Source organism: Hypanus sabinus, chromosome 9, assembly GCF_030144855.1.
Source record: "Hypanus sabinus isolate sHypSab1 chromosome 9, sHypSab1.hap1, whole genome shotgun sequence".
In the NCBI taxonomy this organism is placed as follows: domain Eukaryota; kingdom Metazoa; phylum Chordata; class Chondrichthyes; order Myliobatiformes; family Dasyatidae; genus Hypanus; species Hypanus sabinus.
The window spans coordinates 71,179,071-71,467,428 of record NC_082714.1 but is presented as its reverse complement, the minus strand read 5'-3'; positions in this window follow the sequence as shown (position 1 = coordinate 71,467,428).

Here is a 288,358-nt window from a genome sequence, read left to right as displayed (position 1 = left end):
ACATAACTACTCTGGGTGGTTTGGAACTGTATAGAGTTTGCATGTAGAGTGCTCAGTGCCATGGAATACTCCAATGCAAGCTGAATTCAGTAACCTACCTGTTACCATTTACAGTGGAACAGCCATTGACTTGGTTTACTTCTGCAAAGGCTAAAGTTCCACTGTGTAGAGAAGGTAATGTTACTGAACGTAACTTCTGGAGCATAGGTAGCACACTCATAAAATTGGTTGCAGACAACTCTAAATCATATGCTTAGTGTGCTAACAATGTTTACATCATGTTAGCACATAGTAGTTATCAGCAAAATATAACTATACACTCCATTGAGTTCAAAGCATTACTTTCTATTCAATGCATTCTGTGGTAAGGTTGTGTACATAACTACTCTGGGTGGATGGAACTGTATAGATTTTGCATGTAGAGTGCTCAGTGCAATGGAATACTCCAATGCAAGCTGAATTCAGTAACCTGCCTGTTACCATTTACAGTGGAACAGCCATTGACTTGGTTTACTTCTGCAAAGGCTAAAGTTCCACTGTGTAGAGAAGGTAATGTTAGTGAAAGTAACTTCTGGAGCATAGGTAGCACACTCATAAAATTGGTTGCAGACAACTCTAAATCATATGGTGACTTGGTTTACTTCTGCAAAGGCTAAAGTTCCTCTGTGCAGAGAAAGTAATGTTACTGAATGTAACTTCTGGAGCATAGGTAGCACACTCATAAAATTGGTGGCAGACAACTCCAAATCATATGCTTAGTGTGCTTACATTCTTTACATCATGTTAGCACATAGTATTTAGCAGCTAAATTGAACTGTACATTGAGTTGAATGCACTACTTTCTATTCAATGCATTCTGTGGTAAGGTTGTGTAGATAACTACATTGTGTGGTTTGGAACTGTATAGATTTTGCCTGTTGAGTGCTCAGTGCCATGGAATACTCCAATGCAAGCTGAATTCAGTAAACTACCTGTTACCATTTAGAGTGGAACAGCCATTGACTTGGTTTACTTCTGCAAAGGCTAAAGTTCCACTGTGTAGAGAAGGTAATGTTACTGAAAGTAACTTCTGGAGCATAGGTAGCACACTCATAAAATTGGTTGCAGACAACTCTAAATCATATGCCTACTGTGCTTACATTGTTTACATCATGTTAGCACATTGTAGTTATCAGCAAAATATAACTGAACACTCCATTGAGTTCACAGCATTACTTTGTATTCAATGCATTCTGTGGTAAGGTTGTGTACATAACTACATTGGGTGGTATGGAACTGTATAGAATTTGCATGTAGAGTGCTCAGTGCCATGGAATACTCCAATGCAAGCTGAATTCAGTAAACTACCTGTGACCATTTAGAGTGGAACAGCCATTGAGTTGGTTTACTTCTGCAAAAGCTAAAGTTCCACAGTGTAGAGAAGGTAATGTTACTGAAAGTAACTTCTGGAGCATAGGTAGCACACTCATAAAATTGGTTGCAGACAACTCTAAATTATATGCTTAGTGTGCTAACAATGTTTACATCATGTTAGCACATAGTAGTTATCAGCAAAATATAACTGTACACTGCATTGAGTTCAAAGCATTGATTTGTATTCAATGCATTCTGTGGTAAGGTTGTGTACATAACTACTCTGGGTGGTTTGGAACTGTATAGATTTTGCATGTAGAGTGCTCAGTGCAATGGAATACTCCAATGCAAGCTGAATTCAGTAACCTGCCTGTTACCATTTACACTGGAACAGCCATTGAGTTGGTTTACTTCTGCAAAGGCTAAAGTTCCACTGTGTAGAGAAGGTAATGTTACTGAACGTAACTTCTGGAGCATAGGTAGCACACTCATAAAATTGGTTGCAGACAACTCTAAATCATATGCTTAGTGTGCTAACAATGTTTACATCATGTTAGCACATAGTAGTTATCAGCAAAATATAACTGTACACTCCATTGTGTTCAAAGCATTACTTTCTATTCAATGCATTCTGTGGTAAGGTTGTGTACATAACTACAATGGGTGGTATGGAACTGTATAGAATTTGCATGTAGAGTGCTCAGTGCCATGGAATACTCCAACGCAAGCTGAATTCAGTAAACTACCTGTGACCATTTAGAGTGGAACAGCCATTGACTTGGTTTACTTCTGCAAAGGCTAAAGTTCCACAGTGTAGAGAAGGTAATGTTACTGAAAGTAACTTCTGGAGCATAGGTAGCACACTCATAAAATTGGTTGCAGACAACTCTAAATTATATGCTTAGTGTGCTAACAATGTTTACATCATGTTAGCACATAGTAGTTATCAGCAAAATATAACTGTACACTCCATTGAGTTCAAAGCATTACTTTCTATTCAATGCATTCTGTGGTAAGGGTGTGTACATAACTACTCTGGGTGGTTTGGAACTGTATAGATTTTGCATGTACAGTGCTCAGTGCAATGGAATACTCCAATGCAAGCTGAATTCAGTAACCTGCCTGTTACCATTTACAGTGGAACAGCCATTGACTTGGTTTACTTCTGCAAAGGCTAAAGTTCCACTGTGTAGAGAAGGTAATGTTACTGAAAGTAACTTCTGGAGCATAGGTAGCGCACTCATAAAATTGGTTGCAGTCAACTCTAAATCATATGCCTACTGTGCTTACAATGTTTACATCATGTTAGCACATAGTAGTTATCAGCAAAATATAACTGTACACTCCATTGAGTTCAAAGCATTACTTTGTATTCAATGCATTCTGTGGTAAGGGTGTGTACATAACTACTCTGGGTGGTTTGGAAATGTATAGATTTTGCATGTAGAGTGCTCAGTGCAATGGAATACTCCAATGCAAGCTGAATTCAGTAAGCTGCCTGTTACCATTTACAGTGGAACAGCCATTGACTTGGTTTACTTCTGCAAAGGCTAAAGTTCCACTGTGTAGAGAAGGTAATGTTACTGAACGTAACTTCTGGAGCATAGGTAGCACACTCATAAAATTGGTTGCAGACAACTCTAAATCATATGCTTAGTGTGCTAACAATGTTTACATCATGTTAGCACATAGTAGTTATCAGCAAAATATAACTGTACACTCCATTGAGTTCAAAGCATTACTTTCTATTCAATGCATTCTGTGGTAAGGTTGTGTACATAACTACATTGGGTGGTATGGAACTGTATAGAATTTGCATGTAGAGTGCTCAGTGCCATGGAATACTCCAATGCAAGCTGAATTCAGTAAACTACCTGTGACCATTTAGAGTGGAACAGCCATTGAGTTGGTTTACTTCTGCAAAGGCTAAAGTTCCACAGTGTAGAGAAGGTAATGTTACTGAAAGTAACTTCTGGAGCATAGGTAGCACACTCATAAAATTGGTTGCAGACAACTCTAAATTATATGCTTAGTGTGCTAACAATGTTTACATCATGTTAGCACATTGTAGTTATCAGCAAAATATAACTGTACACTCCATTGAGTTCACAGCATTACTTTGTATTCAATGCATTCTGTGGTAAGGTTGTGTACATAACTACTCTGGGTGGTTTGGAACTGTATAGAGTTTGCATGTAGAGTGCTCAGTGCCACGGAATATTCCAATGCAAGCTGAATTCAGTAACCTACCTGTTACCATTTACAGTGGAACAGCCATTGACTTGGTTTACTTCTGCAAAGGCTAAAGTTCCACTGTGTAGAGAAGGTAATGTTACTGAACGTAACTTCTGGAGCATAGGTAGCACACTCATAAAATTGGTTGCAGACAACTCTAAATCATATGTTTAGTGTGCTAACAATGTTTACATCATGTTAGCACATAGTAGTTATCAGCAAAATATAACTGTACACTCCATTGAGTTCAAAGCATTACTTTCTATTCAATGCATTCTGTGGTAAGGTTGTGTACATAACTACATTGTGTGGTTTGGAACTGTATAGATTTTGCCTGTTGAGTGCTCAGTGCCATGAAATACTCCAATGCAAGCTGAATTCAGTAAACTACCTGTTACCATTTAGAGTGGAACAGCCATTGACTTGGTTTACTTCTGCAAAGGCTAAAGTTCCACTGTGTAGAGAAGGTAATGTTACTGAAAGTAAGTTCTGGAGCATAGGTAGCACACTCATAAAATTGGTTGCAGACAAATCTAAATCATATGACTACTGTGCTTACATTGTTTACATCATGTTAGCTTATAGTAGTTATCAGCTAAATTGAACTGTACACTCCTTTGAGTTGAATGCATTACTTTCTATTCAATGCATTCTGTGGTAAGGTTGTGTACATAACTACATTGGGTGGTTTGGAACTGTGTAGATCTTGAATCTTGAGTGCTCAGTGCCATGGAGTACTCCAATGCAAGCTGAATTCAGTAAACTACCTGTTACCATTTAGAGTGGAACAGCCATTGACTTTGTTTACTTCTGCAAAGGCTAAAGTTCCACAGTGTCGAGCAGGTAATGTTACTGAAACTAACTTCTGGAGCATAGGTAGCACACTCATAAAATTGGTTGCTGACAACTCTAAATCATATGCCTAGTGTGCTAACAATGTTTACATCATGTTAGCACATAGTTATCAGCAAAATATAACTGTACACTCCATTGAGTTCAAAGCATTGATTTCTATTCAATGCATTCTGTGGTAAGGGTGTGTACATAACTACTCTGGGTTGTTTGGAACTGTATAGAGTTTGCATGTAGAGTGCTCAGTGCCATGGAATACTCCAATGCAAGCTGAATTCAGTAACCTACCTGTTACCATTTACAGTGGAACAGCCATTGACTTGGTTTACTTCTGCAAAGGCTAAAGTTCCACTGTGTAGAGAAGGTAATGTTACTGAAAGTAACTTCTGGAGCATAGGTAGCGCACTCATAAAATTGGTTGCAGACAACTCTAAATCATATGGTTAGTGTGCTAACAATGTTTACATCATGTTAGCACATAGTAGTTATCAGCAAAATATAACTGTACACTGCATTGAGTTCAAAGCATTGATTTGTATTCAATGCGTTCTGTGGTAAGGTTGTGTACATAACTACTCTGGGTGGTTTGGAACTGTATAGATTTTGCATGTAGAGTGCTCAGTGCAATGGAATACTCCAATGCAAGCTGAATTCAGTAACCTGCCTGTTACCATTTACAGTGGAACAGCCATTGACTTGGTTTACTTATGCAAAGGCTAAAGTTCCACTATGTAGAGAAGGTCATGTTAGTGAAAGTAAATTCTGGAGCATAGGTAGCACACTCATAAAATTGGTTGCAGACAACTCTAAATCATATGCTTAGTGTGCTTACATTGTTTACATCATGATAGCACATAGTATTTAGCAGCTAAATTGAACTGTACATTGAGTTGAATGCACTACTTTCTATTCAATGCATTCTTTGGTAAGGTTGTGTAAATAACTACACTGTGTGGTTTGGAACTGTATAGATTTTGCCTGTTGAGTGCTCAGTGCCATGGAATACTCCAATGCAAGCTGAATTCAGTAAACTACCTGTTACCATTTAGAGTGGAACAGCCATTGACTTGGTTTACTTCTGCAAAGGCTAAAGTTCCACTGTGTAGAGAAGGTAATGTTACTGAAAGTAAGTTCTGGAGCATAGGTAGTACACTCATAAAATTGGTTGCAGACAACTCTAAATCATATGCTTAGTGTGCTAACAATTTTTACATCATGTTAGCACATAGCAGTTATCAGAAAAATATAACTGTACACTCCAATGAGTTCAAAGCATTGATTTCTATTCAATGCATTCTGTGGTAAGGTTGTGTACATAACTACTCTGGGTGGTTTGGAACTGTATAGAGTTTGCATGTAGAGTGCTCAGTGCCATGGAATACTCCAATGCATGCTGAATTCAGTAACCTACCTGTTAACATTTACAGTGGAATAGCCATTGACTTGGTTTACTTCTGCAAAGGCTAAAGTTCCACTGTGTAGAGAAGGTAATGTTACTGAACGTAACTTCTGGAGCATAGGTAGCACACTCATAAAATTGGTTGCAGACAACTCTAAATCATATGCTTAGTGTGCTTACATTGTTTACATCATGATAGCACATAGTATTTAGCAGCTAAATTGAACTGTACATTGAGTTGAATGCACTACTTTCTATTCAATGCATTCTGTGGTAAGGTTGTGTACATAACTACTCTGGGTGGTTTGGAACTGTATAGAGTTTGCATGTAGAGTGCTCAGTGCCATGGAATACTCCAATGGATGCTGAATTCTGTAAACTACCTGTTACCATTTAGAGTGGAACAGCCATTGACTTGGTTTACTTCTGCAAAGGCTAAAGTTCCACTGTGTAGAGAAGGTAATGTTACTGAAAGTAACTTCTGGAGCATAGATAGCACACTCATAAAATTGGTTGCAGACAACTATAAATCATATGGTTAGTAACTCTAAATCATATGGTTAGTGTGCTAACAATGTTTACATCATGTTAGCACATAGTAGTTATCAGCAAAATATAACTGTACACTGCATTGAGTTCAAAGCATTGATTTGTATTCAATGCATTCTGTGGTAAGGTTGTGTACATAACTACTCTGGGTGGTTTGGAACTGTATAGACTTTGCATGTAGAGTGCTCAGTGCAATGGAATACTCCAATGCAAGCTGAATTCAGTAACCTGCCTCTTACCATTTACAGTGGAACAGCCATTGACTTGGTTTACTTCTGCAAAGGCTAAAGTTCCACTGTGTAGAGAAGGTAATGTTACTGAAAGTAACTTCTGGACCATAGGTAGCACACTCATAAAATTGGTTGCAGACAACTCTAAATCATATACCTATTGTGCTTACATTGTTTACATCATGTTAGCACATAGTAGTTATCAGCAAAATATAACTGTACACTCCATTGAGTTCACAGCATTACTTTGTATTCAATGCATTCTGTGGTAAGGTTGTGTACATAACTACTCTGGGTGGTTTGGAACTGTATAGAGTTTGCATGTAGAGTGCTCAGTGCCATGGAGTACTCCAATGCATGCTGAATTCAGTAAGTTACATGCTACCATTTACAGTGAAACAGCCACTGAGCTGAAGTTCCAGTGTGTGGTGAAGGTAATGTTACTGAAAGTAACTTCTGGAGCATAGGTAGCACACTCATAAAATTGGTTGCAGAAAACTCTAAATCATATGGTAAGTGTACTAACAATGTTTACATCATGTTAGCACATAGTAGTTATCAGCTAAATTGAACTGTACACTCCATTGAGTTGAATACATTACTTTCTATTCAATGCATTCTGTGGTAAGGTTGTGTACATAACTACGCTGGGTGGTTTGGAACTGTATAGATTTTGCATGTAGAGTGCTCAGCGCAATGGAATACTCCAATGCATGCTGAATTCAGTAACCTACCTGTTACCATTTACAGTGGAACAGCCATTGACTTGGTTTTCTTCTGCAAAGGCTAAAGTTCCAGTGTGTATAGAAGGTAATGTTACTGAAAGTAACTTCTGGAGCATAGGTAGCACACTCATAAAATTGGTTGCATACAACTCTAAATCATATGCTTAGTGTGCTTACATTGTTTACATCATGTTAGCACATAGTAGCTATCAGCTAAATTGAACTGTACACTCCATTGAGTTCAAAGCATTACTTTCTATTCAAAGCATTCTGTGGTAAGGTTGTGTACATAACTACTCTGGGTTGTTTGGAACTGTATAGAGTTTGCATGTAGAGTGCTCAGTGCCATGGAATACTCCAATGCAAGCTGAATTCAGTAACCTACCTGTTACCATTTACAGTGGAACAGCCATTGACTTGGTTTACTTCTGCAAAGGCTAAAGTTCCACTGTGTAGAGAAGGTAATGTTACTGAAAGTAACTTCTGGAGCATAGGTAGCGCACTCATAAAATTGGTTGCAGACAACTCTAAATCATATGGTTAGTGTGCTAACAATGTTTACATCATGTTAGCACATAGTAGTTATCAGCAAAATATAACTGTACACTGCATTGAGTTCAAAGCATTGATTTGTATTCAATGCGTTCTGTGGTAAGGTTGTGTACATAACTACTCTGGGTGGTTTGGAACTGTATAGATTTTGCATGTAGAGTGCTCAGTGCAATGGAATACTCCAATGCAAGCTGAATTCAGTAACCTGCCTGTTACCATTTACAGTGGAACAGCCATTGACTTGGTTTACTTATGCAAAGGCTAAAGTTCCACTATGTAGAGAAGGTCATGTTAGTGAAAGTAAATTCTGGAGCATAGGTAGCACACTCATAAAATTGGTTGCAGACAACTCTAAATCATATGCTTAGTGTGCTTACATTGTTTACATCATGATAGCACATAGTATTTAGCAGCTAAATTGAACTGTACATTGAGTTGAATGCACTACTTTCTATTCAATGCATTCTTTGGTAAGGTTGTGTAAATAACTACACTGTGTGGTTTGGAACTGTATAGATTTTGCCTGTTGAGTGCTCAGTGCCATGGAATACTCCAATGCAAGCTGAATTCAGTAAACTACCTGTTACCATTTAGAGTGGAACAGCCATTGACTTGGTTTACTTCTGCAAAGGCTAAAGTTCCACTGTGTAGAGAAGGTAATGTTACTGAAAGTAAGTTCTGGAGCATAGGTAGTACACTCATAAAATTGGTTGCAGACAACTCTAAATCATATGCTTAGTGTGCTAACAATTTTTACATCATGTTAGCACATAGCAGTTATCAGAAAAATATAACTGTACACTCCAATGAGTTCAAAGCATTGATTTCTATTCAATGCATTCTGTGGTAAGGTTGTGTACATAACTACTCTGGGTGGTTTGGAACTGTATAGAGTTTGCATGTAGAGTGCTCAGTGCCATGGAATACTCCAATGCAAGCTGAATTCAGTAACCTACCTGTTAACATTTACAGTGGAATAGCCATTGACTTGGTTTACTTCTGCAAAGGCTAAAGTTCCACTGTGTAGAGAAGGTAATGTTACTGAACGTAACTTCTGGAGCATAGGTAGCACACTCATAAAATTGGTTGCAGACAACTCTAAATCATATGCTTAGTGTGCTTACATTGTTTACATCATGATAGCACATAGTATTTAGCAGCTAAATTGAACTGTACATTGAGTTGAATGCACTACTTTCTATTCAATGCATTCTGTGGTAAGGTTGTGTACATAACTACTCTGGGTGGTTTGGAACTGTATAGAGTTTGCATGTAGAGTGCTCAGTGCCATGGAATACTCCAATGGATGCTGAATTCAGTAAACTACCTGTTACCATTTAGAGTGGAACAGCCATTGACTTGGTTTACTTCTGGAAAGGCTAAAGTTCCACTGTGTAGAGAAGGTAATGTTACTGAAAGTAACTTCTGGAGCATAGATAGCACACTCATAAAATTGGTTGCAGACAACTCTAAATCATATGCTTAGTGTGCTTACATTGTTTACATCATGTTAGCACATAGTAGTTATCAGCAAAATATAACTGTACCCTCCATTGAGTTGAATGCAGTACTTTGTATTCAATGCATTCTGTGGTAAGGTTGTGTAGATAACTACATTGTGTGGATTGGAACTGTATAGATTTTGCATGTTGAGTGCTCAGTGCCATGGAGTACTCCAATGCAAGCTGAATTCAGTAAACTACCTGTTACCATTTAGAGTGGAACAGCCATTGAGTTGGTTTACTTCTGCAAAGGCTAAAGTTCCACTGTGTAGAGAAGGTAATGTTACTGAAAGTAACTTCTGGAGCATAGGTAGCACACTCATAAAATTGGTTGCAGACAACTCTAAATCATATGGTTAGTGTGCTAACAATGTTTACATCATGTTAGCACATAGTAGTTATCAGCAAAATATAACTGTACACTCCATTGAGTTCAAAGCATTACTTTGTATTCAATGCATTCTGTGGTAAGGTTGTGTACATAACTACTCTGGGTGGTTTGGAACTGTATAGAGTTTGCATGTAGAGTGCTCAGTGCCATGGAATACTCCAATGCAAGCTGAATTCAGTAACCTACCTGTTACCATTTAGAGTGGAACAGCCATTGACTTGGTTTACTTCTGCAAAGGCTAAAGTTCCACTGTGTAGAGAAGGTAATGTTACTGAAAGTAACTTCTGGAGCATAGGTAGCACACTCATAAAATTGGTTGCAGACAACTCTACATCATATGGTTAGTGTGCTAACAATGTTTACATCATGTTAGCACATAGTAGTTATCAGCAAAATATAACTGTACACTGCATTGAGTTCAAAGCATTGATTTGTATTCAATGCATTCTGTGGTAAGGTTGTGTACATAACTACTCTGGGTGGTTTGGAACTGTATAGAGTTTGCATGTAGAGTGCTCAGTGCCATGGAGTACTCCAATGCATGCTGAATTCAGTAAGTTACATGGTACCATTTACAGTGAAACAGCCACTGAGCTGAAGTTCCAGTGTGTAGTGAAGGTAATGTTACTGAAAGTAACTTCTGGAGCATAGGAAGCACACTCATAAAATTGGTTGCAGACAACTCTAAATCATATGCCTACTGTGCTTACATTGTTTACATCATGTTAGCACATAGTAGCTATCAGCAAAATATAACTGTACACTGCATTGAGTTCAAAGCATTGATTTGTATTCAATGCATTCTGTGGTAAGGTTGTGTACATAACTACTCTGGGTGGTTTGGAACTGTATAGAGTTTGCATGTAGAGTGCTCAGTGCCATGGAGTACTCCAATGCATTCTGAATTCCGTAAGTTACATGGTACCATTTACAGTGAAACAGCCACTGAGCTGAAGTTCCAGTGTGTGGTGAAGGTAATGTTACTGAAAGTAACTTCTGGAGCATAGGTAGCACACTCATAAAATTGGTTGCAGACAACTCTAAATCATATGCTTAGTGTGCTTACATTGTTTACATCATGTTAGCACATAGTAGTTATCAGCAAAATATAACTGTACACTCCAATGAGTTCAAAGCATTGATTTCTATTCAATGCATTCTGTGGTAAGGTTGTGTACATAACTACTCTGGGTGGTTTGGAACTGTATAGAGTTTGCATGTAGAGTGCTCAGTGCAATGGAATACTCCAATGCAAGCTGAATTCAGTAACCTACCTGTTAACATTTACAGTGGAACAGCCATTGACTTGGTTTACTTCTGCAAAGGCTAAAGTTCCACTGTGTAGAGAAGGTAATGTTACTGAACGTAACTTCTGGAGCATAGGTAGCACACTCATAAAATTGGTTGCAGACAACTCTAAATCATATGCTTAGTGTGCTTACAGTGTTTACATCATGATAGCACATAGTATTTAGCAGCTAAATTGAACTGTACATTGAGTTGAATGCACTACTTTCTATTCAATGCATTCTGTGGTAAGGTTGTGTAGATAACTACATTGTGTGGTTTGGAACTGTATAGATTTTGCCCGTTGAGTGCTCAGTGCCATGGAATACTCCAATGCAAGCTGAATTCAGTAAACTACCTGTTACCATTTAGAGTGGAACAGCCATTGCCTTGGTTTACTTCTGCAAAGGCTAAAGTTCCACTGTGTAGAGAAGGTAATGTTACTGAAAGTAACTTCTGGAGCATAGATAGCACACTCATAAAATTGGTTGCAGACAACTATAAATCATATGGTTAGTAACTCTAAATCATATGGTTAGTGTGCTAACAATGTTTACATCATGTTAGCACATAGTAGTTATCAGCAAAATATATGTACACTGCATTGAGTTCAAAGCATTGATTTGTATTCAATGCATTCTGTGGTAAGGTTGTGTACATAACTACTCTGGGTGGTTTGGAACTGTATAGACTTTGCATGTAGAGTGCTCAGTGCAATGGAATACTCCAATGCAAGCTGAATTCAGTAACCTGCCTCTTACCATTTACAGTGGAACAGCCATTGACTTGGTTTACTTCTGCAAAGGCTAAAGTTCCACTGTGTAGAGAAGGTAATGTTACTGAAAGTAACTTCTGGACCATAGGTAGCACACTCATAAAATTGGTTGCAGACAACTCTAAATCATATACCTATTGTGCTTACATTGTTTACATCATGTTAGCACATAGTAGTTATCAGCAAAATATAACTGTACACTCCATTGAGTTCACAGCATTACTTTGTATTCAATGCATTCTGTGGTAAGGTTGTGTACATAACTACTCTGGGTGGTTTGGAACTGTATAGAGTTTGCATGTAGAGTGCTCAGTGCCATGGAGTACTCCAACGCATGCTGAATTCAGTAAGTTACATGCTACCATTTACAGTGAAACAGCCACTGAGCTGAAGTTCCAGTGTGTGGTGAAGGTAATGTTACTGAAAGTAACTTCTGGAGCATAGGTAGCACACTCATAAAATTGGTTGCAGAAAACTCTAAATCATATGCCTACTGTGCTTACTTTGTTTACATCATGTTAGCACATAGTAGTTATCAGCAAAATATAACTGTACACTCCATTGAGTTGAATGCAGTACTTTCTATTCAATGCATTCTGTGGTAAGGTTTTGTAGATAACTACATTGTGTGGATTGGAACTGTATAGATTTTGCATGTTGAGTGCTCAGTGCCATGGAATACTCCAATGCAAGCTGAATTCAGTAAACTACCTGTTACCATTTAGAGTGGAACAGCCATTGACTTGGTTTACTTCTGCAAAGGCTAAAGCTCCACTGTGTAGAGAAGATAATGTTACTGAAAGTAACTTCTGGAGCATAGGTAGCACACTCATAAAATTGTTTGCAGACAACTCTAAATCATATGGTTAGTGTGCTAACAATGTTTACATCATGTTAGCACATAGTAGTTATCAGCAAAATATAACTGTACACTCCATTGTGTTCAAAGCATTACTTTCTATTCAATGCATTCTGTGGTAAGGTTGTGTACATAACTACATTGGGTGGTTTGGAACTGTGTAGATTTTGCATCTTGAGTGCTCAGTGCCATGGAGTACTCCAATGCAAGCTGAATTCAGTAAACTACCTGTGACCATTTAGAGTGGAACAGCCATTGAGTTGGTTTACTTCTGCAAAGTCTAAAGTTCCACTGTGTATAGAAGGTAATGTTACTGAAAGTAACTTCTGGAGCATAGGTAGCACACTCATAAAATTGGTTGCAGACAACTCTAAATCATATGGTTAGTGTGCTAACAATGTTTACATCATGTTAGCACATAGTAGTTATCAGCAAAATATAACTGTACACTCCATTGAGTTCAAAGCATTACTTTGTATTCAATGCATTCTGTGGTAAGGTTGTGTACATAACTACTCTGGGTGGTTTGGAACTGTATAGAGTTTGCATGTAGAGTGCTCAGTGCCATGGAATACTCCAATGCAAGCTGAATTCAGTAACCTACCTGTTACCATTTAGAGTGGAACAGCCATTGACTTGGTTTACTTCTGCAAAGGCTAAAGTTCCACTGTGTAGAGAAGGTAATGTTACTGAAAGTAACTTCTGGAGCATAGGTAGCACACTCATAAAATTGGTTGCAGACAACTCTACATCATATGGTTAGTGTGCTAACAATGTTTACATCATGTTAGCACATAGTAGTTATCAGCAAAATATAACTGTGCACTGCATTGAGTTCAAAGCATTGATTTCAATTCAATGCATTCTGTGGTAAGGTTGTGTACATAACTACTCTGGGTGGTTTGGAACTGTATAGATTTTGCATGTAGAGTGCTCAGTGCAATGGAATACTCCAATGCAAGCTGAATTCAGTAACCTGCCTGTTACCATTTACAGTGGAACAGCCATTGACTTGTTTTACTTCTGCAAAGGCTAAAGTTCCACTGTGTAGAGAAGGTAATGTTATTGAAAGTAACTTCTGGAGCATAGGTAGCACACTCATAAAATTGGTTGCAGACAACTCTAAATCATATGCTTAGTGTGCTTACAATGTTTACATCATGTTAGCACATAGTAGCTATCAGCTAAATTGAACTGTACACTCCATTGAGTTGAATGCATTACTTTCTATTCAAAGCATTCTGTGGTAAGGTTGTGTACATAACTACTGTGGGTGGTTTGGAACTGTATTGAGATGGCATGTAGAGTGCTCAGTGCCATGGAATACTCCAATGCAAGCTGAATTCAGTAACCTGCCTGTTACCATTTACAGTGGAACAGCCATTGACTTGGTTTACTTCTGCAAAGACTGAAGTTCCACTGTGTAGAGAAGGTAATGTTACTGAAAGTAACTTCTGGAGCATAGGTAGCACACTCATAAAATTGGTTGCAGACAACTCTAAATCATATGGGTAGTGTGCTAACAATGTTTACATCATGTTAGCACATAGTAGTTATCAGCAAAATATAACTGTACACTGCATTGAGTTCAAATCATTGATTACTATTCAATGCATTCTGTGGTAAGATTGTGTACATAACTACTCTGGGTGGTTTGGAACTGTATAGATTTTGCATGTAGAGTGCTCCGTGCAATGGAATACTCCAATGCAAGCTGAATTCAGTAACCTGCCTGTTACCATTTACAGTGGAACAGCCATTGACTTGGTTTACTTCTGCAAAGGCTAAAGATCCACTGTGTAGAGAAGGTAATGTTACTGAAAGTAACTTCTGGAGCATAGGTAGCACACTCATAAAATTGGTTGCAGACAACTCTAAATCATATTGTTAGTGTGCGGACAATGTTTACATCATGTTAGCACATAGTAGTTATCAGCAAAATATAACTGTACACTCCATTGAGTTCAAAGCATTACTTTGTATTCAATGCATTCTGTGGTAAGGTTGTGTACATAACTACTCTGGGTGGTTTGGAACTGTATAGAGTTTGCATGTAGAGTGCTCAGTGCCATGGAATACTCCAATGCAAGCTGAATTCAGTAACCTACCTGTTACCATTTAGAGTGGAACAGCCATTGACTTGGTTTACTTCTGCAAAGGCTAAAGTTCCACTGTGTAGAGAAGGTAACGTTACTGAAAGTGACTTCTGGAGCATAGGTAGCACACTCATAAAATTGATTGCAGACAACTCTACATCATATGGTTAGTGTGCTAACAATGTTTACATCATGTTAGCACATAGTAGTTATCAGCAAAATATAACTGTGCACTGCATTGAGTTCAAAGCATTGATTTCTATTCAATGCATTCTGTGGTAAGGTTGTGTACATAACTACTCTGGGTGGTTTGGAACTGTATAGATTTTGCATGTAGAGTGCTCAGTGCAATGGAATACTCCAATGCAAGCTGAATTCAGTAACCTGCCTGTTACCATTTACAGTGGAACAGCCATTGACTTGGTTTACTTCTGCAAAGGCTAAAGTTCCACTGTGTAGTGAAGGTAATGTTACTGAAAGTAACTTCTGGAGCATAGGTAGCACACTCATAAAATTGGTTGCAGACAACTCTAAATCATATGCCTACTGTGCTTACATTGTTTACATCATGTTAGCACATAGTAGTTATCAGCAAAATATAACTGTACACTCCATTGAGTTCAAAGCATTACTTTGTATTCAATGCATTCTGTGGTAAGGTTGTGTACATAACTACTCAGGGTTGTTTGGAACTGTATAGAGTTTGCATGTAGAGTGCTCAGTGCCATGGAATACTCCAATGCAAGCTGAATTCAGTAACCTGCCTGTTACCATTTACAGTGGAACAGCCATTGACTTGGTTTACTTCTGCAAAGACTGAAGTTCCACTGTGTAGAGAAGGTAATGTTACTGAAAGTAACTTCTGGAGCATAGGTAGCACACTCATAAAATTGGTTGCAGACAACTCTAAATCATATGGGTAGTGTGCTAACAATGTTTACATCATGTTAGCACATAGTAGTTATCAGCAAAATATAACTGTACACTGCATTGAGTTCAAATCATTGATTACTATTCAATGCATTCTGTGGTAAGATTGTGTACATAACTACTCTGGGTGGTTTGGAACTGTATAGATTTTGCATGTAGAGTGCTCCGTGCAATGGAATACTCCAATGCAAGCTGAATTCAGTAACCTGCCTGTTACCATTTACAGTGGAACAGCCATTGACTTGGTTTACTTCTGCAAAGGCTAAAGATCCACTGTGTAGAGAAGGTAATGTTACTGAAAGTAACTTCTGGAGCATAGGTAGCACACTCATAAAATTGGTTGCAGACAACTCTAAATCATATTGTTAGTGTGCGGATAATGTTTACATCATGTTAGCACATAGTAGTTATCAGCAAAATATAACTGTACACTCCATTGAGTTCAAAGCATTACTTTGTATTCAATGCATTCTGTGGTAAGGTTGTGTACATAACTACTCTGGGTGGTTTGGAACTGTATAGAGTTTGCATGTAGAGTGCTCAGTGCCATGGAATACTCCAATGCAAGCTGAATTCAGTAACCTACCTGTTACCATTTAGAGTGGAACAGCCATTGACTTGGTTTACTTCTGCAAAGGCTAAAGTTCCACTGTGTAGAGAAGGTAACGTTACTGAAAGTGACTTCTGGAGCATAGGTAGCACACTCATAAAATTGATTGCAGACAACTCTACATCATATGGTTAGTGTGCTAACAATGTTTACATCATGTTAGCACATAGTAGTTATCAGCAAAATATAACTGTGCACTGCATTGAGTTCAAAGCATTGATTTCTATTCAATGCATTCTGTGGTAAGGTTGTGTACATAACTACTCTGGGTGGTTTGGAACTGTATAGATTTTGCATGTAGAGTGCTCAGTGCAATGGAATACTCCAATGCAAGCTGAATTCAGTAACCTGCCTGTTACCATTTACAGTGGAACAGCCATTGACTTGGTTTACTTCTGCAAAGGCTAAAGTTCCACTGTGTAGTGAAGGTAATGTTACTGAAAGTAACTTCTGGAGCATAGGTAGCACACTCATAAAATTGGTTGCAGACAACTCTAAATCATATGCCTACTGTGCTTACATTGTTTACATCATGTTAGCACATAGTAGTTATCAGCAAAATATAACTGTACACTCCATTGAGTTCAAAGCATTACTTTGTATTCAATGCATTCTGTGGTAAGGTTGTGTACATAACTACTCAGGGTTGTTTGGAACTGTATAGAGTTTGCATGTAGAGTGCTCAGTGCCATGGAATACTCCAATGCAAGCTGAATTCAGTAACCTGCCTGTTACCATTTACAGTGGAACAGCCATTGACTTGGTTTACTTCTGCAAAGGCTAAAGTTCCACTGTGTAGAGAAGGTAATGTTACTGAAAATAACTTCTGGATCATAGGTAGCACACTCATAAAATTGGTTGCAGACAACTCTAAATCATATGCCTACTGTGCTTACATTGTTTACATCATGTTAGCACATTGTAGTTATCAGCAAAATATAACTGTACACTCCATTGAGTTCAAAGCATTACTTTGTATTCAATGCATTCTGTGGTAAGGTTGTGTACATAACTACTCTGGGTGGTTTGGAACTGTATAGAGTTTGCATGTAGAGTGCTCAGTGCCATGGAATACTCCAATGCAAGCTGAATTCAGTAACCTACCTGTTACCATTTACAGTGGAACAGCCATTGACTTGGTTTACTTCTGCAAAGGCTAAAGTTCCAGTGTGTAGAGAAGGTAATGTTACTGAAAGTAACTTCTGGACCATAGGTAGCACACTCATAAAATTGGTTGCAGACAACTGTAAATCATATGCTTAGTGTGCTTACATTGTTTACATCATGTTAGCACATAGTACCTATCAGCTAAATTGAACTGTACACTCCATTGAGTTGAATGCATTACTTTCTATTCAAAGTATTCTGTGGTAAGGTTGTGTACATAACTACTCTGGGTGGTTTGGAACTGTATAGATTTTGCATGTAGAGTGCTCAGTGCAATGGAATACTCCAATGCAAGCTGAATTCAGTAACCTGCCTGTTACCATTTACAGTGGAACAGCCATTGACTTGGTTCACTTCTGCAAAGGCTAAAGTTCCACTGTGTAGAGAAGGTAATGTTATTGAAAGTAACTTCTGGAGCATAGGTAGCACACTCATAAAATTGGTTGCAGACAACTCTAAATCATATGCTTAGTGTGCTTACAATGTTTACATCATGTTAGCACATAGTAGCTATCAGATAAATTGAACTGTACACTCCATTGAGTTGAATGCATTACTTTCTATTCAAAGCATTCTGTGGTAAGATTGTGTACATAACTACTCTGGGTGGTTTGGAACTGTATAGATTTTGCATGTAGTGTGCTCAGTGCAATGGAATACTCCAATGCAAGCTGAATTCAGTACCCTGCCTGTTACCATTTACAGTGGAACAGCCATTGACTTGGTTTACTTCTGCAAAGGCTAAAGATCCACTGTGTAGAGAAGGTAATGTTACTGAAAGTAACTTCTGGAGCATAGGTAGCACACTCATAAAATTGGTTGCAGACAACTCTAAATCATATGGTTAGTGTGCGAACAATGTTTACATCATGTTAGCACATAGTAGTTATCAGCAAAATATAACTGTACACTCCATTGAGTTCAAAGCATTACTTTGTATTCAATGCATTCTGTGGTAAGGGTGTGTACATAACTACTCTGGGTGGTTTGGAACTGTATAGAGTTTGCATGTAGAGTGCTCAGTGCCATGGAATACTCCAATGCAAGCTGAATTCAGTAACCTACCTGTTACCATTTAGAGTGGAACAGCCATTGACTTGGTTTACTTCTGCAAAGGCTAAAGTTCCACTGTGTAGAGAAGGTAACGTTACTGAAAGTAACTTCTGGAGCATAGGTAGCACACTCATAAAATTGATTGCAGACAACTCTACATCATATGGTTAGTGTGCTAACAATGTTTACATCATGTTAGCACATAGTAGTTATCAGCAAAATATAACTGTGCACTGCATTGAGTTCAAAGCATTGATTTCTATTCAATGCATTCTGTGGTAAGGTTGTGTACATAATTACTCTGGGTGGTTTGGAACTGTATAGATTTTGCATGTAGAGTGCTCAGTGCAATGGAATACTCCAATGCAAGCTGAATTCAGTAACCTACCTGTTACCATTTACACTGGAACAGCCATTGACTTGGTTTACTTCTGCAAAGGCTAAAGTTCCACTGTGTAGTGAAGGTAATGTTACTGAAAGTAACTTCTGGAGCATAGGTAGCACACTCATAAAATTGGTTGCAGACAACTTAAATCATATGCCTACTGTGCTTACATTGTTTACATCATGTTAGCACATAGTAGTTATCAGCAAAATATAACTGTACACTCCATTGAGTTCAAAGCATTACTTTGTATTCAATGCATTCTGTTATAAGGTTGTGTACATAACTACTCAGGGTTGTTTGGAACTGTATAGAGTTTGCATGTAGAGTGCTCAGTGCCATGGAATACTCCAATGCAAGCTGAATTCAGTAACCTGCCTGTTACCATTTACAGTGGAAAAGCCATTGGCTTGGTTTACTTCTGCAAAGGCTAAAGTTCCACTGTGTAGAGAAGGTAATGTTACTGAAAATAACTTCTGGATCATAGGTAGCACACTCATAAAATTGGTTGCAGACAACTCTAAATCATATGCCTACTGTGCTTACATTGTTTACATCATGTTAGCACATAGTAGTTATCAGCAAAATATAACTGTACACTCCATTGAGTTCAAAGCATTACTTTGTATTCAATGCATTCTGTGGTAAGGTTGTGTACATAACTACTCTGGGTGGTTTGGAACTGTATAGAGTTTGCATGTAGAGTGCTCAGTGCCATGGAATACTCCAATGCAAGCTGAATTCAGTAACCTACCTGTTACCATTTACAGTGGAACAGCCATTGACTTGGTTTACTTCTGCAAAGGCTAAAGTTCCAGTGTGTAGAGAAGGTAATGTTACTGAAAGTAACTTCTGTAGCATAGGTAGCACAATCATAAAATTGGTTGCAGACAACTCTAAATCATATGCTTAGTGTGCTTACATTGTTTACATCATGTTAGCACATAGTACCTATCAGCTAAATTGAACTGTACACTCCATTGAGTTGAATGCATTACTTTCTATTCAAAGCATTCTGTGGTAAGGTTGTGTACATAACTACTCTGGGTGGTTTGGAACTGTATAGATTTTGCATGTAGAGTGCTCAGTGCAATGGAATACACCAATGCAAGCTGAATTCAGTAACCTGCCTGTTACCATTTACAGTGGAACAGCCATTGACTTGGTTCACTTCTGCAAAGGCTAAAGTTCCACTGTGCAGAGAAGGTAATGTTACTGAAAATAACTTCTGGATCATAGGTAGCACACTCATAAAATTGGTTGCAGACTAAATCATATGCCTACTGTGCTTACATTGTTTACATCATGTTAGCACATAGTAGTTTTCTGCAAAATATAACTGTGCACTCCATTGAGTTCAAAGCATTACTTTCTATTCAAAGCATTCTGTGGTAAGGTTGTGTACATAACTACACTGGGTGGTTTGGAACTGTATAGAGTTTGCATGTAGAGTGCTCAGTGCCATGGAATAGTCCAATGCAAGCTGAATTCAGTAACCTACCTGTTACCATTTACAGTGGAACAGCCATTGACTTGGTTTACTTATGCAAAGGCTAAAGTTCCAGTGTGTAGAGAAGGTAATGTTACTGAAATTAACTTCTGGAGCATAGGTAGCACACTCATAAAATTGGTTGCAGACAACTCTAAATCATATGCTTAGTGTGCTTACATTGTTTACATCATGTTAGCACATAGTACCTATCAGCTAAATTGAACTGTACACTCCATTGAGTTGAAAGCATTACTTTCTATTCAAAGCATTCTGTGGTAAGGTTGTGTACATAACTACTCTGGGTGGTTTGGAACTGTATAGAGATGGCATGTAGAGTGCTCAGTGCCATAGAATACTCCAATGCAAGCTGAATTCAGTAACCTGCCTGTTACCATTCACAGTGGAACAGCCATTGACTTGGTTTACTTCTGCAAAGGCTAAAGTTCCACTGTGTAGAGAAGGTAATGTTACTGAAAGTAACTTCTGGAGCATAGGTAGCACACTCATAAAATTGGTTGCAGACAACTCTAAATCATATGCTCAGTGTGCTTGCATTGTTTACATCATGTTAGCACATAGTATTTAGCAGCTAAATTGAACTGTACACTCTATTGAGTTGAATGCACTACTTTCTATTGAATGCATTCTGTGGTAAGGTTGTGTAGATAACTACATTGTGTCGTTTGGAACTGTATGGATTTTGCATGTTGAGTGCTCAGTGCCATGGAATACTCCAATGCAAGCTGAATTCAGTAAACTACCTGTTACCATTTAGAGTGGAACAGCCATTGCCTTGGTTTACTTCTGCAAAGGCTAAAGTTCCAGTGTGTAGAGAAGGTAATGTTACTGAAAGTAACTTCTGGAGCATAGGTAGCACACTCATAAAATTGGTTGCAGACAACTCTAAATCATATGCTTAGTGTGCTTACATTGTTTACATCATGTTAGCACATAGTACCTATCAGCTAAATTGAACTGTACACTCCATTGAGTTGAATGCATTACTTTCTATTCAAAGCATTCTGTGGTAAGGTTGTGTACATAACTACTCTGGGTGGTTTGGAACTGTATAGAGTTTGCATGTAGAGTGCTCAGTGCCATGGAATAGTCCAATGCAAGCTGAATTCAGTAACCTACCTGTTACCATTTACAGTGGAACAGCCATTGACTTGGTTTACTTCTGCAAAGGCTAAAGTTCCAGTGTGTAGAGAAGGTAATGTTACTGAAAGTAACTTCTGGAGCATAGGTAGCACACTCATAAAATTGGTTGCAGACAACTCTAAATCATATGCTTAGTGTGCTTACATTGTTTACATCATGTTAGCACATAGTACCTATCAGCTAAATTGAACTGTGCACTCCATTGAGTTGAAAGCATTACTTTCTATTCAAAGCATTCTGTGGTAAGGTTGTGTACATAACTACTCTGGGTGGTTTGGAACTGTATAGAGATGGCATGTAGAGTGCTCAGTGTCATGGAATACTCCAATGCAAGCTGAATTCAGTAACCTGCCTGTTACCATTCACAGTGGAACAGCCATTGACTTGGTTTACTTCTGCAAAGGCTAAAGTTCCTCTGTGTAGAGAAGGTAATGTTACTGAAAGTAACTTCTGGAGCATAGGTAGCACACTCATAAAATTGGTTGCAGACAACTCTAAATCATATGCTCAGTGTGCTTACATTGTTTACATCATGTTAGCACATAGTATTTAGCAGCTAAATTGAACTGTACACTCCATTGAGTTGAATGCACTACTTTCTATTCAATGCATTCTGTGGTAAGGTTGTGTAGATAACTACATTGTGTCGTTTGGAACTGTATAGATTTTGCATGTTGAGTGCTCAGTGCCATGGAATACTCAAATGCAAGCTGAATTCAGTAAACTACCTGTTACCATTTAGAGTGGAACAGCCATTGACTTGGTTTACTTCTGCAAAGGCTAAAGTTCCACTGTGTAGAGAAGGTAATGTTACTGAAAGTAACTTCTGGAGCATAGGTAGCACACTCATAAAATTGGTTGCAGACAACTCTAAATCATATGCTTAGTGTGCCAACAATGTTTACATCATTTTAGCACATAGTAGTTATCAGCAAAATATAACTGTACACTCCATTGAGTTCAAAGCATTACTTTCTATTCAATGCATTCTGTGGTAAGGTTGTGTACATAACTACTCTGGGTGGTTTGGAACTGTATAGATTTTGCATGTAGAGTGCTCAGTGCCATGGAATACTCCAATGCAAGCTGAATTCAGTAACCTACCTGTTACCATTTACAGTGGAACAGCCATTGACTTGGTTTACTTCTGCAAAGGCTAAAGTTCGAGTGTGTAGAGAAGGTAATGTTACTGAAAATAACTTCTGGGGCATAGGTAGCACACTCATAAAATTGGTTGCAGACAACTCTAAATCATATGCTTAGTGTGCTTACATTGTTTACATCATGTTAGCACATAGTAGCTATCAGCTAAATTGAACTGTACACTCCATTGTGTTGAATGCATTACTTTCTATTCAAAGCATTCTGTGGTAAGGTTGTGTACATAACTACTGTGGGTGGTTTGGAACTGTATAGAGATGGCATGTAGAGTGCTCAGTGCCATGGAATACTCCAATGCAAGCTGAATTCAGTAACCTGCCTGTTACCATTTACAGTGGAACAGCCATTGACTTGGTTTACTTCTGCAAAGGCTAAAGTTCCACTGTGAAGAGAAGGTAATGTTACTGAAAGTAACTTCTGGAGCATAGGTAGCACACTCATAAAATTGGTTGCAGACAACTCTATATCATATGCCTACTGTGCTTACATTGTTTACATCATGTTAGCACATAGTATTTAGCAGCTAAATTGAACTGTACACTCCATTGAGTTCAAAGCATTACTTTGTATTCAATGCATTCTGTGGTAAGGCTGTGTACATAACTACTCTGGGTGGTTTGGAACTGTATAGAGATGGCATGTAGAGTGCTCAGTGCCATGGAATACTCCAATGCAAGCTGAATTCAGTAACCTGCCTGTTACCATTTACAGTGGAACAGCCATTGACTTGGTTTACTTCTGCAAAGGCTAAAGTTCCACTGTGTAGAGATGGTAATGTCACTGAAAGTAACTTCTGGAGGATAGGTAGCACACTCATAAAATTGGTTGCAGACAACTCTAAATCATATGCCTACTGTGCTTACATTGTTTACATCATGTTAGCACATAGTATTTAGCAGCTAAATTGAACTGTACACTCCATTGAGTTCAAAGCATTACTTTGTATTCAATGCATTCTGTGGTAAGGTTGTGTACATAACTACTCTGGGTGGTTTGGAACTGTATAGAATTTGCATGTAGAGTGCTCAGTGCCATGGAATACTCCAATGCAAGCTGAATTCAGTAACCTACCTGTTACCATTTACAGTGGAACAGCCATTGACTTGGTTTACTTCTGCAAAGGCTAAAGTTCCACTGTGTAGAGAAGGTAATGTTACTGAAAGTAACTTCTGGAGCATAGGTAGCACACTCATAAAATTGGTTGCAGACAACTCTAAATCATATGCTTAGTGTGCTTACATTGTTTACATCATGTTAGCACATAGTAGCTATCAGCTAAATTGAACTGTACACTCCATTGTGTTGAATGCATTACTTTCTATTCAAAGCATTCTGTGGTAAGGTTGTGTACATAACTACTGTGGGTGGTTTGGAACTGTATAGAGATGGCATGTAGAGTGCTCAGTGCCATGGAATACTCCAATGCAAGCTGAATTCTGTAACCTGCCTGTTACCATTTACAGTGGAACAGCCATTGACTTGGTTTACTTCTGCAAAGGCTAAAGTTCCACTGTGAAGAGAAGGTAATGTTACTGAAAGTAACTTCTGGAGCATAGGTAGCACACTCATAAAATTGGTTGCAGACAACTCTATATCATATGCCTACTGTGCTTACATTGTTTACATCATGTTAGCACATAGTATTTAGCAGCTAAATTGAACTGTACACTCCATTGAGTTCAAAGCATTACTTTGTATTCAATGCATTCTGTGGTAAGGCTGTGTACATAACTACTCTGGGTGGTTTGGAACTGTATAGAGATGGCATGTAGAGTGCTCAGTGCCATGGAATACTCCAATGCAAGCTGAATTCAGTAACCTGCCTGTTACCATTTACAGTGGAACAGCCATTGACTTGGTTTACTTCTGCAAAGGCTAAAGTTCCACTGTGTAGAGATGGTAATGTCACTGAAAGTAACTTCTGGAGGATAGGTAGCACACTCATAAAATTGGTTGCAGACAACTCTAAATCATATGCCTACTGTGCTTACATTGTTTACATCATGTTAGCACATAGTATTTAGCAGCTAAATTGAACTGTACACTCCATTGAGTTCAAATCATTGATTTCTATTCAATGCATTCTGTGGTAAGGTTGTGTACATAACTACTCTGGGTGGTTTGGAACTGTATAGATTTTGCATGTAGAGTGCTCAGTGCAATGGAATACTCCAATGCAAGCTGAATTCAGTAACCTGCATGTTACCATTTACAGTGGAACAGCCATTGACTTGGTTTAATTCTGCAAAGTCTAAAGTTCCACTGTGTAGAGAAGGTAATGTTACTGAAAGTAACTTCTGGAGCATAGGTAGCACACTCATAAAATTGGTTGCAGACAACTCTAAATCATATGCTTAGTGTGCTTACATTGTTTACATCATGTTAGCACATAGTAGCTATCAGCTAAATTGAACTGTACACTCCATTGAGTTGAATGCATTACTTTCTATTCAAAGCATTCTGTGGTAAGGCTGTGTACATAACTACCCTGGGTGGTTTGGAACTGTATAGAGTTTGCATGTAGAGTGCTCAGTGCCATGGAATACTCCAATGCAAGCTGAATTCAGTAACCTACCTGTTACCATTTACAGTGGAACAGCCATTGACTTGGTTGACTTCTGCAAAGGCTAAAGTTCCACTCTGTAGAGAAGGTAATGTTACTGAAAGTAACTTCTGGAGCATAGGTAGCACACTCATAAAATTGGTTGCAGACAACTCTAAATCATATGGTTAGTGTGCTAACAATGTTTACATCATGTTAGCACATAGTAGTTATCAGCAAAATATAACTGTACACTGCATTGAGTTCAAAGCATTGATTTCTATTCAATGCATTCTGTGGTAAGGTTGTGTACATAACTACTCTGGGCCGTTTGGAACTGTATAGAGATGGCATGTAGAGTGCTCAGTGCCATGGAATACTCCAATGCAAGCTGAATTCAGTAACCTGCCTGTTACCATTTACAGTGGAACAGCCATTGACTTGGTTTACTTCTGCAAAGGCTAAAGTTCCACTGTGAAGAGAAGGTAATGTTACTGAAAGTAACTTCTGGAGCATAGGTAGCACACTCATAAAATTGGTTGCAGAGAACTCTAAATCATATGCTTAGTGTGCTTACATTGTTTACATCATGTTAGCACATAGTACCTATCAGCTAAATTGAACTGTACACTCCATTGAGTTGAATGCATTACTTTCTATTCAAAGCATTCTGTGGTAAGGTTGTGTACATAACTACTCTGGGTGGTTTGGAACTGTATAGAGATGGCATGTAGAGTGTTCAGTGCCATGGAATACTCCACTGCAAGCTGATTTCAGTAACCTGCCTGTTACCATTTACAGTGGAACAGCCATTGACTTGGTTTACTTCTGCAAAGGCTAAAGTTTCAGTGTGTAGAGAAGGTAATGTTATTGAAATTAACTTCTGGAGCACAGGTAGCACACTCATAAAATTGGTTGCAGACAACTCTAAATCATATGCGTAGTGTGCTTACATTGTTTACAGCATGTTAGTACATAGTAGCTATCAGCTAAATTGAACTGTACACTCCATTGAGTTGAATGCATTACTTTCTATTCAAAGCATTCTGTGGTACGGTTGTGTACATAACTACTCTGGGTGGTTTGGAACTGTATAGAGATGGCATGTAGAGTGCTCAGTGCCATGGAATTCACCAATGCCAGCTGAATTCAGTAACCTGCCTGTTACCATTTACAGTGGAACAGCCGTTGACTTGGTTTACTTCTGCAAAGGCTAAAGTTCCACTCTGTAGAGAAGGTAATGTTACTGAAAGCAACTTCTGGAGCATAGGTAGCACACTCATAAAATTGGTTGCAGACAACTCTAAATCATATGCTTAGTGCGCTTACATTGTTTACATCATGTTAGCACATAGTAGTTATCAGGAAAATATAACTGTACACTCATTGAGTTCAAAGCATTACTTTGTATTCAATGCATTCTGTGGTAAGGTTGTGTACAGAACTACTCTGGGTGGTTTGGAACTGTATAGAGATGGCATGTAGAGTGCTCAGTGCCATGGAATACTCCAATGCAAGCTGAATTCAGTAACCTGCCTGTTACCATTTACAGTGGAACAGCCATTGACTTGGTTTACTTCTGCAAAGGCTAAAGTTCCACTGTATAGAGAAGGTAATGTTACTGAAAGTAACTTCTGGAGCATAGGTAGCACACTCATAAAATTGGTTGCAGACAACTCTAAATCATATGCTTAGTGTGCTTACATTGTTTACATAATGTTAGCACATAGTACCTATCAGCTAAATTGAACTGTACACTCCATTGAGTTGAATGCATTACTTTCTATTCAAAGCATTCTGTGGTAAGGTTGTGTACATAACTACTCTGGGTGGTTTGGAACTGTGTAGATTTTGCATGTAGAGTGCTCAGTGCCATGGAATACTCCAATGCAAGCTGAATTCAGTAACCTGCCTGTTACCATTTACAGTGGAAAAGCCATTGACTTGGTTTACTTCTGCAAAGGCTAAAGTTCCACTGTGTAGAGAAGGTAATGTTACTGAAAGTAACTTCTGGAGCATAGGTAGCAGACTCATAAAATTGGTTGCAGACAACTCTAAATCATATGCCTACTGTGCTTACATTGTTTACATCATCTTAGCACATAGTATTTAGCAGCTAAATTGAACTGTACACTCCATTGAGTTGAATGCATTACTTTCTATTCAAAGCATTCTGTGGTAAGGTTGTCTATATAACTACTCTGGGTGGTTTGGAACTGTGTAGATTTTGCATGTAGAGTGCTCAGTGCCATGGAATACTCCAATGCAAGCTGAATTCAGTAACCTGCCTGTTACCATTTACAGTGGAAAAGCCATTGACTTGGTTTACTTCTGCAAAGGCTAAAGTTCCACTGTGTAGAGAAGGTAATGTTACTGAAAGTAACTTCTGGAGCATAGGTAGCACACTCATAAAATTGGTTGCAGACAACTCTAAATCATATGCCTACTGTGCTTACATTGTTTACGTCATGTTAGCACATAGTATTTAGCAGCTAAATTGAACTGTACACTGCATTGAGTTCAAAGCATTGATTTCTATTCAATGCATTCTGTGGTAAGGTTGTGTACATAACTACGCTGGGTGGTTTGGAACTGTATAGATGTTGCATGTAGAGTGCTCAGCGCAATGGAATACTCCAATGCAAGCTGAATTCAGTAACCTACCTGTTACCATTTACAGTGGAACAGCCATTGACTTGGTTTACTTCTGCAAAGGCTAAAGTTCCACTGTGTAGAGAAAGTAATGTTACTGAAAGTAACCTCTGGTGCATAGGTAGCACACTCATAAAATTGGTTGCAGACAACTCTAAATCATATGCTTAGTGTGCTTACATTGTTTACATCATGTTAGCACATAGTATTTTGCAGCTAAATTGAACTGTACACTCCATTGAGTTGAATGCATTACTTTCTATTCAAAGCATTCTGTGGGAAGGTTATGTACATAACTGCTCTGGGTGGTTTGGAACTGTATAGAGATGGCATGTAGAGTGCTCAGTGCCATGGAATACTCCAATGCAAGCTGAATTCAGTAACCTACCTGTTACCATTTACAGTGGAACAGCCATTGACTTGGTTTACTTCTGCAAAGGCTAAAGTTCCACTGTGTAGAGAAGGTAATGTTACTGAAGGTAACTTCTGGAGCATAGGTAGCACACTCATAAAATTGGTTGCAGACAACTCTAAATCATATGGTTAGTGTACTAACAATGTTTACATCATGTTAGCACATAGTAGTTATCAGCTAAATTGAACTGTACACTCCATTGAGTTGAATACATTACTTTCTATTCAATGCATTCTGTGGTAAGGTTGTGTACATAACTACTCCGGGTGGTTTGGAACTGTATAGATTTTGCATGTAGAGTGCTCACTGACATGGAATACTCCAATGCAAGCTGAATTCAGTAACCTGACTGTTACCATTTACAGTGGAACAGCTATTGACTTGCTTTACTTCTGCAAAGGCTAAAGTTCCACTGTGTAGAGAAGGTAATGTTACTGAAAGTAACTTCTGGAGCATAGGTAGCACACTCATAAAATTGGTTGCAGACAACTCTAAATCATATGGTTAGTGTACTAACAATGTTTACATCATGTTAGCACATAGTAGTTATCAGCAAAATATAACTGTACACTCCATTGAGTTCAAAGCATTACATTCTATTCAATGCATTCTGTGGTAACGTTGTGTACATAACTACTCTGGGTGGTTTGGAACTGTATAGAGTTTGCATGTAGAGTGCTCAGTGCCATGGAATACCCCAATGCAAGCTGAATTCAGTAACCTGCCTGTTACCATTTACAGTGGAACAGCCATTGACTTGGTTTACTTCTGCAAAGGCTAAAGTTCTACTGTGTAGAGAAGGTAAAGTTACTGAAAGTAACTTCTGGAGCATAGGTAGCACACTCATAAAATTGGTTGCAGACAACTCTAAATCATATGCCTACTGTGCTTACATTGTTTATATCATGTTAGCACATAGTAGTTATCAGCTAAATTGAACTGTATACTCAATTGAGTTGAATGCATTACTTTCTATTCAATGCATTCTGTGGTAAGGTTGTGTACGTAACTACATTGGGTGGTTTGGAACTGTGTAGATTTTGCATCTTGAGTGCTCAGTGCCATGGAGTACTCCAATGCAAGCTGAATTCAGTAAACTACCTGTTACCATTTAGAGTGGAACAGCCATTGACTTGGTTTACTTCTGCAAAGGCTAAAGTTCCAGTGTGTAGAGAAGGTAATGTTACCGAAAGTAACTTCTGGACCATAGGTAGCACACTCACAAAATTGTTTGCAGTCAACTCTAAAGCATGTGCCTACTGTGCTTACATTGTTTACATCATGTTAGCACATAGTAGTTATCAGCTAAATTGAAGTGTACACTCCATTGAGTTCAAAGCATTTCTTTCTATTCAATGCATTCTGTGGTAAGGTTGTGTACAAAACTACTCTGGGTGGTTTGGAACTGTATATAGTTTGCATGTAGAGTGCTCAGTACCATGGAATACTCCAATGCAAGCTGAATTCAGTAACCTACTTGTTACCATTTACAGTGGAACAGCCATTGACTTGGTTTACTTCTGCAAAGGCTAAAGTTCCACTGTGTAGAGAAGGTAATGTTACTGAAAGTAACTTCTGGAGCATAGGTAGCACACGCATAAAATTGGTTGCAGACAACTCTAAATCATATGCTTAGTGTGCTTACATTGTTTACATCATGTTAGCACATAGTATTTAGCAGCTAAATTGAACTGTACACTCCATTGAGTTGAATGCACTACTTTCTATTCAATGCATTCTGTGGTAAGGTTGTGTAGATAACTACATTGTGTGGTTTGGAACTGTATAGATTTTGCATGTTGAGTGCTCAGTGCCATGGAATACTCCAATGCAAGCTGAATTCAGTAAACTACCTGTTACCATTTAGAGTGGAACAGCCATTGACTTGGTTTACATCTGCAAAGGCTAAAGTTCCACTGTGTAGAGAAGGTAATGTTACTGAACGTAACTTCTGGAGCATAGGTAGCACACTCATAAAATTGGTTGCAGACAACTCTAAATCATATGGTTAGTGTGCTAGCAATGTTTACATCATGTTAGCACATAGTAGTTATCAGCAAAATATAACTGTACACTCCATTGAGTTCAAAGCATTACATTCTATTCAATGCATTCTGTGGTAACGTTGTGTACATAACTACTCTGGGTGGTTTGGAACTGTATAGAGTTTGCATGTAGAGTGCTCAGTGCCATGGAATACTCCAATGCAAGCTGAATTCAGTAACCTGCCTGTTACCATTTACAGTGGAACAGCCATTGACTTGGTTTACTTCGGCAAAGGCTAAAGTTCTACTGTGTAGAGAAGGTAAAGTTACTGAAAGTAACTTCTGGAGCATAGGTAGCACACTCATAAAATTGGTTGCAGAGAACTCTAAATCATATGCCTACTGTGCTTACATTGTTTACATCATGTTAGCACATAGTAGTTATCAGCTAAATTGAACTGTACACTCCATTGAGTTGAATGCATTACTTTCTATTCAATGCATTCTGTGGTAAGGTTGTGTACGTAACTACATTGGGTGGTTTGGAACTGTGTTGATTTTGCATCTTGAGTGCTCAGTGCCCTGGAGTACTCCAATGCAAGCTGAATTCAGTAAACTACCTGTTACCATTTAGAGTGGAACAGCCATTGACTTGGTTTACTTCTGCAAAGGCTAAAGTTCCAGTGTGTAGAGAAGGTAATGTTACCAAAAGTAACTTCTGGACCATAGGTAGCACACTCACAAAATTGGTTGCAGACAACTCTAAAGCATGTGCCTACTGTGCTTACATTGTTTACATCATGTTAGCACATAGTAGCTATCAGCTAAATTGAACTGTACACTCCATTGAGTTCAAAGCATTGATTTCTATTCAATGCATTCTGTGGTAAGGTTGTGTACACAACTACACTGGGTGGTTTGGACTGTATAGATTTTGCATGTAGAGTGCTCACTGCAATGGAATACTCCAATGCAAGCTGAATTCAGTAACCTGCCTGTTACCATTGATAGTGGAACAGCCATTGACTTGGTTTACTTCTGCAAAGGCTAAAGTTCCACTGTGTAGAGAAGGTAATGTTACTGAAAGTAACTTCTGGAGCATAGGTAGCACACTCATAAAATTGGTTGCAGACAACTCTAAATCATATGCTTAGTGTGCTTACATTGTTTACATCATGTTAGCACATAGTATTTAGCAGCTAAATTGAACTGTACACTCCATTGAGTTGAATGCACTACTTTCTATTCAATGCATTCTGTGGTAAGGTTGTGTAGATAACTACATTGTGTGGTTTGGAACTGTATAGATTTTGCATGTTGAGTGCTCAGTGCCATGGAATACTCCAATGCAAGCTGAATTCAGTAAACTACCTGTTACCATTTAGAGTGGAACAGCCATTGACTTGGTTTACTTCTGCAAAGGCTAAAGTTTCACTGTGTAGAGAAGGTAATGTTACTGAACGTAACTTCTGGAGCATAGGTAGCACACTCATAAAATTGGTTGCAGACAACTCTAAATCATATGGTTAGTGTGCTAGCAATGTTTACATCATGTTAGCACATAGTAGTTATCAGCTAAATTGAACTGTACACTCCATTGAGTTCAAAGCATTGATTTCTATTCAATGCATTCTGTGGTAAGGTTGTGTACATAACTGCTCTGGGTGGTTTGGAACTGTATAGATTTTGCATGTAGAGTGCTCAGTGCAATGGAATACTCCAATGCAAGCTGAATTCAGTAACCTGCCTGTTACCATTTACAGTGGAACAGCCATTGACTTGGTTTACTCTGCAAAGGCTAAAGTTCCACTGTGTAGAGAATGTAATGTTACTGAAAGTAACTTCTGGAGCATAGGTAGCACACTCATAAAATTGGTTGCAGACAACTCTAAATCATATGCCTGCTGTGCTTACAATGTTTACATCATGTTAGCACATAGTCGTTATCAGCTAAATTGAACTGTACACTCCATTGAGTTGAATGCATTACTTTCTATTCAATGCATTCTATAGTAAGGTTGTGTACATAACTACATTGGGTGGTTTGGAACTGTATAGAGTTTGCATGTAGAGTGCTCAGTGCCATGGAATACTCCAATGCAAGCTGAATTCAGTAACCTACTTGTTACCATTTACAGTGGAACAGCCATTGACTTGGTTATCTTCTGCAAAGGCAAAAGTTCCACTGTGTAGAGAAGGTAATGTTACTGAAAGTAACTTCTGGAGCATAGGTAGCACACTCATAAAATTGGTTGCAGACAGCTCTAAATCATATGCTTAGTGTGCTAACAATGTTTATATCATGTTAGCACATAGTAGTTATCAGCAAAATATAACTGTACACTCCTTTGAGTTCAAAGCATTACTTTCTATTCAATGCATTCTGTGGTAAGGTTGTGTACATAACTACACAGGGTGATTTGGAACTATATAGATATTGCTTGCAGAGTGCTCAGTGCCATGGAGTACTCCAATGCATGCTGAATTCAGTAAGTTACATGGTACCATTTACAGTGAAACAGCCACAGAGCTGAAGTTCCAGTTTGTAGTGAAGGTAATGTTACTGAAAGTAACTTCTGGAGCATAGGTAGCACACTCATAAAATTGGTTGCAGACAACTCTAAATCATATGCTTAGTGTGCTTACATTGTTTACATCCTTTTAGCACATAGTAGCTATCAGCTAAATTGAACTGTACACTCCATTGAGTTGAACGCAATACTTTCTATTCAATGCATTCTGTGGTAAGGTTGTGTAGATAACTACGTTGTGTGGTTTGGAACTGTATAGATTTTGCATGTTGAGTGCTCAGTGCCATGGAATACTCCAATGCAAGCTGAATTCAGTAAACTACCTGTTACCATTTAGAGTGGAACAGCCATTGACTTGGTTTACTTCTGCAAAGGCTAAAGTTTCACTGTGTAGAGAAGGTAATGTTACTGAATGTAACTTCTGGAGCATAGGTAGCACACTCATAAAATTGGTTGCAGACAACTCTAAATCATATGGTTAGTGTGCTAGCAATGTTTACACCATGTTAGCACATAGTAGTTATCAGCTAAATTGAACTGTACACTCCATTGAGTTCAAAGCATTGATTTCTATTCAATGCATTCTGTGGTAAGGTTGTGTACATAACTACTCTGGGTGGTTTGGAACTGTATGGATTTTGCATGTAGAGTGCTCAGTGCAATGGAATACTCCAATGCAAGCTGAATTCAGTAACCTGCCTGTTACCATTTACAGTGGAACAGCCATTGACTTGGTTTACTTCTGCAAAGGCTAAAGTTCCACTGTGTAGAGAATGTAATGTTACTGAAAGTAACTTCTGGAGCATAGGTAGCACACTCATAAAATTGGTTGCAGACAACTCTAAATCATATGCCTGCTGTGCTTACAATGTTTACATCATGTTAGCACATAGTCGTTATCAGCTAAATTGAACTGTACACTCCATTGAGTTGAATGCATTACTTTCTATTCAATGCATTCTATAGTAAGGTTGTGTACATAACTACATTGGGTGGTTTGGAACTGTATAGAGTTTGCATGTAGAGTGCTCAGTGCCATGGAATACTCCAATGCAAGCTGAATTCAGTAACCTACTTGTTACCATTTACAGTGGAACAGCCATTGACTTGGTTATCTTCTGCAAAGGCAAAAGTTCCACTGTGTAGAGAAGGTAATGTTACTGAAAGTAACTTCTGGAGCATAGGTAGCACACTCATAAAATTGGTTGCAGACAACTCTAAATCATATGCTTAGTGTGCTAACAATGTTTATATCATGTTAGCACATAGTAGTTATCAGCAAAATATAACTGTACACTCCTTTGAGTTCAAAGCATTACTTTCTATTCAATGCATTCTGTGGTACGGTTGTGTACATAACTACACAGGGTGATTTGGAACTATATAGATATTGCTTGCAGAGTGCTCAGTGCCATGGAGTACTCCAATGCATGCTGAATTCAGTAAGTTACATGGTACCATTTACAGTGAAACAGCCACAGAGCTGAAGTTCCAGTTTGTAGTGAAGGTAATGTTACTGAAAGTAACTTCTGGAGCATAGGTAGCACACTCATAAAATTGGTTGCAGACAACTCTAAATCATATGCTTAGTGTGCCTACATTGTTTACATCATGTTAGCACATAGTAGTTAGCAGCTAAATTGAACTGTAAACTCCATTGAGTTGAATGCGCTATTTCCTATTCAATGCATTCTGTGGTAAGGTTGTGCACAAAACTACTTTGGGTGGTTTAGAACTGTATAGATTTTGCATGTTGAGTGCTCAGTGCCATAGAATACTCCAATGCAAGCTGAATTCAGTAAACTACCTGTTACCATTTAGAGTGGAACAGCCATTGACTTGGTTTATTTCTGCAAAGGCTAAAGTTCCACTGTGTAGAGAAGGTAATGTTACTGAAAGTAACTTCTGGAGCATAGGTAGCACACTCATAAAATTGGTTGCAGACAACTCTAAATCATATGCTTAGTGTGCTTACATTGTTTACATCCTGTTAGCACATAGTAGCTATCAGCTAAATTGAACTGTACACTCCATTGAGTTGAACGCAATACTTTCTATTCAATGCATTCTGTGGTAAGGTTGTGTAGATAACTACGTTGTGTGGTTTGGAACTGTATAGATTTTGCATGTTGAGTGCTCAGTGCCATGGAATACTCCAATGCAAGCTGAATTCAGTAAACTACCTGTTACCATTTAGAGTGGAACAGCCATTGACTTCGTTTACTTCTGCAAAGGCTAAAGTTCCACTGTGTACACAAAGTAATGTTACTGAAAGTAACCTCTGGAGCATAGGTAGCACACTCATAAAATTGGTTGCAGACAACTCAAAATCATATGCGTAGTGTGCTTACATTGTTTACATCATGTTAGCACATAGTATTTAGCAGCTAAATTGAACTGTACATTGAGTTGAATGCACTACTTTCTATTCATTGCATTCTGTGGTAAGGTTGTGTAGATATCTACATTGGGTGGTTTGGAACTGTGTAGATTTTGCATCTGGAGTGCTCAGTGCCTTGGAGTACTCCAATGCAAGCTGAATTCAGTAACCTACTTGGTACCATTTACAGTGGAACAGCCATTGACTTGGTTTACTTCTGCAAAGGCTAAAGTTCCACTGTGTAGAGAAGGTAATGTTACTGAAAGTAACTTCTGGAGCATAGGTAGCACACTCATTAAATTGGTTGCAGACAACTCTAAATCATATGGTAAGTGTGCTAACAATGTTTACATCATGTTAGCACATAGTAGTTATCAGCAAAATATAACTGTACACTGCATTGAGTTCAAAGCATTGATTTCTATTCAATGCATTCTGTGGTAAGTTTGTGTACATAACTACTCTGGGTGGTTTGGAACTGTATAGATTTTGCATGTAGAGTGCTCAGTGCAATGGAATACTCCAATGCAAGCTGAATTCAGTAACCTGCCTGTTACCATTTACAGTGGAACAGCCATTGACTTGGTTTACTTCTGCAAAGACTAAAGTTCCACTGTGTAGAGAAGGTAATGTTAGTGAAAGTAACTTCTGGAGCATAGGTAGCACACTCATAAAATTGGTTGCAGACAACTCTAAATCATATACGTAGTGTGCTAACAATGTTTACATCATGTTAGCACATAGTAGTTATCAGCAAAATATAACTGTACACTCCTTTGAGTTCAAAGCATTACTTTCTATTCAATGCATTCTGTGGTAAGGTTGTGTACATAACTACAGAGGGTGATTTGGAACTATATAGATTTTGCCTGTAGAGTGCTCAGTGCCATGGAGTACTCCAATGCATGCTGAATTCAGTAAGTTACATGGTAGCATTTACAGTGAAACAGCCACCGAGCTGAAGTTCTAGTGTGTAGTGAAGGTAATGTTACTGAAAGTAACTTCTGGAGCATAGGTAGCACACTCATAAAATTGGTTGCAGACAACTCTAAACCATATGGTTACTGTACTAACAATGTTTACATCATGTTAGCACATAGTAGTTATCAGCTAAATTGAACTGTACACTCCATTGAGTTGAATACATTACTTTCTATGCAATGCATTCTGTGGTAAAGTTGTGTACATAACTATGCTGGGTGGTTTGGAACTGTATAGATGTTGCATGTAGAGTGCTCAGCGCAATGGAATACTCCAATCCAAGCTGAATTCAGTAACCTACCTGTTACCATTTACAGTGGAACAGCCATTGACTTGGTTTACTTCTGGAAAGGCTAAAGTTCCTCTGTGTACAGAAAGTAATGTTACTGAAAGTAACCTCTGGAGCATAGGTAGCACACTCATAAAATTGGTTGCAGACAACTCTAAATCATATGCTTAGTTTGCTTACATTGTTTACATCATGTTAGCACATAGTATTTTGCAGCTAAATTGAACTGTACACTCCATTGAGTTGAATGCATTACTTTCTATTCAAAGCATTCTGTGGTAAGGTTATGTACATAACTGCTCTGGGTGGTTTGGAACTGTATAGAGATGGCATGTAGAGTGCTCAGTGCCATGGAATACTCCAATGCAAGCTGAATTCAGTAACCTACCTGTTACCATTTAGAGTGGAACAGCCATTGACTTGGTTTACTTCTGCAAAGGCTAAAGTTCCACTGTGTAGAGAAGGTAATGTTACTGAAAGTAACTTCTGGAGCATAGGTAGCACACTCATAAAATTGGTTGCAGACAACTCTAAATCATATGCTTAGTGTGCTAACAATATTTACATCATGTTAGCACATAGTAGTTATCAGCAAAATATAACTGTACACTCCATTGAGTTCAAAGCATTGATTTCTATTCAATGCATTCTGTGGTAAGGTTGTGTACATAACTAGACAGGGTGATTTGGAACTATATAGATATTGCTTGCAGAGTGCTCAGTGCCATGGAGTACTCCAATGCATGCTGAATTCAGTAAGTTACATGGTACCATTTACAGTGAAACAGCCACTGAGCTGAAGTTCCAGTGCGTAGTGAAGGTAATCTTACTGAAAGTAACTTCTGGAGAATCGGTAGCACACTCATAAAATTGGTTGCAGACAACTCTAAATCATATGCTTAGTGTGCTTACATTGTTTACATCATGTTAGCACATAGTATTTAGCAGCTAAATTGAACTGTACTTTGAGTTGAATGCACTACTTTCTATTCAATGCATTCTGTGGTAAGGTTGTGTAGATAACTACATTGTGTGGTTTGGAACTGTATAGATTTTGCATGTTGAGTGCTCAGTGCCATGGAATACTCCAATGCAAGCTGAGTTCAGTAAACTACCTGTTACCATTTAGAGTGGAACAGCCATTGACTTGGTTTACTTCTGCAAAGGCTAAAGTTCCACTGTGTAGAGAAGGTAATGTTACTGAAAGTAACTTCTGGAGCATAGGTAGCACATTCATAAAATTGGTTGCAGACAACTCTAAATCATCTGGTTAGTGTGCTAACAATGCTTACATCATGTTAGCACATAGTAGTTATCAGCAAAATATAACTGTACACTCCATTGAGTTCAATGCATTACTTTGTATTCAATGCATTCTGTGGTAAGGTTGTGTACATAACTACTCTGGGTGGTTTGGAACTGTATAGAGTTTGCATGTAGAGTGCTCAGTGCCATGGAATACTCCAATGCAAGCTGAATTCAGTAACCTACCTGTTACCATTTACAGTGGAACAGCCATTGACTTGGTTTACTTCAACAAAGGCTAAAGTTCCACTGTGTAGAGAAGGTAATGTTACTGAAATTAACTTCTGGAGCATAGGTAGCACACTCATAAAATTGGTTGCAGACAACTCTAAATCATATGGTTAGTGTGCTAACAATGTTTACATCATGTTAGCACATAGTAGTTATCAGCAAAATATAACTGTACACTGCATTGAGTTCAAAGCATTGATTTCTATTCAATGCATTCTGTGGTAAGGTTGTGTACATAACTACTCTGGGTGGTTTGGAACTGTATAGAGATGGCATGTAGAGTGCTCAGTGCCATGGAATACTCCAATGCAAGCTGAATTCAGTAACCTACCTGTTACCATTTACAGTGGAACAGCCATTGACTTGGTTTACTTCTGCAAAGGCTAAAGTTCCACTGTGTAGAGAAGGTAATGTTACTGAAAGTAACTTCTGGAGCATAGGTAGCACACTCATAAAATTGGTTGCAGACAACTCTAAATCATCTGGTTAGTGTGCTAACAATGTTTACATCATGTTAGCACATAGTAGTTATCAGCAAAATATAACTGTACACTCCATTGAGTTCAATGCATTACTTTGTATTCAATGCATTCTGTGGTAAGGTTGTGTACATAACTACTCTGGGTGGTTTGGAACTGTATAGAGTTTGCATGTAGAGTGCTCAGTGCCATGGAATACTCCAATGCAAGCTGAATTCAGTAACCTACCTGTTACCATTTACAGTGGAACAGCCATTGACTTGGTTTACTTCTGCAAAGGCTAAAGTTTCAGTGTGTAGAGAAGGTAATGTTATTGAAAGTAACTTCTGGAGCATAGGTAGCACACTCATAAAATTGGTTGCAGACAACTCTAAATCATATGCTTAGTGTGCTTACATTGTTTACATCATGTTAGCACATAGTAGCTATCAGCTAAATTGAACTGTACACTCCATTGAGTTGAATGCATTACTTTCTATTCAAAGCATTCTGTGGTAAGGTTGTGTACATAACTGCTCTGGGTGGTTTGAAACTGTATAGATTTTGCATGTAGAGTGCTCAGTGCAATGGAATACTCCAATGCAAGCTGAATTCAGTAACCTACCTGTTACCATTTACAGTGGAACAGACATTGACTTGGTTTACTTCTGCAAAGGCTAAAGTTCCACTGTGTAGAGAAGGTAATGTCACTGAAAGTAACTTCTGGAGCATAGGTAGCACACTCATAAAATTGGTTGCAGACAACTCTAAATCATATGGTTAGTGTGCTAACAATGTTTACATCATGTTAGCACATAGTAGTTATCAGCAAAATATAACTGTACACTGCATTGAGTTCAAATCATTGATTTCTATTCAATGCATTCTGTAGTAAGGTTGTGTACATAACTACTCTGGGTGGTTTGGAACTGTATAGAGATGGCATGTAGAGTGCTCAGTGCCATGGAATACTCCAATGCAAGCTGAATTCAGTAACCTGCCTGTTACCATTTACAGTGGAACAGCCATTGACTTGGTTTACTTCTGCAAAGGCTAAAGTTCCACTGTGAAGAGAAGGTAATGTTACTGAAAGTAACTTCTGGAGCATAGGTAGCACACTCATAAAATTGGTTGCAGACAACTCTAAATCATATGCCTACTGTGCTTACATTGTTTACATCATGTTAGCACATAGTATTTAGCAGCTAAATTGAACTGTACACTCCATTGAGTTCAAAGCATTACTTTGTATTCAATGCATTGTGTGGTAAGGTTGTGCACATAACTACTCTGGGTTGTTTGGAACTGTATAGATTTTGCATGTAGAGTGCTCAGTGCCATGGAATACTCCAATGCAAGCTGAATTCAGTAACCTACCTGTTACCATTTACAGTGGAACAGCCATTGACTTGGTTTACTTCTGCAAAGGCTAAAGTTTCAGTGTGTAGAGAAGGTAATGTTATTGAAAGTAACTTCTGGAGCATAGGTAGCACACTCATAAAATTGGTTGCAGACAACTCTAAATCATATGCTTAGTGTGCTTACATTGTTTACATCATGTTAGCACATAGTAGCTATCAGCTAAATTGAACTGTACACTCCATTGAGTTGAATGCATTACTTTCTATTCCAAGCATTCTGTGGTAAGGTTGTGTACATAACTGCTCTGGGTGGTTTGGAACTGTATAGAGATGGCATGTAGAGTGCTCAGTGCCATGGAATACTCCAATGCAAGCTGAATTCAGTAACCTACCTGTTACCATTTACAGTGGAACAGCCATTGACTTGGTTTACTTCTGCAAAGGCTAAAGTTCCACTGTGTAGAGAAGGTAATGTCACTGAAAGTAACTTCCGGAGCATAGGTAGCACAGTCATAAAATTGGTTGCAGACAACTCTAAATCATATGCCTACTGTGCTTACATTGTTTACATCATGTTAGCACATAGTAGTTATCAGCTAAATTGAACTGTACACTCCATTGAGTTGAAAGCATTACTTTCTATTCAATGCATTCTGTGGTAAGGTTGTGTACATAACTACATTGGGTGGTTTGGAACTGTGTAGATTTTGCATGTAGAGTGCTCAGTGCAATGGAGTACTCCAATGCAAGCTGAATTCAGTAACCTACCTGTTACCATTTACAGTGGAACTGCCATTGACTTGGTTTACTTCTGCAAAGGCTAAAGTTCCACTGTGTAGACAAGGTACTGTTACTAAAAGTAACTTCTGGAGCATAGGTAGCACACTCATAAAATTGGTTGCAGACAACTCTAAATCATATGCCTACTGTGCTTACATTGTTTACATCATGTTAGCACATAGTAGTCATCAGCTAAATTGAACTGTAAACTCTATTGAGTTGAATGCGTGACTTCCTATTCAATGCATTCTGTGGTAAGGTTGTGCAGATAACTACATTGTGTGGTTTGGAACTGTATAGATTTTGCATGTTGAGTGCTCAGTGCCATGGAATACTCCAATGCATGCTGAATTCAGTAACCTACCTGTTACCATTTACAGTGGAACAGCCATTGACTTGGTTTACTTCTGCAAAGGCTAACGTTCCACTGTGTAGAGAAGGTAATGTTACTGAAAGTAACTTCTGGAGCATAGGTAGCACACTCATAAAATTGGTTGCAGACAACTCTAAATCATATGCTTAGTGTGCTAACAATGTTTACATCATGTTAGCACATAGTAGTTATCAGCAAAATATAACTGTACACTCCATTGAGTTCAATGCATTACTTTGTATTCAATGCATTCTGTGGTAAGGTTGTGTACATAACTACTCTGGGTGGTTTGGAACTGTATAGAGTTTGCATGTAGAGTGCTCAGTGCCATGGAATACTCCAATGCAAGCTGAATTCAGTAACCTACCTGTTACCATTTACAGTGGAACAGCCATTGACTTGGTTTACTTCTGCAAAGGCTAAAGTTCCACCGTGTAGAGAAGGTAATGTTACTGAAAGTAACTTCTGGAGCATAGGTAGCACACTCATAAAATTGGTTGCAGACAACTCTAAATCATATGCTTAGTGTGCTAACAATGTTTACATCATGTTAGCACATAGTAGTTATCAGCAAAATATAACTGTACACTGCATTGAGTTCAAAGCATTGATTTCTATTCAATGCATTCTGTGGTAAGGTTGTGTACATAACTACTCTGGGTGGTTTGGAACTGTATAGAGATGGCATGTAGAGTGCTCAGTGCCATGGAATACTCCAATGCAAGCTGAATTCAGTAACCTGCCTGTTACCATTTACAGTGGAACAGCCATTGACTTGGTTTACTTCTGCAAAGGCTAAAGTTCCACTGTGAAGAGAAGGTAATGTTACTGAAAGTAACTTCTGGAGCATAGGTAGCACACTCATAAAATTGGTTGCAGACAACTCTATATCATATGCCTACTGTGCTTACATTGTTTACATCATGTTAGCACATAGTATTTAGCAGCTAAATTGAACTGTACACTCCATTGAGTTCAAAGCATTACTTTGTATTCAATGCATTCTGTGGTAAGGCTGTGTACATAACTACTCTGGGTGGTTTGGAACTGTATAGAGATGGCATGTAGAGTGCTCAGTGCCATGGAATACTCCAATGCAAGCTGAATTCAGTAACCTGCCTGTTACCATTTACAGTGGAACAGCCATTGACTTGGTTTACTTCTGCAAAGGCTAAAGTTCCACTGTGTAGAGATGGTAATGTCACTGAAAGTAACTTCTGGAGGATAGGTAGCACACTCATAAAATTGGTTGCAGACAACTCTAAATCATATGCCTACTGTGCTTACATTGTTTACATCATGTTAGCACATAGTATTTAGCAGCTAAATTGAACTGTACACTCCATTGAGTTCAAAGCATTACTTTGTATTCAATGCATTCTGTGGTAAGGTTGTGTACATAACTACTCTGGGTGGTTTGGAACTGTATAGAGTTTGCATGTAGAGTGCTCAGTGCCATGGAATACTCCAATGCAAACTGAATTCAGTAACCTACCTGTTACCATTTACAGTGGAACAGCCATTGACTTGGTTTACTTCTGCAAAGGCTAAAGTTCCACTGTGTAGAGAAGGTAATGTTACTGAAAGTAACTTCTGGAGCATAGGTAGCACACTCATAAAATTGGTTGCAGACAACTCTAAATCATATGGTTAGTGTGCTAACAATGTTTACATCATGTTAGCACATAGTAGTTATCAGCAAAATATAACTGTACACTGCATTGAGTTCAAATCATTGATTTCTATTCAATGCATTCTGTGGTAAGGTTGTGTACATAACTACTCTGGGTGGTTTGGAACTGTATAGATTTTGCATGTAGAGTGCTCAGTGCCATGGAATACTCCAATGCAAGCTGAATTCAATAACCTACCTGTTACCATTTACAGTGGAACAGCCATTGACTTGGTTTACTTCTGCAAAGGCTAAAGTTTCAGTGTGTAGAGAAGGTAATGTTATTGAAAGTAACTTCTGGAGCATAGGTAGCACACTCATAAAATTGGTTGCAGACAACTCTAAATCATATGCGTAGTGTGCTTACATTGTTTACATCATGTTAGCACATAGTAGCTATCAGCTAAATTGAACTGTACACTCCATTGAGTTGAATGCATTACTTTCTATTCAAAGCATTCTGTGGTAAGGTTGTGTACATAACTGCTCTGGGTGGTTTGGAACTGTATAGAGATGGCATGTAGAGTGCTCAGTGCCATGGAATACTCCAATGCAAGCTGAATTCAGTAACCTACCTGTTACCATTTACAGTGGAACAGCCATTGACTTGGTTTACTTCTGCAAAGGCTAAAGTTCCACTGTGTAGAGAAGGTAATGTCACTGAAAGTAACTTCTGGAGCATAGGTAGCACACTCATAAAATTGGTTGCAGACAACTCTAAATCATATGCCTACTGTGCTTACATTGTTTACATCATGTTAGCACATAGTATTTAGCAGCTAAATTGAACTGTACACTCCATTGAGTTCAAAGCATTACTTTGTATTCAATGCATTCTGTGGTAAGGTTCTGTACATAACTACTCTGGGTGGTTTGGAACTGTATAGAGTTTGCATGTAGAGTGCTCAGTGCCATGGAATACTCCAATGCAAGCTGAATTCAGTAAACTACCTGTTACCATTTACAGTGGAACAGCCATTGACTTGGTTTACTTCTGCAAAGGCTAAAGTTCCACTGTGTAGAGAAGGTAATGTTACTGAAAGTAACTTCTGGAGCATAGGTAGCAAACTCATAAAATTGGTTGCAGACAACTCTAAAGCATATGGTTAGTGTGCTAACAATGTTTACATCATGTTAGCACATAGTAGTTATCAGAAAAAATATAACTGTACACTGCATTGAGTTCAAATCATTGATTTCTATTCAATGCATTCTGTGGTAAGGTTGTGTACATAACTACTCCGGGTGGTTTGGAACTGTATAGAGTTTGCATGTAGAGTGCTCAGTGTCATGGAATACTCCAACGCAAGCTGAATTCAGTAACCTGCCTGTTACAATTTACAGTGGAACAGCCATTGACTTGGTTTACTTCTGCAAAGGCTAAAGTTTCAGTGTGTAGAGAAGGTAATGTTATTGAAATTAACTTCTGGAGCACAGGTAGCACACTCATAAAATTGGTTGCAGACAACTCTAAATCATATGGTTAGTGTGCTAACAATGTTTACATGATGTTAGCACATAGTAGTTATCAGCAAAATATAACTGTACACTGCATTGAGTTCAAAGCATTGATTTCCATTCAATGCATTCTGTGGTAAGGTTGTGTACATAACTACTCTGGGTCGTTTGGAACTGTATAGAGATGGCATGTAGAGTGCTCAGTGCCATGGAATACTCCAATGCAAGCTGAATTCAGTAACCTACCTGTTACCATTTACAGTGGAACAGCCATTGACTTGGTTTACTTCTGCAAAGGCTAAAGTTCCACTGTGAAGAGAAGGTAATGTTACTGAAAGTAACTTCTGGAGCATAGGTAGCACACTCATAAAATTGGTTGCAGACAACTCTAAATCATATGCCTACTGTGCTTACATTGTTTACATCATGTTAGCACATAGTATTTAGCAGCTAAATTGAACTGTACACTCCATTGAGTTCAAAGCATTACTTGGTATTCAATGCATTCTGTGGTAAGGTTGTGTACATAACTACTCTGGGTTGTTTGGAACTGTATAGATTTTGCATGTAGAGTGCTCAGTGCCCTGGAATACTCCAATGCAAGCTGAATTCAGTAACCTACCTGTTACCATTTACAGTGGAACAGCCATTGACTTGGTTTACTTCTGCAAAGGCTAAAGTTTCAGTGTGTAGAGAAGGTAATGTTATTGAAAGTAACTTCTGGAGCATAGGTAGCACACTCATAAAATTGGTTGCAGACAACTCTAAATCATATGCTTAGTGTGCTTACATTGTTTACATCATGTTAGCACATAGTAGCTATCAGCTAAATTGAACTGTACACTCCATTGAGTTGAATGCATTACTTTCTATTCAAAGCATTCTGTGGTAAGGTTGTGTACATAACTGCTCTGGGTGGTTTGGAACTGTATAGAGATGGCATGTAGAGTGCTCAGTGCCATGGAATACTCCAATGCAAGCTGAATTCAGTAACCTACCTGTTACCATTTACAGTGGAACAGCCATTGACTTGGTTTACTTCTGCAAAGGCTAAAGTTCCACTGTTTAGAGAAGGTAATGTCACTGAAAGTAACTTCTGGAGCATAGGTAGCACACTCATAAAATTGGTTGCAGACAACTCTAAATCATATGCTTAGTGTGCTTACATTGTTTACATCATGTTAGCACATAGTAGCTATCAGCTAAATTGAACTGTACACTCCATTGAGTTGAATGCATTACTTTCTATTCAAAGCATTCTGTGGTAAGGTTGTGTACATAACTGCTCTGGGTGGTTTGGAACTGTATAGAGATGGCATGTAGAGTGCTCAGTGCCATGGAATACTCCAATGCAAGCTGAATTCAGTAACCTACCTGTTACCATTTACAGTGGAACAGCCATTGACTTGGTTTACTTCTGCAAAGGCTAAAGTTCCACTGTGTAGAGAAGGTAATGTCACTGAAAGTAACTTCCGGAGCATAGGTAGCACAGTCATAAAATTGGTTGCAGACAACTCTAAATCATATGCCTACTGTGCTTACATTGTTTACATCATGTTAGCACATAGTAGTTATCAGCTAAATTGAACTGTACACTCCATTGAGTTGAAAGCATTACTTTCTATTCAATGCATTCTGTGGTAAGGTTGTGTACATAACTACATTGGGTGGTTTGGAACTGTGTAGATTTTGCATGTAGAGTGCTCAGTGCAATGGAGTACTCCAATGCAAGCTGAATTCAGTAACCTACCTGTTACCATTTACAGTGGAACTGCCATTGACTTGGTTTACTTCTGCAAAGGCTAAAGTTCCACTGTGTAGACAAGGTACTGTTACTAAAAGTAACTTCTGGAGCATAGGTAGCACACTCATAAAATTGGTTGCAGACAACTCTAAATCATATGCCTACTGTGCGTACATTGTTTACATCATGTTAGCACATAGTAGTCATCAGCTAAATTGAACTGTAAACTCTATTGAGTTGAATGCGTGACTTCCTATTCAATGCATTCTGTGGTAAGGTTGTGCAGATAACTACATTGTGTGGTTTGGAACTGTATAGATTTTGCATGTTGAGTGCTCAGTGCCATGGAATACTCCAATGCATGCTGAATTCAGTAACCTACCTGTTACCATTTACAGTGGAACAGCCATTGACTTGGTTTACTTCTGCAAAGGCTAACGTTCCACTGTGTAGAGAAGGTAATGTTACTGAAAGTAACTTCTGGAGCATAGGTAGCACACTCATAAAATTGGTTGCAGACAACTCTAAATCATATGCTTAGTGTGCTAACAATGTTTACATCATGTTAGCACATAGTAGTTATCAGCAAAATATAACTGTACACTCCATTGAGTTCAATGCATTACTTTGTATTCAATGCATTCTGTGGTAAGGTTGTGTACATAACTACTCTGGGTGGTTTGGAACTGTATAGAGTTTGCATGTAGAGTGCTCAGTGCCATGGAATACTCCAATGCAAGCTGAATTCAGTAACCTACCTGTTACCATTTACAGTGGAACAGCCATTGACTTGGTTTACTTCTGCAAAGGCTAAAGTTCCACCGTGTAGAGAAGGTAATGTTACTGAAAGTAACTTCTGGAGCATAGGTAGCACACTCATAAAATTGGTTGCAGACAACTCTAAATCATATGCTTAGTGTGCTAACAATGTTTACATCATGTTAGCACATAGTAGTTATCAGCAAAATATAACTGTACACTGCATTGAGTTCAAAGCATTGATTTCTATTCAATGCATTCTGTGGTAAGGTTGTGTACATAACTACTCTGGGTGGTTTGGAACTGTATAGAGATGGCATGTAGAGTGCTCAGTGCCATGGAATACTCCAATGCAAGCTGAATTCAGTAACCTGCCTGTTACCATTTACAGTGGAACAGCCATTGACTTGGTTTACTTCTGCAAAGGCTAAAGTTCCACTGTGTAGAGATGGTAATGTCACTGAAAGTAACTTCTGGAGGATAGGTAGCACACTCATAAAATTGGTTGCAGACAACTCTAAATCATATGCCTACTGTGCTTACATTGTTTACATCATGTTAGCACATAGTATTTAGCAGCTAAATTGAACTGTACACTCCATTGAGTTCAAAGCATTACTTTGTATTCAATGCATTCTGTGGTAAGGTTGTGTACATAACTACTCTGGGTGGTTTGGAACTGTATAGAGTTTGCATGTAGAGTGCTCAGTGCCATGGAATACTCCAATGCAAACTGAATTCAGTAACCTACCTGTTACCATTTACAGTGGAACAGCCATTGACTTGGTTTACTTCTGCAAAGGCTAAAGTTCCACTGTGTAGAGAAGGTAATGTTACTGAAAGTAACTTCTGGAGCATAGGTAGCACACTCATAAAATTGGTTGCAGACAACTCTAAATCATATGGTTAGTGTGCTAACAATGTTTACATCATGTTAGCACATAGTAGTTATCAGCAAAATATAACTGTACACTGCATTGAGTTCAAATCATTGATTTCTATTCAATGCATTCTGTGGTAAGGTTGTGTACATAACTACTCTGGGTGGTTTGGAACTGTATAGATTTTGCATGTAGAGTGCTCAGTGCCATGGAATACTCCAATGCAAGCTGAATTCAATAACCTACCTGTTACCATTTACAGTGGAACAGCCATTGACTTGGTTTACTTCTGCAAAGGCTAAAGTTTCAGTGTGTAGAGAAGGTAATGTTATTGAAAGTAACTTCTGGAGCATAGGTAGCACACTCATAAAATTGGTTGCAGACAACTCTAAATCATATGCGTAGTGTGCTTACATTGTTTACATCATGTTAGCACATAGTAGCTATCAGCTAAATTGAACTGTACACTCCATTGAGTTGAATGCATTACTTTCTATTCAAAGCATTCTGTGGTAAGGTTGTGTACATAACTGCTCTGGGTGGTTTGGAACTGTATAGAGATGGCATGTAGAGTGCTCAGTGCCATGGAATACTCCAATGCAAGCTGAATTCAGTAACCTACCTGTTACCATTTACAGTGGAACAGCCATTGACTTGGTTTACTTCTGCAAAGGCTAAAGTTCCACTGTGTAGAGAAGGTAATGTCACTGAAAGTAACTTCTGGAGCATAGGTAGCACACTCATAAAATTGGTTGCAGACAACTCTAAATCATATGCCTACTGTGCTTACATTGTTTACATCATGTTAGCACATAGTATTTAGCAGCTAAATTGAACTGTACACTCCATTGAGTTCAAAGCATTACTTTGTATTCAATGCATTCTGTGGTAAGGTTCTGTACATAACTACTCTGGGTGGTTTGGAACTGTATAGAGTTTGCATGTAGAGTGCTCAGTGCCATGGAATACTCCAATGCAAGCTGAATTCAGTAAACTACCTGTTACCATTTACAGTGGAACAGCCATTGACTTGGTTTACTTCTGCAAAGGCTAAAGTTCCACTGTGTAGAGAAGGTAATGTTACTGAAAGTAACTTCTGGAGCATAGGTAGCAAACTCATAAAATTGGTTGCAGACAACTCTAAAGCATATGGTTAGTGTGCTAACAATGTTTACATCATGTTAGCACATAGTAGTTATCAGAAAAAATATAACTGTACACTGCATTGAGTTCAAATCATTGATTTCTATTCAATGCATTCTGTGGTAAGGTTGTGTACATAACTACTCCGGGTGGTTTGGAACTGTATAGAGTTTGCATGTAGAGTGCTCAGTGTCATGGAATACTCCAACGCAAGCTGAATTCAGTAACCTGCCTGTTACAATTTACAGTGGAACAGCCATTGACTTGGTTTACTTCTGCAAAGGCTAAAGTTTCAGTGTGTAGAGAAGGTAATGTTATTGAAATTAACTTCTGGAGCACAGGTAGCACACTCATAAAATTGGTTGCAGACAACTCTAAATCATATGGTTAGTGTGCTAACAATGTTTACATGATGTTAGCACATAGTAGTTATCAGCAAAATATAACTGTACACTGCATTGAGTTCAAAGCATTGATTTCCATTCAATGCATTCTGTGGTAAGGTTGTGTACATAACTACTCTGGGTCGTTTGGAACTGTATAGAGATGGCATGTAGAGTGCTCAGTGCCATGGAATACTCCAATGCAAGCTGAATTCAGTAACCTACCTGTTACCATTTACAGTGGAACAGCCATTGACTTGGTTTACTTCTGCAAAGGCTAAAGTTCCACTGTGAAGAGAAGGTAATGTTACTGAAAGTAACTTCTGGAGCATAGGTAGCACACTCATAAAATTGGTTGCAGACAACTCTAAATCATATGCCTACTGTGCTTACATTGTTTACATCATGTTAGCACATAGTATTTAGCAGCTAAATTGAACTGTACACTCCATTGAGTTCAAAGCATTACTTGGTATTCAATGCATTCTGTGGTAAGGTTGTGTACATAACTACTCTGGGTTGTTTGGAACTGTATAGATTTTGCATGTAGAGTGCTCAGTGCCCTGGAATACTCCAATGCAAGCTGAATTCAGTAACCTACCTGTTACCATTTACAGTGGAACAGCCATTGACTTGGTTTACTTCTGCAAAGGCTAAAGTTTCAGTGTGTAGAGAAGGTAATGTTATTGAAAGTAACTTCTGGAGCATAGGTAGCACACTCATAAAATTGGTTGCAGACAACTCTAAATCATATGCTTAGTGTGCTTACATTGTTTACATCATGTTAGCACATAGTAGCTATCAGCTAAATTGAACTGTACACTCCATTGAGTTGAATGCATTACTTTCTATTCAAAGCATTCTGTGGTAAGGTTGTGTACATAACTGCTCTGGGTGGTTTGGAACTGTATAGAGATGGCATGTAGAGTGCTCAGTGCCATGGAATACTCCAATGCAAGCTGAATTCAGTAACCTACCTGTTACCATTTACAGTGGAACAGCCATTGACTTGGTTTACTTCTGCAAAGGCTAAAGTTCCACTGTTTAGAGAAGGTAATGTCACTGAAAGTAACTTCTGGAGCATAGGTAGCACACTCATAAAATTGGTTGCAGACAACTCTAAATCATATGCCTACTGTGCTTACATTGTTTACATCATGTTAGCACATAGTATTTAGCAGCTAAATTGAACTGTACACTCCATTGAGTTCAAAGCATTACTTTGTATTCAATGCATTCTGTGGTAAGGTTCTGTACATAACTACTCTGGGTGGTTTGGAACTGTATAGAGTTTGCATGTAGAGTGCTCAGTGCCATGGAATACTCCAATGCAAGCTGAATTCAGTAACCTACCTGTTACCATTTACAGTGGAACAGCCATTGACTTGGTTTACTTCTGCAAAGGCTAAAGTTCCACTGTGTAGAGAAGGTAATGTTACTGAAAGTAACTTCTGGAGCATATGTAGCAAACTCATAAAATTGGTTGCAGACAACTCTAAAGCATATGGTTAGTGTGCTAACAATGTTTACATCATGTCAGCACATAGTAGTTATCAGAAAAAATATAACTGTACACTGCATTGAGTTCAAATCATTGATTTCTATTCAATGCATTCTGTGGTAAGGTTGTGTACATAACTACTCCGGGTGGTTTGGAACTGTATAGAGTTTGCATGTAGAGTGCTCAGTGTCATGGAATACTCCAATGCAAGCTGAATTCAGTAACCTACCTGTTACCATTTACAGTGGAACAGCCATTGACTTGGTTTACTTCTGCAAAGGCTAAAGTTTCAGTGTGTAGAGAAGGTAATGTTATTGAAAGTAACTTCTGGAGCATAGGTAGCACACTCATAAAATTGGTTGCAGACAACTCTAAATCATATGCTTAGTGTGCTTACATTGTTTACATCAAGTTAGCACATAGTAGCTATCAGCTAAATTGAACTGTACACTCCATTGAGTTGAATGGATTACTTTCTATTCAAAGCATTCTGTGGTAAGGTTGTGTACATAACTGCTCTGGGTGGTTTGAAACTGTATAGATTTTGCATGTAGAGTGCTCAGTGCAATGGAATACTCCAATGCAAGCTGAATTCAGTAACCTACCTGTTACCATTTACAGTGGAACAGACATTGACTTGGTTTACTTCTGCAAAGGCTAAAGTTCCACTGTGTAGAGAAGGTAATGTCACTGAAAGTAACTTCTGGAGCATAGGTAGCACACTCATAAAATTGGTTGCAGACAACTCTAAATCATATGGTTAGTGTGCTAACAATGTTTACATCATGTTAGCACATAGTAGTTATCAGCAAAATATAACTGTACACTGCATTGAGTTCAAATCATTGATTTCTATTCAATGCATTCTGTAGTAAGGTTGTGTACATAACTACTCTGGGTGGTTTGGAACTGTATAGAGATGGCATGTAGAGTGCTCAGTGCCATGGAATACTCCAATGCAAGCTGAATTCAGTAACCTGCCTGTTACCATTTACAGTGGAACAGCCATTGACTTGGTTTACTTCTGCAAAGGCTAAAGTTCCACTGTGAAGAGAAGGTAATGTTACTGAAAGTAACTTCTGGAGCATAGGTAGCACACTCATAAAATTGGTTGCAGACAACTCTAAATCATATGCCTACTGTGCTTACATTGTTTACATCATGTTAGCACATAGTATTTAGCAGCTAAATTGAACTGTACACTCCATTGAGTTCAAAGCATTACTTTGTATTCAATGCATTGTGTGGTAAGGTTGTGCACATAACTACTCTGGGTTGTTTGGAACTGTATAGATTTTGCATGTAGAGTGCTCAGTGCCATGGAATACTCCAATGCAAGCTGAATTCAGTAACCTACCTGTTACCATTTACAGTGGAACAGCCATTGACTTGGTTTACTTCTGCAAAGGCTAAAGTTTCAGTGTGTAGAGAAGGTAATGTTATTGAAAGTAACTTCTGGAGCATAGGTAGCACACTCATAAAATTGGTTGCAGACAACTCTAAATCATATGCTTAGTGTGCTTACATTGTTTACATCATGTTAGCACATAGTAGCTATCAGCTAAATTGAACTGTACACTCCATTGAGTTGAATGCATTACTTTCTATTCCAAGCATTCTGTGGTAAGGTTGTGTACATAACTGCTCTGGGTGGTTTGGAACTGTATAGAGATGGCATGTAGAGTGCTCAGTGCCATGGAATACTCCAATGCAAGCTGAATTCAGTAACCTACCTGTTACCATTTACAGTGGAACAGCCATTGACTTGGTTTACTTCTGCAAAGGCTAAAGTTCCACTGTGTAGAGAAGGTAATGTCACTGAAAGTAACTTCCGGAGCATAGGTAGCACAGTCATAAAATTGGTTGCAGACAACTCTAAATCATATGCCTACTGTGCTTACATTGTTTACATCATGTTAGCACATAGTAGTTATCAGCTAAATTGAACTGTACACTCCATTGAGTTGAAAGCATTACTTTCTATTCAATGCATTCTGTGGTAAGGTTGTGTACATAACTACATTGGGTGGTTTGGAACTGTGTAGATTTTGCATGTAGAGTGCTCAGTGCAATGGAGTACTCCAATGCAAGCTGAATTCAGTAACCTACCTGTTACCATTTACAGTGGAACTGCCATTGACTTGGTTTACTTCTGCAAAGGCTAAAGTTCCACTGTGTAGACAAGGTACTGTTACTAAAAGTAACTTCTGGAGCATAGGTAGCACACTCATAAAATTGGTTGCAGACAACTCTAAATCATATGCCTACTGTGCGTACATTGTTTACATCATGTTAGCACATAGTAGTCATCAGCTAAATTGAACTGTAAACTCTATTGAGTTGAATGCGTGACTTCCTATTCAATGCATTCTGTGGTAAGGTTGTGCAGATAACTACATTGTGTGGTTTGGAACTGTATAGATTTTGCATGTTGAGTGCTCAGTGCCATGGAATACTCCAATGCATGCTGAATTCAGTAACCTACCTGTTACCATTTACAGTGGAACAGCCATTGACTTGGTTTACTTCTGCAAAGGCTAACGTTCCACTGTGTAGAGAAGGTAATGTTACTGAAAGTAACTTCTGGAGCATAGGTAGCACACTCATAAAATTGGTTGCAGACAACTCTAAATCATATGCTTAGTGTGCTAACAATGTTTACATCATGTTAGCACATAGTAGTTATCAGCAAAATATAACTGTACACTCCATTGAGTTCAATGCATTACTTTGTATTCAATGCATTCTGTGGTAAGGTTGTGTACATAACTACTCTGGGTGGTTTGGAACTGTATAGAGTTTGCATGTAGAGTGCTCAGTGCCATGGAATACTCCAATGCAAGCTGAATTCAGTAACCTACCTGTTACCATTTACAGTGGAACAGCCATTGACTTGGTTTACTTCTGCAAAGGCTAAAGTTCCACCGTGTAGAGAAGGTAATGTTACTGAAAGTAACTTCTGGAGCATAGGTAGCACACTCATAAAATTGGTTGCAGACAACTCTAAATCATATGCTTAGTGTGCTAACAATGTTTACATCATGTTAGCACATAGTAGTTATCAGCAAAATATAACTGTACACTGCATTGAGTTCAAAGCATTGATTTCTATTCAATGCATTCTGTGGTAAGGTTGTGTACATAACTACTCTGGGTGGTTTGGAACTGTATAGAGATGGCATGTAGAGTGCTCAGTGCCATGGAATACTCCAATGCAAGCTGAATTCAGTAACCTGCCTGTTACCATTTACAGTGGAACAGCCATTGACTTGGTTTACTTCTGCAAAGGCTAAAGTTCCACTGTGAAGAGAAGGTAATGTTACTGAAAGTAACTTCTGGAGCATAGGTAGCACACTCATAAAATTGGTTGCAGACAACTCTATATCATATGCCTACTGTGCTTACATTGTTTACATCATGTTAGCACATAGTATTTAGCAGCTAAATTGAACTGTACACTCCATTGAGTTCAAAGCATTACTTTGTATTCAATGCATTCTGTGGTAAGGCTGTGTACATAACTACTCTGGGTGGTTTGGAACTGTATAGAGATGGCATGTAGAGTGCTCAGTGCCATGGAATACTCCAATGCAAGCTGAATTCAGTAACCTGCCTGTTACCATTTACAGTGGAACAGCCATTGACTTGGTTTACTTCTGCAAAGGCTAAAGTTCCACTGTGTAGAGATGGTAATGTCACTGAAAGTAACTTCTGGAGGATAGGTAGCACACTCATAAAATTGGTTGCAGACAACTCTAAATCATATGCCTACTGTGCTTACATTGTTTACATCATGTTAGCACATAGTATTTAGCAGCTAAATTGAACTGTACACTCCATTGAGTTCAAAGCATTACTTTGTATTCAATGCATTCTGTGGTAAGGTTGTGTACATAACTACTCTGGGTGGTTTGGAACTGTATAGAGTTTGCATGTAGAGTGCTCAGTGCCATGGAATACTCCAATGCAAACTGAATTCAGTAACCTACCTGTTACCATTTACAGTGGAACAGCCATTGACTTGGTTTACTTCTGCAAAGGCTAAAGTTCCACTGTGTAGAGAAGGTAATGTTACTGAAAGTAACTTCTGGAGCATAGGTAGCACACTCATAAAATTGGTTGCAGACAACTCTAAATCATATGGTTAGTGTGCTAACAATGTTTACATCATGTTAGCACATAGTAGTTATCAGCAAAATATAACTGTACACTGCATTGAGTTCAAATCATTGATTTCTATTCAATGCATTCTGTGGTAAGGTTGTGTACATAACTACTCTGGGTGGTTTGGAACTGTATAGATTTTGCATGTAGAGTGCTCAGTGCCATGGAATACTCCAATGCAAGCTGAATTCAATAACCTACCTGTTACCATTTACAGTGGAACAGCCATTGACTTGGTTTACTTCTGCAAAGGCTAAAGTTTCAGTGTGTAGAGAAGGTAATGTTATTGAAAGTAACTTCTGGAGCATAGGTAGCACACTCATAAAATTGGTTGCAGACAACTCTAAATCATATGCGTAGTGTGCTTACATTGTTTACATCATGTTAGCACATAGTAGCTATCAGCTAAATTGAACTGTACACTCCATTGAGTTGAATGCATTACTTTCTATTCAAAGCATTCTGTGGTAAGGTTGTGTACATAACTGCTCTGGGTGGTTTGGAACTGTATAGAGATGGCATGTAGAGTGCTCAGTGCCATGGAATACTCCAATGCAAGCTGAATTCAGTAACCTACCTGTTACCATTTACAGTGGAACAGCCATTGACTTGGTTTACTTCTGCAAAGGCTAAAGTTCCACTGTGTAGAGAAGGTAATGTCACTGAAAGTAACTTCTGGAGCATAGGTAGCACACTCATAAAATTGGTTGCAGACAACTCTAAATCATATGCCTACTGTGCTTACATTGTTTACATCATGTTAGCACATAGTATTTAGCAGCTAAATTGAACTGTACACTCCATTGAGTTCAAAGCATTACTTTGTATTCAATGCATTCTGTGGTAAGGTTCTGTACATAACTACTCTGGGTGGTTTGGAACTGTATAGAGTTTGCATGTAGAGTGCTCAGTGCCATGGAATACTCCAATGCAAGCTGAATTCAGTAAACTACCTGTTACCATTTACAGTGGAACAGCCATTGACTTGGTTTACTTCTGCAAAGGCTAAAGTTCCACTGTGTAGAGAAGGTAATGTTACTGAAAGTAACTTCTGGAGCATAGGTAGCAAACTCATAAAATTGGTTGCAGACAACTCTAAAGCATATGGTTAGTGTGCTAACAATGTTTACATCATGTTAGCACATAGTAGTTATCAGAAAAAATATAACTGTACACTGCATTGAGTTCAAATCATTGATTTCTATTCAATGCATTCTGTGGTAAGGTTGTGTACATAACTACTCCGGGTGGTTTGGAACTGTATAGAGTTTGCATGTAGAGTGCTCAGTGTCATGGAATACTCCAACGCAAGCTGAATTCAGTAACCTGCCTGTTACAATTTACAGTGGAACAGCCATTGACTTGGTTTACTTCTGCAAAGGCTAAAGTTTCAGTGTGTAGAGAAGGTAATGTTATTGAAATTAACTTCTGGAGCACAGGTAGCACACTCATAAAATTGGTTGCAGACAACTCTAAATCATATGGTTAGTGTGCTAACAATGTTTACATGATGTTAGCACATAGTAGTTATCAGCAAAATATAACTGTACACTGCATTGAGTTCAAAGCATTGATTTCTATTCAATGCATTCTGTGGTAAGGTTGTGTACATAACTACTCTGGGTCGTTTGGAACTGTATAGAGATGGCATGTAGAGTGCTCAGTGCCATGGAATACTCCAATGCAAGCTGAATTCAGTAACCTACCTGTTACCATTTACAGTGGAACAGCCATTGACTTGGTTTACTTCTGCAAAGGCTAAAGTTCCACTGTGAAGAGAAGGTAATGTTACTGAAAGTAACTTCTGGAGCATAGGTAGCACACTCATAAAATTGGTTGCAGACAACTCTAAATCATATGCCTACTGTGCTTACATTGTTTACATCATGTTAGCACATAGTATTTAGCAGCTAAATTGAACTGTACACTCCATTGAGTTCAAAGCATTACTTGGTATTCAATGCATTCTGTGGTAAGGTTGTGTACATAACTACTCTGGGTTGTTTGGAACTGTATAGATTTTGCATGTAGAGTGCTCAGTGCCCTGGAATACTCCAATGCAAGCTGAATTCAGTAACCTACCTGTTACCATTTACAGTGGAACAGCCATTGACTTGGTTTACTTCTGCAAAGGCTAAAGTTTCAGTGTGTAGAGAAGGTAATGTTATTGAAAGTAACTTCTGGAGCATAGGTAGCACACTCATAAAATTGGTTGCAGACAACTCTAAATCATATGCTTAGTGTGCTTACATTGTTTACATCATGTTAGCACATAGTAGCTATCAGCTAAATTGAACTGTACACTCCATTGAGTTGAATGCATTACTTTCTATTCAAAGCATTCTGTGGTAAGGTTGTGTACATAACTGCTCTGGGTGGTTTGGAACTGTATAGAGATGGCATGTAGAGTGCTCAGTGCCATGGAATACTCCAATGCAAGCTGAATTCAGTAACCTACCTGTTACCATTTACAGTGGAACAGCCATTGACTTGGTTTACTTCTGCAAAGGCTAAAGTTCCACTGTGTAGAGAAGGTAATGTCACTGAAAGTAACTTCTGGAGCATAGGTAGCACACTCATAAAATTGGTTGCAGACAACTCTAAATCATATGCCTACTGTGCTTACATTGTTTACATCATGTTAGCACATAGTATTTAGCAGCTAAATTGAACTGTACACTCCATTGAGTTCAAAGCATTACTTTGTATTCAATGCATTCTGTGGTAAGGTTCTGTACATAACTACTCTGGGTGGTTTGGAACTGTATAGAGTTTGCATGTAGAGTGCTCAGTGCCATGGAATACTCCAATGCAAGCTGAATTCAGTAACCTACCTGTTACCATTTACAGTGGAACAGCCATTGACTTGGTTTACTTCTGCAAAGGCTAAAGTTCCACTGTGTAGAGAAGGTAATGTTACTGAAAGTAACTTCTGGAGCATATGTAGCAAACTCATAAAATTGGTTGCAGACAACTCTAAAGCATATGGTTAGTGTGCTAACAATGTTTACATCATGTCAGCACATAGTAGTTATCAGAAAAAATATAACTGTACACTGCATTGAGTTCAAATCATTGATTTCTATTCAATGCATTCTGTGGTAAGGTTGTGTACATAACTACTCCGGGTGGTTTGGAACTGTATAGAGTTTGCATGTAGAGTGCTCAGTGTCATGGAATACTCCAATGCAAGCTGAATTCAGTAACCTACCTGTTACCATTTACAGTGGAACAGCCATTGACTTGGTTTACTTCTGCAAAGGCTAAAGTTTCAGTGTGTAGAGAAGGTAATGTTATTGAAATTAACTTCTGGAGCACAGGTAGCACACTCATAAAATTGGTTGCAGACAACTCTAAATCATATGCTTAGTGTGCTTACATTGTTTACAGCATGTTAGTACATAGTAGCTATCAGCTAAATTGAACTGTACACTCCATTGAGTTGAATGCATTACTTTCTATTCAAAGCATTCTGTGGTACGGTTGTGTACATAACTACTCTGGGTGGTTTGGAACTGTATAGAGATGGCATGTAGAGTGCTCAGTGTCATGGAATACACCAATGCAAGCTGAATTCAGTAACCTGCCTGTTACCATTTACAGTGGAACAGCCGTTGACTTGGTTTACTTCTGCAAAGGCTAAAGTTCCACTCTGTAGAGAAGGTAATGTTACTGAAAGTAACTTCTGGAGCATAGGTAGCACACTCATAAAATTGGTTGCAGACAAATCTAAATCATATGCCTACTGTGCTTACATTGTTTACATCATGTTAGCACATAGTATTTAGCAGCTAAATTGAACTGTACACTCCATTGAGTTGAATGCAGTACTTTCTGTTCAATGCATTCTGTGGTAAGGTTGTGTAGATAACTACATTGTGTGGTTTGGAACTGTATAGATTTTGCATGTTCAGTGCTCAGTGCCATGGAATACTCCAATGCAAGCTGAATTCAGTAACCTACCTGTTACCATTTACAGTGGAACAGCCATTGACTTGGTTTACTTCTGGAAAGGCTAAAGTTCCAGTGTGTAGAGAAGGTAATGTTACTGAAAGTAACTTCTGGAGCATAGGTATCACACTCATAAAATTGGTTGCAGACAACTCTAAATCATATGCTTAGTGCGCTTACATTGTTTACATCATGTTAGCACATAGTAGTTATCAGGAAAATATAACTGTACACTCATTGAGTTCAAAGCATTACTTTGTATTCAATGCATTCTGTGGTAAGGTTGTGTACAGAACTACTCTGGGTGGTTTGGAACTGTATAGAGATGGCATGTAGAGTGCTCAGTGCCATGGAATACTCCAATGCAAGCTGAATTCAGTAACCTGCCTGTTACCATTTACAGTGGAAATGCCATTGACTTGGTTTACTTCTGCAAAGGCTAAAGTTCCACTGTGTAGAGAAGGTAATGTTACTGAAAGTAAGTTCTGGAGCATAGGTAGCACTCATAAAATTGGTTGCAGACAACTCTAAATCATATGCCTACTGTGCTTACATTGTTTACATCATGTTAGCACATAGTATTTATCAGCTAAATTGAACTGTACACTCCATTGAGTTGAATGCATTACTTTCTATTCAATGCATTCTGTGGTAAGGTTGTGTACATAACTACTCTGGGTGGTTTGGAACTGTATAGAGTTTGCATGTAGAGTGCTCAGTGCCATGGAATACTCCAATGCAAGCTGAATTCAGTAACCTACTTGTTACCATTTACAGTGGAACAGCCATTGACTTGGTTTACTTCTGCAAAGGCTAAAGTTCCACTGTGTAGAGAAGGTAATGTTACTGAAAGTAACTTCTGGAGCATAGGTAGCACACTCATAAAATTGGTTGCAGACAACTCTAGATCATATGGTTAGTGTGCTAACAATGTTTACATCATGTTAGCACATAGTAGTTATCAGCAAAATATAACTGTACACTGCATTGAGTTCAAAGCATTGATTTCTATTCAATGCATTCTGTGGTAAGGTTGTGTACATAACTACGCTGGGTGGTTTGGAAATGTATAGATGTTGCATGTAGAGTGCTCAGCGCAATGGAATACTCCAATGCAAGCTGAATTCAGTAACCTACCTGTTACCATTTACAGTGGAACAGCCATTGACTTGGTTTACTTCTGCAAAGGCTAAAGTTCCACTGTGTAGAGAAAGTAATGTTACTGAAAGTAACCTCTGGAGCATAGGTAGCACACTCATAAAATTGGTTGCAGACAACTCTAAATCATATGCTTAGTGTGCTTACATTGTTTACATCATGTTAGCACATAGTATTTTGCAGCTAAATTGAACTGTACACTCCATTGAGTTGAATGCATTACTTTCTCTTCAAAGCATTCTGTGGTAAGGTTATGTACATAACTGCTCTGGGTGGTTTGGAACTGCATAGAGATGGCATGTAGAGTGCTCAGTGCCATGGAATACTCCAATGCAAGCTGAATTCAGTAACCTACCTGTTACCATTTAGAGTGGAACAGCCATTGACTTGGTTTACTTCTGCAAAGGCTAAAGTTCCACTGTGTAGAGAAGGTAATGTTACTGAAAGTAACTTCTGGAGCATAGGTAGCACACTCATAAAATTGGTTGCAGACAACTCTAAATCATATGGTTAGTGTACTACCAATGTTTTCATCATGTTAGCACATAGTAGTTATCAGCTAAATTGAACTGTACACTCCATTGAGTTGAATACATTACTTTCTATTCAATGCATTCTGTGGTAAGGTTGTGTACATAACTACTCTGGGTGGTTTGGAACTGTATAGATTTTGCATGTAGAGTGCTCAGTGCAATGGAATACTCCAATGCAAGCTGAATTCAGTAACCTGCCTGTTACCATTTACAGTGGAACAGCCATTGACTTGGTTATCTTCTGCAAAGGCTAAAGTTCCACTGTGTAGAGAAGGTAATGTTACTCAAAGTAACTTCTGGAGCATAGGTAGCACACTCATAAAATTGGTTGCAGACAACACTAAATCATATGCTTAGTGTGCTTACATTGTTTACATCATGTTAGCACATAGTATTTTGCAGCTAAATTGAACTGTACACTCCATTGAGTTGAATGCATTAATTTCTATTCAAAGCATTCTGTGGGAAGGTTATGTACATAACTGCTCTGGGTGGTTTGGAACTGTATAGAGATGGCATGTAGAGTGCTCAGTGCCATGGAATACTCCAATGCAAGCTGAATTCAGTAACCTACCTGTTACCATTTACAGTGGAACAGCCATTGACTTGGTTTACTTCTGCAAAGGCTAAAATTCCACTGTGTAGAGAAGGTAATGTTACTGAAAGTAACTTCTGGAGCATAGGTAGCACACTCATAAAATTGGTTGCAGACAACTCTAAATCATATGCATAGCGTGCTAACAATGTTTACATCATGTTAGCACATAGTATTTATCAGCAAAATATAACTGTACACTCCATTGAGTTCAAAGCATTACTTTCTATTCAATGCATTCTGTGGTAAGGTTGTGTACATAACTACTCTGGGTGGTTTGGAACTGTATAGATTTTGGATGTAGTGTGCTCAGTGCCATGGAATACTCCAATGCAAGCTGAATTCAGTAACCTACCTGTTACCATTTACAGTGGAACAGCCATTGACTTGGTTTACTTCTGCAAAGGCTAAAGTTCCCCTGTGTAGAGAAGGTACTGTTACTGAAAGTAAGTTCTGGAGCATAGGTAGCACACTCATAAAATTGGTTGCAGACAACTCTAAATCATATGCCTACTGTGCTTACATTGTTTACATCATGTTAGCACATAGTAGTTATCAGCTAAATTGAACTGTACACTCCATTGAGTTGAATGCATTACTTTCTATTCAATGCATTCTGTGGTAAGGTTGTGTACATAACTACTCTGGGTGGTTTGGAACTGTATAGAGTTTGCATGTAGAGTGCTCAGTGCCATGGAATACTCCAATGCAAGCTGAATTCAGTAACCTACTTGTTACCATTTACAGTGGAACAGCCATTGACTTGGTTTACTTCTACAAAGGCTAAAGTTCCACTGTGTAGAGAAGGTAATGTTACTGAAAGTAACTTCTGGAGCATAGGTAGCACACTCATAAAATTGGTTGCAGACAACTCTAGATCATATGGTTAGTGTGCTAACAATGTTTACATCATGTTAGCACATAGTAGTTATCAGCAAAATATAACTGTACACTGCATTGAGTTCAAAGCATTGATTTCTATTCAATGCATTCTGTGGTAAGGTTGTGTACATAACTACGCTGGGTGGTTTGGAACTGTATAGATGTTGCATGTAGAGTGCTCAGCGCAATGGAATACTCCAATGCAAGCTGAATTCAGTAACCTACCTGTTACCATGTACAGTGGAACAGCCATTGACTTGGTTTACTTCTGCAAAGGCTAAAGTTCCACTGTGTAGAGAAAGTAATGTTACTGAAAGTAACCTCTGGAGCATAGGGAGCACACTCATAAAATTGGTTGCAGACAACTCTAAATCATATGCTTAGTGTGCTTACATTGTTTACATCATGTTAGCACATAGTATTTTGCCGCTAAATTGAACTGTACACTCCATTGAGTTGAATGCATTACTTTCTATTCAAAGCATTCTGTGGGAAGGTTATGTACATAACTGCTCTGGGTGGTTTGGAACTGTATAGAGATGGCATGTAGATTGCTCAGTGCCATGGAATACTCCAATGCAAGCTGAATTCAGTAACCTACCTGTTACCATTTACAGTGGAACAGCCATTGACTTGGTTTACTTCTGCAAAGGCTAAAGTTCCACTGTGTAGAGAAGGTAATGTTACTGAAAGTAACTTCTGGAGCATAGGTAGCACACTCATAAAATTGGTTGCAGACAACTCTAAATCATATGGTTAGTGTACTAACAATGTTTACATCATGTTAGCACATAGTAGTTATCAGCTAAATTGAACTGTACACTCCATTGAGTTGAATACATTACTTTCTATTCAATGCATTCTGTGGTAAGGTTGTGTACATAACTACTCCGGGTGGTTTGGAACTGTATAGATTTTGCATGTAGAGTGCTCACTGACATGGAATACTCCAATGCAAGCTGAATTCAGTAACCGGACTGTTACCATTTACAGTGGAACAGCCATTGACTTGGTTTACTTCTGCAAAGGCTAAAGTTGCACTGTGTAGAGAAGGTAATGTTACTGAAAGTAACTTCTGGAGCATAGGTAGCACACTCATAAAATTGGTTGCAGACAACTCTAAATCATATGGTTAGTGTACTAACAATGTTTACATCATGTTAGCACATAGTAGTTATCAGCTAAATTGAACTGTACACTCCATTGAGTTGAATACATTACTTTCTATTCAATGCATTCTGTGGTAAGGTTGTGTACATAACTACTCTGGGTGGTTTGGAACTGTATAGATTTTGCATGTAGAGTGCTCAGTGCAATGGAATACTCCAATGCAAGCTGAATTCAGTAACCTGCCTGTTACCAATTACAGTGGAACAGCCATTGACTTGGTTATCTTCTGCAAAGGCTAAAGTTCCACTGTGTAGAGAAGGTAATGTTACTCAAAGTAACTTCTGGAGCATAGGTAGCACACTCATAAAATTGGTTGCAGACAACTCTAAATCATATGCTTAGTGTCCTTACATTGTTTACATCATGTTAGCACATAGTATTTTGCAGCTAAATTGAACTGTACACTCCATTGAGTTGAATGCATTACTTTCTATTCAAAGCATTCTGTGGGAAGGTTATGTACATAACTGCTCTGGGTGGTTTGGAACTGTATAGAGATGGCATGTAGAGTGCTCAGTGCCATGGAATACTCCAATGCAAGCTGAATTCAGTAACCTACCTGTTACCATTTACAGTGGAACAGCCATTGACTTGGTTTACTTCTGCAAAAGCTAAAGTTCCACTGTGTAGAGAAGGTAATGTTACTGAAAGTAACTTCTGGAGCATAGGTAGCACACTCATAAAATTGGTTGCAGACAACTCTAAATCATATGGTTAGTGTACTAACAATGTTTACATCATGTTAGCACAAAGTAGTTATCAGCTAAATTGAACTGTACACTCCATTGAGTTGAATACATTACTTTCTATTCAATGCATTCTGTGGTAAGGTTGTGTACATAACTACTCCGGGTGGTTTGGAACTGTATAGATTTTGCATGTAGAGTGCTCACTGGAATGGAATACTCCAATGCAAGCAGAATTCAGTAACCTGACTCTTACCATTTACAGTGGAACAGCCATTGACTTGGTTTACTTCTGCAAAGGCTAAAGTTCCACTGTGTAGAGAAGGTATTGTTACTGAAAGTAACTTCTGGAGCATAGGTAGCACACTCATAAAATTGGTTGCATACAACTCTAAATCATATGCTTAGTGTGCTTACATTGTTTACATCATGTTAGCACATAGTATTTAGCAGCTAAATTGAACTGTACATTGAATGAATGCACTACTTTCTATTCAATGCATTCTGTGGCAAGGTTGTGTAGATAACTACATTGTGTGGTTTGGAACTGTATAGATTTTGCATGTTGAGTGCTCAGTGCCATGGAATACTCCAATGCAAGCTGAATTCAGTAAACTACCTGTTACCATTTAGAGTGGAACAGCCATTGACTTGGTTTACTTCTGCAAAGGCTAAAGTTCCACTGTGTAGAGAAGGTAATGTTACTGAAAGTAACTTCTGGAGCATAGGTAGCACACTCATAAAATTGGTTGCAGACAACTCTAAATCATATGGTTAGTGTACTAACAATGTTTACATCATGTTAGCACATAGTAGTTATCAGCTAAATTGAACTGTACACTCCATTGAGTTGAATACATTACTTTCTATTCAATGCATTCTGTGGTAAGGTTGTGTACATAACTACTCCGGGTGGTTTGGAACTGTATAGATTTTGCATGTAGAGTGCTCACTGGAATGGAATACTCGAATGCAAGCAGAATTCAGTAACCTGACTCTTACCATTTACAGTGGAACAGCCATTGACTTGGTTTACTTCTGCAAAGGCTAAAGTTCCACTGTGTAGAGAAGGTAATGTTACTGAAAGTATCTTCTGGAGCATAGGTAGCACACTCATAAAATTGGTTGCAGACAACTCTAAATCATATGGTTAGTGTACTAACAATGTTTACATCATGTTAGCACATAGTAGTTATCAGCAAAATATAACTGTACACTCCATTGAGTTCAAAGCATTGATTTCTATTCAATGCATTCTGTGGTAAGGTTGTGTACATAACTACTCTGGGTGGTTTGGAACTGTATAGATTTTGCATGTAGAGTGCTCAGTGCAATGGAATACTCCAATGCAAGCTGAATTCAGTAACCTGCCTGTTACCATTTACAGTGGAACAGCCATTGACTTGGTTTACTTCTCCAAAGGCTAAAGTTCCACTGTGTAGAGAAGGTAATGTTACTGAAAGTAAGTTCTGGAAAATAGGTAGCACACTCATAAAATTGGTTGCAGACAACTCTAAATCATATGCCTACTGTGCTTACATTGTTTACATCATGTTAGCACATAGTAGTTATCAGCAAAATATAACTGTACACTCCATTGAGTTCAAAGCATTACTTTGTATTCAATGCATTCTGTGGTAAGGTTGTGTACATAACTACTCTGGGTGGTTTGGAACTGTATAGAGTTTGCATGTAGAGTGCTCAGTGCCATTGAATACTCCAATGCAAGCTGAATTCAGTAACCTACTTGTTACCATTTACAGTGGAACAGCCATTGACTTGGTTTACTTCTGCAAAGGCTAAAGTTCCACTGTGTAGAGAAGGTAATGTTACTGAAAGTAACTTCTGGAGCATAGGTAGCACACTCATAAAATTGGTTGCAGACAACTCTAAATCATATGGTTAGAGTGCTAACAATGTTTACATCATGTTAGCACATAGTAGTTATCAGCAAAATATAACTGTACACTGCATTGAGTTCAAAGCATTGATTTCTATTCAATGCATTCTGTGGTAAGGTTGTGTACATAACTACTCTGGGTGGTTTGGAACTGTATAGAGATGGCATGTAGAGTGCTCAGTGCCATGGAATACTCCAATGCAAGCTGCATTCAGTAACCTGCCTGTTACCATTTAGAGTGGAACAGCCATTCACTTGGTTTACTTCTGCAAAGGCTAAAGTTCCACTGTGTAGAGAAGGTAATGTTACTGAAATTAACTTCTGGAGCATAGGTAGCACACTCATAAAATTGGTTGCAGACAACTCTAAATCATATGGTTACTGTACTAACAATGTTTACATCATGTTAGCGCATAGTAGTTATCAGCTAAATTGAACTGTACACTCCATTGAGTTGAATACATTACTTTCTATGCAATGCATTCTGTGGTAAGGTTGTGTATATAACTACGCTGGGTGGTTTGGAACTGTATAGATGTTGCATGTAGAGTGCTCAGCGCAATGGAATACTCCAATGCAAGCTGAATTCAGTAACCTACCTGTTACCATTTAGAGTGGAACAGCCATTGACTTGGTTTACTTCTGCCAAGGCTAAAGTTCCACTGTGTAGAGAAAGTAATGTTACTGAAAGTAACCTCTGGAGCATAGGGAGCACACTCATAAAATTGGTTGCAGACAACTCTAAATCATATGCTTAGTGTGCTTACATTGTTTACATCATGTTAGCACATAGTATTTTGCCGCTAAATTGAACTGTACACTCCATTGAGTTGAATGCATTACTTTCTATTCAAAGCATTCTGTGGGAAGGTTATGTACATAACTGCTCTGGGTGGTTTGGAACTGTATAGAGATGGCATGTAGATTGCTCAGTGCCATGGAATACTCCAATGCAAGCTGAATTCAGTAACCTACCTGTTACCATTTACAGTGGAACAGCCATTGACTTGGTTTACTTCTGCAAAGGCTAAAGTTCCACTGTGTAGAGAAGGTAATGTTACTGAAAGTAACTTCTGGAGCATAGGTAGCACACTCATAAAATTGGTTGCAGACAACTCTAAATCATATGGTTAGTGTACTAACAATGTTTACATCATGTTAGCACATAGTAGTTATCAGCTAAATTGAACTGTACACTCCATTGAGTTGAATACATTACTTTCTATTCAATGCATTCTGTGGTAAGGTTGTGTACATAACTACTCCGGGTGGTTTGGAACTGTATAGATTTTGCATGTAGAGTGCTCACTGACATGGAATACTCCAATGCAAGCTGAATTCAGTAACCGGACTGTTACCATTTACAGTGGAACAGCCATTGACTTGGTTTACTTCTGCAAAGGCTAAAGTTGCACTGTGTAGAGAAGGTAATGTTACTGAAAGTAACTTCTGGAGCATAGGTAGCACACTCATAAAATTGGTTGCAGACAACTCTAAATCATATGGTTAGTGTACTAACAATGTTTACATCATGTTAGCACATAGTAGTTATCAGCTAAATTGAACTGTACACTCCATTGAGTTGAATACATTACTTTCTATTCAATGCATTCTGTGGTAAGGTTGTGTACATAACTACTCTGGGTGGTTTGGAACTGTATAGATTTTGCATGTAGAGTGCTCAGTGCAATGGAATACTCCAATGCAAGCTGAATTCAGTAACCTGCCTGTTACCAATTACAGTGGAACAGCCATTGACTTGGTTATCTTCTGCAAAGGCTAAAGTTCCACTGTGTAGAGAAGGTAATGTTACTCAAAGTAACTTCTGGAGCATAGGTAGCACACTCATAAAATTGGTTGCAGACAACTCTAAATCATATGCTTAGTGTCCTTACATTGTTTACATCATGTTAGCACATAGTATTTTGCAGCTAAATTGAACTGTACACTCCATTGAGTTGAATGCATTACTTTCTATTCAAAGCATTCTGTGGGAAGGTTATGTACATAACTGCTCTGGGTGGTTTGGAACTGTATAGAGATGGCATGTAGAGTGCTCAGTGCCATGGAATACTCCAATGCAAGCTGAATTCAGTAACCTACCTGTTACCATTTACAGTGGAACAGCCATTGACTTGGTTTACTTCTGCAAAAGCTAAAGTTCCACTGTGTAGAGAAGGTAATGTTACTGAAAGTAACTTCTGGAGCATAGGTAGCACACTCATAAAATTGGTTGCAGACAACTCTAAATCATATGGTTAGTGTACTAACAATGTTTACATCATGTTAGCACAAAGTAGTTATCAGCTAAATTGAACTGTACACTCCATTGAGTTGAATACATTACTTTCTATTCAATGCATTCTGTGGTAAGGTTGTGTACATAACTACTCCGGGTGGTTTGGAACTGTATAGATTTTGCATGTAGAGTGCTCACTGGAATGGAATACTCCAATGCAAGCAGAATTCAGTAACCTGACTCTTACCATTTACAGTGGAACAGCCATTGACTTGGTTTACTTCTGCAAAGGCTAAAGTTCCACTGTGTAGAGAAGGTATTGTTACTGAAAGTAACTTCTGGAGCATAGGTAGCACACTCATAAAATTGGTTGCATACAACTCTAAATCATATGCTTAGTGTGCTTACATTGTTTACATCATGTTAGCACATAGTATTTAGCAGCTAAATTGAACTGTACATTGAATGAATGCACTACTTTCTATTCAATGCATTCTGTGGCAAGGTTGTGTAGATAACTACATTGTGTGGTTTGGAACTGTATAGATTTTGCATGTTGAGTGCTCAGTGCCATGGAATACTCCAATGCAAGCTGAATTCAGTAAACTACCTGTTACCATTTAGAGTGGAACAGCCATTGACTTGGTTTACTTCTGCAAAGGCTAAAGTTCCACTGTGTAGAGAAGGTAATGTTACTGAAAGTAACTTCTGGAGCATAGGTAGCACACTCATAAAATTGGTTGCAGACAACTCTAAATCATATGGTTAGTGTACTAACAATGTTTACATCATGTTAGCACATAGTAGTTATCAGCTAAATTGAACTGTACACTCCATTGAGTTGAATACATTACTTTCTATTCAATGCATTCTGTGGTAAGGTTGTGTACATAACTACTCCGGGTGGTTTGGAACTGTATAGATTTTGCATGTAGAGTGCTCACTGGAATGGAATACTCGAATGCAAGCAGAATTCAGTAACCTGACTCTTACCATTTACAGTGGAACAGCCATTGACTTGGTTTACTTCTGCAAAGGCTAAAGTTCCACTGTGTAGAGAAGGTAATGTTACTGAAAGTATCTTCTGGAGCATAGGTAGCACACTCATAAAATTGGTTGCAGACAACTCTAAATCATATGGTTAGTGTACTAACAATGTTTACATCATGTTAGCACATAGTAGTTATCAGCAAAATATAACTGTACACTCCATTGAGTTCAAAGCATTGATTTCTATTCAATGCATTCTGTGGTAAGGTTGTGTACATAACTACTCTGGGTGGTTTGGAACTGTATAGATTTTGCATGTAGAGTGCTCAGTGCAATGGAATACTCCAATGCAAGCTGAATTCAGTAACCTGCCTGTTACCATTTACAGTGGAACAGCCATTGACTTGGTTTACTTCTCCAAAGGCTAAAGTTCCACTGTGTAGAGAAGGTAATGTTACTGAAAGTAAGTTCTGGAGCATAGGTAGCACACTCATAAAATTGGTTGCAGACAACTCTAAATCATATGCCTACTGTGCTTACATTGTTTACATCATGTTAGCACATAGTAGTTATCAGCAAAATATAACTGTACACTCCATTGAGTTCAAAGCATTACTTTGTATTCAATGCATTCTGTGGTAAGGTTGTGTACATAACTACTCTGGGTGGTTTGGAACTGTATAGAGTTTGCATGTAGAGTGCTCAGTGCCATTGAATACTCCAATGCAAGCTGAATTCAGTAACCTACTTGTTACCATTTACAGTGGAACAGCCATTGACTTGGTTTACTTCTGCAAAGGCTAAAGTTCCACTGTGTAGAGAAGGTAATGTTACTGAAAGTAACTTCTGGAGCATAGGTAGCACACTCATAAAATTGGTTGCAGACAACTCTAAATCATATGGTTAGAGTGCTAACAATGTTTACATCATGTTAGCACATAGTAGTTATCAGCAAAATATAACTGTACACTGCATTGAGTTCAAAGCATTGATTTCTATTCAATGCATTCTGTGGTAAGGTTGTGTACATAACTACTCTGGGTGGTTTGGAACTGTATAGAGATGGCATGTAGAGTGCTCAGTGCCATGGAATACTCCAATGCAAGCTGCATTCAGTAACCTGCCTGTTACCATTTAGAGTGGAACAGCCATTCACTTGGTTTACTTCTGCAAAGGCTAAAGTTCCACTGTGTAGAGAAGGTAATGTTACTGAAATTAACTTCTGGAGCATAGGTAGCACACTCATAAAATTGGTTGCAGACAACTCTAAATCATATGGTTACTGTACTAACAATGTTTACATCATGTTAGCGCATAGTAGTTATCAGCTAAATTGAACTGTACACTCCATTGAGTTGAATACATTACTTTCTATGCAATGCATTCTGTGGTAAGGTTGTGTATATAACTACGCTGGGTGGTTTGGAACTGTATAGATGTTGCATGTAGAGTGCTCAGCGCAATGGAATACTCCAATGCAAGCTGAATTCAGTAACCTACCTGTTACCATTTAGAGTGGAACAGCCATTGACTTGGTTTACTTCTGCCAAGGCTAAAGTTCCACTGTGTAGAGAAAGTAATGTTACTGAAAGTAACCTCTGGAGCATAGGTAGCACACTCATAAAATTGGTTGCAGACAACTCTAAATCATATGCCTAGTGTGCTTACATTGTTTACATCATGTTAGCACATAGTATTTTGCAGCTAAATTGAACTGTACACTCCATTGAGTTGAATGCATTACTTTCTATTCAAAGCATTCTGTGGGAAGGTTATGTACATAACTGCTCTGGGTGGTTTGGAACTGTATAGAGATGGCATGTACAGTGCTCAGTGCCATGGAATACTCCAATGCAAGCTGAATTCAGTAACCTACCTGTTTCCATTTACAGTGGAACAGCCATTGACTTGGTTTACTTCTGCAAAGGCTAAAGTTCCACTGTGTAGAGAAGGTAATGTTACTGAAAGTAACTTCTGGAGCATAGGTAGCACACTCATAAAATTGGTTGCAGACAACTCTAAATCATATGGTTAGTGTACTAACAATGTTTACATCATGTTAGCACATAGTAGTTATCAGCTAAATTGAACTGTACACTCCATTGAGTTGAATACATTACTTTCTATTCAATGCATTCTGTGGTAAGGTTGTGTACATAACTACTCCGGGTGGTTTGGAACTGTATAGATTTTGCATGTAGAGTGCTCACTGCAATGGAATACTCCAATGCAAGCTGAATTCAGTAACCTGACTGTTACCATTTACAGTGGAACAGCCATTGACTTGGTTTACATCTGCAAAGGCTAAAGTTCCACTGTGTAGAGAAGGTAATGTTACTGAAAGTAACTTCTGGAGCATAGGTAGCACACTCATAAAATTGGTTGCAGACAACTCTAAATCATATGCTTAGTGTGCTAACAATGTTTACATCATGTTAGCACATAGTAGGTATCAGCAAAATATAACTGTACACTGCTTTGAGTTCAAAGCATTGATTTCTATTCAATGCATTCTGTGGTAAGGTTGTGTACATAACTACTCTGGGTGGTTTGGAACTGTATAGATTTTGCATGTAGAGTGCTCAGTGCAATGGAATACTCCAATGCAACCTGAATTCAGTAACCTACCTGTTACCATTTACAGTGGAACAGCCATTGACTTGGTTTACTTCTGCAAAGGCTAAAGTTCCACTGTGTAGAGAAGGTAATGTTACTGAAAGTAACTTCTGGAGCATAGGTAGCACACTCATAAAATTGGTTGCAGACAACTATAATTCATATGCTTAGTGTGCTTACATTGTTTACATCATGTTAGCACATAGTAGCTATCAGCTAAATTGAACTGTACACTCCATTGAGTTGAATGCATTACTTTCTATTCAATGCATTATGTGGTAAGGTTGTGTACATAACTACTCTGGGTGGTTTGGAACTGTATTGATTTTACATGTAGAGTGCTCAGTGCCATGGAATACTCCAGTGCAAGCTGAATTCAGTAACCTACCTGTTACCATTTACTGTGGAACAGCCATTGACTTGGTTTACTGCTGCAAAGGCTAAAGTTCCACTGTGTAGAGAAGGTAATGTTACTGAAAGTAACTTCTGGAGCATAGGTAGCACACTCATAAAATTGGTGGCAGAGAAATCTAAATCATATGCTTACTGTGCTTACATTGTTTACATCATGTTAGCACATAGTAGTTATCAGCTAAATTGAACTGTACACTCCATTGAATTGAATGCATTACTTTCTATTCAATGCATTCTGTAGTAAGTTTGTGTACATAACTACATTGGGTGGTTTGGAACTGTATAGAGTTTGCATGTAGAGTGCTCAGTGCCATGGAATACTTAAATGCAAGCTGAATTCAGTAAACTACCTGTGACCATTTAGAGTGGAACAGCCATTGACTTGGTTTACTTCTGCAATGGCTAAAGTTCCACAGTGTAGAGAAGGTAATGTTACTGAAAGTAACTTCTGGAGCATAGGTAGCACACTCATAAAATTGGTTGCAGACAACTCTAAATCATATGCTTAGTGTGCTAACAATGTTTACATCATGTTAGCACATAGTAGTTATCAGCAAAATATAACTGTACACTCCATTGAGTTCAAAGCATTACATTCTATTCAATGCATGCTGTGGTAAGGTTGTGTACATAACTACTCTGGGTGGTTTGGAACTGTATAGAGTCTGCATGTAGAGTGCTCAGTGCCATGGAATACTCCAATGCAAGCTGAATTCAGTAACCTGCATGTTACCATTTACAGTGGAACAGCCATTGACTTGGTTTACTTCTGCAAAGGCTAAAGTTCTACTGTGTAGAGAAGGTAAAGTTACTGAAAGTAACTTCTGGAGCATAGGTAGCACACTCATAAAATTGGTTGCAGACAACTCTAAATCATATGCCTACTGTGCTTACATTGTTTACATCATGTTAGCACATAGTAGTTATCAGCTAAATTGAATTGTACACTCCATTGAGTTGAATGCATTACTTTCTATTCAATGCATTATGTGGTAAGGTTGTGTACATAACTACTCTGGGTGGTTTGCAACTGTATAGATTTTGCATGTAGAGTGCTCAGTGCCATGGAATACTCCAATGCAAGCTGAATTCAGTAAACTACCTGTGACCATTTAGAGTGGAACAGCCATTGACTTGGTTTACTTCTGCAATGGCTAAAGTTCCACAGTGTAGAGAAGGTAATGTTACTGAAAGTAACTTCTGGAGCATAGGTAGCACACTCATAAAGTTGGTTGCAGACAACTCTAAATCATATGCTTAGTGTGCTAACAATGTTTACATCATGTTAGCACATAGTAGTTATCAGCAAAATATAACTGTACACTCCATTGAGTTCAAAGCATTACATTCTATTCAATGCATTCTGTGGTAACGTTGTGTACATAACTACTCTGGGTGGTTTGGAACTGTATAGAGTTTGCATGTAGAGTGCTCAGTGCCATGGAATACTCCAATGCAAGCTGAATTCAGTAACCGGCCTGTTACCATTTACAGTGGAACAGCCATTGACTTGGTTTACTTCTGCAAAGGCTAAAGTTCTACTGTGTAGAGAAGGTAAAGTTACTGAATGTAACTTCTGGAGCATAGGTAGCACACTCATAAAATTGGTTGCAGACAACTCTAAATCATATGCCTACTGTGCTTACATTGTTTATATCATGTTAGCACATAGTAGATATCAGCTAAATTGAACTGTACACTCAATTGAGTTGAATGCATTACTTTCTATTCAATGCATTCTGTGGTAAGGTTGTGTACGTAACTACATTGGGTGGTTTGGAACTGTGTAGATTTTGCATCTTGAGTGCTCAGTGCCATGGAGTACTCCAATGCAAGCTGAATTCAGTAAACTACCTGTGACCATTTAGAGTGGAACAGCCATTGACTTGGTTTACTTCTGCAATGGCTAAAGTTCCACAGTGTAGAGAAGGTAAAGTTACTGAAAGTAACTTCTGGAGCATAGGTAGCACACTCATAAAATTGGTTGCAGACAACTCTAAATCATATGCCTACTGTGCTTACATTGTTTACATCATGTTAGCACATAGTAGTTATCAGCTAAATTGAATTGTACACTCCATTGAGTTGAATGCATTACTTTCTATTCAATGCATTATGTGGTAAGGTTGTGTACATAACTACTCTGGGTGGTTTGGAACTGTATAGATTTTGCATGTAGAGTGCTCAGTGCCATGGAATACTCCAATGCAAGCTGAATTCAGTAAACTACCTGTGACCATTTAGAGTGGAACAGCCATTGACTTGGTTTACTTCTGCAATGGCTAAAGTTCCACAGTGTAGAGAAGGTAATGTTACTGAAAGTAACTTCTGGAGCATAGGTAGCACACTCATAAAATTGGTTGCAGACAACTCTAAATCATATGCTTAGTGTGCTAAGAATGTTTACATCATGTTAGCACATAGTAGTTATCAGCAAAATATAACTGTACACTCCATTGAGTTCAAAGCATTACATTCTATTCAATGCATTCTGTGGTAACGTTGTGTACATAACTACTCTGGGTGGTTTGGAACTGTATAGAGTTTGCATGTAGAGTGCTCAGTGCCATGGAATACTCCAATGCAAGCTGAATTCAGTAACCTGCCTGTTACCATTTACAGTGGAACAGCCATTGACTTGGTTTACTTCTGCAAAGGCTAAAGTTCTACTGTGTAGAGAAGGTAAAGTTACTGAAAGTAACTTCTGGAGCATAGGTAGCACACTCATAAAATTGGTTGCAGACAACTCTAAATCATATGCCTACTGTGCTTACATTGTTTATATCATGTTAGCACATAGTAGTTATCAGCTAAATTGAACTGAACATTCAATTGAGTTGAATGCATTACTTTCTATTCAATGCATTCTGTGCTAAGGTTGTGTACGTAACTACATTGGGTGGTTTGGAACTGTGTAGATTTTGCATCTTGAGTGCTCAGTGCCATGGAGTACTCCAATGCAAGCTGAATTCAGTAAACTACCTGTTACCATTTAGAGTGGAACAGCCATTGACTTGGTTTACTTCTGCAAAGGCTAAAGTTCCAGTGTGTAGAGAAGGTAATGTTACCGAAAGTAACTTCTGGACCATAGGTAGCACACTCACAAAATTGTTTGCAGACAACTCTAAAGCATGAGCCTACTGTGCTTACATTGTTTACATCATGTTAGCACATAGTAGTTATCAGCTAAATTGAAGTGTACACTCCATTGAGTTCAAAGCATTTCTTTCTATTCAATGCATTCTGTGGTAAGGTTGTGTACAAAACTACTCTGGGTGGTTTGGAACTGTATAGAGTTTGCATGTAGAGTGCTCAGTACCATGGAATACTCCAATGCAAGCTGAATTCAGTAACCTACTTGTTACCATTTACAGTGGAACAGCCATTGACTTGGTTTACTTCTGCAAAGGCTAACGTTCTACTGTGTAGAGAAGGTAAAGTTACTGAAAGTAACTTCTGGAGCATAGGTAGCACACTCATAAAATTGGTTGCAGACAACTCTAAATCATATGCCTACTGTGCTTACATTGTTTACATCATGTTAGCACATAGTAGTTATCAGCTAAATTGAACTGTACACTCCATTGAGTTGAATGCATTACATTCTATTCAATGCATTCTGTGGTAAGGTTGTGTACGTAACTACATTGGGTGGTTTGGAACTGTGTAGATTTTGCATCTTGAGTGCTCAGTGCCATGGAGTACTCCAATGCAAGCTGAATTCAGTAAACTACCTGTTACCATTTAGAGTGGAACAGCCATTGACTTGGTTTACTTCTGCAAAGGCTAAAGTTCCAGTGTGTAGAGAAGGTAATGTTACCGAAAGTAACTTCTGGACCATAGGTAGCACACTCACAAAATTGTTTGCAGACAACTCTAAAGCATGTGCCTACTGTGCTTACATTGTTTACATCATGTTAGCACATAGTAGTTATCAGCTAAATTGAAGTGTACACTCCATTGCGTTGAATGCATTACTTTCTATTCAATGCATTATGTGGTAAGGTTCTGTACATAACTACTCTGGGTGGTTTGGAACTGTATAGATTTTGCATGTCGAGTGCTCAGTGCCATGGAATACTCCAGTGCAAGTTGATTTCAGTAACCTACCTGTTACCATTTACTGTGGAACAGCCATTGACTTGGTTTACTTCTGCAAAGGCTAAAGTTCCACTGTGTAGAGAAGGTAATGTTACTGAAAGTAACTTCTGGAGCATAGGTAGCACACTCATAAAATTGGTTGCAGACAACTCTAAATCATATGCCTACTGTGCTTACATTGTTTACATCATGTTAGCACATACTAGTTATCAGCAAAATATAACTGTACACTCCATTGAGTTCAAAGCATTACATTCTATTCAATGCATGCTGTGGTAAGGTTGTGTACATAACTACTCTGGGTGGTTTGGAACTGTATAGAGTCTGCATGTAGAGTGCTCAGTGCCATGGAATACTCCAATGCAAGCTGAATTCAGTAACCTGCATGTTACCATTTATAGTGGAACAGCCATTGACTTGGTTTACTTCTGCAAAGGCTAAAGTTCTACTGTGTAGAGAAGGTAAAGTTACTGAAAGTAACTTCTGGAGCATAGGTAGCACACTCATAAAATTGGTTGCAGACAACTCTAAATCATATGCCTACTGTGCTTACATTGTTTACATCATGTTAGCACATAGTAGTTATCAGCTAAATTGAATTGTACACTCCATTGAGTTGAATGCATTACTTTCTATTCAATGCATTATGTGGTAAGGTTGTGTACATAACTACTCTGGGTGGTTTGGAACTGTATAGATTTTGCATGTAGAGTGCTCAGTGCCATGGAATACTCCAATGCAAGCTGAATTCAGTAAACTACCTGTGACCATTTAGAGTGGAACAGCCATTGACTTGGTTTACTTCTGCAATGGCTAAAGTTCCACAGTGTAGAGAAGGTAATGTTACTGAAAGTAACTTCTGGAGCATAGGTAGCACACTCATAAAATTGGTTGCAGACAACTCTAAATCATATGCTTAGTGTGCTAAGAATGTTTACATCATGTTAGCACATAGTAGTTATCAGCAAAATATAACTGTACACTCCATTGAGTTCAAAGCATTACATTCTATTCAATGCATTCTGTGGTAACGTTGTGTACATAACTACTCTGGGTGGTTTGGAACTGTATAGAGTTTGCATGTAGAGTGCTCAGTGCCATGGAATACTCCAATGCAAGCTGAATTCAGTAACCTGCCTGTTACCATTTACAGTGGAACAGCCATTGACTTGGTTTACTTCTGCAAAGGCTAAAGTTCTACTGTGTAGAGAAGGTAAAGTTACTGAAAGTAACTTCTGGAGCATAGGTAGCACACTCATAAAATTGGTTGCAGACAACTCTAAATCATATGCCTACTGTGCTTACATTGTTTATATCATGTTAGCACATAGTAGTTATCAGCTAAATTGAACTGAACATTCAATTGAGTTGAATGCATTACTTTCTATTCAATGCATTCTGTGCTAAGGTTGTGTACGTAACTACATTGGGTGGTTTGGAACTGTGTAGATTTTGCATCTTGAGTGCTCAGTGCCATGGAGTACTCCAATGCAAGCTGAATTCAGTAAACTACCTGTTACCATTTAGAGTGGAACAGCCATTGACTTGGTTTACTTCTGCAAAGGCTAAAGTTCCAGTGTGTAGAGAAGGTAATGTTACCGAAAGTAACTTCTGGACCATAGGTAGCACACTCACAAAATTGTTTGCAGACAACTCTAAAGCATGAGCCTACTGTGCTTACATTGTTTACATCATGTTAGCACATAGTAGTTATCAGCTAAATTGAAGTGTACACTCCATTGAGTTCAAAGCATTTCTTTCTATTCAATGCATTCTGTGGTAAGGTTGTGTACAAAACTACTCTGGGTGGTTTGGAACTGTATAGAGTTTGCATGTAGAGTGCTCAGTACCATGGAATACTCCAATGCAAGCTGAATTCAGTAACCTACTTGTTACCATTTACAGTGGAACAGCCATTGACTTGGTTTACTTCTGCAAAGGCTAAAGTTCCACTGTGTAGAGAAGGTAATGTTACTGAAAGTAACTTCTGGAGCATAGGTAGCACACTCATAAAATTGGTTGCAGACAACTCTAAATCATATGGTTAGTGTGCTAACAATGTTTACATCATGTTAGCACATAGTAGTTATCAGCTAAATTGAACTGTACACTCCATTGAGTTGAATACATTACTTTCTATTCAATGCATTCTGTGGTAACGTTGTGTACATAACTACTCTGGGTGGTTTGGAACTGTATAGAGTTTGCATGTAGAGTGCTCAGTGCCATGGAATACTCCAATGCAAGCTGAATTCAGTAACCTGCCTGTTACCATTTACAGTGGAACAGCCATTGACTTGGTTTACTTCTGCAAAGGCTAACGTTCTACTGTGTAGAGAAGGTAAAGTTACTGAAAGTAACTTCTGGAGCATAGGTAGCACACTCATAAAATTGGTTGCAGACAACTCTAAATCATATGCCTACTGTGCTTACATTGTTTACATCATGTTAGCACATAGTAGTTATCAGCTAAATTGAACTGTACACTCCATTGAGTTGAATGCATTACATTCTATTCAATGCATTCTGTGGTAAGGTTGTGTACGTAACTACATTGGGTGGTTTGGAACTGTGTAGATTTTGCATCTTGAGTGCTCAGTGCCATGGAGTACTCCAATGCAAGCTGAATTCAGTAAACTACCTGTTACCATTTAGAGTGGAACAGCCATTGACTTGGTTTACTTCTGCAAAGGCTAAAGTTCCAGTGTGTAGAGAAGGTAATGTTACCGAAAGTAACTTCTGGACCATAGGTAGCACACTCACAAAATTGTTTGCAGACAACTCTAAAGCATGTGCCTACTGTGCTTACATTGTTTACATCATGTTAGCACATAGTAGTTATCAGCTAAATTGAAGTGTACACTCCATTGCGTTGAATGCATTACTTTCTATTCAATGCATTATGTGGTAAGGTTCTGTACATAACTACTCTGGGTGGTTTGGAACTGTATAGATTTTGCATGTCGAGTGCTCAGTGCCATGGAATACTCCAGTGCAAGTTGATTTCAGTAACCTACCTGTTACCATTTACTGTGGAACAGCCATTGACTTGGTTTACTTCTGCAAAGGCTAAAGTTCCACTGTGTAGAGAAGGTAATGTTACTGAAAGTAACTTCTGGAGCATAGGTAGCACACTCATAAAATTGGTTGCAGACAACTCTAAATCATATGCCTACTGTGCTTACATTGTTTACATCATGTTAGCACATACTAGTTATCAGCAAAATATAACTGTACACTCCATTGAGTTCAAAGCATTACTTTGTATTCAATGCATTCTGTGGTAAGGTAGTGTACATAACCACTCTGGGTGGTTTGGAACTGTATAGAGTTTGCATGTAGAGTGCTCAGTACCATGGAATACTCCAATGCAAGCTGAATTCAGTAACCTACTTGTTACCATTTACAGTGGAACAGCCATTGACTTGGTTTACTTCTGCAAAGGCTAAAGTTCCACTGTGTAGAGAAGGTAATGTTACTGAAAGTAACTTCTGGAGCATAGGTAGCACACTCATAAAATTGGTTGCAGACAACTCTAAATCATATGGTTAGTGTGCTAACAATGTTTACATCATTTTAGCACATAGTAGTTATCAGCTAAATTGAACTGTACACTCCATTGAGTTGAATACATTACTTTCTATTCAATGCATTCTGTGGTAAGGTTGTGTACATAACTACTCTGGGTGGTTTGGAACTGTATTGATTTTGCATGTAGAGTGCTCACTGCAATGGAATACTCCAATGCAAGCTGAATTCAGTAACCTGCCTGTTACCATTTACAGTGGAACAGCCATTGACTTGGTTTACTTCTGCAAAGGCTAAAGTTCCACTGTGTAGAGAAGGTAATGTTACTGAAAGTAACTTCTGGAGCATAGGTAGCACACTCATAAAATTGGTTGCCGACAACTCTAAATCATATGCTTAGTGTGCTTACATTGTTTACATCATGTTAGCACATAGTATTTAGCAGCTAAATTGAACTGTACACTCCATTGAGTTGAATGCACTACTTTCTATTCAATGCATTCTGTGGTAAGGTTGTGTAGATAACTACATTGTGTGGTTTGGAACTGTATAGATTTTGCATGTTGAGTGCTCAGTGCCATGGAATACTCCAATGCAAGCTGAATTCAGTAAACTACCTGTTACCATTTAGAGTGGAACAGCCATTGACTTGGTTTACTTCTGCAAAGGTTAAAGTTCCACTGTGTAGAGAAGGTAATGTTACTGAACGTAACTTCTGGAGCATAGGTAGCACACTCATAAAATTGGTTGCAGACAACTCTAAATCATATGGTTAGTGTGCTAGCAATGTTTACATCATGTTAGCACATAGTAGTTATCAGCTAAATTGAACTGTACACTCCATTGAGTTCAAAGCATTGATTTCTATTCAATGCATTCTGTGGTAAGGTTGTGTACATAACTACTCTGGGTGGTTTGGAACTGTATAGATTTTGCATGTAGAGTGCTCAGTGCAATGGAATACTCCAATGCAAGCTGAATTCAGTAACCTGCCTGTTACCATTTACAGTGGAACAGCCATTGACTTGGTTTACTTCTGCAAAGGCTGAAGTTCCACTGTGTAGAGAAGGTAATGTTACTGAAAGTAACTTCTGGAGCATGGGTAGCACACTCATAAAATTGGTTGCAGACAACTCTAAATAATATGCCTACTGTGCTTACAATGTTTACATCATGTTAGCACATAGTCGTTATCAGCTAAATTGAACTGTACACTCCATTGAGTTGAATGCATCACTTTCTATTCAATGCATTCTATAGTAAGGTTGTGTACATAGCTACATTGGGTGGTTTGGAACTGTATAGAGTTTGCATGTAGAGTGCTCAGTGCCATGGAATACTCCAATGCAAGCTGAATTCAGTAACCTACTTGTTACCATTTACAGTGGAACAGCCATTGACTTGGTTATCTTCTGCAAAGGCAAAAGTTCCACTGTGTAGAGAAGGTAATGTTACTGAAAGTAACTTCTGGAGCATAGGTAGCACACTCATAAAATTGGTTGCAGACAACTCTAAATCATATGCTTAGTGTGCTAACAATGTTTATATCATGTTAGCACATAGTAGTTATCAGCAAAATATAACTGTACACTCCTTTGAGTTCAAAGCATTACTTTCTATTCAATGCATTCTGTGGTAAGGTTGTGTACATAACTACACAGGGTGGTTTGGAACTATATAGATATTGCTTGCAGAGTGCTCGGTGCCATGGAGTACTCCAATGCATGCTGAATTCAGTAAGTTACATGGTACCATTTACAGTGAAACAGCCACAGAGCTGAAGTTCCAGTGTGTAGTGAAGGTAATGTTACTGAAAGTAACTTCTGGAGCATAGGTAGCACACTCATAAAATTGGTTGCAGACAACTCTAAATCATATGCTTAGTGTGCCTACATTGTTTACATCATGTTAGCACATAGTAGTTAGCAGCTAAATTGAACTGTACATTGAGTTGAATGCACTACTTTCTATTCATTGCATTCTGTGGTAAGGTTGTGTAGATAACTACATTGGGTGGTTTGGAACTGTGTAGATTTTGCATCTGGAGTGCTCAGTGCCTTGGAGTACTCCAATGCAAGCTGAATTCAGTAACCTACTTGGTACCATTTACAGTGGAACAGCCATTGACTTGGTTTACTTCTGGAAAGGCTAAAGTTCCTCTGTGTACAGAAAGTAATGTTACTGAAAGTAACCTCTGGAGCATAGGTAGCACACTCATAAAATTGGTTGCAGACAACTCTAAATCATATGCTTAGTTTGCTTACATTGTTTACATCATGTTAGCACATAGTATTTTGCAGCTAAATTGAACTATACACTCCATTGAGTTGAATGCATTACTTTCTATTCAAAGCATTCTGTGGTAAGGTTATGTACATAACTGCTCTGGGTAGTTTGGAACTGTATAGAGATGGCATGTAGAGTGCTCAGTGCCATGGAATACTCCAATGCAAGCTGAATTCAGTAACCTACCTGTTACCATTTAGAGTGGAACAGCCATTGACTTGGTTTACTTCTGCAAAGGCTAAAGTTCCACTGTGTAGAGAAGGTAATGTTACTGAAAGTAACTTCTGGAGCATAGGTAGCACACTCATAAAATTGTTTGCAGACAACTCTAAATCATATGCTTAGTGTGCTAACAATGTTTACATCATGTTAGCACATAGTAGTTATCAGCAAAATATAACTGTACACTCCATTGAGTTCAAAGCATTGATTTCTATTCAATGCATTCTGTAGTAAGGTTGTGTACATAACTAGACAGGGTGATTTGGAACTATATAGATATTGCTTGCAGAGTGCTCAGTGCCATGGAGTACTCCAATGCATGCTGAATTCAGTAAGTTACATGGTACCATTTACAGTGAAACAGCCACTGAGCTGAAGTTCCAGTGCGTAGTGAAGGTAATCTTACTGAAAGTAACTTCTGGAGCATAGGTAGCACATAAAATTGGTTGCAGACAACTCTAAATCATATGCTTAGTGTGCTTACATTGTTTACATCATGTTAGCACATAGTAGCTATCAGCTAAATTGAACTGTACACTCCATTGAGTTGAATACATTAATTTCTATTCAATGCATTCTGTGGTAAGGTTGTGTACATAACTACTCCGGGTGGTTTGGAACTGTATAGATTTTGCATGTAGAGTGCTCACTGCAATGGAATACTCCAATGCAAGCTGAATTCAGTAACCTGCCTGTTACCAGTTACAGTGGAACAGACATTGACTTGGTTTACTTCTGCAAAGGCTAAAGTTCCACTGAGTAGAGAAGGTAATGGTACTGAAAGTAACTTCTGGAGAATCGGTAGCACACTCATAAAATTGGTTGCAGACAACTCTAAATCATATGCTTAGTGTGCTTACATTGTTTACATCATGTTAGCACATAGTATTTAGCAGCTAAATTGAACTGTACTTTGAGTTGAATGCACTACTTTCTATTCAATGCATTCTGTGGTAAGGTTGTGTAGATAACTACATTGTGTGGTTTGGAACTGTATAGATTTTGCATGTTGAGTGCTCAGTGCCATGGAATACTCCAATGCAAGCTGAGTTCAGTAAACTACCTGTTACCATTTAGAGTGGAACAGCCATTGACTTGGTTTACTTCTGCAAAGGCTAAAGTTCCACTGTGTAGAGAAGGTAATGTTACTGAAAGTAACTTCTGGAGCATAGGTAGCACACTCATAAAATTGGTTGCAGACAACTCTAAATCATCTGGTTAGTGTGCTAACAATGTGTACATCATGTTAGCACATAGTAGTTATCAGCAAAATATAACTGTACACTCCATTGAGTTCAATGCATTACTTTGTATTCAATGCATTCTGTGGTAAGGTTGTGTACATAACTACTCTGGGTGGTTTGGAACTGTATAGAGTTTGCATGTAGAGTGCTCAGTGCCATGGAATACTCCAATGCAAGCTGACTTCAGTAACCTACCTGTTACCATTTACAGTGGAACAGCCATTGACTTGGTTTACTTCTGCAAAGGCTAAAGTTCCACTGTGTAGAGAAGGTAATGTTACTGAAAGTAACTTCTGGAGCATAGGTAGCACACTCATAAAATTGGTTGCAGACAACTCTAAATCATATGGTTAGTGTGCTAACAATGTTTACATCATGTTAGCACATAGTAGTTATCAGCAAAATATAACTGTACACTGCATTGAGTTCAAAGCATTGATTTCTATTCAATGCATTCTGTGGTAAGGTTGTGTACATAACTACTCTGGGTGGTTTGGAACTGTATAGAGATGGCATGTAGAGTGCTCAGTGCCATGGAATACTCCAATGCAAGCTGAATTCAGTAACCTGCCTGTTACCATTTACAGTGGAACAGCCATTGACTTGGTTTACTTCTGCAAAGGCTAAAGTTCCACTGTGAAGAGAAGGTAATGTTACTGAAAGTAACTTCTGGAGCATAGGTAGCACACTCATAAAATTGGTTGCAGACAACTCTATATAATATGCGTACTGTGCTTACATTGTTTACATCATGTTAGCACATAGTATTTAGCAGCTAAATTGAACTGTACACTCCATTGAGTTCAAAGCATTACTTTGTATTCAATGCATTCTGTGGTAAGGCTGTGTACATAACTACTCTGGGTGGTTTGGAACTGTATAGAGATGGCATGTAGAGTGCTCAGTGCCATGGAATACTCCAATGCAAGCTGAATTCAGTAACCTGCCTGTTACCATTTACAGTGGAACAGCCATTGACTTGGTTTACTTGTGCAAAGGCTAAAGTTCCACTGTGAAGAGAAGGTAATGTTACTGAAAGTAACTTCTGGAGCATAGGTAGCACACTCATAAAATTGGTTGCAGACAACTCTAAATCATATGCCTACTGTGCTTACATTGTTTACATCATGTTAGCACATAGTATTTAGCAGCTAAATTGAACTGTACACTCCATTGAGTTCAAAGCATTACTTTCTATTCAATGCATTCTGTGGTAAGGTTGTGTACATAACTACCCTGGGTGGTTTGGAACTGTATGGAGTTTGCATGTAGAGTGCTCAGTGACATGGAATACTCCAATGCAAGCTGATTTCAGTAACCTACCTGTTACCATTTACAGTGGAACAGCCATTGACTTGGTTTACTTCTGCAAAGGCTAAAGTTCCACTCTGTAGAGAAGGTAATGTTACTGAAAGTAACTTCTGGAGCATAGGTAGCACACTCATAAAATTGGTTGCAGACAACTCTAAATCATATGGTTAGTGTGCTAACAATGTTTACATCATGTTAGCACATAGCAGTTATCAGCAAAATATAACTGTACACTGCATTGAGTTCAAAGCATTGATTTCTATTCAATGCATTCTGTGGTAAGGTTGTGTACATAACTACTCTGGGTCGTTTGGAACTGTATAGAGATGGCATGTAGAGTGCTCAGTGCCATGGAATACTCCAATGCCAGCTGAATTCAGTAACCTGCCTGTTACCATTTACAGTGGAACAGCCATTGACTTGGTTTACTTCTGCAAAGGCTAAAGTTCCACTGTGAAGAGAAGGTAATGTTACTGAAAGTAACTTCTGGAGCATAGGTAGCACACTCATAAAATTGGTTGCAGACAACTCTAAATCATATGCCTACTGTGCTTACATTGTTTACATCATGTTAGCACATAGTATTTAGCAGCTAAATTGAACTGTACACTCCATTGAGTTCAAAGCATTACTTTGTATTCAATGCATTCTGTGGTAAGGTTGTGTACATAACTACTCTGGGTTGTTTGGGACTGTATAGATTTTGCATGTAGAGTGCTCAGTGCCATGGAATACTCCAATGCAAGCTGAATTCAGTAACCTACCTGTTACCATTTACAGTGGAACAGCCATTGACTTGGTTTACTTCTGCAAAGGCTAAAGTTTCAGTGTGTAGAGAAGGTAATGTTATTGAAAGTAACTTCTGGAGCATAGGTAGCACACTCATAAAATTGGTTGCAGACAACTCTAAATCATATGCTTAGTGTGCTTACATTGTTTACATCATGTTAGCACATAGTAGCTATCAGCTAAATTGAACTGTACACTCCATTGAGTTGAATGCATTAGTTTCTATTCAAAGCATTCTGTGGTAAGGTTGTGTACATAACTACCCTGGGTGGTTTGGAACTGTATAGAGTTTGCATGTAGAGTGCTCAGTGCCATGGAATACTCCAATGCAAGCTGAATTCAGTAACCTACCTGTTACCATTTACAGTGGAACAGCCATTGACTTGGTTTACTTCTGCAAAGGCTAAAGTTCCACTGTGTAGAGAAGGTAATGTTACTGAAAGTAACTTCTGGAGCATAGGTAGCACACTCATAAAATTGGTTGCAGACAACTCTAAATCATATGGCTAGTGTGCTAACAATGTTTACATCATGTTAGCACATAGTAGTTATCAGCAAAATATAACTGTACACTGCATTGAGTTCAAAGCATTGATTTCTATTCAACGCATTCTGTGGTAAGGTTGTGTACATAACTACTCTGGGTCGTTTGGAACTGTATAGAGATGGCATGTAGAGTGCTCAGTGCCATGGAATACTCCAATGCAAGCTGAATTCAGTAACCTGCCTGTTACCATTTACAGTGGAACAGCCATTGACTTGGTTTACTTCTGCAAAGGCTAAAGTTCCACTGTGAAGAGAAGGTAATGTTACTGAAAGTAACTTCTGGAGCATAGGTAGCACACTCATAAAATTGGTTGCAGACAACTCTAAATCATATGCCTACTGTGCTTACATTGTTTACATCATGTTAGCACATAGTATTTAGCAGCTAAATTGAACTGTACACTCCATTGAGTTCAAAGCATTACTTTGTATTCAATGCATTCTGTGGTAAGGTTGTGTACATAACTACTCTGGGTGGTTTGGAACTGTATAGAGATGGCATGTAGAGTGCTCAGTGCCATGGAATACTCCAATGCAAGCTGAATTCAGTAACCTACCTGTTACCATTTACAGTGGAACAGCCATTGACTTGGTTTACTTCTGCAAAGGCTAAAGTTTCAGTGTGTAGAGAAGGTAATGTTATTGAAAGTAACTTCTGGAGCATAGGTAGCACACTCATAAAATTGGTTGCAGACAACTCTAAATCATATGCTTAGTGTGCTTACATTGTTTACATCATGTTAGCACATAGTAGCTATCAGCTAAATTGAACTGTACACTCAATTGAGTTGAATGCATTACTTTCTATTCAAAGCATTCTGTGGTAAGGTTGTGTACATAACTACCCTGGGTGGTTTGGAACTGTATGGAGTTTGCATGTAGAGTGCTCAGTGCCATGGAATACTCCAATGCAAGCTGATTTCAGTAACCTACCTGTTACCATTTACAGTGGAACAGCCATTGACTTGGTTTACTTCTGCAAAGGCTAAAGTTCCACTGTGTAGAGAAGGTAATGTTACTGAAAGTAACTTCTGGAGCATAGGTAGCACACTCATAAAATTGGTTGCAGACAACTCTAAATCATATGCCTACTGTGCTTACATTGTTTACATCATGTTAGCACATAGTATTTAGCAGCTAAATTGAACTGTACACTCCATTGAGTTCAAAGCATTACTTTGTATTCAATGCATTCTGTGGTAAGGTTGTGTACATAACTACTCTGGGTTGTTTGGAACTGTATAGATTTTGCATGTAGAGTGCTCAGTGCCATGGAATACTCCAATGCAAGCTGAATTCAGTAACCTACCTGTTACCATTTACAGTGGAACAGCCATTGACTTGGTTTACTTCTGCAAAGGCTAAAGTTTCAGTGTGTAGAGAAGGTAATGTTATTGAAAGTAACTTCTGGAGCATAGGTAGCACACTCATAAAATTGGTTGCAGACAACTCTAAATCATATGCTTAGTGTGCTTACATTGTTTACATCATGTTAGCACATAGTAGCTATCAGCTAAATTGAACTGTACACTCAATTGAGTTGAATGCATTACTTTCTATTCAAAGCATTCTGTGGTAAGGTTGTGTACATAACTACCCTGGGTGGTTTGGAACTGTATGGAGTTTGCATGTAGAGTGCTCAGTGCCATGGAATACTCCAATGCAAGCTGATTTCAGTAACCTACCTGTTACCATTTACAGTGGAACAGCCATTGACTTGGTTTACTTCTGCAAAGGCTAAAGTTCCACTGTGTAGAGAAGGTAATGTTACTGAAAGTAACTTCTGGAGCATAGGTAGCACACTCATAAAATTGGTTGCAGACAACTCTAAATCATATGGTTAGTGTGCTAACAATGTTTACATCATGTTAGCACATAGTAGTTATCAGCAAAATATAACTGTACACTGCATTGAGTTCAAAGCATTGATTTCTATTCAATGCATTCTGTGGTAAGGTTGTGTACATAACTACTCTGGGTCGTTTGGAACTGTATAGAGATGGCATGTAGAGTGCTCAGTGCCATGGAATACTCCAATGCAAGCTGAATTCAGTAACCTGCCTGTTACCATTTACAGTGGAACAGCCATTGACTTGGTTTACTTCTGCAAAGGCTAAAGTTCCACTGTGAAGAGAAGGTAATGTTACTGAAAGTAACTTCTGGAGCATAGGTAGCACACTCATAAAATTGGTTGCAGACAACTCTAAATCATATGCCTACTGTGCTTACATTGTTTACATCATGTTAGCACATAGTATTTAGCAGCTAAATTGAACTGTACACTCCATTGAGTTCAAAGCATTACTTTGTATTCAATGCATTCTGTGGTAAGGTTGTGTACATAACTACTCTGGGTTGTTTGGAACTGTATAGATTTTGCATGTAGAGTGCTCAGTGCCATGGAATACTCCAATGCAAGCTGAATTCAGTAACCTACCTGTTACCATTTACAGTGGAACAGCCATTGACTTGGTTTACTTCTGCAAAGGCTAAAGTTTCAGTGTGTAGAGAAGGTAATGTTATTGAAAGTAACTTCTGGAGCATAGGTAGCACACTCATAAAATTGGTTGCAGACAACTCTAAATCATATGCTTAGTGTGCTTACATTGTTTACATCATGTTAGCACATAGTAGTTATCAGCTAAATTGAACTGTACACTCCATTGAGTTGAATGCATTACTTTCTATTCAATGCATTCTGTGGTAACGTTGTGTACATAAGTGCATTGGGTGGTTTGGAACTGTGTAGATTTTGCATCTTGAGTGCTCAGTGCCATGGAGTACTCCAATGCAAGCTGAATTCAGTAAACTACCTGTTACCATTTAGAGTGGAACAGCCATTGACTTGGTTTACTTCTGCAAAGGCTAAAGTTCCACTGTGTAGAGAAGGTAATGTTACTGAAAGTAACTTCTGGAGCATAGGTAGCACACTCATAAAATTGGTTGCAGACAACTCTAAATCATATGCTTAGTGTGCTAACAATGTTTACATCATGTTAGCACATAGTAGTTATCAGCAAAATATAACTGTACACTCCTTTGAGTTCAAAGCATTACTTTCTATTCAATGCATTCTGTGGTAAGGTTGTGTACATAACTACACAGGGTGATTTGGAACTATATAGATTTTGCCTGTAGAGTGCTCAGTGCCATGGAGTACTCCAATGCATGCTGAATTCAGTAAGTTACTTGGTACCATTTACAGTGAAACAGCCACCGAGCTGAAGTTCTAGTGTGTAGTGAAGGTAATGTTACTGAAAGTAACTTCTGGAGCATAGGTAGCACACTCATAAAATTGGTTGCAGACAACTCTAAACCATATGGTTACTGTACTAACAATGTTTACATCATGTTAGCACATAGTAGTTATCAGCTAAATTGAACTGTACACTGCATTGAGTTGAATACATTACTTTCTATGCAATGCATTCTGTGGTAAAGTTGTGTACATAACTATGCTGGGTGGTTTGGAACTGTATAGATGTTGCATGTAGAGTGCTCAGCGCAATGGAATACTCCAATCCAAGCTGAATTCAGTAACCTACCTGTTACCATTTACAGTGGAACAGCCATTGACTTGGTTTACTTCTGGAAAGGCTAAAGTTCCTCTGTGTACAGAAAGTAATGTTACTGAAAGTAACCTCTGGAGCATAGGTAGCACACTCATAAAATTGGTTGCAGACAACTCTAAATCATATGCTTAGTTTGCTTACATTGTTTACATCATGTTAGCACATAGTATTTTGCAGCTAAATTGAACTGTACACTCCATTGAGTTGAATGCATTACTTTCTATTCAAAGCATTCTGTGGTAAGGTTATGTACATAACTGCTCTGGGTGGTTTGGAACTGTATAGAGATGGCATGTAGAGTGCTCAGTGCCATGGAATACTCCAATGCAAGCTAAATTCAGTAACCTACCTGTTACCATTTAGAGTGGAACAGCCATTGACTTGGTTTACTTCTGCAAAGGCTAAAGTTCCACTGTGTAGAGAAGGTAATGTCACTGAAAGTAACTTCTGGAGCATAGGTAGCACACTCATAAAATTGGTTGCAGACAACTCTAAATCATATGCTTAGTGTGCTAACAATGTTTACATCATGTTAGCACATAGTAGTTATCAGCAAAATATAACTGTACACTGCATTGAGTTCAAAGCATTGATTTCTATTCAATGCATTCTGTGGTAAGGTTGTGTACATAACTACTCTGGGTGGTTTGGAACTGTATAGAGATGGCATGTAGAGTGCTCAGTGCCATGGAGTACTCCAATGCATGCTGAATTCAGTAAGTTACATGGTACCATTTACAGTGAAACAGCCACTAGCTGAAGTTCCAGTGCGTAGTGAAGGTAATCTTACTGAAAGTAACTTCTGGAGCATAGGTAGCACATAAAATTGGTTGCAGACAACTCTAAATCATATGCTTAGTGTGCTTACATTGTTTACATCATGTTAGCACATAGTAGCTATCAGCTAAATTGAACTGTACACTCCATTGAGTTGAATACATTACTTTCTATTCAATGCATTCTGTGGTAAGGTTGTGTACATAACTACTCCGGGTGGTTTGGAACTGTATAGATTTTGCATGTAGAGTGCTCACTGCAATGGAATACTCCAATGCAAGCTGAATTCAGTAACCTGCCTGTTACCATTTACAGTGGAACAGACATTGACTTGGTTTACTTCTGCAAAGGCTAAAGTTCCACTGTGTAGAGAAGGTAATGGTACTGAAAGTAACTTCTGGAGAATCGGTAGCACACTCATAAAATTGGTTGCAGACAACTCTAAATCATATGCTTAGTGTGCTTACATTGTTTACATCATGTTAGCACATAGTATTTAGCAGCTAAATTGAACTGTACTTTGAGTTGAATGCACTACTTTCTATTCAATGCATTCTGTGGTAAGGTTGTGTAGATAACTACATTGTGTGGTTTGGAACTATATAGATTTTGCATGTTGAGTGCTCAGTGCCATGGAATACTCCAATGCAAGCTGAATTCAGTAACCTACCTGTTACCATTTACAGTGGAACAGCCATTGACTTGGTTTACTTCTGCAAAGGCTAAAGTTCCACTGTGTAGAGAAGGTAATGTTACTGAAAGTAACTTCTGGAGCATAGGTAGCACACACATAAAATTGGTTGCAGACAACTCTAAATCATATGGTTAGTGTGCTAACAATGTTTACATCATGTTAGCACATAGTAGTTATCAGCAAAATATAACTGTACACTGCATTGAGTTCAAAGCATTGATTTCTATTCAATGCATTCTGTGGTAAGGTTGTGTACATAACTACTCTGGGTGGTTTGGAACTGTATAGAGATGGCATGTAGAGTGCTCAGTGCCATGGAATACTCCAATGCAAGCTGAATTCAGTAACCTGCCTGTTACCATTTACAGTGGAACAGCCATTGACTTGGTTTACTTCTGCAAAGGCTAAAGTTCCACTGTGAAGAGAAGGTAATGTTACTGAAAGTAACTTCTGAAGCATAGGTAGCACACTCATAAAATTGGTTGCAGACAACTCTATATCATATGCCTACTGTGCTTACATTGTTTACATCATGTTAGCACATAGTATTTAGCAGCTAAATTGAACTGTACACTCCATTGAGTTCAAAGCATTACTTTGTATTCAATGCATTCTGTGGTAAGGCTGTGTACATAACTACTCTGGGTGGTTTGGAACTGTATAGAGATGGCATGTAGAGTGCTCAGTGCCATGGAATACTCCAATGCAAGCTGAATTCAGTAACCTGCCTGTTACCATTTACAGTGGAACAGCCATTGACTTGGTTTACTTCTGCAAAGGCTAAAGTTCCACTGTGTAGAGAAGGTAATGTTACTGAAAGTAACTTCTGGAGCATAGGTAGCACACTCATAAAATTGGTTGCAGACAACTCTAAAGCATATGCTTAGTGTGCTTACATTGTTTACATCATGTTAGCACATAGTAGCTATCAGCTAAATTGAACTGTACACTCCATTGAGTTGAATGCATTACTTTCTATTCAAAGCATTCTGTGGTAAGGTTGTGTACATAACTGCTCTGGGTGGTTTGGAACTGTATAGAGATGGCATGTAGAGTGCTCAGTGCCATGGAATACTCCAATGCAAGCTGAATTCAGTAAACTACCTGTTACCATTTAGAGTGGAACAGCCATTGACTTGGTTTATTTCTGCAAAGGCTAAAGTTCCACTGTGTACACAAAGTAATGTTACTGAAAGTAACCTCTGGAGCATAGGTAGCACACTCATAAAATTGGTTGCAGACAACTCAAAATCATATGCGTAGTGTGCTTACATTGTTTACATCATGTTAGCACATAGTATTTAGCAGCTAAATTGAACTGTACATTGAGTTGAATGCACTACTTTCTATTCATTGCATTCTGTGGTAAGGTTGTGTAGATAACTACATTGGGTGGTTTGGAACTGTGTAGATTTTGCATCTGGAGTGCTCAGTGCCTTGGAGTACTCCAATGCAAGCTGAATTCAGTAACCTACTTGTTACCATTTACAGTGGAACAGCCATTGACTTGGTTTACTTCTGCAAAGGCTAAAGTTCCACTGTGTAGAGAAGGTTATGTTACTGAAAGTAACTTCTGGAGCATAGGTAGCACACTCATTAAATTGGTTGCAGACAACTCTAAATCATATGGTAAGTGTGCTAACAATGTTTACATCATGTTAGCACATAGTAGTTATCAGCAAAATATAACTGTACACTGCATTGAGTTCAAAGCATTGATTTCTATTCAATGCATTCTGTGGTAAGTTTGTGTACATAACTACTCTGGGTGGTTTGGAACTGTATAGATTTTGCATGTAGAGTGCTCAGTGCAATGGAATACTCCAATGCAAGCTGAATTCAGTAACCTGCCTGTTACCATTTACAGTGGAACAGCCATTGACTTGGTTTACTTCTGCAAAGACTAAAGTTCCACTGTGTAGAGAAGGTAATGTTAGTGAAAGTAACTTCTGGAGCATAGGTAGCACACTCATAAAATTGGTTGCAGACAACTCTAAATCATATGGTTAGTGTGCTTACATTGTTTACATCATGTTAGCACATAGTAGTTATCAGCTAAATTGAACTGTACACTCCATTGAGTTGAATGCATTACTTTCTATTCAATGCATTCTGTGGTAACGTTGTGTACATAAGTGCATTGGGTGGTTTGGAACTGTGTAGAGTTTGCATGTAGAGTGCTCAGTGTCATGGAATACTCCAATGCAAGCTGAATTCAGTAACCTACCTGTTACCATTTACAGTGGAACAGCCATTGACTTGGTTTACTTCTGCAAAGGCTAAAGTTCCAGTCTGTAGAGAAGGTAATGTTACTGAAAGTAACTTCTGGAGCCTAGGTACCACACTCATAAAATTGGTTGCAGAGAACTCTAAATCATATGCTTAGTGTGCTTACATTGTTTACATCATGTTAGCACATAGTACCTATCAGCTAAATTGAACTGTACACTCCATTGAGTTGAATGCATTACTTTCTATTCAAAGCATTCTGTGGTAAGGTTGTGTACATAACTACTCTGGGTGGTTTGGAACTGTATAGAGTTGGCATGTAGAGTGCTCAGTGCCATGGAATACTCCACTGCAAGCTGATTTCAGTAACCTGCCTGTTACCATTTACAGTGGAACAGCCATTGACTTGGTTTACTTCTGCAAAGGCTAAAGTTTCAGTGAGAAGAGAAGGTAATGTTATTGAAATTAACTTCTGGAGCACAGGTAGCACACTCATAAAATTGGTTGCAGACAACTCTAAATCATATGCTTAGTGTGCTTACATTGTTTACATCATGTTAGCACATAGTAGCTATCAGCTAAATTGAACTGTACACTCCATTGAGTTGAATGCATTACTTTCTATTCAAAGCATTCTGTGGTACGGTTGTGTACATAACTACTCTGGGTGGTTTGGAACTGTATAGAGATGGCATGTAGAGTGCTCAGTGCCATGGAATACACCAATGCAAGCTGAATTCAGTAACCTACCTGTTACCATTTACAGTGGAACAGCCATTGACTTGGTTTACTTCTGCAAAGGCTAAAGTTCCACTGTGTAGAGAAGGTAATGTTACTGAAAGTAACTTCTGGAGCATAGGTAGCACACTCATAAAATTGGTTGCAGACAACTCTAAATCATATGGTTAGTGTACTAACAATGTTTACATCATGATAGCACATAGTAGTTATCAGCTAAATTGAACTGTACACTCCATTGAGTTGAATACATTACTTTCTATTCAATGCATTCTGTGGTAAGGTTGTGTACATAACTACTCCGGGTGGTTTGGAACTGTATAGATTTTGCATGTAGAGTGTTCACTGACATGGAATACTCCAATGCAAGCTGAATTCAGTAACCTGACTGTTACCATTTACAGTGGAACAGCCATTGACTTGGTTTACTTCTGCAAAGGCTAAAGTTCCACTGTGTAGAGAAGGTAATGTTACTGAAAGTAACTTCTGGAGCATAGGTAGCACACTCATAAAATTGGTTGCAGACAACTCTAAATCATATGGTTAGTGTACTAACAATGTTTACATCATGTTAGCACATAGTAGTTATCAGCTAAATTGAACTGTACACTCCATTGAGTTGAATGCATTACTTTCTATTCAAAGCATTCTGTGGGAAGGTTATGTACATAACTGCTCTGGGTGGTTTGGAACTGTATAGAGATGGCATGTAGAGTGCTCAGTGCCATCGAATACTCCAATGCAAGCTGAATTCAGTAACCTACCTGTTACCATTTACAGTGGAACAGCCATTGACTTGGTTTACTTCTGCAAAAGCTAAAGTTCCACTGTGTAGAGAAGGTAATGTTACTGAAAGTAACTTCTGGAGCATAGGTAGCACACTCATAAAATTGGTTGCAGACAACTCTAAATCATATGGTTAGTGTACTAACAATGTTTACATCATGTTAGCACATAGTAGTTATCAGCTAAATTGAACTGTACACTCCATTGAGTTGAATACATTACTTTCTATTCAATGCATTCTGTGGTAAGGTTGTGTACATAACTACTCCGAGTGGTTTGGAACTGTATAGATTTTGCATGTAGAGTGCTCACTGGAATGGAATACTCCAATGCAAGCAGAATTCAGTAACCTGACTCTTACCATTTACAGTGGAACAGCCATTGACTTGGATTACTTCTGCAAAGGCTAAAGTTCCACTGTGTAGAGAAGGTAATGTTACTGAAAGTAACTTCTGGAGCATAGGTAGCACACTCATAAAATTGGTTGCAGACAACTCTAAATCATATGGTTAGTGTACTAACAATGTTTACATCATGTAAGCACATAGTAATTATCAGCTAAATTGAACTGTACACTCCATTGAGTTGAATACATTACTTTCTATTCAATGCATTCTGTGGTAAGGTTGTGTACATAACTACTCCGGGTGGTTTGGAACTGTATAGATTTTGCATGTAGAGTGCTCACTGCAATGGAATACTCCAATGCAAGCTGAATTCAGTAACCTGACTGTTACCATTTACAGTGGAACAGCCATTGACTTGGTTTACTTCTGCAAAGGCTAAAGTTCCACTGTGTAGAGAAGGTAATGTTACTGAAAGTAACTTCTGGAGCATAGGTAGCACACTCATAAAATTGGTTGCAGACAACTCTAAATCATATGCTTAGTGTGCTAACAATGTTTACATCATGTTAGCACATAGTAGTTATCAGCAAAATATAACTGTACACTGCATTGAGTTCAAAGCATTGATTTCTATTCAATGCATTCTGTGGTAAGGTTTTGTACATAACTACTCTGGGTGGTTTGGAACTGTATATATTTTGCATGTAGAGTGCTCAGTGCAATGGAATACTACAATGCAACCTGAATTCAGTAACCTACCTGTTACCATTTACAGTGGAACAGCCATTGACTTGGTTTACTTCTGCAAAGGCTAAAGTTCCACTGTGTATAGAAGGTAATGTTACTGAAAGTAACTTCTGGAGCATAGGTAGCACACTCATAAAATTGGTTGCAGACAACTCTAAATCATATGCTTAGTGTGCTTACATTGTTCACATCATGTTAGCACATAGTAGCTATCAGCTAAATTGAACTTAACACTCCATTGAGTTGAATGCATTACTTTCTATTCAATGCATTCTGTGGTAAGGTTGTGTACATAACTACTCTGGGTGGTTTGGAACTGTATAGATTTTGCATGTAGAGTGCTCAGTGCAATGGAATACTTCAATGCAAGCTGAATTCAGTAACCTGCCTGTTACCATTTACAGTGGAACAGCCATTGACTTGGTTATCTTCTGCAAAGGCTAAAGTTCCACTGTGTAGAGAAGTTAATGTTACTCAAAGTAACTTCTGGAGCATAGGTAGCACACTCATAAAATTGGTTGCAGACAACTCTAAATCATATGCTTAGTGTGCTTACATTGTTTACATCATGTTAGCACATAGTATTTTGCAGCTAAATTGAACTGTACACTCCATTGAGTTGAATGCATTACTTTCTATTCAAAGCATTCTGTGGGAAGGTTATGTACATAACTGCTCTGGGTGGTTTGGAACTGTATAGAGATGGCATGTAGAGTGCTCAGTGCCATCGAATACTCCAATGCAAGCTGAATTCAGTAACCTACCTGTTACCATTTACAGTGGAACAGCCATTGACTTAGTTTACTTCTGCAAAAGCTAAAGTTCCACTGTGTAGAGAAGGTAATGTTACTGAAAGTAACTTCTGGAGCATAGGTAGCACACTCATAAAATTGGTTGCAGACAACTCTAAATCATATGGTTAGTGTACTAACAATGTTTACATCATGTTAGCACATAGTAGTTATCAGCTAAATTGAACTGTACACTCCATTGAGTTGAATACATTACTTTCTATTCAATGCATTCTGTGGTAAGGTTGTGTACATAACTACTCTGGGTGGTTTGGAACTGTATAGATTTTGCATGTAGAGTGCTCAGTGCAATGGAATACTTCAATGCAAGCTGAATTCAGTAACCTGCCTGTTACCATTTACAGTGGAACAGCCATTGACTTGGTTATCTTCTGCAAAGGCTAAAGTTCCACTGTGTAGAGAAGGTAATGTTACTCAAAGTAACTTCTGGAGCATAGGTAGCACACTCATAAAATTGGTTGCAGACAACTCTAAATGATATGCTTAGTGTGCTTACATTGTTTACATCATGTTAGCACATAGTATTTTGCAGCTAAATTGAACTGTACACTCCATTGAGTTGAATGCATTACTTTCTATTCAAAGCATTCTGTGGGAAGGTTATGTACATAACTGCTCTGGGTGGTTTGGAACTGTATAGAGATGGCATGTAGAGTGCTCAGTGCCATCGAATACTCCAATGCAAGCTGAATTCAGTAACCTACCTGTTACCATTTACAGTGGAACAGCCATTGACTTGGTTTACTTCTGCAAAAGCTAAAGTTCCACTGTGTAGAGAAGGTAATGTTACTGAAAGTAACTTCTGGAGCATAGGTAGCACACTCATAAAATTGGTTGCAGACAACTCTAAATCATATGGTTAGTGTACTAACAATGTTTACATCATGTTAGCACATAGTAGTTATCAGCTAAATTGAACTGTACACTCCATTGAGTTGAATACATTACTTTCTATTCAATGCATTCTGTGGTAAGGTTGTGTACATAACTACTCCGAGTGGTTTGGAACTGTATAGATTTTGCATGTAGAGTGCTCACTGGAATGGAATACTCCAATGCAAGCAGAATTCAGTAACCTGACTCTTACCATTTACAGTGGAACAGCCATTGACTTGGTTTACTTCTGCAAAGGCTAAAGTTCCACTGTGTAGAGAAGGTAATGTTACTGAAAGTAACTTCTGGAGCATAGGTAGCACACTCATAAAATTGGTTGTAGACAACTCTAAATCATATGGTTAGTGTACTAACAATGTTTACATCATGTAAGCACATAGTAGTTATCAGCTAAATTGAACTGTACACTCCATTGAGTTGAATACATTACTTTCTATTCAATGCATTCTGTGGTAAGGTTGTGTACATAACAACTCCGGGTGGTTTGGAACTGTATAGATTTTGCATGTAGAGTGCTCACTGCAATGGAATACTCCAATGCAAGCTGAATTCAGTAACCTGACTGTTACCATTTACAGTGGAACAGCCATTGACTTGGTTTACTTCTGCAAAGGCTAAAGTTCCACTGTGTAGAGAAGGTAATGTTACTGAAAGTAACTTCTGTAGCATAGGTAGCACACTCATAAAATTGGTTGCAGACAACTCTAAATCAAATGCTTAGTGTGCTAACAATGTTTACATCATGTTAGCACATAGTAGTTATCAGCAAAATATAACTGTACACTGCATTGAGTTCAAAGCATTGATTTCTATTCAATGCATTCTGTGGTAAGGTTTTGTACATAACTACTCTGGGTGGTTTGGCACTGTATATATTTTGCATGTAGAGTGCTCAGTGCAATGGAATACTCCAATGCAACCTGAATTCAGTAACCTCCCTGTTACCATTTACAGTGGAACAGCCATTGACTTGGTTTACTTCTGCAAAGGCTAAAGTTCCACTGTGTATAGAAGGTAGTGTTACTGAAAGTAACTTCTGGAGCATAGGTAGCACACTCATAAAATTGGTTGCAGACAACTCTAAATCATATGCTTAGTGTGCTTACATTGTTCACATCATGTTAGCACATAGTAGCTATCAGCTAAATTGAACTTAACACTCCATTGATTTGAATGCATTACTTTCTATTCAATGCATTCTGTGGTAAGGTTGTGTACATAACTTCATTGGGTGGTTTGGAACTGTGTAGATTTTGCATGTTGAGTGCTCAGTGCCATGGAGTACTCCAATCCAAGCTGAATTCAGTAACCTGCCTGTTACCATTTACAGTGGAACAGCCATTGACTTGGTTTACTTCTGCAAAGGCTAAAGTTCCACTGTGTAGAGAAGGTAATGTTACTGAAAGTAACTTCTGGAGCATAGGTAGCACACTCATAAAATTGTTTGCAGACAACTCTAAATCATATGCTTAGTGTGTATACATTGTTTACATCATGTTAGCACATAGTAGTTATCAGCTAAATTGAACTGTACACTCCATTGAGTTGAATGCATTACTTTCTATTCAATGCATTCTGTGGTAAGGTTGTGTACATAAATACTCTGGGTGGTTTGGAACTGTATAGATTTTGCATGTTGAGTGCTCAGTGCCATGGAATACTCCAATGCAAGCTGAATTCAGTAAACTACCTGTTACCATTTAGAGTGGAACAGCCATTGAGTTGGTTTACTTCTGCAAAGGCTAAAGTTCCACTGTGTAGAGAAGGTAATGTTACTGAAAGTAACTTCTGGAGCATAGGTAGCACACTCATAAAATTGGTTGCAGACAACTATAATTCATATGCTTAGTGTGCTTACATTGTTTACATCATGTTAGCACATAGTAGCTATCAGCTAAATTGAACTGTACACTCCATTGAGTTGAATGCATTACTTTCTATTCAATGCATTATGTGTTAAGGTTGTGTACATAACTACTCTGGGTGGTTTGGAACTGTATTGATTTTGCATGTAGAGTGCTCAGTGCCATGGAATACTCCAGTGCAAGCTGAATTCAGTAACCTACCTGTTACCATTTACTGTGGAACAGCCATTGACTTGGTTTACTTCTGCAAAGGCTAAAGTTCCACTGTGTAGAGAAGGTAATGTTACTGAAAGTAACTTCTGGAGCATAGGTAGCACACTCATAAAATTGGTTGCAGACAAATCTAAATCATATGCTTACTGTGCTTACATTGTTTACATCATGTTAGCACATAGTAGTTATCAGCTAAATTGAACTGTACACTCCATTGAATTGAATGCATTACTTTCTATTCAATGCATTCTGTAGTAAGTTTGTGTACATAACTACATTGGGTGGTTTGGAACTGTATAGAGTTTGCATGTAGAGTGCTCAGTGCCATGGAATACTTAAATGCAAGCTGAATTCAGTAAACTACCTGTGACCATTTAGAGTGGAACAGCCATTGACTTGGTTTACTTCTGCAATGGCTCAAGTTCCACAGTGTAGAGAAGGTAATGTTACTGAAAGTAACTTCTGGAGCATAGGTAGCACACTCATAAAATTGGTTGCAGACAACTCTAAATCATATGCTTAGTGTGCTAACAATGTTTACATCATGTTAGCAGATATTAGTTATCAGCAAAATATAACTGTACACTCCATTGAGTTCAAAGGAATACTTTCTGTTCAATGCATTCTGTGGTAAGGTTGTGTACATAACTACATTGGGTGGTATGGAATTGTATAGAATTTGCATGTAGAGTGCTCAGTGCCATGGAATACTCCAATGCAAGCTGAATTCAGTAAACTACCTGTGACCATTTAGAGTGGAACAGCCATTGAGTTGGTTTACTTCTGCAAAGGCTAAAGTTCCACAGTGTAGAGAAGGTAATGTTACTGAAAGTAACTTCTGGAGCATAGGTAGCACACTCATAAAATTGGTTGCAGACAACTCTAAATCATATGCTTAGTGTGCTAACAATGTTTACATCATGTTAGCACATAGCAGTTATCAGCAAAATGTAACTGTACACTCCATTGAGTTCAAAGCATTGATTTCTATTCAATGCATTCTGTGGTAAGGTTGTGTACATAACTACTCTGGGTGGTTTGGAACTGTATAGAGTTTGCATGTAGAGTGCTCAGTGCCATGGAATACTCCAATGCAAGCTGAATTCAGTAACCTACCTGTTACCATTTACAGTGGAACAGCCATTGACTTGGTTTACTTCTGCAAAGGCTAAAGTTCCACTGTGTAGAGAAGGTAATGTTACTGAACGTAACTTCTGGAGCATAGGTAGCACACTCATAAAATTGGTTGCAGACAACTCTAAATCATATGCTTAGTGTGCTAACAATGTTTACATCATGTTAGCACATAGTAGTTATCAGCAAAATATAACTGTACACTCCATTGAGTTCAAAGCATTACTTTCTATTCAATGCATTCTGTGGTAAGGTTGTGTACATAACTACTCTGGGTGGATGGAACTGTATAGATTTTGCATGTAGAGTGCTCAGTGCAATGGAATACTCCAATGCAAGCTGAATTCAGTAACCTGCCTGTTACCATTTACAGTGGAACAGCCATTGACTTGGTTTACTTCTGCAAAGGCTAAAGTTCCACTGTGTAGAGAAGGTAATGTTAGTGAAAGTAACTTCTGGAGCATAGGTAGCACACTCATAAAATTGGTTGCAGACAACTCTAAATCATATGGTGACTTGGTTTACTTCTGCAAAGGCTAAAGTTCCACTGTGTAGAGAAGGTAATGTTAGTGAAAGTAACTTCTGGAGCATAGGTAGCACACTCATAAAATTGGTTGCAGACAACTCTAAATCATATGGTGACTTGGTTTACTTCTGCAAAGGCTAAAGTTCCTCTGTGCAGAGAAAGTAATGTTACTGAATGTAACTTCTGGAGCATAGGTAGCACACTCATAAAATTGGTGGCAGACAACTCCAAATCATATGCTTAGTGTGCTTACATTCTTTACATCATGTTAGCACATAGTATTTAGCAGCTAAATTGAACTGTACATTGAGTTGAATGCACTACTTTCTATTCAATGCATTCTGTGGTAAGGTTGTGTACATAACTACATTGGGTGGTATGGAACTGTATAGAATTTGCATGTAGAGTGCTCAGTGCCATGGAATACTCCAACGCAAGCTGAATTCAGTAAACTACCTGTGACCATTTAGAGTGGAACAGCCATTGACTTGGTTTACTTCTGCAAAGGCTAAAGTTCCACAGTGTAGAGAAGGTAATGTTACTGAAAGTAACTTCTGGAGCATAGGTAGCACACTCATAAAATTGGTTGCAGACAACTCTAAATTATATGCTTAGTGTGCTAACAATGTTTACATCATGTTAGCACATAGTAGTTATCAGCAAAATATAACTGTACACTCCATTGAGTTCAAAGCATTACTTTCTATTCAATGCATTCTGTGGTAAGGGTGTGTACATAACTACTCTGGGTGGTTTGGAACTGTATAGATTTTGCATGTACAGTGCTCAGTGCAATGGAATACTCCAATGCAAGCTGAATTCAGTAACCTGCCTGTTACCATTTACAGTGGAACAGCCATTGACTTGGTTTACTTCTGCAAAGGCTAAAGTTCCACTGTGTAGAGAAGGTAATGTTACTGAAAGTAACTTCTGGAGCATAGGTAGCGCACTCATAAAATTGGTTGCAGTCAACTCTAAATCATATGCCTACTGTGCTTACAATGTTTACATCATGTTAGCACATAGTAGTTATCAGCAAAATATAACTGTACACTCCATTGAGTTCAAAGCATTACTTTGTATTCAATGCATTCTGTGGTAAGGGTGTGTACATAACTACTCTGGGTGGTTTGGAAATGTATAGATTTTGCATGTAGAGTGCTCAGTGCAATGGAATACTCCAATGCAAGCTGAATTCAGTAAGCTGCCTGTTACCATTTACAGTGGAACAGCCATTGACTTGGTTTACTTCTGCAAAGGCTAAAGTTCCACTGTGTAGAGAAGGTAATGTTACTGAACGTAACTTCTGGAGCATAGGTAGCACACTCATAAAATTGGTTGCAGACAACTCTAAATCATATGCTTAGTGTGCTAACAATGTTTACATCATGTTAGCACATAGTAGTTATCAGCAAAATATAACTGTACACTCCATTGAGTTCAAAGCATTACTTTCTATTCAATGCATTCTGTGGTAAGGGTGTGTACATAACTACTCTGGGTGGTTTGGAACTGTATAGATTTTGCATGTACAGTGCTCAGTGCAATGGAATACTCCAATGCAAGCTGAATTCAGTAACCTGCCTGTTACCATTTACAGTGGAACAGCCATTGACTTGGTTTACTTCTGCAAAGGCTAAAGTTCCACTGTGTAGAGAAGGTAATGTTACTGAAAGTAACTTCTGGAGCATAGGTAGCGCACTCATAAAATTGGTTGCAGTCAACTCTAAATCATATGCCTACTGTGCTTACAATGTTTACATAATGTTAGCACATAGTATTTATCAGCAAAATATAACTGTACACTCCATTGAGTTCAAAGCATTACTTTGTATTCAATGCATTCTGTGGTAAGGGTGTGTACATAACTACTCTGGGTGGTTTGGAACTGTATAGATTTTGCATGTAGAGTGCTCAGTGCAATGGAATACTCCAATGCAAGCTGAATTCAGTAAGCTGCCTGTTACCATTTACAGTGGAACAGCCATTGACTTGGTTTACTTCTGCAAAGGCTAAAGTTACACTGTGTAGAGAAGGTAATGTTACTGAACGTAACTTCTGGAGCATAGGTAGCACACTCATAAAATTGGTTGCAGACAACTCTAAATCATATGCCTACCGTGCTTACATTGTTTACATCATGTTAGCACATTGTAGTTATCAGCAAAATATAACTGTACACTCCATTGAGTTCACAGCATTACTTTGTATTCAATGCATTCTGTGGTAAGGTTGTGTACATAACTACTCTGGGTGGTTTGGAACTGTATAGAGTTTGCATGTAGAGTGCTCAGTGCCACGGAATATTCCAATGCAAGCTGAATTCAGTAACCTACCTGTTACCATTTACAGTGGAACAGCCATTGACTTGGTTTACTTCTGCAAAGGCTAAAGTTCCACTGTGTAGAGAAGGTAATGTTACTGAACGTAACTTCTGGAGCATAGGTAGCACACTCATAAAATTGGTTGCAGACAACTCTAAATCATATGTTTAGTGTGCTAACAATGTTTACATCATGTTAGCACATAGTAGTTATCAGCAAAATATAACTGTACACTCCATTGAGTTCAAAGCATTACTTTCTATTCAATGCATTCTGTGGTAAGGTTGTGTACATAACTACATTGTGTGGTTTGGAACTGTATAGATTTTGCCTGTTGAGTGCTCAGTGCCATGAAATACTCCAATGCAAGCTGAATTCAGTAAACTACCTGTTACCATTTAGAGTGGAACAGCCATTGACTTGGTTTACTTCTGCAAAGGCTAAAGTTCCACTGTGTAGAGAAGGTAATGTTACTGAAAGTAAGTTCTGGAGCATAGGTAGCACACTCATAAAATTGGTTGCAGACAAATCTAAATCATATGACTACTGTGCTTACATTGTTTACATCATGTTAGCTTATAGTAGTTATCAGCTAAATTGAACTGTACACTCCTTTGAGTTGAATGCATTACTTTCTATTCAATGCATTCTGTGGTAAGGTTGTGTACATAACTACATTGGGTGGTTTGGAACTGTGTAGATCTTGCATCTTGAGTGCTCAGTGCCATGGAGTACTCCAATGCAAGCTGAATTCAGTAAACTACCTGTTACCATTTAGAGTGGAACAGCCATTGACTTTGTTTACTTCTGCAAAGGCTAAAGTTCCACAGTGTCGAGCAGGTAATGTTACTGAAACTAACTTCTGGAGCATAGGTAGCACACTCATAAAATTGGTTGCTGACAACTCTAAATCATATGCCTAGTGTGCTAACAATGTTTACATCATGTTAGCACATAGTTATCAGCAAAATATAACTGTACACTCCATTGAGTTCAAAGCATTGATTTCTATTCAATGCATTCTGTGGTAAGGGTGTGTACATAACTACTCTGGGTTGTTTGGAACTGTATAGAGTTTGCATGTAGAGTGCTCAGTGCCATGGAATACTCCAATGCAAGCTGAATTCAGTAACCTACCTGTTACCATTTACAGTGGAACAGCCATTGACTTGGTTTACTTCTGCAAAGGCTAAAGTTCCACTGTGTAGAGAAGGTAATGTTACTGAAAGTAACTTCTGGAGCATAGGTAGCGCACTCATAAAATTGGTTGCAGACAACTCTAAATCATATGGTTAGTGTGCTAACAATGTTTACATCATGTTAGCACATAGTAGTTATCAGCAAAATATAACCGTACACTGCATTGAGTTCAAAGCATTGATTTGTATTCAATGCGTTCTGTGGTAAGGTTGTGTACATAACTACTCTGGGTGGTTTGGAACTGTATAGATTTTGCATGTAGAGTGCTCAGTGCAATGGAATACTCCAATGCAAGCTGAATTCAGTAACCTGCCTGTTACCATTTACAGTGGAACAGCCATTGACTTGGTTTACTTATGCAAAGGCTAAAGTTCCACTATGTAGAGAAGGTCATGTTAGTGAAAGTAAATTCTGGAGCATAGGTAGCACACTCATAAAATTGGTTGCAGACAACTCTAAATCATATGCTTAGTGTGCTTACATTGTTTACATCATGATAGCACATAGTATTTAGCAGCTAAATTGAACTGTACATTGAGTTGAATGCACTACTTTCTATTCAATGCATTCTTTGGTAAGGTTGTGTAAATAACTACACTGTGTGGTTTGGAACTGTATAGATTTTGCCTGTTGAGTGCTCAGTGCCATGGAATACTCCAATGCAAGCTGAATTCAGTAAACTACCTGTTACCATTTAGAGTGGAACAGCCATTGACTTGGTTTACTTCTGCAAAGGCTAAAGTTCCACTGTGTAGAGAAGGTAATGTTACTGAAAGTAAGTTCTGGAGCATAGGTAGTACACTCATAAAATTGGTTGCAGACAACTCTAAATCATATGCTTAGTGTGCTAACAATTTTTACATCATGTTAGCACATAGCAGTTATCAGAAAAATATAACTGTACACTCCAATGAGTTCAAAGCATTGATTTCTATTCAATGCATTCTGTGGTAAGGTTGTGTACATAACTACTCTGGGTGGTTTGGAACTGTATAGAGTTTGCATGTAGAGTGCTCAGTGCCATGGAATACTCCAATGCAAGCTGAATTCAGTAACCTACCTGTTAACATTTACAGTGGAATAGCCATTGACTTGGTTTACTTCTGCAAAGGCTAAAGTTCCACTGTGTAGAGAAGGTAATGTTACTGAACGTAACTTCTGGAGCATAGGTAGCACACTCATAAAATTGGTTGCAGACAACTCTAAATCATATGCTTAGTGTGCTTACATTGTTTACATCATGATAGCACATAGTATTTAGCAGCTAAATTGAACTGTACATTGAGTTGAATGCACTACTTTCTATTCAATGCATTCTGTGGTAAGGTTGTGTACATAACTACTCTGGGTGGTTTGGAACTGTATAGAGTTTGCATGTAGAGTGCTCAGTGCCATGGAATACTCCAATGGATGCTGAATTCAGTAAACTACCTGTGACCATTTAGAGTGGAACAGCCATTGACTTGGTTTACTTCTGCAAAGGCTAAAGTTCCACTGTGTAGAGAAGGTAATGTTACTGAAAGTAACTTCTGGAGCATAGATAGCACACTCATAAAATTGGTTGCAGACAACTATAAATCATATGGTTAGTAACTCTAAATCATATGGTTAGTGTGCTAACAATGTTTACATCATGTTAGCACATAGTAGTTATCAGCAAAATATAACTGTACACTGCATTGAGTTCAAAGCATTGATTTGTATTCAATGCATTCTGTGGTAAGGTTGTGTACATAACTACTCTGGGTGGTTTGGAACTGTATAGACTTTGCATGTAGAGTGCTCAGTGCAATGGAATACTCCAATGCAAGCTGAATTCAGTAACCTGCCTCTTACCATTTACAGTGGAACAGCCATTGACTTGGTTTACTTCTGCAAAGGCTAAAGTTCCACTGTGTAGAGAAGGTAATGTTACTGAAAGTAACTTCTGGACCATAGGTAGCACACTCATAAAATTGGTTGCAGACAACTCTAAATCATATACCTATTGTGCTTACATTGTTTACATCATGTTAGCACATAGTAGTTATCAGCAAAATATAACTGTACACTCCATTGAGTTCACAGCATTACTTTGTATTCAATGCATTCTGTGGTAAGGTTGTGTACATAACTACTCTGGGTGGTTTGGAACTGTATAGAGTTTGCATGTAGAGTGCTCAGTGCCATGGAGTACTCCAATGCATGCTGAATTCAGTAAGTTACATGCTACCATTTACAGTGAAACAGCCACTGAGCTGAAGTTCCAGTGTGTGGTGAAGGTAATGTTACTGAAAGTAACTTCTGGAGCATAGGTAGCACACTCATAAAATTGGTTGCAGAAAACTCTAAATCATATGGTAAGTGTACTAACAATGTTTACATCATGTTAGCACATAGTAGTTATCAGCTAAATTGAACTGTACACTCCATTGAGTTGAATACATTACTTTCTATTCAAAGCATTCTGTGGTAAGGTTGTGTACATAACTACGCTGGGTGGTTTGGAACTGTATAGATTTTGCATGTAGAGTGCTCAGCGCAATGGAATACTCCAATGCATGCTGAATTCAGTAACCTACCTGTTACCATTTACAGTGGAACAGCCATTGACTTGGTTTTCTTCTGCAAAGGCTAAAGTTCCAGTGTGTATAGAAGGTAATGTTACTGAAAGTAACTTCTGGAGCATAGGTAGCACACTCATAAAATTGGTTGCATACAACTCTAAATCATATGCTTAGTGTGCTTACATTGTTTACATCATGTTAGCACATAGTAGCTATCAGCTAAATTGAACTGTACACTCCATTGAGTTCAAAGCATTACTTTCTATTCAAAGCATTCTGTGGTAAGGTTGTGTACATAACTACTCTGGGTGGTTTGGAACTGTATAGAGATGGCATGTAGAGTGCTCAGTGCCATGGAATACTCCAATGCAAGCTGAATTCAGTAACCTGCCTGTTACCATTTACAGTGGAACAGCCATTGACTTGGTTTACTTCTGCAAAGGCTAAAGTTCCACTGTGAGAGAAGGTAATGTTACTGAAAGTAACTTCTGGAGCATAGGTAGCACACTCATAAAATTGGTTGCAGACAACTCTAAATCATATGCTTAGTGTGCTTACATTGTTTACATCATGTTAGCACATAGTAGTTATCAGCAAAATATAACTGTACACTCCATTGAGTTGAATGCAGTACTTTGTATTCAATGCATTCTGTGGTAAGGTTGTGTAGATAACTACATTGTGTGGATTGGAACTGTATAGATTTTGCATGTTGAGTGCTCAGTGCCATGGAATACTCCAATGCAAGCTGAATTCAGTAAACTACCTGTTACCATTTAGAGTGGAACAGCCATTGACTTGGTTTACTTCTGCAAAGGCTAAAGTTCCACTGTGTAGAGAAGATAATGTTACTGAAAGTAACTTCTGGAGCATAGGTAGCACACTCATAAAATTGTTTGCAGACAACTCTAAATCATATGGTTAGTGTGCTAACAATGTTTACATCATGTTAGCACATAGTAGTTATCAGCAAAATATAACTGTACACTCCATTGAGTTCAAAGCATTACTTTCTATTCAATGCATTCTGTGGTAAGGTTGTGTACATAACTACATTGGGTTGTTTGGAACTGTGTAGATTTTGCATCTTGAGTGCTCAGTGCCATGGAGTACTCCAATGCAAGCTGAATTCAGTAAACCACCTGTGACCATTTAGAGTGGAACAGCCATTGAGTTGGTTTACTTCTGCAAAGGCTAAAGTTCCACTGTGTAGAGAAGGTAATGTTACTGAAAGTAACTTCTGGAGCATAGGTAGCACACTCATAAAATTGGTTGCAGACAACTCTAAATCATATGGTTAGTGTGCTAACAATGTTTACATCATGTTAGCACATAGTAGTTATCAGCAAAATATAACTGTACACTCCATTGAGTTCAAAGCATTACTTTGTATTCAATGCATTCTGTGGTAAGGTTGTGTACATAACTACTCTGGGTGGTTTGGAACTGTATAGAGTTTGCATGTAGAGTGCTCAGTGCCATGGAATACTCCAATGCAAGCTGAATTCAGTAACCTACCTGTTACCATTTAGAGTGGAACAGCCATTGACTTGGTTTACTTCTGCAAAGGCTAAAGTTCCACTGTGTAGAGAAGGTAATGTTACTGAAAGTAACTTCTGGAGCATAGGTAGCACACTCATAAAATTGGTTGCAGACAACTCTACATCATATGGTTAGTGTGCTAACAATGTTTACATCATGTTAGCACATAGTAGTTATCAGCAAAATATAACTGTACACTGCATTGAGTTCAAAGCATTGATTTGTATTCAATGCATTCTGTGGTAAGGTTGTGTACATAACTACTCTGGGTGGATGGAACTGTATAGATTTTGCATGTAGAGTGCTCAGTGCAATGGAGTACTCCAATGCAAGCTGAATTCAGTAACCTACTTGTTAACATTTACAGTGGAACAGCCATTGACTTGGTTTACTTCTGCAAAGGCTAAAGTTCCACTGTGTAGAGAAGGTAATGTTACTGAACGTAACTTCTGGAGCATAGGTAGCACACTCATAAAATTGGTTGCAGACAACTCTAAATCATATGCCTACTGTGCTTACATTGTTTACATCATGTTAGCACATAGTAGCTATCAGCAAAATATAACTGTACACTGCATTGAGTTCAAAGCATTGATTTGTATTCAATGCATTCTGTGGTAAGGTTGTGTACATAACTACTCTGGGTGGTTTGGAACTGTATAGAGTTTGCATGTAGAGTGCTCAGTGCCATGGAGTACTCCAATGCATTCTGAATTCCGTAAGTTACATGGTACCATTTACAGTGAAACAGCCACTGAGCTGAAGTTCCAGTGTGTGGTGAAGGTAATGTTACTGAAAGTAACTTCTGGAGCATAGGAAGCACACTCATAAAATTGGTTGCAGACAACTCTAAATCATATGCCTACTGTGCTTACATTGTTTACATCATGTTAGCACATAGTAGCTATCAGCAAAATATAACTGTACACTGCATTGAGTTTAAAGCATTGATTTGTATTCAATGCATTCTGTGGTAAGGTTGTGTACATAACTACTCTGGGTGGTTTGGAACTGTATAGAGTTTGCATGTAGAGTGCTCAGTGCCATGGAGTACTCCAATGCATTCTGAATTCCGTAAGTTACATGGTACCATTTACAGTGAAACAGCCACTGAGCTGAAGTTCCAGTGTGTGGTGAAGGTAATGTTACTGAAAGTAACTTCTGGAGCATAGGTAGCACACTCATAAAATTGGTTGCAGACAACTCTAAATCATATGCTTAGTGTGCTTACATTGTTTACATCATGTTAGCACATAGTAGTTATCAGCAAAATATAACTGTACACTCCAATGAGTTCAAAGCATTGATTTCTATTCAATGCATTCTGTGGTAAGGTTGTGTACATAACTACTCTGGGTGGATGGAACTGTATAGATTTTGCATGTAGAGTGCTCAGTGCAATGGAGTACTCCAATGCAAGCTGAATTCAGTAACCTACTTGTTAACATTTACAGTGGAACAGCCATTGACTTGGTTTACTTCTGCAAAGGCTAAAGTTCCACTGTGTAGAGAAGGTAATGTTACTGAACGTAACTTCTGGAGCATAGGTAGCACACTCATAAAATTGGTTGCAGACAACTCTAAATCATATGCTTAGTGTGCTTACAGTGTTTACATCATGATAGCACATAGTATTTAGCAGCTAAATTGAACTGTACATTGAGTTGAATGCACTACTTTCTATTCAATGCATTCTGTGGTAAGGTTGTGTAGATAACTACATTGTGTGGTTTGGAACTGTATAGATTTTGCCCGTTGAGTGCTCAGTGCCATGGAATACTCCAATGCAAGCTGAATTCAGTAAACTACCTGTTACCATTTAGAGTGGAACAGCCATTGACTTGGTTTACTTCTGCAAAGGCTAAAGTTCCACTGTGTAGAGAAGGTAATGTTACTGAAAGTAACTTCTGGAGCATAGATAGCACACTCATAAAATTGGTTGCAGACAACTATAAATCATATGGTTAGTAACTCTAAATCATATGGTTAGTGTGCTAACAATGTTTACATCATGTTAGCACATAGTAGTTATCAGCAAAATATATGTACACTGCATTGAGTTCAAAGCATTGATTTGTATTCAATGCATTCTGTGGTAAGGTTGTGTACATAACTACTCTGGGTGGTTTGGAACTGTATAGACTTTGCATGTAGAGTGCTCAGTGCAATGGAATACTCCAATGCAAGCTGAATTCAGTAACCTGCCTCTTACCATTTACAGTGGAACAGCCATTGACTTGGTTTACTTCTGCAAAGGCTAAAGTTCCACTGTGTAGAGAAGGTAATGTTACTGAAAGTAACTTCTGGACCATAGGTAGCACACTCATAAAATTGGTTGCAGACAACTCTAAATCATATACCTATTGTGCTTACATTGTTTACATCATGTTAGCACATAGTAGTTATCAGCAAAATATAACTGTACACTCCATTGAGTTCACAGCATTACTTTGTATTCAATGCATTCTGTGGTAAGGTTGTGTACATAACTACTCTGGGTGGTTTGGAACTGTATAGAGTTTGCATGTAGAGTGCTCAGTGCCATGGAGTACTCCAACGCATGCTGAATTCAGTAAGTTACATGCTACCATTTACAGTGAAACAGCCACTGAGCTGAAGTTCCAGTGTGTGGTGAAGGTAATGTTACTGAAAGTAACTTCTGGAGCATAGGTAGCACACTCATAAAATTGGTTGCAGAAAACTCTAAATCATATGCCTACTGTGCTTACTTTGTTTACATCATGTTAGCACATAGTAGTTATCAGCAAAATATAACTGTACACTCCATTGTGTTCAAAGCATTACTTTCTATTCAATGCATTCTGTGGTAAGGTTGTGTACATAACTACATTGGGTGGTTTGGAACTGTGTAGATTTTGCATCTTGAGTGCTCAGTGCCATGGAGTACTCCAATGCAAGCTGAATTCAGTAAACTACCTGTGACCATTTAGAGTGGAACAGCCATTGAGTTGGTTTACTTCTGCAAAGTCTAAAGTTCCACTGTGTATAGAAGGTAATGTTACTGAAAGTAACTTCTGCAGCATAGGTAGCACACTCATAAAATTGGTTGCAGACAACTCTAAATCATATGGTTAGTGTGCTAACAATGTTTACATCATGTTAGCACATAGTAGTTATCAGCAAAATATAACTGTACACTCCATTGAGTTCAAAGCATTACTTTGTATTCAATGCATTCTGTGGTAAGGTTGTGTACATAACTACTCTGGGTGGTTTGGAACTGTATAGAGTTTGCATGTAGAGTGCTCAGTGCCATGGAATACTCCAATGCAAGCTGAATTCAGTAACCTACCTGTTACCATTTAGAGTGGAACAGCCATTGACTTGGTTTACTTCTGCAAAGGCTAAAGTTCCACTGTGTAGAGAAGGTAATGTTACTGAAAGTAACTTCTGGAGCATAGGTAGCACACTCATAAAATTGGTTGCAGACAACTCTACATCATATGGTTAGTGTGCTAACAATGTTTACATCATGTTAGCACATAGTAGTTATCAGCAAAATATAACTGTGCACTGCATTGAGTTCAAAGCATTGATTTCAATTCAATGCATTCTGTGGTAAGGTTGTGTACATAACTACTCTGGGTGGTTTGGAACTGTATAGATTTTGCATGTAGAGTGCTCAGTGCAATGGAATACTCCAATGCAAGCTGAATTCAGTAACCTGCCTGTTACCATTTACAGTGGAACAGCCATTGACTTGTTTTACTTCTGCAAAGGCTGAAGTTCCACTGTGTAGAGAAGGTAATGTTATTGAAAGTAACTTCTGGAGCATAGGTAGCACACTCATAAAATTGGTTGCAGACAACTCTAAATCATATGCTTAGTGTGCTAACAATGTTTACATCATGTTAGCACATAGTAGGTATCAGCTAAATTGAACTGTACACTCCATTGAGTTGAATGCATTACTTTCTATTCAAAGCATTCTGTGGTAAGGTTGTGTACATAACTACTGTGGGTGGTTTGGAACTGTATTGAGATGGCATGTAGAGTGCTCAGTGCCATGGAATACTCCAATGCAAGCTGAATTCAGTAACCTGCCTGTTACCATTTACAGTGGAACAGCCATTGACTTGGTTTACTTCTGCAAAGACTGAAGTTCCACTGTGTAGAGAAGGTAATGTTACTGAAAGTAACTTCTGGAGCATAGGTAGCACACTCATAAAATTGGTTGCAGACAACTCTAAATCATATGGGTAGTGTGCTAACAATGTTTACATCATGTTAGCACATAGTAGTTATCAGCAAAATATAACTGTACACTGCATTGAGTTCAAATCATTGATTACTATTCAATGCATTCTGTGGTAAGATTGTGTACATAACTACTCTGGGTGGTTTGGAACTGTATAGATTTTGCATGTAGAGTTCTCCGTGCAATGGAATACTCCAATGCAAGCTGAATTCAGTAACCTGCCTGTTACCATTTACAGTGGAACAGCCATTGACTTGGTTTACTTCTGCAAAGGCTAAAGATCCACTGTGTAGAGAAGGTAATGTTACTGAAAGTAACTTCTGGAGCATAGGTAGCACACTCATAAAATTGGTTGCAGACAACTCTAAATCATATTGTTAGTGTGCGGACAATGTTTACATCATGTTAGCACATAGTAGTTATCAGCAAAATATAACTGTACACTCCATTGAGTTCAAAGCATTACTTTGTATTCAATGCATTCTGTGGTAAGGTTGTGTACATAACTACTCTGGGTGGTTTGGAACTGTATAGAGTTTGCATGTAGAGTGCTCAGTGCCATGGAATACTCCAATGCAAGCTGAATTCAGTAACCTACCTGTTACCATTTAGAGTGGAACAGCCATTGACTTGGTTTACTTCTGCAAAGGCTAAAGTTCCACTGTGTAGAGAAGGTAACGTTACTGAAAGTGACTTCTGGAGCATAGGTAGCACACTCATAAAATTGATTGCAGACAACTCTACATCATATGGTTAGTGTGCTAACAATGTTTACATCATGTTAGCACATAGTAGTTATCAGCAAAATATAACTGTGCACTGCTTTGAGTTCAAAGCATTGATTTCTATTCAATGCATTCTGTGGTAAGGTTGTGTACATAACTACTCTGGGTGGTTTGGAACTGTATAGATTTTGCATGTAGAGTGCTCAGTGCAATGGAATACTCCAATGCAAGCTGAATTCAGTAACCTGCCTGTTACCATTTACAGTGGAACAGCCATTGACTTGGTTTACTTCTGCAAAGGCTAAAGTTCCACTGTGTAGTGAAGGTAATGTTACTGAAAGTAACTTCTGGAGCATAGGTAGCACACTCATAAAATTGGTTGCAGACAACTCTAAATCATATGCCTACTGTGCTTACATTGTTTACATCATGTTAGCACATAGTAGTTATCAGCAAAATATAACTGTACACTCCATTGAGTTCAAAGCATTACTTTGTATTCAATGCATTCTGTGGTAAGGTTGTGTACATAACTACTCAGGGTTGTTTGGAACTGTATAGAGTTTGCATGTAGAGTGCTCAGTGCCATGGAATACTCCAATGCAAGCTGATTTCAGTAACCTGCCTGTTACCATTTACAGTGGAACAGCCATTGACTTGGTTTACTTCTGCAAAGACTGAAGTTCCACTGTGTAGAGAAGGTAATGTTACTGAAAGTAACTTCTGGAGCATAGGTAGCACACTCATAAAATTGGTTGCAGACAACTCTAAATCATATGGGTAGTGTGCTAACAATGTTTACATCATGTTAGCACATAGTAGTTATCAGCAAAATATAACTGTACACTGCATTGAGTTCAAATCATTGATTACTATTCAATGCATTCTGTGGTAAGATTGTGTACATAACTACTCTGGGTGGTTTGGAACTGTATAGATTTTGCATGTAGAGTGCTCCGTGCAATGGAATACTCCAATGCAAGCTGAATTCAGTAACCTGCCTGTTACCATTTACAGTGGAACAGCCATTGACTTGGTTTACTTCTGCAAAGGCTAAAGATCCACTGTGTAGAGAAGGTAATGTTACTGAAAGTAACTTCTGGAGCATAGGTAGCACACTCATAAAATTGGTTGCAGACAACTCTAAATCATATTGTTAGTGTGCGGATAATGTTTACATCATGTTAGCACATAGTAGTTATCAGCAAAATATAACTGTACACTCCATTGAGTTCAAAGCATTACTTTGTATTCAATGCATTCTGTGGTAAGGTTGTGTACATAACTACTCTGGGTGGTTTGGAACTGTATAGAGTTTGCATGTAGAGTGCTCAGTGCCATGGAATACTCCAATGCAAGCTGAATTCAGTAACCTACCTGTTACCATTTAGAGTGGAACAGCCATTGACTTGGTTTACTTCTGCAAAGGCTAAAGTTCCACTGTGTAGAGAAGGTAACGTTACTGAAAGTGACTTCTGGAGCATAGGTAGCACACTCATAAAATTGATTGCAGACAACTCTACATCATATGGTTAGTGTGCTAACAATGTTTACATCATGTTAGCACATAGTAGTTATCAGCAAAATATAACTGTGCACTGCATTGAGTTCAAAGCATTGATTTCTATTCAATGCATTCTGTGGTAAGGTTGTGTACATAACTACTCTGGGTGGTTTGGAACTGTATAGATTTTGCATGTAGAGTGCTCAGTGCAATGGAATACTCCAATGCAAGCTGAATTCAGTAACCTGCCTGTTACCATTTACAGTGGAACAGCCATTGACTTGGTTTACTTCTGCAAAGGCTAAAGTTCCACTGTGTAGTGAAGGTAATGTTACTGAAAGTAACTTCTGGAGCATAGGTAGCACACTCATAAAATTGGTTGCAGACAACTCTAAATCATATGCCTACTGTGCTTACATTGTTTACATCATGTTAGCACATAGTAGTTATCAGCAAAATATAACTGTACACTCCATTGAGTTCAAAGCATTACTTTGTATTCAATGCATTCTGTGGTAAGGTTGTGTACATAACTACTCAGGGTTGTTTGGAACTGTATAGAGTTTGCATGTAGAGTGCTCAGTGCCATGGAATACTCCAATGCAAGCTGAATTCAGTAACCTGCCTGTTACCATTTACAGTGGAACAGCCATTGACTTGGTTTACTTCTGCAAAGGCTAAAGTTCCACTGTGTAGAGAAGGTAATGTTACTGAAAATAACTTCTGGATCATAGGTAGCACACTCATAAAATTGGTTGCAGACAACTCTAAATCATATGCCTACTGTGCTTACATTGTTTACATCATGTTAGCACATTGTAGTTATCAGCAAAATATAACTGTACACTCCATTGAGTTCAAAGCATTACTTTGTATTCAATGCATTCTGTGGTAAGGTTGTGTACATAACTACTCTGGGTGGTTTGGAACTGTATAGAGTTTGCATGTAGAGTGCTCAGTGCCATGGAATACTCCAATGCAAGCTGAATTCAGTAACCTACCTGTTACCATTTACAGTGGAACAGCCATTGACTTGGTTTACTTCTGCAAAGGCTAAAGTTCCAGTGTGTAGAGAAGGTAATGTTACTGAAAGTAACTTCTGGACCATAGGTAGCACACTCATAAAATTGGTTGCAGACAACTGTAAATCATATGCTTAGTGTGCTTACATTGTTTACATCATGTTAGCACATAGTACCTATCAGCTAAATTGAACTGTACACTCCATTGAGTTGAATGCATTACTTTCTATTCAAAGTATTCTGTGGTAAGGTTGTGTACATAACTACTCTGGGTGGTTTGGAACTGTATAGATTTTGCATGTAGAGTGCTCAGTGCAATGGAATACTCCAATGCAAGCTGAATTCAGTAACCTGCCTGTTACCATTTACAGTGGAACAGCCATTGACTTGGTTCACTTCTGCAAAGGCTAAAGTTCCACTGTGTAGAGAAGGTAATGTTATTGAAAGTAACTTCTGGAGCATAGGTAGCACACTCATAAAATTGGTTGCAGACAACTCTAAATCATATGCTTAGTGTGCTTACAATGTTTACATCATGTTAGCACATAGTAGCTATCAGATAAATTGAACTGTACACTCCATTGAGTTGAATGCATTACTTTCTATTCAAAGCATTCTGTGGTAAGATTGTGTACATAACTACTCTGGGTGGTTTGGAACTGTATAGATTTTGCATGTAGTGTGCTCAGTGCAATGGAATACTCCAATGCAAGCTGAATTCAGTACCCTGCCTGTTACCATTTACAGTGGAACAGCCATTGACTTGGTTTACTTCTGCAAAGGCTAAAGATCCACTGTGTAGAGAAGGTAATGTTACTGAAAGTAACTTCTGGAGCATAGGTAGCACACTCATAAAATTGGTTGCAGACAACTCTAAATCATATTGTTAGTGTGCGGATAATGTTTACATCATGTTAGCACATAGTAGTTATCAGCAAAATATAACTGTACACTCCATTGAGTTCAAAGCATTACTTTGTATTCAATGCATTCTGTGGTAAGGTTGTGTACATAACTACTCTGGGTGGTTTGGAACTGTATAGAGTTTGCATGTAGAGTGCTCAGTGCCATGGAATACTCCAATGCAAGCTGAATTCAGTAACCTACCTGTTACCATTTAGAGTGGAACAGCCATTGACTTGGTTTACTTCTGCAAAGGCTAAAGTTCCACTGTGTAGAGAAGGTAACGTTACTGAAAGTGACTTCTGGAGCATAGGTAGCACACTCATAAAATTGATTGCAGACAACTCTACATCATATGGTTAGTGTGCTAACAATGTTTACATCATGTTAGCACATAGTAGTTATCAGCAAAATATAACTGTGCACTGCATTGAGTTCAAAGCATTGATTTCTATTCAATGCATTCTGTGGTAAGGTTGTGTACATAACTACTCTGGGTGGTTTGGAACTGTATAGATTTTGCATGTAGAGTGCTCAGTGCAATGGAATACTCCAATGCAAGCTGAATTCAGTAACCTGCCTGTTACCATTTACAGTGGAACAGCCATTGACTTGGTTTACTTCTGCAAAGGCTAAAGTTCCACTGTGTAGTGAAGGTAATGTTACTGAAAGTAACTTCTGGAGCATAGGTAGCACACTCATAAAATTGGTTGCAGACAACTCTAAATCATATGCCTACTGTGCTTACATTGTTTACATCATGTTAGCACATAGTAGTTATCAGCAAAATATAACTGTACACTCCATTGAGTTCAAAGCATTACTTTGTATTCAATGCATTCTGTGGTAAGGTTGTGTACATAACTACTCAGGGTTGTTTGGAACTGTATAGAGTTTGCATGTAGAGTGCTCAGTGCCATGGAATACTCCAATGCAAGCTGAATTCAGTAACCTGCCTGTTACCATTTACAGTGGAACAGCCATTGACTTGGTTTACTTCTGCAAAGGCTAAAGTTCCACTGTGTAGAGAAGGTAATGTTACTGAAAATAACTTCTGGATCATAGGTAGCACACTCATAAAATTGGTTGCAGACAACTCTAAATCATATGCCTACTGTGCTTACATTGTTTACATCATGTTAGCACATTGTAGTTATCAGCAAAATATAACTGTACACTCCATTGAGTTCAAAGCATTACTTTGTATTCAATGCATTCTGTGGTAAGGTTGTGTACATAACTACTCTGGGTGGTTTGGAACTGTATAGAGTTTGCATGTAGAGTGCTCAGTGCCATGGAATACTCCAATGCAAGCTGAATTCAGTAACCTACCTGTTACCATTTACAGTGGAACAGCCATTGACTTGGTTTACTTCTGCAAAGGCTAAAGTTCCAGTGTGTAGAGAAGGTAATGTTACTGAAAGTAACTTCTGGACCATAGGTAGCACACTCATAAAATTGGTTGCAGACAACTGTAAATCATATGCTTAGTGTGCTTACATTGTTTACATCATGTTAGCACATAGTACCTATCAGCTAAATTGAACTGTACACTCCATTGAGTTGAATGCATTACTTTCTATTCAAAGTATTCTGTGGTAAGGTTGTGTACATAACTACTCTGGGTGGTTTGGAACTGTATAGATTTTGCATGTAGAGTGCTCAGTGCAATGGAATACTCCAATGCAAGCTGAATTCAGTAACCTGCCTGTTACCATTTACAGTGGAACAGCCATTGACTTGGTTCACTTCTGCAAAGGCTAAAGTTCCACTGTGTAGAGAAGGTAATGTTATTGAAAGTAACTTCTGGAGCATAGGTAGCACACTCATAAAATTGGTTGCAGACAACTCTAAATCATATGCTTAGTGTGCTTACAATGTTTACATCATGTTAGCACATAGTAGCTATCAGATAAATTGAACTGTACACTCCATTGAGTTGAATGCATTACTTTCTATTCAAAGCATTCTGTGGTAAGATTGTGTACATAACTACTCTGGGTGGTTTGGAACTGTATAGATTTTGCATGTAGTGTGCTCAGTGCAATGGAATACTCCAATGCAAGCTGAATTCAGTACCCTGCCTGTTACCATTTACAGTGGAACAGCCATTGACTTGGTTTACTTCTGCAAAGGCTAAAGATCCACTGTGTAGAGAAGGTAATGTTACTGAAAGTAACTTCTGGAGCATAGGTAGCACACTCATAAAATTGGTTGCAGACAACTCTAAATCATATGGTTAGTGTGCGAACAATGTTTACATCATGTTAGCACATAGTAGTTATCAGCAAAATATAACTGTACACTCCATTGAGTTCAAAGCATTACTTTGTATTCAATGCATTCTGTGGTAAGGTTGTGTACATAACTACTCTGGGTGGTTTGGAACTGTATAGAGTTTGCATGTAGAGTGCTCAGTGCCATGGAATACTCCAATGCAAGCTGAATTCAGTAACCTACCTGTTACCATTTAGAGTGGAACAGCCATTGACTTGGTTTACTTCTGCAAAGGCTAAAGTTCCACTGTGTAGAGAAGGTAACGTTACTGAAAGTAACTTCTGGAGCATAGGTAGCAGACTCATAAAATTGATTGCAGACAACTCTACATCATATGGTTAGTGTGCTAACAATGTTTACATCATGTTAGCACATAGTAGTTATCAGCAAAATATAACTGTGCACTGCATTGAGTTCAAAGCATTGATTTCTATTCAATGCATTCTGTGGTAAGGTTGTGTACATAATTACTCTGGGTGGTTTGGAACTGTATAGATTTTGCATGTAGAGTGCTCAGTGCAATGGAATACTCCAATGCAAGCTGAATTCAGTAACCTGCCTGTTACCATTTACACTGGAACAGCCATTGACTTGGTTTACTTCTGCAAAGGCTAAAGTTCCACTGTGTAGTGAAGGTAATGTTACTGAAAGTAACTTCTGGAGCATAGGTAGCACACTCATAAAATTGGTTGCAGACAACTCTAAATCATATGCCTACTGTGCTTACATTGTTTACATCATGTTAGCACATAGTAGTTATCAGCAAAATATAACTGTACACTCCATTGAGTTCAAAGCATTACTTTGTATTCAATGCATTCTGTTATAAGGTTGTGTACATAACTACTCAGGGTTGTTTGGAACTGTATAGAGTTTGCATGTAGAGTGCTCAGTGCCATGGAATACTCCAATGCAAGCTGAATTCAGTAACCTGCCTGTTACCATTTACAGTGGAAAAGCCATTGGCTTGGTTTACTTCTGCAAAGGCTAAAGTTCCACTGTGTAGAGAAGGTAATGTTACTGAAAATAACTTCTGGATCATAGGTAGCACACTCATAAAATTGGTTGCAGACAACTCTAAATCATATGCCTACTGTGCTTACATTGTTTACATCATGTTAGCACATAGTAGTTATCAGCAAAATATAACTGTACACTCCATTGAGTTCAAAGCATTACTTTGTATTGAATGCATTCTGTGGTAAGGTTGTGTACATAACTACTCTGGGTGGTTTGGAACTGTATAGAGTTTGCATGTAGAGTGCTCAGTGCCATGGAATACTCCAATGCAAGCTGAATTCAGAAACCTACCTGTTACCATTTACAGTGGAACAGCCATTGACTTGGTTTACTTCTGCAAAGGCTAAAGTTCCAGTGTGTAGAGAAGGTAATGTTACTGAAAGTAACTTCTGTAGCATAGGTAGCACAATCATAAAATTGGTTGCAGACAACTCTAAATCATATGCTTAGTGTGCTTACATTGTTTACATCATGTTAGCACCTAGTACCTATCAGCTAAATTGAACTGTACACTCCATTGAGTTGAATGCATTACTTTCTATTCAAAGCATTCTGTGGTAAGGTTGTGTACATAACTACTCTGGGTGGTTTGGAACTGTATAGATTTTGCATGTAGAGTGCTCAGTGCAATGGAATACACCAATGCAAGCTGAATTCAGTAACCTGCCTGTTACCATTTACAGTGGAACAGCCATTGACTTGGTTCACTTCTGCAAAGGCTAAAGTTCCACTGTGCAGAGAAGGTAATGTTACTGAAAATAACTTCTGGATCATAGGTAGCACACTCATAAAATTGGTTGCAGACAACTCTAAATCATATGCCTACTGTGCTTACATTGTTTACATCATGTTAGCACATAGTAGTTTTCTGCAAAATATAACTGTGCACTCCATTGAGTTCAAAGCATTACTTTCTATTCAAAGCATTCTGTGGTAAGGTTGTGTACATAACTACTCTGGGTGGTTTGGAACTGTATAGAGTTTGCATGTAGAGTGCTCAGTGCCATGGAATAGTCCAATGCAAGCTGAATTCAGTAACCTACCTGTTACCATTTACAGTGGAACAGCCATTGACTTGGTTTACTTATGCAAAGGCTAAAGTTCCAGTGTGTAGAGAAGGTAATGTTACTGAAATTAACTTCTGGAGCATAGGTAGCACACTCATAAAATTGGTTGCAGACAACTCTAAATCATATGCTTAGTGTGCTTACATTGTTTACATCATGTTAGCACATAGTACCTATCAGCTAAATTGAACTGTACACTCCATTGAGTTGAAAGCATTACTTTCTATTCAAAGCATTCTGTGGTAAGGTTGTGTACATAACTACTCTGGGTGGTTTGTAACTGTATAGAGATGGCATGTAGAGTGCTCAGTGCCATAGAATACTCCAATGCAAGCTGAATTCAGTAACCTGCCTGTTACCATTCACAGTGGAACAGCCATTGACTTGGTTTACTTCTGCAAAGGCTAAAGTTCCACTGTGTAGAGAAGGTAATGTTACTGAAAGTAACTTCTGGAGCATAGGTAGCACACTCATAAAATTGGTTGCAGACAACTCTAAATCATATGCTCAGTGTGCTTGCATTGTTTACATCATGTTAGCACATAGTATTTAGCAGCTAAATTGAACTGTACACTCTATTGAGTTGAATGCACTACTTTCTATTGAATGCATTCTGTGGTAAGGTTGTGTAGATAACTACATTGTGTCGTTTGGAACTGTATGGATTTTGCATGTTGAGTGCTCAGTGCCATGGAATACTCCAATGCAAGCTGAATTCAGTAAACTACCTGTTACCATTTAGAGTGGAACAGCCATTGCCTTGGTTTACTTCTGCAAAGGCTAAAGTTCCAGTGTGTAGAGAAGGTAATGTTACTGAAAGTAACTTCTGGAGCATAGGTAGCACACTCATAAAATTGGTTGCAGACAACTCTAAATCATATGCTTAGTGTGCTTACATTGTTTACATCATGTTAGCACATAGTACCTATCAGCTAAATTGAACTGTACACTCCATTGAGTTGAATGCATTACTTTCTATTCAAAGCATTCTGTGGTAAGGTTGTGTACATAACTACTCTGGGTGGTTTGGAACTGTATAGAGTTTGCATGTAGAGTGCTCAGTGCCATGGAATAGTCCAATGCAAGCTGAATTCAGTAACCTACCTGTTACCATTTACAGTGGAACAGCCATTGACTTGGTTTACTTCTGCAAAGGCTAAAGTTCCAGTGTGTAGAGAAGGTAATGTTACTGAAAGTAACTTCTGGAGCATAGGTAGCACACTCATAAAATTGGTTGCAGACAACTCTAAATCATATGCTTAGTGTGCTTACATTGTTTACATCATGTTAGCACATAGTACCTATCAGCTAAATTGAACTGTGCACTCCATTGAGTTGAAAGCATTACTTTCTATTCAAAGCATTCTGTGGTAAGGTTGTGTACATAACTACTCTGGGTGGTTTGGAACTGTATAGAGATGGCATGTAGAGTGCTCAGTGTCATGGAATACTCCAATGCAAGCTGAATTCAGTAACCTGCCTGTTACCATTCACAGTGGAACAGCCATTGACTTGGTTTACTTCTGCAAAGGCTAAAGTTCCTCTGTGTAGAGAAGGTAATGTTACTGAAAGTAACTTCTGGAGCATAGGTAGCACACTCATAAAATTGGTTGCAGACAACTCTAAATCATATGCTCAGTGTGCTTACATTGTTTACATCATGTTAGCACATAGTATTTAGCAGCTAAATTGAACTGTACACTCCATTGAGTTGAATGCACTACTTTCTATTCAATGCATTCTGTGGTAAGGTTGTGTAGATAACTACATTGTGTCGTTTGGAACTGTATAGATTTTGCATGTTGAGTGCTCAGTGCCATGGAATACTCAAATGCAAGCTGAATTCAGTAAACTACCTGTTACCATTTAGAGTGGAACAGCCATTGACTTGGTTTACTTCTGCAAAGGCTAAAGTTCCACTGTGTAGAGAAGGTAATGTTACTGAAAGTAACTTCTGGAGCATAGGTAGCACACTCATAAAATTGGTTGCAGACAACTCTAAATCATATGCTTAGTGTGCCAACAATGTTTACATCATTTTAGCACATAGTAGTTATCAGCAAAATATAACTGTACACTCCATTGAGTTCAAAGCATTACTTTCTATTCAATGCATTCTGTGGTAAGGTTGTGTACATAACTACTCTGGGTGGTTTGGAACTGTATAGATTTTGCATGTAGAGTGCTCAGTGCCATGGAATACTCCAATGCAAGCTGAATTCAGTAACCTACCTGTTACCATTTACAGTGGAACAGCCATTGACTTGGTTTACTTCTGCAAAGGCTAAAGTTCGAGTGTGTAGAGAAGGTAATGTTACTGAAAATAACTTCTGGGGCATAGGTAGCACACTCATAAAATTGGTTGCTGACAACTCTAAATCATATGCTTAGTGTGCTTACATTGTTTACATCATGTTAGCACATAGTAGCTATCAGCTGAATTGAACTGTACACTCCATTGTGTTGAATGCATTACTTTCTATTCAAAGCATTCTGTGGTAAGGTTGTGTACATAACTACTGTGGGTGGTTTGGAACTGTATAGAGATGGCATGTAGAGTGCTCAGTGCCATGGAATACTCCAATGCAAGCTGAATTCAGTAACCTGCCTGTTACCATTTACAGTGGAACAGCCATTGACTTGGTTTACTTCTGCAAAGGCTAAAGTTCCACTGTGAAGAGAAGGTAATGTTACTGAAAGTAACTTCTGGAGCATAGGTAGCACACTCATAAAATTGGTTGCAGACAACTCTATATCATATGCCTACTGTGCTTACATTGTTTACATCATGTTAGCACATAGTATTTAGCAGCTAAATTGAACTGTACACTCCATTGAGTTCAAAGCATTACTTTGTATTCAATGCATTCTGTGGTAAGGCTGTGTACATAACTACTCTGGGTGGTTTGGAACTGTATAGAGATGGCATGTAGAGTGCTCAGTGCCATGGAATACTCCAATGCAAGCTGAATTCAGTAACCTGCCTGTTACCATTTACAGTGGAACAGCCATTGACTTGGTTTACTTCTGCAAAGGCTAAAGTTCCACTGTGTAGAGATGGTAATGTCACTGAAAGTAACTTCTGGAGGATAGGTAGCACACTCATAAAATTGGTTGCAGACAACTCTAAATCATATGCCTACTGTGCTTACATTGTTTACATCATGTTAGCACATAGTATTTAGCAGCTAAATTGAACTGTACACTCCATTGAGTTCAAAGCATTACTTTGTATTCAATGCATTCTGTGGTAAGGTTGTGTACATAACTACTCTGGGTGGTTTGGAACTGTATAGAATTTGCATGTAGAGTGCTCAGTGCCATGGAATACTCCAATGCAAGCTGAATTCAGTAACCTACCTGTTACCATTTACAGTGGAACAGCCATTGACTTGGTTTACTTCTGCAAAGGCTAAAGTTCCACTGTGTAGAGAAGGTAATGTTACTGAAAGTAACTTCTGGAGCATAGGTAGCACACTCATAAAATTGGTTGCAGACAACTCTAAATCATATGGTTAGTGTGCTAACAATGTTTACATCATGTTAGCACATAGTAGTTATCAGCAAAATATAACTGTACACTGCATTGAGTTCAAATCATTGATTTCTATTCAATGCATTCTGTGGTAAGGTTGTGTACATAACTACTCTGGGTGGTTTGGAACTGTATAGATTTTGCATGTAGAGTGCTCAGTGCAATGGAATACTCCAATGCAAGCTGAATTCAGTAACCTGCATGTTACCATTTACAGTGGAACAGCCATTGACTTGGTTTACTTCTGCAAAGTCTAAAGTTCCACTGTGTAGAGAAGGTAATGTTACTGAAAGTAACTTCTGGAGCATAGGTAGCACACTCATAAAATTGGTTGCAGACAACTCTAAATCATATGCTTAGTGTGCTTACATTGTTTACATCATGTTAGCACATAGTAGCTATCAGCTAAATTGAACTGTACACTCCATTGAGTTGAATGCATTACTTTCTATTCAAAGCATTCTGTGGTAAGGCTGTGTACATAACTACCCTGGGTGGTTTGGAACTGTATAGAGTTTGCATGTAGAGTGCTCAGTGCCATGGAATACTCCAATGCAAGCTGAATTCAGTAACCTACCTGTTACCATTTACAGTGGAACAGCCATTGACTTGGTTGACTTCTGCAAAGGCTAAAGTTCCACTCTGTAGAGAAGGTAATGTTACTGAAAGTAACTTCTGGAGCATAGGTAGCACACTCATAAAATTGGTTGCAGACAACTCTAAATCATATGGTTAGTGTGCTAACAATGTTTACATCATGTTAGCACATAGTAGTTATCAGCAAAATATAACTGTACACTGCATTGAGTTCAAAGCATTGATTTCTATTCAATGCATTCTGTGGTAAGGTTGTGTACATAACTACTCTGGGCCGTTTGGAACTGTATAGAGATGGCATGTAGAGTGCTCAGTGCCATGGAATACTCCAATGCAAGCTGAATTCAGTAACCTGCCTGTTACCATTTACAGTGGAACAGCCATTGACTTGGTTTACTTCTGCAAAGGCTAAAGTTCCACTGTGAAGAGAAGGTAATGTTACTGAAAGTAACTTCTGGAGCATAGGTAGCACACTCATAAAATTGGTTGCAGAGAACTCTAAATCATATGCTTAGTGTGCTTACATTGTTTACATCATGTTAGCACATAGTACCTATCAGCTAAATTGAACTGTACACTCCATTGAGTTGAATGCATTACTTTCTATTCAAAGCATTCTGTGGTAAGGTTGTGTACATAACTACTCTGGGTGGTTTGGAACTGTATAGAGATGGCATGTAGAGTGTTCAGTGCCATGGAATACTCCACTGCAAGCTGATTTCAGTAACCTGCCTGTTACCATTTACAGTGGAACAGCCATTGACTTGGTTTACTTCTGCAAAGGCTAAAGTTTCAGTGTGTAGAGAAGGTACTGTTATTGAAATTAACTTCTGGAGCACAGGTAGCACACTCATAAAATTGGTTGCAGACAACTCTAAATCATATGCGTAGTGTGCTTACATTGTTTACAGCATGTTAGTACATAGTAGCTATCAGCTAAATTGAACTGTACACTCCATTGAGTTGAATGCATTACTTTCTATTCAAAGCATTCTGTGGTACGGTTGTGTACATAACTACTCTGGGTGGTTTGGAACTGTATAGAGATGGCATGTAGAGTGCTCAGTGCCATGGAATTCACCAATGCCAGCTGAATTCAGTAACCTGCCTGTTACCATTTACAGTGGAACAGCCGTTGACTTGGTTTACTTCTGCAAAGGCTAAAGTTCCACTCTGTAGAGAAGGTAATGTTACTGAAAGCAACTTCTGGAGCATAGGTAGCACACTCATAAAATTGGTTGCAGACAACTCTAAATCATATGCTTAGTGCGCTTACATTGTTTACATCATGTTAGCACATAGTAGTTATCAGGAAAATATAACTGTACACTCATTGAGTTCAAAGCATTACTTTGTATTCAATGCATTCTGTGGTAAGGTTGTGTACAGAACTACTCTGGGTGGTTTGGAACTGTATAGAGATGGCATGTAGAGTGCTCAGTGCCATGGAATACTCCAATGCAAGCTGAATTCAGTAACCTGCCTGTTACCATTTACAGTGGAACAGCCATTGACTTGGTTTACTTCTGCAAAGGCTAAAGTTCCACTGTATAGAGAAGGTAATGTTACTGAAAGTAACTTCTGGAGCATAGGTAGCACACTCATAAAATTGGTTGCAGACAACTCTAAATCATATGCTTAGTGTGCTTACATTGTTTACATCATGTTAGCACATAGTACCTATCAGCTAAATTGAACTGTACACTCCATTGAGTTGAATGCATTACTTTCTATTCAAAGCATTCTGTGGTAAGGTTGTGTACATAACTACTCAGGGTGGTTTGGAACTGTGTAGATTTTGCATGTAGAGTGCTCAGTGCCATGGAATACTCCAATGCAAGCTGAATTCAGTAACCTGCCTGTTACCATTTACAGTGGAAAAGCCATTGACTTGGTTTACTTCTGCAAAGGCTAAAGTTCCACTGTGTAGAGAAGGTAATGTTACTGAAAGTAACTTCTGGAGCATAGGTAGCAGACTCATAAAATTGGTTGCAGACAACTCTAAATCATATGCCTACTGTGCTTACATTGTTTACATCATCTTAGCTCATAGTATTTAGCAGCTAAATTGAACTGTACACTCCATTGAGTTGAATGCATTACTTTCTATTCAAAGCATTCTGTGGTACGGTTGTGTACATAACTACTCTGGGTGGTTTGGAACTGTATAGAGATGGCATGTAGAGTGCTCAGTGCCATGGAATTCACCAATGCCAGCTGAATTCAGTAACCTGCCTGTTACCATTTACAGTGGAACAGCCGTTGACTTGGTTTACTTCTGCAAAGGCTAAAGTTCCACTCTGTAGAGAAGGTAATGTTACTGAAAGCAACTTCTGGAGCATAGGTAGCACACTCATAAAATTGGTTGCAGACAACTCTAAATCATATGCTTAGTGCGCTTACATTGTTTACATCATGTTAGCACATAGTAGTTATCAGGAAAATATAACTGTACACTCATTGAGTTCAAAGCATTACTTTGTATTCAATGCATTCTGTGGTAAGGTTGTGTACAGAACTACTCTGGGTGGTTTGGAACTGTATAGAGATGGCATGTAGAGTGCTCAGTGCCATGGAATACTCCAATGCAAGCTGAATTCAGTAACCTGCCTGTTACCATTTACAGTGGAACAGCCATTGACTTGGTTTACTTCTGCAAAGGCTAAAGTTCCACTGTATAGAGAAGGTAATGTTACTGAAAGTAACTTCTGGAGCATAGGTAGCACACTCATAAAATTGGTTGCAGACAACTCTAAATCATATGCTTAGTGTGCTTACATTGTTTACATCATGTTAGCACATAGTACCTATCAGCTAAATTGAACTGTACACTCCATTGAGTTGAATGCATTACTTTCTATTCAAAGCATTCTGTGGTAAGGTTGTGTACATAACTACTCAGGGTGGTTTGGAACTGTGTAGATTTTGCATGTAGAGTGCTCAGTGCCATGGAATACTCCAATGCAAGCTGAATTCAGTAACCTGCCTGTTACCATTTACAGTGGAAAAGCCATTGACTTGGTTTACTTCTGCAAAGGCTAAAGTTCCACTGTGTAGAGAAGGTAATGTTACTGAAAGTAACTTCTGGAGCATAGGTAGCAGACTCATAAAATTGGTTGCAGACAACTCTAAATCATATGCCTACTGTGCTTACATTGTTTACATCATCTTAGCACATAGTATTTAGCAGCTAAATTGAACTGTACACTCCATTGAGTTGAATGCATTACTTTCTATTCAAAGCATTCTGTGGTAAGGTTGTGTATATAACTACTCTGGGTGGTTTGGAACTGTGTAGATTTTGCATGTAGAGTGCTCAGTGCCATGGAATACTCCAATGCAAGCTGAATTCAGTAACCTGCCTGTTACCATTTACAGTGGAAAAGCCATTGACTTGGTTTACTTCTGCAAAGGCTAAAGTTCCACTGTGTAGAGAAGGTAATGTTACTGAAAGTAACTTCTGGAGCATAGGTAGCACACTCATAAAATTGGTTGCAGACAACTCTAAATCATATGCCTACTGTGCTTACATTGTTTACGTCATGTTAGCACATAGTATTTAGCAGCTAAATTGAACTGTACACTGCATTGAGTTCAAAGCATTGATTTCTATTCAATGCATTCTGTGGTAAGGTTGTGTACATAACTACGCTGGGTGGTTTGGAACTGTATAGATGTTGCATGTAGAGTGCTCAGCGCAATGGAATACTCCAATGCAAGCTGAATTCAGTAACCTACCTGTTACCATTTACAGTGGAACAGCCATTGACTTGGTTTACTTCTGCAAAGGCTAAAGTTCCACTGTGTAGAGAAAGTAATGTTACTGAAAGTAACCTCTGGTGCATAGGTAGCACACTCATAAAATTGGTTGCAGACAACTCTAAATCATATGCTTAGTGTGCTTACATTGTTTACATCATGTTAGCACATAGTATTTTGCAGCTAAATTGAACTGTACACTCCATTGAGTTGAATGCATTACTTTCTATTCAAAGCATTCTGTGGGAAGGTTATGTACATAACTGCTCTGGGTGGTTTGGAACTGTATAGAGATGGCATGTAGAGTGCTCAGTGCCATGGAATACTCCAATGCAAGCTGAATTCAGTAACCTACCTGTTACCATTTACAGTGGAACAGCCATTGACTTGGTTTACTTCTGCAAAGGCTAAAGTTCCACTGTGTAGAGAAGGTAATGTTACTGAAGGTAACTTCTGGAGCATAGGTAGCACACTCATAAAATTGGTTGCAGACAACTCTAAATCATATGGTTAGTGTACTAACAATGTTTACATCATGTTAGCACATAGTAGTTATCAGCTAAATTGAACTGTACACTCCATTGAGTTGAATACATTACTTTCTATTCAATGCATTCTGTGGTAAGGTTGTGTACATAACTACTCCGGGTGGTTTGGAACTGTATAGATTTTGCATGTAGAGTGCTCACTGACATGGAATACTCCAATGCAAGCTGAATTCAGTAACCTGACTGTTACCATTTACAGTGGAACAGCTATTGACTTGGTTTACTTCTGCAAAGGCTAAAGTTCCACTGTGTAGAGAAGGTAATGTTACTGAAAGTAACTTCTGGAGCATAGGTAGCACACTCATAAAATTGGTTGCAGACAACTCTAAATCATATGGGTAGTGTACTAACAATGTTTACATCATGTTAGCACATAGTAGTTATCAGCTAAATTGAACTGTACACTCCATTGAGTTGAATACATTACTTTCTATTCAATGCATTCTGTGGTAAGGTTGTGTACATAACTACTCTGGGTGGTTTGGAACTGTATAGATTTTGCATGTAGAGTGCTCAGTGCCATGGAATACTCCAATGCAAGCTGAATTCAGTAAACTACCTGTGACCATTTAGAGTGGAACAGCCATTGACTTGGTTTACTTCTGCAATGGCTAAAGTTCCACAGTGTAGAGAAGGTAATGTTACTGAAAGTAACTTCTGGAGCATAGGTAGCACACTCATAAAATTGGTTGCAGACAACTCTAAATCATATGCTTAGTGTGCTAACAATGTTTACATCATGTTAGCACATAGTAGTTATCAGCAAAATATAACTGTACACTCCATTGAGTTCAAAGCATTACATTCTATTCAATGCATTCTGTGGTAACGTTGTGTACATAACTACTCTGGGTGGTTTGGAACTGTATAGAGTTTGCATGTAGAGTGCTCAGTGCCATGGAATACCCCAATGCAAGCTGAATTCAGTAACCTGCCTGTTACCATTTACAGTGGAACAGCCATTGACTTGGTTTACTTCTGCAAAGGCTAAAGTTCTACTGTGTAGAGAAGGTAAAGTTACTGAAAGTAACTTCTGGAGCATAGGTAGCACACTCATAAAATTGGTTGCAGACAACTCTAAATCATATGCCTACTGTGCTTACATTGTTTATATCATGTTAGCACATAGTAGTTATCAGCTAAATTGAACTGTACACTCAATTGAGTTGAATGCATTACTTTCTATTCAATGCATTCTGTGGTAAGGTTGTGTACGTAACTACATTGGGTGGTTTGGAACTGTGTAGATTTTGCATCTTGAGTGCTCAGTGCCATGGAGTACTCCAATGCAAGCTGAATTCAGTAAACTACCTGTTACCATTTAGAGTGGAACAGCCATTGACTTGGTTTACTTCTGCAAAGGCTAAAGTTCCAGTGTGTAGAGAAGGTAATGTTACCGAAAGTAACTTCTGGACCATAGGTAGCACACTCACAAAATTGTTTGCAGTCAACTCTAAAGCATGTGCCTACTGTGCTTACATTGTTTACATCATGTTAGCACATAGTAGTTATCAGCTAAATTGAAGTGTACACTCCATTGAGTTCAAAGCATTTCTTTCTATTCAATGCATTCTGTGGTAAGGTTGTGTACAAAACTACTCTGGGTGGTTTGGAACTGTATAGAGTTTGCATGTAGAGTGCTCAGTACCATGGAATACTCCAATGCAAGCTGAATTCAGTAACCTACTTTTTACCATTTACAGTGGAACAGCCATTGACTTGGTTTACTTCTGCAAAGGCTAAAGTTCCACTGTGTAGAGAAGGTAATGTTACTGAAAGTAACTTCTGGAGCATAGGTAGCACACGCATAAAATTGGTTGCAGACAACTCTAAATCATATGCTTAGTGTGCTTACATTGTTTACATCATGTTAGCACATAGTATTTAGCAGCTAAATTGAACTGTACACTCCATTGAGTTGAATGCACTACTTTCTATTCAATGCATTCTGTGGTAAGGTTGTGTAGATAACTACATTGTGTGGTTTGGAATTGTATAGATTTTGCATGTTGAGTGCTCAGTGCCATGGAATACTCCAATGCAAGCTGAATTCAGTAAACTACCTGTTACCATTTAGAGTGGAACAGCCATTGACTTGGTTTACTTCTGCAAAGGCTAAAGTTCCACTGTGTAGAGAAGGTAATGTTACTGAACGTAACTTCTGGAGCATAGGTAGCACACTCATAAAATTGGTTGCAGACAACTCTAAATCATATGGTTAGTGTGCTAGCAATGTTTACATCATGTTAGCACATAGTAGTTATCAGCAAAATATAACTGTACACTCCATTGAGTTCAAAGCATTACATTCTATTCAATGCATTCTGTGGTAACGTTGTGTACATAACTACTCTGGGTGGTTTGGAACTGTATAGAGTTTGCATGTAGAGTGCTCAGTGCCATGGAATACTCCAATGCAAGCTGAATTCAGTAACCTGCCTGTTACCATTTACAGTGGAACAGCCATTGACTTGGTTTACTTCGGCAAAGGCTAAAGTTCTACTGTGTAGAGAAGGTAAAGTTACTGAAAGTAACTTCTGGAGCATAGGTAGCACACTCATAAAATTGGTTGCAGAGAACTCTAAATCATATGCCTACTGTGCTTACATTGTTTACATCATGTTAGCACATAGTAGTTATCAGCTAAATTGAACTGTACACTCCATTGAGTTGAATGCATTACTTTCTATTCAATGCATTCTGTGGTAAGGTTGTGTACGTAACTACATTGGGTGGTTTGGAACTGTGTTGATTTTGCATCTTGAGTGCTCAGTGCCCTGGAGTACTCCAATGCAAGCTGAATTCAGTAAACTACCTGTTACCATTTAGAGTGGAACAGCCATTGACTTGGTTTACTTCTGCAAAGGCTAAAGTTCCAGTGTGTAGAGAAGGTAATGTTACCAAAAGTAACTTCTGGACCATAGGTAGCACACTCACAAAATTGGTTGCAGACAACTCTAAAGCATGTGCCTACTGTGCTTACATTGTTTACATCATGTTAGCACATAGTAGCTATCAGCTAAATTGAACTGTACACTCCATTGAGTTCAAAGCATTGATTTCTATTCAATGCATTCTGTGGTAAGGTTGTGTACACAACTACACTGGGTGGTTTGGACTGTATAGATTTTGCATGTAGAGTGCTCACTGCAATGGAATACTCCAATGCAAGCTGAATTCAGTAACCTGCCTGTTACCATTGACAGTGGAACAGCCATTGACTTGGTTTACTTCTGCAAAGGCTAAAGTTCCACTGTGTAGAGAAGGTAATGTTACTGAAAGTAACTTCTGGAGCATAGGTAGCACACTCATAAAATTGGTTGCAGACAACTCTAAATCATATGCTTAGTGTGCTTACATTGTTTACATCATGTTAGCACATAGTATTTAGCAGCTAAATTGAACTGTACACTCCATTGAGTTGAATGCACTACTTTCTATTCAATGCATTCTGTGGTAAGGTTGTGTAGATAACTACATTGTGTGGTTTGGAACTGTATAGATTTTGCATGTTGAGTGCTCAGTGCCATGGAATACTCCAATGCAAGCTGAATTCAGTAAACTACCTGTTACCATTTAGAGTGGAACAGCCATTGACTTGGTTTACTTCTGCAAAGGCTAAAGTTTCACTGTGTAGAGAAGGTAATGTTACTGAACGTAACTTCTGGAGCATAGGTAGCACACTCATAAAATTGGTTGCAGACAACTCTAAATCATATGGTTAGTGTGCTAGCAATGTTTACATCATGTTAGCACATAGTAGTTATCAGCTAAATTGAACTGTACACTCCATTGAGTTCAAAGCATTGATTTCTATTCAATGCATTCTGTGGTAAGGTTGTGTACATAACTGCTCTGGGTGGTTTGGAACTGTATAGATTTTGCATGTAGAGTGCTCAGTGCAATGGAATACTCCAATGCAAGCTGAATTCAGTAACCTGCCTGTTACCATTTACAGTGGAACAGCCATTGACTTGGTTTACTTCTGCAAAGGCTAAAGTTCCACTGTGTAGAGAATGTAATGTTACTGAAAGTAACTTCTGGATCATAGGTAGCACACTCATAAAATTGGTTGCAGACAACTCTAAATCATATGCCTGCTGTGCTTACAATGTTTACATCATGTTAGCACATAGTCGTTATCAGCTAAATTGAACTGTACACTCCATTGAGTTGAATGCATTACTTTCTATTCAATGCATTCTATAGTAAGGTTGTGTACATAACTACATTGGGTGGTTTGGAACTGTATAGAGTTTGCATGTAGAGTGCTCAGTGCCATGGAATACTCCAATGCAAGCTGAATTCAGTAACCTACTTGTTACCATTTACAGTGGAACAGCCATTGACTTGGTTATCTTCTGCAAAGGCAAAAGTTCCACTGTGTAGAGAAGGTAATGTTACTGAAAGTAACTTCTGGAGCATAGGTAGCACACTCATAAAATTGGTTGCAGACAGCTCTAAATCATATGCTTAGTGTGCTAACAATGTTTATATCATGTTAGCACATAGTAGTTATCAGCAAAATATAACTGTACACTCCTTTGAGTTCAAAGCATTACTTTCTATTCAATGCATTCTGTGGTAAGGTTGTGTACATAACTACACAGGGTGATTTGGAACTATATAGATATTGCTTGCAGAGTGCTCAGTGCCATGGAGTACTCCAATGCATGCTGAATTCAGTAAGTTACATGGTACCATTTACAGTGAAACAGCCACAGAGCTGAAGTTCCAGTTTGTAGTGAAGGTAATGTTACTGAAAGTAACTTCTGGAGCATAGGTAGCACACTCATAAAATTGGTTGCAGACAACTCTAAATCATATGCTTAGTGTGCTTACATTGTTTACATCCTGTTAGCACATAGTAGCTATCAGCTAAATTGAACTGTACACTCCATTGAGTTGAACGCAATACTTTCTATTCAATGCATTCTGTGGTAAGGTTGTGTAGATAACTACGTTGTGTGGTTTGGAACTGTATAGATTTTGCATGTTGAGTGCTCAGTGCCATGGAATACTCCAATGCAAGCTGAATTCAGTAAACTACCTGTTACCATTTAGAGTGGAACAGCCATTGACTTCGTTTACTTCTGCAAAGGCTAAAGTTCCACTGTGTACACAAAGTAATGTTACTGAAAGTAACCTCTGGAGCATAGGTAGCACACTCATAAAATTGGTTGCAGACAACTCAAAATCATATGCGTAGTGTGCTTACATTGTTTACATCATGTTAGCACATAGTATTTAGCAGCTAAATTGAACTGTACATTGAGTTGAATGCACTACTTTCTATTCATTGCATTCTGTGGTAAGGTTGTGTAGATAACTACATTGGGTGGTTTGGAACTGTGTAGATTTTGCATCTGGAGTGCTCAGTGCCTTGGAGTACTCCAATGCAAGCTGAATTCAGTAACCTACTTGGTACCATTTACAGTGGAACAGCCATTGACTTGGTTTACTTCTGCAAAGGCTAAAGTTCCACTGTGTAGAGAAGGTAATGTTAATGAAAGTAACTTCTGGAGCATAGGTAGCACACTCATAAAATTGGTTGCAGACAACTCTAAATCATATGCTTAGTGTGCTTACATTGTTTACATCATGTTAGCACATAGTATTTAGCAGCTAAATTGAACTGTACACTCCATTGAGTTGAATGCACTACTTTCTATTCAATGCATTCTGTGGTAAGGTTGTGTAGATAACTACATTCTGTGGTTTGGAACTGTATAGATTTTGCATGTAGAGTGCTCAGTGCCATGGAATACTCCAATGCAAGCTGAATTCAGTAAACTACCTGTTACCATTTAGAGTGGAACAGCCATTGACTTGGTTTACTTCTGCAAAGGCTAAAGTTTCACTGTGTAGAGAAGGTAATGTTACTGAACGTAACTTCTGGAGCATAGGTAGCACACTCATAAAATTGGTTGCAGACAACTCTAAATCATATGGTTAGTGTGCTAGCAATGTTTACATCATGTTAGCACATAGTAGTTATCAGCTAAATTGAACTGTACACTCCATTGAGTTCAAAGCATTGATTTCTATTCAATGCATTCTGTGGTAAGGTTGTGTACATAACTACTCTGGGTGGTTTGGAACTGTATGGATTTTGCATGTAGAGTGCTCAGTGCAATGGAATACTCCAATGCAAGCTGAATTCAGTAACCTGCCTGTTACCATTTACAGTGGAACAGCCATTGACTTGGTTTACTTCTGCAAAGGCTAAAGTTCCACTGTGTAGAGAATGTAATGTTACTGAAAGTAACTTCTGGAGCATAGGTAGCACACTCATAAAATTGGTTGCAGACAACTCTAAATCATATGCCTGCTGTGCTTACAATGTTTACATCATGTTAGCACATAGTCGTTATCAGCTAAATTGAACTGTACACTCCATTGAGTTGAATGCATTACTTTCTATTCAATGCATTCTATAGTAAGGTTGTGTACATAACTACATTGGGTGGTTTGGAACTGTATAGAGTTTGCATGTAGAGTGCTCAGTGCCATGGAATACTCCAATGCAAGCTGAATTCAGTAACCTACTTGTTACCATTTACAGTGGAACAGCCATTGACTTGGTTATCTTCTGCAAAGGCAAAAGTTCCACTGTGTAGAGAAGGTAATGTTACTGAAAGTAACTTCTGGAGCATAGGTAGCACACTCATAAAATTGGTTGCAGACAACTCTAAATCATATGCTTAGTGTGCTAACAATGTTTATATCATGTTAGCACATAGTAGTTATCAGCAAAATATAACTGTACACTCCTTTGAGTTCAAAGCATTACTTTCTATTCAATGCATTCTGTGGTACGGTTGTGTACATAACTACACAGGGTGATTTGGAACTATATAGATATTGCTTGCAGAGTGCTCAGTGCCATGGAGTACTCCAATGCATGCTGAATTCAGTAAGTTACATGGTACCATTTACAGTGAAACAGCCACAGAGCTGAAGTTCCAGTTTGTAGTGAAGGTAATGTTACTGAAAGTAACTTCTGGAGCATAGGTAGCACACTCATAAAATTGTTTGCAGACAACTCTAAATCATATGCTTAGTGTGCCTACATTGTTTACATCATGTTAGCACATAGTAGTTAGCAGCTAAATTGAACTGTAAACTCCATTGAGTTGAATGCGCTATTTCCTATTCAATGCATTCTGTGGTAAGGTTGTGCACAAAACTACTTTGGGTGGTTTAGAACTGTATAGATTTTGCATGTTGAGTGCTCAGTGCCATGGAATACTCCAATGCAAGCTGAATTCAGTAAACTACCTGTTACCATTTAGAGTGGAACAGCCATTGACTTGGTTTATTTCTGCAAAGGCTAAAGTTCCACTGTGTAGAGAAGGTAATGTTACTGAAAGTAACTTCTGGAGCATAGGTAGCACACTCATAAAATTGGTTGCAGACAACTCTAAATCATATGCTTAGTGTGCTTACATTGTTTACATCCTGTTAGCACATAGTAGCTATCAGCTAAATTGAACTGTACACTCCATTGAGTTGAACGCAATACTTTCTATTCAATGCATTCTGTGGTAAGGTTGTGTAGATAACTACGTTGTGTGGTTTGGAACTGTATAGATTTTGCATGTTGAGTGCTCAGTGCCATGGAATACTCCAATGCAAGCTGAATTCAGTAAACTACCTGTTACCATTTAGAGTGGAACAGCCATTGACTTCGTTTACTTCTGCAAAGGCTAAAGTTCCACTGTGTACACAAAGTAATGTTACTGAAAGTAACCTCTGGAGCATAGGTAGCACACTCATAAAATTGGTTGCAGACAACTCAAAATCATATGCGTAGTGTGCTTACATTGTTTACATCATGTTAGCACATAGTATTTAGCAGCTAAATTGAACTGTACATTGAGTTGAATGCACTACTTTCTATTCATTGCATTCTGTGGTAAGGTTGTGTAGATAACTACATTGGGTGGTTTGGAACTGTGTAGATTTTGCATCTGGAGTGCTCAGTGCCTTGGAGTACTCCAATGCAAGCTGAATTCAGTAACCTACTTGGTACCATTTACAGTGGAACAGCCATTGACTTGGTTTACTTCTGCAAAGGCTAAAGTTCCACTGTGTAGAGAAGGTAATGTTACTGAAAGTAACTTCTGGAGCATAGGTAGCACACTCATTAAATTGGTTGCAGACAACTCTAAATCATATGGTAAGTGTGCTAACAATGTTTACATCATGTTAGCACATAGTAGTTATCAGCAAAATATAACTGTACACTGCATTGAGTTCAAAGCATTGATTTCTATTCAATGCATTCTGTGGTAAGTTTGTGTACATAACTACTCTGGGTGGTTTGGAACTGTATAGATTTTGCATGTAGAGTGCTCAGTGCAATGGAATACTCCAATGCAAGCTGAATTCAGTAACCTGCCTGTTACCATTTACAGTGGAACAGCCATTGACTTGGTTTACTTCTGCAAAGACTAAAGTTCCACTGTGTAGAGAAGGTAATGTTAGTGAAAGTAACTTCTGGAGCATAGGTAGCACACTCATAAAATTGGTTGCAGACAACTCTAAATCATATACGTAGTGTGCTAACAATGTTTACATCATGTTAGCACATAGTAGTTATCAGCAAAATATAACTGTACACTCCTTTGAGTTCAAAGCATTACTTTCTATTCAATGCATTCTGTGGTAAGTTTGTGTACATAACTACTCTGGGTGGTTTGGAACTGTATAGATTTTGCATGTAGAGTGCTCAGTGCAATGGAATACTCCAATGCAAGCTGAATTCAGTAACCTGCCTGTTACCATTTACAGTGGAACAGCCATTGACTTGGTTTACTTCTGCAAAGGCTAAAGTTCCACTGTGTAGAGATGGTAATGTCACTGAAAGTAACTTCTGGAGGATAGGTAGCACACTCATAAAATTGGTTGCAGACAACTCTAAATCATATGCCTACTGTGCTTACATTGTTTACATCATGTTAGCACATAGTATTTAGCAGCTAAATTGAACTGTACACTCCATTGAGTTCAAAGCATTACTTTGTATTCAATGCATTCTGTGGTAAGGTTGTGTACATAACTACTCTGGGTTGTTTGGAACTGTATAGATTTTGCACGTGGAGTGCTCAGTGCCATGGAATACTCCAATGCAAGCTGAATTCAGTAACCTACCTGTTACCATTTACAGTGGAACAGCCATTGACTTGGTTTACTTCTGCAAAGGCTACAGTTTCAGTGTGTAGAGAAGGTAATGTTATTGAAAGTAACTTCTGGAGCATAGGTAGCACACTCATAAAATTGGTTGCAGACAACTCTAAATCATATGCTTAGTGTGCTTACATTGTTTACATCATGTTAGCACATAGTAGCTATCAGCTAAATTGAACTGTACACTCAATTGAGTTGAATGCATTACTTTCTATTCAAAGCATTCTGTGGTAAGATTGTGTACATAACTACCCTGGGTGGTTTGGAACTGTATGGAGTTTGCATGTAGAGTGCTCAGTGCCATGGAATACTCCAATGCAAGCTGATTTCAGTAAACTACCAGTTACCATTTAGAGTGGAACAGCTATTGACTTGGTTTACTTATGCAAAGGCTAAAGTTCCACTGTGTAGAGAAGGTAATGTTACTGAAAGTAACTTCTGGAGCATAGGTAGCACACTCATAAAATTGGTTGCAGACAACTCTAAATCATATGCTTAGTGTGCTTACATTGTTTACATCATGTTAGCACATAGTAGTTAGCAGCTAAATTGAACTGTACACTCCATTGAGTTGAATGCATTACTTTCTATTCAATGCATTCTGTGGTAAGGTTGCGTACATAACTACGCTGGGTGGTTTGGAACTGTATAGATTTTGCATGCTGAGTGCTCAGTGCCATGGAATACTCCAATGCAAGCTGAATTCAGTAAACTACCTGTTACCATTTAGAGTGGAACAGCTATTGACTTGGTTTACTTATGCAAAGGCTAAAGTTCCACTGTGTAGAGAAGGTAATGTTACTGAAAGTAACTTCTGGAGCATAGGTAGCACACTCAGAAAATTGGTTGCAGACAACTCTAAATCATATGCTTAGTGTGCTAACAATGTTTACATCATGTTAGCACATAGTAGTTATCAGCGAAATATAACTGTACACTCCATTGAGTTCAAAGCATTACTTTCCATTCAATGCATTCTGTGGTAAGGTTGCGTACATAACTACATTGGGTGGTTTGGAACTGTATAGAGTTTGCATGTAGAGTCCTCAGTGCCATGGAATACTCCAATGCAAGCTGAATTGAGTAACTTACATGGTACCATTTACAGTGAAACAGCCACTGAGCTGAAGTTCCAGTGTGTAGTGAAGGTAATGTTACTGAAAGTAACTTCTGGAGCATAGGTAGCACACTCATAAAATTGGTTACAGACAACTCTAAATCATATGGTTAGTGTGCTAACAATGTTTACATCATGTTAGCACATAGTAGTTATCAGGAAAATATAACTGTACACTACATTGATTTCAAAGCATTACTTTCTATTCAATGCATTCTGTGGTAAGGTTGTGTACACAACTATACAGGGTGATTTGGAACTATATAGATATTGCTTGTAGAGTGCTCAGTGCCATGGAGTACTCCAATGCAAGCTGAATTCAGTAACTTACATGGTACCATTTACAGTGAAACAGCCATTGACTTGGTTTACTTCTGCAAAGGCTAAAGTTCCACTGTGTAGAGAAGGTAATGTTACTGAAAGTAACTTCTGGAGCATAGGTAGCACACTCATAAAATTGGTTGCATACAACTCTAAATCATATGCTTAGTGTGCTAACAATGTTTACATCATGTTAGCACATAGTAGTTATCAGCAAAATATAACTGTAAACTCCATTGAGTTCAAAGCATTACTTTCTTTTCAATGCATTCTGTTGTAAGGTTGTGTACATAACTAATCTGGGTGGTTTGGAACTGTATAGATTTTGCCTGTAGAGTGCTCAGTGCCATGGAGTACTCCAATGCAAGCTGAATTCAGTAAACTACCTGTTACCATTTAGAGTGGAACAGCCATTGACTTGGTTTACTTCTGCAAAGGCTAAAGTTCCACTGTGTAGAGAAGGTAATGTTATGAAAGTAACTTCTGGAGCATAGGTAGCACACTCATAAAATTGGTTGCAGACAACTCTAAATCATATGCTTAGTGTGCTAACAATGTTTACATCATGTTAGCACATAGTAGTTATCAGCGAAATTGAACTGTACACTCCTTTGAGTTGAATGCATTACTTTCTATTCAATGCATTCTGTGGTAAGGTTGTGTACATAACTACATTGGGTGGTTTGGAACTGTGTAGATTTTGCATGTTGAGTGCTCAGTGCCATGGAGTACTCCAATGCAAGCTGAATTCAGTAAACTACCTGTTACCATTTAGAGTGGAACAGCCATTGACTTGGTTTACTTCTGCAAAGGCTAAAGTTCCACTGTGTAGAGAAGGTAATGTTACTGAAATTAACTTCTGGAGCATAGGTAGCACACTCATAAAATTGGTTGCAGACAACTCTAAATCATATGGTTAGTGTACTAACAATGTTTAGATCATGTTAGCACATAGTAGTTATCAGCTAAATTGAACTGTACACTCCATTGAGTTGAATGCGTTACTTCCTATTCAATGCATTCTGTGGTAAGGTTGTGCACATAACTACTTTGGGTGGTTTGGAACTGTGTAGATTTTGCATGTTGAGTGCTCAGTGCCATGGAATACTCCAATGCAAGCTGAATTCAGTAAACTACCTGTTACCATTTAGAGTGGAACAGCCATTGACTTGGTTTACTTCTGCAAAGGCTAATGTTCCACTGTGTAGAGAAGGTAATGTTACTGAAATTAACTTCTGGAGCATAGGTAGCACACTCATAAAATTGGTTGCAGACAACTCTAAATCATATGGTTAGTGTACTAACAATGTTTACATCATGTTAGCACATAGTAGTTATCAGCTAAATTGAACTGTACACTCCATTGAGTTGAATGCGTTACTTCCTATTCAATGCATTCTGTGGTAAGGTTGTGCACATAACTACTTTGGGTGGTTTGGAACTGTGTAGATTTTGCATGTTGAGTGCTCAGTGCCTTGGAGTACTACAATGTAAGATGAATTCAGTAAACTACCTGTTACCATTTAGAGTGGAACAGCCATTGACTTGGTTTACTTCTGCAAAGGCTAAAGTTACACTGTGTAGAGAAGGTAATGTTACTGAAAGTAACTTCTGGAGCATAGGTAGCACACTCATAAAATTGGTTGCAGACAACTCTAAATCATATGCTTAGTGTGCTAACAATGTTTACATCATGTTAGCACATAGTAGTTATCAGCGAAATATAACTGTACACTCCATTGAGTTCAAAGCATTACTTTCCATTCAATGCATTCTGTGGTAAGGTTGCGTACATAACTACATTGGGTGGTTTGGAACTGTATAGAGTTTGCATGTAGAGTCCTCAGTGCCATGGAATACTCCAATGCAAGCTGAATTGAGTAACTTACATGGTACCATTTACAGTGAAACAGCCACTGAGCTGAAGTTCCAGTGTGTAGTGAAGGTAATGTTACTGAAAGTAACTTCTGGAGCATAGGTAGCACACTCATAAAATTGGTTACAGACAACTCTAAATCATATGGTTAGTGTGCTAACAATGTTTACATCATGTTAGCACATAGTAGTTATCAGGAAAATATAACTGTACACTACATTGAGTTCAAAGCATTACTTTCTATTCAATGCATTCTGTGGTAAGGTTGTGTACACAACTATACAGGGTGATTTGGAACTATATAGATATTGCTTGTAGAGTGCTCAGTGCCATGGAGTACTCCAATGCAAGCTTAATTCAGTAACTTACATGGTACCATTTACACTGAAACAGCCATTGACTTGGTTTACTTCTGCAAAGGCTAAAGTTCCACTGTGTAGAGAAGGTAATGTTACTGAAAGTAACTTCTGGAGCATAGGTAGCACACTCATAAAATTGGTTGCATACAACTCTAAATCATATGCTTAGTGTGCTAACAATGTTTACATCATGTTAGCACATAGTAGTTATCAGCAAAATATAACTGTAAACTCCATTGTTCAAAGCATTACTTTCTTTTCAATGCATTCTGTTGTAAGGTTGTGTACATAACTAATCTGGGTGGTTTGGAACTGTATAGATTTTGCCTGTAGAGTGCTCAGTGCCATGGAATACTCCAATGCAAGCTGAATTCAGTAACCTACCTGTTACCATTTACAGTGGAACAGCCATTGACTTGGTTTACTTCTGCAAAGGCTAAAGTTCCACTGTGTAGAGAAGGTAATGTTACTGAAAGTAACTTCTGGAGCATAGGTAGCACACTCATAAAATTGGTTGCAGACAACTCTAAATCATATGCCTACTGTGCTTACATCGTTTACATCATGTTAGCACATAGTAGTTATCAGCTAAATTGAACTGTACACTCCATTGAGTTGAATGCATTACTTTCTTTCAATGCATTCTGTGGTAAGGTTGTGTACATAACTACGCTGGGTGGTTTTGAAATGTATAGATTTTGCATGTTTAGTGCTCAGTCCCATGGAATACTCCAATGCAAGCTGAATTCAGTAAACTACCTGTTACCATTTAGAGTGGAACAGCCATTGACTTGGTTTACTTCTGCAAAGGCTAAAGTTCCACTGTGTAGAGAATGTAATGTTACTGAAAGTAACTTCTGGAGCATAGGTAGCACACTCATAAAATTGGTTGCAGACAACTCTAAATCATATGCTTAGTGTGCTTACATTGTTTACATCATGCTAGCACAGAGTAGTTAGCAGCTAAATTGAACTGTAAACTACATTGAGTTGAATGCGTTGCTTCCTATTCAATGCATTCTGTGGTAAGGTTGTGCACATAACTACATTGGGTGGTTTGGAACTGTGTAGATTTTGCATGTTGAGTGCTCAGTGCCTTGGAGTACTCCAATGTAAGCTGAATTCAGTAAACTACCTGTGACCATTTAGAGTGGAACAGTCATTGAGTTGGTTTACTTCTGCAAAGGCTAAAGTTCCACAGTGTAGAGAAGGTAATGTTACTGAAAGTAACTTCTAGAGCATAGGTAGCACACTCATAAAATTGGTTGCAGTCAACTCTAAATCATATGCTTAGTGTGCTTACATTGTTCACATCATGTTAGCACATAGTAGTTATCAGCTAAATTGAACTGTACACTCCATTGAGTTGAATGCATTACTTTCTATTCATTGCATTCTGTGGTAAGGTTATGTACATAACTACATTGGGTGGTTTGGAACTGTGTAGATTTTGCATCTTGAGTGCTCAGTGCCATGGAGTACTCCAAGGCAAGCTGAATTCAGTAAACTACCTGTTACCATTTAGATGTGGAACAGCCATTGACTTGGTTTACTTCTGCAAAGGCTAAAGTTCCACTGTGTAGAGAAGGCAATGTTACTGAAAGTAACTTCTGGAGGATAGGTAACACACTCATAAAATTGGTTGCAGACAGCTCTAAATCATATGCTTAGTGTGCTAACAATGTTTACATCATGTTAGCACATAGTAGTTATAAGCAAAATATAACTGTACACTCCATTGAGTTCAAAGCATTGATTTCTATTCAATGCATTCTGTGGTAAGGTTGTGTACATAACTATACAGGGTGATTTGGAACTATATAGATATTGCTTGTAGAGTGCTCAGTGCCATGGAGTACTCCAATGCAAGCTGAATTCAGAAACTTACATGGTACCATTTAGAGTGAAACAGCCACTGAGCTGAAGTTCCAGTGTGTATTGAAGGTAATGTTACTGAAAGTAACTTCTGGAGCATAGTTAGCACACTCATAAAATTGGTTGCAGACAACTCTAAATCATATGGTTAGTGTACTAACAATGTTTACATCATGTTAGCACATAGTAGTTATCAGCTAAATTGAACTGTACACTCCATTGAGTTGAATGCATTACTTTCTATTCAATGCATTCTGTGGTAAGGTTGCGTACATAACTACGCTGGGTGGTTTGGAACTGTATAGATTTTGCATGTTGTGTGCTCAGTGCCATGGAATACTCCAATGCAAGCTGAATTCAGTAAACAACCTGTTACCATTTAGAGTGGAACAGCCATTGACTTGGTTTACTTCTGCAAAGGCTAAAGTTCCACTGTGTAGAGAAGGTAATGTTACTGAAAGTCACTTCTGGAGCATAGGTAGCACACTCATAAAATTGGTTGCAGACAACTCTGAATCATATGCTTACATTGTTTACATCATGTTAGCACATAGTAGTTAGCAGCTAAATTGAACTGTAAACTCCATTGAGTTGAATGCGTTACTTCCTATTCAATGCATTCTGTGGTAAGGTTGTGCACATAACTACTTTGGCTGGTTTGGAACTGTGTACATTTTGCATGTTGAGTGCTCAGTGCCATGGAATACTCCAATGCAAGCTGAATTGAGTAACTTACATGGTACCATTTACAGTGAAACAGCCACTGAGCTGAAGTTCCAGTGTGTAGTGAAGGTAATGTTACTGAAAGTAACTTCTGGAGCATAGGTAGCAAACTCATAAAATTGGTTGCAGACAACTCTAAATCATATGCTTAGTGTGCTAACAATGTTTACATCATGTTAGCACATAGTAGTTATCAGCAAAATATAACTGTACACTCCATTGAGTTCAAAGCATTACTTTCTATTCAATGCATTCTGTGGTAAGGTTGTGTACATAACTACTCTGGGTGGATTGGAACTGTATAGAGTTTGCATGTAGAGTGCTCAGTGCCATGGAATACTCAAATGCAAGCTGAATTCAGTAACCTACCTGTTACCATTTACAGTGGAACAGCCATTGACTTGGTTTACTTCTGCAAAGGCTAAAGTTCCACTGTGTAGAGAAGGTAATGTTACTGAAAGTAACTTCTGGAGCATAGGTAGCACACTCATAAAATTGGTTGCAGACTACTCTAAATCATATGCCTACTGTGCTTACATTGTTTACATCATGTTAGCACATAGTAGTTATCAGCTAAATTGAACTGTACACTCCATTGAGTTGAATGCATTACTTTCTATTCAATGCATTCTGTGGTAAGTTTATGTACATAACTACATTGGGTGGTTTGGAACTGTGTAGATTTTGCATCTTGAGTGCTCAGTGCCATGGAGTACTCCAAGGCAAGCTGAATTCAGTAAACTACCTGTTACCATTTAGATGTGGAACAGCCATTGACTTGGTTTACTTCTGCAAAGGCTAAAGTTCCACTGTGTAGAGAAGGCAATGTTACTGAAAGTAACTTCTGGAGGATAGGTAACACACTCATAAAATTGGTTGCAGACAGCTCTAAATCATATGCTTAGTGTGCTAACAATGTTTACATCATGTTAGCACATAGTAGTTATAAGCAAAATATAACTGTACACTCCATTGAGCTCAAAGCATTGATTTCTATTCAATGCATTCTGTGGTAAGGTTGTGTACATAACTATACAGGGTGATTTGGAACTATATAGATATTGCTTGTAGAGTGCTCAGTGCCATGGAGTACTCCAATGCAAGCTGAATTCAGAAACTTACATGGTACCATTTAGAGTGAAACAGCCACTGAGCTGAAGTTCCAGTGTGTATTGAAGGTAATGTTACTGAAAGTAACTTCTGGAGCATAGTTAGCACACTCATAAAATTGGTTGCAGACAACTCTAAATCATATGGTTAGTGTACTAACAATGTTTACATCATGTTAGCACATAGTAGTTATCAGCTAAATTGAACTGTACACTCCATTGAGTTGAATGCATTACTTTCTATTCAATGCATTCTGTGGTAAGGTTGCGTACATAACTACGCTGGGTGGTTTGGAACTGTATAGATTTTGCATGTTGTGTGCTCAGTGCCATGGAATACTCCAATGCAAGCTGAATTCAGTAAACAACCTGTTACCATTTAGAGTGGAACAGCTATTGACTTGGTATACTTATGCAAAGGCTAAAGTTCCACTGTGTAGAGAAGGTAATGTTACTGAAAGTCACTTCTGGAGCATAGGTAGCACACTCATAAAATTGGTTGCAGACAACTCTGAATCATATGCTTACATTGTTTACATCATGTTAGCACATAGTAGTTAGCAGCTAAATTGAACTGTAAACTCCATTGAGTTGAATGCGTTACTTCCTATTCAATGCATTCTGTGGTAAGGTTGTGCACATAACTACTTTGGCTGGTTTGGAACTGTGTAGATTTTGCATGTTGAGTGCTCAGTGCCATGGAATACTCCAATGCAAGCTGAATTGAGTAACTTACATGGTACCATTTACAGTGAAACAGCCACTGAGCTGAAGTTCCAGTGTGTAGTGAAGGTAATGTTACTGAAAGTAACTTCTGGAGCATAGGTAGCAAACTCATAAAATTGGTTGCAGACAACTCTAAATCATATGCTTAGTGTGCTAACAATGTTTACATCATGTTAGCACATAGTAGTTATCAGCAAAATATAACTGTACACTCCATTGAGTTCAAAGCATTACTTTCTATTCAATGCATTCTGTGGTAAGGTTGTGTACATAACTACTCTGGGTGGATTGGAACTGTATAGAGTTTGCATGTAGAGTGCTCAGTGCCATGGAATACTCAAATGCAAGCTGAATTCAGTAACCTACCTGTTACCATTTACAGTGGAACAGCCATTGACTTGGTTTACTTCTGCAAAGGCTAAAGTTCCACTGTGTAGAGAAGGTAATGTTACTGAAAGTAACTTCTGGAGCATAGGTAGCACACTCATAAAATTGGTTGCAGACTACTCTAAATCATATGCCTACTGTGCTTACATTGTTTACATCATGTTAGCACATAGTAGTTATCAGCTAAATTGAACTGTACACTCCATTGAGTTGAATGCATTACTTTCTATTCAATGCATTCTGTGGTAAGTTTATGTACATAACTACATTGGGTGGTTTGGAACTGTGTAGATTTTGCATCTTGAGTGCTCAGTGCCATGGAGTACTCCAAAGCAAGCTGAATTCAGTAAACTACCTGTTACCATTTAGAGTGGAACAGCCATTGACTTGGTTTACTTCTGCAAAGGCTAAAGTTCCACTGTGTAGAGAAGGTAATGTTACTGAAAGTATCTTCTGGAGCATAGGTAGCACACTCATAAAATTGGTTGCAGACAACTCTAAATCATATGCTTAGTGTGCTAACAATGTTTACATCATGTTAGCACATAGTAGTTATCAGCGAAATATAACTGTACACTCCATTGAGTTCAAAGCATTACTGTCCATTCAATGCATTCTGTGGTAAGGTTCTGTACATAACTACATTGGGTGGTTTGGAACTGTATAGAGTTTGCATGTAGAGTGCTCAGTGCCATGGAATACTCCAATGCAAGCTGAATTCAGTAAACTACCTGTTACCATTTAGTGGAACTGCCATTGACTTGGTTTACTTCTGCAAAGGCTAAAGTTCCACTGTGTAGAGAAGGTAATGTTACTGAAAGTAACTTCTGGAGCATAGGTAACACACTCATAAAATTGATTGCAGACAGCTCTAAATCATATGCTTAGTGTGCTAACAATGTTTACATCATGTTAGCACATAGTAGTTATAAGCAAAATATAACTGTACACTCCATTGAGTTCAAAGCATTGATTTCTATTCAATGCATTCTGTGGTAAGGTTGTGTACATAACTATACAGGGTGATTTGGAACTATATAGCTATTGCTTGTAGTGTGCTCAGTGGCATGGAGTACTCCAATGCAAGCTGAATTCAGTAACTTACATGGTACCATTTACAGTGAAACAGCCACTGAGCTGAAGTTCCAGTGTGTAGTGAAGGTAATGTTACTGAAAGTGACTTCTGGAGCATAGGTAGCACACTCTTAAAATTGGTTGCAGACAACTCTAAATCATATGCCTACTGTGCTTACATTGTTTACATCATGTTAGCACATAGTAGATATCAGCGAAATATAACTGTACACTACATTGAGTTCAAAGCATTACTTTCCATTCAATGCATTCTGTGGTAAGGTTGTGTACATAACTACATTGGGAGGTTTGGAACTGTATAGAGTTTGCATGTAGAGTGCTCAGTGCCATGGAATACTCCAATGCAAGCTGAATTCAGTACCCTACCTGTTACCATTTACAGTGGAACAGCCATTGACTTGGTTTACTTCTGCAAAGGCTAAAGTTCCACTGTGTAGAGAAGGTAATGTTACTGAAAGTAACTTCTGGAGCATAGGTAACACACTCATAAAATTGGTTGCAGACAGCTCTAAATCATATGCTTAGTGTGCTTAGATTGTTTACATCATGTTAGCACATAGTAGTTATCAGCGAAATATAAATGTACACTGCATTGAGTTCAAAGCATTACTTTCCATTCAATGCATTCTGTGCTAAGGTTGTGTACATAACTATACAGGGTGATTTGGAACTATATAGATATTGCTTGTAGAGTGCTCAGTGCCATGGAATACTCCAATGCAAGCTGAATTGAGTAACTTACATGGTACCATTTACAGTGAAATAGCCACTGAGCTGAAGTTCCAGTGTGTAGTGAAGGTAATGTTAATGAAAGTAGAGCATAGGTAGCACACTCATAAAATTGGTTGCAGACAACTCTAAATCATATGCTTAGTGTGCTTACATTGGTTACATCATGTTAGCACATAGTAGTTAGCAGCTAAATTGAACTGTAAACTCCATTGAGTTGAATGCGTTACTTCCTATTCAATGCATTCTGTGGTAAGGTTGTGCACATAACTACTTTGGGTGGTTTGGAACTGTGTAGATTTTGCATGTTGAGTGCTCAGTGCCTTGGCGTACTCCAATGTAAGCTGAATTCAGTAAACTACCTGTTACCATTTAGAGTGGAACAGCCATTGACTTGGTTTACTGCTGCAAAGGCTAAAGTTCCACTGTGTAGAGAAGATAATGTTACTGAAAGTAACTTCTGGAGCATAGGTAGCACACTCATAAAATTGGTTGCATACAACTCTAAATCATATGCTTAGTGTGCTAACAATGTTTACATCATGTTAGCACATAGTAGTTATCAGCGAAATATAACTGTACACTCCATTGAGTTCAAAGCATTACTTTCCATTCAATGCATTCTGTGGTAAGGTTGCGTACATAACTACATTGGGTGGTTTGGAACTGTATAGAGTTTGCATGTAGAGTGCTCAGTGCCATGGAATACTCCAATGCAAGCTGAATTGAGTAACTTACATGGTACCATTTACAGTGAAACAGCCTCTGAGCTGAAGTTCCAGTGTGTAGTGAAGGTAATGTTACTGAAAGTAACTTCTGGAGCATAGGTAGCACACTCATAAAATTGGTTGCAGACAACTCTAAATCATATGCCTAGTGTGCTTACATTGTTTACATCATGTTAGCACATAGTAGTTAGCAGCTAAATTGAACTGTAAACTCCATTGTGTTGAATGCGTTACTTCCTATTCAATGCATTCTGTGGTAAGGTTGTGCACACTACTACTTTGGGTGGTTTGGAACTGTGTAGATTTTGCATGTTGAGTGCTCAGTGCCTTGGAGTACTCCAATGTGAGCTGAATTCTGTAAACTACCTGTTACCATTTAGAGTGGAACAGCCATTGAATTGGTTTACTTCTGCAAAGGCTAAAGTTCCACTGTGTTGAGAAGGTAATGTTACTGAAAGTAACTTCTGGAGCATAGGTAGCACACTCATAAAATTGGTTGCAGACAACTCTAAATCATATGCTTAGTGTGCTAACAATGTTTATATCATGTTAGCACATAGGAGTTATCAGCGAAATATAACTGTACACTCCATTGACTTCAAAGCATTACTTTCCATTCAATGCATTCTGTGGTAAGGTTGCGTACATAACTACATTGGGTTGTTTGGAACTGTATAGAGTTTGCATGTAGAGTGCTCAGTGCCATGGAATACTCCAATGCAAGCTGAATTGAGTAACTTACATGGTACCATTTACAGTGAAACAGCCACTGAGCTGAAGTTCCAGTGTGTAGTGAAGGTAATGTTACTGAAAGTAACTTCTGGAGCACAGGTAGCACACTCATAAAATTGGTTGCAGACAACTCTAAATCATATGCGTAGTGTGCTAACAATGTTTACATTATGTTAGCACATAGTAGTTATCAGCAAAATATAACTGTGCACTCCATTGAGTTCAAAGCATTACTTTCTATTCAATGCATTCTGTGGTAAGGTTGTGTACATAACTACTCTGGGTGGATTGGAACTGTATAGAGATTGCATGTAGAGTGCTCAGTGCCATGGAATACTCACATGCAAGCTGAATTCAGTAACCTACCTGTTACCATTTACAGTGGAACAGCCATTGACTTGGTTTACTTCTGCAAAGGCTAAAGTTCCACTGTGTAGAGAAGGTAATGTTATGAAAGTAACTTCTGGAGCATAGGTAGCACACTCATAAAATTGGTTGCAGACAACTCTAAATCATATGCTTAGTGTGCTAACAATGTTTACATCATGTTAGCACATAGTAGTTATCAGCGAAATTGAACTGTACACTCCTTTGAGTTGAATGCATTACTTTCTATTCAATGCATTCTGTGGTAAGGTTGTGTACATAACTACATTGGGTGGTTTGGAACTGTGTAGATTTTGCATGTTGAGTGCTCAGTGCCATGGAGTACTCCAATGCAAGCTGAATTCAGTAAACTACCTGTTACCATTTAGAGTGGAACAGCCATTGACTTGGTTTACTTCTGCAAAGGCTAAAGTTCCACTGTGTAGAGAAGGTAATGTTACTGAAATTAACTTCTGGAGCATAGGTAGCACACTCATAAAATTGGTTGCAGACAACTCTAAATCATATGGTTAGTGTACTAACAATGTTTACATCATGTTAGCACATAGTAGTTATCAGCTAAATTGAACTGTACACTCCATTGAGTTGAATGCATTACTTTCTTTCAATGCATTCTGTGGTAAGGTTGCGTACATAACTACGCTGGGTGGTTTGGAACTGTATAGATTTTGCATGTTGAGTGCTCAGTGCCATGGAATACTCCAATGCAAGCTGAATTCAGTAAACTACCTGTTACCATTTAGAGTGGAACAGCTATTCACTTGGTTTACTTATGCAAAGGCTAAAGTTCCACTGTGTAGAGAAGGTAATGTTACTGAAAGTAACTTCTGGTGCATAGGTAGCACACTCATAAAATTGGTTGCAGACAACTCTAAATCATATGCTTAGTGTGCTTACATTGTTTACATCATGTTAGCACATAGTAGTTAGCAGCTAAATTGAACTGTACACTCCTTTGAGTTGAATGCATTACTTTCTATTCAATGCATTCTGTGGTAAGGTTGTGTACATAACTACATTGGGTGGTTTGGAACTGTGTAGATTTTGCATGTTGAGTGCTCAGTGCCATGGAGTACTCCAATGCAAGCTGAATTCAGTAAACTACCTGTTACCATTTAGAGTGGAACAGCCATTGACTTGGTTTACTTCTGCAAAGGCTAAAGTTCCACTGTGTAGAGAAGGTAATGTTACTGAAAGTAACTTCTGGAGCATAGGTAGCACACTCATAAAATTGGTTGCAGACAACTCTAAATCATATGGTTAGTGTACTAACAATGTTTACATCATGTTAGCACATAGTAGTTATCAGCTAAATTGAACTGTACACTCCATTGAGTTGAATGCATTACTTTCTATTCAATGCATTCTGTGGTAAGGTTGCGTACATAACTACGCTGGGTGGTTTGGAACTGTATAGATTTTGCATGTTGAGTGCTCAGTGCCATGGAGTACTCCAATGTGAGCTGAATTCAGTAAACTACCTGTTACCATTTAGAGTGGAACAGCCATTGAATTGGTTTACTTCTGCAAAGGCTAAAGTTCCACTGTGTTGAGAAGGTAATGCTACTGAAAGTAACTTCTGGAGCATAGGTAGCACACTCATAAAATTGGTTGCAGACAACACTAAATCATATGCTTAGTGTGCTAACAATGTTTATATCATGTTAGCACATAGGAGTTATCAGCGAAATATAACTGTACACTCCATTGACTTCAAAGCATTACTTTCCATTCAATGCATTCTGTGGTAAGGTTGCGTACATAACTACATTGGGTTGTTTGGAACTGTATAGAGTTTGCATGTAGAGTGCTCAGTGCCATGGAATACTCCAATGCAAGCTGAATTGAGTAACTTACATGGTACCATTTACAGTGAAACAGCCACTGAGCTGAAGTTCCAGTGTGTAGTGAAGGTAATGTTACTGAAAGTAACTTCTGGAGCACAGGTAGCACACTCATAAAATTGGTTGCAGACAACTCTAAATCATATGCGTAGTGTGCTAACAATGTTTACATTATGTTAGCACATAGTAGTTATCAGCAAAATACAACTGTACACTCCATTGAGTTCAAAGCATTACTTTCTATTCAATGCATTCTGTGGTAAGGTTGTGTACATAACTACTCTGGGTGGATTGGAACTGTATAGAGTTTGCATGTAGAGTGCTCAGTGCCATGGAATACTCACATGCAAGCTGAATTCAGTAACCTACCTGTTACCATTTACAGTGGAACAGCCATTGACTTGGTTTACTTCTGCAAAGGCTAAAGTTCCACTGTGTAGAGAAGGTAATGTTATGAAAGTAACTTCTGGAGCATAGGTAGCACACTCATAAAATTGGTTGCAGACAACTCTAAATCATATGCTTAGTGTGCTAACAATGTTTACATCATGTTAGCACATAGTAGTTATCAGCGAAATTGAACTGTACACTCCTTTGAGTTGAATGCATTACTTTCTATTCAATGCATTCTGTGGTAAGGTTTTGTACATAACTACATTGGGTGGTTTGGAACTGTGTAGATTTTGCATGTTGAGTGCTCAGTGCCATGGAGTACTCCAATGCAAGCTGCATTCAGTAAACTACCTGTTACCATTTAGAGTGGAACAGCCATTGACTTGGTTTACTTCTGCAAAGGCTAAAGTTCCACTGTGTAGAGAAGGTAATGTTACTGAAATTAACTTCTGGAGCATAGGTAGCACACTCATAAAATTGGTTGCAGACAACTCTAAATCATATGGTTAGTGTACTAACAATGTTTACATCATGTTAGCACATAGTAGTTATCAGCTAAATTGAACTGTACACTCCATTGAGTTGAATGCATTACTTTCTTTCAATGCATTCTGTGGTAAGGTTGCGTACATAACTACGCTGGGTGGTTTGGAACTGTATAGATTTTGCATGTTGAGTGCTCAGTGCCATGGAATACTCCAATGCAAGCTGAATTCAGTAAACTACCTGTTACCATTTAGAGTGGAACAGCTATTGACTTGGTTTACTTATGCAAAGGCTAAAGTTCCACTGTGTAGAGAAGGTAATGTTACTGAAAGTAACCTGGTGCATAGGTAGCACACTCATAAAATTGGTTGCAGACAACTCTAAATCATATGCTTAGTGTGCTTACATTGTTTACATCATGTTAGCACATAGTAGTTAGCAGCTAAATTGAACTGTACACTCCTTTGAGTTGAATGCATTACTTTCTATTCAATGCATTCTGTGGTAAGGTTGTGTACATAACTACATTGGGTGGTTTGGAACTGTGTAGATTTTGCATGTTGAGTGCTCAGTGCCATGGAGTACTCCAATGCAAGCTGAATTCAGTAAACTACCTGTTACCATTTAGAGTGGAACAGCCATTGACTTGGTTTACTTCTGCAAAGGCTAAAGTTCCACTGTGTAGAGAAGGTAATGTTACTGAAAGTAACTTCTGGAGCATAGGAAGCAAACTCATAAAATTGGTTGCAGACAACTCTAAATCATATGCTTAGTGTGCTTACATTGTTTACCTCATGTTAGCACATAGTAGTTAGCAGCTAAATTGAACTGTAAACTCCATTGAGTTGAATGCGTTACTTCCTATTCAATGCATTCTGTGGTAAGGTTGTGCACATAACTACTTTGGCTGGTTTGGAACTGTGTAGATTTTGCATGTTGAGTGCTCAGTGCCATGGAATACTCCAATGCAAGCTGAATTGAGTAACTTACATGGTACCATTTACAGTGAAACAGCCACTGAGCTGAAGTTGCAGTGTGTAGTTAAGGTAATGTTACTGAAAGTAACTTCTGGAGCATAGGTAGCACACTCATAAAATTGGTTGCAGACAACTCTAAATCATATGCTTAGTGTGCTAACAATGTTTACATCATGTTAGCACATAGTAGTTATCAGCAAAATATAACTGTATACTCCATTGAGTTCAAAGCATTACTTTCTATTCAATGCATTCTGTGGTAAGGTTGTGTACATAACTACTCTGGGTGGATTGGAACTGTATAGAGTTTGCATGTAGAGTGCTCAGTGCCATGGAATACTCAGATGCAAGCTGAATTCAGTAACCTACCTGTTACCATTTACAGTGGAACAGCCATTGACTTGGTTTACTTCTGCAAAGGCTAAAGTTCCACTGTGTAGAGAAGGTAATGTTACTGAAAGTAACTTCTGGAGCATAGGTAGCACACTCATAAAATTGGTTGCAGACAACTCTAAATCATATGCTTAGTGTGCTTACATTGTTTACATCATGTTAGCACATAGTATTTAGCAGCTAAATTGAACTGTACACTCCTTTGAGTTGAATGCATTACTTTCTATTCAATGCATTCTGTGGTAAGGTTGTGTAGATAACTACATTGTGTGGTTTGGAACTGTATAGGTTTTGCATGTTGAGTGCTCAGTGCCATGGAATACTCCAATGCAAGCTGAATTCAGTAACCTGCCTGTTACCATTTAGAGTGGAACAGCCATTGACTTGGTTTACTTCTGCAAAGGCTAAAGTTCCACTGGGTAGAGAAGGTAATGTTACTGAAAGTAACTTCTGGAGCATAGGTAGCACACTCATAAAATTGGTTGCAGACAACTCTAAATCATATGCCTACTGTGCTTACATTGTTTACATCATGTTAGCACATAGTAGTTATCAGCTAAATTGAACTGTACACTCCATTGAGTTGAATGCATTACTTTCTATTCAATGCATTCTGTGGTAAGGTTATGTACATAACTACATTGGGTGGTTTGGAACTGTGTAGATTTTGCATCTTGAGTGCTCAGTGCCATGGAGTACTCCAATGCAAGCTGAATTCAGTAAACTACCTGTTACCATTTAGAGTGGAACAGCCATTGACTTGGTTTACTTCTGCAAAGGCTAAAGTTCCACTGTGTAGAGAAGGTAATGTTACTGAAAGTATCTTCTGGAGCATAGGTAGCACACTCATAAAATTGGTTGCAGACAACTCTAAATCATATGCTTAGTGTGCTAACAATGTTTACATCATGTTAGCACATAGTAGTTATCAGCGAAATATAACTGTACACTCCATTGAGTTCAAAGCATTACTGTCCATTCAATGCATTCTGTGGTAATGTTGTGTACATAACTACATTGGGTGGTTTGGAACTGTATAGAGTTTGCATGTAGAGTGCTCAGTGCCATGGAATACTCCAATGCAAGCTGAATTCAGTAAACTACCTGTTACCATTTAGTGGAACAGCCATTGACTTGGTTTACTTCTGCAAAGGCTAAAGTTCCACTGTGTAGAGAAGGTAATGTTACTGAAAGTAACTTCTGGAGCATAGGTAACACACTCATAAAATTGGTTGCAGACAGCTCTAAATCATATGCTTAGTGTGCTAACAATGTTTACATCATGTTAGCAGATAGTAGTTATAAGCAAAATATAACTGTACACTCCATTGAGTTCAAAGCATTGATTTCTATTCTATGCATTCTGTGGTAAGGTTGTGTACTTAACTATACAGGGTGATTTGGAACTATATAGATATTGCTTGTAGAGTGCTCAGTGCCATGGAGTACTCCAATGCAAGCTGAATTCAGTAACTTACATGGTACCATTTACAGTGAAACAGCCACTGAGCTGAAGTTCCAGTGTGTAGTGAAGGTAATGTTACTGAAAGTAACTTCTGGAGCATAGGTAGCACACTCATAAAATTGGTTGCAGACAACTCTAAATCATATGCCTAGTGTGCTTACATTGTTTACATCATGTTAGCACATAGTATTTAGCAGCTAAATTGAACTGTACACTCCTTTGAGTTGAATGCATTACTTTCTATTCAATGCATTCTGTGGTAAGGTTGTGTAGATAACTACATTGTGTGGTTTGGAACTGTATAGATTTCGCATCTTGAGTGCTCAGTGCCATGGAATACTCAAATGCAAGCTGAATTCAGTAACCTACCTGTTACCATTTACAGTGGAACAGCCATTGACTTGGTTTACTTCTGCAAAGGCTAAAGTTCCACTGTGTAGAGAAGGTAATGTTACTGAAAGTAACTTCTGGAGCATAGGTAGCACACTCATAAAATTGGTTGCAGACAACTCTAAATCATATGCTTAGTGTGCTTACATTGTTTACATCATGTTAGCACATAGTATTTAGCAGCTAAATTGAACTGTACACTCCTTTGAGTTGAATGCATTACTTTCTATTCAATGCATTCTGTGGTAAGGTTGTGTAGATAACTACATTGTGTGGTTTGGAACTGTATAGGTTTTGCATGTTGAGTGCTCAGTGCCATGGAATACTCCAATGCAAGCTGAATTCAGTAACCTGCCTGTTACCATTTAGAGTGGAACAGCCATTGACTTGGTTTACTTCTGCAAAGGCTAAAGTTCCACTGTGTAGAGAAGGTAATGTTACTGAAAGTAACTTCTGGAGCATAGGTAGCACACTCATAAAATTGGTTGCAGACAACTCTAAATCATATGCCTACTGTGCTTACATTGTTTACATCATGTTAGCACATAGTAGTTATCAGCTAAATTGAACTGTACACTCCATTGAGTTGAATGCATTACTTTCTATTCAATGCATTCTGTGGTAAGGTTATGTACATAACTACATTGGGTGGTTTGGAACTGTGTAGATTTTGCATCTTGAGTGCTCAGTGCCATGGAGTACTCCAATGCAAGCTGAATTCAGTAAACTACCTGTTACCATTCAGAGTGGAACAGCCATTGACTTGGTTTACTTCTGCAAAGGCTAAAGTTCCACTGTGTAGAGAAGGTAATGTTACTGAAAGTATCTTCTGGAGCATAGGTAGCACACTCATAAAATTGGTTGCAGACAACTCTAAATCATATGCTTAGTGTGCTTACATTGTTTACATCATGTTAGCACATAGTATTTAGCAGCTAAATTGAACTGTACACTCCTTTGAGTTGAATGCATTACTTTCTATTCAATGCATTCTGTGGTAAGGTTGTGTAGATAACTACATTGTGTGGTTTGGAACTGTATAGGTTTTGCATGTTGAGTGCTCAGTGCCATGGAATACTCCAATGCAAGCTGAATTCAGTAACCTGCCTGTTACCATTTAGAGTGGAACAGCCATTGACTTGGTTTACTTCTGCAAAGGCTAAAGTTCCACTGGGTAGAGAAGGTAATGTTACTGAAAGTAACTTCTGGAGCATAGGTAGCACACTCATAAAATTGGTTGCAGACAACTCTAAATCATATGCCTACTGTGCTTACATTGTTTACATCATGTTAGCACATAGTAGTTATCAGCTAAATTGAACTGTACACTCCATTGAGTTGAATGCATTACTTTCTATTCAATGCATTCTGTGGTAAGGTTATGTACATAACTACATTGGGTGGTTTGGAACTGTGTAGATTTTGCATCTTGAGTGCTCAGTGCCATGGAGTACTCCAATGCAAGCTGAATTCAGTAAACTACCTGTTACCATTTAGAGTGGAACAGCCATTGACTTGGTTTACTTCTGCAAAGGCTAAAGTTCCACTGTGTAGAGAAGGTAATGTTACTGAAAGTATCTTCTGGAGCATAGGTAGCACACTCATAAAATTGGTTGCAGACAACTCTAAATCATATGCTTAGTGTGCTAACAATGTTTACATCATGTTAGCACATAGTAGTTATCAGCGAAATATAACTGTACACTCCATTGAGTTCAAAGCATTACTGTCCATTCAATGCATTCTGTGGTAATGTTGTGTACATAACTACATTGGGTGGTTTGGAACTGTATAGAGTTTGCATGTAGAGTGCTCAGTGCCATGGAATACTCCAATGCAAGCTGAATTCAGTAAACTACCTGTTACCATTTAGTGGAACAGCCATTGACTTGGTTTACTTCTGCAAAGGCTAAAGTTCCACTGTGTAGAGAAGGTAATGTTACTGAAAGTAACTTCTGGAGCATAGGTAACACACTCATAAAATTGGTTGCAGACAGCTCTAAATCATATGCTTAGTGTGCTAACAATGTTTACATCATGTTAGCAGATAGTAGTTATAAGCAAAATATAACTGTACACTCCATTGAGTTCAAAGCATTGATTTCTATTCTATGCATTCTGTGGTAAGGTTGTGTACTTAACTATACAGGGTGATTTGGAACTATATAGATATTGCTTGTAGAGTGCTCAGTGCCATGGAGTACTCCAATGCAAGCTGAATTCAGTAACTTACATGGTACCATTTACAGTGAAACAGCCACTGAGCTGAAGTTCCAGTGTGTAGTGAAGGTAATGTTACTGAAAGTAACTTCTGGAGCATAGGTAGCACACTCATAAAATTGGTTGCAGACAACTCTAAATCATATGCCTAGTGTGCTTACATTGTTTACATCATGTTAGCACATAGTATTTAGCAGCTAAATTGAACTGTACACTCCTTTGAGTTGAATGCATTACTTTCTATTCAATGCATTCTGTGGTAAGGTTGTGTAGATAACTACATTGTGTGGTTTGGAACTGTATAGATTTCGCATCTTGAGTGCTCAGTGCCATGGAATACTCAAATGCAAGCTGAATTCAGTAACCTACCTGTTACCATTTACAGTGGAACAGCCATTGACTTGGTTTACTTCTGCAAAGGCTAAAGTTCCACTGTGTAGAGAAGGTAATGTTACTGAAAGTAACTTCTGGAGCATAGGTAGCACACTCATAAAATTGGTTGCAGACAACTCTAAATCATATGCTTAGTGTGCTTACATTGTTTACATCATGTTAGCACATAGTATTTAGCAGCTAAATTGAACTGTACACTCCTTTGAGTTGAATGCATTACTTTCTATTCAATGCATTCTGTGGTAAGGTTGTGTAGATAACTACATTGTGTGGTTTGGAACTGTATAGGTTTTGCATGTTGAGTGCTCAGTGCCATGGAATACTCCAATGCAAGCTGAATTCAGTAACCTGCCTGTTACCATTTAGAGTGGAACAGCCATTGACTTGGTTTACTTCTGCAAAGGCTAAAGTTCCACTGTGTAGAGAAGGTAATGTTACTGAAAGTAACTTCTGGAGCATAGGTAGCACACTCATAAAATTGGTTGCAGACAACTCTAAATCATATGCCTACTGTGCTTACATTGTTTACATCATGTTAGCACATAGTAGTTATCAGCTAAATTGAACTGTACACTCCATTGAGTTGAATGCATTACTTTCTATTCAATGCATTCTGTGGTAAGGTTATGTACATAACTACATTGGGTGGTTTGGAACTGTGTAGATTTTGCATCTTGAGTGCTCAGTGCCATGGAGTACTCCAATGCAAGCTGAATTCAGTAAACTACCTGTTACCATTCAGAGTGGAACAGCCATTGACTTGGTTTACTTCTGCAAAGGCTAAAGTTCCACTGTGTAGAGAAGGTAATGTTACTGAAAGTATCTTCTGGAGCATAGGTAGCACACTCATAAAATTGGTTGCAGACAACTCTAAATCATATGCTTAGTGTGCTAACAATGTTTACATCATGTTAGCACATAGTAGTTATCAGCAAAATATAACTGTACAATCCATTGAGTTCAAAGCATTACTTTCTATTCAATGCATTCTGTGGTAAGGTTGTGTACATAACTACTCTGGGTGGTTTGGAACTGTATAGAGTTTGCATGTAGAGTGCTCAGTGCCATGGAATACTCCAATGCAAGCTGAATTCAGTAAACTACCTGTTACCATTTAGAGTGGAACAGCTATTGACTTGGTTTACTTATGCAAAGGCTAAAGTTCCACTGTGTAGAGAAGGTAATGTTACTGAAAGTAACATCTGGAGCATAGGTAGCACACTCATAAAATTGGTTGCAGACAACTCTAAATCATATGCTTAGTGTGCTAACAATGTTTACATCATGTTAGCACATAGTAGTTATCAGCGAAATATAACTGTACACTCCATTGAGTTCAAAGCATTACTTTCCATTCAATGCATTCTGTGGTACGGTTGTGTACATAACTACATTGGGTGGTTTGGAACTGTATAGAGTTTGCATGTAGAGTGCTCAGTGCCATGGAATACTCCAATGCAAGCTGAATTCAGTAACCTACCTGTTACCATTTACAGTGGAACAGCCATTGACTTGGTTTACTTCTGCAAAGGCTAAAGTTCCACTGTGTAGAGAAGGTAATGTTACTGAAAGTAACTTCTGGAGCATAGGTAGCACACTCATAAAATTGGTTGCAGACAACTCTAAATCATATGCTTAGTGTGCTAACAATGTTTACATCATGTTAGCACATAGTAGTTATCAGCGAAATATAACTGTACACTCCATTGAGTTCAAAGCATTACTTTCCATTCAATGCATTCTGTGGTAAAGTTGTGTACATAACTACATTGGGTGATTTGGAACTGTATAGAGTTTGCATGTAGAGTGCTCAGTGCCATGGAATACTCCAATGCAAGCTGAATTCAGTAACCTACCTGTTACCATTTAGAGTGGAACAGCCATTGACTTGGTTTACTTCTGCAAAGGAGCCAGTTCCACTGTGTAGAGAAGGTAATGTTACTGAAAGTAACTTCTGGAGCATAGGTAGCACACTCATAAAATTGGTTGCAGACAACTCTAAATCATATGCCTACTGTGCGTACATTGTTTACATCATGTTAGCACATAGTAGTTATCAGCTAAATTGAACTGTACACTCCATTGAGTTGAATGCATTACTTTCTATTCAATGCATTCTGTTGTAAGGTTGTGTACATAACTACATTGGGTGGTTTGGAACTGTGTAGATTTTGCATGTTGAGTGCTCAGTGCCATGGAGTACTCCAATGCAAGCTGAATTCAGTAAACTACCTGTTACCATTTAGAGTGGAACAGCCATTGACTTGGTTTACTTCTGCAAAGGCTAAAGTTCCACTGTGTAGAGAAGGTAATGTTACTGAAAGTAACTTCTGGAACATAGGTAGCACACTCATAAAACTGGTTGCAGACAGCTCTAAATCATATGTTTAGTGTGCTAACAATGTTTACATCATGTTAGCACATAGTAGTTATAAGCAAAATATAACTGTACACTCCATTGAGTTCAAAGCATTGATTTCTATTCAATGCATTCTGTGGTAAGGTTGTGTACATAACTACACAGGGTGATTTGGAACTATATAGATATTGCTTGTAGAGTGCTCAGTGCCATGGAGTACTCCAATGCAAGCTGAATTCAGTAACTTACATGGTACCATTTACAGTGAAACAGCCACTGTGCTGAAGTTCCAGTGTGTAGTGAAGGTAATGTTACTGAAAGTAACTTCTGGAGCATAGGTAGCACACTCATAAAATTGGTTGCAGACAACTCTAAATCATATGGTTAGTGTACTAACAATGTTTACATCATGTTAGCACATAGTAGTTATCAGCAAAATATAACTGTACAATCCATTGAGTTCAAAGCATTACTTTCTATTCAATGCATTCTGTGGTAAGGTTGTGTACATAACTACTCTGGGTGGTTTGGAACTGTATAGAGTTTGCATGTAGAGTGCTCAGTGCCATGGAATACCCCAATGCAAGCTGAATTCAGTAAACTACCTGTTACCATTTAGAGTGGAACAGCTATTGACTTGGTTTACTTATGCAAAGGCTAAAGTTCCACTGTGTAGAGAAGGTAATGTTACTGAAAGTAACATCTGGAGCATAGGTAGCACACTCATAAAATTGGTTGCAGACAACTCTAAATCATATGCTTAGTGTGCTAACAATGTTTACATCATGTTAGCACATAGTAGTTATCAGCGAAATATAACTGTACACTCCATTGAGTTCAAAGCATTACTTTCCATTCAATGCATTCTGTGGTACGGTTGTGTACATAACTACATTGGGTGGTTTGGAACTGTATAGAGTTTGCATGTAGAGTGCTCAGTGCCATGGAATACTCCAATGCAAGCTGAATTCAGAAACCTACCTGTTACCATTTACAGTGGAACAGCCATTGACTTGGTTTACTTCTGCAAAGGCTAAAGTTCCACTGTGTAGAGAAGGTAATGTTACTGAAAGTAACTTCTGGAGCATAGGTAGCACACTCATAAAATTGGTTGCAGACAACTCTAAATCATATGCTTAGTGTGCTAACAATGTTTACATCATGTTAGCACATAGTAGTTATCAGCGAAATATAACTGTACACTTCATTGAGTTCAAAGCATTACTTTCCATTCAATGCATTCTGTGGTAAAGTTGTGTACATAACTACATTGGGTGATTTGGAACTGTATAGAGTTTGCATGTAGAGTGCTCAGTGCCATGGAATACTCCAATGCAAGCTGAATTCAGTAACCTACCTGTTACCATTTAGAGTGGAACAGCCATTGACTTGGTTTACTTCTGCAAAGGCTAAAGTTCCACTGTGTAGAGAAGGTAATGTTACTGAAAGTAACTTCTGGAGCATAGGTAGCACACTCATAAAATTGGTTGCAGAGAACTCTAAATCATATGCCTACTGTGCGTACATTGTTTACATCATGTTAGCACATAGTAGTTATCAGCTAAATTGAACTGTACACTCCATTGAGTTGAATGCATTACTTTCTATTCAATGCATTCTGTTGTAAGGTTGTGTACATAACTACATTGGGTGGTTTGGAACTGTGTAGATTTTGCATGTTGAGTGCTCAGTGCCATGGAGTACTCCAATGCAAGCTGAATTCAGTAAACTACCTGTTACCATTTAGAGTGGAACAGCCATTGACTTGGTTTACTTCTGCAAAGGCTAAAGTTCCACTGTGTAGAGAAGGTAATGTTACTGAAAGTAACTTCTGGAACATAGGTAGCACACTCATAAAACTGGTTGCAGACAGCTCTAAATCATATGTTTAGTGTGCTAACAATGTTTACATCATGTTAGCACATAGTAGTTATAAGCAAAATATAACTGTACACTCCATTGAGTTCAAAGCATTGATTTCTATTCAATGCATTCTGTGGTAAGGTTGTGTACATAACTACACAGGGTGATTTGGAACTATATAGATATTGCTTGTAGAGTGCTCAGTGCCATGGAATACTCCAATGCAAGCTGAATTGAGTAACTTACATGGTACCATTTACAGTGAAACAGCCACTGAGCTGAAGTTCCAGTGTGTAGTGAAGGTAATGTTACTGAAAGTAACTTCTGGAGCATAGGTAGCACACTCATAAAATTGGTTGCAGACAACTCTAAATCATATGCTTAGTGTGCTAACAATGTTTACATCATGTTAGCACATAGTAGTTATCAGCAAAATATAACTGTACACTCCATTGAGTTCAAAGCATTACCTTCTTTTCAAGGCATTCTGTGGTAAGGTTGTGTACATAACTACTCTGGGTGGATTGGAACTGTATAGAGTTTGCATGTAGAGTGCTCAGTGCAATGGAATACTCCAATGCAAGCTGAATTCAGGAACTTAAATGGTACTATTTGGAGGGAAAAGCCACTGACTTGGTTTTGGTAGTGCAAACTCTAATGTTCAACTCTGTAGAGAACATGATCTAACAGAAAATAACTTCAGGTTCATAGATAGCACACTCATAATATTGGTTGCAGACAACTCTAAATGATATTGTGGGTATAATAATAAGGCTTACATGTTAGGACTTACTAGTTTTCAGCAAAATTGAACTGTACACTCCATTGATTTGAAGGCAATACATTGTATTCAATGCATTTTGTGATAAGATTGTGTATATACATAGTCAGGGTGAATTGGAAATGTATAGATATTGCATGTATAGTGCTCAGTGCCATGGAATACACCAATGCACGCTGACTTCAGGAACCTAGCTGGTACCATTTTGAATGGAACTGCCATTGACTTGCTTTAGTACTGCAAACTCTATTGTTCCACTATGTAGAGAATGTGTTGGTACTGAAAGTAAATTCTGGAGCTTAGGTAGCACACTCGTAACATTGGTTGCAGACGATTCTAAATCATATTGTGAGTATAATAATAAGGTTTACATCATGTTAGCACATACTAGTTTTCAGCAAAATTGTAGTTGACACACCATTGTGTTGAATGCTTCACTTTCTATTCAATGCATTTCGTGGTAAGGTTGTGTATATAACTACTCAGTGTGAATTGGAACTGTGTAGATATTACATGTAGAGTGCTCAGTGCCATAGAATACTCCAATGCAAGCTGAATTCAGGAAGTTAAATGGTACTATTTGGAGGGAAAAGCCACTGACTTGGTTTTGGTAGTGCAAACTCTAATGTTCAACTCTGTAGAGAACATGATCTAACAGAAAATAACTTCAGGTTCATAGATAGCACACTCATAATATTGGTTGCAGACAACTCTAAATGATATTGTGGGTATAATAATAAGGCTTACATGTTAGGACTTACTAGGTTTCAGCAAAATTGAACTGTACACTCCATTGAGCTTATGGCAATACGTTGTATTCAATGCATTTTGTGATAAGATTGTGTACATAACTACTCAGTGTGATTTGGAACTGTGTAGATATTGCATGTAGAGTGCTCAGTGCCAAGGAATACTCCAATGCAAGCTGAATTCAGGAACCTACCTGGTAGTATTTGGAGTGGAACAGCAATTGACTTGTTTTAGTACTGCAAACTCTAATGTTCCACTATGTAGAGAACATGATGTTACTGAAAATAACTTCAGGTTCATAGTTAGCACACTCATAAAATTGGTTGCAGACTACTCTAAATCATATTGTGAGTATAATAATAAGGTTTACATAATGTTTGCACATACTAGTTTTCAGCCAAATTGAACATGACACTGCAATGTGTTGAATGCTTTACTTTCTATTCAATGCATTTCGTGGTAAGATCTACATAACTATTCAGAGTGATTTGGAACTGTGTAGATATTGCATGTAGAGTGCTCAGTGCCATGGAATACACCAATGCAAGCTGAATACAGGAGCCTATCTGGTACCATTTGGAATGGAACATCCATTGACGTGCTTTAGTACTGCAATCTCTAATGTTCAACTATGTAGAGAATGTGTTGTTACTGAAAGTAAATTCTGGAGCTTAGGTAGCACATTCATAAAATTGGTTGCAGACGATTCTAAATGATATGGTGAGTATAATACTAAGGTTTACATCATGTTAGGACTTACTAGTTTTCAGCAAAATTGAACTGTACACTCGATTGATTTGAAGGCAATACGTTGTATTCAATGCATTTTGTGATAAGATTGTGCATAAACATACTCAGGGTAATTTGGAACTGTACAGATATTGCATGTATAGTGCTCAGTGCCATGGAATACACCAATGCAAGCTGAATTCAGGAACCTAGCTGGTATCATTTTGAATGGAACTGCCATTGACTTGCTTTAGTACTGCAAACTCTATTGTTCCACTATGTAGAGAATGTGTTGTTACTGAAAGTAAATTCTGGAGCTTAGGTAGCACACTCATAAAATTGGTTGCAGACGATTCTAAATCATATGGTGAGTATAATAATAAGGTTTACATCATGTTAGCAAATACCTGTTTTCAGCAAAATTGTACTTGGCACTCCATTGTGTTGAATGCTTTACTTTCTATTCAAAGGATTTTGTGGTAAGGTTGTGTACATAACTACTCAGGGTGATTTGGAACTGTATAGATATTGCATGCAGAGTGCTCAGTACCATGGAATACACCAATGCAAGCTGAATTCAGGAACCTAGCTGGTACCATTTGGAATGGAAAAGCCATTGACTTCCTTTAGTACTGCAAACTCTAATGTTCAACTATGTACAGAATGTGTTGTTACTGAAAGTAAATTCTGGAGCTTAGGTAGCACACTCATAAAATTGGTTGCAGACGATTCTAATTCATATGGTGAGTATAATAATAAGGTTTACATCATGTTAGCAAATACCTGTTTTCAGCAAAATTGTACTTGGCACTCCATTGTGTTGAATGCTTTACTTTCTATTCAAAGGATTTTGTGGTAAGGTTGTGTACATAACTACTCAGGGTGATTTGGAACTGTATAGATATTGCATGTAGAGTGCTCAGTACCATGGAATACACCAATGCAAGCTGAATTCAGGAACTTTCCTGGTACTATTTGGAGGGAACAGCCATTGACTTGGTTTAGTAGTGCAAACTCTAATGTTCAACTGTGTAGACAACATGATGTTACTGAAAATAACTTCAGTTTCATAGATAGCACACTCATAAAATTGGTTGCAGACTACTCTAAATCATACTGTGAGTATAATAATAACGTTTACATCATGTTAGGACTTACTAGTTTTCAGCAAAATTGAACTGTACACTCCATTGATTTGAAGGCAATACGTTGTATTCAATGCATTTTGTGATAAGATTGTGTATAAACATACTCAGGGTGATTTGGAACTGTATAGATATTGCATGTATAGTGCTCAGTGCCATGGAATACACCAATGCAAGCTGAATTCAGGAACCTAGCTGGTACCATTTGGAATGGAACATCCATTGACTTGCTTTAGTACTGCAAACTCTAATGTTCCACTATGTAGAGAACATGATGTTACTGAAAATAACTTCAGGTTCATAGTTAGCACACTCATAAAATTGGTTGCAGACTACTCTAAATCATATTGTGAGTATAATAATAAGGTTTACATAATGTTTGCACATACTAGTTTTCAGCCAAATTGAACATGACACTCCAATGTGTTGAATGCTTTACTTTCTATTCAAAGGATTTTGTGGTAAGGTTGTGTACATAACTACTCAGGGTGATTTGGAACTGTATAGATATTGCATGCAGAGTGCTCAGTACCATGGAATACACCAATGCAAGCTGAATTCAGGAACCTAGCTGGTACCATTTGGAATGGAAAAGCCATTGACTTCCTTTAGTACTGCAAACTCTAATGTTCAACTATGTACAGAATGTGTTGTTACTGAAAGTAAATTCTGGAGCTTAGGTAGCACACTCATAAAATTGGTTGCAGACGATTCTAATTCATATGGTGAGTATAATAATAAGGTTTACATCATGTTAGCAAATACCTGTTTTCAGCAAAATTGTACTTGGCACTCCATTGTGTTGAATGCTTTACTTTCTATTCAAAGGATTTTGTGGTAAGGTTGTGTACATAACTACTCAGGGTGATTTGGAACTGTATAGATATTGCATGCAGAGTGCTCAGTACCATGGAATACACCAATGCAAGCTGAATTCAGGAACCTAGCTGGTACCATTTGGAATGGAAAAGCCATTGACTTCCTTTAGTACTGCAAACTCTAATGTTCAACTATGTACAGAATGTGTTGTTACTGAAAGTAAATTCTGGAGCTTAGGAAGCACACTCATAAAATTGGTTGCAGACGATTCTAATTCATATGGTGAGTATAATAATAAGGTTTACATCATGTTAGCAAATACCTGTTTTCAGCAAAATTGTACTTGGCACTCCATTGTGTTGAATGCTTTACTTTCTATTCAAAGGATTTTGTGGTAAGGTTGTGTACATAACTACTCAGGGTGATTTGGAACTGTATAGATATTGCATGTAGAGTGCTTAGTACCATGGAATACACCAATGCAAGCTGAATTCAGGAACTTTCCTGGTACTATTTGGAGGGAACAGCCATTGACTTGGTTTAGTAGTGCAAACTCTAATGTTCAACTGTGTAGACAACATGATGTTACTGAAAATAACTTCAGTTTCATAGATAGCACACTCATAAAATTGGTTGCAGACTACTCTAAATCATACTGTGAGTATAATAATAACGTTTACATCATGTTAGGACTTACTAGTTTTCAGCAAAATTGAACTGTACACTCCATTGATTTGAAGGCAATACGTTGTATTCAATGCATTTTGTGATAAGATTGTGTATAAACATACTCAGGGTGATTTGGAACTGTATAGATATTGCATGTATAGTGCTCAGTGCCATGGAATACACCAATGCAAGCTGAATTCAGGAACCTAGCTGGTACCATTTGGAATGGAACATCCATTGACTTGCTTTAGTACTGCAAACTCTAATGTTCCACTATGTAGAGAACATGATGTTACTGAAAATAACTTCAGGTTCATAGTTAGCACACTCATAAAATTGGTTGCAGACTACTCTAAATCATATTGTGAGTATAATAATAAGGTTTACATAATGTTTGCACATACTAGTTTTCAGCCAAATTGAACATGACACTCCAATGTGTTGAATGCTTTACTTTCTATTCAAAGGATTTTGTGGTAAGGTTGTGTACATAACTACTCAGGGTGATTTGGAACTGTATAGATATTGCATGTAGAGTGCTCAGTGCCATGGAATACACCAATGCAAGCTGAATTCAGGAACCTAGCTGTTACCATTTGGAATGGAACATCCATTGACTTGCGTTAGTACTGCAAACTCTAATGTTCAACTATGTAGAGAACGTGTTGTTACTGAAAGTAAATTCTGGAGCTTAGGTAGCACACTCATAAAATTGGTTGCAGACGATTCTAAATGATATGGTGAGTATAATAATAAGGTTTACATCATGTTAGCACATACTAGTTTTCAGCAAAATTGTACTTGGCACTCCATTGTGTTCAAAGCTTTACTTTCTATTCAATGCATTTCGTGGTAAGGTGTACATAACTCTTCAGAGTGAGTTGGAACTGTGTAGACATTGCATGTAGAGTGCTCAGTGCCATGGAACACTCCAATGCAAGCTGAATTCAGGAACTTTCCTGGTACTATTTGGAGGGAACAGCCATTGACTTGGTTTAGTAGTGCAAACTCTAATGTTCAACTGTGTAGAGAACATGATGTTACTGAAAATAACTTCAGGTTCATAGATAGCACACTCATAAAATTGGTTGCAGACTACTCTAAATCATACTGTGAGTATAATAATAAGGTTTACATCATGTTAGGACTTACTAGTTTTCAGCAAAATTGAACTGTACACTCCATTGATTTGAAGGGAATACGTTGTATTCAATGCATTTTGTGATAAGATTGTGTATAAACATACTCAGGGTAATTTGGAACTGTATAGATATTGCATGTATAGTGCTCAGTGCCATGGAATACACCAATGCAAGCTGAATTCAGGAACCTAGCTGGTATCATTTTGAATGGAACTGCCATTGACTTGCTTTAGTACTGCAAATTCTATTGTTCCACTATGTACAGAATGTGTTGTTACTGAAAGTAAATTCTGGAGCTTAGGTAGAACACTCATAAAATTGTTTGCAGACTATTCTAAATCATATGGTGAGTATAATAATAAGGTTCACATCATGTTAGCCAATACCTGTTTTCAGCAAATTTGTACTTGACACTCCCTTGTCTTGAATGCTTTACTTTCTATTCAAAGGATTTTGTGGTAAGGTTGTGTACATAACTACTCAGGGTGATTTGGAACTGTAGAGATATTGCATGTAGAGTGCTCAGTGCCATGGAATACACCAATGCAATCTGAATTCAGGAACCTAGCTGGTACCATTTGGAATGGAACATCCATTGACTTGCTTTAGTACTGCAAACTCTAATGTTCTACTATGTAGAGAATGTGTTGTTACTGAAAGTAAATTCTGGAGCTTAGGTAGCACACTCATAAAATTGGTTGCAGACGATTCTAAATGATATGGTGAGTATAATAATAAGGTTTACATCATGTTAGCACATACTAGTTTTCAGCAAAATTGTACTTGACACTCCATTGTGTTCAATGCTTTACTTTCTATTCAATGCATTTCGTGGTAAGGTGTACATAACTCTTCAGAGTGAGTTGGAACTGTGTAGACATTGCATGTAGAGTGCTCAGTGCCATGGAATACTCCAATGCAAGCTGAATTCAGGAACTTTCCTGGTACTATTTGGAGGGAACAGCCATTGACTTGGTTTAGTAGTGCAAACTCTAATGTTCAACTGTGTAGAGAACATGATGTTACTGAAAATAACTTCAGGTTCATAGATAGCACACTCATAAAATTGGTTGCAGACTACTCTAAATCATACTGTGAGTATAATAATAAGGTTTACATCATGTTAGGACTTACTAGTTTTCAGCAAAATTGAACTGTACACTCCATTGATTTGAAGGCAATACGTTGTATTCAATGCATTTTGTGATAAGATTGTGTATAAACATACTCAGGGTAATTTGGAACTGTATAGATATTGCATGTATAGTGCTCAGTGCCATGGAATAGACCAATGCAAGCTGAATTCAGGAACCTAGCTGGTATCATTTTGAATGGAACTGCCATTGACTTGCTTTAGTACTGCAAACTCTATTGTTCTACTATGTAGAGAATGTGTTGTTACTGAAAGTAAATTCTGGAGCTTAGGTAGAACACTCATAAAATTGTTTGCAGACTATTCTAAATGATATGGTGAGTATAATAATAAGGTTTACATCATGTTAGCAAATACCTGTTTTCAGCAAAATTTTACTTGGCACTCCATTGTGTTGAATGCTTTACTTTCTATTCAAAGGATTTTGTGGTAAGGTTGTGTACATAACTACTCAGGGTGATTTGGAACTGTATAGATATTGCATGCAGAGTGCTCAGTACCATGGAATACACCAATGCAAGCTGAATTCAGGAACCTAGCTGGTACCATTTGGAATGGAAAAGCCATTGACTTCCTTTAGTACTGCAAACTCTAATGTTCAACTATGTACAGAATGTGTTGTTACTGAAAGTAAATTCTGGAGCTTAGGTAGCACACTCATAAAATTGGTTGCAGACGATTCTAATTCATATGGTGAGTATAATAATAAGGTTTACATAATGTTTGCACATACTAGTTTTCAGCCAAATTGAACATGACACTCCAATGTGTTGAATGCTTTACTTTCTATTCAAAGGATTTTGTGGTAAGGTTGTGTACATAACTACTCAGGGTGATTTGGAACTGTATAGATATTGCATGTAGAGTGCTCAGTGCCATGGAATACACCAATGCAAGCTGAATTCAGGAACCTAGCTGGTACCATTTGGAATGGAACATCCATTGACTTGCGTTAGTACTGCAAACTCTAATGTTCAACTATGTAGAGAACGTGTTGTTACTGAAAGTAAATTCTGGAGCTTAGGTAGCACACTCATAAAATTGGTTGCAGACGATTCTAAATGATATGGTGAGTATAATAATAAGGTTTACATCATGTTAGCACATACTAGTTTTCAGCAAAATTGTACTTGGCACTCCATTGTGTTCAAAGCTTTACTTTCTATTCAATGCATTTCGTGGTAAGGTGTACATAACTCTTCAGAGTGAGTTGGAACTGTGTAGACATTGCATGTAGAGTGCTCAGTGCCATGGAACACTCCAATGCAAGCTGAATTCAGGAACTTTCCTGGTACTATTTGGAGGGAACAGCCATTGACTTGGTTTAGTAGTGCAAACTCTAATGTTCAACTGTGTAGAGAACATGATGTTACTGAAAATAACTTCAGGTTCATAGATAGCACACTCATAAAATTGGTTGCAGACTACTCTAAATCATACTGTGAGTATAATAATAAGGTTTACATCATGTTAGGACTTACTAGTTTTCAGCAAAATTGAACTGTACACTCCATTGATTTGAAGGGAATACGTTGTATTCAATGCATTTTGTGATAAGATTGTGTATAAACATACTCAGGGTAATTTGGAACTGTATATATATTGCATGTATAGTGCTCAGTGCCATGGAATACACCAATGCAAGCTGAATTCAGGAACCTAGCTGGTATCATTTTGAATGGAACTGCCATTGACTTGCTTTAGTACAGCAAATTCTATTGTTCCACTATGTACAGAATGTGTTGTTACTGAAAGTAAATTCTGGAGCTTAGGTAGAACACTCATAAAATTGTTTGCAGACTATTCTAAATCATATGGTGAGTATAATAATGTTCACATCATGTTAGCCAATACCTGTTTTCAGCAAATTTGTACTTGACACTCCCTTGTCTTGAATGCTTTACTTTCTATTCAAAGGATTTTGTGGTAAGGTTGTGTACATAACTACTCAGGGTGATTTGGAACTGTAGAGGTATTGCATGTAGAGTGCTCAGTGCCATGGAATACACCAATGCAATCTGAATTCAGGAACCTAGCTGGTACCATTTGGAATGGAACATCCATTGACTTGCTTTAGTACTGCAAACTCTAATGTTCTACTATGTAGAGAATGTGTTGCTACTGAAAGTAAATTCTGGAGCTTAGGTAGCACACTCATAAAATTGGTTGCAGACGATTCTAAATGATATGGTGAGTATAATAATAAGGTTTACATCATGTTAGCACATACTAGGTTTCAGCAAAATTGTACTTGACACTCCATTGTGTTCAATGCTTTACTTTCTATTCAATGCATTTCGTGGTAAGGTGTACATAACTCTTCAGAGTGAGTTGGAACTGTGTAGACATTGCATGTAGAGTGCTCAGTGCCATGGAATACTCCAATGCAAGCTGAATTCAGGAACTTTCCTGGTACTATTTGGAGGGAACAGCCATTGACTTGGTTTAGTAGTGCAAACTCTAATGTTCAACTGTGTAGAGAACATGATGTTACTGAAAATAACTTCAGGTTCATAGATAGCACACTCATAAAATTGGTTGCAGACTACTCTAAATCATACTGTGAGTATAATAATAAGGTTTACATCATGTTAGGACTTACTAGTTTTCAGCAAAATTGAACTGTACACTCCATTGATTTGAAGGCAATACGTTGTATTCAATGCATTTTGTGATAAGATTGTGTATAAACATACTCAGGGTAATTTGGAACTGTATAGATATTGCATGTATAGTGCTCAGTGCCATGGAATAGACCAATGCAAGCTGAATTCAGGAACCTAGCTGGTATCATTTTGAATGGAACTGCCATTGACTTGCTTTAGTACTGCAAACTCTATTGTTCTACTATGTAGAGAATGTGTTGTTACTGAAAGTAAATTCTGGAGCTTAGGTAGAACACTCATAAAATTGTTTGCAGACTATTCTAAATGATATGGTGAGTATAATAATAAGGTTTACATCATGTTAGCAAATACCTGTTGTCAGCAAAATTTTACTTGGCACTCCATTGTGTTGAATGCTTTACTTTCTATTCAAAGGATTTTGTGGTAAGGTTGTGTACATAACTACTCAGGGTGATTTGGAACTGTATAGATATTGCATGTAGAGTGCTCAGTGCCATGTAATACACCAATGCAAGCTGAATTCAGGAACCTAGCTTGTACCATTTGGAATGGAACATCCATTGACTTGCTTTAGCACTGCAAACTCTAATGTTCAACTATGTAGAGAATGTGTTGTTACTGAAAGTAAATTCTGGAGCTTAGGTAGCACACTCATAAAATTGGTTGCAGACTATTCTAAATCATATGGTGAGTATAATAATAAGGTTTACATCATGTTAGCACAGACTAGTTTTCAGCAAAATTGTACTTGACACTCCATTGTGTTCAAAGCTTTAATTTCTATTCAATGCATTTCGTGGTTAGGTGTGTACATAACTACTCAGTGTGAGTTGGAACTGTGTAGATATTGCATGTAGAGTGCTCAGTGCCTAGGAATACTCCAATGCAAGCTGAATTCAGGAACTTACCTGGTTGTATTTGGAGTGGAACAGCCATTTACTTGGTTTAGTAGTGGAAACTCTAATGTGCCACTATGTAGAGAATGTGTTGTTTCTGAAAGTAAATTCTGGAGCTTAGGTAGCACACTCATAAAATTGGTTGCAGACTATTCTAAATCATATGGTGAGTATAATAATAAGGTTTACATCATGTTAGCACAGACTAGTTTTCAGCAAAATTGTACTTGACACTCCATTGTGTTCAAAGCTTTAATTTCTATTCAATGCATTTCGTGGTTAGGTGTGCATAACTATTCAGAGTGAATTGGAACTGTGTAGATAATGCATGTAGAGTGCTCACTGCCATGGAATACTCCAATGCAAGCTGAATTCAGGAACTTTCCTGGTACTATTTGGAGGGAAAAGCGACTGACTTGGTTTAGTAGTGCAAACTCTAATGTTCAACTGTGTAAAGAACATAATGTTACAGAAAATAACTTCAGGTTCATAGATAGCACACTCATAAAATTGTTTGCAGACAACTCTAAATGATATTGTGAGTATAATAATAAGGCTTACATGTTAGGACTAACTACTTTTCAGCAAAATTGAACTGTACACTCCATTGAGTTTAAGGCAACACGTTGTCTTCAATGCATTTTGTGATCAGATTGTGTATATACATAGGGTGATTTGGAACTGTATAGATATTGCATGTATTGTGCTCAGCGCCATGGAATACACCAATGCAAGCTGAATTCAGGAACCTAGCTGGTAGCATTTTGAATGGAACTGCCATTGACTTGCTTTAGTACTGCAAACTCTATTGTTCCTCTATGTAGAGAATGTGTTGTTACTGAAAGTATATTCTGGAGCTTAGGTAGAACACTCATAAAATTGTTTGCAGACTATTCTAAATCATATGGTGAGTATAATAATAAGGTTTACGTCATGTTAGCAAATACCTGTTTTCAGCGAAATTGTACTTGGCACTCCATTGTGTTGAATGCTTTAATTTCTATTCAAAGGATTTTGTGGTAAGTTTGTGTACATAACTACTCAGGGTGATTTGGAACTGTATAGATATTGCATGTAGAGTGCTCAGTGCCATGGAATACACCAATGCAAGCTGAATTCAGGAACCTAGCTGGTACCATTTGGAATGGAACATCCATTGACTTGCTTTAGTAGTGCAAACTCTAATGTTCAACTGTGTAGAGAATGTGTTGTTACTGAAAGTAAATTCTGGAGCTTAGGTGGCACACTCATAAAATTGGTTGCAGACAATTCTAAATCATATGCTGAGTATAATAATAGGGTTTACATCATGTTAGCACATACTAGTTTTCAGCAAAATTGTACTTGACACTCCATTGTGTTCAATGCTTTACTTTCTATTCAATGAATTTCGTGGTAAGGTTGTGTACATAACTACTCAGTGTGAGTTGGAACTGTGTAGATATTGCATGTAGAGTGCTCAGTGCCTAGGAATACTCCAATGCAAGCTGAATTCAGGAACTTACCTGGTTGTATTTGGAGTGGAACAGCCATTTACTTGGTTTAGTAGTGGAAACTCTAAAGTTCCACTATGTAGAGAATGTGTTGTTTCTGAAAGTAAATTCTGGAGCTTAGGTAGCCAACTCATAAAATTGGTTGCAGACGATTCTAAACCATATGGTGAGTATAATAATAAGGTTTACATCATGTTAGCACAGACTAGTTTTCAGCAAAATTGTACTTGACACTCCATTGTGTTCAAAGCTTTAATTTCTATTCAATGCATTTCGTGGTTAGGTGAGCATAACTATTCAGAGTGAATTGGAACTGTGTGGATAATGCATGTAGAGTGCTCACTGCCATGGAATACTCCAATGCAAGCTGAATTCAGGAACTTTCCTGGTAGTATTTGGAGGGAAAAGCGACTGACTTGGTTTAGTAGTGCAAACTCTAATGTACAACTGTGTAAAGAACATAATGTTACAGAAAATAACTTCAGGTTCATAGATAGCACACTCATAAAATTGGCTGCAGACAACTCTAAATCATATAGTGAGAATAATAATAAGGTTTACATCATGGTAGCACATACTAGTTTTCAGCAAAATTTTACTTGACTCTCCATTGTGTTCTATTCAATGCATTTCGTGTTAAGGTTGTGTATATAACTACTCAGTGTGAATTGGAACTGTGTAGATATTGCATGTAGAGTGCTCAGTGCCATAGAATACTCCAATGCAAGCTGAATTCAGGAACTTACCTGGTACTATTTGGAGGTAAAGCCACTGACTTGGTTTTGGTAGTGCAAACTCTAATGTTCAAGTGTGTAGAGAACATGATCTAACAGAAAATAACTTCAGGTTCATAGATAGCACACTCATAATATTGGTTGCAGACAACTCTAAATGATATTGTGAGTATAATAATAAGGCTTGCATGTTAGGACTTACTAGTTTTCAGCAAAATTGAACTGTACACTCCATTGAGTTTATGGCAATACGTTGTATTCAATGTGATAAGATTGTGTACAGAACTACTCAGTGTGATTTGGAACTGTGTAGATATTGCATGTAGAGTTCTCAGTGCCATGGAATACACCAATGCACGCTGAAATCAGGAACCTAGCTGGTACCATTTGGAATGGAACTGCCATTGACTTGCTTTAGTACTGCAAACTCTATTGTTCCACTATGTAGAGAATGTGTTGTTACTGAAAGTAAATTCTGGAGCTTAGGTAGAACACTCATAAAATTGTTTGCAGACTATTCTAAATCATATGCTGAGTATAATAATAAGGTTTACATCATGTTAGCAAATACCTGTTTTCAGCAAAATTGTACTTGGCACTCCATTGTGTTGAATGCTTTAATTTCTATTCAAAGGATTTTGTGGTAAGGTTGTGTACATAACTACTCAGGGTGATTTGGAACTGTATAGATATTGCATGTAGAGTGCTCAGTGCCATGGAATACACCAATGCAAGCTGAATTCAGGAACCTAGCTGGTACCATTTGGAATGGAACAGCCATTGACTTGCTTTAGTACTGCAAACACTAATGTCCCACTATGTAGAGAATGTGTTGTTACTGAAAGTAAATTCTGGAGCTTAGGTAGCACACTCATAAAATTGGTTGCAGACGATTCTACGTCATATGCTGAGTATAATAATAAGGTTTACATCATGTTAGGACATACTAGTTTTCAGCAAAATTGAACTTGACACTCCATTGTGTTGAAAGCTTTACTTTCTATTGAATGCATTTCGTGGTAAGGTGTACATAACTATTCAGAGTGAATTGCAACTGTGTAGATATTGCACGTAGAGTGCTCAGTGCCATGGAATACTCCAATGCAAGCTGAATTCAGGAACTTTCCTGGTACTATTTGGAGGGAACAGCCATTGACTTGGTTTAGTAGTGCAAACTCTAATGTTCAACTGAGTAGAGAACATGATGTTACTGGAAATAACTTCAGGTTCATAGATAGCACACTCATAAAATTGGTTGCAGACTACTCTAAATCATATTGTGAGTATAATAATAAGGTTTACATCATGTTAGCACATACTAGTTTTCAGCAAAATTTTACTTGACACTCCATTGTGTTGAATGCTTCACTTTCTATTCAATGCATTTCGTGGTAAGGTTGTGTACATAACTACTCAGTGTGATTTGGAACTGTGTAGATATTGCATGTAGAGTGCTCAGTGCAAAGGAATACTCCAATGCAAGCTGAATTCAGGAACCTACCTGGTACCATTTGGAATAGAACAGCCATTGACTTGCTTTAGTAGTGCAAACTCTAATGTTCAACTGTGTAGAGAATGTGTTGTTACTGAAAGTAAATTCTGGAGCTTAGGTGGCACACTCATAAAATTGGTTGCAGACAATTCTAAATCATATGCTGAGTATAATAATAGGGTTTACATCATGTTAGCACATACTAGTTTTCAGCAAAATTGTACTTGACACTCCATTGTGTTCAATGCTTTACTTTCTATTCAATGAATTTCGTGGTAAGGTTGTGTACATAACTACTCAGTGTGAGTTGGAACTGTGTAGATATTGCATGTAGAGTGCTCAGTGCCTAGGAATACTCCAATGCAAGCTGAATTCAGGAACTTACCTGGTTGTATTTGGAGTGGAACAGCCATTTACTTGGTTTAGTAGTGGAAACTCTAAAGTTCCACTATGTAGAGAATGTGTTGTTTCTGAAAGTAAATTCTGGAGCTTAGGTAGCCAACTCATAAAATTGGTTGCAGACGATTCTAAACCATATGGTGAGTATAATAATAAGGTTTACATCATGTTAGCACAGACTAGTTTTCAGCAAAATTGTACTTGACACTCCATTGTGTTCAAAGCTTTAATTTCTATTCAATGCATTTCGTGGTTAGGTGAGCATAACTATTCAGAGTGAATTGGAACTGTGTGGATAATGCATGTAGAGTGCTCACTGCCATGGAATACTCCAATGCAAGCTGAATTCAGGAACTTTCCTGGTAGTATTTGGAGGGAAAAGCGACTGACTTGGTTTAGTAGTGCAAACTCTAATGTACAACTGTGTAAAGAACATAATGTTACAGAAAATAACTTCAGGTTCATAGATAGCACACTCATAAAATTGGCTGCAGACAACTCTAAATCATATAGTGAGAATAATAATAAGGTTTACATCATGGTAGCACATACTAGTTTTCAGCAAAATTTTACTTGACTCTCCATTGTGTTCTATTCAATGCATTTCGTGTTAAGGTTGTGTATATAACTACTCAGTGTGAATTGGAACTGTGTAGATATTGCATGTAGAGTGCTCAGTGCCATAGAATACTCCAATGCAAGCTGAATTCAGGAACTTACCTGGTACTATTTGGAGGTAAAGCCACTGACTTGGTTTTGGTAGTGCAAACTCTAATGTTCAAGTGTGTAGAGAACATGATCTAACAGAAAATAACTTCAGGTTCATAGATAGCACACTCATAATATTGGTTGCAGACAACTCTAAATGATATTGTGAGTATAATAATAAGGCTTGCATGTTAGGACTTACTAGTTTTCAGCAAAATTGAACTGTACACTCCATTGAGTTTATGGCAATACGTTGTATTCAATGTGATAAGATTGTGTACAGAACTACTCAGTGTGATTTGGAACTGTGTAGATATTGCATGTAGAGTTCTCAGTGCCATGGAATACACCAATGCACGCTGAAATCAGGAACCTAGCTGGTACCATTTGGAATGGAACTGCCATTGACTTGCTTTAGTACTGCAAACTCTATTGTTCCACTATGTAGAGAATGTGTTGTTACTGAAAGTAAATTCTGGAGCTTAGGTAGAACACTCATAAAATTGTTTGCAGACTATTCTAAATCATATGCTGAGTATAATAATAAGGTTTACATCATGTTAGCAAATACCTGTTTTCAGCAAAATTGTACTTGGCACTCCATTGTGTTGAATGCTTTAATTTCTATTCAAAGGATTTTGTGGTAAGGTTGTGTACATAACTACTCAGGGTGATTTGGAACTGTATAGATATTGCATGTAGAGTGCTCAGTGCCATGGAATACACCAATGCAAGCTGAATTCAGGAACCTAGCTGGTACCATTTGGAATGGAACAGCCATTGACTTGCTTTAGTACTGCAAACACTAATGTCCCACTATGTAGAGAATGTGTTGTTACTGAAAGTAAATTCTGGAGCTTAGGTAGCACACTCATAAAATTGGTTGCAGACGATTCTACGTCATATGCTGAGTATAATAATAAGGTTTACATCATGTTAGGACATACTAGTTTTCAGCAAAATTGAACTTGACACTCCATTGTGTTGAAAGCTTTACTTTCTATTGAATGCATTTCGTGGTAAGGTGTACATAACTATTCAGAGTGAATTGCAACTGTGTAGATATTGCACGTAGAGTGCTCAGTGCCATGGAATACTCCAATGCAAGCTGAATTCAGGAACTTTCCTGGTACTATTTGGAGGGAACAGCCATTGACTTGGTTTAGTAGTGCAAACTCTAATGTTCAACTGAGTAGAGAACATGATGTTACTGGAAATAACTTCAGGTTCATAGATAGCACACTCATAAAATTGGTTGCAGACTACTCTAAATCATATTGTGAGTATAATAATAAGGTTTACATCATGTTAGCACATACTAGTTTTCAGCAAAATTTTACTTGACACTCCATTGTGTTGAATGCTTCACTTTCTATTCAATGCATTTCGTGGTAAGGTTGTGTACATAACTACTCAGTGTGATTTGGAACTGTGTAGATATTGCATGTAGAGTGCTCAGTGCAAAGGAATACTCCAATGCAAGCTGAATTCAGGAACCTACCTGGTACCATTTGGAATAGAACAGCCATTGAGTTGCTTTAGTACTGTAAACTCTAATGTTCCACTATGTAGAGAATGTGTTGTTACTGAAAGTAAATTCTGGAGCTTAGGTAGCACACTCATAAAATTGGTTGCAGACGATTCTAAATCATATGCTGAGTATAATAATAAGGTTTACATCATGTTAGCACATACTAGTTTTCAGCAAAATTGTACTTGGCACTCCATTGTGTTGAATGCTTTACTTTCTATTCAATGAATTTCGTGGTAAGGTTGTGTACATAACTACTCAGTGTGAGTTGGAACTGTGTAGATATTGCATGTAGAGTGCTCAGTGCCTAGGAATACTCCAATGCAAGCTGAATTCAGGAACTTACCTGGTTGTATTTGGAGTGGAACAGCCATTTACTTGGTTTAGTAGTGGAAACTCTAAAGTTCCACTATGTAGAGAATGTGTTGTTTCTGAAAGTAAATTCTGGAGCTTAGGTAGCCAACTCATAAAATTGGTTGCAGACGATTCTAAATCATATGGTGAGTATAATAATAAGGTTTACATCATGTTAGCACAGAGTAGTTTTCAGCAAAATTGTACTTGACACTCCATTGTGTTCAAAGCTTTAATTTCTATTCAATGCATTTCGTGGTTAGGTGTGCATAACTATTCAGAGTGAATTGGAACTGTGTGGATAATGCATGTAGAGTGCTCACTGCCATGGAATACTCCAATGCAAGCTGAATTCAGGAACTTTCCTGGTAGTATTTGGAGGGAAAAGCGACTGACTTGGTTTAGTAGTGCAAACTCTAATGTACAACTGTGTAAAGAACATAATGTTACAGAAAATAACTTCAGGTTCATAGATAGCACACTCATAAAATTGGCTGCAGACAACTCTAAATCATATAGTGAGAATAATAATAAGGTTTACATCATGGTAGCACATACTAGTTTTCAGCAAAATTTTACTTGACTCTCCATTGTGTTCTATTCAATGCATTTCGTGGACTTACTAGTTTTCAGCAAAATTGAACTGTACACTCCATTGAGTTTATGGCAATACGTTGTATTCAATGCATTTTGTGATAAGATTGTGTACATAACTACTCAGTGTGATTTGGAACTGTGTAGATATTGCATGTATTGTGCTCAGTGCCATGGAATGCACCAATGCAAGCTGAATTCAGGAACCAACCTGGTATCTTTTTGAATGGAACTGCCATTGACTGCAAAGTCTTTTGTTCCACTATGTAGAGAATGTGTTGTTACTGAAAGTAAATTCTGGAGCTTAGGTAGCACACTCATAAAATTGTTTGCAGACTATTCTAAATCATATGGTGAGTATAATAATAAGCTTCACATCATGTTAGCACATACTAGTTTTCAGCAAAATTGTACTTGACACTTGACACGTGTTCAATGCTTTACTTTCTATTCAATGCATTTCGTGGTTCGGATGTGTACATAACTACTCAGTGTGATTTGTAACTGTGTAGATATTGCATGTAGAGTGCTCAGTGCCAAGGAATACTCCAATGCAAGCTGAATTCAGGAACCTACCTGGTAACATTTGGAATGGAACAGCCATTGACTTGCTTTACTACTGCAAACTCTAATGTTCCACTATGTAGAGAATGTGTTGTTACTGAAAATAAATTCTGGAGCTTAGGTAGCACACTCATAAAATTGGTTGCAGACGATCCTAAATCATATGGTGAGTATAATAATAAGGTTTACATCATGTTACACATAATAGTTTTCAGCATAATTGAACTTGACACTCCATTGTGTTGAATGCTTTACTTTCTATTCAATGCATTTCGTGGTAAGGTGTACATAACTATTCAGAGTGGATTGGAACTGTGTAGGTATTGCATGTAGAGTGCTCAGTGTCATGGAATACTCCAATGCAAGCTGAATTCAGGAACTTACCTGGTACTATTTGGAGGGAACAGTCATTGACTTGGTTTAGTAGTGCAAACTCTAATGTTCAACTGTGTAGACAATATGATGTTACTGAAAATAACTTCAGGTTCATAGATAGCACATTCATAAAATTGGTTGCAGACAACTCTAAATCATATGGTGAGTATAATAATAACGCTTACGTCATGTTAGGACTTACTAGTTTTCAGCAAAATTGAACTGTACACTCCATTGAGTTGAAGGCAATACGTTGTATTCAATGCATTTTGTGATAAGACTGTGTATATACATACTCAGGGTGATTTGGAACTGTATAGATATTGCATGTAGAGTTGTCAGTGCCATGGAATACACCAATGCAAGCTGAATATAGGAACCAACCTGGTACCATTTGGCTTGCTTTAGGACTGCAAACTCTAATGTTCCACTCTGTAACAATGATGTTACTGACAGTAACTTCTGGAGCTTAGATAGCAGACTCATTATATTGGTTTGCTCACTACTGTAAATCATATGCTGAGTATAATAATAAGGTTTACATAATGTTAGCAGATACTAGTTTTCAGCAATATTGAACTTGACACTCCATTGTGTTGAATGTTTTGCTTTCTATTCAATGCATTTCGTGGTAAGGTGTACATAACTATACAGAGTGAATTGGAACTGTGTAGATATTGCATGTAGAGTGCTCAGTGCTAAGGAATACTCCAATGCAAGCTGAATTCAGGAACTTACCTGGTAGTATTTGGAGTGGAACAGCCATTTACTTGTTTCAGTAGTGCAAAATCTAATGTTCCACTGTGTAGAGAACGTGATGTTACTGACAGTAACCTCCGGAACTTAGATAGCAGACTCATAAAATTGGTTGCACTCTACTCTAAATCATATGCTGAGTATAATAATAAGGTTTACATCATGTTTGCAAATGCCTGTTTTAAGCAAAATTGTACTTGACACTCCATTGTGTTGAATGCTTCACTTTCTATTCAATGCATTTCGAGGTAAGGTTGTGTACATAACTACTCAGTGTGATTTGTAACTGTGTAGACATTGCATATAGAGTGCTCAGTGCCAAGGAATACTCCAATGCAAGCTGAATTCAGGATCGTACCTGGTAGTATTTGGAGTGGAACAGCCATTAACTTCGTTCAGTAGTGTAAAATCTAATGTTCCACTGTGCAGAGAACGTGATGTTACTGACAGTAACCTCCGTTGCTTAGATAGCAGACTCATAAAATTGGTTGCAATCTACTCTAAATCATATGCTGAGTATAATAATAAGGTTTACATCATGTTAGCAGATACTAGTTTTCAGCAAAATTGTACTTGACACTCCATTGTGTTGAATGCTTTACTTTCTATTCAATGCATTTCGTGGTAAGGTTGTGTACATAACTACTCAGTGTGATTTGGAACTGTGTAGACATTGCATATAGAGTGCTCAGTGCCAAGGAATACTCCAATGCAAGCTGAATTCAGGAACTTACCTGGTACTATTTGGAGGGAAAAGCCACTGACTTGGTTTAGTAGTGCAAACTCTAATGTTCAACTGTGTAGAGAACATGATGTTACTGAAAATAACTTCAGGTTCATAGATAGCACACTCATAAAATTGGTTGCAGACTACTCTAAATCATACTGTGAGTATAATAATAAGGCTTACGTCATGTTAGGACTTACTAGTTTTCAGCAAAATTGAACTGTACACTCCATTGAGTTGAAGGCAATACGTTGTATTCAATGCATTTTGTGATAAGATTGTGTATATACATAGTCAGGGTGATTTGGAACTGTATAGATATTGCATGTATAGTGCTCAGTGCCATGGAATACACCAATGCAAGCTGAATTCAGGAACCTAGCTGGTACCATTTGGAATGGAACATCCATTGACTTGCTTTAGTACTGCAAACTCTAATGTTCCACTATGTAGAGAATCTGTTGTTACTGAAAGTAAATTCTGGAGCATAGGTAGCACACTCATAAAATTGGTTGCAGACGATTCTAAATCCTATGGTGAGTATAATAATAAGGTTTACATCATGTTAGCACATACTAGTTTTCAGCAAAATTGTACGTGACTCTCCATTGTGTTGAATGCTTCACTTTCTATTCAATGCATTTCGTGGTAAGGTTGTGTACATAACTACTCAGTGTGATTTGGAACTGTGTAGATATTGCATGTAGAGTGCTCAGTGCCAAGGAATACTACAATGCAAGCTGAATTCAGGAACTTACCTGTAGTATTTGGAGTGGAGCAGCCATTTACTTGGTTTAGTAGTGCAAACTCTAATGTTCAACTGTGTAGAGAACTTGATGTTACTGAAAATAACTTCAGGTTCATAGAGAGCACACTCATAAAATTGGTTGCAGACTACTCTAAATCATATTGTGAGTATGATAATAAGGTTTACATCATGTTAGCACATACTAGCTTTCAGCAAAATTGTACATGACTCTCCATTGTGTTGAATGCTTCACTTTCTATTCATTGCATTTCGTTGTAAGGTTGTGTACATAACTACACAGTGTGATTTGGAACTGTGTAGATATTGCATGTAGAGTGCTCAGTGCCAAGGAATACTACAAGGCAAGCTGAATTCAGGAACTTACCTGGTAGTATTTGGAGTGGAACAGCCATTTACTTGGTTTAGTAGTGGAAACTCTAATGTTCCACTTTGTAGAGAACGTGATGTTACTGACAGTAACTTCCGGAGCTTAGATAGCAGACTCATAATATTGATTGCAGACTACTCTAAATCATATGCTTATAATAATAAGGTTTACGTAATGTTAGAACATACAAGTTTTCAGCAAAATTGAACTTGGCCCTCCTTTGTGTTGAATGCTTTACTTTCTATCCAATGCATTTCGTGGAAAGGATGTGTACATAACTCTTCAGAATGAATTGAAACTGTGTAGATATTGCATGTAGAGTGCTCGGTGCCATGGAATACTCCAAAGCAAGCTGAATTCAGGAACTTACCTGGTACTATTTGGAGCGAACAGCCATTGACTTGGTATAGTAGGGGAAATTCTAATGTTCAACTGTGTAGAGTACATGATCTTACTGAAAATAACTTCGGGTTCATAAATAGCACACTCATAAAATTGGTTGCAGTCTACTCTAAATCATATTGTGAGTATAATAATAAGGTTTATATCATGTTAGCACATACTAGTTTTCAGCAAAATTGTACTTGACACTCCATTGTGTTGAATGCTTCACTTTCTATTCAATGCATTTCGTGGTAAGGTTGTGTACATAACTACTCAGGGTGATTTGGAACTGTGTAGATATTGCATGTAGAGTGCTCAGTGCCAAGGAATACTACAATGCAAACAGAATTCAGGAACTTACCTGTAGTATTTGGAGTGGAACAGCCATTTACTTGGTTTAGTAGTGCAAACTCTAATGTTCAACTGTGTAGAGAACATGATGTTACAGAAAATAACTTCAGGTTCATAGATAGCACACTGATAAAATGGGTTGCAGACTACACTAAATCATACCGTGAGTACAAGAATAAGGCTTACATCATGTTAGGACTTACTAGTTTTCAGCAAAATTGAACTGTACACTCCATTGAGTTGAAGGCAATACGTTGTATTCAATGCATTTTGTGATAAGATTGTGTACATACATAGTGTGATTTGGAACTGTATAGATATTGCATGTACAGTGCTCAGTGCAAGGAATACTCCAATGCAAGCTGAATATAGCAACCCAGCTGGTACCAAATGGAATGGAACAGCCATTGACTTGCTTTAGGACTGCAAACTCTATTGTTCCACTATGTAGAGAATGTGTTGTTACTGAAAGTAAATTCTGGAGCTTAGGTAGCACACTCATAAAATGGTTGCAGACGATTCTAAATGATATGGTGAGTATAATAATAAGGTTTACATCATGTTAGCACATAATAGATTTCAGCAAAATTGTACTTGACACTCCATCGTGTTCAATGCTTTACTTTCTATTCAATGCATTTCGTGGTCAGGTTGTGTACATAACTACACAGTGTGATTTAGAACTGTGTAGATATTGCATGTAGAGTGCTCAGTGCCAAGGAATACTCCAATGCAAGCTGAATTCAGGAACTTACCTGATAGTATTTGGAGAGGAACAGCCATTTACTTGGTTTAGTCGTGGAAACTCTAATGTTCCACTCTGTCGAGAACGTGATGTTACTGACAGTAACTTCTGGAGTTTAGATAGCAGACTCATAATATTGGTTGCTCACTACTCTAAATCATATGCTGAGTACAATAGTAAGGTTTACATAATGTTAGCACATACTAGTTTTCAGCAAAATTGAACTTGACACGCCATTGTGTTGAATGCTTTACTTTCTATTCAATGCATTTCGTGGAAAGGTGTAGGTAACTATTCAGAGTGAAATGGAACTGTATAGATAATGCATGTAGAATGCTCAGCGCCATGGAATACTCCAATGGAAGCTGAATTCAGGAACTTACTTGGTACTATTTGGAGGGAACAGCCATTGACTTGGTTTAGTAGTGCAAACCTAATGTTCAACTGTGTGGAGAACATGATGTTACTGAAAATAACTTCAGGTTCATAGATAACACACTCATAAAATTGGTTGCAGACTACTCTAAATCATATTGTGAGTACAACAATAAGGTTTACATCAAGTTAGCGCATACTTGTTTTCAGCAAAATTGTACGTGTCTCTCCATTGTGTTGAATGCTTCACTTCCTATTCAATGCATTTCGTAGTAAGGTTGTGTACATAACTAATCAGTGTGATTTGGAACTGTGTAGATATTGCATGTAGAGTGCTCAGTGCCAAGGAATACTACAATGCAAGCTGAATTCAGGAACTTACCTGGTAGTATTTGGAATGGAACAGCCAATTACTTGGTTTAGTAGTGCAAACACTAATCTTCAACTCTGTAGAGAACGTGATGTTACTGACAGTAACTTCCGGAGCTTAGATAGCAGACTCATAATATTGGTTGCAGACTACTCTAAATCATATGCTGAGTATAATAATAAGATTCACGTAATGTTAGAACATACTAGTTTTCAGCAAAATTGAACTTGACACTCAATTGTGTTGAATGCTTTACTTTTTATTCAATGCATTTCGTGCAAATGATGTGTACATAACTCTTCATAGTAAATTGGAGCTGTGTCGATATTGCATGTAGAGTGCTCAGTGCCATGGAATACTCCAATGCAAGCTGAATTCAGGAACTTACCTGGTACTATTTGGAGGGAAAAGCCACTGAATTGGTTTAGTAGTGCAAACTCTAATGTTCAACTGTGTAGAGAACATGATGTTACTGAAAATAACTTCAGGTTCATAGATAGCACACTCATAAAATCGGTTGCAGACTACTCTAAATCATATGGTGAGTATAATAATAAGGTTTACATCATGTTAGCAAATACCTGTTTTCAGCAAAATTGCACTTGGCAATTTGTGTTGAATGCTTTACTTTCTATTCAATGCATTTTGTGGTAAGGTTGTGTACATAACTACTCAGGGTGATTTGGAACTGTATAGATATTGCATGTAGAGTGCTCAGTGTCATGGAATACACCAATGCAAGCTGAATTCAGGAAACTACCTGGTATCATTTGGAATGGAACAGCCATTGACTTGCTTTAGTACTGCAAACTCTAATGTTCCACTATGTAGAGAATGTGTTGTTACTGAAAGTAAATTCTGGAGCTTAGATAGCAGACTCATAATATTGGTTGCTCACTACTCTAAATCATATGCTGAGTATAATAATAAGGTTTACATAATGTTAGCACATACTAGTTTTCAGCAATATTGAACTTGACACTCCATTGTGTTGAATGCTTTACTTTCTATTGAATGCATTTCGTGGTAAGGTGTACATAACTATTCAGAGTGAAATGGAACTGTGTAGATATTGCATGTAGAATTCTCAGTGCCATGGAATACTCCAATGGAAGCTGAATTCAGGAACTTACCTGGTACTATTTGGAGGGAACAGCCATTAACTTGGTTTATTAGGGCAAACCTAATGTTCAACTGTGTAGAGAACATGATGTTACTGAAAATAACTTCAGGTTCATAGATAGCACACTCATAAAATTGGTTGCAGACTACTCTAAATCATATTGTGAGTACAACAATAAGGTTTACATCAAGTTAGCGCATACTTGTTTTCAGCAAAATTCTACGTGTCTCTGCATTGTGTTGAATGCTTCACTTTCTATTCAATGCATTTCATAGTAAGATTGTGTACATAACTAATCAGTGTGATTTGGAACTGTGTAGATATTGCATGTAGAATGCTCAGTGCCAAGGAATACTAAAATGCAAGCTGAATTCAGGAACTTACCTGGTAGTATTTGGAGTGGAACAGCCATTTACTTGGTTTAGTAGTGCAAACTCTAATGTTCAACTGTGTAGAGAACATGATGTTACTGAAAATAACTTGAGGTTCATGGAAAGCACACTCATAAAATTGTTTGCAGACTACTCTGAATCATACTGTGAGTATAATAATACGGCTTACATCATGTTAGGACTTACTAGTTTTCAGCAAAATTGAACTGTACACTCCATTGAGTTGAAGGCAATACGTAGTATTCAATGCATTTTGTGATAAGATTGTGTAGATACATACCCAGTGTGATTTGGTACTGTATAGATATTGCATGTACAGTGCTCAGTGCCAAGGAATACTCTAATGCAAGCTGAATATAGCAACCCAGCTGGTACCAAATGGAATGGAACAGCCATTGACTTGCTTTAGGACTGCAAACTCTAATGTTCCACTATGTAGAGAATGTGTTGTTACTGAAAGTAAATTCTGGAGCTTAGGTAGCACACTCATAAAATTGGTTGCAGACGAATCTAAATCATATGCTGAGTATAGTAATAAGGTTTACATGATGTTAGCACATACTTGTTTTCACCAAAATTGTACTTGACACGCCATTGTGTTTAATGCTTTACTTTCTATTCAATGCATTTCGTGGAAAGGTGTAGGTAACTATTCAGAGTGAAATGGAACTGTATAGATAATGCATGTAGAATGCTCAGCGCCATGGAATACTCCAATGCAAGCTGAATTCAGGAACTTACCTGGTACTATTTGGAGCGAACAGCCATTGACTTGGTTTAGTAGTGCAAACTCTAATGTTCAACTGTGTAGAGAACATGATCTTACTGAAAATAACTTCGGGTTCATAGATAGCACACTAATAAAATTGGTTGCAGACTACTCTAAATCATATTGTGAGTATAATCATAAGGTTTACATCATGTTAGCACATACTAGTTTTCAGGAAAATTGTACTTGTCAGTCCATTGTGTTGAATGCTTCACTTTCTATTCAATGCATTTCGTGGTAAGGTTGTGTACATAACTACTCAGTGTGATTTGGAACTGTGTAGATATTGCATGTAGAGTGCTTAGTGCCAAGGAATACTACAAAGCAAGCTGAATTCAGGAACTTACCTGTAGTATTTGGAGTGGAACAGCCATTTACTTGGTTTAGTAGTGCAAACTCTAATGTTCAACTGTGTAGAGAACATGATGTTACTGAAAATAACTTCAGGTTCATAGATAGCACACTCATAAAATTGGTTGCAGACTACTCTAAATCATATTGTGAGTATAATAATAAGGTTTACATCATGTTAGCACATACTAGTTTTCAGCAAAATTGTACTTGACACTCCATTGTGTTGAATGCTACACTTTCTATTCAATGCATTTCGTGGTAAGGTTGTGTACATAACTACTCAGGGTGATTTGGAATTGTGTAGATATTGCATGTAGAGTGCTCAGTGCCAAGGAATACTACAATGCAATCTGAATTCAGGAACTTACCTGTAGTATTTGGAGTGGAACAGCCATTTACTTGGTTTAGTAGTGCAAACTCTAACGTTCAACTGTGTAGAGAACATGATGTTACTGAAAATAACTTCAGGTTCATAGATAGCACACTCATAAAATTGGTTGCAGACTACTCTAAATCAAATTGTGAGTATAATAATAAGGTTTACATCATCTTACCACATACTAGCTTTCAGCAAAATTGTACGTGACTCTCCATTGTGTTGAATGCTTCACTTTCTATTCAATGCATTTCGTAGTAAGGTTGTGTACATAACTACACAGTGTGATTTGGAACTGTGTAGATATTGCATGTAGAGTGCTCAGTGCCAAGGAATACTACAATGCAAGCTGAATTCAGGAACTTACCTGGTAGTATTTGGAGTGGAACAGCCATTTACTTGGTTTAGTAGTGCAAACTCTAATGTTCCACTCTGTAGAGAACGTGATGTTACTGACAGTAACTTCCGGAGCTTAGATAACAGACTCATAATATTGATTGCAGACTACTCTAAATCATATGCTGAGTATAATAATAAGGTTTACATCATGTTAGCACATACTAGTTTTCAGCAAAATTGTACTTGACACTCCATCGTGTTCAATGCTTTACTTTCTATTCAATGCATTTCGTGGTCAGGTTGTGTACATAACTACACAGTGTGATTTAGAACTGTGTAGATATTGCATGTAGAGTGCTCAGTGCCAAGGAATACTCCAATGCAAGCTGAATTCAGGAACTTACCTGGTAGTATTTGGAGAGGAACAGCCATTTACTTGGTTTAGTAGTGGAAACTCTAATGTTCCACTCTGTCGAGAACGTGATGTTACTGACAGTAACTTCTGGAGCTTAGATAGCAGACTCATAATATTGGTTGCTCACTACTCTAAATCATATGCTGAGTACAATAGTAAGGTTTACATAATGTTAGCACATACTAGTTTTCAGCAAAATTGAACTTGACACTCCATTGTGTTGAATGCTTTACTTTCTATCCAATGCATTTCGTGGAAAGGATGAGTACATAACGCTTCAGAGTGTATTGGAACTGTGTAGATATTGCATGTAGAGTGCTCAGTGCCATGGAATACTCCAATGCAAGCTGAATATAGCAACCCAGCTGGTACCAAATGGAATGGAACAGCCATTGACTTGCTTTAGGACTGCAAACTCTAATGTTCCACTATGTAGAGAATGTGTTGTTACTGAAAGTAAATTCTGGAGCTTAGGTAGCACACTCATAAAATTGGTTGCAGACGATTCTAAATCATATGCTGAGTATAATAATAAGGTTTACATGATGTTAGCACATACTTGTTTTCTCCAAAATTGTACTGGACACGCCATTGTGTTGAATGCTTTACTTTCTATTCAATGCATTTCGTGGAAAGGTGTAGGTAACTATTCAGAGTGAAATGGAACTGTATAGATAGTGCATGTAGAATGCTCAGCGCCATGGAATACTCCAATGCAAGCTGAATTCAGGAACTTACCTGGTACTATTTGGAGCGAACAGCCATTGACTTGGTTTAGTAGTGCAAACTCTAATGTTCAACTGTGTAGAGAACATGATCTTTCTGAAAATAACTTCGGGTTCATAGATAGCACACTCATAAAATTGGTTGCAGACTACTCTAAATCATATTGTGAGTATAATCATAAGGTTTACATCATGTTAGCACATACTAGTTTTCAGCAAAATTGTACTTGACACTCCATTGTGTTGAATGCTACACTTTCTATTCAATGCATTTCGTGGTAAGGTTGTGTACATAACTACTCAGGGTGATTTGGAATTGTGTAGATATTGCATGTAGAGTGCTCAGTGCCAAGGAATACTACAATGCAATCTGAATTCAGGAACTTACCTGTAGTATTTGGAGTGGAACAGCCATTTACTTGGTTTAGTAGTGCAAACTCTAATGTTCAACTGTGTAGAGAACATGATGTTACAGAAAATAACTTCAGGTTCATAGATAGCACACTCATAAAATTCATTGCAGACTACTCTAAATCAAATTGTGAGTATAATAATAAGGTTTACATCATGTTACCACATACTAGCTTTCAGCAAAATTGTACGTGACTCTCCATTGTGTTGAATGCTTCACTTTCTATTCAATGCATTTCGTAGTAAGGTTGTGTACATAACTACACAGTGTGGTTTGGAACTGTGTAGATATTGCATGTAGAGTGCTCAGTGCCAAGGAATACTACAATGCAAGCTGAATTCAGGAACTTACCTGGTAGTATTTGGAGTGGAACAGCCATTTACTTGGTTTAGTAGTGCAAACTCTAATGTTCCAACCTGTAGAGAACGTGATGTTACTGACAGTAACTTCCGGAGCTTAGATAGCAGACTCATAATATTGATTGCAGACTACTCTAAATCATATGCTGAGTATAATAATAAGGTTTACATCATGTTAGCACATACTAGTTTTCAGCAAAATTGTACTTGACACTCCATCGTGTTCAATGCTTTACTTTCTATTCAGTGCATTTCGTGGTCAGGTTGTGTACATAACTACACAGTGTGATTTAGAACTGTGTAGATATTGCATGTAGAGTGCTCAGTGCCAAGGAATACTCCAATGCAAGCTGAATTCAGGAACTTACCTGGTAGTATTTGGAGAGGAACAGCCATTTACTTGGTTTAGTAGTGGAAACTCTAATGATCCACTCTGTCGAGAACGTGATGTTACTGACAGTAACTTCTGGAGCTTAGATAGCAGACTCATAATATTGGTTGCTCACTACTCTAAATCATATGCTGAGTACAATAGTAAGGTTTACATAATGTTAGCACATACTAGTTTTCAGCAAAATTGAACTTGACACTCCATTGTGTTGAATGCTTTACTTTCTATCCAATGCATTTCGTGGAAAGGATGAGTACATAACTCTTCAGAGTTAATTGGAACTGTGTAGATATTGCATGTAGAGTGCTCAGTGCCATGGAATACTCCAATGCAAGCTGAATTCAGGAACTTACCTGTAGTATTTGGAGTGGAACAGCCATTTACTTGGTTTAGTAGTGCAAACTCTAATGTTCAACTGTGTAGAGAACATGATGTTACTGAAAATAACTTCTGGTTCATAGATAGCACACTCATAAAATTGGTTGCAGACTACTCTAAATCATATTGTGAGTATAATAATAAGGTTTACATCATGTTAGCACATACTAGTTTTCAGCAAAATTGAACTTGACACTCCATTGTGTTGAATGCTTTACTTTCTATTCAATGCATTTCATGGTAAGGTGTACATAACTATTCAGAGTGAAATGGAACTGTGTAGATATTGCATGTAGAATGCTCAGTGCCATGGAATACTCCAATGGAAGCTGAATTCAGGAACTTACCTGGTACTATTTGGAGGGAACAGCCATTGACTTGGTTTAGTAGTGCAAACCTAATGTTCAACTGTGTGGAGAACATGATGTTTCTGAAAATAACTTCAGGTTCATAGATAACACACTCATAAAATTGGTTGCAGACTACTCTAAATCATATTGTGAGTACAACAATAAGGTTTACATCAAGTTAGCGCATACTTGTTTTCAGCAAAATTGTACGTGTCTCTCCATTGTTTTGAATGCTTTACTTTCTATTCAATGCATTTTGTGGTAAGGTTGTGTACATAACTACTCAGGGTGATTTGGAACTGTATAGATATTGCATGTAGAGTGCTCAGTGTCATGGAATACACCAATGCAAGCTGAATTCAGGAAGCTACCTGGTATCATTTGGAATGGAACAGCCATTGACTTGCTTTAGTACTGAAAACTCTAATGTTCCACTATGTAGAGAATGTGTTGTTACTGAAAGTAAATTCTGGAGCTTAGATAGCAGACTCAGAATATTGGTTGCTCACTACTCTAAATCATATTGTGAGTATAATAATAAGGTTTACATCATGTTAGCACATACTAGTTTTCAGCAATATTGAACTTGACACTCCATTTTGTTGAATGCTTTACTTTCTATTCAATGCATTTCGTGGTAAGGTGTACATAACTATTCAGAGTGAAATGGAACTGTGTAGATATTGCATGTAGAATGCTCAGTGCCATGGAATACTCCAATGGAAGCTGAATCCAGGAACTTAACTGCTACTATTTGGAGGGAAATGCCACTGACTTGGTTTAGTAGTGCAAACTCTAATGTTCAACTGTGTAGAGAACATGATGTTACTGAAAATAACTTCAGGTTCATAGATAGCACACTCATAAAATTGGTTGCAGACTACTCTAAATCATACTGTGAGTATAATAATAAGGCTTACATCATGTTAGGACTTACTAGTTTTCAGCAAAATTGAACTGTACACTCCATTGAGCTGAAGGCAATACGTTGTATTCAATGCATTTTGTGATAGGATTGTGTATATACATACTCAGGGTGATTTGGAACCGTATAGATTTTGCAGGTAGAGTGCTCAGTGCCATGGAATACACCAATGCAAGCTGAATATAGGAACCTACCTGGTACCATTTGGAATGGAACAGCCATTGACTTGCTTTAGTACTGCAAACTCTAATGTTCCACTATGTAGAGAATGTGTTGTTACTGAAAGAAAATTATGGAGCTTAGGTAGCACACTCATAAAATTGGTTGCAGACGATTCTAAATCATATGGTGAGTATAATAATAAGGTTTACATCATGTTAGCACATACTAGATTTCAGCAAAATTGTACTTGACACTCCTTTGTGTTCAATGCTTTACTTTCTATTCAATGCATTTCGTGGTAAGTTTGTGTACATAACTACTCAGTGTGATTTAGAACTGTGTAGATATTGCATGTAGAGTGCTCAGTGCCAAGGAATACTCCAATGCAAGCTGAATTCAGGAACTTGCCTGGTAGTATTTGGAGAGGAACAGCCATTTACTTGGTTTAGTATTGGAAACTCTAATGTTCCACTCTGTAGAGAACGTGATGTTACCGACAGTAACTTCTGGAGCTAAGATAGTAGACTCATAACATTGGTTGCTCACTACTCTAAATCATATGCTGAGTACAATAATAAGGTTTACATAATGTTAGGACATACTTGTTCTCAGCAATATTGTACGTGTCTCTCCATTGTGTTGAATGCTTCACTTCCTATTCAATGCATTTCGTAGTATGGTTGTGTACATAACTAATCAGTGTGATTTGGAACTGTGTAGATAATGCATGTAGAGTGTTCAGTGCCAAGGAATACTACAATGCAAGCTGAATTCAGGAACTTGCCTGGTAGTATTTGGAATGGAACAGCCAATTACTTGGTTTAGTAGTCCAAACTCTAATCTTCCACTCTGTAGAGAACGTGATGTTACTGACAGTAACTTCCGGAGCTTAGATAGCAGACTCATAATATTGGTTGCAGACTACTCTAAATCATATGCTGAGTATAATAATAAGGTTCACGTAGTGTTAGAACATACTAGTTTTCAGCAAAATTGAACTTGACACTCCATTGTGTTGAATGCTTTACTTTCTATTCAATGCATTTCGTGCAAATGATGTGTACATAACTCTTCATAGTAAATTGGAACTGTGTCGATATTGCATGTAGAGTGCTCAGTGCCATGGAATACTCCAAAGCAAGCTGAATTCAGGAACTTACCTGGTACTATTTGGAGGGAAAAGCCACTGACTTGGTTTAGTAGTGCAAACTCTAATGTTCAACTGTGTAGAGAACATGATGTTACTGAAAATAACTTCAGGTTCATAGATAGCACACTCATAAAATTGGTTGCAGACTACTCTAAATCATATTGTGAGTATAATAATAAGGTTTACATCATGTTAGCACATACTAGCTTTCAGCAAAATTGTACGTGACTCTCCATTGTGTTGAATGCTTCACTTTCTATTCAATGCATTTCGTAGTAAGGTTGTGTACATAACTACACAGTGTGGTTTGGAACTGTGTAGATATTGCATGTAGAGTGCTCAGTGCCAAGGAATACTACAATGCAAGCTGAATTCAGGAACTTACCTGGTAGTATTTGGAGTGGAACAGCCATTTACTTGGTTTAGTAGTGCAAACTCTAATGTTCCAACCTGTAGAGAACGTGATGTTACTGACAGTAACTTCCGGAGCTTAGATAGCAGACTCATAATATTGATTGCAGACTACTCTAAATCATATGCTGAGTATAATAATAAGGTTTACATCATGTTAGCACATACTAGTTTTCAGCAAAATTGTACTTGACACTCCATCGTGTTCAATGCTTTACTTTCTATTCAATGCATTTCGTGGTCAGGTTGTGTACATAACTACACAGTGTGATTTAGAACTGTGTAGATATTGCATGTAGAGTGCTCAGTGCAATGGAATACTCCAAAGCAAGCTGAATTCAGGAACTTACCTGGTATTATTTGGAGGGAAATGCCACTGACTTGGTTTAGTAGTGCAAACTCTAATATTCAACTGTTAGAGAAAATGATGTTACTGAAAATAACTTCAGGTTCATAGATAGCACACTCATAAAATTGGTTGCAGACTACTCTAAATCATACTGTGAGTATAATAATAAGGCTTACATCATGTTAGGACTTACTAGTTTTCAGCAAAATTGAACAGTACACTCCATTGAGTTGAAGGCAATACGTTGTATTCAATGCATTTTGTGATAAGATTGTGTATATACATACTCAGGGTGAGTTGGTACTGTATAGATATTGCATGTAGAGTGCTTAGTGCCAAGGAATACTACAATGCAAGCTGAATTCAGGAACTTACCTGTAGTATTTGGAGTGGAACAGCCATTTACTTGGTTTAGTAGTGCAAACTCTAATGTTCAACTGTGTAGAGAACATGATGTTACTGAAAATAACTTCTGGTTCATAGATAGCACACTCATAAAATTGGTTGCAGACTACTCTAAATCATATTGTGAGTATAATAATAAGGTTTACATCATGTTAGCACATACTAGTTTTCAGCAAAATTGAACTTGACACTCCATTGTGTTGAATGCTTTACTTTCTATTCAATGCATTTCATGGTAAGGTGTACATAACTATTCAGAGTGAAATGGAACTGTGTAGATATTGCATGTAGAATGCTCAGTGCCATGGAATACTCCAATGGAAGCTGAATTCAGGAACTTACCTGGTACTATTTGGAGGGAACAGCCATTGACTTGGTTTAGTAGTGCAAACCTAATGTTCAACTGTGTGGAGAACATGATGTTTCTGAAAATAACTTCAGGTTCATAGATAACACACTCATAAAATTGGTTGCAGACTACTCTAAATCATATTGTGAGTACAACAATAAGGTTTACATCAAGTTAGCGCATACTTGTTTTCAGCAAAATTGTACGTGTCTCTCCATTGTTTTGAATGCTTTACTTTCTATTCAATGCATTTTGTGGTAAGGTTGTGTACATAACTACTCAGGGTGATTTGGAACTGTATAGATATTGCATGTAGAGTGCTCAGTGTCATGGAATACACCAATGCAAGCTGAATTCAGGAAGCTACCTGGTATCATTTGGAATGGAACAGCCATTGACTTGCTTTAGTACTGCAAACTCTAATGTTCCACTATGTAGAGAATGTGTTGTTACTGAAAGTAAATTCTGGAGCTTAGATAGCAGACTCAGAATATTGGTTGCTCACTACTCTAAATCATATTGTGAGTATAATAATAAGGTTTACATCATGTTAGCACATACTAGTTTTCAGCAATATTGAACTTGACACTCCATTTTGTTGAATGCTTTACTTTCTATTCAATGCATTTCGTGGTAAGGTGTACATAACTATTCAGAGTGAAATGGAACTGTGTAGATATTGCATGTAGAATGCTCAGTGCCATGGAATACTCCAATGGAAGCTGAATTCAGGAACTTACCTGCTACTATTTGGAGGGAAATGCCACTGACTTGGTTTAGTAGTGCAAACTCTAATGTTCAACTGTGTAGAGAACATGATGTTACTGAAAATAACTTCAGGTTCATAGATAGCACACTCATAAAATTGGTTGCAGACTACTCTAAATCATACTGTGAGTATAATAATAAGGCTTACATCATGTTAGGGCTTACTAGTTTTCAGCAAAATTGAACTGTACACTCCATTGAGCTGAAGGCAATACGTTGTATTCAATGCATTTTGTGATAGGATTGTGTATATACATACTCAGGGTGATTTGGAACCGTATAGATTTTGCAGGTAGAGTGCTCAGTGCCATGGAATACACCAATGCAAACTGAATATAGGAACCTACCTGGTACCATTTGGAATGGAACAGCCATTGACTTGCTTTAGTACTGCAAACTCTAATGTTCCACTATGTAGAGAATGTGTTGTTACTGAAAGAAAATTATGGAGCTTAGGTAGCACACTCATAAAATTGGTTGCAGACGATTCTAAATCATATGGTGAGTATAATAATAAGGTTTACATCATGTTAGCACATACTAGATTTCAGCAAAATTGTACTTGACACTCCTTTGTGTTCAATGCTTTACTTTCTATTCAATGCATTTCGTGGTAAGTTTGTGTACATAACTACTCAGTGTGATTTAGAACTGTGTAGATATTGCATGTAGAGTGCTCAGTGCCAAGGAATACTCCAATGCAAGCTGAATTCAGGAACTTGCCTGGTAGTATTTGGAGAGGAACAGCCATTTACTTGGTTTAGTATTGGAAACTCTAATCTTCCACTCTGTAGAGAACGTGATGTTACTGACAGTAACTTCCGGAGCTTAGATCGCAGACTCATAATATTGGTTGCAGACTACTCTAAATCATATGCTGAGTATAATAATAAGGTTCACGTAATGTTAGAACATACTAGTTTTCAGCAAAATTGAACTTGACACTCCATTGTGTTGAATGCTTTACTTTCTATTCAATGCATTTCGTGCAAATGATGTGTACACAACTCTTCATAGTAAATTGGAACTGTGTCGATATTGCATGTAGAGTGCTCAGTGCCATGGAGTACTCCAAAGCAAGCTGAATTCAGGAACTTACCTGGTACTATTTGGAGGGAAAAGCCACTGACTTGGTTTAGTAGTGCAAACTCTAATGTTCAACTGTGTAGAGAACATGATCTTACTGAAAATAACTTCAGGTTCATAGATAGCACACTCATAAAATTGGTTGCAGACTACTCTAAATCATATGGTGAGTATAATAATGTTTACATCATGTTAGCAAATACCTGTTTTCAGCAAAATTGTACTTGGCACTCCATTGTGTTGAATGCTTTACTTTCTATTCAATGCATTTCGTGGTAAGGTGTACATAACTATTCAGAGTGAAATGGAACTCTGTAGATATTGCATGTAGAATGCTCAGTGCCATGGAATACTCCAATGGAAGCTGAATTCAGGAATTTACCTGGTACTATTTGGACAGGAACAGCCATTGACTTGGTTTAGTAGTGCAAACCTAATGTTCAACTGTGTAGAGAACATGATGTTACTGAAAATAACTTCAGGTTCATAGATAACACACTCATAAAATTGGTTGCAGACTACTCTAAATCATATTGTGAGTACAACAATAAGGTTTACATCAAGTTAGCGCATACTAGTTTTCAGCAAAATTGTATGTGTCTCTCCATTGTGTTGAATGCTTCACTTTCTATTCAATGCATTTCGTAGTAAGGTTGTGTACATAACTAATCAGTGTGATTTGGAACTCTGTAGATATTGCATGTAGAGTGCTCAGTGCCAAGGAATACTACAAGGCAAGCTGAATTCAGGAACTTACCTGGTAGTATTTGGAATGGAACAGCCAATTACTTGGTTTAGTAGTGCAAACTCTAATCTTCCACTCTGTAGAGAACGTGATGTTACTGACAGTAACTTCCGGAGCATGGATAGCAGACTCATAATATCGGTTGCAGACTACTCTAAATCATATGCTGAGTATAATAATAAGGTTCACGTAATGTTAGAACATACTAGTTTTCAGCAAAATTGAACTTGACACTCCATTGTGTTGAATGCTTTACTTTCTATTCAATGCATTTCGTGCAAATGATGTGTACATAACTCTTCATAGTAAATTGGAACTGTGTCGATATAGCATGTAGAGTGCTCAGTGCCATGGAGTACACCAATGCAAGCTGAATATAGGAACCTACCTGGTACCATTTGGAATGGAACAGCCATTGACCTGCTTTAGGACTGCAAACTCTAATGTTCCACTATGTAGAGAATGTGTTGTTACTGAAAGTAAATTTTGGAGCTTAGGTAGCACACTCATAAAATTGGTTGCAGACGATTCTAAATCATATGCTGAGTATAATAATAAGGTTTACATCATGTTAGCACATACTAGTTATCAGCAAAATTGTACTTGACACACCATTGTGTTGAATGCTTTACTTTCTATTCAATGCATTTCGTGGAAAGGTGTAGGTAACTATTCAGAGTGAAATGGAAATGTATGGATATTGCATGTAGGATGCTCAGTGCCATGGAATACTCCAATGCAAGCTGAATTCAGGAACTTACCTGGTACTATTTGGAGCGAACAGCCATTGACTTGGTTTAGTAGTGCAAACTCTAATGTTCAACTGTGTAGAGAACATGATCTTACTGAAAATAACTTCGGGTTCATAGATAGCACACTCATAAAATTGGTTGCAGACTACTCTAAATCATATTGTGAGTATAATAATAAGGTTTACATCATGTTAGCACATACTAGTTTTCAGCAAAATTGTACTTGCCAGTCCATTGTGTTGAATGCTTCACTTTCTATTCAATGCATTTCGTGGTAAGGTTGTGTACATAACTACTTAGTTTGAATTGGAACTGTGTAGATATTGCATGTAGAGTGCTCAGTGTCATGGAATACTCCAATGCAAGCTGAATTCAGGAACTTACCTGGTACTATTTGGAGGGAAAAGCCACTGACTTGGTTTAGTAGTGCAAACTCTAATGTTCAACTGTGTAGAGAACATGATGTTACTGAAAATAACTTCAGGTTCATAGATAGCACACTCATAAAATTGGTTGCAGACTACTCTAAATCATATTGTGAGTATAATAATAAGGTTTACATCATGTTAGCACATACTAGTTTTCAGCAAAATTGTACTTGACACTCCATTGTGTTGAATGCTTCACTTTCTATTCAATGCATTTCATGGTAAGGTTGTGTACATAACTACTCAGTGTGATTTGGAACTGTATAGATATTGCATGTAGAGTGCTCAGTGCCAAGGAATACTGCAATGCAAGCTGAATTCAGCAACTTATCTGGTAGTATTTGGAGTGGAACAGCCATTTACGTGGTTTAGTAGTGCAAACTATAATGTTCAACTGTGTAGAGAACATGATGTTACTGAAAATAACTTCAGGTTCATAGATAGCACACTCATAAAATTGGTTGCAGACTACTCTAAATCATATGGTGAGTATAATAATGTTTACATCATGTTAGCAAATACCTGTTTTCAGCAAAATTGTACTTGGCTCTCCATTGTGTTCAATGCTTTACTTTCTCTTCAATGCATTTTGTGGTAAGGTTGTGTACATAACTACTCAGGGTGATTTGGAACTGCATAGATATTGCATGTAGAGTGCTCAGCGTCATGGAATACACCAATGCCAGCTGAATTCAGGAACTTACCTGGTAGTATTTGGAGAGGAGCAGCCATTTACTTGGTTTAGTATTGGAAACTCTACTGTTCCACTCTGTAGAGAACGTGATGTTACTGACAGTAACTTCTGTAGCTTAGATAGCAGACTCATAATATTGGTTGCTCACTACTCTAAATCATATGCTGAGTATAATAATAAGGTTTACATAATGTTAGCACATACTAGTTTTCAGCAATATTGAACTTGACACTCCATTGTGTTGAATGCTTTACTTTCTATTCAATGCATTTCGAGGTAAGGTCTACATAACTATTCAGAGTGAAATGGAACTGTGTAGATATTGCATGTAGAATGCTCAGTGCCATGGAATACTCCAATGGAAGCTGAATTCAGGAACTTACCTGCTACTATTTGGAGGGAAATGCCACTGACTTGGTTTAGTAGTGCAAACTCTAATGTTCAACTGTGTAGAGAACATGATGTTACTGAAAATAACTTCAGGTTCATAGATAGCACACTCATAAAATTGGTTGCAGACTACTCTAAATCATACTGTGAGTATAATAATAAGGCTTACATCATGTTAGGACTTACTAGTTTTCAGCAAAATTGAACTGTACACTCCATTGAGCTGAAGGCAATACGTTGTATTCAATGCATTTTGTGATAGGATTGTGTATATACATACTCAGGGTGATTTGGAACCGTATAGATTTTGCAGGTAGAGTGCTCAGTGCCATGGAATACACCAATGCAAACTGAATATAGGAACCTACCTGGTACCATTTGGAATGGAACAGCCATTGACTTGCTTTAGTACTGCAAACTCTAATGTTCCACTATGTAGAGAATGTGTTGTTACTGAAAGAAAATTATGGAGCTTAGGTAGCACACTCATAAAATTGGTTGCAGACGATTCTAAATCATATGGTGAGTATAATAATAAGGTTTACATCATGTTAGCACATACTAGATTTCAGCAAAATTGTACTTGACACTCCTTTGTGTTCAATGCTTTACTTTCTATTCAATGCATTTCGTGGTAAGTTTGTGTACATAACTACTCAGTGTGATTTAGAACTGTGTAGATATTGCATGTAGAGTGCTCAGTGCCAAGGAATACTCCAATGCAAGCTGAATTCAGGAACTTGCCTGGTAGTATTTGGAGAGGAACAGCCATTTACTTGGTTTAGTATTGGAAACTCTAATCTTCCACTCTGTAGAGAACGTGATGTTACTGACAGTAACTTCCGGAGCTTAGATCGCAGACTCATAATATTGGTTGCAGACTACTCTAAATCATATGCTGAGTATAATAATAAGGTTCACGTAATGTTAGAACATACTAGTTTTCAGCAAAATTGAACTTGACACTCCATTGTGTTGAATGCTTTACTTTCTATTCAATGCATTTCGTGCAAATGATGTGTACACAACTCTTCATAGTAAATTGGAACTGTGTCGATATTGCATGTAGAGTGCTCAGTGCCATGGAGTACTCCAAAGCAAGCTGAATTCAGGAACTTACCTGGTACTATTTGGAGGGAAAAGCCACTGACTTGGTTTAGTAGTGCAAACTCTAATGTTCAACTGTGTAGAGAACATGATCTTACTGAAAATAACTTCAGGTTCATAGATAGCACACTCATAAAATTGGTTGCAGACTACTCTAAATCATATGGTGAGTATAATAATGTTTACATCATGTTAGCAAATACCTGTTTTCAGCAAAATTGTACTTGGCACTCCATTTTGTTGAATGCTTTACTTTCTATTCAATGCATTTCGTGGTAAGGTGTACATAACTATTCAGAGTGAAATGGAACTCTGTAGATATTGCATGTAGAATGCTCAGTGCCATGGAATACTCCAATGGAAGCTGAATTCAGGAATTTACCTGGTACTATTTGGACAGGAACAGCCATTGACTTGGTTTAGTAGTGCAAACCTAATGTTCAACTGTGTAGAGAACATGATGTTACTGAAAATAACTTCAGGTTCATAGATAACACACTCATAAAATTGGTTGCAGACTACTCTAAATCATATTGTGAGTACAACAATAAGGTTTACATCAAGTTAGCGCATACTAGTTTTCAGCAAAATTGTACGTGTCTCTCCATTGTGTTGAATGCTTCACTTTCTATTCAATGCATTTCGTAGTAAGGTTGTGTACATAACTAATCAGTGTGATTTGGAACTCTGTAGATATTGCATGTAGAGTGCTCAGTGCCAAGGAATACTACAAGGCAAGCTGAATTCAGGAACTTACCTGGTAGTATTTGGAATGGAACAGCCAATTATTTGGTTTAGTAGTGCAAACTCTAATCTTCCACTCTGTAGAGAACGTGATGTTACTGACAGTAACTTCCGGAGCATGGATAGCAGACTCATAATATCGGTTGCAGACTACTCTAAATCATAGCTGAGTATAATAATAAGGTTCACGTAATGTTAGAACATACTAGTTTTCAGCAAAATTGAACTTGACACTCCATTGTGTTGAATGCTTTACTTTCTATTCAATGCATTTCGTGCAAATGATGTGTACATAACTCTTCATAGTAAATTGGAACTGTGTCGATATAGCATGTAGAGTGCTCAGTGCCATGGAGTACACCAATGCAAGCTGAATATAGGAACCTACCTGGTACCATTTGGAATGGAACAGCCATTGACCTGCTTTAGGACTGCAAACTCTAATGTTCCACTATGTAGAGAATGTGTTGTTACTGAAAGTAAATTTTGGAGCTTAGGTAGCACACTCATAAAATTGGTTGCAGACGATTCTAAATCATATGCTGAGTATAATAATAAGGTTTACATCATGTTAGCACATACTAGTTATCAGCAAAATTGTACTTGACACACCATTGTGTTGAATGCTTTACTTTCTATTCAATGCATTTCGTGGAAAGGTGTAGGTAACTATTCAGAGTGAAATGGAAATGTATGGATATTGCATGTAGGATGCTCAGTGCCATGGAATACTCCAATGCAAGCTGAATTCAGGAACTTACCTGGTACTATTTGGAGCGAACAGCCATTGACTTGGTTTAGTAGTGCAAACTCTAATGTTCAACTGTGTAGAGAACATGATCTTACTGAAAATAACTTCGGGTTCATAGATAGCACACTCATAAAATTGGTTGCAGACTACTCTAAATCATATTGTGAGTATAATAATAAGGTTTACATCATGTTAGCACATACTAGTTTTCAGCAAAATTGTACTTGCCAGTCCATTGTGTTGAATGCTTCACTTTCTATTCAATGCATTTCGTGGTAAGGTTGTGTACATAACTACTTAGTTTGAATTGGAACTGTGTAGATATTGCATGTAGAGTGCTCAGTGTCATGGAATACTCCAATGCAAGCTGAATTCAGGAACTTACCTGGTACTATTTGGAGGGAAAAGCCACTGACTTGGTTTAGTAGTGCAAACTCTAATGTTCAACTGTGTAGAGAACATGATGTTACTGAAAATAACTTCAGGTTCATAGATAGCACACTCATAAAATTGGTTGCAGACTACTCTAAATCATATTGTGAGTATAATAATAAGGTTTACATCATGTTAGCACATACTAGTTTTCAGCAAAATTGTACTTGACACTCCATTGTGTTGAATGCTTCACTTTCTATTCAATGCATTTCATGGTAAGGTTGTGTACATAACTACTCAGTGTGATTTGGAACTGTATAGATATTGCATGTAGAGTGCTCAGTGCCAAGGAATACTGCAATGCAAGCTGAATTCAGCAACTTATCTGGTAGTATTTGGAGTGGAACAGCCATTTACGTGGTTTAGTAGTGCAAACTATAATGTTCAACTGTGTAGAGAACATGATGTTACTGAAAATAACTTCAGGTTCATAGATAGCACACTCATAAAATTGGTTGCAGACTACTCTAAATCATATGGTGAGTATAATAATGTTTACATCATGTTAGCAAATACCTGTTTTCAGCAAAATTGTACTTGGCTCTCCATTGTGTTCAATGCTTTACTTTCTCTTCAATGCATTTTGTGGTAAGGTTGTGTACATAACTACTCAGGGTGATTTGGAACTGCATAGATATTGCATGTAGAGTGCTCAGGGTCATGGAATACACCAATGCAAGCTGAATTCAGGAACTTACCTGGTAGTATTTGGAGAGGAGCAGCCATTTACTTGGTTTAGTATTGGAAACTCTACTGTTCCACTCTGTAGAGAACGTGATGTTACTGACAGTAACTTCTGTAGCTTAGATAGCAGACTCATAATATTGGTTGCTCACTACTCTAAATCATATGCTGAGTATAATAATAAGGTTTACATAATGTTAGCACATACTAGTTTTCAGCAATATTGAACTTGACACTCCATTGTGTTGAATGCTTTACTTTCTATTCAATGCATTTCGAGGTAAGGTCTACATAACTATTCAGAGTGAAATGGAACTGTGTAGATATTGCATGTAGAATGCTCAGTGCCAAGGAATACTACAAGGCAAGCTGAATTCAGGAACTTACCTGGTAGTATTTGGAATGGAACAGCCAATTACTTGGTTTAGTAGTGCAAACTCTAATCTTCCACTCTGTAGAGAACGTGATGTTACTGACAGTAACTTCCGGAGCTTAGATAGCAGACTCATAATATTGGTTGCAGACTACTCTAAATCATATGCTGAGTATGATAATAAGCTTCACGTAATGTTAGAACATACTAGTTTTCAGCAAAATTGAACTTGACACTCCATTGTGTTGAATGCTTAACTTTCTATTCAATGCTTTTCGTGCAAATGATGTGTACATAACTCTTCATAGTAAATTGGAACTGTGTCGATATTGCATGTAGAGTGCTCAGTGCCATGGAGTACTCCAAAGGAAGCTTGGCATAGTAATAATAAGGCTTACATCATGTTAGGACTTACTAGTTTTCAGCTAAATTGAACAGTACACTCCATTGAGCTGAAGGCAATACGTTGTATTCAATGCATTTTGTGATAGGATTGTGTATATACATACTCAGGGTGATTTGGAACTGTATAGATATTGCATGTAGAGTGCTCAGTGCCATGGAATACACCAATGCAAGCTGAATATAGGAACCTACCTGGTACCATTTGGAATGGAACAGCCATTGACTTGCTTTAGTACTGCAAACTCTAATGTTCCACTATGTAGAGAATGTGTTGTTACTGAAATTAAATTCTTGAGCTTAGGTAGCACACTCATAAAATGGTTGCTGACGATTCTAAATCATATAGTGAGTATAATAATAAGGTTTACATCATGTTAGCACATACTGGATTTCAGCAAAATTGTACTTGACACTCCATTGTGTTCAATCCTTTACTTTCTTTTCAATGCATTTCGTGGTAAGGTTGTGTACATAACTACACAGTGAGATTTCGAACTGTGTAGATATTGCATGTAGAGTGCTCAGTGCCAAGGAATACTGCAATGCAAGCTGAATTCAGCAACTTATCTGGTAGTATTTGGAGTGGAACAGCCATTTACGTGGTTTAGTAGTGCAAACTATAATGTTCAACTGTGTAGAGAACATGATGTTACTGAAAATAACTTCAGGTTCATAGATAGCACACTCATAAAATTGGTTGCAGACTACTCTAAATCATATGGTGAGTATAATAATGTTTACATCATGTTAGCAAATACCTGTTTTCAGCAAAATTGTACTTGGCTCTCCATTGTGTTCAATGCTTTACTTTCTCTTCAATGCATTTTGTGGTAAGGTTGTGTACATAACTACTCAGGGTGATTTGGAACTGCATAGATATTGCATGTAGAGTGCTCAGGGTCATGGAATACACCAATGCAAGCTGAATTCAGGAACTTACCTGGTAGTATTTGGAGAGGAGCAGCCATTTACTTGGTTTAGTATTGGAAACTCTACTGTTCCACTCTGTAGAGAACGTGATGTTACTGACAGTAACTTCTGTAGCTTAGATAGCAGACTCATAATATTGGTTGCTCACTACTCTAAATCATATGCTGAGTATAATAATAAGGTTTACATAATGTTAGCACATACTAGTTTTCAGCAATATTGAACTTGACACTCCATTGTGTTGAATGCTTTACTTTCTATTCAATGCATTTCGAGGTAAGGTCTACATAACTATTCAGAGTGAAATGGAACTGTGTAGATATTGCATGTAGAATGCTCAGTGCCAAGGAATACTACAAGGCAAGCTGAATTCAGGAACTTACCTGGTAGTATTTGGAATGGAACAGCCAATTACTTGGTTTAGTAGTGCAAACTCTAATCTTCCACTCTGTAGAGAACGTGATGTTACTGACAGTAACTTCCGGAGCTTAGATAGCAGACTCATAATATTGGTTGCAGACTACTCTAAATCATATGCTGAGTATGATAATAAGCTTCACGTAATGTTAGAACATACTAGTTTTCAGCAAAATTGAACTTGACACTCCATTGTGTTGAATGCTTTACTTTCTATTCAATGCATTTCGTGCAAATGATGTGTACACAACTCTTCATAGTAAATTGGAGCTGTGTCGATATTGCATGTAGAGTGCTCAGTGCCAAGGAATACTCCAATGCAAGCTGAATTCAGGAACTTACCTGGTAGTATTTGGAGAGGAACAGCCAATTACTTAGTTTAGTAGTGGAAACTCCAATGTTCCACTCTGTAGAGAACGTGATGTTACTGACAGTAACTTCTGGAGCTTAGATAGCAGACTCATAATATTGGTTGCTCACTACTCTGAATCATATGCTGAGTACAGTAATAAGGTTTACATAATGTTATCACATACTAGTTTTCAGCAAAATTGAACTTGACACTCCATTGTGTTGAATGCTTTACTTTGTATTCAATGCATTTCGGGGTAAGGTGTACATAACTATTCAGAGTGAAATGGAACTGTGTAGATATTGCATGTAGAATGCTCAGTGCCATGGAATACTCCAATGGAAGCTGAATTCAGGAACTTACCTGGTACTATTTGGAGGGAACAGCCATTGACTTGGTTTAGTGGTGCAAACCTAATGTTCAACTGTGTAGAGAACATGATGTTACTGAAAATAACTGCAGGTTCATAGATAACACACTCATAAAATTGGTTGCAGACTACTCTAAATCATATTGTGAGTACAACAATAAGGTTTACATCAAGTTAGCGAATAACTTTTTTTCAGCAAAATTGTACGTGTCTCTCAATTGTGTTGAATGCTTCACTTTCTATTCAATGCATTTCGTAGTAAGGTTGTGTACATAACTAATCAGTGTGATCTGGAACTCTGTAGATATTCGATGTAGAGTGCTCAGTGCCAAGGAATACAACAAGTCAAGCTGAATTCAGGAACTTACCTGGTAGTATTAGGAATGGAACAGCCAATTACTTGGTTTAGTAGTGCAAACTCTAATCTTCCACTCTGTAGAGAACGTGATGTAACTGACAGTAACTTCCGGAGCTTAGATAGCAGACTCATAATATTGGTTGCAGACTACTCTAAATCATATGCTGAGTATAATAATAAGGTTCACGTAATGTTAGAACATACTAGTTTTCAGCAAAATTGAACTTGACACTCCATTGTGTTGAATGCTTCACTTTCTATTCAATGCATTTCGTGGTAAGGTTATGTACATAACTACTCAGTGTGATTTGGAACTGTATAGATATTGCATGTAGAGTGCTCAGTGCCAAGGAATATTGCAATGCAAGCTGAATTCAGGAACTTACCTGCTAGTATTTGGAGTGGAACAGCCATTTACTTGGTTTAGTAGTGCAAACTATAATGTTCAACTGTGTAGAGAACATGATGTTACTGAAAATAACTTCAGGTTCATAGATAGCACTCTCATAAAATTGGTTGCAGACTACTCTAAATCATAATGTGAGTACAACAATAAGGTTTACATCAAGTTAGCACATACTTGTTTTCAGCAAAATTGTACGTGTCTCTCCATTGTGTTCAATCCTTTACTTTCTATTCAATGCATTTCGTGGTAAGGTTGTGTACATAACTACACAGTGAGATTTAGAACTGTGTAGATATTGCATGTAGAGTGCTCAGTGCCAAGGAATACTCCAATGCAAGCTGAATTCAGGAACTTACCTGGTAGTATTTGGAGAGGAACAGCCAATTACTTGGTTTAGTAGTGGAAACTCTAATGTTCCACTCTGTAGAGAACGTGATGTTACTGACAGTAACTTCTGGAGCTTAGATAGCAGACTCATAATATTGGTTGCTTACTACTCTGAATCATATGCTGAGTACAATAATAAGGTTTACATAATGTTATCACATACTAGTTTTCAGCAAAATTGAACTTGACACTCCATTGTGTTGAATGCTTTACTTTCTATTCAATGCATTTCGGGGTAAGGTGTACATAACTATTCAGAGTGAAATGGAACTGTGTAGATATTGCATGTAGAATGCTCAGTGCCATGGAATACTCCAATGGAAGCTGAATTCAGGAACTTACCTGGTACTATTTGGAGGGAACAGCCATTGACTTGGTTTAGTGGTGCAAACCTAATGTTCAACTGTGTAGAGAACATGATGTTACTGAAAATAACTTCAGGTTCATAGATAACACACTCATAAAATTGGTTGCAGACTACTCTAAATCATATTGTGAGTACAACAATAAGGTTTACATCAAGTTAGCGAATAACTTTTTTTCAGCAAAATTGTACGTGTCTCTCAATTGTGTTGAATGCTTCACTTTCTATTCAATGCATTTCGTAGTAAGGTTGTGTACATAACTAATCAGTGTGATTTGGAACTCTGTAGATATTCGATGTAGAGTGCTCAGTGCCAAGGAATACTACAAGTCAAGCTGAATTCAGGAACTTACCTGGTAGTATTTGGAATGGAACAGCCAATTACTTGGTTTAGTAGTGTAAACTCTAATCTTCCACTCTGTAGAGAACGTGATGTAACTGACAGTAACCTCTGGAGCTTAGATAGCAGACTCATAATATTGGTTGCAGACTACTCTAAATCATATGCTGAGTATAATAATAAGGTTCACGTAATGTTAGAACATACCAGTTTTCAGCAAAATTGAACTTGACACTCCATTGTGTTGAATGCTTCACTTTCTATTCAATGCATTTCGTGGTAAGGTTATGTACATAACTACTCAGTGTGATTTGGAACTGTATAGATATTGCATGTAGAGTGCTCAGTGCCAAGGAATATTGCAATGCAAGCTGAATTCAGGAACTTACCTGCTAGTATTTGGAGTGGAACAGCCATTTACTTGGTTTAGTAGTGCAAACTATAATGTTCAACTGTGTAGAGAACATGATGTTACTGAAAATAACTTCAGGTTCATAGATAGCACACTCATAAAATTGGTTGCAGACTACTCTAAAGCATATGGTGAGTATAATAATGTTTACATCTTGTTAGCAAATACCTGTTTTCAGCAAAATTGTACTTGGCACTCCATTGTGTTGAATGCATTACTTTCTCATCAATGCATTTTGTGGTAAGGTTGTGTACATAACTACTCAGGGTGATTTGGAACTGCATAGATATTGCATGTAGAGTGCTCAGTGTCATGGAATACACCAATGCAAGCTGAATTCAGGAACTTACCTGGTAGTATTTGGAGAGGAACAGCCATTTACTTGGTTTAGTATTGGAAACTCTAATGTTCCACTCTGTAGAGAACGTGATGTTACTGACAGTAACTTCTGTAGCTTAGATAGCAGACTCATAATATTGGTTGCTCACTACTCTAAATCATATGCTGAGTATAATAATAAGGTTTACATAATGTTAGCACATACTAGTTTTCAGCAAAATTGAACTTGACACTCCATTGTGTTGAATGCTTTACTTTCTATTCAATGCATTTCGTGGTAAGGTGTACATAACTATTCAGAGTGAAATGGAACTGTGTAGATATTGCATGTAGAATGCTCAGTGCCATGGAATACTCCAATGGAAGCTGAATTCAGGAACTTACCTGGTAGTATTTGGAGGGAACAGCCATTGACTTGGTTTAGTAGTGCAAACCTAATGTTCAACTGTGTAGAGAACATGATGTTACTGAAAATAACTTCAGGTTCATAGATAACACACTCATAAAATTGGTTGCAGACTACTCTAAATCATATGGTGAGAATAATAATGTTTACATCATGTTAGCAAATACCTGTTTTCAGCAAAATTGTACTTGGCACTCCATTGTGTTGTATGCTTTACTTACTCTTCAATGCATTTTGTGGTAAGGTTGTGTACATAACTACTCAGGGTGATTTGGATCTGCATAGATATTGCATGTAGAGTGCTCAGTGTCATGGAATACACCAATGCAAGCTGAATTCTGGAACTTACCTGGTAGTATTTGGAGAGCAACAGCCATTTACTTGGTTTAGTATTGGAAACTCTAATGTTCCACTCTGTAGAGAAAGTGATGTTACTGACAGTAACTTCTGTAGCTTAGATAGCAGACTCATAATATTGGTTGCTCACTACTCTAAATCATATGCTGAGTATAATAATAAGGTTTACATAATGTTAGCACATACTAGTTGTCAGCAAAATTGAACTGTACACTCCATTGAGTTGAAGGCAATACGTTGTATACAATGCATTTTGTGATAAGATTGTGTATATACATACTCAGGGTGATTTGGAACTGTATAGATATTGCATGTAGAGTGCTCAGTCCCATGGAATACTCCAATGCAAGCTGAAATCGGGAACCTACCTGGTACCATTTGGAATGGAACAGCCATTGACTTGCTTTAGGACTGCAAACTCCAATGTTCCACTATGTAGAGAATGTGTTGTTACTGAAAGTAAATTCTGGAGCTTAGGTAGCACACTCATAAAATTGGTTGCAGACGATTCTAAATCATATGGTGAGCATAATAATAAGGTTTACATCATGTTAGCACATACTAGTTTTCAGCAAAATTGTACTTGACACTCCATTGTGTTCAATGCTTTACTGTCTATTCAATGCATTTCGTGGTAAGGTTGTGTGCATAACTACTCAGTGTGATTTGGATCTGTGTAGATATTGCATGTAGAGTGCTCAGTGCCAATGAATTCCCAAATGCAAGCTGAATTCAGGAACTTACCTGGTACTATTTGGAGGGAACAGCCATTGACTTGGTTTAGTAGTGCAAACACTAATGTTCAACTGTGTAGAGAACATGATCTTACTGATAATAACTTCGGGTTCATAGATAGCATACTCATAAAATTGGTTGCAGACAACTCTAAATCATATTGTGAGTATAATAATAAGGTTTACATCATGTTAGCACTTGGTTTAGTAGTGCAAACTCTAATCTTCCACTCTGTAGAGAACGTGATGTTACTGACAGTAACTTCCGGAGCTTAGATAGCAGACTCATAATATTGGTTGCAGACTACTCTAAGTCATATGCTGAGTATAATAATAAGATTCACGTAATGTTAGAAAGTACTAGTTTTCAGCAAAATTGAACTTGACACTCAATTGTGTTGAATGCTTTACTTTTTATTCAATGCATTTCGTGCAAATGATGTGTACATAACTCTTCATAGTAAATTGGAGCTGTGTCGATATTGCATGTAGAGTGCTCAGTGCCATGGAATACTCCAATGCAAGCTGAATTCAGGAACTTACCTGGTACTATTTGGAGGGAAAAGCCACTGAATTGGTTTAGTAGTGCAAACTCTAATGTTCAACTGTGTAGAGAACATGATGTTACTGAAAATAACTTCAGGTTCATAGATAGCACACTCATAAAATCGGTTGCAGACTACTCTAAATCATATGGTGAGTATAATAATAAGGTTTACATCATGTTAGCAAATACCTGTTTTCAGCAAAATTGTACTTGGCACTCCATTGTGTTGAATGCTTTACTTTCTATTCAATGCATTTTGTGGTAAGGTTGTGTACATAACTACTCAGGGTGATTTGGAACTGTATAGATATTGCCTGTAGAGTGCTCAGTGTCATGGAATACACCAATGCAAGCTGAATTCAGGAAACTACCTGGTATCATTTGGAATGGAACAGCCATTGACTTGCTTTAGTACTGCATACTCTAATGTTCCACTATGTAGAGAATGTGTTGTTACTGAAAGTAAATTCTGGAGCTTAGATAGCAGACTCATAATATTGGTTGCTCACTACTCTAAATCATATGCTGAGTATAATAATAAGGTTTACATAATGTTAGCACATACTAGTTTTCAGCAATATTGAACTTGACACTCCATTGTGTTGAATGCTTTACTTTCTATTCAATGCATTTCGTGGTAAGGTGTACATAACTATTCAGAGTGAAATGGAACTGTGTAGATATTGCATGTAGAATGCTCAGTGCCATGTAATACTCCAATGGAAGCTGAATTCAGGAACTTACCTGGTACTATTTGGAGGGAACAGCCATTGACTTGGTTTAGTAGTGCAAACCTAATGTTCAACTGTGTAGAGAACATGATGTTACTGAAAATAACTTCAGGTTCATAGATAGCACACTCATAAAATTGGTTGCAGACTACTCTAAATCATATTGTGAGTACAACAATAAGGTTTACATCAAGTTAGCGCATACTTGTTTTCAGCAAAATTCTACGTGTCTCTCCATTGTGTTGAATGCTTCACTTTCTATTCAATGCATTTCATAGTAAGGTTGTGTACATAACTAATCAGTGTGATTTGGAACTGTGTAGATATTGCATGTAGAGTGCAAAGTGCCAAGGAATACTACAATGCAAGCTGAATTCAGGAACTTACCTGGTAGTATTTGGAGTGGTACAGACATTTACTTGGTTTAGTAGTGCAAACGCTAATGTTCAACTGTGTAGAGAACATGATGTTACTGAAAATAACTTCAGGTTCATGGAAAGCACACTCATAAAATTGGTTGCAGACTACTCTGAATCATACTGTGATAAGGCTTACATCATGTTAGGACTTACTAGATTTCAGCAAAATTGAACTGTACACTCCATTGAGTTGAAGGCAATACGTTGAATTCAATGCATTTTGTGATAAGATTGTGTAGATACATACTCAGTGTGATTTGGAACTGTATAGATATTGCATGTACAGTGCTCAGTGCCAAGGAATACTCCAATGCAAGCTGAATATAGCAACCCAGCTGGTACCAAATGGAATGGAACAGCCATTGACTAGCTTTAGGACTGCAAACTCTAATGTTCCACTATGTAGAGAATGTGTTGTTACTAAAAGTAAATTCTGGAGCTTAGGGAGCACACTCATAAAATTGGTTGCAGACGATTCTAAATCATATGCTGAGTATAATAATAAGGTTTACATGATGTTAGCACATAATTGTTTTCACCAAAATTGTACTTGACACGCCATTGTGTTGAATGCTTTACTTTCTATTCAATGCATTTCGTGGAAAGGTGTAGGTAACTATTCAGAGTGAAATGGAACTGTGTAGATATTGCATGTAGAGTGCTCAGTACCAAGGAATACCCAAATGCAAGCTGAATTCAGGAACTTACCTGGTACTATTTGGAGGGAACAGCCATTGACTTGGTTTAGTAGTGCAAACTCTAATGTTCAACTGTGTAGAGAACATGATCTTACTGAAAATAACGTCGGGTTCATAGATAGCATACTCATAAAATTGGTTGCAGACAACTCTAAATCATATTGTGAGTATAATAATAAGGTTTACATCATGTTAGCACTTGGTTTAGTAGTGCAAACTCTAATCTTCCACTCTGTAGAGAACGTAATGTTACTGACTGTAACTTCCGGAGCTTAGATAGCAGACTCATAATATTGGTTGCGGACTACTCTAAGTCATATGCTGAGTATAATAATAAGATTCACGTAATGTTAGAACATACTAGTTTTCAGCAAAATTGAACTTGACACTCAATTGTGTTGAATGATTTACTTTTTATTCAATGCATTTCGTGCAAATGATGTGTACATAACTCTTCATAGTAAATTGGAGCTGTGTCGATATTGCATGTAGAGTGCTCAGTGCCATGGAATACTCCAATGCAAGCTGAATTCAGGAACTTACCTGGTACTATTTGGAGGGGAAAGCCACTGAATTGGTTTAGTAGTGCAAACTCTAATGTTCAACTGTGTAGAGAACATGATGTTACTGAAAATAACTTCAGGTTCATAGATAGCACACTCATAAAATCGGTTGCAGACTACTCTAAATCATATGGTGAGTATAATAATAAGGTTTACATCATGTTAGCAAATACCTGTTTTCAGCAAAATTGTACTTGGCACTCCATTGTGTTGAATGCTTTACTTTCTATTCAATGCATTTTGTGGTAAGGTTGTGTACATAACTACTCAGGGTGATTTGGAACTGTATAGATATTGCCTGTAGAGTGCTCAGTGTCATGGAATACACCAATGCAAGCTGAATTCAGGAAACTACCTGGTATCATTTGGAATGGAACAGTCATTGACTTGCTTTAGTACTGCAAACTCTAATGTTCCACTATGTAGAGAATGTGTTGTTACTGAAAGTAAATTCTGGAGCTTAGATAGCAGACTCATAATATTGGTTGCTCACTACTCTAAATCATATGCTGAGTATAATAATAAGGTTTACATAATGTTAGCACATACTAGTTTTCAGCAATATTCAACTTGACACTCCATTGTGTTGAATGCTTTACTTTCTATTCAATGCATTTCGTGGTAAGGTGTACATAACTATTCAGAGTGAAATGGAACTGTGTAGATATTGCATGTAGAATGCTCAGTGCCATGGAATACTCCAATGGAAGCTGAATTCAGGAACTTACCTGGTACTATTTGGAGGGAACAGCCATTGACTTGGTTTAGTAGTGCAAACCTAATGTTCAACTGTGTAGAGAACATGATGTTACTGAAAATAACTTCAGGTTCATAGATAGCACACTCATAAAATTGGTTGCAGACTACTCTAAATCATATTGTGAGTACAACAATAAGGTTTACTTCAAGTTAGCGCATACTTGTTTTCAGCAAAATTCTACGTGTCTCTCCATTGTGTTGAATGCTTCACTTTCTATTCAATGCATTTCATAGTAAGGTTGTGTACATAACTAATCAGTGTGATTTGGAACTGTGTAGATATTGCATGTAGAGTGCTCAGTGCCAAGGAATACTACTATGCAAGCTGAATTCAGGAACTTACCTGGTAGTATTTGGAGTGGTACAGCCATTTACTTGGTTTAGTAGTGCAAACTCTAATGTTCAACTGTGTAGAGAACATGATGTTACTGAAAATAACTTCAGGTTCATGGAAAGCACACTCATAAAATTGGTTGCAGACTACTCTGAATCATACTGTGAGTATAATAATAAGGCTTACATCATGTTAGGACTTACTAGATTTCAGCAAAATTGAACTGTACACTCCATTGAGTTGAAGGCAATACGTTGTATTCAATGCATTTTGTGATAAGATTGTGTAGATACATACTCAGTGTGATTTGGAACTGTATAGATATTGCATGTACAGTGCTCAGTGCCAAGGAATACTCCAATGCAAGCTGAATATAGCAACCCAGCTGGTACCAAATGGAATGGAACAGCCATTGACTTGCTTTAGGACTGCAAACTCTAATGTTCCACTATGTAGAGAATGTGTTGTTACTGAAAGTAAATTCTGGAGCTTAGGGAGCACACTCATAAAATTGGTTGCAGACGATTCTAAATCATATGCTGAGTATAATAATAAGGTTTACATGATGTTAGCACATAATTGTTTTCACCAAAATGGTACTTGACACGCCATTGTGTTGAATGCTTTACTTTCTATTCAATGCATTTCGTGGAAAGGTGTAGGTAACTATTCAGAGTGAAATGGAACTGTGTAGATATTGCATGTAGAGTGCTCAGTACCAAGGAATACCCAAATGCAAGCTGAATTCAGGAACTTACCTGGTACTATTTGGAGGGAAAAGCCACTGACTTGGTTTAGTAGTGCAAACTCCAATGTTCAACTGTGTAGAGAACATGATGTTACTGAAAATAACTTCAGGTTCATAGATAGCACACTCATAAAATCGGTTGAAGACTACTCAAAATCATATGGTGAGTATAATAATAAGGTTTACATCAAGTTAGCGCATACTTGTTTTCAGCAAAATTGTACGAGTCTCTCCATTGTTTTGAATGCTTTACTTTCTATTCAATGCATTTTGCGGTAAGGTTGTGTACATAACTACTCAGGGTGATTTGGAACTGTATAGATATTGCATGTAGAGTGCTCAGTGTCATGGAATACACCAATGCAAGCTGAATTCAGGAAGCTACCTGGTATCATTTGGAATGGAACAGCCATTGACTTGCTTTAGTACTGCAAACTCTAATGTTCCACTATGTAGAGAATGTGTTGTTACTGAAAGTAAATTCTGGAGCTTAGATAGCAGACTCAGAATATTGGTTGCTCACTACTCTAAATCATATGCTGAGTGTAATAATAAGGTTTACATAATGTTAGCACATACTAGTTTTCAGCAATATTGAACTTGACACTCCATTGTGTTGAATGCTTTACTTTCTATTCAATGCATTTCGTGCAAATGATGTGTACATAACTCTTCATAGTAAATTCGAACTGTGTCAATATTGCATGTACAGTGCTCAGTGCCAAGGAATCCTCCAATGCAAGCTGAATTCAGGAACTTACCTGGTAGTATTTGGAGTGGAACATCCATTTACTTGGTTTAGTAGTGGAAACTCTAATGTTCCTCTCTGTAGAGAACGTGATGTTACTGACAGTAACTTCTGGAGCTTAGATAGCAGACTCATAATATTGGTTGCTCACTACTCTAAATCATATGCTGAGTACAATAATAAGGTTTACATAATGTTATCACATACTAGTTTTCAGCAAAATTGAACTTGACACTCCATTGTGTTGAATGCTTTACTTTCTATTCAATGCATTTCGTGGTAAGGTGTACATAACTATTCAGAGTGAAATGGAACTGTGTAGATATTGCATGTAGAATGCTCAGTGCCATGGAATACTCCAATGGAAGCTGAATTCAGGAACTTACCTGGTACTATTTGGAGGGAACAGCCATTGACTTGGTTTAGTAGTGCAAACCTAATGTTCAACTGTGTAGAGAACATGATGTTACTGAAAATAACTTCAGGTTCATAGATAGCACACTCATAAAATTGGTTGCAGACTACTCTAAATCATATTGTGAGTACAACAATAAGGTTTACATCAAGTTAGCGCATACTTGTTTTCAGCAAAATTGTACGTGTCTCTCCATTGTGTTGAATGCTTCACTTTCTATTCAATGCATTTCGTAGTAAGGTTGTGTACATAACTAATCAGTGTGATTTGGAACTGTGTAGATATTGCATGTAGAGTGCTCAGTGCCAAGGAATACTACAATGCAAGCTGAATTCAGGAACTTACCTGGTAGTATTTGGAGTGGTACAGCCATTTACTTGGTTTAGTAGTGCAAACTCTAATGTTCAACTGTGTAGAGAACATGATGTTACTGAAAATAACTTCAGGTTCATGGAAAGCACACTCATAAAATTGGTTGCAGACTACTCTGAATCATACTGTGAGTATAATAATAAGGCTTACATCATGTTAGGACTTACTAGATTTCAGCAAAATTGAACTGTACACTCCATTGAGTTGAAGGCAATACGTTGTATTCAATGCATTTTGTGATAAGATTGTGTAGATACATACTCAGTGTGATTTGGAACTGTATAGATATTGCATGTACAGTGCTCAGTGCCAAGGAATACTCCAATGCAAGCTGAATATAGCAACCCAGCTGGTACCAAATGGAATGGAACAGCCATTGACTTGCTTTAGGACTGCAAACTCTAATGTTCCACTATGTAGAGAATGTGTTGTTACTGAAAGTAAATTCTGGAGCTTAGGGAGCAGACTCATAAAATTGGTTGCAGACGATTCTAAATCATATGCTGAGTATAATAATAAGGTTTACATGATGTTAGCACATAATTGTTTTCACCAAAATGGTACTTGACACGCCATTGTGTTGAATGCTTTACTTTCTATTCAATGCATTTCGTGGAAAGGTGTAGGTAACTATTCAGAGTGAAATGGAACTGTGTAGATATTGCATGTAGAGTGCTCAGTACCAAGGAATACCCAAATGCAAGCTGAATTCAGGAACTTACCTGGTACTATTTGGAGGGAAAAGCCACTGACTTGGTTTAGTAGTGCAAACTCCAATGTTCAACTGTGTAGAGAACATGATGTTACTGAAAATAACTTCAGGTTCATAGATAGCACACTCATAAAATCGGTTGAAGACTACTCAAAATCATATGGTGAGTATAATAATAAGGTTTACATCAAGTTAGCGCATACTTGTTTTCAGCAAAATTGTACGAGTCTCTCCATTGTTTTGAATGCTTTACTTTCTATTCAATGCATTTTGCGGTAAGGTTGTGTACATAACTACTCAGGGTGATTTGGAACTGTATAGATATTGCATGTAGAGTGCTCAGTGTCATGGAATACACCAATGCAAGCTGAATTCAGGAAGCTACCTGGTATCATTTGGAATGGAACAGCCATTGACTTGCTTTAGTACTGCAAACTCAAATGTTCCACTATGTAGAGAATGTGTTGTTACTGAAAGTAAATTCTGGAGCTTAGATAGCAGACTCAGAATATTGGTTGCTCACTACTCTAAATCATATGCTGAGTGTAATAATAAGGTTTACATAATGTTAGCACATACTAGTTTTCAGCAATATTGAACTTGACACTCCATTGTGTTGAATGCTTTACTTTCTATTCAATGCATTTCGTGCAAATGATGTGTACATAACTCTTCATAGTAAATTCGAACTGTGTCGATATTGCATGTACAGTGCTCAGTGCCAAGGAATCCTCCAATGCAAGCTGAATTCAGGAACTTACCTGGTAGTATTTGGAGTGGAACATCCATTTTCTTGGTTTAGTAGTGGAAACTCTAATGTTCCTCTCTGTAGAGAACGTGATGTTACTGACAGTAACTTCTGGAGCTTAGATAGCAGACTCATAATATTGGTTGCTCACTACTCTAAATCATATGCTGAGTACAATAATAAGGTTTACATAATGTTATCACATACTAGTTTTCAGCAAAATTGAACTTGACACTCCATTGTGTTGAATGCTTTACTTTCTATTCAATGCATTTCGTGGTAAGGTGTACATAACTATTCAGAGTGAAATGGAACTGTGTAGATATTGCATGTAGAATGCTCAGTGCCATGGAATACTCCAATGGAAGCTGAATTCAGGAACTTACCTGGTACTATTTGGAGGGAACAGCCATTGACTTGGTTTAGTAGTGCAAACCTAATGTTCAACTGTGTAGAGAACATGATGTTACTGATAATAACTTCAGGTTCATAGATAACACACTCATAAAATTGGTTGCAGACTACTCTAAATCATATTGTGAGTACAACAATAAGGTTTACATCAAGTTAGCACATACTTGTTTTCAGCAAAATTGTACGTGTCTCTCCATTGTGTTGAATGCTTCACTTTCTATTCAATGCATTTCGTAGTAAGGTTGTGTACATAACTAATCAGTGTGATTTGGAACTCTGTAGATATTGCATGTAGAGTGCTCAGTGCCAAGGAATACTACAAGGCAAGCTGAATTCAGGAACTTACCTGGTAGTATTTGGAATGGAACAGCCAATTACTTGGTTTAGTAGTGCAAACTCTAATCTTCCACTCTGTAGAGAACGTGATGTAACTGACAGTAACTTCCGGAGCTTAGATAGCAGACTCATAATATTGGTTGCAGACTACTCTATATCATATGCTGAGTATAATAATAAGGTTCACGTAATGTTAGAACATACTAGCTTTCAGCAAAATTGAACTTGACACTCCATTGTGTTGAATGCTTTACTTTCTATTCAATGCATTTCGTGCAAATGATGTGTACATAACTTTTCATAGTAAATTGGAACTGTGTCGATATTGCATGTAGAGTGTTCAGTGCCATGGAATACTCCAAAGCAAGCTGAATTCAGGAACTTACCTGGTACTATTTGGAGGGAAAAGCCACTGACTTGGTTTAGTAGTGCAAACTCTAATGTTCAACTGTGTAGAGAACATGATGTTACTGAAAATAACTTCAGGTTCATAGATAGCACACTCATAAAATTGGTTGCAGACTACTCTAAATCATATTGTGAGTATAATAATAAGGTTTACATCATGTTAGCACATACTAGTTTTCAGCAAAATTGTACTTGACACTCCATTGTGTTGAATGCTTCACTTTCTATTCAATGCATTTTGTGGTAAGGTTGTGTACATAACTAATCAGTGTGATATGGAACTGTATAGATATTGCATGTAGAGTGCTCAGTGCCAAGGAATACTGCAATGCAAGCTGAATTCAGGAACTTACCTGGTAGTATTTGGAGTGGAACAGCCATTTACTTGGTTTAGTCGTGCAAACTATAATGTTCAACTGTGTAGAGAACATGATGTTACTGAAAATAACTTCAGGTTCATAGATAGCACACTCATAAAATTGGTTGCAGACAACTCTAAATCATATGGTGAGAATAATAATGTTTACATCATGTTAGCAAATACCTGTTTTCAGCAAAATTGTACTTGGCACTCCATTGTGTTGTATGCTTTACTTTCTCTTCAATGCATTTTGTGGTAAGGTTGTGTACATAACTACTCAGGGTGATTTGGATCTGCATAGATATTGCATGTAGAGTGCTCAGTGTCATGGAATACACCAATGCAAGCTGAATTCTGGAACTTACCTGGTAGTATTTGGAGAGCAACAGCCATTTACTTGGTTTAGTATTGGAAACTCTAATGTTCCACTCTGTAGAGAACGTGATGTTACTGACAGTAACTTCTGTAGCTTAGATAGCAGACTCATAATATTGGTTGCTCACTACTCTAAATCATATGCTGAGTATAATAATAAGGTTTACATAATGTTAGCACATACTAGTTGTCAGCAAAATTGAACTGTACACTCCATTGAGTTGAAGGCAATACGTTGTATACAATGCATTTTGTGATAAGATTGTGTATATACATACTCAGGGTGATTTGGAACTGTATAGATATTGCATGTAGAGTGCTCAGTCCCATGGAATACTCCAATGCAAGCTGAAATCGGGAACCTACCTGGTACCATTTGGAATGGAACAGCCATTGACTTGCTTTAGGACTGCAAACTCCAATGTTCCACTATGTAGAGAATGTGTTGTTACTGAAAGTAAATTCTGGAGCTTAGGTAGCACACTCATAAAATAGGTTGCAGACGATTCTAAATCATATGGTGAGTATAATAATAAGGTTTACATCATGTTAGCACATACTAGTTTTCAGCAAAATTGTACTTGACACTCCATTGTGTTGAATGCTTTACTTTCTATTCAATGCATTTCGTGGTAAGGTTGTGTGCATAACTACTCAGTGTGATTTGGATCTGTGTAGATATTGCATGCAGAGTGCTCAGTGCCAAGGAATACTCCAATGCAAGCAGAATTCAGGAACTTACCTGGTAGTATTTGGAGAGGAACAGCCATTTACTTGGTTTAGTATTGGAAACTCTAATGTTCAACTCTGTAGAGAACGTGATGTTACTGGCAGTACCATCTGGAGCTTAGGTAGCACACTCATAAAATTGGTTGCAGACGATTCTAAATCATATGGTGAGTATAATAATAAGGTTTACATTATGTTAGCACATAATAGTTTTCAGCAAAATTGTACTTGACACTCCATTGTGTTGAATGCTTTACTTTCTATTCAATGCATTTTGTGGTAAGGTTGTGTACATAACTACTCAGTGTGATTTGGAACTGTGTAGATATTGCATGTAGAGTGCTCAGTGCCAATGAATTCCCAAATGCAAGCTGAATTCAGGAACTTACCTGGTACTATTTGGAGGGAACAGCCATTGACTTGGTTTAGTAGTGCAAACTCTAATGTTCAACTTTGTAGAGAACATGACCTTACTGAAAATAACTTCGGGTTCATAGATAGCATACTCATAAAATTGGTTGCAGACAACTCTAAATCATATTGTGAGTATAATAATAAGGTTTACATCATGTTAGCACTTGGTTTAGTAGTGCAAACTCTAATCTTCCACTCTGTAGAAAACGTGATGTTACTGACAGTAACTTCCGGAGCTTAGATAGCAGACTCATAATATCGGTTGCAGACTACTCTAAGTCATATGCTGAGTATAATAATAAGATTCACGTAATGTTAGAACATACTAGTTTTCAGCAAAATTGAACTTGACACTCAATTGTGTTGAATGCTTTACTTTTTATTCAATGCATTTCGTGCAAATGATGTGTACATAACTCTTCATAGTAAATTGGAGCTGTGTCGATATTGCATGTAGAGTGCTCAGTGCCATGGAATACTCCAATGCAAGCTGAATTCAGGAACTTACCTGGTACTATTTGGAGGGGAAAGCCACTGAATTGGTTTAGTAGTGCAAACTCTAATGTTCAACTGTGTAGAGAACATGATGTTACTGAAAATAACTTCAGGTTCATAGATAGCAGACTCATAAAATTGGTTGCAGACTACTCTATATCATATTGTGAGTACAACAATAAGGTTTACATCAAGTTAGCACATACTTGTTTTCAGCAAAATTGTACGTGTCTCTCCATTGTGTTCAATCCTTTACTTTCTATTCAATGCATTTCGTGGTAAGGTTGTGTACATAACTACACAGTGAGATTTAGAACTGTGTAGATATTGCATGTAGAGTGCTCAGTGCCAAGGAATACTCCAATGCAAGCTGAATTCAGGAACTTACCTGGTAGTATTTGGAGAGGAACAGCCAATTACTTGGTTTAGTAGTGGAAACTCTAATGTTCCACTCTGTAGAGAACGTGATGTTACTGACAGTAACTTCTGGAGCTTAGATAGCAGACTCATAATATTGGTTGCTTACTACTCTGAATCATATGCTGAGTACAATAATAAGGTTTACATAATGTTATCACATACTAGTTTTCAGCAAAATTGAACTTGACACTCCATTGTGTTGAATGCTTTACTTTGTATTCAATGCATTTCGGGGTAAGGTGTACATAACTATTCAGAGTGAAATGGAACTGTGTAGATATTGCATGTAGAATGCTCAGTGCCATGGAATACTCCAATGGAAGCTGAATTCAGGAACTTACCTGGTACTATTTGGAGGGAACAGCCATTGACTTGGTTTAGTGGTGCAAACCTAATGTTCAACTGTGTAGAGAACATGATGTTACTGAAAATAACTTCAGGTTCATAGATAACACACTCATAAAATTGGTTGCAGACTACTCTAAATCATATTGTGAGTACAACAATAAGGTTTACATCAAGTTAGCGAATAACTTTTTTTCAGCAAAATTGTACGTGTCTCTCAATTGTGTTGAATGCTTCACTTTCTATTCAATGCATTTCGTAGTAAGGTTGTGTACATAACTAATCAGTGTGATTTGGAACTCTGTAGATATTCGATGTAGAGTGCTCAGTGCCAAGGAATATTGCAATGCAAGCTGAATTCAGGAACTTACCTGCTAGTATTTGGAGTGGAACAGCCATTTACTTGGTTTAGTAGTGCAAACTATAATGTTCAACTGTGTAGAGAACATGATGTTACTGAAAATAACTTCAGGTTCATAGATAGCACACTCATAAAATTGGTTGCAGACTACTCTAAAGCATATGGTGAGTATAATAATGTTAACATCTTGTTAGCAAATACCTGTTTTCAGCAAAATTGTACTTGGCACTCCATTGTGTTGAATGCATTACTTTCTCATCAATGCATTTTGTGGTAAGGTTGTGTACATAACTACTCAGGGTGATTTGGAACTGCATAGATATTGCATGTAGAGTGCTCAGTGTCATGGAATACACCAATGCAAGCTGAATTCAGGAACTTACCTGGTAGTATTTGGAGAGGAACAGCCATTTACTTGGTTTAGTATTGGAAACTCTAATGTTCCACTCTGTAGAGAACGTGATGTTACTGACAGTAACTTCTGTAGCTTAGATAGCAGACTCATAATATTGGTTGCTCACTACTCTAAATCATATGCTGAGTATAATAATAAGGTTTACATAATGTTAGCACATACTAGTTTTCAGCAATATTGAACTTGACACTCCATTGTGTTGAATGCTTTACTTTCTATTCAATGCATTTCGTGCAAATGATGTGTACATAACTCTTCATAGTAAATTCGAACTGTGTCGATATTGCATGTAGAGTGCTCAGTGCCAAGGAATACTCCAATGCAAGCTGAATTCAGGAACTTACCTGGTACTATTTGGAGGGAAAAGCCACTGAATTGGTTTAGTAGTGCAAACTCTAATGTTCAACTGTGTAGAGAACATGATGTTACTGAAAATAACTTCAGGTTCATAGATAGCACACTCATAAAATTGGTTGCAGACTACTCTAAATCATATTGTGAGTACAACAATAAGGTTTACATCAAGTTAGCACATACTTGTTTTCAGCAAAATTGTACGTGTCTCTCCATTGTGTTCAATCCTTTACTTTCTATTCAATGCATTTCGTGGTAAGGTTGTGTACATAACTACACAGTGAGATTTAGAACTGTGTAGATATTGCATGTAGAGTGCTCAGTGCCAAGGAATACTCCAATGCAAGCTGAATTCAGGAACTTACCTGGTAGTATTTGGAGAGGAACAGCCAATTACTTGGTTTAGTAGTGGAAACTCTAATGTTCCACTCTGTAGAGAACGTGATGTTACTGACAGTAACTTCTGTAGCTTAGATAGCAGACTCATAATATTGGTTGCTCACTACTCTAAATCATATGCTGAGTATAATAATAAGGTTTACATAATGTTAGCACATACTAGTTTTCAGCAATATTGAACTTGACACTCCATTGTGTTGAATGCTTTACTTTCTATTCAATGCATTTCGTGCAAATGATGTGTACATAACTCTTCATAGTAAATTCGAACTGTGTCGATATTGCATGTAGAGTGCTCAGTGCCAAGGAATACTCCAATGCAAGCTGAATTCAGGAACTTACCTGGTACTATTTGGAGGGAAAAGCCACTGAATTGGTTTAGTAGTGCAAACTCTAATGTTCAACTGTGTAGAGAACATGATGTTACTGAAAATAACTTCAGGTTCATAGATAGCACACTCATAAAATTGGTTGCAGACTACTCTAAATCATATTGTGAGTACAACAATAAGGTTTACATCAATTTAGCACATACTTGTTTTCAGCAAAATTGTACGTGTCTCTCCATTGTGTTCAATCCTTTACTTTCTATTCAATGCATTTCGTGGTAAGGTTGTGTACATAACTACACAGTGAGATTTAGAACTGTGTAGATATTGCATGTAGAGTGCTCAGTGCCAAGGAATACTCCAATGCAAGCTGAATTCAGGAACTTACCTGGTAGTATTTGGAGAGGAACAGCCAATTACTTGGTTTAGTAGTGGAAACTCTAATGTTCCACTCTGTAGAGAACGTGATGTTACTGACAGTAACTTCTGGAGCTTAGATAGCAGACTCATAATATTGGTTGCTCACTACTCTGAATCATATGCTGAGTACAATAATAAGGTTTACATAATGTTATCACATACTAGTTTTCAGCAAAATTGAACTTGACACTCCATTGTGTTGAATGCTTTACTTTCTATTCAATGCATTTCGGGGTAAGGTGTACATAACTATTCAGAGTGAAATGGAACTGTGTAGATATTGCATGTAGAATGCTCAGTGCCATGGAATACTCCAATGGAAGCTGAATTCAGGAACTTACCTGGTACTATTTGGAGGGAACAGCCATTGACTTGGTTTAGTGGTGCAAACCTAATGTTCAACTCTGTAGAGAACATGATGTTACTGAAAATAACTTCAGGTTCATAGATAACACACTCATAAAATTGGTTGCAGACTACTCTAAATCATATTGTGAGTACAACAATAAGGTTTACATCAAGTTAGCGAATAACTTTTTTTCAGCAAAATTGTACGTGTCTCTCAATTGTGTTGAATGCTTCACTTTCTATTCAATGCATTTCGTAGTAAGGTTGTGTACATAACTAATCAGTGTGATTTGGAACTCTGTAGATATTCGATGTAGAGTGCTCAGTGCCAAGGAATACTACAAGTCAAGCTGAATTCAGGAACTTACCTGGTAGTATTTGGAATGGAACAGCCAATTACTTGGTTTAGTAGTGCAAACTCTAATCTTCCACTCTGTAGAGAACGTGATGTAACTGACAGTAACTTCTGGAGCTTAGATAGCAGACTCATAATATTGGTTGCAGACTACTCTAAATCATATGCTGAGTATAATAATAAGGTTCACGTAATGTTAGAACATACTAGTTTTCAGCAAAATTGAACTTGACAATCCATTGTGTTGAATGCTTCACTTTCTATTCAATGCATTTCGTGGTAAGGTTATGTACATAACTACTCAGTGTGATTTGGAACTGTATAGATATTGCATGTAGAGTGCTCAGTGCCAAGGAATATTGCAATGCAAGCTGAATTCAGGAACTTACCTGCTAGTATTTGGAGTGGAACAGCCATTTACTTGGTTTAGTAGTGCAAACTATAATGTTCAACTGTGTAGAGAACATGATGTTACTGAAAATAACTTCAGGTTCATAGATAGCACACTCATAAAATTGGTTGCAGACTACTCTAAAGCATATGGTGAGTATAATAATGTTTACATCTTGTTAGCAAATACCTGTTTTCAGCAAAATTGTACTTGGCACTCCATTGTGTTGAATGCATTACTTTCTCTTCAATGCATTTTGTTGTAAGTTTGTGTACATAACTACTCAGGGTGATTTGGAACTGCATAGATATTGCATGTAGAGTGCTCAGTGTCATGGAATACACCAATGCAAGCTGAATTCAGGAACTTACCTGGTAGTATTTGGAGAGGAACAGCCATTTACTTGGTTTAGTATTGGAAACTCTAATGTTCCTCTCTGTAGAGAACGTGATGTTACTGACAGTAACTTCTGTAGCTTAGATAGCAGACTCATAATATTGGTTGCTCACTACTCTAAATCATATGCTGAGTATAATAATAAGGTTTACATAATGTTAGCACATACTAGTTTTCAGCAATATTGAACTTGACACTCCATTGTGTTGAATGCTTTACTTTCTATTCAATGCATTTCGTGCAAATGATGTGTACATAACTCTTCATAGTAAATTCGAACTGTGTCGATATTGCATGTAGAGTGCTCAGTGCCAAGGAATACTCCAATGCAAGCTGAATTCAGGAACTTACCTGGTAGTATTTGGAGTGGAACATCCATTTACTTGGTTTAGTAGTGGAAACTCTAATGTTCCTCTCTGTAGAGAACGTGATGTTACTGACAGTAACTTCTGGAGCTTAGATAGCAGACTCATAATATTGGTTGCTCACTACTCTAAATCATATGCTGAGTACAATAATAAGGTTTACATAATGTTATCACATACTAGTTTTCAGCAAAATTGAACTTGACACTCCATTGTGTTGAATGCTTTACTTTCTATTCAATGCATTTCGTGGTAAGGTGTACATAACTATTCAGAGTGAAATGGAACTGTGTAGATATTGCATGTAGAATGCTCAGTGCCATGGAATACTCCAATGGAAGCTGAATTCAGGAACTTACCTGGTACTATTTGGAGGGAACAGCCATTGACTTGGTTTAGTAGTGCAAACCTAATGTTCAACTGTGTAGAGAACATGATGTTACTGAAAATAACTTCAGGTTCATAGATAACACACTCATAAAATTGGTTGCAGACTACTCTAAATCATATGGTGAGAATAATAATGTTTACATCATGTTAGCAAATACCTGTTTTCAGCAAAATTGCACTTGGCACTCCATTGTGTTGTATGCTTTACTTACTCTTCAATGCATTTTGTGGTAAGGTTGTGTACATAACTACTCAGGGTGATTTGGATCTGCATAGATATTGCATGTAGAGTGCTCAGTGTCATGGAATACACCAATGCAAGCTGAATTCTGGAACTTACCTGGTAGTATTTGGAGAGCAACAGCCATTTACTTGGTTTAGTATTGGAAACTCTAATGTTCCAGTCTGTAGAGAAAGTGATGTTACTGACAGTAACTTCTGTAGCTTAGATAGCAGACTCATAATATTGGTTGCTCACTACTCTAAATCATATGCTGAGTATAATAATAAGGTTTACATAATGTTAGCACATACTAGTTGTCAGCAAAATTGAACTGTACACTCTATTGAGTTGAAGGCAATACGTTGTATACAATGCATTTTGTGATAAGATTGTGTATATACATACTCAGGGTGATTTGGAACTGTATAGATATTGCATGTAGAGTGCTCAGTCCCATGGAATACTCCAATGCAAGCTGAAATCGGGAACCTACCTGGTACCATTTGGAATGGAACAGCCATTGACTTGCTTTAGGACTGCAAACTCCAATGTTCCACTATGTAGAGAATGTGTTGTTACTGAAAGTAAATTCTGGAGCTTAGGTAGCACACTCATAAAATTGGTTGCAGACGATTCTAAATCATATGGTGAGCATAATAATAAGGTTTACATCATGTTAGCATATACTAGTTTTCAGCAAAATTGTACTTGACACTCCATTGTGTTCAATGCTTTACTGTCTATTCAATGCATTTCGTGGTAAGGTTGTGTGCATAACTACTCAGTGTGATTTGGATCTGTGTAGATATTGCATGTAGAGTGCTCAGTGCCAATGAATTCCCAAATGCAAGCTGAATTCAGGAACTTACCTGGTACTATTTGGAGGGAACAGCCATTGACTTGGTTTAGTAGTGCAAACAATAATGTTCAACTGTGTAGAGAACATGATCTTACTGATAATAACTTCGGGTTCATAGATAGCATACTCATAAAATTGGTTGCAGACAACTCTAAATCATATTGTGAGTATAATAATAAGGTTTACATCATGTTAGCACTTGGTTTAGTAGTGCAAACTCTAATCTTCCACTCTGTAGAGAACGTGATGTTACTGACAGTAACTTCCGGAGCTTAGATAGCAGACTCATAATATTGGTTGCAGACTACTCTAAGTCATATGCTGAGTATAATAATAAGATTCACGTAATGTTAGAAAGTACTAGTTTTCAGCAAAATTGAACTTGACACTCAATTGTGTTGAATGCTTTACTTTTTATTCAATGCATTTCGTGCAAATGATGTGTACATAACTCTTCATAGTAAATTGGAGCTGTGTCGATATTGCATGTAGAGTGCTCAGTGCCATGGAATACTCCAATGCAAGCTGAATTCAGGAACTTACCTGGTACTATTTGGAGGGAAAAGCCACTGAATTGGTTTAGTAGTGCAAACTCTAATGTTCAACTGTGTAGAGAACATGATGTTACTGAAAATAACTTCAGGTTCATAGATAGCACACTCATAAAATCGGTTGCAGACTACTCTAAATCATATGGTGAGTATAATAATAAGGTTTACATCATGTTAGCAAATACCTGTTTTCAGCAAAATTGTACTTGGCACTCCATTGTGTTGAATGCTTTACTTTCTATTCAATGCATTTTGTGGTAAGGTTGTGTACATAACTACTCAGGGTGATTTGGAACTGTATAGATATTGCCTGTAGAGTGCCCAGTGTCATGGAATACACCAATGCAAGCTGAATTCAGGAAACTACCTGGTATCATTTGGAATGGAACAGCCATTGACTTGCTTTAGTACTGCATACTCTAATGTTCCACTATGTAGAGAATGTGTTGTTACTGAAAGTAAATTCTGGAGCTTAGATAGCAGACTCATAATATTGGTTGCTCACTACTCTAAATCATATGCTGAGTATAATAATAAGGTTTACATAATGTTAGCACATACTAGTTTTCAGCAATATTGAACTTGACACTCCATTGTGTTGAATGCTTTACTTTCTATTCAATGCATTTCGTGGTAAGGTGTACAGAACTATTCAGAGTGAAATGGAACTGTGTAGATATTGCATGTAGAATGCTCAGTGCCATGTAATACTCCAATGGAAGCTGAATTCAGGAACTTACCTGGTACTATTTGGAGGGAACAGCCATTGACTTGGTTTAGTAGTGCAAACCTAATGTTCAACTGCGTAGAGAACATGATGTTACTGAAAATAACTTCAGGTTCATAGATAGCACACTCATAAAATTGGTTGCAGACTACTCTAAATCATATTGTGAGTACAACAATAAGGTTTACATCAAGTTAGCGCATACTTGTTTTCAGCAAAATTCTACGTGTCTCTCCATTGTGTTGAATGCTTCACTTTCTATTCAATGCATTTCATAGTAAGGTTGTGTACATAACTAATCAGTGTGATTTGGAACTGTGTAGATATTGCATGTAGAGTGCAAAGTGCCAAGGAATACTACAATGCAAGCTGAATTCAGGAACTTACCTGGTAGTATTTGGAGTGGTACAGCCATTTACTTGGTTTAGTAGTGCAAACGCTAATGTTCAACTGTGTAGAGAACATGATGTTACTGAAAATAACTTCAGGTTCATGGAAAGCACACTCATAAAATTGGTTGCAGACTACTCTGAATCATACTGTGATAAGGCTTACATCATGTTAGGACTTACTAGATTTCAGCAAAATTGAACTGTACACTCCATTGAGTTGAAGGCAATACGTTGTATTCAATGCATTTTGTGATAAGATTGTGTAGATACATACTCAGTGTGATTTGGAACTGTATAGATATTGCATGTACAGTGCTCAGTGCCAAGGAATACTCCAATGCAAGCTGAATATAGCAACCCAGCTGGTACCAAATGGAATGGAACAGCCATTGACTAGCTTTAGGACTGCAAACTCTAATGTTCCACTATGTAGAGAATGTGTTGTTACTAAAAGTAAATTCTGGAGCTTAGGGAGCACACTCATAAAATTGGTTGCAGACGATTCTAAATCATATGCTGAGTATAATAATAAGGTTTACATGATGTTAGCACATAATTGTTTTCACCAAAATTGTACTTGACACGCCATTGTGTTGAATGCTTTACTTTCTATTCAATGCATTTCGTGGAAAGGTGTAGGTAACTATTCAGAGTGAAATGGAACTGTGTAGATATTGCATGTAGAGTGCTCAGTACCAAGGAATACCCAAATGCAAGCTGAATTCAGGAACTTACCTGGTACTATTTGGAGGGAACAGCCATTGACTTGGTTTAGTAGTGCAAACTCTAATGTTCAACTGTGTAGAGAACATGATCTTACTGAAAATAACGTCGGGTTCATAGATAGCATACTCATAAAATTGGTTGCAGACAACTCTAAATCATATTGTGAGTATAATAATAAGGTTTACATCATGTTAGCACTTGGTTTAGTAGTGCAAACTCTAATCTTCCACTCTGTAGAGAACGTAATGTTACTGACTGTAACTTCCGGAGCTTAGATAGCAGACTCATAATATTGGTTGCGGACTACTCTAAGTCATATGCTGAGTATAATAATAAGATTCACGTAATGTTAGAACATACTAGTTTTCAGCAAAATTGAACTTGACACTCAATTGTGTTGAATGATTTACTTTTTATTCAATGCATTTCGTGCAAATGATGTGTACATAACTCTTCATAGTAAATTGGAGCTGTGTCGATATTGCATGTAGAGTGCTCAGTGCATTGGAATACTCCAATGCAAGCTGAATTCAGGAACTTACCTGGTACTATTTGGAGGGGAAAGCCACTGAATTGGTTTAGTAGTGCAAACTCTAATGTTCAACTGTGTAGAGAACATGATGTTACTGAAAATAACTTCAGGTTCATAGATAGCACACTCATAAAATCGGTTGCAGACTACTCTAAATCATATGGTGAGTATAATAATAAGGTTTACATCAAGTTAGCGCATACTTGTTTTCAGCAAAATTGTACGAGTCTCTCCATTGTTTTGAATGCTTTACTTTCTATTCAATGCATTTTGCGGTAAGGTTGTGTACATAACTACTCAGGGTGATTTGGAACTGTATAGATATTGCATGTAGAGTGCTCAGTGTCATGGAATACACCAATGCAAGCTGAATTCAGGAAGCTACCTGGTATCATTTGGAATGGAACAGCCATTGACTTGCTTTAGTACTGCAAACTCTAATGTTCCACTATGTAGAGAATGTGTTGTTACTGAAAGTAAATTCTGGAGCTTAGATAGCAGACTCAGAATATTGGTTGCTCACTACTCTAAATCATATGCTGAGTGTAATAATAAGGTTTACATAATGTTAGCACATACTAGTTTTCAGCAATATTGAACTTGACACTCCATTGTGTTGAATGCTTTACTTTCTATTCAATGCATTTCGTGCAAATGATGTGTACATAACTCTTCATAGTAAATTCGAACTGTGTCGATATTGCATGTACAGTGCTCAGTGCCAAGGAATCCTCCAATGCAAGCTGAATTCAGGAACTTACCTGGTAGTATTTGGAGTGGAACATCCATTTACTTGGTTTAGTAGTGGAAACTCTAATGTTCCTCTCTGTAGAGAACGTGATGTTACTGACAGTAACTTCTGGAGCTTAGATAGCAGACTCATAATATTGGTTGCTCACTACTCTAAATCATATGCTGAGTACAATAATAAGGTTTACATAATGTTATCACATACTAGTTTTCAGCAAAATTGAACTTGACACTCCATTGTGTTGAATGCTTTACTTTCTATTCAATGCATTTCGTGGTAAGGTGTACATAACTATTCAGAGTGAAATGGAACTGTGTAGATATTGCATGTAGAATGCTCAGTGCCATGGAATACTCCAATGGAAGCTGAATTCAGGAACTTACCTGGTACTATTTGGAGGGAACAGCCATTGACTTGGTTTAGTAGTGCAAACCTAATGTTCAACTGTGTAGAGAACATGATGTTACTGAAAATAACTTCAGGTTCATAGATAGCACACTCATAAAATTGGTTGCAGACTACTCTAAATCATATTGTGAGTACAACAATAAGGTTTACATCAAGTTAGCGCATACTTGTTTTCAGCAAAATTCTACGTGTCTCTCCATTGTGTTGAATGCTTCACTTTCTATTCAATGCATTTCATAGTAAGGTTGTGTACATAACTAATCAGTGTGATTTGGAACTGTGTAGATATTGCATGTAGAGTGCTCAGTGCCAAGGAATACTACAATGCAAGCTGAATTCAGGAACTTACCTGGTAGTATTTGGAGTGGTACAGCCATTTACTTGGTTTAGTAGTGCAAACTCTAATGTTCAACTGTGTAGAGAACATGATGTTACTGAAAATAACTTCAGGTTCATGGAAAGCACACTCATAAAATTGGTTGCAGACTACTCTGAATCATACTGTGAGTATAATAATAAGGCTTACATCATGTTAGGACTTACTAGATTTCAGCAAAATTGAACTGTACACTCCATTGAGTTGAAGGCAATACGTTGTATTCAATGCATTTTGTGATAAGATTGTGTAGATACATACTCAGTGTGATTTGGAACTGTATAGATATTGCATGTACAGTGCTCAGTGCCAAGGAATACTCCAATGCAAGCTGAATATAGCAACCCAGCTGGTACCAAATGGAATGGAACAGCCATTGACTTGCTTTATGACTGCAAACTCTAATGTTCCACTATGTAGAGAATGTGTTGTTACTGAAAGTAAATTCTGGAGCTTAGGGAGCACACTCATAAAATTGGTTGCAGACGATTCTAAATCATATGCTGAGTATAATAATAAGGTTTACATGATGTTAGCACATAATTGTTTTCACCAAAATGGTACTTGACACGCCATTGTGTTGAATGCTTTACTTTCTATTCAATGCATTTCGTGGAAAGGTGTAGGTAACTATTCAGAGTGAAATGGAACTGTGTAGATATTGCATGTAGAGTGCTCAGTACCAAGGAATACCCAAATGCAAGCTGAATTCAGGAACTTACCTGGTACTATTTGGAGGGAAAAGCCACTGACTTGGTTTAGTAGTGCAAACTCCAATGTTCAACTGTGTAGAGAACATGATGTTACTGAAAATAACTTCAGGTTCATAGATAGCACACTCATAAAATCGGTTGAAGACTACTCAAAATCATATGGTGAGTATAATAATAAGGTTTACATCAAGTTAGCGCATACTTGTTTTCAGCAAAATTGTACGAGTCTCTCCATTGTTTTGAATGCTTTACTTTCTATTCAATGCATTTTGCGGTAAGGTTGTGTACATAACTACTCAGGGTGATTTGGAACTGTATAGATATTGCATGTAGAGTGCTCAGTGTCATGGAATACACCAATGCAAGCTGAATTCAGGAAGCTACCTGGTATCATTTGGAATGGAACAGCCATTGACTTGCTTTAGTACTGCAAACTCTAATGTTCCACTATGTAGAGAATGTGTTGTTACTGAAAGTAAATTCTGGAGCTTAGATAGCAGACTCAGAATATTGGTTGCTCACTACTCTAAATCATATGCTGAGTGTAATAATAAGGTTTACATAATGTTAGCACATACTAGTTTTCAGCAATATTGAACTTGACACTCCATTGTGTTGAATGCTTTACTTTCTATTCAATGCATTTCGTGCAAATGATGTGTACATAACTCTTCATAGTAAATTCGAACTGTGTCGATATTGCATGTACAGTGCTCAGTGCCAAGGAATCCTCCAATGCAAGCTGAATTCAGGAACTTACCTGGTAGTATTTGGAGTGGAACATCCATTTACTTGGTTTAGTAGTGGAAACTCTAATGTTCCTCTCTGTAGAGAACGTGATGTTACTGACAGTAACTTCTGGAGCTTAGATAGCAGACTCATAATATTGGTTGCTCACTACTCTAAATCATATGCTGAGTACAATAATAAGGTTTACATAATGTTATCACATACTAGTTTTCAGCAAAATTGAACTTGACACTCCATTGTGTTGAATGCTTTACTTTCTATTCAATGCATTTCGTGGTAAGGTGTACATAACTATTCAGAGTGAAATGGAACTGTGTAGATATTGCATGTAGAATGCTCAGTGCCATGGAATACTCCAATGGAAGCTGAATTCAGGAACTTACCTGGTACTATTTGGAGGGAACAGCCATTGACTTGGTTTAGTAGTGCAAACCTAATGTTCAACTGTGTAGAGAACATGATGTTACTGAAAATAACTTCAGGTTCATAGATAACACACTCATAAAATTGGTTGCAGACTACTCTAAATCATACTGTGAGTACAACAATAAGGTTTACATCAAGTCAGCACATACTTGTTTTCAGCAAAATTGTACGTGTCTCTCCATTGTGTTGAATGCTTCACTTTCTATTCAATGCATTTCGTAGTAAGGTTGTGTACATAACTAATCAGTGTGATTTGGAACTCTGTAGATATTGCATGTAGAGTGCTCAGTGTCATGGAATACACCAATGCAAGCTGAATTCTGGAACTTACCTGGTAGTATTTGGAGAGCAACAGCCATTTACTTGGTTTAGTATTGGAAACTCTAATGTTCCACTCTGTAGAGAACGTGATGTTACTGACAGTAACTTCTGTAGCTTAGATAGCAGACTCATAATATTGGTTGCTCACTACTCTAAATCATATGCTGAGTATAATAATAAGGTTTACATAATGTTAGCACATACTAGTTGTCAGCAAAATTGAACTGTACACTCCATTGAGTTGAAGGCAATACTTTGTATACAATGCATTTTGTGATAAGATTGTGTATATACATACTCAGGGTGATTTGGAACTGTATAGATATTGCATGTAGAGTGCTCAGTCCCATGGAATACTCCAATGCAAGCTGAAATCGGGAACCTACCTGGTACCATTTGGAATGGAACAGCCATTGACTTGCTTTAGGACTGCAAACTCCAATGTTCCACTATGTAGAGAATGTGTTGTTACTGAAAGTAAATTCTGGAGCTTAGGTAGCACACTCATAAAATAGGTTGCAGACGATTCTAAATCATATGGTGAGTATAATAATAAGGTTTACATCATGTTAGCACATACTAGTTTTCAGCAAAATTGTACTTGACACTCCATTGTGTTGAATGCTTTACTTTCTATTCAATGCATTTCGTGGTAAGGTTGTGTGCATAACTACTCAGTGTGATTTGGATCTGTGTAGATATTGCATGCAGAGTGCTCAGTGCCAAGGAATACTCCAATGCAAGCAGAATTCAGGAACTTACCTGGTAGTATTTGGAGAGGAACAGCCATTTACTTGGTTTAGTATTGGAAACTCTAATGTTCAACTCTGTAGAGAACGTGATGTTACTGGCAGTACCATCTGGAGCTTAGGTAGCACACTCATAAAATTGGTTGCAGACGATTCTAAATCATATGGTGAGTATAATAATAAGGTTTACATTATGTTAGCACATAATAGTTTTCAGCAAAATTGTACTTGACACTCCATTGTGTTGAATGCTTTACTTTCTATTCAATGCATTTTGTGGTAAGGTTGTGTACATAACTACTCAGTGTGATTTGGAACTGTGTAGATATTGCATGTAGAGTGCTCAGTGCCAATGAATTCCCAAATGCAAGCTGAATTCAGGAACTTACCTGGTACTATTTGGAGGGAACAGCCATTGACTTGGTTTAGTAGTGCAAACTTTGTAGAGAACATGACCTTACTGAAAATAACTTCGGGTTCATAGATAGCATACTCATAAAATTGGTTGCAGACAACTCTAAATCATATTGTGAGTATAATAATAAGGTTTACATCATGTTAGCACTTGGTTTAGTAGTGCAAACTCTAATCTTCCACTCTGTAGAGAACGTGATGTTACTGACAGTAACTTCCGGAGCTTAGATAGCAGACTCATAATATTGGTTGCAGACTACTCTAAGTCATATGCTGAGTATAATAATAAGATTCACGTAATGTTAGAACATACTAGTTTTCAGCAAAATTGAACTTGACACTCAATTGTGTTGAATGATTTACTTTTTATTCAATGCATTTCGTGCAAATGATGTGTACATAACTCTTCATAGTAAATTGGAGCTGTGTCGATATTGCATGTAGAGTGCTCAGTGCCATGGAATACTCCAATGCAAGCTGAATTCAGGAACTTACCTGGTACTATTTGGAGGGAAAAGCCACTGAATTGGTTTAGTAGTGCAAACTCTAATGTTCAACTGTGTAGAGAACATGATGTTACTGAAAATAACTTCAGGTTCATAGATAGCACACTCATAAAATCGGTTGCAGACTACTCTAAATCATATGGTGAGTATAATAATAAGGTTTACATCATGTTAGCAAATACCTGTTTTCAGCAAAATTGTACTTGGAACTCCATTGTGTTGAATGCTTTACTTTCTATTCAATGCATTTTGTGGTAAGTTTGTGTACATAACTACTCAGGGTGATTTGGAACTGTATAGATATTGCCTGTAGAGTGCTCAGTGTCATGGAATACACCAATGCAAGCTGAATTCAGGAAACTACCTGGTATCATTTGGAATGGAACAGCCATTGACTTGCTTTAGTACTGCAAACTCTAATGTTCCACTATGTAGAGAATGTGTTGTTACTGAAAGTAAATTCTGGAGCTTAGATAGCAGACTCATAATATTGGTTGCTCACTACTCTAAATCATATGCTGAGTATAATAATAAGGTTTACATAATGTTAGCACATACTAGTTTTCAGCAATATTGAACTTGACACTCCATTGTGTTGAATGCTTTACTTTCTATTCAATGCATTTCGTGGTAAGGTGTACATAACTATTCAGAGTGAAATGGAACTGTGTAGATATTGCATGTAGAATGCTCAGTGCCATGGAATACTCCAATGGAAGCTGAATTCATGAACTTACCTGGTACTATTTGGAGGGAACAGCCATTGACTTGGTTTAGTAGTGAAAACCTAATGTTCAACTGTGTAGAGAACATGATGTTACTGAAAATAACTTCAGGTTCATAGATAGCACACTCATAAAATTGGTTGCAGACTACTCTAAATCATATTGTGAGTACAACAATAAGGTTTACATCAAGTTAGCGCATACTTGTTTTCAGCAAAATTCTACGTGTCTCTCCATTGTGTTGAATGCTTCACTTTCTATTCAATGCATTTCATAGTAAGGTTGTGTACATAACTAATCAGTGTGATTTGGAACTGTGTAGATATTGCATGTAGAGTGCTCAGTGCCAAGGAATACTACAATGCAAGCTGAATTCAGGAACTTACCTGGTAGTATTTGGAGTGGTACAGCCATTTACTTGGTTTAGTAGTGCAAACTCTAATGTTCAACTGTGTAGAGAACATGATGTTACTGAAAATAACTTCAGGTTCATGGAAAGCACACTCATAAAAATGGTTGCAGACTCCTCTGAATCATACTGTGATAAGGCTTACATCATGTTAGGACTTACTAGATTTCAGCAAAATTGAACTGTACACTCCATTGAGTTGAAGGCAATAAGTTGTATTCAATGCATTTTGTGATAAGATTGTGTAGATACATACTCAGTGTGATTTGGAACTGTATAGATATTGCATGTACAGTGCTCAGTGCCAAGGAATACTCCAATGCAAGCTGAATATAGCAACCCAGCTGGTACCAAATGGAATGGAACAGCCATTGACTAGCTTTAGGACTGCAAACTCTAATGTTCCACTATGTAGAGAATGTGTTGTTACTAAAAGTAAATTCTGGAGCTTAGGGAGCACACTCATAAAATTGGTTGCAGACGATTCTACATCATATGCTGAGTATAATAATAAGGTTTACATGATGTTAGCACATAATTGTTTTCACCAAAATTGTACTTGACACGCCATTGTGTTGAATGCTTTACTTTTTATTCAATGCATTTCGTGCAAATGATGTGTACATAACTCTTCATAGTAAATTGGAGCTGTGTCGATATTGCATGTAGAGTGCTCAGTGCCATGGAATACTCCAATGCAAGCTGAATTCAGGAACTTACCTGGTACTATTTGGAGGGAAAAGCCACTGAATTGGTTTAGTAGTGCAAACTCTAATGTTCAACTGTGTAGAGAACATGATGTTACTGAAAATAACTTCAGGTTCATAGATAGCACACTCATAAAATCGGTTGCAGACTACTCTAAATCATATGGTGAGTATAATAATAAGGTTTACATCATGTTAGCAAATACCTGTTTTCAGCAAAATTGTACTTGGCACTCCATTGTGTTGAATGCTTTACTTTCTATTCAATGCATTTTGTGGTAAGGTTGTGTACATAACTACTCAGGGTGATTTGGAACTGTATAGATATTGCCTGTAGAGTGCTCAGTGTCATGGAATACACCAATGCAAGCTGAATTCAGGAAACTACCTGGTATCATTTGGAATGGAACAGCCATTGACTTGCTTTAGTACTGCAAACTCTAATGTTCCACTATGTAGAGAATGTGTTGTTACTGAAAGTAAATTCTGGAGCTTAGATAGCAGACTCATAATATTGGTTGCTCACTACTCTAAATCATATGCTGAGTATAATAATAAGGTTTACATAATGTTAGCACATACTAGTTTTCAGCAATATTGAACTTGACACTCCATTGTGTTGAATGCTTTACTTTCTATTCAATGCATTTCGTGGTAAGGTGTACATAACTATTCAGAGTGAAATGGAACTGTGTAGATATTGCATGTAGAATGCTCAGTGCCATGGAATACTCCAATGGAAGCTGAATTCATGAACTTACCTGGTACTATTTGGAGGGAACAGCCATTGACTTGGTTTAGTAGTGAAAACCTAATGTTCAACTGTGTAGAGAACATGATGTTACTGAAAATAACTTCAGGTTCATAGATAGCACACTCATAAAATTGGTTGCAGACTACTCTAAATCATATTGTGAGTACAACAATAAGGTTTACATCAAGTTAGCGCATACTTGTTTTCAGCAAAATTCTACGTGTCTCTCCATTGTGTTGAATGCTTCACTTTCTATTCAATGCATTTCATAGTAAGGTTGTGTACATAACTAATCAGTGTGATTTGGAACTGTGTAGATATTGCATGTAGAGTGCTCAGTGCCAAGGAATACTACAATGCAAGCTGAATTCAGGAACTTACCTGGTAGTATTTGGAGTGGTACAGCCATTTACTTGGTTTAGTAGTGCAAACTCTAATGTTCAACTGTGTAGAGAACATGATGTTACTGAAAATAACTTCAGGTTCATGGAAAGCACACTCATAAAAATGGTTGCAGACTCCTCTGAATCATACTGTGATAAGGCTTACATCATGTTAGGACTTACTAGATTTCAGCAAAATTGAACTGTACACTCCATTGAGTTGAAGGCAATAAGTTGTATTCAATGCATTTTGTGATAAGATTGTGTAGATACATACTCAGTGTGATTTGGAACTGTATAGATATTGCATGTACAGTGCTCAGTGCCAAGGAATACTCCAATGCAAGCTGAATATAGCAACCCAGCTGGTACCAAATGGAATGGAACAGCCATTGACTAGCTTTAGGACTGCAAACTCTAATGTTCCACTATGTAGAGAATGTGTTGTTACTAAAAGTAAATTCTGGAGCTTAGGGAGCACACTCATAAAATTGGTTGCAGACGATTCTACATCATATGCTGAGTATAATAATAAGGTTTACATGATGTTAGCACATAATTGTTTTCACCAAAATTGTACTTGACACGCCATTGTGTTGAATGCTTTACTTTTTATTCAATGCATTTCGTGCAAATGATGTGTACATAACTCTTCATAGTAAATTGGAGCTGTGTCGATATTGCATGTAGAGTGCTCAGTGCCATGGAATACTCCAATGCAAGCTGAATTCAGGAACTTACCTGGTACTATTTGGAGGGAAAAGCCACTGAATTGGTTTAGTAGTGCAAACTCTAATGTTCAACTGTGTAGAGAACATGATGTTACTGAAAATAACTTCAGGTTCATAGATAGCACACTCATAAAATCGGTTGCAGACTACTCTAAATCATATGGTGAGTATAATAATAAGGTTTACATCATGTTAGCAAATACCTGTTTTCAGCAAAATTGTACTTGGCACTCCATTGTGTTGAATGCTTTACTTTCTATTCAATGCATTTTGTGGTAAGGTTGTGTACATAACTACTCAGGGTGATTTGGAACTGTATAGATATTGCCTGTAGAGTGCTCAGTGTCATGGAATACACCAATGCAAGCTGAATTCAGGAAACTACCTGGTATCATTTGGAATGGAACAGCCATTGACTTGCTTTAGTACTGCAAACTCTAATGTTCCACTATGTAGAGAATGTGTTGTTACTGAAAGTAAATTCTGGAGCTTAGATAGCAGACTCATAATATTGGTTGCTCACTACTCTAAATCATATGCTGAGTATAATAATAAGGTTTACATAATGTTAGCACATACTAGTTTTCAGCAATATTGAACTTGACACTCCATTGTGTTGAATGCTTTACTTTCTATTCAATGCATTTCGTGGTAAGGTGTACATAACTATTCAGAGTGAAATGGAACTGTGTAGATATTGCATGTAGAATGCTCAGTGCCATGGAATACTCCAATGGAAGCTGAATTCATGAACTTACCTGGTACTATTTGGAGGGAACAGCCATTGACTTGGTTTAGTAGTGAAAACCTAATGTTCAACTGTGTAGAGAACATGATGTTACTGAAAATAACTTCAGGTTCATAGATAGCACACTCATAAAATTGGTTGCAGACTACTCTAAATCATATTGTGAGTACAACAATAAGGTTTACATCAAGTTAGCGCATACTTGTTTTCAGCAAAATTCTACGTGTCTCTCCATTGTGTTGAATGCTTCACTTTCTATTCAATGCATTTCATAGTAAGGTTGTGTACATAACTAATCAGTGTGATTTGGAACTGTGTAGATATTGCATGTAGAGTGCTCAGTGCCAAGGAATACTACAATGCAAGCTGAATTCAGGAACTTACCTGGTAGTATTTGGAGTGGTACAGCCATTTACTTGGTTTAGTAGTGCAAACTCTAATGTTCAACTGTGTAGAGAACATGATGTTACTGAAAATAACTTCAGGTTCATGGAAAGCACACTCATAAAATTGGTTGCAGACTCCTCTGAATCATACTGTGATAAGGCTTACATCATGTTAGGACTTACTAGATTTCAGCAAAATTGAACTGTACACTCCATTGAGTTGAAGGCAATACGTTGTATTCAATGCATTTTGTGATAAGATTGTGTAGATACATACTCAGTGTGATTTGGAACTGTATAGATATTGCATGTACAGTGCTCAGTGCCAAGGAATACTCCAATGCAAGCTGAATATAGCAACCCAGCTGGTACCAAATGGAATGGAACAGCCATTGACTAGCTTTAGGACTGCAAACTCTAATGTTCCACTATGTAGAGAATGTGTTGTTACTAAAAGTAAATTCTGGAGCTTAGGGAGCACACTCATAAAATTGGTTGCAGACGATTCTACATCATATGCTGAGTATAATAATAAGGTTTACATGATGTTAGCACATAATTGTTTTCACCAAAATGGTACTTGACACGCCATTGTGTTGAATGCTTTACTTTTTATTCAATGCATTTCGTGCAAATGATGTGTACATAACTCTTCATAGTAAATTGGAGCTGTGTCGATATTGCATGTAGAGTGCTCAGTGCCATGGAATACTCCAATGCAAGCTGAATTCAGGAACTTACCTGGTACTATTTGGAGGGAAAAGCCACTGAATTGGTTTAGTAGTGCAAACTCTAATGTTCAACTGTGTAGAGAACATGATGTTACTGAAAATAACTTCAGGTTCATAGATAGCACACTCAAAAAATCGGTTGCAGACTACTCTAAATCATATGGTGAGTATAATAATAAGGTTTACATCATGTTAGCAAATACCTGTTTTCAGCAAAATTGTACTTGGCACTCCATTGTGTTGAATGCTTTACTTTCTATTCAATGCATTTTGTGGTAAGGTTGTGTACATAACTACTCAGGGTGATTTGGAACTGTATAGATATTGCCTGTAGAGTGCTCAGTGTCATGGAATACACCAATGCAAGCTGAATTCAGGAAACTACCTGGTATCATTTGGAATGGAACAGCCATTGACTTGCTTTAGTACTGCAAACTCTAATGTTCCACTATGTAGAGAATGTGTTGTTACTGAAAGTAAATTCTGGAGCTTAGGGAGCACACTCATAAAATTGGTTGCTCACTACTCTAAATCATATGCTGAGTATAATAATAAGGTTTACATAATGTTAGCACATACTAGTTTTCAGCAATATTGAACTTGACACTCCATTGTGTTGAATGCTTTACTTTCTATTCAATGCATTTCGTGGAAAGGTGTAGGTAACTATTCAGGGTGAAATGGAACTGTGTAGATATTGCATGTAGAGTGCTCAGTACCAAGGAATACCCAAATGCAAGCTGAATTCAGGAACTTACCTGGTACTATTTGGAGGGAACAGCCATTGACTTGGTTTAGTAGTGCAAACTCTAATGTTCAACTGTGTAGAGAACATGATCTTACTGAAAATAACTTCGGGTTCATAGATAGCATACTCATAAAATTGGTTGCAGACAACTCTAAATCATATTGTGAGTATAATAATAAGGTTTACATCATGTTAGCACTTGGTTTAGTAGTACAAACTCTAATCTTCCACTCTGTAGAGAACGTGATGTTACTGACAGTAACTTCCGGAGCTTAGATAGCAGACTCATAATATTGGTTGCAGACTACTCTAAATCATATGCTGAGTATAATAATAAGATTCACGTAATGTTAGAACATACTAGTTTTCAACAAAATTCAACTTGACACTCAATTGTTTTGAATGCTTTACTTTTTATTCAATGCATTTCGTGCAAATGATGTGTACATAACTCTTCATAGTAAATTGGAGCTGTGTTGATATTGCATGTAGAGTGCTCAGTGCCATGGAATACTCCAATGCAAGCTGAATTCAGGAACTTACCTGGTACTATTTGGAGGGAAAAGCCACTGAATTGGTTTAGTAGTGCAAACTCTAATGTTCAACTGTGTAGAGAACATGATGTTACTGAAAATAACTTCAGGTTCATAGATAGCACACTCATAAAATCGGTTGCAGACTACTCTAAATCATATGGTGAGTATAATAATAAGGATTACATCATGTTAGCAAATACCTGTTTTTAGCAAAATTGTACTTGACACTCCATTGTGTTGAATGCTTTACTTTCTATTCAATGCATTTTGTGGTAAGGTTGTGTACATAACTACTCAGGGTGATTTGGAACTGTATAGATATTGCATGTAGAGTGCTCAGTGTCATGGAGTACACCAATGCAAGCTGAATTCAGGAAACTACCTGGTATCATTTGGAATGGAACAGCCATTGACTTGCTTTAGTACTGCAAACTCTAATGTTCCACTATGTAGAGAATGTGTTGTTACTGAAAGTAAATTCTGGAGCTTAGATAGCAGACTCATAATATTGGTTGCTCACTACTCTAAATCATATGCTGAGTATAATAATAAGGTTTACATAATGTTAGCACATACTAGTTTTCAGCAATATTGAACTTGATACTCCATTGTGTTGAATGCTTTACTTTCTATTCAATGCATTTCGTGGTAAGGTGTACATAACTATTCAGAGTGAAATGGAACTGTGTAGATATTGCATGTAGAATGCTCAGTGCCATGGAATACTCCAATGGAAGCTGAATTCAGGAACTTACCTGGTACTATTTGGAGGGAACAGCCATTGACTTGGTTTAGTAGTGCAAACCTAATGTTCAACTGTGTAGAGAACATGATGTTACTGAAAATAACTTCAGGTTCATAGATAGCACACTCATAAAATTGGTTGCAGACTACTCTAAATCATATTGTGAGTACAACAATAAGGTTTACATCAAGTTAGCGCATACTTGTTTTCAGCAAAATTCTACGTGTCTCTCCATTGTGTTGAATGCTTCACTTTCTATTCAATGCATTTCATAGTAAGGTTGTGTACATAACTAATCAGTGTGATTTGGAACTGTGTAGATATTGCATGTAGAGTGCTCAGTGCCAAGGAATACTACAATGCAAGCTGAATTCAGGAACTTACCTGGTAGTATTTGGAGTGGTACAGCCATTTACTTGGTTTAGTAGTGCAAACTCTAATGTTCAACTGTGTAGAGAACATGATGTTACTGAAAATAACTTCAGTTTCATGGAAAGCACACTCATAAAATTGGTTGCAGACTCCTCTGAATCATACTGTGATAAGTCTTACATCATGTTAGGACTTACTAGATTTCAGCAAAATTGAACTGTACACTCCATTGAGTTGAAGGCAATACGTTGTATTCAATGCATTTTGTGATAAGATTGTGTAGATACATACTCAGTGTGATTTGGAACTGTATAGATATTGCATGTACAGTGCTCAGTGCCAAGGAATACTCCAATGCAAGCTGAATATAGCAACCCAGCTGGTACCAAATGGAATGGAACAGCCATTGACTAGCTTTAGGACTGCAAACTCTAATGTTCCACTATGTAGAGAATGTGTTGTTACTAAAAGTAAATTCTGGAGCTTAGGGAGCACACTCATAAAATTGGTTGCAGACGATTCTAAATCATATGCTGAGTATAATAATAAGGTTTACATGATGTTAGCACATAATTGTTTTCACCAAAATTGTACTTGACACGCCATTGTGTTGAATGCTTTAATTTCTATTCAATGCATTTCGTGTAAAGGTGTAGGTAACTATTCAGAGTGAAATGGAGCTGTGTAGATATTGCATGTAGAGTGCTCAGTACCAAGGAATACCCAAATGCAAGCTGAATTCAGGAACTTACCTGGTACTATTTGGAGGGAACAGCCATTGACTTGGTTTAGTAGTGCAAACTCTAATGTTCAACTGTGTAGAGAACATGATCTTACTGAAAATAACTTCGGGTTCATAGATAGCATACTCATAAAATTGGTTGCAGACAACTCTAAATCATATTGTGAGTATAATAATAAGGTTTACATCATGTTAGCACTTGGTTTAGTAGTGCAAACTCTAGTCTTCCACTCTGTAGAGAACGTGATGTTACTGACAGTAACTTCCGGAGCTTAGATAGCAGACTCATAATATTGGTTGCAGACTACTCTAAGTCATATGCTGAGTATAATAATAAGATTCACGTAATGTTAGAACATACTAGTTTTCAGCAAAATTGAACTTGACACTCAATTGTGTTGAATGCTTTACTTTTTATTCAATGCATTTCGTGCAAATGATGTGTACATAACTCTTCATAGTAAATTGGAGCTGTGTCGATATTGCATGTAGAGTGCTCAGTGCCATGGAATACTCCAATGCAAGCTGAATTCAGGAACTTACCTGGTACTATTTGGAGGGAAAAGCCACTGAATTGGTTTAGTAGTGCAAACTCTAATGTTCAACTGTGTAGAGAACATGATGTTACTGAAAATATCTTCAGGTTCATAGATAGCACACTCATAAAATCGGTTGCAGACTACTCTAAATCATATGGTGAGTATAATAATAAGGTTTACATCATGTTAGCAAATACCTGTTTTCAGCAAAATTGTACTTGGCACTCCATTGTGTTGAATGCTTTACTTTCTATTCAATGCATTTTGTGGTAAGGTTGTGTACATAACTACTCAGGGTGATTTGGAACTGTATAGATATTGCCTGTAGAGTGCTCAGTGTCATGGAATACACCAATGCAAGCTGAATTCAGGAAACTACCTGGTATCATTTGGAATGGAACAGCCATTGACTTGCTTTAGTACTGCAAACTCTAATGTTCCACTATGTAGAGAATGTGTTGTTACTGAAAGTAAATTCTGGAGCTTAGATAGCAGACTCATAATATTGGTTGCTCACTACTCTAAATCATATGCTGAGTATAATAATAAGGTTTACATAATGTTAGCACATACTAGTTTTCAGCAATATTGAACTTGATACTCCATTGTGTTGAATGCTTTACTTTCTATTCAATGCATTTCGTGGTAAGGTGTACATAACTATTCAGAGTGAAATGGAACTGTGTAGATATTGCATGTAGAATGCTCAGTGCCATGGAATACTCCAATGGAAGCTGAATTCAGGAACTTACCTGGTACTATTTGGAGGGAACAGCCATTGACTTGGTTTAGTAGTGCAAACCTAATGTTCAACTGTGTAGAGAACATGACGTTACTGAAAATAACTTCAGGTTCATAGATAGCACACTCATAAAATTGGTTGCAGACTACTCTAAATCATATTGTGAGTACAACAATAAGGTTTATATCAAGTTAGGGCATACTTGTTTTCAGCAAAATTCTACGTGTCTCTCCATTGTGTTGAATGCTTCACTTTCTATTCAATGCATTTCATAGTAAGGTTGTGTACATAACTAATCAGTGTGATTTGGAACTGTGTAGATATTGCATGTAGAGTGCTCAGTGCCAAGGAATACTACAATGCAAGCTGAATTCAGGAACTTACCTGGTAGTATTTGGAGTGGTACAGCCATTTACTTGGTTTAGTAGTGCAAACTCTAATGTTCAACTGTGTAGAGAACATGATGTTACTGAAAATAACTTCAGGTTCATGGAAAGCACACTCATAAAATTGGTTGCAGACTACTCTGAATCATACTGTGAGTATAATAATAAGGCTTACATCATGTTAGGACTTACTAGATTTCAGCAAAATTGAACTGTACACTCCATTGAGTTGAAGGCAATACGTTGTATTCAATGCATTTTGTGATAAGATTGTGTAGATACATACTCAGTGTGATTTGGAACTGTATAGATATTGCATGTACAGTGCTCAGTGCCAAGGAATACTCCAATGCAAGCTGAATATAGCAACCCAGCTGGTACCAAATGGAATGGAACAGCCATTGACTTGCTTTAGGACTGCAAACTCTAATGTTCCACTATGTAGAGAATGTGTTGTTACTGAAAGTAAATTCTGGAGCTTAGGGAGCACACTCATAAAATTGGTTGCAGACGATTCTAAGTCATATGCTGAGTATAATAATAAGGTTTACATGATGTTAGCACATAATTGTTTTCACCAAAATGGTACTTGACACGCCATTGTGTTGAATGCTTTACTTTCTATTCAATGCATTTCGTGGAAAGGTGTAGGTAACTATTCAGAGTGAAATGGAACTGTGTAGATATTGCATGTAGAGTGCTCAGTACCAAGGAATACCCAAATGCAAGCTGAATTCAGGAACTATTTGGAGGGAACAGCCATTGACTTGGTTTAGTAGTGCAAACTCTAATGTTCAACTGTGTAGAGAACATGATCTCACTGAAAATAACTTCGGGTTCATAGATAGCATACTCATAAAATTGGTTGCAGACAACTCTAAATCATATTGTGAGTATAATAATAAGGTTTACATCATGTTAGCACTTGGTTTAGTAGTGCAAACTCTAATCTTCCACTCTGTAGAGAACGTGATGTTACTGACAGTAACTTCCGGAGCTTAGATAGCAGACTCATAATATTGGTTGCAGACTACTCTAAATCATATGCTGAGTATAATAATAAGATTCACGTAATGTTAGAACATACTAGTTTTCAGCAAAATTGAACTTGACACTCAATTGTGTTGAATGATTTACTTTTTATTCAATGCATTTCGTGCAAATGATGTGTACATAACTCTTCATAGTAAATTGGAGCTGTGTCGATATTGCATGTAGAGTGCTCAGTGCCATGGAATACTCCAATGCAAGCTGAATTCAGGAACTTACCTGGTACTATTTGGAGGGAAAAGCCACTGAATTGGTTTAGTAGTGCAAACTCTAATGTTCAACTGTGTAGAGAACATGATGTTACTGAAAATAACTTCAGGTTCATAGATAGCACACTCATAAAATCGGTTGCAGACTACTCTAAATCATATGGTGAGTATAATAATAAGGTTTACATCATGTTAGCAAATACCTGTTTTCAGCAAAATTGTACTTGGCACTCCATTGTGTTGAATGCTTTACTTTCTATTCAATGCATTTTGTGGTAAGGTTGTGTACATAACTACTCAGGGTGATTTGGAACTGTATAGATATTGCCTGTAGAGTGCTCAGTGTCATGGAATACACCAATGCAAGCTGAATTCAGGAAACTACCTGGTATCATTTGGAATGGAACAGCCATTGACTTGCTTTAGTACTGCAAACTCTAATGTTCCACTATGTAGAGAATGTGTTGTTACTGAAAGTAAATTCTGGAGCTTAGATAGCAGACTCATAATATTGGTTGCTCACTACTCTAAATCATATGCTGAGTATAATAATAAGGTTTACATAATGTTAGCACATACTAGTTTTCAGCAATATTGAACTTGATACTCCATTGTGTTGAATGCTTTACTTTCTATTCAATGCATTTCGTGGTAAGGTGTACATAACTATTCAGAGTGAAATGGAACTGTGTAGATATTGCATGTAGAATGCTCAGTGCCATGGAATACTCCAATGGAAGCTGAATTCAGGAACTTACCTGGTACTATTTGGAGGGAACAGCCATTGACTTGGTTTAGTAGTGCAAACCTAATGTTCAACTGTGTAGAGAACATGACGTTACTGAAAATAACTTCAGGTTCATAGATAGCACACTCATAAAATTGGTTGCAGACTACTCTAAATCATATTGTGAGTACAACAATAAGGTTTATATCAAGTTAGGGCATACTTGTTTTCAGCAAAATTCTACGTGTCTCTCCATTGTGTTGAATGCTTCACTTTCTATTCAATGCATTTCATAGTAAGGTTGTGTACATAACTAATCAGTGTGATTTGGAACTGTGTAGATATTGCATGTAGAGTGCTCAGTGCCAAGGAATACTACAATGCAAGCTGAATTCAGGAACTTACCTGGTAGTATTTGGAGTGGTACAGCCATTTACTTGGTTTAGTAGTGGAAACTCTAATGTTCAACTGTGTAGAGAACATGATGTTACTGAAAATAACTTCAGGTTCATGGAAAGCACACTCATAAAATTGGTTGCAGACTACTCTGAATCATACTGTGAGTATAATAATAAGGCTTACATCATGTTAGGACTTACTAGATTTCAGCAAAATTGAACTGTACACTCCATTGAGTTGAAGGCAATACGTTGTATTCAATGCATTTTGTGATAAGATTGTGTAGATACATACTCAGTGTGATTTGGAACTGTATAGATATTGCATGTACAGTGCTCAGTGCCAAGGAATACTCCAATGCAAGCTGAATATAGCAACTCAGCTGGTACCAAATGGAATGGAACAGCCATTGACTTGCTTTAGGACTGCAAACTCTAATGCTTCACTATGTAGAGAATGTGTTGTTACTGAAAGTAAATTCTGGAGCTTAGGTAGCACACTCATAAAATTGGTTGCAGACGATTCTAAATCATATGCTGAGTATAATAATAAGGTTTACATGATGTTAGCACATAATTGTTTTCACCAAAATTGTACTTGACACGCCATTGTGTTGAATGCTTTACTTTCTATTCAATGCATTTCGTGGAAAGGTGTAGGTAACTATTCAGAGTGAAATGGAACTGTGTAGATATTGCATGTAGAGTGCTCAGTACCAAGGAATACCCAAATGCAAGCTGAATTCAGGAACTTACCTGGTACTATTTGGAGGGAAAAGCCACTGAATTGGTTTAGTAGTGCAAACTCTAATGTTCAACTGTGTAGAGAACATGATGTTACTGAAAATAACTTCAGGTTCATAGATAGCACACTCATAAAATCGGTTGCAGACTACTCTAAATCATATGGTGAGTATAATAATAAGGTTTACATCATGTTAGCAAATACCTGTTTTCAGCAAAATTGTACTTGGCACTCCATTGTGTTGAATGCTTTACTTTCTATTCAATGCATTTTGTGGTAAGGTTGTGTACATAACTACTCAGGGTGATTTGGAACTGTATAGATATTGCCTGTAGAGTGCTCAGTGTCATGGAATACACCAATGCAAGCTGAATTCAGGAAACTACCTGGTATCATTTGGAATGGAACAGCCATTGACTTGCTTTAGTACTGCAAACTCTAATGTTCCACTATGTAGAGAATGTGTTGTTACTGAAAGTAAATTCTGGAGCTTAGATAGCAGACTCATAATATTGGTTGCTCACTACTCTAAATCATATGCTGAGTATAATAATAAGGTTTACATAATGTTAGCACATACTAGTTTTCAGCAATATTGAACTTGATACTCCATTGTGTTGAATGCTTTACTTTCTATTCAATGCATTTCGTGGTAAGGTGTACATAACTATTCAGAGTGAAATGGAACTGTGTAGATATTGCATGTAGAATGCTCAGTGCCATGGAATACTCCAATGGAAGCTGAATTCAGGAACTTACCTGGTACTATTTGGAGGGAACAGCCATTGACTTGGTTTAGTAGTGCAAACCTAATGTTCAACTGTGTAGAGAACATGACGTTACTGAAAATAACTTCAGGTTCATAGATAGCACACTCATAAAATTGGTTGCAGACTACTCTAAATCATATTGTGAGTACAACAATAAGGTTTATATCAAGTTAGGGCATACTTGTTTTCAGCAAAATTCTACGTGTCTCTCCATTGTGTTGAATGCTTCACTTTCTATTCAATGCATTTCATAGTAAGGTTGTGTACATAACTAATCAGTGTGATTTGGAACTGTGTAGATATTGCATGTAGAGTGCTCAGTGCCAAGGAATACTACAATGCAAGCTGAATTCAGGAACTTACCTGGTAGTATTTGGAGTGGTACAGCCATTTACTTGGTTTAGTAGTGGAAACTCTAATGTTCAACTGTGTAGAGAACATGATGTTACTGAAAATAACTTCAGGTTCATGGAAAGCACACTCATAAAATTGGTTGCAGACTACTCTGAATCATACTGTGAGTATAATAATAAGGCTTACATCATGTTAGGACTTACTAGATTTCAGCAAAATTGAACTGTACACTCCATTGAGTTGAAGGCAATACGTTGTATTCAATGCATTTTGTGATAAGATTGTGTAGATACATACTCAGTGTGATTTGGAACTGTATAGATATTGCATGTACAGTGCTCAGTGCCAAGGAATACTCCAATGCAAGCTGAATATAGCAACTCAGCTGGTACCAAATGGAATGGAACAGCCATTGACTTGCTTTAGGACTGCAAACTCTAATGTTTCACTATGTAGAGAATGTGTTGTTACTGAAAGTAAATTCTGGAGCTTAGGTAGCACACTCATAAAATTGGTTGCAGACGATTCTAAATCATATGCTGAGTATAATAATAAGGTTTACATGATGTTAGCACATAATTGTTTTCACCAAAATTGTACTTGACACGCCATTGTGTTGAATGCTTTACTTTCTATTCAATGCATTTCGTGGAAAGGTGTAGGTAACTATTCAGAGTGAAATGGAACTGTGTAGATATTGCATGTAGAGTGCTCAGTACCAAGGAATACCCAAATGCAAGCTGAATTCAGGAACTATTTGGAGGGAACAGCCATTGACTTGGTTTAGTAGTGCAAACTCTAATGTTCAACTGTGTAGAGAACATGATCTCACTGAAAATAACTTCGGGTTCATAGATAGCATACTCATAAAATTGGTTGCAGACAACTCTAAATCATATTGTGAGTATAATAATAAGGTTTACATCATGTTAGCACTTGGTTTAGTAGTGCAAACTCTAATCTTCCACTCTGTAGAGAACGTGATGTTACTGACAGTAACTTCCGGAGCTTAGATAGCAGACTCATAATATTGGTTGCAGACTACTCTAAATCATATGCTGAGTATAATAATAAGATTCACGTAATGTTAGAACATACTAGTTTTCAGCAAAATTGAACTTGACACTCAATTGTGTTGAATGATTTACTTTTTATTCAATGCATTTCGTGCAAATGATGTGTACATAACTCTTCATAGTAAATTGGAGCTGTGTCGATATTGCATGTAGAGTGCTCAGTGCCATGGAATACTCCAATGCAAGCTGAATTCAGGAACTTACCTGGTACTATTTGGAGGGAAAAGCCACTGAATTGGTTTAGTAGTGCAAACTCTAATGTTCAACTGTGTAGAGAACATGATGTTACTGAAAATAACTTCAGGTTCATAGATAGCACACTCATAAAATCGGTTGCAGACTACTCTAAATCATATGGTGAGTATAATAATAAGGTTTACATCATGTTAGCAAATACCTGTTTTCAGCAAAATTGTACTTGGCACTCCATTGTGTTGAATGCTTTACTTTCTATTCAATGCATTTTGTGGTAAGGTTGTGTACATAACTACTCAGGGTGATTTGGAACTGTATAGATATTGCCTGTAGAGTGCTCAGTGTCATGGAATACACCAATGCAAGCTGAATTCAGGAAACTACCTGGTATCATTTGGAATGGAACAGCCATTGACTTGCTTTAGTACTGCAAACTCTAATGTTCCACTATGTAGAGAATGTGTTGTTACTGAAAGTAAATTCTGGAGCTTAGATAGCAGACTCATAATATTGGTTGCTCACTACTCTAAATCATATGCTGAGTATAATAATAAGGTTTACATAATGTTAGCACATACTAGTTTTCAGCAATATTGAACTTGATACTCCATTGTGTTGAATGCTTTACTTTCTATTCAATGCATTTCGTGGTAAGGTGTACATAACTATTCAGAGTGAAATGGAACTGTGTAGATATTGCATGTAGAATGCTCAGTGCCATGGAATACTCCAATGGAAGCTGAATTCAGGAACTTACCTGGTACTATTTGGAGGGAACAGCCATTGACTTGGTTTAGTAGTGCAAACCTAATGTTCAACTGTGTAGAGAACATGACGTTACTGAAAATAACTTCAGGTTCATAGATAGCACACTCATAAAATTGGTTGCAGACTACTCTAAATCATATTGTGAGTACAACAATAAGGTTTATATCAAGTTAGGGCATACTTGTTTTCAGCAAAATTCTACGTGTCTCTCCATTGTGTTGAATGCTTCACTTTCTATTCAATGCATTTCATAGTAAGGTTGTGTACATAACTAATCAGTGTGATTTGGAACTGTGTAGATATTGCATGTAGAGTGCTCAGTGCCAAGGAATACTACAATGCAAGCTGAATTCAGGAACTTACCTGGTAGTATTTGGAGTGGTACAGCCATTTACTTGGTTTAGTAGTGGAAACTCTAATGTTCAACTGTGTAGAGAACATGATGTTACTGAAAATAACTTCAGGTTCATGGAAAGCACACTCATAAAATTGGTTGCAGACTACTCTGAATCATACTGTGAGTATAATAATAAGGCTTACATCATGTTAGGACTTACTAGATTTCAGCAAAATTGAACTGTACACTCCATTGAGTTGAAGGCAATACGTTGTATTCAATGCATTTTGTGATAAGATTGTGTAGATACATACTCAGTGTGATTTGGAACTGTATAGATATTGCATGTACAGTGCTCAGTGCCAAGGAATACTCCAATGCAAGCTGAATATAGCAACTCAGCTGGTACCAAATGGAATGGAACAGCCATTGACTTGCTTTAGGACTGCAAACTCTAATGTTTCACTATGTAGAGAATGTGTTGTTACTGAAAGTAAATTCTGGAGCTTAGGTAGCACACTCATAAAATTGGTTGCAGACGATTCTAAATCATATGCTGAGTATAATAATAAGGTTTACATGATGTTAGCACATAATTGTTTTCACCAAAATTGTACTTGACACGCCATTGTGTTGAATGCTTTACTTTCTATTCAATGCATTTCGTGGAAAGGTGTAGGTAACTATTCAGAGTGAAATGGAACTGTGTAGATATTGCATGTAGAGTGCTCAGTACCAAGGAATACCCAAATGCAAGCTGAATTCAGGAACTTACCTGGTACTATTTGGAGGGAACAGCCATTGACTTGGTTTAGTAGTGCAAACCTAATGTTCAACTGTGTAGAGAACATGATCTTACTGAAAATAACTTCGGGTTCATAGATAGCATACTCATAAAATTGGTTGCAGACAACTCTAAATCATATTGTGAGTATAATAATGTTTACATCATGTTAGCACTTGGTTTAGTAGTGCAATCTCTAATCTTCCACTCTGTAGAGAACGTGATGTTACTGACAGTAACTTCCGGAGCTTAGATAGCAGACTCATAATATTGGTTGCAGACTACTCTAAGTCATATGCTGAGTATAATAATAAGATTCACGTAATGTTAGAACATACTAGTTTTCAGCAAAATTGAACTTGACACTCAATTGTGTTGAATGCTTTACTTTTTATTCAATGCATTTCGTGCAAATGATGTGTACATAACTCTTCATAGTAAATTGGAGCTGTGTCGATATTGCATGTAGAGTGCTCAGTGCCATGGAATACTCCAATGCAAGCTGAATTCAGGAACTTACCTGGTACTATTTGGAGGGAAAAGCCACTGAATTGGTTTAGTAGTGCAAACTCTAATGTTCAACTGTGTAGAGAACATGATGTTACTGAAAATATCTTCAGGTTCATAGATAGCACACTCATAAAATCGGTTGCAGACTACTCTAAATTATATGGTGAGTATAATAATAAGGTTTACATCATGTTAGCAAATACCTGTTTTCAGCAAAATTGTACTTGGCACTCCATTGTGTTGAATGCTTTACTTTCTATTCAATGCATTTTGTGGTAAGGTTGTGTACATAACTACTCAGGGTGATTTGGAACTGTATAGATATTGCCTGTAGAGTGCTCAGTGTCATGGAATACACCAATGCAAGCTGAATTCAGGAAACTACCTGGTATCATTTGGAATGGAACAGCCATTGACTTGCTTTAGTACTGCAAACTCTAATGTTCCACTATGTAGAGAATGTGTTGTTACTGAAAGTAAATTCTGGAGCTTAGATAGCAGACTCATAATATTGGTTGCTCACTACTCTAAATCATATGCTGAGTATAATAATAAGGTTTACATAATGTTAGCACATACTAGTTTTCAGCAATATTGAACTTGACACTCCATTGTGTTGAATGCTTTACTTTCTATTCAATGCATTTCGTGGTAAGGTGTACATAACTATTCAGAGTGAAATGGAACTGTGTAGATATTGCATGTAGAATGCTCAGTGCCATGGAATACTCCAATGGAAGCTGAATTCAGGAACTTACCTGGTACTATTTGGAGGGAACAGCCATTGACTTGGTTTAGTAGTGCAAACCTAATGTTCAACTGTGTAGAGAACATGATGTTACTGAAAATAACTTCAGGTTCATAGATAGCACACTCATAAAATTGGTTGCAGACTACTCTAAATCATATTGTGAGTACAACAATAAGGTTTACATCAAGTTAGCGCATACTTGTTTTCAGCAAAATTCTACGTGTCTCTCCATTGTGTTGAATGCTTCACTTTCTATTCAATGCATTTCATAGTAAGGTTGTGTACATAACTAATCAGTGTGATTTGGAACTGTGTAGATATTGCATGTAGAGTGCTCAGTGCCAAGGAATACTACAATGCAAGCTGAATTCAGGAACTTACCTGGTAGTATTTGGAGTGGTACAGCCATTTACTTGGTTTAGTAGTGCAAACTCTAATGTTCAACTGTGTAGAGAACATGATGTTACTGAAAATAACTTCAGGTTCATGGAAAGCACACTCATAAAATTGGTTGCAGACTACTCTGAATCATACTGTGAGTATAATAATAAGGCTTACATCATGTTAGGACTTACTAGATTTCAGCAAAATTGAACTGTACACTCCATTGAGTTGAAGGCAATACGTTGTATTCAATGCATTTTGTGATAAGATTGTGTAGATACATACTCAGTGTGATTTGGAACTGTATAGATATTGCATGTACAGTGCTCAGTGCCAAGGAATACTCCAATGCAAGCTGAATATAGCAACCCAGCTGGTACCAAATGGAATGGAACAGCCATTGACTTGCTTTAGGACTGCAAACTCTAATGTTCCACTATGTAGAGAATGTGTTGTTACTGAAAGTAAATTCTGGAGCTTAGGGAGCACACTCATAAAATTGGTTGCAGACGATTCTAAGTCATATGCTGAGTATAATAATAAGGTTTACATGATGTTAGCACATAATTGTTTTCACCAAAATGGTACTTGACACGCCATTGTGTTGAATGCTTTACTTTCTATTCAATGCATTTCGTGGAAAGGTGTAGGTAACTATTCAGAGTGAAATGGAACTGTGTAGATATTGCATGTAGAGTGCTCAGTACCAAGGAATACCCAAATGCAAGCTGAATTCAGGAACTATTTGGAGGGAACAGCCATTGACTTGGTTTAGTAGTGCAAACTCTAATGTTCAACTGTGTAGAGAACATGATCTCACTGAAAATAACTTCGGGTTCATAGATAGCATACTCATAAAATTGGTTGCAGACAACTCTAAATCATATTGTGAGTATAATAATAAGGTTTACATCATGTTAGCACTTGGTTTAGTAGTGCAAACTCTAATCTTCCACTCTGTAGAGAACGTGATGTTACTGACAGTAACTTCCGGAGCTTAGATAGCAGACTCATAATATTGGTTGCAGACTACTCTAAATCATATGCTGAGTATAATAATAAGATTCACGTAATGTTAGAACATACTAGTTTTCAGCAAAATTGAACTTGACACTCAATTGTGTTGAATGATTTACTTTTTATTCAATGCATTTCGTGCAAATGATGTGTACATAACTCTTCATAGTAAATTGGAGCTGTGTCGATATTGCATGTAGAGTGCTCAGTGCCATGGAATACTCCAATGCAAGCTGAATTCAGGAACTTACCTGGTACTATTTGGAGGGAAAAGCCACTGAATTGGTTTAGTAGTGCAAACTCTAATGTTCAACTGTGTAGAGAACATGATGTTACTGAAAATAACTTCAGGTTCATAGATAGCACACTCATAAAATCGGTTGCAGACTACTCTAAATCATATGGTGAGTATAATAATAAGGTTTACATCATGTTAGCAAATACCTGTTTTCAGCAAAATTGTACTTGGCACTCCATTGTGTTGAATGCTTTACTTTCTATTCAATGCATTTTGTGGTAAGGTTGTGTACATAACTACTCAGGGTGATTTGGAACTGTATAGATATTGCCTGTAGAGTGCTCAGTGTCATGGAATACACCAATGCAAGCTGAATTCAGGAAACTACCTGGTATCATTTGGAATGGAACAGCCATTGACTTGCTTTAGTACTGCAAACTCTAATGTTCCACTATGTAGAGAATGTGTTGTTACTGAAAGTAAATTCTGGAGCTTAGATAGCAGACTCATAATATTGGTTGCTCACTACTCTAAATCATATGCTGAGTATAATAATAAGGTTTACATAATGTTAGCACATACTAGTTTTCAGCAATATTGAACTTGATACTCCATTGTGTTGAATGCTTTACTTTCTATTCAATGCATTTCGTGGTAAGGTGTACATAACTATTCAGAGTGAAATGGAACTGTGTAGATATTGCATGTAGAATGCTCAGTGCCATGGAATACTCCAATGGAAGCTGAATTCAGGAACTTACCTGGTACTATTTGGAGGGAACAGCCATTGACTTGGTTTAGTAGTGCAAACCTAATGTTCAACTGTGTAGAGAACATGACGTTACTGAAAATAACTTCAGGTTCATAGATAGCACACTCATAAAATTGGTTGCAGACTACTCTAAATCATATTGTGAGTACAACAATAAGGTTTATATCAAGTTAGGGCATACTTGTTTTCAGCAAAATTCTACGTGTCTCTCCATTGTGTTGAATGCTTCACTTTCTATTCAATGCATTTCATAGTAAGGTTGTGTACATAACTAATCAGTGTGATTTGGAACTGTGTAGATATTGCATGTAGAGTGCTCAGTGCCAAGGAATACTACAATGCAAGCTGAATTCAGGAACTTACCTGGTAGTATTTGGAGTGGTACAGCCATTTACTTGGTTTAGTAGTGCAAACTCTAATGTTCAACTGTGTAGAGAACATGATGTTACTGAAAATAACTTCAGGTTCATGGAAAGCACACTCATAAAATTGGTTGCAGACTACTCTGAATCATACTGTGAGTATAATAATAAGGCTTACATCATGTTAGGACTTACTAGATTTCAGCAAAATTGAACTGTACACTCCATTGAGTTGAAGGCAATACGTTGTATTCAATGCATTTTGTGATAAGATTGTGTAGATACATACTCAGTGTGATTTGGAACTGTATAGATATTGCATGTACAGTGCTCAGTGCCAAGGAATACTCCAATGCAAGCTGAATATAGCAACTCAGCTGGTACCAAATGGAATGGAACAGCCATTGACTTGCTTTAGGACTGCAAACTCTAATGTTTCACTATGTAGAGAATGTGTTGTTACTGAAAGTAAATTCTGGAGCTTAGGTAGCACACTCATAAAATTGGTTGCAGACGATTCTAAATCATATGCTGAGTATAATAATAAGGTTTACATGATGTTAGCACATAATTGTTTTCACCAAAATTGTACTTGACACGCCATTGTGTTGAATGCTTTACTTTCTATTCAATGCATTTCGTGGAAAGGTGTAGGTAACTATTCAGAGTGAAATGGAACTGTGTAGATATTGCATGTAGAGTGCTCAGTACCAAGGAATACCCAAATGCAAGCTGAATTCAGGAACTTACCTGGTACTATTTGGAGGGAACAGCCATTGACTTGGTTTAGTAGTGCAAACCTAATGTTCAACTGTGTAGAGAACATGATCTTACTGAAAATAACTTCGGGTTCATAGATAGCATACTCATAAAATTGGTTGCAGACAACTCTAAATCATATTGTGAGTATAATAATGTTTACATCATGTTAGCACTTGGTTTAGTAGTGCAATCTCTAATCTTCCACTCTGTAGAGAACGTGATGTTACTGACAGTAACTTCCGGAGCTTAGATAGCAGACTCATAATATTGGTTGCAGACTACTCTAAGTCATATGCTGAGTATAATAATAAGATTCACGTAATGTTAGAACATACTAGTTTTCAGCAAAATTGAACTTGACACTCAATTGTGTTGAATGCTTTACTTTTTATTCAATGCATTTCGTGCAAATGATGTGTACATAACTCTTCATAGTAAATTGGAGCTGTGTCGATATTGCATGTAGAGTGCTCAGTGCCATGGAATACTCCAATGCAAGCTGAATTCAGGAACTTACCTGGTACTATTTGGAGGGAAAAGCCACTGAATTGGTTTAGTAGTGCAAACTCTAATGTTCAACTGTGTAGAGAACATGATGTTACTGAAAATATCTTCAGGTTCATAGATAGCACACTCATAAAATCGGTTGCAGACTACTCTAAATCATATGGTGAGTATAATAATAAGGTTTACATCATGTTAGCAAATACCTGATTTCAGCAAAATTGTACTTGGCACTCCATTGTGTTGAATGCTTTACTTTCTATTCAATGCATTTTGTGGTAAGGTTGTGTACATAACTACTCAGGGTGATTTGGAACTGTATAGATATTGCCTGTAGAGTGCTCAGTGTCATGGAATACACCAATGCAAGCTGAATTCAGGAAACTACCTGGTATCATTTGGAATGGAACAGCCATTGACTTGCTTTAGTACTGCAAACTCTAATGTTCCACTATGTAGAGAATGTGTTGTTACTGAAAGTAAATTCTGGAGCTTAGATAGCAGACTCATAATATTGGTTGCTCACTACTCTAAATCATATGCTGAGTATAATAATAAGGTTTACATAATGTTAGCACATACTAGTTTTCAGCAATATTGAACTTGACACTCCATTGTGTTGAATGCTTTACTTTCTATTCAATGCATTTCGTGGTAAGGTGTACATAACTATTCAGAGTGAAATGGAACTGTGTAGATATTGCATGTAGAATGCTCAGTGCCATGGAATACTCCAATGGAAGCTGAATTCAGGAACTTACCTGGTACTATTTGGAGGGAACAGCCATTGACTTGGTTTAGTAGTGCAAACCTAATGTTCAACTGTGTAGAGAACATGATGTTACTGAAAATAACTTCAGGTTCATAGATAGCACACTCATAAAATTGGTTGCAGACTACTCTAAATCATATTGTGAGTACAACAATAAGGTTTACATTAAGTTAGCGCATACTTGTTTTCAGCAAAATTCTACGTGTCTCTCCATTGTGTTGAATGCTTCACTTTCTATTCAATGCATTTCATAGTAAGGTTGTGTACATAACTAATCAGTGTGATTTGGAACTGTGTAGATATTGCATGTAGAGTGCTCAGTGCCAAGGAATACTACAATGCAAGCTGAATTCAGGAACTTACCTGGTAGTATTTGGAGTGGTACAGCCATTTACTTGGTTTAGTAGTGCAAACTCTAATGTTCAACTGTGTAGAGAACATGATGTTACTGAAAATAACTTCAGGTTCATGGAAAGCACACTCATAAAATTGGTTGCAGACTACTCTGAATCATACTGTGAGTATAATAATAAGGCTTACATCATGTTAGGACTTACTAGATTTCAGCAAAATTGAACTGTACACTCCATTGAGTTGAAGGCAATACGTTGTATTCAATGCATTTTGTGATAAGATTGTGTAGATACATACTCAGTGTGATTTGGAACTGTATAGATATTGCATGTACAGTGCTCAGTGCCAAGGAATACTCCAATGCAAGCTGAATATAGCAACCCAGCTGGTACCAAATGGAATGGAACAGCCATTGACTTGCTTTAGGACTGCAAACTCTAATGTTCCACTATGTAGAGAATGTGTTGTTACTGAAAGTAAATTCTGGAGCTTAGGGAGCACACTCATAAAATTGGTTGCAGACGATTCTAAGTCATATGCTGAGTATAATAATAAGGTTTACATGATGTTAGCACATAATTGTTTTCACCAAAATGGTACTTGACACGCCATTGTGTTGAATGCTTTACTTTCTATTCAATGCATTTCGTGGAAAGGTGTAGGTAACTATTCAGAGTGAAATGGAACTGTGTAGATATTGCATGTAGAGTGCTCAGTACCAAGGAATACCCAAATGCAAGCTGAATTCAGGAACTATTTGGAGGGAACAGCCATTGACTTGGTTTAGTAGTGCAAACTCTAATCTTCCACTCTGTAGAGAACGTGATGTTACTGACAGTAACTTCCGGAGCTTAGATAGCAGACTCATAATATTGGTTGCAGACTACTCTAAGTCATATGCTGAGTATAATAATAAGATTCACGTAATGTTAGAACATACTAGTTTTCAGCAAAATTGAACTTGACACTCAATTGTGTTGAATGCTTTACTTTTTATTCAATGCATTTCGTGCAAATGATGTGTACATAACTCTTCATAGTAAATTGGAGCTGTGTCGATATTGCATGTAGAGTGCTCAGTGCCATGGAATACTCCAATGCAAGCTGAATTCAGGAACTTACCTGGTACTATTTGGAGGGAAAAGCCACTGAATTGGTTTAGTAGTGCAAACTCTAATGTTCAACTGTGTAGAGAACATGATGTTACTGAAAATATCTTCAGGTTCATAGATAGCACACTCATAAAATCGGTTGCAGACTACTCTAAATCATATGGTGAGTATAATAATAAGGTTTACATCATGTTAGCAAATACCTGATTTCAGCAAAATTGTACTTGGCACTCCATTGTGTTGAATGCTTTACTTTCTATTCAATGCATTTTGTGGTAAGGTTGTGTACATAACTACTCAGGGTGATTTGGAACTGTATAGATATTGCCTGTAGAGTGCTCAGTGTCATGGAATACACCAATGCAAGCTGAATTCAGGAAACTACCTGGTATCATTTGGAATGGAACAGCCATTGACTTGCTTTAGTACTGCAAACTCTAATGTTCCACTATGTAGAGAATGTGTTGTTACTGAAAGTAAATTCTGGAGCTTAGATAGCAGACTCATAATATTGGTTGCTCACTACTCTAAATCATATGCTGAGTATAATAATAAGGTTTACATAATGTTAGCACATACTAGTTTTCAGCAATATTGAACTTGACACTCCATTGTGTTGAATGCTTTACTTTCTATTCAATGCATTTCGTGGTAAGGTGTACATAACTATTCAGAGTGAAATGGAACTGTGTAGATATTGCATGTAGAATGCTCAGTGCCATGGAATACTCCAATGGAAGCTGAATTCAGGAACTTACCTGGTACTATTTGGAGGGAACAGCCATTGACTTGGTTTAGTAGTGCAAACCTAATGTTCAACTGTGTAGAGAACATGATGTTACTGAAAATAACTTCAGGTTCATAGATAGCACACTCATAAAATTGGTTGCAGACTACTCTAAATCATATTGTGAGTACAACAATAAGGTTTACATTAAGTTAGCGCATACTTGTTTTCAGCAAAATTCTACGTGTCTCTCCATTGTGTTGAATGCTTCACTTTCTATTCAATGCATTTCATAGTAAGGTTGTGTACATAACTAATCAGTGTGATTTGGAACTGTGTAGATATTGCATGTAGAGTGCTCAGTGCCAAGGAATACTACAATGCAAGCTGAATTCAGGAACTTACCTGGTAGTATTTGGAGTGGTACAGCCATTTACTTGGTTTAGTAGTGCAAACTCTAATGTTCAACTGTGTAGAGAACATGATGTTACTGAAAATAACTTCAGGTTCATGGAAAGCACACTCATAAAATTGGTTGCAGACTACTCTGAATCATACTGTGAGTATAATAATAAGGCTTACATCATGTTAGGACTTACTAGATTTCAGCAAAATTGAACTGTACACTCCATTGAGTTGAAGGCAATACGTTGTATTCAATGCATTTTGTGATAAGATTGTGTAGATACATACTCAGTGTGATTTGGAACTGTATAGATATTGCATGTACAGTGCTCAGTGCCAAGGAATACTCCAATGCAAGCTGAATATAGCAACCCAGCTGGTACCAAATGGAATGGAACAGCCATTGACTTGCTTTAGGACTGCAAACTCTAATGTTCCACTATGTAGAGAATGTGTTGTTACTGAAAGTAAATTCTGGAGCTTAGGGAGCACACTCATAAAATTGGTTGCAGACGATTCTAAGTCATATGCTGAGTATAATAATAAGGTTTACATGATGTTAGCACATAATTGTTTTCACCAAAATGGTACTTGACACGCCATTGTGTTGAATGCTTTACTTTCTATTCAATGCATTTCGTGGAAAGGTGTAGGTAACTATTCAGAGTGAAATGGAACTGTGTAGATATTGCATGTAGAGTGCTCAGTACCAAGGAATACCCAAATGCAAGCTGAATTCAGGAACTATTTGGAGGGAACAGCCATTGACTTGGTTTAGTAGTGCAAACTCTAATGTTCAACTGTGTAGAGAACATGATCTCACTGAAAATAACTTCGGGTTCATAGATAGCATACTCATAAAATTGGTTGCAGACAACTCTAAATCATATTGTGAGTATAATAATAAGGTTTACATCATGTTAGCACTTGGTTTAGTAGTGCAAACTCTAATCTTCCACTCTGTAGAGAACGTGATGTTACTGACAGTAACTTCCGGAGCTTAGATAGCAGACTCATAATATTGGTTGCAGACTACTCTAAATCATATGCTGAGTATAATAATAAGATTCACGTAATGTTAGAACATACTAGTTTTCAGCAAAATTGAACTTGACACTCAATTGTGTTGAATGATTTACTTTTTATTCAATGCATTTCGTGCAAATGATGTGTACATAACTCTTCATAGTAAATTGGAGCTGTGTCGATATTGCATGTAGAGTGCTCAGTGCCATGGAATACTCCAATGCAAGCTGAATTCAGGAACTTACCTGGTACTATTTGGAGGGAAAAGCCACTGAATTGGTTTAGTAGTGCAAACTCTAATGTTCAACAGTGTAGAGAACATGATGTTACTGAAAATAACTTCAGGTTCATAGATAGCACACTCATAAAATCGGTTGCAGACTACTCTAAAACATATGGTGAGTATAATAATAAGGTTTACATCATGTTAGCAAATACCTGTTTTCAGCAAAATTGTACTTGGCACTCCATTGTGCTGAATGCTTTACTTTCTATTCAATGCATTTTGTGGTAAGGTTGTGTACATAACTACTCAGGGTGATTTGGAACTGTATAGATATTGCCTGTAGAGTGCTCAGTGTCATGGAATACACCAATGCAAGCTGAATTCAGGAAACTACCTGGTATCATTTGGAATGGAACAGCCATTGACTTGCTTTAGTACTGCAAACTCTAATGTTCCACTATGTAGAGAATGTGTTGTTACTGAAAGTAAATTCTGGAGCTTAGATAGCAGACTCATAATATTGGTTGCTCACTACTCTAAATCATATGCTGAGTATAATAATAAGGTTTACATAATGTTAGCACATACTAGTTTTCAGCAATATTCAACTTGACACTCCATTGTGTTGAATGCTTTACTTTCTATTCAATGCATTTCGTGGTAAGGTGTACATAACTATTCAGAGTGAAATGGAACTGTGTAGATATTGCATGTAGAATGCTCAGTGCCATGGAATACTCCAATGGAAGCTGAATTCAGGAACTTACCTGGTACTATTTGGAGGGAACAGCCATTGACTTGGTTTAGTAGTGCAAACCTAATGTTCAACTGTGTAGAGAACATGACGTTACTGAAAATAACTTCAGGTTCATAGATAGCACACTCATAAAATTGGTTGCAGACTACTCTAAATCATATTGTGAGTACAACAATAAGGTTTATATCAAGTTAGGGCATACTTGTTTTCAGCAAAATTCTACGTGTCTCTCCATTGTGTTGAATGCTTCACTTTCTATTCAATGCATTTCATAGTAAGGTTGTGTACATAACTAATCAGTGTGATTTGGAACTGTGTAGATATTGCATGTAGAGTGCTCAGTGCCAAGGAATACTACAATGCAAGCTGAATTCAGGAACTTACCTGGTAGTATTTGGAGTGGTACAGCCATTTACTTGGTTTAGTAGTGCAAACTCTAATGTTCAACTGTGTAGAGAACATGATGTTACTGAAAATAACTTCAGGTTCATGGAAAGCACACTCATAAAATTGGTTGCAGACTACTCTGAATCATACTGTGAGTATAATAATAAGGCTTACATCATGTTAGGACTTACTAGATTTCAGCAAAATTGAACTGTACACTCCATTGAGTTGAAGGCAATACGTTGTATTCAATGCATTTTGTGATAAGATTGTGTAGATACATACTCAGTGTGATTTGGAACTGTATAGATATTGCATGTACAGTGCTCAGTGCCAAGGAATACTCCAATGCAAGCTGAATATAGCAACTCAGCTGGTACCAAATGGAATGGAACAGCCATTGACTTGCTTTAGGACTGCAAACTCTAATGTTTCACTATGTAGAGAATGTGTTGTTACTGAAAGTAAATTCTGGAGCTTAGGTAGCACACTCATAAAATTGGTTGCAGACGATTCTAAATCATATGCTGAGTATAATAATAAGGTTTACATGATGTTAGCACATAATTGTTTTCACCAAAATTGTACTTGACACGCCATTGTGTTGAATGCTTTACTTTCTATTCAATGCATTTCGTGGAAAGGTGTAGGTAACTATTCAGAGTGAAATGGAACTGTGTAGATATTGCATGTAGAGTGCTCAGTACCAAGGAATACCCAAATGCAAGCTGAATTCAGGAACTTACCTGGTACTATTTGGAGGGAACAGCCATTGACTTGGTTTAGTAGTGCAAACCTAATGTTCAACTGTGTAGAGAACATGATCTTACTGAAAATAACTTCGGGTTCATAGATAGCATACTCATAAAATTGGTTGCAGACAACTCTAAATCATATTGTGAGTATAATAATGTTTACATCATGTTAGCACTTGGTTTAGTAGTGCAATCTCTAATCTTCCACTCTGTAGAGAACGTGATGTTACTGACAGTAACTTCCGGAGCTTAGATAGCAGACTCATAATATTGGTTGCAGACTACTCTAAGTCATATGCTGAGTATAATAATAAGATTCACGTAATGTTAGAACATACTAGTTTTCAGCAAAATTGAACTTGACACTCAATTGTGTTGAATGATTTACTTTTTATTCAATGCATTTCGTGCAAATGATGTGTACATAACTCTTCATAGTAAATTGGAGCTGTGTCGATATTGCATGTAGAGTGCTCAGTGCCATGGAATACTCCAATGCAAGCTGAATTCAGGAACTTACCTGGTACTATTTGGAGGGAAAAGCCACTGAATTGGTTTAGTAGTGCAAACTCTAATGTTCAACTGTGTAGAGAACATGATGTTACTGAAAATATCTTCAGGTTCATAGATAGCACACTCATAAAATCGGTTGCAGACTACTCTAAATCATATGGTGAGTATAATAATAAGGTTTACATCATGTTAGCAAATACCTGTTTTCAGCAAAATTGTACTTGGCACTCCATTGTGTTGAATGCTTTACTTTCTATTCAATGCATTTTGTGGTAAGGTTGTGTACATAACTACTCAGGGTGATTTGGAACTGTATAGATATTGCCTGTAGAGTGCTCAGTGTCATGGAATACACCAATGCAAGCTGAATTCAGGAAACTACCTGGTATCATTTGGAATGGAACAGCCATTGACTTGCTTTAGTACTGCAAACTCTAATGTTCCACTATGTAGAGAATGTGTTGTTACTGAAAGTAAATTCTGGAGCTTAGATAGCAGACTCATAATATTGGTTGCTCACTACTCTAAATCATATGCTGAGTATAATAATAAGGTTTACATAATGTTAGCACATACTAGTTTTCAGCAATATTGAACTTGACACTCCATTGTGTTGAATGCTTTACTTTCTATTCAATGCATTTCGTGGTAAGGTGTACATAACTATTCAGAGTGAAATGGAACTGTGTAGATATTGCATGTAGAATGCTCAGTGCCATGGAATACTCCAATGGAAGCTGAATTCAGGAACTTACCTGGTACTATTTGGAGGGAACAGCCATTGACTTGGTTTAGTAGTGCAAACCTAATGTTCAACTGTGTAGAGAACATGATGTTACTGAAAATAACTTCAGGTTCATAGATAGCACACTCATAAAATTGGTTGCAGACTACTCTAAATCATATTGTGAGTACAACAATAAGGTTTACATCAAGTTAGCGCATACTTGTTTTCAGCAAAATTCTACGTGTCTCTCCATTGTGTTGAATGCTTCACTTTCTATTCAATGCATTTCATAGTAAGGTTGTGTACATAACTAATCAGTGTGATTTGGAACTGTGTAGATATTGCATGTAGAGTGCTCAGTGCCAAGGAATACTACAATGCAAGCTGAATTCAGGAACTTACCTGGTAGTATTTGGAGTGGTACAGCCATTTACTTGGTTTAGTAGTGCAAACTCTAATGTTCAACTGTGTAGAGAACATGATGTTACTGAAAATAACTTCAGGTTCATGGAAAGCACACTCATAAAATTGGTTGCAGACTACTCTGAATCATACTGTGAGTATAATAATAAGGCTTACATCATGTTAGGACTTACTAGATTTCAGCAAAATTGAACTGTACACTCCATTGAGTTGAAGGCAATACGTTGTATTCAATGCATTTTGTGATAAGATTGTGTAGATACATACTCAGTGTGATTTGGAACTGTATAGATATTGCATGTACAGTGCTCAGTGCCAAGGAATACTCCAATGCAAGCTGAATATAGCAACCCAGCTGGTACCAAATGGAATGGAACAGCCATTGACTTGCTTTTGGACTGCAAACTCTAATGTTCCACTATGTAGAGAATGTGTTGTTACTGAAAGTAAATTCTGGAGCTTAGGGAGCACACTCATAAAATTGGTTGCAGACGATTCTAAGTCATATGCTGAGTATAATAATAAGGTTTACATGATGTTAGCACATAATTGTTTTCACCAAAATGGTACTTGACACGCCATTGTGTTGAATGCTTTACTTTCTATTCAATGCATTTCGTGGAAAGGTGTAGGTAACTATTCAGAGTGAAATGGAACTGTGTAGATATTGCATGTAGAGTGCTCAGTACCAAGGAATACCCAAATGCAAGCTGAATTCAGGAACTATTTGGAGGGAACAGCCATTGACTTGGTTTAGTAGTGCAAACTCTAATGTTCAACTGTGTAGAGAACATGATCTCACTGAAAATAACTTCGGGTTCATAGATAGCATACTCATAAAATTGGTTGCAGACAACTCTAAATCATATTGTGAGTATAATAATAAGGTTTACATCATGTTAGCACTTGGTTTAGTAGTGCAAACTCTAATCTTCCACTCTGTAGAGAACGTGATGTTACTGACAGTAACTTCCGGAGCTTAGATAGCAGACTCATAATATTGGTTGCAGACTACTCTAAATCATATGCTGAGTATAATAATAAGATTCACGTAATGTTAGAACATACTAGTTTTCAGCAAAATTGAACTTGACACTCAATTGTGTTGAATGATTTACTTTTTATTCAATGCATTTCGTGCAAATGATGTGTACATAACTCTTCATAGTAAATTGGAGCTGTGTCGATATTGCATGTAGAGTGCTCAGTGCCATGGAATACTCCAATGCAAGCTGAATTCAGGAACTTACCTGGTACTATTTGGAGGGAAAAGCCACTGAATTGGTTTAGTAGTGCAAACTCTAATGTTCAACAGTGTAGAGAACATGATGTTACTGAAAATAACTTCAGGTTCATAGATAGCACACTCATAAAATCGGTTGCAGACTACTCTAAAACATATGGTGAGTATAATAATAAGGTTTACATCATGTTAGCAAATACCTGTTTTCAGCAAAATTGTACTTGGCACTCCATTGTGCTGAATGCTTTACTTTCTATTCAATGCATTTTGTGGTAAGGTTGTGTACATAACTACTCAGGGTGATTTGGAACTGTATAGATATTGCCTGTAGAGTGCTCAGTGTCATGGAATACACCAATGCAAGCTGAATTCAGGAAACTACCTGGTATCATTTGGAATGGAACAGCCATTGACTTGCTTTAGTACTGCAAACTCTAATGTTCCACTATGTAGAGAATGTGTTGTTACTGAAAGTAAATTCTGGAGCTTAGATAGCAGACTCATAATATTGGTTGCTCACTACTCTAAATCATATGCTGAGTATAATAATAAGGTTTACATAATGTTAGCACATACTAGTTTTCAGCAATATTCAACTTGACACTCCATTGTGTTGAATGCTTTACTTTCTATTCAATGCATTTCGTGGTAAGGTGTACATAACTATTCAGAGTGAAATGGAACTGTGTAGATATTGCATGTAGAATGCTCAGTGCCATGGAATACTCCAATGGAAGCTGAATTCAGGAACTTACCTGGTACTATTTGGAGGTAACAGCCATTGACTTGGTTTAGTAGTGCAAACCTAATCTTCAACTGTGTAGAGAACATGACGTTACTGAAAATAACTTCAGGTTCATAGATAGCACACTCATAAAATTGGTTGCAGACTAATCTAAATCATATTGTGAGTACAACAATAAGGTTTATATCAAGTTAGGGCATACTTGTTTTCAGCAAAATTCTACGTGTCTCTCCATTGTGTTGAATGCTTCACTTTCTATTCAATGCATTTCATAGTAAGGTTGTGTACATAACTAATCAGTGTGATTTGGAACTGTGTAGATATTGCATGTAGAGTGCTCAGTGCCAAGGAATACTACAATGCAAGCTGAATTCAGGAACTTACCTGGTAGTATTTGGAGTGGTACAGCCATTTACTTGGTTTAGTAGTGCAAACTCTAATGTTCAACTGTGTAGAGAACATGATGTTACTGAAAATAACTTCAGGTTCATGGAAAGCACACTCATAAAATTGGTTGCAGACTACTCTGAATCATACTGTGAGTATAATAATAAGGCTTACATCATGTTAGGACTTACTAGATTTCAGCAAAATTGAACTGTACACTCCATTGAGTTGAAGGCAATACGTTGTATTCAATGCATTTTGTGATAAGATTGTGTAGATACATACTCAGTGTGATTTGGAACTGTATAGATATTGCATGTACAGTGCTCAGTGCCAAGGAATACTCCAATGCAAGCTGAATATAGCAACTCAGCTGGTACCAAATGGAATGGAACAGCCATTGACTTGCTTTAGGACTGCAAACTCTAATGTTTCACTATGTAGAGAATGTGTTGTTACTGAAAGTAAATTCTGGAGCTTAGGTAGCACACTCATAAAATTGGTTGCAGACGATTCTAAATCATATGCTGAGTATAATAATAAGGTTTACATGATGTTAGCACATAATTGTTTTCACCAAAATTGTACTTGACACGCCATTGTGTTGAATGCTTTACTTTCTATTCAATGCATTTCGTGGAAAGGTGTAGGTAACTATTCAGAGTGAAATGGAACTGTGTAGATATTGCATGTAGAGTGCTCAGTACCAAGGAATACCCAAATGCAAGCTGAATTCAGGAACTTACCTGGTACTATTTGGAGGGAACAGCCATTGACTTGGTTTAGTAGTGCAAACCTAATGTTCAACTGTGTAGAGAACATGATCTTACTGAAAATAACTTCGGGTTCATAGATAGCATACTCATAAAATTGTTTGCAGACAACTCTAAATCATATTGTGAGTATAATAATGTTTACATCATGTTAGCACTTGGTTTAGTAGTGCAATCTCTAATCTTCCACTCTGTAGAGAACGTGATGTTACTGACAGTAACTTCTGGAGCTTAGATAGCAGACTCATAATATTGGTTGCAGACTACTCTAAATCATATGCTGAGTATAATAATAAGATTCACGTAATGTTAGAACATACTAGTTTTCAACAAAATTGAACTTGACACTCAATTGTTTTGAATGCTTTACTTTTTATTCAATGCATTTCGTGCAAATGATGTGTACATAACTCTTCATAGTAAATTGGAGCTGTGTCGATATTGCATGTAGAGTGCTCAGTGCCATGGAATACTCCAATGCAAGCTGAATTCAGGAACTTACCTGGTACTATTTGGAGGGAAAAGCCACTGAATTGGTTTAGTAGTGCAAACTCTAATGTTCAACAGTGTAGAGAACATGATGTTACTGAAAATAACTTCAGGTTCATAGATAGCACACTCATAAAATCGGTTGCAGACTACTCTAAATCATATGGTGAGTATAATAATAAGGTTTACATCATGTTAGCAAATACCTGTTTTCAGCAAAATTGTACTTGGCACTCCATTGTGCTGAATGCTTTACTTTCTATTCAATGCATTTTGTGGTAAGGTTGTGTACATAACTACTCAGGGTGATTTGGAACTGTATAGATATTGCCTGTAGAGTGCTCAGTGTCATGGAATACACCAATGCAAGCTGAATTCAGGAAACTACCTGGTATCATTTGGAATGGAACAGCCATTGACTTGCTTTAGTACTGCAAACTCTAATGTTCCACTATGTAGAGAATGTGTTGTTACTGAAAGTAAATTCTGGAGCTTAGATAGCAGACTCATAATATTGGTTGCTCACTACTCTAAATCATATGCTGAGTATAATAATAAGGTTTACATAATGTTAGCACATACTAGTTTTCAGCAATATTCAACTTGACACTCCATTGTGTTGAATGCTTTACTTTCTATTCAATGCATTTCGTGGTAAGGTGTACATAACTATTCAGAGTGAAATGGAACTGTGTAGATATTGCATGTAGAATGCTCAGTGCCATGGAATACTCCAATGGAAGCTGAATTCAGGAACTTACCTGGTACTATTTGGAGGGAACAGCCATTGACTTGGTTTAGTAGTGCAAACCTAATGTTCAACTGTGTAGAGAACATGATGTTACTGAAAATAACTTCAGGTTCATAGATAGCACACTCATAAAATTGGTTGCAGACTACTCTAAATCATATTGTGAGTACAACAATAAGGTTTACATCAAGTTAGCGCATACTTGTTTTCAGCAAAATTCTACGTGTCTCTCCATTGTGTTGAATGCTTCACTTTCTATTCAATGCATTTCATAGTAAGGTTGTGTACATAACTAATCAGTGTGATTTGGAACTGTGTAGATATTGCATGTAGAGTGCCTAGTGCCAAGGAATACTACAATGCAAGCTGAATTCAGGAACTTACCTGGTAGTATTTGGAGTGGAACAGCCATTTACTTGGTTTAGTAGTGCAAACTCTAATGTTCAACTGTGTAGAGAACATGATGTTACTGAAAATAACTTCAGTTTCATGGAAAGCACACTCATAAAATTGGTTGCAGACTACTCTGAATCATACTGTGAGTATAATAATAAGGCTTACATCATGTTAGGACTTACTAGATTTCAGCAAAATTGAACTGTACACTCCATTGAGTTGAAGGCAATACGTTGTATTCAATGCATTTTGTGATAAGATTGTGTAGATACATACTCAGTGTGATTTGGAACTGTATAGATATTGCATGTACAGTGCTCAGTGCCAAGGAATACTCCAATGCAAGCTGAATATAGCAACCCAGCTGGTACCAAATGGAATGGAACAGCCATTGACTTGCTTTAGGACTGCAAACTCTAATGTTCCACTATGTAGAGAATGTGTTGTTACTGAAAGTAAATTCTGGAGCTTAGGTAGCACACTCATAAAATTGTTTGCAGACAATTCTAAATCATATGCTGAGTATAATAATAAGGTTTACATGATGTTAGCACATACTTGTTTTCACCAAAATTGTACTTGACACGCCATTGTGTTGAATGCTTTACTTTCTATTCAATGCATTTCGTGGAAAGGTGTAGGTAACTATTCAGAGTGAAATGGAACTGTGTAGATATTGCATGTAGAGTGCTCAGTACCAAGGAATACCCAAATGCAAGCTGAATTCAGGAACTTACCTGGTACTATTTGGAGGGAACAGCCATTGACTTGGTTTAGTAGTGCAAACTCTAATGTTCAACTGTGTAGAGAACATGATCTTACTGAAAATAACTTCGGGTTCATAGATAGCATACTCATAAAATTGGTTGCAGACAACTCTAAATCATATTGTGAGTATAATAATAAGGTTTACATCATGTTAGCACTTGGTTTAGTAGTGCAAACTCTAATCTTCCACTCTGTAGAGAACGTGATGTTACTGACAGTAACTTCCGGAGCTTAGATAGCAGACTCATAATATTGGTTGCAGAGTACTCTAAGTCATATGCTGAGTATAATAATAAGATTCACGTAATGTTAGAACATACTAGTTTTCAGCAAAATTGAACTTGACACTCAATTGTGTTGAATGCTTTACTTTTTATTCAATGCATTTCGTGCAAATGATGTGTACATAACTCTTCATAGTAAATTGGAGCTGTGTCGATATTGCATGTAGAGTGCTCAGTGCCATGGAATACTCCAATGCAAGCTGAATTCAGGAACTTACCTGGTACTATTTGGAGGGAAAAGCCACTGAATTGGTTTAGTAATGCAAACTCTAATGTTCAACTGTGTAGAGAACATGATGTTACTGAAAATAACTTCAGGTTCATAGATAGCACACTCATAAAATCGGTTGCAGACTACTCTAAATCATATGGTGAGTATAATAATAAGGTTTACATCATGTTAGCAAATACCTGTTTTCAGCAAAATTGTACTTGGCACTCCATTGTGTTGAATGCTTTACTTTCTATTCAATGCATTTTGTGGTAAGGTTGTGTACATAACTACTCAGGGTGATTTGGAACTGTATAGATATTGCATGTAGAGTGCTCAGTGTCATGGAATACACCAATGCAAGCTGAATTCAGGAAACTACCTGGTATCATTTGGAATGGAACAGCCATTGACTTGCTTTAGTACTGCAAACTCTAATGTTCCACTAGGTAGAGAATGTGTTGTTACTGAAAGTAAATTCTGGAGCTTAGATAGCAGACTCATAATATTGGTTGCTCACTACTCTAAATCATATGCTGAGTATAATAATAAGGTTTACATAATGTTAGCACATACTAGTTTTCAGCAATATTGAACTTGACACTCCATGAATGCTTTACTTTCTATTCAATGCATTTCGTGGTAAGGTGTACATAACTATTCAGACTGAAATGGAACTGTGTAGATATTGCATGTAGAGTGCTCAGTGCCAAGGAATACTACAATGCAAGCTGAATTCAGGAACTTACCTGGTAGTATTTGGAGTGGTACAGCCATTTACTTGGTTTAGTAGTGCAAACTCTAATGTTCAACTGTGTAGAGAACATGATGTTACTGAAAATAACTTCAGGTTCATGGAAAGCACACTCATAAAATTGGTTGCAGACTACTCTGAATCATACTGTGAGTATAATAATAAGGCTTACATCATGTTAGGACTTACTAGATTTCAGCAAAATTGAACTGTACACTCCATTGAGTTGAAGGCAATACGTTGTATTCAATGCATTTTGTGATAAGATTGTGTAGATACATACTCAGTGTGATTTGGAACTGTATAGATATTGCATGTACAGTGCTCAGTGCCAAGGAATACTCCAATGCAAGCTGAATATAGCAACCCAGCTGGTACCAAATGGAATGGAACAGCCATTGACTAGCTTTAGGACTGCAAACTCTAATGTTCCACTATGTAGAGAATGTGTTGTTACTGAAAGTAAATTCTGGAGCTTAGGTAGCACACTCATAAAATTGGTTGCAGACGATTCTAAATCATATGCTGAGTATAATAATAAGGTTTACATGATGTTAGCACATAATTGTTTTCACCAAAATTGTACTTGACACGCCATTGTGATGAATGCTTTACTTTCTATTCAAAGCATTTCGTGGAAAGGTGTAGGTAACTATTCAGAGTGAAATGGAACTGTGTAGATATTGCATGTAGAGTGCTCAGTACCAAGGAATACCCAAATGCAAGCTGAATTCAGGAACTTACCTGGTAGTATTTGGAGGGAACAGCCATTGACTTGGTTTAGTAGTGCAAACTCTAATGTTCAACTGTGTAGAGAACATGATCTTACTGAAAATAACTTCGGGTTCATAAATAGCATACTCATAAAATTGGTTGCAGACAACTCTAAATCATATTGTGAGTATAATAATAAGGTTTACATCATGTTAGCACTTGGTTTAGTAGTGCAAACTCTAATCTTCCACTCTGTAGAGAACGTGATGTTACTGACAGTAACTTCCGGAGCTTAGATAGCAGACTCATAATATTGGTTGCAGACTACTCTAAATCATATGCTGAGTATAATAATGAGATTCACGGAATGTTAGAACATACTAGTTTTCAACAAAATTGAACTTGACACTCAATTGTTTTGAATGCTTTACTTTTTATTCAATGCATTTCGTGCAAATGATGTGTACATAACTATTCATAGTAAATTGGAGCTGTGTCGATATTGCATGAAGAGTGCTCAGTGCCATGGAATACTCCAATGCAAGCTGAATTCAGGAACTTACCTGGTACTATTTGGAGGGAAAAGCCACTGAATTGGTTTAGTAGTGCAAACTCTAATGTTCAACTGTGTAGAGAACATGATGTTACTGAAAATAACTTCAGGTTCATAGATAGCACACTCATAAAATCGGTTGCAGACTACTCTAAATCATATGGTGAGTATAATAATAAGGTTTACATCATGTTAGCAAATACCTGTTTTCAGCAAAATTGTACTTGGCACTCCATTGTGTTGAATGCTTTACTTTCTATTCAATGCATTTTGTGGTAACGTTGTGTACATAACTACTCAGGGTGATTTGGAACTGTATAGATATTGCCTGTAGAGTGCTCAGTGTCATGGAATACACCAATGCAAGCTGAATTCAGGAAACTACCTGGTATCATTTGGAATGGAACAGCCATTGACTTGCTTTAGTACTGCAAACTCTAATGTTCCACTATGTAGAGAATGTGTTGTTACTGAAAGTAAATTCTGGAGCTTAGATAGCAGACTCATAATATTGGTTGCTCACTACTCTAAATCATATGCTGAGTATAATAATAAGGTTTACATAATGTTAGCACATACTAGTTTTCAGCAATATTGAACGACACTCCATTGTGTTGAATGCTTTACTTTCTATTCAATGCATTTCGTGCAAATGATGTGTACATAACTCTTCATAGTAAATTCGAACTGTGTCGATATTGCATGCAGAGTGCTCAGTGCCATGGAATACTCCAAAGCAAGCTGAATTCAGGAACTTACCTGGTACTATTTGGAGGGAACAGCCATTGACTTGGTTTAGTAGTGCAGACTCTAATGTTCAACTGTGTAGAGAACATGATGTTACTGAAAATAACTTCAGGTTCATAGATAGCACACTCATAAAATTGGTTGCAGACTACTCTAAATCATATGGTGAGTATAATAATGTTTACATCATGTTAGCAAATACCTGTTTTCAGCAAAATTGTACTTGACACTCCATTGTGTTGAATGCTTCACTTTCTATTCAATGCATTTCGTGGTAAGGTTATGTACATAACTACTCAGTGTGATTTGGAACTGTATAGATATTGCATGTAGAGTGCTCAGTGCCAAGGAATACTACAATGCAAGCTGAATTCAGGAACTTACCTGGTAGTATTTGGAATGGAACAGCCATTTACTTGGTTTAGTAGCGCAAACTCTAATATTCAACTGTGTAGAGAACATGATGTTACTGAAAATAACTTCAGGTTCATGGAAAGCACACTCATAAAATTGGTTGCAGACTACTCTGAATCATACTGTGAGTATAATAATAAGGCTTACATCATGTTAGGACTTACTAGATTTCAGCAAAATTGAACTGTACACCCCATTGAGTTGAAGGCAATACGTTGTATTCAATGCATTTTGTGATAAGATTGTGTAGATACATACTCAGTGTGATTTGGAACTGTATAGATATTGCATGTACAGTGCTCAGTGCCAAGGAATACTCCAATGCAATCTGAATATAGCAACCCAGCTGGTACCAAATGGAATGGAACAGCCATTGACTTGCTTTAGGACTGCAAACTCTAATGTTCCACTATGTAGAGAATGTGTTGTTACTGAAAGTAAATTCCGGAGCTTAGGTAGCACACTCATAAAATTGGTTGCAGACGATTCTAAATCATATGCTGAGTACAATAATAAGGTTTACATGATGTTAGCACATACTTGTTTTCTCCAAAATTGTACTTGACACGCCATTGTGTTGAATGCTTTACTTTCTATTCAATGCATTTCGTGGAAAGGTGTAGGTAACTATTCAGGGTGAAATGGAACTGTATAGATAATGCATGTAGAATGCTCAGCGCCATGGAATACTCCAATGCAAGCTGAATTCAGGAACTTACCTGGTACTATTTGGAGCGAACAGCCATTGACTTGGTTTAGTAGGGCAAACTCTAATGTTCAACTGTGTAGAGAACATGATGTTACTGAAAATAAATTCAGGTTCATAGATAGCACACTCATAAAATTGGTTGCAGAGTACTCTAAATCATATTGTGAGTATAATCATAATGTTTACATCATGTTAGCACATACTAGTTTTCAGCAAAATTGTACTTGTCAGTCCATTGTGTTGAATGCTTCACTTTCTATTCAATGCATTTCGTGGTAAGGTTGTGTACATAACTACTCAGTGTGATTTGGAACTGTGTAGATATTGCATGTAGAGTGCTTAGTGCCAAGGAATACTACAATGCAAGCTGAATTCAGGAACTTACCTGTAGTATTTGGAGTGGAACAGCCATTTACTTGGTTTAGTAGTGCAAACTCTAATGTTCAACTGTGTAGAGAACATGATGTTACTGAAAATAACTTCAGGTTCATAGATAGCACACTCATAAAATTGGTTGCAGACTACTCTAAATCATATTGTGAGTATAATAATAAGGTTTACATCATGTTAGCACATACTAGTTTTCAGCAAAATTGTACTTGACACTCCATTGTGTTGAATGCTTCACTTTGTATTCAATGCATTTCGTGGTAATGTTGTGTACATAACTACTCAGTGTGATTTGGAACTGTGTAGATATTGCATGTAGAGTGCTCAGTGCCAAGGAATATATTCAGGAACTTACCTGTAGTATTTGGAGTGGAACAGCCATTTACTTGGTTTAGTAGTGCAAACTCTAATGTTCAACTGTGTAGAGAACATGATGTTACTGAAAATAACTTCAGGTTCATAGATAGCACACTCATAAAATTGGTTGCAGACTACTCTAAATCATACTGTGAGTATAATAATAAGGCTTCCATCATGTTAGGACCTACTAGTTTTCAGCAAAATTGAACTGTACACTCCATTGAGTTGAAGGCAAAACGTTGTATTCAAAGCATTTTGTAATAATATTGTGTATATACATACTCAGGGTGATTTGGAACTGTATATATATTGCATGCATAGTGCTCAGTGCCATGGAATACACCAATGCAAGCTGAAGTCAGGAACCTACCTGGTACCATTTGGAATGGAACAGCCATTGATTTGCTTTAGTACTGCAAACTCTAATGTTCCACTATGTAGAGAATGTGTTGTTACTGAAAGTAAATTTTGGAGCTTAGGTAGCACACTCATAAAATTGTTTGCAGACTTTTATAAATCATATGGTGAGTATAATAATAAGGTTTACATCATGTTAGCAAATACCTGTTTTTAGCAAAATTGTACTTGGCACTCCATTGAGTTGAATGCTTCACTTTCTATTCAATGCATTTTGTGATAATGTTGTGTACAGAACTACTCAGGATGATTTGGAACTGTGGAGATATTGCATGTAGAGTGCTCAGTGCCATGGAATACACCAATGCAAGCTGAATATAGGAACCTACCTGGTACCATTTGGAATGGAACAGCCATTGACTTGCTTTAGGACTGCAAACTCTAATGTTCCACTATGTAGACAATGTGTTGTTACTGGAAGTAAATTCTGGAGCTTAGGTAGCACACTCAGAAAATTGGTTGCAGACGATTGTAAATCATATGGTGAGTATAATAATAAGGTTTACATCATGTTAGCACATACTAGTTTTCAGCAAAATTGTACTTGACACTCCTTTGTGTTCAATGCTTTACTTTCTATTCAATGCATTTCGTGGTAAGGTTGTGTACATAACTACTCAGTGTGATTTGGAACTGTGTAGATATTGCATGTAGAGTGCTCAGTGCCAAGGAATATATTCAGGAACTTACCTGTAGTATTTGGAGTGCAACAGCCATTTACTTGGTTTAGTAGTGCAAACTCTAATGTTCAACTGTGTAGAGAACATGATGTTACTGAAAATAACTTCAGGTTCATAGATAGCACACTCATAAAATTGGTTGCAGACTACTCTAAATCATACTGCGAGTATAATAATAAGGCTTACATCATGGTAGGACTTACTAGTTTTCAGCAAAATTGAACTGTACACTCCATTGAGTTGAAGGCAATACGTTGTATTCAAAGCATTTTGTGATAAGATTGTGTATATACATACTCAGGGTGATTTGGAACTGTATATATATTGCATGTATAGTGCTCAGTGCCATGGAATACACCAATGCAAGCTGAAGTCAGGAACCTACCTGGTACCATTTGGAATGGAACAGCCATTGACTTGCTTTAGTACTACAAACTCTAATGTTCCACTATGTAGAGAATGTGTTGTTACTGAAAGTAAATTTTGGAGCTAAGGTAGCACACTCATAAAATTGTTTGCAGACTTTTATAAATCATATGGTGAGTATAATAATAAGGTCTACATCATGTTAGCAAATACCTGTTTTTAGCAAAATTGTACTTGGCACTCCATTGAGTTGAATGCTTCACTTTCTATTCAATGCATTTTGTGATAATTTTGTGTACATAACTACTCAGGGTGATTTGGAACTGTGGAGATATTGCATGTAGAGTGCTCAGTGCCAAGGAATACTACAATGCAAGCTGAATTCTGGAACTTACCTGGTACCATTTGGAATGGAACAGCCATTGACTTGCTTTAGTACTGCAAACACTAATGTTCCACTATGTAGAGAATGCGTTGTTACTGAAAGTAAATTCTGGAGCTTAGGTAGCACACTCATAAAATTGGTTGCAGACGATTCTAAAGCATCTGGTGAGTATAATAATAAGGTTTACATCATGTTAGCACATACTTGTTTTCACCAAAATTGTACTTGACACGCCATTGTGTTCAATGCTATACTTTCTATTCAATGCATTTCGTGGTGAGGTTGTGTACGTAACTACACAGTGTGATTTGGAACTGTGTAGATATTGCATGTAGAGTGCTCAGTGCCATGGAATACACCAATGCAAGCTGAATTCAGGAACCTACCTGGTACCATTTGGAATGGAACAGCCATTGACTTGCTTTAGTACTGCAAACTCTAATGTTCCACTATGTAGAGAATGTGTTGTTACTGAAAGTAAATTCTGGAGCTTAGGTAGCACACTCATAAAATTGGTTGCAGACGATTCTACATCATAGGGTGAGTGTAATAATAAGGTTTACATCATTTTAGGACTTACTAGTTTTCAGCAAAATTGAACTGTACACTCCATTGAGTTTAAGGCAATACATTGTATTCAATGCATTTTGTGATAAGATTGTGTATATACATACTCAGGGTGATTTGGAACTGTTCAGATATTGCATGTAGAGTGCTTAGTGCCATGGAATACACCAATGCAAGCTGAATTCAGGAACTTACCTGGTAGTATTTGGAGAGGAACAGCCATTTACTTGGTTTAGTAGTGGAAACTCTAATGTTCCACTCTGTAGAGAACGTGATGTTACTGACAGTAACTTCTGGAGCTTAGATAGCAGAATCATAATATTGGTTGCTCACTACTCTAAATCATATGCTGAGTATAATAATAAGGTTTACATATTGTTATTACATACTAGTTTTCAGCAAAATTGAACTGTACACTCCATTGAGTTGAAGGCAATACGTTGTATTCAAAGCATTTTGTGATAAGATTGTGTTTATACATACTCAGGGTGATTTGGAACTGTATAGATATTGCATGTATAGTGCTCAGTGCCATGGAATACACCAATGCAATCTGAATTCAGGAACCTAGCTGGTACCATTTTGAATGGAACTGCCATTGACTTGCTTTAGTACTGCAAACTCTATTGTTCCACTATGTAGAGAATGTGTTGTTACTGTAAGTAAATTCTGGAGCTTAGGTAGAACACTCATAAAATTGTTTGCAGAGTATTCTAAATTATAGGGTGAGTATAATAATAAGGTTTACATCATGTTAGCAAATACCTGTTTTCCGCAAAATTGTGCTTGGCACTCCATTGTGTTGAATGCTTTACTTTCTATTCAATGCATTTCGTGCAAATGATGTGTACATAACTCTTCATTGTAAATTGGAACTGTGTCGATATTGCATGTAGAGTGCTCAGTGCCATGGAATACCCCAATGCAAGCTGAATTCAGGAACTTTCCTGGTACTATTTGGAGGGAAAAGCCACTGACTTGGTTTAGTAGTGCAAACTCTAATGTTCAACTGTGTAGAGAACATGATGTTACTGAAAATAACTTCAGGTTCATAGATAGCACTCTCATAAAATTGGTTGCAGACAACTCTAAATCATATGGTGAGTATAATAATAAGGTTTACATCATGTTAGCAAATACCCGTTTTCAGCAAAATTGTACTTGGCACTCCATTGTGTTGAATGCTTTACTTTCTATTCAATGCATTTTGTGGTACGGTTGTGTACATAACTACTCAGGTTGATTTGGAACTGTATAGATATTGCATGTATAGTGCTCAGTGCCATGGAATACACCAATGCAAGCTGAATTCAGGAAGCTAGCTGGTACCATTTTGAATGGAACTGCCATTGACTTGCTTTAGTACTGCAAACTCTATTGTTCCACTATGTAGAGATTGTGTTGTTACTGAAAGTAAATTCTGGAGCTTAGGTAGAACACTCATAAAATTGTTTGCAGACTATTCTAAATCATATGGTGAGTATAATAAGGTTGACATCATGTTAGCAAATATCTGTTTTCAGCAAAATTGTACTTGGCACTCCATTGTGTTGAATGCTTTACTTTCTATTCAATGCATTTTGTGGTAAGGTTGTGTACATAACTACTCAGGGTGATTTGGAACTGTATAGATATTGCATGTAGAGTGCTCAGTGCCATGGAATACACCAATGCAAGCTGAATTCAGGAACTTACCTGGTAGTATTTGGATAGGAACAGCCATTTACTTGGTTTAGTAGTGGAAACTCTAATGTTCCACTCCGTAGAGAACGTGATGTTACTGACAGTAACTTCTGGAGCTTAGATAGCAGACTCATAATATTGGTTGCTCACTACTCTAAATCATATGCTGAGTATAATAATAAGGTTTACGTAATGTTAGAACATACTAGTTTTCAGCAAAATTGAACTTGGCCCTCCATTGTGTTGAATGCTTTCCTTTCTATCCAATGCATTTCGTGGAAAGGATGTGTACATAACTCTTCAGAGTGAATTGGAACTGTGTAGATATTGCATGTAGAGAGCTCAGTGCCATGGAATACTACAAAGCACATACTAGTTCTCAGCAATATTGAACTTGACACTCCATTGTGTTGAATGCTTTACTTTCTATTCAATGTATTTCGTGGTAAGGTGTAGATCACTATTCAGAGTGAAATGGAACTGTGTAGATATAGCATGCAGTGTGCTCAGTGACATAGAATACTCCAATGCAATCTGAACTCAGTAACCTATCTGGTACCATTTACAATGGATCAGCCATTGACATTGTTTAGTTCTGCAAACACTAATGTTCCAGTGTGTAGACAGAGTGATGTTACTGAAAGTAACTTTTGTAGCTTAGGTAGCACACTCCTAAAACTGGTTGCAGGCTACTCTAAATCATATGGGGAGTATAATAATAACATTTACATCATGTTAGCACATACTAGTTTTGAGCAAAATTGAACTGTACACTCCATTGAGCTGAATGATTAACTTTCTATTCAATGCATTTTGAGATGACGTTGTGTATATAACTACTCAAGGTGATTTGGAACAGTATAGATATTGCATGTCGAGTGTTCAGAGCCATGGAACACTGCTAGGCAAGCTGAATTCAGTAACCTACCTGGTACCATTTACCGTGGAACAGCCTATGACTTGGTTTAGTTCTGTTATCGCTAATGTTCCAATCTGTAGACAACCTGATGATACTGACAGTAAATTCAGGAGCTTAGGTAGCACACTCATAAAATTGATTGCAGACTACGCTAAATCATATAGTCAGCATAATAATAAGGTTTACATCATGTCAGCAGATACTAGTTTTTTAGAAATATTGAAATGTACACTCAATTGAGTTGAATGTTTATCTTTCTATTCAATGCATTTTGTGAGAAGGTTGTGTATGTAACTACTCAGGGTGCTTTGGAACTGTATAGATATTGCATTTAGAGTGTTCAGTGCCATGCAATACTCAAAGGCAATCTGAATTCAGTAACCTACCTGGAACCATTTACCGTGGAAAAGCCTTTGACTTGGTTTCGTTCTGTAAATGCTTTTGTTCCACTGTGTAGAAAACGTGATGGTACTAAAATTACCTTCAGGTTCTCAGTTAGCACACACATAAAATTGGATGCAGAAAGCTTTAAATCATATGGTGAGTATAATAATAAGGTTTACATCATGTTAGCACATACTAGTTTTGAGCAAAATTGAACTGTACACTCCATTGAGCTGAATGATTAACTTTCTATTCAATGCATTTTGAGATGACGTTGTGTATATAAGTACTCAAGGTGATTTGGAACTGTATAGATATTGCATGTAGAGTGTTCAGAGCCATGGAATACTGCTAGGCAAGCTGAATTCGGTAACCTACCTTGTACCATTTACAGTGGAACAGCCTATGACTTGGTTTAGTTCAGTTATCGCTAATGTTCCACTCTGTAGAGAACGTGATGTTACTGAAAGTAAATTCAGGAGCTTAGGTAGCACACTCATAAAATTGTTTGCAGACTACGCTAAATCATATAGTCAGCATAATAATAAGGTTTACATCAAGTCAGCACATACTAGTTTTTTAGAAATATTGAACTCTACACTCAATTGAGTTGAATGATTATCTTTCTATTCAATGCATTTTGTGATAAGGTTGTGTATGTAACTACTCAGGGTGATTTAGAACTGTATAGATACTGCATGCAGTGTGCTCAGTGACATGGAATATTCCAATGCAATCTGAACTCAGTAACCTATCTGGTACCATTTACAGTGGATCTGACATTGACATGGTTTAGTTCTGCAAACAGTAATGTTCCAGTGTGTAGAGAAAGTGATGTTACTGAAAGTAACTTCTGTAGCTTAGGTAGCACACTCATAAAACTGTTTGCAGGCTACTCTAAATCATATGGGGAGTATAATAATAAGGTTTACATCATGTTAGCACATACTAGTTTTGAGCAAAATTGAACTGTACACTCCAATGAGTTGAATAGTTTACTTTCTATTCAATGCATTTTGTTATACGTTTGAGTACATAACTACTCACTGTGCTTTGGAACTGTATAGATATTGCATCTAGAGTGCGCAGTGCCATGCAATACTCAAAGGCAATCTGAATTCAGTAACCTTCCTGGTACCATTTACAGTGGAACAGCCTTTGACTTGGTTTAGTTCTGCAAACACTAATGTTCCAGTGTGTAGAAAACGTCATGTTACTAAAAGTAACTTCTGGAGCTTAGGTATCACACTCATAAAATTAGTTGCAGACTACTCTAAATCATATTGTGAGTATAATAATAAGGTGTACA